Consider the following 288,358-nt stretch of genomic DNA (forward strand, 5'->3'; position numbering starts at 1 on the left):
CATTTTCTCCTTCGTCCTCCTAGTAATGCACCTAATTTAATTTTTCCAAACTCAGAGAGAAATAATTTAAATGAATTCTGCTTTCAATCAGTAGATGACCAAGACGTGTGGAATGCATTGCATAGCATAAAATCAAACGCTACTGGTGTGGACGGTATATCCCCTAAGTTTCTGCAGTGCATATATCCATTAACTTCAAGGCATTTAGTGCATATTTATAATTATATTTTAATGTCGAATTCATATCCTAATTTGTGGAAGGTTGCAAGGGTTGTTCCCATTCCCAAAAATCGTAGACCGATTAACTGTTCTGATTTCAGGCCAATAAGTATTTTGCCAGTATGTTCCAAAGTCCTCGAGATTTTAATGAATAAACAATTTATTGTTAGTGAGAATGTGTCTGAAAGAATTTCAAAATTTCAGTCGGGTTTCAGGAAACATTTCAATACTACAACTTTAATGACAAGTTTAACTGACGAAATAAGACGTAATACGGACAACAAAAAAGTTTCTATATTAATTACATTAGATCTGAGCAGAGCCTTTGAGTCGGTATGTCATGAACTATTATTAAACAAATTGTTTAACACCTTCCACTTTACGAAAATGTCATGTGCTTTATTAAAGAATTTCTTATTTGAGAGAAAGCAGTTTGTGAAGTTTCAAAATACAGTTTCATCATTGAAGATTGTGTAAACGGGAGTACCGCAGGGATCGGTTTTAGGGCCCTTGCTTTTTAGTTTATATATAAACGACATATTTGAAAGGCTCACAGATACGAGCAGCCACTTGTATGCAGATGATTTACAAATGCTTTTTTCCTCTAATATAGATAATGTAGGTGGTTTAATATATAATATTCAAATGTCTCTAAGTAGTGTTGAGGACTGGTGTACTGTAAATTTTATTTCTTTAAATATATCGAAATCTAAAGCTTTGGTATTTAACGCACGTTCATGTGACATACCTGATATCAACATAGGTGGCAATGTAATCGAGTATGTTGACCACATGAAAACTCTGGGAACTTATGTTGATCAAAGGTTAGATTTTAGTACTCATATAAATCACATTTTATCAAGAATTACCTTTGGTCTTCGCCGACTACACGGAATTCCCTGCTCCCTGTCTCTAAATATGCGAAAGCTTATGGCTCGATCCTTTTCAATGCCAATTATTTTATATGGGTTGGAGGTTTATTCCGGAACAACAATAACAGATGTAACATCCCTGAGACTATGCTTCAATAGAATAATTCGATATGTGTATGGACTACGCCCCAATGATCATGTGACGCAGTATGTTTTTGATTTCCTAGGTTGCTCATTTGATACCTTCATAAAAGTAAGATTACTGCTAATGTTTTATAGAGTGTTTAATAATGGATCTCCGCAATACCTAACGTCAATCTTTTCTTTTGGACCGTCACCACGATTGAGAACATTGGTTTGTCCAAGATTTAATTCTCTCGCAAAGCAATACTCTTTTGTAGTAAGGGTATGCAGGCTGTGGAATACATTTATACCTTATAATGAAAGACATTTTGCACATACTATATCGGCTTTTAAAAGTAAAATTATTAATTTTATACAATAAACCGGAATCTCACTGTTGATAATGGCATACGTCTTTATTTTAAGAGAATATGGAGATGCATCTATACCCATGATACATATATTTGTAGAGTTTAAGTTTTATATGTAAAATCTAATGCCATAAATAATTGAAATAACTTTGTAATTAAATTGGCACAAAGGCTTAATTATTACGAATAAATAAATGAATTGAATTGAATCCAAACCTTTTGTTGAAAGATACTTCATAAGATTACAAACCAAGATATATTTAATATACCGAGGTTATTCCACGGATATCGATTAAAATGAAGTTACAAAAAGCAATTTGAAATGTGCTATTGACATGAAACGGAGTGTATAAGGGTAGGAAATTAAGAGTAATATTGAAATTACAATCATTCACAAAATATGAAAATTAAAAAGTGTGTTATTCGCGAATTAGTTAAATTCGGTTGATGCGCATCCGATTTTGGATACAGCGAATCAATCCCTTTCAATATTTATGCATATTTCTATGTTTCACTCTGCGGCCAAAGTGTGCCGTCAGTTGCAACTAAAGTAGGTAAAAGTCGCGCAACAAGCATACGGTTCTAATGCGCATCCGGTTTCATTAGCGCCCATCAAAAAAACGGTAATATACACCTATTTCTAATAGATTCTTTACGAACCGCGGATGTGCCTCAACATTCTAGTTTGCGTATCTGTAACTTATAACACGCGTTTTCGTAAATACTATAATCGCGTATAAAGGATTCCATATATATATAAAATTTAAAAAAAAATTGCGGTTTAGTACGCGGATTTGTCAAAATATACTTTTGCTGATTTTCCTATTTTCAAGGTATCTATATCCGCGGTTTTAGTGGATGGATTCGACCGCGAAAAGGCTAATTATATCCGTCGCGTAAAAAAACTAAATTCACGCGGGGTTCAACGGAAATAGAATGACAGTTGTAAATTATACACGTAAAAAATAGGTTTTTAAAAGAAAATTCACGCATTCAATTTTGAGATATACTTTATACAATTGAGATATACTTTATACAACGTGAAATCACGAGTTCTATGATCCTATTGCTATTCAAAAAAAAAAAAAACCCCGAAATTCCGGTATAAAAACTGGTATTAGATCTGTCCATAGATGTAAGTTTCAATTCAAACAGGCTGAGGGTATACTCGTATCTCTGTCGGCAAAGCCGTCGGATACTTTTTTACTTGTTTGTATTAGAACAAAAACATATTGTTATAAGCGATTCCGACTATTTGAACTATTTGCTGATGCGGTTAAAGAATTGATGATTTATGCAATTTCTTTGTGTTTTAATTTTGTTTTAAATTTTAATATTTTTAACGTTCAAAAATTTATGCGTATGATTCATATTATAATTGTTCTATGTAATGTGAATCATACGCATGGATGTTCGAACGTTAAAAATACAAGATATACCCCCATAATTATAAATCTCGTTTTGTTATTGAATTGAATTTTCAAACAGATTTATAGCGTTCCGTTTGACTAAATGTTAAAAGTGATAATTAAATTTCAAGGAGGACCTTCTTAGCATTCACTTTTAATGTGAAAATAGTATCTTACCGCCCTGCAGTTGGGTTATTTTGTGATTTCAAATCCATCCAATAGTAAAAGAAAACATATAATAATGGCCCACAGCAAGTTATAGTTTAAATGGTTATATTCAACCCTTCTAAAGAAAAAAAGAGAAATCCGTTGTGGGAAAAAAAGTTTTACCCTTTATAGTTGAAGAAGAAATCCCATTCACCGTTACAAAATCACTTTATGAAGTGACCAAAAGAAACCGACAGTATTTTGGCCTCCCATGGACTCTTATTCTTCTTTATTTGCAAATTCGTTTTTCGAATTCAATTTAGATACATTCCAAACATATTTGTAATTTGTTTTCATAAATTATTTAGCAAATTTCTCTTTATCTGTATCTCTCGCCATGGAATCCATTCAATATCAGAACACCTGCATTGTTTTGGTGTAGCACAGTGTTATTATTATTCATAATTTAGCACAAACTATTTGCGTTGGAAGCACAAATAAAGTTAAGTTTTAAATGTTATGAAAATTATATGTTTCCTCTTGTTTTTTCTTCCTTTCGTTTGAAAACGTTCGCCTACCTAATCAAAAATCATCCTAGATTTTATTTATTCAATTTTATTTATAACTAGACAGGCATATAACTTAAAGTGCAAACTTCAATCTTCTCTCCAATAGGATTGACAGCAGCAACCTAATCATTTTATGAATGAAAACAATAATAATTTGATGAAATCTGAAAAATGAAAAATTAGCCCATTTAAAGAAGTTTTTATTTATTAAATAGGTAATAATGCAAATCAACATTAAAATTTTATTGGATTGGCGCAACCACTGCGAGTCCGTCTGTCTGGATGTCGCATGCTACCATTAACAAAAGAAACCGGGCTTTATTTTTTCAAGTAACGGATAATCACGTAGTAATGATCAAACATTATTCAACGGAAAGCTTGACAAAAATTCAAAAATTGTAATTCTTCGACATGTCAAACTAGTATCTACATGTCTTAGGTGTTTGAAGATTTTTGCTATGTAATTTCGCGCCTTTTGGAAAAGTCGGACCGTAGATTTTTTTTTTAATTTTCTAAATTCACAAATATATATTTATGTATGCCAGTACCATATAATAAATCCCCTATAACTAATACTGGCAATTAGAATAAAACATAATTTTGTTTAAATACTACTCAAAAGTTTTTGCAGCAGCTATAATGAACTTTCCACGAACTACAAGTTTACAGCTTCGAGTTTGTGACTGATGAGAATAAATAAACTGAAATGGTGGCGTTATCACGCACAGAACAAAGACACTTAAATGTGCTCTGCCATTACTACAAAATGTTATCAGCATAAATAACGACGATGAATGATGAGGACTATGCAACGCCCATTGCCCGCCCTCCCGCAACTAATTTGCTAAAAGTTTTATGGAGAGTAAAAGAAAACGGAAAGTAGTTCGTTTCCCGTACACTATTTAATGCGTTTGCAGGGAACGGGATGTACGCTTGAAGTATTGTCAGAAATTGAAATTGTTGAGAGAATTTATGATTTTGTCCTTTATTGAATGGAAATAATGGTGGGGTAAAATACAACTAATCGTGATACATTAAACTACATACATACATACTTGTACATACACACGCACATGTCAACAGTTGCCATATAATCATCCAATACCTGATGACGGTTAAGTACTTCTTCAACCAGATACGTGTCTTCTACAAACTAGCTCAACCTTCGGTGTTGGGACAATATTTAGTTACATGTTCCTGGAAACGAGGTCATGTTCTAACTTCTAAATACGAACGCCGAAATGCCTCAATGACAAACAACACTTTAATGTTTACCAAATTCTGCAAGCAAATCACGTAACTTTTTCACAACAAATTTTCAGTGGCATTATATAGTCTATCACCGCTGCACACATAGACTCGGTCTCACGGTACACGGCTATTACGAACAGTAGAATCACGGATACAGGATGTTGGGAGGAAAGATTTGTTCCATTTTATGTTTCTCTGCAAATCTATGAGAACAATGATAAGAGACGAAGAAGGTTCTTTACTGAAGGAAACTGTTTGTGTAAAGAGTGGGAGATGTTTTTAGCGGATGTTGGGAATGTTTCCTACTTCGTGTACTTTGGTAAATATTTACGCTTGCTAAGCACTGCCTATCACACAAATGGTGTTTTATTAAAAGTAAGGATGGAGAACCTAAACGTTTGAACAGATTCGTTCAAATGAATGTCTGTTAAACAAAATTTTCATTATCCATTTCTTTTACCTCAGAAATGATGTTTTCCACAGTATATTCATTGTAGCTTCATCATATTGAATTTGTAAAATATACCAGCCTAGATGTTTTAGGCAACTTCCCCATAGATATTGAAACAATTGATGGGGGTTTACATTATTATTTGTTGCTTTCTGTAATGCTTTGTTGTACACACTGTTGTAATCATAATTTAAACGAAAAGTTCGTCATTAGCTGGCAAATTGCGTTGTTGGTAAATAATTAATAAGTGAGGACATCCTATCCACTCGACCCCCCCTACATTTATAGCCCCTTATTGGTCTTCAATGAAAGGGCGAACTTTCGAAAAGAGAGTGTCTATGAAATAAATTTATGAGTTGTATATTTTAACAGCACTTTGGTTGATGGTGCGAACTCTTGTAGCATTTCGCCTCAATTTGTAATCATAATGGAATTGGAAATCTGTGCAAGTTGTATAAGGTCACCTCTAAAATATACATACACACGTATATACTTGTAGGTTAAAATATGAAATAAGGTAATTGAAAATTTCAAGGCCGTACTTTCAGAGTGCCAACGACATTTAATATTTATATTTTATTATTTTATGTGGGAAATACTGTCAATTCTATTATATATATTTATAGGAACGTTTGGGAAGGAAATTCTCAGACTAAACATACTTGAAATCCAATTTCATCAACGGGTTTTTGGTATATTGGTTATAGAAATATCCGCATATATATTTTTAACTAGCAAATGCCCGCTACTTCGTATGCGGAAAGGGAACAAAATATATATAAACAATATTTAATACGGGAATGGTGAATACTGTACTAAGACCTATTTTTATTACCAATATTTTTTCGATTCTAGTCATAGTTTATAAAAAAAATCTGAATTATCGCACCCCTCACAACTACCATATTTTTTATTTCGAATTTCCAAAACTACGTATCATATTGCACATTTCAGATTTGACTCCTGGTTTTAACCCTTCACTAACACAGCATTCCCTTCCAGTACGAATTTCCAAACACTAAACTTTATCTCACGCCTTCACAACAATAATCACGCACATTTACAATGCAAGGTACTAGCTTTATCGGTTTCGGCCAGAACCCGAATAGGTCCGTTAAATTTTCGGCATTCAATATGGCCATAAAAATCCAAAATGTCCATAAAAATCCACGTTTTCGTATATCCCCATATAACGGTACCTCTCGACTTAGTGTATTTTAAAAGATTACTTCCTTATTTCAACATATATCCTAACCCCAATTCACTTTTCCAGCTTTATCTGTTCTCCTGAAACCCATTATAGTACTATTTAGTACTTTTTGTATAAATAAGTACGCATTTTCAAAACCTCCTCCCTACCTCCACTCTAAACACCAATTGCTAATCTAGTACCGAATTTCAAAATTCTAGTTCTACCCTTTACAAAGTCACAAATTGTACAAAATTCTCTACCATATAGCAAACACCAAAAGGTACCAAATTTTGTACCATTTAGCACTTTTCGTACACGATTTTCCAAAATGTACTTTCATATCTCAGCTCTATCCGTTCACCTAACCCCAATTTATAGCCAATGTAGTTTCATTTAGCACGTTTCCATAAGTATGAATTTCCAAAACTACCTCACTCCAACAGTAATCTTTTCACGCAAATACAGCAAATTCCGTACCAGTAAGTACTGCTTCGTTCACATTAGTACCATTTTCCAAAGCTTCCTCCATATGTCACTTCTATATTCTAACAGTAACCTTAATTCCAAATTTCAGGATTCCAGCTCTTCAAATCCAATTAATACTAAACTCACTACCATTTAGGACTTTTCGACCTTTGGTACATCCTTCTTACTCTTAATCACTGACCCCCATTCCAAATTTCAGGATTCCGGCCCTATTCGTTAACCCATATATAAATTGTACTATATTTAGTACTATTTAGTACTTTTCGTATAAGTTTAGTTCGAATTCCAAAAACCTTTCATTTTTACTCTTCAACAGTGATTCTCATTCCAAATTTCATCCGTTCACCCAAATCCAAATTGTACTAAATTTAGTACCATTTAGAACTTTTCGTGCACTTATAGTTCGAATTTACAAGAACCTTTCTTTGTTACTCTCCATCAGTGACCCTCATTACAAATTTCAGGATTCCAGCTCTATCCGTTCACCCAAATCCGAATTGTACTAAATTTAGTACCATTTAGTACTTTTCGTATCCTTACAGTTCGAATTTCCAAAAACCTTTCATTGTTACTCTTCATCAGTGACCCTCATTCCAAATGTTTGTATTCCCGCTCTATCCGTTCACCCAAACCCAAATTGTACTAAATTTAGTACCATTTAGTACTTTTCGTGCACTTATAGTTCGAATTTCTAAAAACCTTTCTTTGTTACTCTTGACCCTCATTACAAATTTCAGGATTCCAGCTCTATCCGTTCACCCAAATCCAAATTGTACTAAATTTAGTACCATTTAGTACTTTTCGTATCCTTACATTTCGAATTTCCAAAAACCTTTCATTGTTACTCTTCATCAGTGACCCTCATTCCAAATGTTTGTATTCCCGCTCTATCCGTTCACCCAAACCCAAATTGTACTAAATTTAGTACCATTTAGTACTTTTCGTGCACTTATAGTTCGAATTTCTAAAAACCTTTCTTTGTTACTCTCCATCAGTGACCCTCATTACAAATTTCAGGATTCCAGCTCTATCCGTTTACCCAAATCCAAATTGTACTAAATTTAGTACCATTTATTACTTTTCGTACACTTATAGTTCTAATTCCAAAAACCTTTCATTTTTACTCTTCATTACTGATCCTCATTCCGAATTTCAGAATTCCAGCTCTATCCGTTCACCCAAATCCAAATTGTACTAAATTTAGTACCATTTAGTACTTTTACCCTTATAGTTCGAATTTACAAAAACCTTTCATTGCTACTCTTCATCGGTAACCCCCATTCCAAATGTCTGTATTCCAGCTCAATCCGTTCACCCAAATCAAAATTGTACTAAATTTAGTACCATTTATTACTTTTCGTACCCTTATAGTTGAAATTTCCAAAAACCTTTCATTGTTACTCTTTATCAGTGACCATCATTCCAAATGTCTGTATTCCAGCTCTATCCATTCACCCAAATCCAAATTGTACTAAATTTAGTACCATTTAGTACTATTCGTGCACTTATAGTTCGAATTTCCAAAAAGTTTTCTTCGTTACTCTCCACAATTGAACGTAATTTCAAATTTCAGGATTCCAGCTCCATCCGTTCATACAAATCCAAATTGTACTAAATTTAATACCATTTAGTAATTTTCGTACACATAAGTACGAATTTCCAAAATCACCCTCATGTCTCAATCAAACACTTCAACAGTAATCTTAATTCCAAATTTCAGGATTTTAGTTCTATCCGTTCACCCAAATATAATTTGTACTAAATTTAGTATCATTTAGTCCTTTTCGAACACATTAGTACGATTTTCCAAAAACATTTAATAACATCAACACAACTTCCCAACCTTGATTTCCATACCAAATTCCATGATTCTAGCTATATCCGTTCAAAATATACAATTGGTACTAAATTTTGTAAATTTTAGTACTTTTCGTACACTTAGAGGTCGATTTTCCAAAAACCCTTTGGTACATCTTTCTAGATCTCCATCAGTCACCCTCATTCCAAATTTCAGAATTCTAGCTCTTACCGTTTCCCTAATACAAAGGGTACCATATTTAGTACCTTTTAGTACTTTTCGTACACTTCTGGGTCGAATTTCCAAAAACCCTGCCTTATCTCACCCCTACACACCAACAGCAACCTACACCCAAAATTTCAACTTTCTAGCTTCAGCGGTTTCGTCTGGGCGGTGATGAATCAGTCAGTCAGTCAGTCAGTGAATACCTCACCTCGCTGCTCTTTTATATACAACTAGCAAAGTGCCCGCTACTTCGTATGTGGAAAGGATATAAAAAACAAATAAACAGTATAAAATATGAAAATGGCGAACACTGAAAATTTTATTGCACTAATACCAATTTTAATCAATATTTATTGTTATTTTAGTACTGTTCGAATCCTCTTTAGTTCGATTTGAAAAGATCAGCAGTATCTCACCCTTACATATTAACAGCGATACCAACTTTGCACACCAATACTCACCCTAAATCCAAAGAATACAGATTTCAGCACTGTCTCTACACCCAACAACAAATTGAGTGCCATTAAGTACTCTTCGTACCCATAAGTACGAATTTCCAAAACTACCTCAATCCTACTCTTCAACAATAATCTCAATTCCAAATTTCAGGATTCCAGATTCCAAATCCCAATTGTACGAAATGTAATACTTTTCGTTCTCATAAGTACGAATTTCCAAAACAACCACAATCCTACACTCCAACAAAAATCTCAATTCCACATTTTAGGATTCCAGTTTTATCCATTCACCCAAATCCCCATTGTACAAAATTTAGTACCATTTAGTACTTTTTGTACTCTAAGTACGAATTTCCAAAACTCCTTAGTTCTACACTGCAACAGTAATGTCAATTCCGAATTTGAGGATTCCAGCTCTATCCGTTCACCCAAATCCAATTTGTACTATATATAGTACCATTTAGCACTGTTCGTACACATAAGTAAAAATTTCCAAGAGTACCTCAATTCTATACTTCAACAATAATCTCAATTACGAATTCAGGATTCGTTCACTCAAATCACCATCGAACCAAATTTTGTACCATTTAGTACTTTGGTCACTTCATCAGCGACACTCAGTCTAAATTTGAGGAATCAAGCTCTATCCGTTCACCCAAATACAAATTGTACTAAATTTACTACCACTTAGTACTGTTCGTACACATAAGTACGAATTTCCAAAACTTCCTCAATCCTACACTCCACCAGTAGTCTCAACTTCAAATTTCGAGATTCCAACTCTATCTGTTCACCCAAATCGTAATTGTACCAAATTTGTACCACTTAGTACTTTTCGTACCCATAAGTACGAATTTTCAAAACTATTTCCATTCTATTCTCTAACATCAGCTTTAATTCAAATTTCAGGATTCCAGCTCTATCCGTTCGCCTAAATCGTAATTGTTCCAAATTTAGTATCATTTAGTACTTTTCGTACCCATAAGTACGAATATTCAAAACTACTTTCGTTTTACTCTCCAAGAATAGCCTTAGTTCAAAATTTCAGGATTCCAGCTCCATCCGTTCGCCCAAATCGTAATTGTACCAAATTTAGTACTTTTCGTACCCATAAGAACGAATTTTAAAAACTACTTCCATTCTACCCTCCAACTATATCTTTAATCAAAAATTTCAGGATTCCAGCACTATCCGTTCGCTTAAATCATAATTGTACTAAATTTAGTATCATTTAGTACATTGCGTACCCATAAGTACGAATTTTCAAAACTACTTCCATTCTACTCACCAACAGTAACCTTAGTTCAAAATTTCAGGATTCCAGCTCTATCCGTTCGCCCAAATCGTAATTGTACCAAATTTAGTACCATTTAGTACTTTTCATACCCATGAGTACGAATTTTCAAAACTACTTCAATTTAACCCTCCAACTGCAGCCTTAATTCAAAATTTCAGGATTCCAGCTCTATCCGCTCAGCCTAAATCCAAATTGTACAAAATTTAGTACCATTTAGTACTTGTTGTACACATAAGTACGAATTTTCAAAACTGCTTCCATTCTACTCTCTAACAGCAGCTTTAATTCAAATTTCAGGATTCCAACTATATCCGTTCAGCCTATATCCAAATTGTACCAAATTTTGTACCCTTTAGTACTTTTCGTACCCATATGTACGAATTTTCAAAACTACTTCCTTTCTACTCTCTAACATCAGGATTCCAACTCTATCCGTTCGCCTGAATCATAATTGCACCAATTTTAGTATCATTTATTACTTTTCGTACCCATAAGTACGAATTTTCAAAACTACTCCCATGCTACCCTCCAACTGTAGCTTTAATTCAAAAATTTTAGGATTCCAGCTGTATCCGTTCAACCTATATCCAAATTGTACCAAATTTAGTACCATTTAGTACTTTTTGTACCCATAGGTACGAATTTTCAAACTACTTCCATTTTACTCTCGAACAGTAGCCTTAGTTCAAAATTTCAGGATTCCAACTCTATCCGTTCGCCCAAATCATAAGTGTACCAAATTTAGTACCATTTAGTACTTTTCGTGCCCATATGTACGAATTTTCAAAACTACGTCCATTCTACCCTCTAACAGTAGCCTTAGTTCAAAATTTCAGGATTCCACCTCCATCCGTTCTCCCACGTCGTAATTGTACCAAATTTAGTACAATGTAGTACTTTTCGTACCCATAAGTACGAATTTTCAAAACTACTTCCATGCTACCCTCCAACTGTAGCCTTAATTCAAACATTTCAGGATTCCAGCTCTATCCGTTCAACCTTTATCCAAATTGTACCAAATTTAGTACCCTTTAGTACTTTTCGTACCCATAAGTACGAATGTTCAAAACTACTTCCATTTTACTCTGCAACAGTAACCTTAGTTCAAAATTTCAGGATTCCAACTCTATCCGTTCGCCCAAATCATAAGGGTACCAAATTTAGTACCATTTAGTACTTTTCGCACCCATAAGTACGAATTTTCAAAACTACGTCCATTCTACTCTCCAACAGTAGCCTTAATTCAAAATTTCAGGATTCCAGCTCTATCCGTTCAACCTTTATCCAAATTGTACCAAATTTAGTACCCTTTAGTACTTTTCGTACCCATAAGTACGAATGTTCAAAACTACTTCCATTTTACTCTGCAACAGTAACCTTAGTTCAAAATTTCAGGATTCCAACTCTATCCGTTCGCCCAAATCATAAGGGTACCAAATTTAGTACCATTTAGTACTTTTCGCACCCATAAGTACGAATTTTCAAAACTACGTCCATTCTACTCTCCAACAGTAGCCTTAATTCAAAATTTCAGGATTCCAGCTCTATCCGTTCGCACAAATCATAATTGTACCAAATTTAGTACCATTTAGTACTTTTCGTACACATGTGTACACTTTTCCTAAACCACCTCCTTATGTCAACCGTACCTTTTAACCTTGATTCTCACACCAAATTTCAACCTATAACCTTTATCCGTTCGCAAAGTACGAATTGGCACCAAATTTAGTACACTTTAGTACTTTTCGTACACTTATAGTTCGAATTTCTAAAAACCCTTTGGTACACCTTTCTAACTCTCCATCAGTGACCTTCATTCCAAATTTCAAAGTTCTAGCTTTACCGGTTCGCCAAATACAAACGGTACCATATTTAGTACCTTTTAGTACTTTTAGTACCCTTCCAGTTCGAATTTCCAAAAACCAAGCCTTATCTGTCACCTTCGGACCAAGACTGACCCTCACCCAAAATTTCATGATTCTAGCTTCAGCCGTTTCGTCTGGGCGTTGATGAATCAATCAGTCAATCAGTCAGTCAGTCAGTGAATCAGTCACTCTACTCTTTTATTAATATAGATATATAGATTTTAATGAGCATTCTTATGAGCTACTTCTAATCCTTTAACATTTTAAGAAAATGCATGAAATAATTTGTAAGTTTTTGCAATTACAAAGTAGAAACGGAGGTACCCATTATAAAAATAGAAGCAGTTATGTTCACATAATAATAAAATGTGCCTATTTCCCCATCGAAGTCATGCCAGAAGGTTATCACCCCCTCGGAATTGTCATTTTAAATATATTTTAATTTTTCAGTTTCAATTTTCCGAAATTGAGGAATCCGATGTGATTACACGATTTATATAGATAGACCGACGGTGGGTAACACTTAGCTAAGTCGACTCATATCCTCGAGACATGGTACAACAACAATTCGGTTAAAAGTTAAGTTGTTTAAGATCAGTGTTATCGGCGTCCATGCCTTCTTGGTGTGTGAGGGTATCTTCTTCTTTATTTGCAAATTCGGTATTCGAATATAAGCGACCATAGAATTGTAGCATATTTCATTGCAATTACATAGATTACAAATGTGATATTTTTTTCATGACATTTATAAATTATTGATAATTCTTTCAAAACTGCTTCTATTTCTTGATATACTGAGAAGATTAGCCGTGTTGTTGATATTTGTCCAGTCTTCTATGTTTTTATCCAAGTCATCTCTTTTCTGTCTCTGGTACGGCGTCCTTCAATGGTCATTTTAAGTATTGCCTGCAGGAGCTTATACTTTCCATGTCGCATGATGTGAGGGTATAACTCGTTTTAATAGTTATCGTTCCAATAGCCGTTTTCAGGACCCCGACTTTCAAAATTAATCAATTTTACACTTTTCTTACCTATATAATGGTTTTTCCCTAAGGTATCCCTTGAAAGAACATTCGTTCTAATATACAAAAATGTAATATGATGTAAAATTGTTTCTGCTGTATCTTACAGCGTCTGTAGTTTTATACCCTCAGCATATGTGTTAACGACGAAATCCGTTTCAGACAATTTGGAGTCGATTTGGCAATGTCCGTCTGTCTGTCTGGCTGGCTGGAGCGCACGATAACTCACGAACGGATTAACCGATTGGTCAAATTTTGGCTTTCGTAATATTTTATCCAAACTTAGTTCACGTTCGGAGATGGGTCATAATGTGGACCGAACTCCTTCGGGTATATTCCACACAAAATTTTTGACCGAATCGGCTGATCCGTTCGAGAGTAATACCCTAGATAGACGGCAGCGTTAATTTGCATTAACTGCCTTAATTCAAATTAATTCGTGCATTATACACATTCTTAATGCATAAAATCAAACTGAATTTAATATGGCAATATCGTAGAAGAGATCTCATATTCGAATGAGAGAGCATATTCATGCTCTGAGACACAAGGAAAACAATAACAACAATACAGCAATCAGCTGTTTCGTAAATGCAGAAACTGTCGTCTGTCAGGCTAAAATAAAATGCACATCTTAATGCAAATTAACGCTGCCGTCTGTCTAGGGTATTATCATGCGTCCAGCCACATGGTGCGATAGGGGTTTTTACAGCATCCGTTCTATTTTCTTTGGAAGTAAGGTCTTGCCTCTCAATACCCGACCCAATACAAGTCTTTACAACAAAGATCAAAGCGATTGAAAACAGGCCTTAAACTGATTTTTTTTTCGAAATTTTGTGTGGGATGTACCTGAAGGAGTTGACATACATGGTCCATATTCTAAACTGTAGTGCGATTCTCTAACTAATTTTTTGAGTTACCGACAAAAATCGGTAAAATTAAAACGCAAAATTATGGATGAAAATTACAAATAAAAGTTGACAACACTCTTGATATCGGTCGAACTTTGCGACTGCTTTCTATTCGTCGCTAACTTACTGAAAAATATCGGTAATTACCGAAATTATAAGCATTTTAATTTTACCGACAATTGTCGGTAACTCAAAAAATGAGTTAGGGAATCCCACTACTGATCTATGTCTCGTGGATATATTACGATATATTACAAAGTATGGACCAAATCGGTTATTGTCTTTGATAGTTATAGCGAGCAATATTTTTTGTGAAAAGTTTTGACCTTTTGTGGGGGAAATACTTAAAGGAATGGACCGATATGGCTCATATTCGGGCTTTAACTAAGTTCGGTCAAAAAAATACGATGGCCGAATTTCGGACGGAATCGGCAGCTCCGTTCGAGAGTTATTTGCGCCTTTTGGGCTATTTTCTCAGGAAGTATGGACTTGTCCCTGATACAATTTGTACCGCCGCACAGTGATTCAGGAATCGATTTTCCAGTAAAAAACCCCATATTTTGTTCTTACCGATTGTTAATATATGGGATTCGATAGTAAATATAGTGAAACTAGGGAAACCAAAAATTAGGTCAAAATATTGGAAGGTGAGGGCGTGGCGTGCTCCTAAAGTCGACAATTTATCCCCATTTCCGTACAAAGAAATAGCTATTTCTCGGAAACTATAATAAGAATTGTATTCATTGTTTTTTGTTTGTTAGGTAGTTAGGATTGTTGCCTTTAAGAATCATTTTAATAAATTACCGTAGCGTTTACACTAAGTGAGCTGTTTGATTTTCCTCGGGTTCCAAATTTTAGTGAAATTCCAAATTAAGTGGAATAGAACTTTTGGGGAACAGCATGGAACAGAGTTTCGTTTTCAAAGAATGATGCCTGAGAGTGTCCTCTTTCGGCCTATATATACCTTTGTAGGCGTCCCGTTCCGTCCGTTGAGCACTTATTTAAATTTATTGAAATTACATGGCTAAAAGTGTGTGGTTTTTCTCTCCGTTTTCCCATATGAATTATAGTTTCTTTGGACAATTATAGATTTTTTACATTAATGAATTATTGTATCAGTTATATGAGTTTAATGAAAACCCAAGGAGCATTTTTTTAATTTTCTAACAAATTTTAAATTTTTTAAAACAAAAATTTAATGTTTTTTTTTTTAATTTTTAAATATTTTTTTTTATTTTTTGTGTTTTATGGTTTGTTTATTGGTGTTTGTTTTACCGTTTTTAATAGATTGGAATATATGAATATATGTGTACAAAAATTAAAAATTTAATTTTGACCTTGAATTCTTCTGCAAAAGTAACAGAGTTACAGGAAAAAACGATTCCTAACCACTGTGCGTCATAATGAGGGCAGCGAATACAAGATGTTACAACAAAAATCAAAGCGATTCGAGAGCAGGTCCTAAACTGAACTTTTCCCAAATTTAGTGTGATAGGTACGAAAATAAGTGGACCGATGGAGTCCATTTTGGCCCATCTTTCTCTGGTAGAAATTTCGCGATTTGCAAAGTATGGACGAAATTTGGCACTCTTTAAGAGTCTCGAATATTTCGAACTTTTGTGGGGGAGATACCTGAAAGAGTGGACCGATAAGGCTCATCTTCGACTTAAATTTTTATAATTGATTGTAGTTTAATAAAGAAAAAATTCAAGAAAATCGAAGAGTACAACGTGCAAAATTTGTTCTACTTTTTATTTTAAAAGTGCAAAAAACAACAAACAAAATTTTTTCAACTTTGACCAATGTTAAGGAAACTATGGCAACAGAATTGACAGCATCAGGTGACTGTTGTCATCCGCAATGTGAAAATTGCAACTGGCAACGCCACTCGACGCTAGTCGCAATAGACCCATAAGTTTGGGCAAATTTAATACGAAGATAAAATTTTGGACCAAATTGGTTGATCCGTTTGAGAGTTATCGCGTGCTCCACCCATCCACACAAACGTATTTCGCCCAAAGATAAATACTTGCAGTCGTTATTTCGATGATGCATATTTTAATCGTTTCAAAGATAGCCCAATAGTTGGGTTTGTAGAAATCATAAAACCCTCTAATAATATATAGGAAAGAATTATCAGAAGATGCCTCTGACTTCTAAAACATAACGCCTGCAAGACTACATCGCCATGTAATGATGTTTTGCATAGAAAATTAAGGAAAAAACAAACATTTTAATATTGAAAAACTACATTTCGTTTCAATTTACATTTCGTTCGTATTGAAACTTTCACATGACTGCCAATGCACACCGCTTAGAAGAGCAGTCTGACCCAATTTTTGTATATTCGTGTGTATTAGGTTCTCCCAAAAACGAAATTTACACTTTTATTTCTTGACATTTATTAATTGGATTGCAACCCAATGCAAAGCAGTACAAATCGATACACATATTTGCATCCAATCATTTTTATTGTCTCATCTGATTTAGTTTGTTGCAGAAATGACCTTCTGCCTTCAATAATAATTTTTTTTTTATAAAAATGGTGATTTTAATAATTATGTATACATACCCAGTTGTTCGGGTAACTAGGGAATGACTAGCAATTTTGCTGGCTACTGGTAAACACCCCTAGTTACCACCCAATCTACTCGCAATGCTATAGACTGGTGAATTTAACATGGGGATGCCATAGGAAGTGGTCTATTGTCCCCTCACTGCATTACCAGTAACCACCCAATTCGATAGTCTTGGAAAGGCAATTGTCTCTTCATTGCATTACCAGTAACCAGCCACTTCGATAGTCTTGGAAAGGCAATTGTCTCGTTACTGCATTACTAGTAACCACCCAATTCGATAGTCTTGAAGAGGCAATTATCTCTTTACTGCATTACCAGTAACCAACCAATTCGATAGTCTTGGAAAGACAATTGTCCCCTCATTGTATTACCAGTAACCACCCAATTCGATAGTCAAAAATTATAGCCAAAATCACAAGTCAGTTAGTTAAATGGACAAATCCTGGTTTCGTGAAATATAAAAATTAATAAATTTTCCAGTAAAAATACATTTTCCATGTTTTATTAAAATAATGATAAGAAAGTTTAAATTATGTATGTAATAATTGAAGTTAAATAAAATAATATTTGAAGTTAAATAAAAACAAAATTTGAATTGAATTGAATAAGTTAGATTACGATGAACATAATTAGATTACGTATAACTATAAGTAAAAAAAGAAAATCTAGGAATCACATTCTTTATTGGGAACATCGGATTTTAAAACGCAGGCCTCTAAATAAATTTCTTTTTTATTAATCTCTTCTAATGCCTCTTGCTCATTTTTAACTTTTAAAACGAAAATAACAATTCGAATCCGTACTTCTTTCTTTAAAATTTGTATTTAATTTAACTCCGAAACCGCGCAAAAACGTATCCGTATCACTTCTTTTTCAATATTTATCTTTATTTTCACTTCGAAAACGAGAAAAGAAATTTATCCGACCGTATCAATATTAATTTTTAAATATTTTTTTATTTATTTTCGTAAAATGACAGTTAAAACTTTTGTAGACATAAAAGGCTTTCTATGTACAAAGGTATATTTTAGAAAAACTTCGATTATTTTGCTATCCCTCTAGGGGATTGGCTACACGTTGCATTACCTGTAACTAGTGAGGTGGCCCAACATATTTAGCAATTATTCTTAATTAGGAAACACATATATTGTCTATTTTACGTGCAAAGTGTGGGGGGTAAAGTATCTAGTGAGAACAGTAACTAGTTATGTAATTAAGAAAAAAGAGACAATTGACTTTTTTAGAACAACTGGGTATGTTTTATTTAAGATGAAATAAATGCTTTAAGTATAGCGATTTTACGAAAATTATGTATTAGACTTATAGCCTGATTATATTATAGATTTTTGCCGGGTTAACCTTCTTTATGAGGATTTATTTGACGTATACACAATGGAATTGACATTTGAAACCCAGTTTATTAATACCGGTTGTACGTAAAAGTGCTATTAAGTACAATGATCTGATATTGAAGATTATTTTCAATTCCAATAAAAAGTAGTTTATTTTAGAACAATCTTCTGTTGTAATGAATAAATTAAAGCAAATCAATGGAAACATGCATGAAATTTGCGCGAAAATTTTTGTGACGGTAGGAGAAAGTGACAACGTGTGGTGGTATTTGTAAGAGTTATCGAAAGATAATCCTGGCTAAATCGACAACAAATTGTCTGAATCGGGTTTGATCTTAACACAATTCCATTAATAATTCCATTATTTCTATGTGTACATTTATTTGTTCAAATCAATTAACATTCATAGAACATTTGCTGGGTCAGAAAAAAAATAGCAAAACACACAATGGTATGCTCTGCCAAAACATTTTTCTGATTTATACTGTGGTACACTCTAATGTATATGCATCCATACATACATACATATGCAACTGTGTATTATTTTATGCAAATTGGCAAGAGCGACAACAGCAACATCGATGCTAAAGTAACAGTATTTTTAAACCTCTGAGTCATTAAAAAAAGGAAGTATACCATGGATGTCGTCATGTCGTCCACACGCGGTTTCATGCTCGAAGCATTTGACAACATTTTGCGGTAAATAAATAAAAGGTAAACAAATTAGAAAATACTGGAATGAACTCCGAAGAGTACTTGCAGTAGAGGAAACATTTTCTTCTATTATGCAAATTATTATTTAGTTGGTCATTGGGAACGGGCATCTACCACACCTGACTAACATTTGCAGTTTTGCATTTTCAGAGATTTAAATGTTTAGTAAAAAAGGAAAAAAAAAAAGTAAAAACATCAAAAATTTGGAATATCTACGAGTATTTTAATTTATGTCGTAATTTCAGCACTGTGTAAGTTTTGACGTTTGTGGGCGAGTTCGGAGAACAAATAAACCGAAATAAAATAAAATAATGAATGAAACGAAAACCCCAAATCCCATTTTAGTCGGCGGCCTATGGAAAACTTTTGTAACGAATATACCAAAAGAAGTTGATCGATATAATGCATCTTTAGCAGAAACATAAGACGCTAAGAGTGGATCGAATTGGTTACTCCGTTCACGGACAACCCAACCAGAAATAAACTGACGAAATTATTTGACTGCAGATAGCCTGAAACGGATTAAAACAAAATCCGACATTTGAAAGCCAAAGTGTTTTTCACTCGTATCAATAAACTAAATTTATACAAATTGTTTACAGTTTCACTAAGACGATTCGAATACATATCCGTTCGAAATACTACCAAACTTTTGTTTTTGATTTACTTTTATTACTTGCTTTGCTTCCTATCTGTTAAAATATACTAACTCATTTTTAACACAGTTGAAGTTTCAGATTTGGATAACAATACATGAATATGAAACGAAAACCAATATGGGTCCATTTTTTCCTATAGCCTACATAAAAGAGTACTACATATTTTGAGGATTTTATTTTCATTCTTAGCCAAATTGGATGTAACTTGGCGTTTGAGTTTCAAAAACCAAAAATTGGGAACATAGATGTTTTATTTTAGAGATTCCATCTACATAGGTAGGTATTTTAGTTTTTAGCCATATTTTTAATAAGAATGACTGCTATTTGGCATTTTCTATAATTTTTTCGATAACAGAGAAAATGATTGTTATAATTTCCTCCGAAAAGTATACATACAACATGTGGATGGCAAACTGACATTTGAGTTTGTGCTTCTTCATTTTATGAACATCAGAGCAGAACTGTCTGTCCAGTCGTATTTAATGGAAACAATGAAGGACGCTTTTTACGAAATTTTTCATAAATGTCTATAAGGAGTCACTGGAGGAAGCTGCAGGATTAGCCACGTCCTCCGTTCAGAATTTCAGTTGTTCGCTTTCTTCATCGTTTCCTTTTACGTCGAAGTTATTGAGGCACCAGATTCATGCCTCCCACAGTCACATTTATCTTAAGAATGTACGAGCATTATAATAAGCTGCTGTTGTTTTAATTGGCATTAATCATTTAATGCCCTTTACATCATCTTTCACAAGTGATGTGATTGCTTGCCTGCCATTTGGAACGAACGCTTAAGCCGAGGAACGGCTTAATGAATGCTATCTCGTTGTGGGAATAATTGCAGATGTCTTAATTTTGTGGTAATTGAAATTTCAAAAATGAAAACTTTACAGCTTCTGGAACTTATTGCCAGATTTTGTGTTGAATTTTCTTCTCATTTCTCATTTTCCATTCTTGTGTGTTTGTCTTTGGCTTTTTCCCAGTGTTTTGCTAAAATTTAATTATAATGTAATTTTGTTGAAGTTTCTGCAAATAATCCTTTTGTTAATTCGAGTGGGCGGGGGTCGTACGGCAACCATTGCGAGTGCGGATACAGGCCTGAAAAAAGTCATATCAAATATTTACTGTAATGTCCGACAAAGTTCACAAAGTCAAATAGAAGTTTTTTTATGGTTCTTTATACTTTTTCCATCCGGTTTTGTTATTCTTCTATGTTTTGCTACGGTTTGGCTTCATTCTTGTTTAACATTTCGCAAACACATGTACATACAAACACACACACATTCTTTTCTTGATGTGGAACATCACACTCAATACAAGAGGGATTTCTATGAAGAATCTACTGTAGGGGGAGAGTTTTGAGGGTAGAATGTGATCTGGAAAAGGGTCAGTTGCTGATAAAAGACAAAAGTCCCTAGTGGTTAGATTTGGTTTATTTTTTTGGAAGTTTTGTTCAAAAACCAAAAACTGATTGGCAATTGTTTGTTGCTGACCCTAAGTGTGGGAGTGGGGAATGGGTTGCGAACAAATCTTACCGTAATGTTGGAAATTATTTTCCATTCAGAGTCAGGATACAAAAGTGTTTGCCAAAGAATGGCCTCAGGATTTAAAATACCATTTATTGCTACTTATGACTGGGTAAATATTTAATTAAACGCCATTTCTTGTTGCTAAATCTTTTACAGCTGTTTTGGATTTTCGGTCATGATGTTGTTATTGTAACAGCATAAGTATGTGTCAGTCTGTCGATAAAATGGTTCGAATTAAAGTCCCAAAACATACATACAGATTGATTGCCTAACTTTTTAAACAATCTCAGTCTAAATGAGTCCATAATCCTAGTAAAATAAACCTCAAAATCGAAACAAAATGTCAACGATTATGAAAACGAATAGCTGAAATTATTGGTATTATGTGGGAAATGATCTAGTTTTCTAAAACGTATTAATATTTGTTATTTTTAATGAAAATTTGCAAACGCATTAGAATTGTACTTTCACTATACATATTTTAAGTGCTCAAAGTTGTATGCCTTTGTAAAATTTTGAGAAAATGCATACACATTACACTGTGCAACATGTTTAAGGTAATCTTGTGCAAACAATTTGAACTGAGGATTCTTTGAAAGGATAAAAACCCCAGTTGGGTTTTGGTTTTAATGGCTCCATCTAAACATGGTTAAATATTGATATTTTAAAGTAATTCGGGGCTATACCTGTGAAACTAAAGCGAATATTCTTCTGACCTCTGCGGCAAATTTGTAGATAAGTGCAAGAATAAAATATTTGGACAAGTAATGAACTCGAAAAACTACATTTATAGCCTCAAATTTTATAATATGTATATCTTAAAATTTCATATGTTTTATACATTTAGCACCGTATATCCAAAACAGTTAAATTTTTCGTAATGTTATATTTGAGAAAAACATTTGCTGGAATGTAATACATAACTCTTCAAAACATTCCATTGTTGTAAAATGCCTATATCACGTTGTTCTTAATATATTTTTCAACGGCATTTTGATAAATACAACAACAATGCAGTTAAATCCCAAATGCGAGAATAGACTGCTCGTGTGAACAATGTTTGAAATACGTCTTGTAAAAGATATCATACAAAATACCGCTGAAACAACATTAGTTTCAGAATGTTCTGAAGAACTGCCGAGAACATTATTTGGAAGATTTTTGCAAACAGGTTATTTGGTTCAACTCCCAATAGCACTGTGACACAAAATGGAGGTACAAATCTGGGGCAGAGATAATTCCTTTTGGAGATGAAAGCCCTTGGTGAGTATATTAAGAATCCCGAAGGACAGATCCGCCGTGAGTTATGGCGTGATGAATTTTCTGCTGATTACCCTGTAAGGCATCTGAAATTAGCGTTATATCTTTGTTAACTGTTGTTATAGCTTATTTATGAGATGTCATGTCTTCAGTCAAATCGGATGAGGATTATTTCGTAGAGCTTGGAGGTTTCCTTTGTTTGACAAAAGTTCGAAAACGAGTATAATTTTCAAACATTTCGCAAATGCATGTTTCTTGCCACAAGAAAAAATGTTTTGAAAATCATCGAATGAGTATTATTTTCGTAGACCATTTCGACCTTCTTTAATGTCCTTTTCTTATTTTAAGAGCCGCTATAAAAGTACCACAAGATGACGTTTATCAACTTCGACTCTCATTGACATCTAATCGATTGTGTCGCGTTTTCATGGTCATTTTTGACATTTTCCCGGTTTTGGCTCAGAAAAAACTATGTTTTATGTTTTTTGTATATTCGAACGAATATTCGATTATAACGAATGTACAAAAAACAAAATATACAGACATGTCACAGAAACGAATTCCGATCGAAAGTGGAATTAATTCCGCATTTAGCTTCTTCAGAAAACGAAAAATGAAGAATTTTTCGGAATGAAACCACTTTTGATTTTGCAAAAGGAATTGTATTTGTATTTTTTTTTTCAATTTTCCACTTTAAAACACTCTAAAAACACTTAGAAACAATACAAATGTTGTTTTATTAAAAAAATTACATTTAATTTCATAATTAAACTAAATAATTATGTGTTCCGATTTCACAAAATCGATCGGAATCTGAAGAATCTAAAACAAAACCGATCGAAATGAAATTACGGAATTGAAACCATTTCGATCGGAATCTGTGACCTGCCTGATAGTCTTTTTCGGAACGGAAACCGGGTAAATACCAAAAGGACCATGAAAACGAAACAAAATCAATTAGTTTTCAATGAGAGCCGTACCTAAAATTTTCTGAGCGACATTTTTGCAGAACATTTCGAAGCTGAAAAACATCATCTTGTGGTATTTTATAGCGATTCTTAAAATAAGGAACAAAAATAAAATTGCATGAAGCGAGTTAGAAGGTCGAAATGATCTACGAAAATTATGCTCATTCGATGCTTTTCAAAACATTTTTCTCTTAAAATCGATATGTAAAAAATTTCAGTATAAGGGACTGTAAATTCAATAATTACATTATTGTTTTAAATTTAATTCAGTTTGATTGACATCCACTGTATTTTGAACAAATGTGTTGTGTGCATCTAAAACTGTTTTTAGATCCACAGTAATATCTTGCAACTTATTAATATGCATTCCTTTTATGTTGCTCAGGATTATAGTGCTAAATATACAATTGCTATACTAAATACATACAGATGTATATACATACATACATATATATTATATACTACACAACAGAATTCTTGCGAAAATAGTCTAAGAAAATATGTAATGGAAATTAATAGCAATATGAATGAAAGAACATGATGTCAAAGTAGAACAAAGGAGACTACTCAGTGGAGCCATGGAAGGAGTATACTCTAAATATTGGCAAATTATACCTTCAGGGAATATATTCCCATTTACTGATACAGATACACACAGACACATAATACGCTAGCATAAGCTGTTTTAGAGTTTGTCGGTGTTGTTATTAGCATAGTCATCATGACTTCATTCATTTGTCATCCTTTGTAATTTAGGAGCATAAACAACATTTCCACCATGTGTATTCACTCTACGTGGCAGATTAATTTTTCGTTTATACCAATAGGGAATACAGAAAACATCGTTCGGCAACCAATTCTGCCTTAGACTTTCTCATTAACTGTTCGATGTAAAAATATACTTTGTATCTGTTCGTTATTTATCTACAACATGAAATTGGTACAGCTAGATGTACATGAATAGAGATATTCTTTTGTGATACATTTTAAAATCAAATATATTTTCTCTACCTATGTGTATGTTTGTGAAACTATAAGATTAAAAAGCACTTTTATTGTGAAGTTATAACCATTCGAAAGGTCGATCAATCTGGTGGCATTTCAAGGATTTCGATATGAGAATAACATATTTTTTGTTGCAAATTAAATATTTCGCCTAGAAAACCATTTTTAACTTTGTTGGTACGAAAAAAAACTCTTTAGTAAGAAAAAGTGCACTTCTCACTAGCTTAAGATGTGTTTGCAGAACAGCCATTGCAGCATTCTTTATTCTATAATCGAATTCTAGTCCTTATTATATGGGACGTGAGACAAATCTAGATTTTTTGAAGCGAACCAAGTAGAAAAGTTAAATCTAATTAACTAGTTCGGTGCCATAGTTCCTTTGGTTATGAGTTATTTCGGGAAAACCAAGAGATAATATAAATCATTCGCAGTTCGTTCATACAAATGACAGGTGTCCACTGAACTATATAGTGAACTAGATTTTAACAACTCAAGTGTATAACTCACGGATCTTATCGGCCTGAAGACATTTTGTTGTTGTCGTCGAATTGTTTAAGTATTACAGATGTTAGTAAATGGTAGATAGTATTCAGAAGAGTATATTTAGGTCCACAAATAAATTCTACTACTAGTTAGTTATTTTAGTTTCCTATCTATCACTGCTTTATTATATGTTTATCCATAATTATGATAAGAATAGCTTCAGACTGTCAACTTTACTTCATTTAATAATATATTTGGTAAATTTCTATGTTTTTATATTTGGCATAGCTCCCATAAAACGGTACCTCACGATTTTCGGTATTTAGAAGAGCTCTGTCACATTACCCAACGGAAATGGCTAACATTTTATGTTAAGTATCCAGAGGGGCTACTTATACATTGTTTCCATATAGCCATTTCTGTAGCATAAAGCAGCTAGATCTCTGAAAAACTCAAAAATCGGTCGGTTCCGTTCTATGGGGGATTATCCAAAACGTGGACTAGTACTGACACATTTCGGGGAAAAGTTTTGTAGGTCCAAAGAAGCAAATAAATCATCTTTTAATTGTATACATATAGAATATTGGGTGCCACCGTTGTGCAATGGGATGTGTTTATCTGGAAAACAGTTTGGGCAAAATCCCAACAACAAAAATAGAGCGGCTACAGCGGAGCAAAATTGGAGACAACCAAAATGGAAAAAGGCACACAAAAAGAAAGAAAATAAAATCACTTTTTTCTGTTTCCGAACGATATCGGCTTTTAGTTCACAAAATGTTATTTTTAATTACTAAAATAAACACAAATTCAATTTGAATAATATTTGTTAAAATACTTAAAAAGCAAATTTAATTTATTTCCAACGAATACGACTGCGCGCACGTACAATAAACTCAATTCTTTAGTGTAGCAAAAAATACAGCAACAATGCCCAATTCGCACAAAATATGCCGGCAAGTGACATCTCATTTAGGGTTGCCATATTAAAACATAGACTTCATCACAAAGTTACCAGATCGGTTTCGCCGCCCCTTATACAGAATTAACGGCGTTTCACGAACGTGAACAGTATGCACACCCGTCTTGCACACATAAGGTCGTGGGTGCGATTCCCCGGCTAGGCAAATTTTCAACGGTGGTAAAATACCCCTCAGTAATGTTGGCGACATTTCCTGAGTATTTCAGCCATGTAAAACTTCTCTACAAGTGGTGTCTTAGGACACGCCGTTCGGACTCGGCGATAAACTATAGGTCACATATCATTGAGCTAATATGAATCGGAGTGCACTCATTGATATGAGAGAAGTCTCCCTTGTCCCGCCTGGGATGTCTGTGGAACAATTATTATATTATGTGTATGTATATATTTTTGGTTTTTTTTAGTAGCCATTAAGCTGAATGGAGGCTTTTGAAGTTAATTGGTGATGTGTCGGAAGTGCAAAGCGCCGAAGAAAATATTAAAAAGAAAATCGTGCGATTTTTACAAAACTACTTACTCATTTTAAGAAAATTAAAAATTGTTTGTAAATACATGCAAATACTTTCTGAAAAACCAAAAACGCCGCACCCAACTTTCAATCTTGACTTAAAAAAGAAGTCCATTTTACATTTTTTTTCATTTTTTATAATTTTAAACAATTTTGTATATTCTTATCAGAGTACATCATTCTATCATTTGAGATATTTTTAATTTACTTAGTTTTATTAAAAAGCTATATAGTTGCAATTTGACAATTTATAATTTGAGGGCTTGCATTTGCTTTATGTTGTTAGCGCCACAGTTTTGAATTAAACTTGTTAATATAATTTATTGGATATCCAAGACAAATATGAATAAAACTGTTATATATAATAAAACTTGCGGTAAACATAACAATAAATAAAGTATTTATGGAATGTTTGATTTGGAAAGATTAAATATTTGCCTAATAAATATAACAAAGCACACATGAGCCTACTAAACAATACATGCATATTTTTTAAGGTTTATAACAAACAAAGTCTATCCTATATACATACATAGTATGTATGTATATTGGAGGCACAATATATAAAATAAATATTTCAATGTGAGCAACCATTAAAAAAGACGGACGCATTCTTCGCACCCTTCGCCAATGTTTGATAATGCTGAACATAATATTGTTTAGTGCACATCTTTTATGTGTGACATCTAAGATAGCGAGGAAAAAAAAAAAACGTGGAGGTTGTTCTGCCATTGTACCCTAGACAGTGTTTGCACCACATGCATAAACCATTCAGGGCAAGCGCTTAAAGTTTGTTTATTTACACTACAGCTATTGTTGTGTGTCTATTTTAATATGTCCAGATGTGATTTCAGGGTGTGGAGGATGTGTCAGCACCACACAGTCTAAAGATGCTGAGCAATCTCTTTGAATAACAATAAATAAAAGAATTTGCAACAAACAAAAGATCTTGGCGATATGGATGTAAGGACCTTAGCAACGTGGAGAATACATACATATCTCTATGTTTTCTGTGTCAGCATCGACATGTGTGAATGTGTGATGCAGAACAGAAAGTAAGCACTTCTGGGGGTCATGTTCTGAAAATAATAGCACACATAGGGGCGAGAGCAACTCGTTTCCAAAGGAAATCGCATGCAGTAAATTGGTAACGGGTTTTAACAGGATTGTACGAGGCCTTTTTGCAACAGCAATTGCATGGTATTTTCACAAGCATTTATTCATTCATTAAATCAATATAAGCGAGCTTCAAACAATTTGAGAAACGTAACGCCAACTTCTCGGGGGAGGCTGTAATCCCTAGAGAACGCGTCGCAGGTGGCGGATAGCGAATGCTTCCCAGATATGGGTGGTAGGAGGGAAATGAAATACCTCCCGCGGACCAAACAGCCCGGAGAGTTTACTTCGAAAAAAAAACACAGCAAAGAAGCGTCTGTACTCCAGAGGAGCGGCTTGTAATATAGAAGGAAAACTTTAAACCCTTCAGAAGGCAACGGAAAACCACTGAAGTATATTTCCTTGAAAACCAAACAATTTATGGATTTAAGAAATAACACATGGCCCTCAATCTCCGGTAATACGAGGGTGCTAAGAATACCCGGAGGTAAAACAAATCAAAGCCTAAACATTGGCACATGGAATGTACGGAGTCTCTATGAATCTGGTAAACTCGCGAATACTATATCTGAAATGGAAAGGTTAAATATTGATATCCTCGGAATAAGTGAGACATGGTGGCCCAATAACGGAGAATTTTCTTCTAGAAACATGAAAATCTACCACTCAGGTAATAGTAATCAAAATCATAGGAATGGAGTGGGAATAATCGTAAAGAATACAGTGGCGCAATGTATAACAGGTTTCATCCCGAAATCTGACCGATCTTTGCTTATAAAACTAAAATGCAAGCCTATTAATATAAATATTATTCAAATATATGCACCCACTGCTGATAAAAGCAATGCCGAAATTGAATTTTTCTACGAAGAAGTAGAGGATCTTTTAAAAATGACAAAGCCACACGAAATAACTATAATTCAAGGCGATTTTAATGCTAAAGTAGGGAGGGAAAGAGTTCCTGGAATTACAGGATTATACGGACTAGGTGAAAGGAACGAAAGAGGCGATAGGCTAGTTCAGTTCTGTCAAGAACACAAAATGAACATAGCTAATACAATGTTCTGTCTCCCCCCAAGAAGGCTGTACACTTGGAAATCACCCCAAGATAGAAGAGATCACATTGTACGTAATCAAATAGATTTTATTTTAATCAACTCGAGGTATGGGTCATCTGTTTTAAAAACCTCGACCTACCCGGGAGCAGACGTTCCATCAGACCACAATCTTCTGATGATGAAGTTGCGAACAAAGATTGCTGTAACGAAGAAAAGAAAATCTCGACGAAAGCTCGACGTGGCAAAACTTAACGATATCTCTCTGAAAACAAGCCTAAAAGACCGGATAAACCAGGAATTAAATGCAATCAATAGCGAAACCATTGAAGACATATGGAACGATGTCAAAAATAAACTCAAGCTCATAGCAGAAGACGCTCTAGGATATTATAAACGATCCAAAAACAAGGAATGGATGACACAAGATATATTAAATTTGATGGATCAGAGACGAAAATATAAAAATAATAATTATGAACTATATTGGGAGCTGAATAGAGAGATTCAAACATCTATACGCGTTGCAAAAAATGAATATTTAAAAAGCCAATGTCTGGAGATTGAAAGATTACAAAAACTTCACGACGATTTCAACCTCCATCGAAAATTAAAAGAAACTGCCGGAGCATACCGAAAAACGCCAGCGAATGTAATATATAATAAAAACAATAATCCCGTATTCGATATCAATGAAAGAAAAATTCTATGGCGAGACTACATAAAAGATGTTTTTACCGACGACAACAGATCAATCTTTGAACAGCACAACCAACAACCACTAACAGGAACAGCAATAAATAGAAGAGAGGTGGAAGCAGCAATAAAGTCGCTAAAAGATAAGAAAGCGTGTGGCCCAGATGAGATTCCCTCTGAAATCTTGAAATTGATTAATAATGACAATATAGATCTCTTAACAGAATTATTTAACAAGATATATGATACAGGTCAATATCCACAGGAATGGCTAAAATCAACTTTTATTACCATCCCCAAAAAATCTCACGCCAAATATTGCCATGAATTCAGACTAATTAGTCTTATGAGCCACGCATTAAAAATATTCCTTAGAATTATTCATTCAAGAATATATCCAAATTGCGAAAATGTAATGGGAACGTCCCAGTTCGGCTTCAAAGAAGGTATGGGAACCAGAGAGGCTCTGTTCTCCATACAAACTTTGATACAGAAATGTAGAAACGTCCAAAAGGATGTATTTCTATGTTTCATAGATTACGAAAAGGCCTTCGACAATGTCCGACACGATAAACTGATAGATATTCTGAAAACTTTAAACATACAGCAGAAAGAAATTCAATGTATAAAGAGCCTTTACTGGCATCAGATTGCTCAAATCGAGGTGAACGGAGAAATGACAGAATGTGTACCTATATCCAAAGGAGTCAGACAGGGATGTATACTGTCTCCCTTGCTTTTCAATATTTACTCTGAACAAATATTTCAAGAATCGGTCAACAGACTTCGATATGGTATAAATATAAGCGGTTCGATTTTAAACAACATTAGATATGCTGATGATACAACCTTAATGGCACATAGCATATCGCAACTTCAGAAACTTGTGGCTACCCTCGCAACTTGTAGTGAAAAGTATGGCCTAAACATTAATATCCAGAAAACCAAGTTTATGGTTATAAGCAAAAAGCAAGGACATAATAACTCAGTATTAAAAATTCATAATTTAAACGTAGAGAGAGTTAAGAGTTTTAAATATCTCGGAGCCACAATTACCGAGCAATGGGACTCGTCGAAGGAAATAAGATGCCGAATAGAATTGGCGAGGGATGCATTTTTGAAGTACAAGAGAGTTTTTACCAGCCATGACGTTAATCTTGACACGAAAACTCGATTTATTAAAGCATATGTCTGGTCAGTCCTACTGTACGCAATGGAAGTATGGACCGTAAAATCTACTGACATTAAAAAGCTAGAAGCTTTTGAAATATGGATATATAGGCGGATACTTAAAATTCCTTGGACTGCCCATGTTTCAAATGCTGAAGTATTGAGGAAAATGCATTGCGAAAGAGAACTAATATCAAACATAAAAAGGAGAAAAACTGCGTATTTGGGTCATATCATGAGGAACCAAAAATATAAATTATTACAAAACATAACCCGCATAAAAATTGAAGGAAACCCGATTAGAGGAAGGAAGGAATTAACATGGCTTGATAACATCAAAGAATGGACTGGTATTCGAGATGAGACAAACTTATTCAGCATGGCGAGACACAGAGAAGGATTTGCGGATTTAATAAATAATTTATGAAATCAAATTATGTACAATTTTGAAATGTAACTAAATTGTATTGGTCGCTAATATTCGGAAAACGAATTTGCAAATAAAGAAGAAGAAGAACGCCAACTAGATCAAATAACAGCTATTACAAAATTTGTTTTCATATCTTTATATAATATATCTGCAGTGACGTGCGCCTTAAATTTCCAACACTTTATAAAGAAGACTCGGATGGTTTGTGTGCTTAAATCAGTGAGAGATAATGTGACCTAACTGAATATCACACATGTTGTTAATATACATTTTATTTGTATTAATTTGTAAATTACGTCGTATTTATGATATAACTTAAAGAAAATCTTACCAAAATATATGGAAGTATTGTCCAAAGATAGCAGTCGCTACTACTCATTCATTCCGAAAATAACCCATTACTTTGACATGGGAATGTAATATGAAGGAAGAACTTTCTTATACGTACATAATTAACTGTTTATGTAAGTACATCATACATAAAATGAACCATTAGTAACAACTTACGTGTAATATACTTGGAAGTATGCAATAAATAAATAACTATTTTTCAGCTTCTAAAAGATAAGATCACAATAAACGACCATGTATTTTGCTACGTAGCACTATAGGTAATTTGCCCTGTTTTTGAGACAAAAATTAATAACAGCGGAATTAAAGGATTTTTTAACTTTTTAAATTATTTATGTGTAAAAGTGAGATAAAAAAAAGATTTTTACAGATAAATTCGGATATAAGGAACAACGGTTATAAGCAACTACGTATATAACGAACAAAGCTATTTTTTCCAATGCCATTTTCATTTGTTTTCTTATACACAACAAAGTGTTGAAAACGATCACGGTAGTAAGTAACAAAAATTTCGTCCCCGCGAGTAGATTTTCCAACGGATTTTGTACTACAGTTTTGTATATTTTATTAATATACGTTAATAAAGCCGAGTTTAGTACTCCTTTAAACCGTATTAATGATTAATATGTAATAGAGATATAAAATAAAGATTACTACTGCCGCACCGTCTATAGAAAACCACGGATATACCGAACAATTTGTCGCCATTACTTATTTTACTTGCAATGAAATTGTAAACAACAATATTTTTTACATTTATTATTTACTTTCTCAAACCAAACTTCCACAATTTTAAGACTTTTTATGGAGAAGTAACCTAATAAAATCACATAAATATCAAAAAACGGGCAAAATCGGGTTTTGAAACATAGTAATACCAAAGCAGAAGACTTTCAGTAATGTGTTCTAGGTGGCAAAATCACGGCCAAACACGGCCAATTTAGTATAAGTCTATATAAAGTGAGTTTAAGAAAAATAAAATGTTTATTTCTGACTTTTTGTGTTTTTTGGTCGGTACCCAAAATGTTTAAGCTATATTATATATTAACTAAATTCCTCTCGCAATTGCCAATCTATTCCATTTTACATACATTTACACTTAATTTATTTTTCCGCGGTTTTAAATACATTGAAATATGCATTATAATATCTATTTTTTTAGTTTGTCTTCGAAATTCTCAATTTGACAGCAATTTAAACAGCGATAATGGCGCTATTTTGAAAAATATCATTCATATTAATAAATTTTGCAATGTTCTTTTTTCAATGCCAACTAAAAAATTATTATTATTAAAAGTTGCAAAATCGACTTTTTGCCTCAAAAACAGGGCAAATTACCTATAGTGCGTAGGTCATTATGAATAAGCTATCATGTGTGGGAAATGAGTTGTCTTTCTGTTTCATTTATACAAAACGATATGTGGCAACTTTTTTGTTAGTAAAAAAGAAAAAAATTATAATAATTAAAACAAATACAAGTTGGGAACATTTCTGCTGTAACTCACAAGATGAATTTTTAGTAATTAACTACACTTGGAGTCAATTCCGTAAACGGTACTAGTGGTGGTAAGAAAATATAAAAACCCCTTAAACAAATGAAAGATGCTGATTAAAACACATTCCGAAGGATGTCTTTAAATTCAGTCCAAAGCACTCTATCAAAATACATGTTTTAGATGCAAAATGGACTATCCAGTCCTATCCTAAAGGTTTGGTGAGAATGCAAAGAAAAATTCAGTGCCAAACGATTGCTGAAAATGAAATGCAATTTTTGGAGATCAGGCTATCTTAAAAAAAGTCATCACTTGTATATATGTATATATGATTTAACTTAATCTTTGGATGCAATAGCAAAGACACAAATCTCTTCCACCAACACAAAAGTGTTAATGTATCATTCAAAACAAACATGGACTTTTATTTTATGGACAATGAAATAAAAACTATATAATAGGCTGGGGGGATTTGAAAACCTTCATGAGTCCTTCGCGTTTCTGATTCCTGGGATTGAACTGAGCAAAAAAGTCCACTGGACCATATATCTACCGTGAAAATCGAGCCTCCCGATTTTGACATTAAGTTTTTTATTGACGTTTTTTGGATATTTTGGCATATAACAGCCAAACCACTGAGATTTTCAAACCACCACAAAGACAGAAAATTGTAAACAAGAAAATAATTAAAAACTCTCTAATACATCGCAAAAGCATTGGAACGCTCCTTCAGGCAGTTTTGGCCTTGAGAATGTGCAAACTTTTCGGAAAATGCCGATAAATGGCATTGTGCTACAAAACTTGACCACAAAATTATTCAAGCGTTCTGATGCAAAATTCTATCGTCTTGGGATCTATGGACAACCAAAATGCCCTTAGTTCGTTTAGGCCATTTCGTTTTATTTTTTTATAACGCTAAAAGTATTGAAAATCTGGGTTTCTTAAATTTTTAAATTTAAACGGACATATCTTCTTTTTCTCACAACAATTTTCTATTGATCCTTCTTACTTTTAAAGGGGCGAATAATATCTTTCAAACAAAATATTATTTTTTAAATCGGCTAACAAATGGCTAAATTATAGTGGTTTAAGTCTGAAAAACCCCACAAAAAACTTTTGCGATGTATTAGAGAGTTTTTATTTACTGTCTTGGCTACAATTTTTGTCTTTGCGGTGGATCGAAAATCTTAATGGTTTGGCTGTTATATGCCAAAATATCCAAAAAACGTCAATAAAAAACTTAAAGTCAAAATCGGGAGGCTCGATTTTCACGGTAGATATATGGTCCAGTGGACTTTTTTTGCTCAGTTCAATCCCAGGAATCAGAAACGCGAAGGGCCCATTAAGGTTTTTTTCGTTCCACACAAATCGCCCCACCCTACTATATAAATATCTAACAAACAAAACTTATAAATTTTAATTAATTTCTCGTTGGAGTTGAGCTTTATGATCGAAGATTTTTGCAAGTGAAAAAGAAAGCAGAAGATCAAAGTATGTGACCTGGTTTCGCTCTAGGCAGCTCATCAGACATATCTCCTGTGGAGTGGTTTCTCTGGCAATACTTCCAAACTCACACTTATACTAAAGTTATTTTAATACTGTAATTAAGAGACTAAGTTTTGCCATCGCTGATCCATTACAGAAGCTTTGCCATCGAGCTTTGATTTTTCAAATGCAATGTGTTGTTTGCAGAGATGAACATGTACTGAATCATTTTCTGAGTCGATTTATGCGTGTCCGTCCGTCTGTCTGTCATGTGTTTTCGGCATAAAATGGTGGAAAATATTTTTAGCTAGTGCTTTTGGTGAAAATAGGTTCAAATTTGGATATAGCTCATATATATATGTATGTTTTCGACTGATTTAGTATATTTGACGTACCAAACGTGCTGTATATGTCCAATTACGACAATCTTTTGTATGTTTTCAAGTTTAAATGGACTGTTTTATTATTATTCGATTGACTTTCTAGTCTACTTTCGGCGCAAAGTAATATTAACATATTCTGTCAAGAGACGTAGCCAGTTTGCCCGCCAAAGTTTAGTTAGAGCTGCGTTCGGTTACAGTGTGTTATTCGACACAAAAATAGAATAAACGAACTACGTTCACGGGCTCCGTCCAATTAACATACTAACAATTATTGTTTACGAAAAAAGGTAAAAGCATTAGAAGCAAACATTTCATAAATATTCCAAATACCAACACTAAAAACCCTTCCCAGTTGTTCGGGTAACTAAGGAATAAGTACCAATTTTGCTGTCTACTGGTAAACACCCCTAGTTACCACCCAATCTACTCGCAATGTTATAGACTGGTGAATTTAACATGGGCATGTCATAGGAACCAGTAACCACCCAATTCGATAGTCTTCGGAAAGCCACTTGTCCCTTCATTGCATTACCAGTCAATTCGGTAGTCAGAAATTATAGCCAAAATTACTAGTAAGTTGAAGTCAGATAAATGGGTAAATGCATATATGTACATATGCATTAGCCACACTTTATTTTATTGCTTGGTGTGCAAAAATTTTACAAATGACAATATAATCTTGTATACTTATGGATATGACAGGTCCATCTTGATCCTTGATACTGGAACTAGTTCGTTAGTACTTGATACAGCGACTTAAGTTTATTTGGTCCTTGTAATGTTTTTCTCGTGTGCCCTTCAGATCATTCAAAAGTTCCTGAAGCCGCAAATTTTCAACCTCAGAGTAGCACTTTACATAAGGGAGGTGGAACACAATTGATTAAAAATGGTTCTGTTAAAATGTGACAAAATGTGTTCCATGTGACACCAACAACCAAAAACACGAAAAAAGAACCCATGGAACAATTCAGCAACCTTTTGAAATTATAAAAATCGGCCATAACTTCTGGACTATCTGAGATATCTGACTAAAATAAACTACTGATATATTCTTTGAGTTTAGTTAAGTAGAACTGAGCTCTTTAAGTATTGTATTTTTGTACCACTTTTAATCCGTATGGACTCAAACATTAACTTGAGTTTTTTCTCGAATCAGGCAAATGGCGTATGGAACACTTAAGCATGACACAGACGATATGTCGTCTGCGTATTCGATGTCCTCTAGATGTTGTTGAAAATTCCAAGTTATTCATCTTTTAGTCTTGCTCAGAATTATCATGATCTCATCTAGTACCACGCCGACTATGGTGTAGAAAGGTTCGCTCGCCATCCCATTATGTCGGGCTTTTATTAATGGAACACCTTTCGCCAGAATTGCATCCCATATCGCTGTTCTTTTTATGGAATTTAAGGCTTTTTTACGTCAATAAAGACTAGGTATAGCGAGGATCTCCACTCTATCGATTGCTCAATGATTATCCGGATGGTGTTCGTCTGGTCCAGACAGCTCCTGTGGGGTCTAAATTCAGCTTGCTCATCTCTTAGTCCCATTTCCACTATCTTTAGCCTGTCGTTTACCATTGTTGCAAGTATTGTTTATATGGTGTTGAGGAAGTTTTATGATTGTTCCTTTCGTCCAAGTTTCAAGCAGACTCTCATCTATCCACGTTTGTTGAATGTATGCTAGCAATATTTCCGCAGCGGTTGCCGGGTTGATCTGAAGAAGCTCTGCGGGTATGCCGTCCTCTCCAGGGGACTTATTTCTCTTTAGTTACAGAATTGCAGTTTTCGTTTCCTCTGCGTCTGGATTGATGTGTTAAATCCTCAGTATCGTAACTTATGTTCTCGAAGTGTTGTTTCCATCTTTTAGTTTGCTCTTCGGTTGTGGTAAGAAGTTGACCATCATTGTCTTTGATTAAATGGTTGTGGGGTTTCCCTTGGTTTGATAATTGTTTGATGATTTGATGTAACCTTTTCATATTGTTGGCTCCTGCTGCTTCCTCTGCTTCGTTTGTTGGGTTGTCGAAATATGCTCTCTTGTCGTTTCGTGCTGATATTTTGACCTTATTTGAAACATTTTTATATTATTCTTTTATGACAGGTTTGTCTATTTGTTGTGGTTTGATCAGGTTTCTCTTCTCAATCAGATTCCATGTTTCGTTTGATATGCATGGTTTACGCTTGATTGTTTGGGTGTATCCTATGAAGTTTTCTCCCAGTTCAGGTTTCATCCTATGTTATATTGTTTAAGGATAATAATGTTTTTAATCTTTGTCCGCCCTCATTTTTTGTTTCTACATTTCGTAGCGCTGCTACCTCAAGTCATTTTTCGTCGCTTGCCTTCTTGTTTTTGTGGATATTTTCGAGTTTTAGTTTTATTGTAGCTACCACTACCTCATGGTCGCTGTCGATATCTGCTCCTTTTTTGAAACGCACGTCCTCTAAACTCTTTCTCCATTTTCCACTGATGCATATATAATCGATCTGGTTTCTTGTTATTCCATTAGGTGAGGTCTATGTATATTTATGGATGGTTTTGTGCGGGAAAATTGACCCGCCGATTACCAGGTTAAATGTTTGGCAGAGCTTAACAAACCGTTCACCGTTAGAATTTTTTGAGCCAATTGCGTGATTTCCTATAATTTGTGTTAGCCCGGCGTTATCGTTACCAATTTTGGCGTTCAGGTCGCCCGTCAGCAATGTTATGTCCCATTTTGGGATGGTGTGTAATGTTGCTTTAACCTGGTCGTAAAATTCATTTTTTATAGAGTCTTCAGATTCCTCTGTTGGAGCGTAGCATTGAGCAATGGTAATGCATTTTTTAAAATTTTGTGTGGAACCGAGCTGTTATTATGCGGTCGGAGATTGGATTCCAGTGATTTAGCATACTGCTTTGCTATTAGAAATTCCGCTACTAGACAATGTTTCCGTTCATTGTTGTGATCGGTCCGCTTTTTGGCTCATTTCACTCATCTCATTTCACTTATACCTAATATGGTTAGGTTATATTTAATTAGTTGCGACTCTAGCTGGGCGAGTCTAGATGTCTCTTTACGTGTCCTGTCGTTCCATTGTCCTATTCGTATTATTTTCCGTGAGCCAATAGTCGTCAACGAGTTGTGGATTTGTTCATTTTCATTATTTGTTGTAGAAGTTTCGTTAATAGTGTTTTGATTCGGACTAGTGGGTGATTGGCCTACTGAGTCCTAGGATGGTACTGGGGCTGGCAATTTGGAGGATCCATCCCATCCATCCTCTTGTTAAAACGTTTATAGAGCGAACCGCTTGCTCCAAGTCCGACGTCCGCATTTCGCTGTCCGTGTGCCGCTTACGCAGTTCTTGCCGCGCCTCCCGCTACCCAAAGACGACCATACCAGTCGACTCAACCTTTGCTCATCAGTGGTAATAAGGAACCAGCTGCCATCCCTTACTCTAGATTTTGGTCACCCCAGGTATTTTATTTCCCCGGTCCCCAATTCGCCAATGGGAGGGTCCCGATGGAGGATCTAGCAAACCCCACACGGGAACAAAACATTGCAAATGTTTTTTCTTGCCACAAGAAAAATTGTTTCGAATGTTTAAAAATATTTGTAATAACGATATAGGAATGTCTTCACCGCAACGCATCTCCGACGTGTTCTCATTTCTTAGGTTTAAGCCAAAATCGACATTTGACAATTGTTATAACTCATTATTTCAAATAAATTCCCACAATGCCTTGCGTTTCTAATTTTATAATTATGACTTTGTATGAAATTATTATACCCTCCACCATAGTATGGAGGGTATATTAAGTTTGTCATTCTGTTTGTAACACATCGAACTAATCATTTGCGACCCTATAAAGTATATATATTCTTCATCAGGATAAAATTCTAAGCCATGTCCGTCTGTCCGTCTGTCTGTCCGTCTGTTGTAATCACTCTAGCGTCCGCAATAATTGAGATAGAGTGCTGAAATTTTGCACCCGAGGGTCTTTTTTCCATAGGCAGGTCAAATTCGAAGATGGGCTATATCGGTCCACTTTTTGGTATAGCCCCCATATAACGGTACCTCCGGATTTGAGGTATTTTGACGTTCTTCGCCACATTTGCAGACCGAACTAGCTATAATTTGGCACTTAGGGTTCCTAGTGATCAACAAACTTATATCCCAAAGGATATGGGCATAGGTCCATGTTTTGGTATAGCTCCCATATAACGGTACCTCCCGATTTTCGGTATTTTGAGAATTTTAGCCACAATTTGCAACCGAAATATCTGCAATTTGACATTTGAGGTTCTCAGTGGTCATGAAACATCTCCACCAAACATCGTCAACATAGGTCCATGTTTTGGTATAGCCCCCATATAACGGTACCTCCCGATTTTCGGTATTTTGAGAATTTTAGCTAAAATTTTTAACAGAACTAGCTATAATTTGCCACTTGAGGTTCTCAGTGGTCATGAAATATCTCCACCAAGCATCGTCAACATAGGTCCATGTTTTGGTATAGCTCCCATATAACGGTACCTCCCGATTTTCGGTATTTTGAGAATTTTAGCCACAATTTGTAACCGAAATATCTGCAATTTGACATTTGAGGTTCTCAGTGGTCATGAAATATCTCCACCAAACATCGTCAACATAGGTCCATGTTTTGGTATAGCCCCCATATAACGGTAACTCCCGATTTTCGGTATTTTGAGAATTTTAGCTAAAATTTTTAACCGAACTAGCTGTAATTTGCCATTTGAGGTTCTCAGTAGTCATGAAATATCTCCACCAAGCATCGTCAACATAGGTCCATGTTTTGGTATAGCTCCCATATAACGGTTCCTCCCGATTTTCGGTATTTTGAGAATTTTAGCCACAATTTGTAACCGAAATATCTGAAATTTGACATTTGAGGTTCTCAGTGGTCATGAAACATCTCCACCAAACATCGTCAACATAGGTCCATGTTTTGGTATAGCCCCCATATAACGGTACCTCCCGATTTTCGGTATTTTGAGAATTTTAGCTAAAATTTTTAACAGAACTAGCTATAATTTGCCACTTGAGGTTCTCAGTGGTCATGAAATATCTCCACCAAGCATCGTCAACATAGGTCCATGTTTTGGTATAGCTCCCATATAACGGTACCTCCCGATTTTCGGTATTTTGAGAATTTTAGCCACAATTTGTAACCGAAATATCTGCAATTTGACATTTGAGGTTCTCAGTGGTCATGAAATATCTCCACCAAACATCGTCAACATAGGTCCATGTTGTGGTATAGCCCCCATATAACGGTACCTCCCGATTTTCGGTATTTTGAGAATTTTAGCTAAAATTTTTAACCGAACTAGCTGTAATTTGCCATTTGAGGTTCTCAGTAGTCATGAAATATCTCCACCAAGCATCGTCAACATAGGTCCATGTTTTGGTATAGCTCCCATATAACGGTACCTCCCGATTTTCGGTATTTTGAGAATTTTAGCCACAATTTGTAACCGAAATATCTGCAATTTGACATTTGAGGTTCTCAGTGGTCATGAAACATCTCCACCAAACATCGTCAACATAAGCCCATGTTTTGGTATAGCCCCCATATAACGGTATCTCCCGATTTTTGGTATTTTGAGAATTTTAGCTGCAATTTTTAACCGAACTAGCTGTAATGATCGGTATTTTGAGAATTTTAGCTACAATTTTGTCTATTCAAAAATAATCGTCAATATAGGTCCATGTTTTGGTATATCCCCCCATATAACTGTACCTCCCGTTTTTCGGGAATTTTCACTGGTCACGAAATTTCTTCACTAAAATTCGTCAACATGGGTCCATTTTTGAGGGTCTACATTGTTGAAACTACCCTCAATTTGACTCTTGATGTTCCCTGCAGCTATAAAACTTTTCCGTCAAAAAATTTAATGATAGGTTGACTCTTTGATATAGCCCCGTAGGTGGTACCTTTCACCTAGCTGAACACATTTTTTTAGATTAGATCAGATAACACTGTGCAACAAAATGGAGGTGAAAGCCTGGGGCACGGAAAATTCCTCTTGGGGAAGAAAGGCCTTGGTGAGTATATTATGAACCCCGAAGGACAGATCCGCCGTGAGTCGAACTTCCGCGTTATGGCGTGATGAAATTTTTGTTAGAGACCCTGTGGGCCATCAGGGATTAGCGTTATATCTTTGATTACTGTTGCTTAAGTGCTCTACAAAAACAACAAACAAAGATATAATGCTAATTCATGATAGCTTACAGGGTCTCTTGCAAAAACTTAATCACGCCATAACGCGGAAGTTCGAATCACGGCGCATCTGTCCTTCGGGGTTTTTAATATACACACACCAAGGGCTTTCATCTCCAAAAGGAATTATCTCTGTCCCAACATTTGTGTTCACAGTGTAATTTAAGCAATAGCGGGAGGCAGTAGAAGTCTAACCATTATCGAAAAGTTGTCCCACCTAAAATTGTAAAAGGACCCTAATTATTCCATTTTAATTGAGACTATTTTATGGTAGAGGGTATAAAAAGTTCGGCCCGGCCGAACTTAACGACTTTTTACTTGTTTTTTATATTAAAAGAACTCACCTATCATTAATATCAATCGTTTGATAGCAAATTTTCTGAAAGTCATCTCGAAGCGACTCGCTGACAAATTGCCATCTGTTACGTTTATTCTCTAAATAATCGTTTGAAATCAAACATTTTAACGAATATCAGTAATACGTCTAAAGTCATTTATGATCTCAACCACATAGATTGTATTAAGAAGACATTTAACTTACTTTATTTTGTTATTATAGAGAACCCACTAAGTTGTCATATGTATCATACTTCTGACCATGCAACCCACAACGACAAAAATGTTGAATCGGTTCTCCAGTTTCTATTATGTTTGTTCTCAAGAAATAAAAAATAATAATAATGGAATATGTATGTTAGTGCACACATACATGCATTCGTGTATTTTTACGATTTGTTATACATACCTACATACATATAGGACAAATGGCAGCATCACTGTTGTTGTGCTTTGGTTTGAAGGGGTCCTCGAAGTCATTGTTTTTATGAGCATGTTTTTGTTTTGAGGTAGCCACTTCAACCTTAAGATAATTATCAATTCAAGTAGAATTATATGACATTTTGCAAAGAAATAATTTCGATACCTAAATGAAAAGAATTGCAAGTCTTTATGAAAAAACTTTCAATTAAAATCGTAATTCCCAACGAAGCAACCAGCATATAAAGCTTCAAATGTCCATAGTAAAATAATTACTTTAGTTCCACCTTCCTTCTTGCCATACAGATGGGAGATGAATTGATGACAGCCCCCGACCAAGGGACACTGTAACGAGCTGGCGAAAAACAAAAGTCATCATTTGACAAATAAATCCACAAGATTGACATAAGATGATATTAAGCTTCCTTCGAACGCAAGCAATTACAGACGAATTTACCTGTCATGAGATTTCGAGTACCATCGCAACATCGCCCTTCGTTTAATGAAGGATAAGTTGTTCACTAGTTGTAGAATTTCGGGGGGTAAGAGGCAAATGTCGAATAAGTAGAAACCAATAAAAATAATTGCTTTTCGTCTCGGATAAGGTTTTAATTAAATTGATTGAATGAATGTAGATTTTATCGTGCAAGTGTTGGTGGCGTTTTACTATTCATTAGATGCTGTTAGAAAATATTTGTTTATAATAAATTGTTATTCAGAATGGAAATTTGATTTGTATTTAAAATTCGGTGGGTAACCCCCATTGGGAATTCATTAACCCAGCATTTATGCATTCAAGTAACTTACAATTGTAAATACTAGGATGTTAAGATTACTTGCATGACACTTGTATTGGTTAATGCCAAGAGGTCCATGAGAATAAGAATAGGCCTTCTACGAGCCCTAACCACTATTAATTCGTACATCAGGTATTTTTTCACTATTTAACATCAAACTTAATTAACATCAAATATATGTCTAAAGAGAATAGATTTTCATAATTTTTTGTAGGATTAATTTTTCAGCCACAATAATGATCTGGTAAACTTTTTTCCATCGATTGGAAAATAATTGTGGCCTGTAGAGCGATTTTCGGAAAATTCGTTTTTGGTCCCCATACAAAGTTCTATGAAAAATAAAGAGCGGCCAGAGAGCACGGGTTATCGTTAACCGATCATCATAAATTTTTGTAGAGATCATTTTTTAGCCACAATAATGAACTGCTAAAGTTTTTTCCATCGATTGGACCATAATTGCACCCTTTAGAGAATTTTTGTAAAAATGCACCTTTGACCCCATACAAATTACTATGGAAACAAAGATCGCTCGGTAGATACGGGTTAACGTTAACCAAATATGCTCTGTGTACGAATTAATAGTGGTTAGGGCTCGTAGTAAAATCCTCATTTCTATTCATGTAAACTTTTCCTTAACGAAGTAACGGGCCCTGGGTAGTTGCAAATAGAAGTTGAATTGATTAACACATTTATGGACATATTTGCTTGCTTCTTCTTGTATTGTTTAATTTGGAATCAAATTGGTTTTACGAGAACTTGTAGTAAAGAATCACGTAAATGATTAACCTTAGTTCGAGAGCTATGGGTTTCACTTCTGTATTTTCTATATATCAAATTTTGCACCAAATGCTACAGGTCAAGATTATCGTTTATTATTTTACGCTTTTTCAAAATCTTAATATTATGATTTTATAACGATTGATTTGTTCATTTACTAAATTTTTAAAACATTTAATACGGCTTTTCAAGCGAATCTCAGATGTCCTTGCTATTAAAGCCACTTGCATATGTTATTGGTTGTGGTCTTCTAGTGTTTACCGATTTCACTCCCTTCCCTACATCACCAAGAACACAAAGTGCTGTTCTCGAATTTGCGTTCATGGAAGGGAAAATCGCTGTTTCGTAACATTTGTTCGTTTGCAATATTCTCCATTATGGCTGAGAAACTTTTACCACTTCTAGTACTTTTAATGGCACGAGAGTTGGAATATTTGATGGCAGAACCCTACGTGGTATGTGTTATGCTGCTGTGCGAGTATGTATTTTCAATTCGCAAATATACTGTCGAGTGCATGTCGGCGGTTAAACTCAATGAAAACTTAAATTTACTTAACGAATACCCCAAAAATGGAATGGCCAGATGCTTATCGGTAATAGTTGTTTGCACTGAAGTTTACCATAATGCGAATGTAATTTGGTATCTGCTTCCCTGGCTGTGTCAACCTGGCCACCTCAATGTGAGGAAAGTTTCTTGCAGTAAAAGGAGAGTAACAACTTTTTCAAAAATTGAGTTCTTTGCCCCTCATATATATTTGTGGTAATATAACAAATGACGACAATTTCAAAAGATTGCGAGAGTGTGTTGAAAAGTGTAATTGGAAATTTGAGAATTAAATCGGAAACATCAATGTATGTATGTGAGCCGTTACATAATTTTAAAATTTATTATTTTGTGTCCAGTTATTCTTTAACATATGTACATACATATTAATTCCAAAAAGATTTTTTTTAAGTTTCCGCGCCTACCATGCACTTTGGATTTTTTAGATATTTTGGACCATGTCAGGAGTAATGGACTTGCCCACGAAAAACATTATATTGCTGTAAAAAGAACCACAAGAAATGCTTTCAGTAAACATTTACAAAGTAGAGTCGAACAGACCCCAAACTGCATCTAAGCAAAAATTATGAACTCTTATGAGGGAGGTTCCTACCCTGTGATATTTTCCTTCGTGCTCATCAATTATTTGAGTTGGTGCCGGCAGGGCTATTTAGAACTTTTGGGACATTATCTACGAAAAACATTTACTTGACATTATTTCGATGAGAAACATTTTCATCGTATCGAGGTATTCGTTATCATAAAGGATAAGGGTATAATGGGTATTTATTATGTTAAAGTCGGAGAAAGTATATCCTTCATTTACAGTTATTTTATAATATTGTAGAAATCAGACAATACAACTTGTTACATATTTATTTGTAGTAATTCGTGCAGCACATGCCAAACACATAGTTCTTATTATACCTACAATGTTTGACTCTACCCTCTAGATTATTGTACCATGACTAAAACCTACCAGGAGCAATAAAGGACACAACTATTCTATTGGCGTTAAGCATTCGTAATATGCCTTATTGCCGGACAAAAGGGACAAACACTTGTGCTTTGTCTGACGATTATTTTCGTGCACTTTTACAAGTCTTTGTGAATAGTGTTGAACATTGAAATAAATTGCATTTGATACAAAGACGTATAGCGGAAGTAGCCCGATGGTTGGCATATTCTTAAAAGCATTAGCGTTAATAGCCCGCCGACAGCAACACTTGTTCAAAAGCCTGCGTTTGGACACATTTCAGTCAGTAAACGGTAGACAACTTGTTGCAGCCAAGTAGTTAGGTGCAGTCACGTGCAATGCTTGTGTGAATTGAATGAACTCCATTTTGACACTTTGCGTCAATTTATTTCAATAACGAAGCGAGCTTTTTTGCATATTTCGAACAATGTTAAATATAATAGAATGAAATTAAATCTTAAGATTTTGTTGCTAGGAGATTTAAAAAAAAATTTCCATTAAAGATGCTTTTTATACCCTTTACCATAATATGGAGGGTATAATTAAATTTGTCATTTCGTTTGTAAGACTTCGAAATATTCGTTGGAGATCCTATAAAGTATATATATTCTTGATCAGGGTACAATTCTAAGTCGATATAACAATGTCTGTCTGTCTGTTGAAATCAAGATAAAGCTCATATTTTTTAAGATAGAGTTTTGTAAGTTTCTGTTACTCCTAGGATATTTTGTATCGCCCCCATAGAACGTTACCACCCGATTTTCGGTATTTTGAAGGTTTTAGCTTAATTAAATTAAATAAGTCTTCGTTGGGCTATAACATTTTCCCCCAGAATTTTGAACGGCACCTCTTGATTTTCAGTATTTTAAAGGTTGCGGCCACAATAATCCACAGAAATGGCTGCAATTTGGTATTTAGTCTTCATTTGGGGCATAAAACTTTCTACATGAAATTTGTCGGTATAGGTCCACGCCTTCATACAGGAGCGATTTTCGGTATTCTCAAAGTTGTGACCTCAATATTACTCCTAAATTTGTCGGTATAGGTCTACGCCTTCATAAAGCCCCATAGAACGGTACATCCCAATTATAGATATTTTAAAGGTTGTGGCCTTAATATTCCACCGAAATGGCTGAAATTTGGCATTTAGTCTTCCTTGGGGGTACAAAACTTTCCACCTGAAATTGTTAGGTATAGGTCAACGCCTTCATATTGCCCTTATACAACGGTTTGTGGTCATAACCTTCAAAATACCGAAGCCACCGAAACGGCTGAAATTTGGTATTTAGTCTACTTTGGAGGTAGAAACCTTTCCGACTGAAATTCATCAGTAAAGGTCCACGTTTCGATATAATTCTGAGGGTTGTGACATCAATATCCCACCGAAATGACTGAAATTTGTCATTTAGTCTTCCATGGGGTTATAAAATCTTTTAGAAGAGAATTATCAGTATAAGTCCACGTCGTCATATATACCCCAAAGAAGCGTACCTCTTGATTTTTTGAAGTTTTTAGCCACATTATCTTACCGAAATATCGGAAGTTTGTTATTTGGTCTTGTTTCATTCTAAAAACATTCCGCCAGAAAATAGTCGGTATAGATCGAAGTTTTGATATAGCCCCACAGAACGGTTCCTCCCGAATTTCAATATTATGATCGATATTATTCATAAACGAAAGGAAACTATTTGTTCTACTTTATCTCAATACAACTGGTGGTGGTGGAGGGTATAATTAGTTCAGTCGGTCGAACTTAACGCCGTTTTTATTTTTAATGTTCAAAATTAACTAATAATAAAATAATTATGAACTCTATATGGCGAAAACCAAAAATCCTTTGCAATTCCATTTGAAAAAATTAAAATTTTTTTTTGCGTGCACATCTACAATTTTTGGCATAGAGGTTTAGAAAAAATTCTGGTTTCAAATCTGTTCGCATTCACAAAATTGTACTATGCGCGCAAAAGTTATAGCGGTTTTTATTCTCATATAAAGAAAAAAATTTAAAAATATCTTATTTGTTGTTGACAGCATTCCATATCTATTCGTATATGTTTAAATAGTTATTAAATTTATTATTATTATTTTCGCGGAAAATCAACAAATAATAAAAAAATTGAATCCAAGTTATCCTGTACCAGAGTCCGTACAAACCCTCAAAATATAAATTAAAAAATATATGCGGAATCTAGACAATGCGTAGAAAAATATGATACCAAATTTATAGAGATTGGGTACATAAATTGCATATTATTGCAACAACCAAAGGGAAAAACTTATTGTTGGAAAATATTGTTGCAAATATATTTTTTGGTTTGATTCGAAAAATTAGAAAAAAAAATATTTGGGAGTTCTCCAACTATTTCGCTAAAATCCCATACAATAATTAATGTGTACTGCTAAAACTTCATCAGAAATATGGTTTACCATCATGAAAGATTATTTGCTTACTGCGATAACTTATAAGGATAGGAAAAATATTTTTTGCTGATTTTTCTATTTCCAAGGTATCTATATCCGCGGTTTTAGTTGATGGATTTGATCGCGGAGGGGCTCATCAGATCCGTCGCGTAAAAAAAAAACTAAATTCACGCGGGGTACAAAGGAAATTAAAAAAAATCACGCATCAAATATTGGCCTTTAGACTCCAATTGCTAGGATGCTGTAAGGAGCACACTCATGAGATATGCATTAAACGACGTAAAATCACGAGTTTTATAATCCCATTATGAGTTTTGAATATTATCTTGTTGCGCGACCGAATTATTAAAAAAATTCAAAAAACCTCGAAATTCCGGCTTCAAAATTTTAGCATCAATTTTAGGTGGATGCAGTGGATACATCAAAAAATTATACACTAGTATCATATTGCCCATGAAGTATTTTTTGAGTCTTTCTTTGGGCATATGTCTATAAAATGTAAGGTTAAGCCAGAAATCGGAAGGGAGCATAAAAAAACTTGTTGGCTTCAACCCATTTTTACCTATTTTTCTACAGTGATGCCAACACAGCTTCCACGTAAATTAATTTTAATGGTCGACCTTATATATGAGCCTATTCATTAACAAATAAAGTCCCAATTTACATTAGGCGAGTTTACTTGCGGCAATTGTCAGTTTGTGGGAGAGAGAGGGTGTTGAGAGGCAAAGGGTTACCATATACCTCACCTCTCTCTCCATCAAACTGACAATTGCCGCAAGTAAACTCGCCTAATGTAAATTGGGACAAAATGTTGCTTCAATAATTAATTGGAAAAATTGGAATAATAAGGTAACCAAACCATCGTATTTAAGGTTGCAAATTGGGTTATAAGATTCTTAATATCTACTGGACCACTCCTCCATGCAATTTTAAGTCATTTTTGAAACATCTTTACATGGCAAGATGCATACTTATGTACTTATGCATATATTTATTATGTCGGTATGCTGTAACTTCAATAATGCCTTTATGCTGTTGTTTGGAAGAGTGATATTGATGTCATGAAATTTCTCTTCCACAAAGAACAATGGATTAAAGACGATCTGTCTGGTTGGCGGTGTTTGACGACATAAGGAAGTATGTAAGCGTTTTTCGCAATAGTACAGCGGCAGGGGTTTTATGTGTGCATAGCATTCATGTCGCCAGCATTCTCTCAAATTGTTTGTTGTTGCCCTTTATTCTAAGCTGTCATTGTATGTTTCACTTGCCACTTTCATGTGTTGGAATGGGACCAAGTCTGTCACATACATACGTATCTACTTACATATATGTTTGTTATTGAGTAGTGCACACAGACCTATTTGGATACCTTACCTAATTTTGTTAGTACATCGAGTAGGACTAGCTGACACATATATTTTCTGTCAAAATGTATTGTTTTAATTTGAAGAATATCAGCAGTAATACACATATTTGCTTTATTCCAGAACATACAAGAATCTACTATTTTGACATTTTTTAAATGTTTTCCTTTATAAATTTGAAAATTTTAAAAATAGTACATTCTTGCACGTTCTGTAACAGACCAATTGTAAAAAAAGATAATTACAGAGGAGAGATACTGTGGGCGCCATCATATTCTGAGAGCAAAATAGTGTATTTTAAAAGTTTGAAAATATATATTGTTGTTTCAACCTTATATTTTGTGTGAGGAAACATAATGCCACAAAATATATTGTTGCACTAACAATATATATTTTCAGATTTTTAAAATACACTATTTTGTTCTTAGAATATGATTGCTCCTACAATATCTCTTCTCTGCGTGTAGTTACAAATATGATTACTATGATATGATTTTATTTCTCTATGATTTTACATTTTTATGTATTCAACTAGCAGACCCGGGTCCGCGTTGATGGCCCATCGCTTTGTTTTTAATGACAACTTTGTATGGGCTTTGTTCTTAACAATTCAAAAAATAGCAATATTCTTTCTCATTTTCGGATCCATTGTCAAACTGAGTTATTCATTGAGGATTTTATAATTATTAACACATTTTATCTATCTTTCTCTAACGGACTTTGTTGGATTTTCCCCCTAACGATGCTGTTTACAATTTATAATCATCCATAAGTTCATCCCAACGCGATCTCTTCAAAAAAATAAAGGCGTATACTTTTGCTTATTGAGGCCGTATAAGTTATTTAGTTTTTCGTTGCTAATATACATATAAATCTACGCTTTTTGTACCGTTGAATTTCACCATTTAATGTAGTTTCTAAATATATCGTATATAAGGGGATGTTCCGTGCAACCTTCGAAATTCATACCACTACGCCACATCTCAGCAAATTTCATAAAAATCGGTTCGTTACTTAAAAGTGGCTCGAACTAAGAACATTTGATACGTTCATGGGTTTTGCAACTATATCGACACCACAGCAAACTTCATAATTAGGTTCAGTAGGTTTGGAAGCATAATTATTGAAAAGTGGACGTGTTCATTACTTTTCAAAATATAACTTATTTGAAAATGTTTGGCGTGGTCTGCTTTTTTGCCCCAAATAAGTAACATTTGTCGGAAACACAACCCCAATTGTCTCCCAAAATTAATGCTCAATCTGGTATGGTCATAACTTTTACACATACATATAGCGTTTAAAAGAAGTAAATTGCCCCGGCTAAATCATGAGCATTTTCTGCAAATTTCATGTAATTCGTTCGAGCAGTTCGTGGGTCCTAATGAAGTAGTTGGAGTTTGAAATTGTTGCATTTTCCCAAATTACGTTTCCGATACGTCCATAATTTGTCTAAATATAGCGTTTCACCATAGGAAAATTTTCAACATTGTCTACAATTATCATAAAATCCAGTATTTTTGTATATACATACATACATATTGTAAAAAGTAGTTTGGTCTTTAGGTCCTTAAAGGAGTACGTAAGTAGTACACACAACCATCATTGTCCCGCAAATTAATTTTCACATCGATACACTCATATTCTTTGCAAATACTGCGTTTCGTATAAAATAGGGCTAGGAAAGGTACCACGCCCTCCGAAATTCAACAAAGTATGTAGCCTATTTTCCCACGGCCCGTCATTGTACATTCCCTGAAAATTTCAAGAAAATCGGTTTAACACACTTAAAAAAATGACGTGGTCGGGTCTTTGGGCTCCAAATACGCAGACCAATTAATGTTGAAACCAATACATTTGTAATTTTTGCAAATATTGCGTCTTTACAAAAATGGGGCATAGGGGAGGTACCCCGACCCCTCCGAAATTCAACAAAATACTAGCCTACTTTCACCGAGGTCCATCCTTGTACGTTCCCTGAAAATATCAGGAAGATCTGTTCAGTAGATTCGTAGATATCACATATTTTAAAAAGTGGGCGTAAAAGTGGGTTTGGTCAAATTTTCTTCGCATAAAAACCTAACTTGTATGGGGATTTCTGAGTGAAATCGGACACTTTTTCAAGATGAGGTTTTTGATTTCCTTTATATTTTGCTGTGGCGATGCTGCTGATTAACAAAACATTTTAGTATATTTTCAATTTTTTTTTTGACTAACGGTTCCAGAGATATCGCGCCTTGAAAAAGTCAAATTCTGTAAAAACTACATGCAAAGAAATACTCATAACTTCTTTAATCTTCTATCTTTTTTTTTGATTTGTTTGTTTTTTTTTTATCAGCTATCGAAAGAAATATTTAAAAGAAAAATGCACAGTGGGCTTCAATGCAATTTTCGGGATTTAATATTTAAAATCAATTTTTAAACATGGTTGCACACTTCGATTTTTTCAAAAAAATTTATGTTAAACTACAATCAATTACAAAAATTTTAAGCCCTATGTGGTAATGGGATTCGGACGAATACTATTTTTTCTGAATTTTTTAAAATTTGTCAATACAATTTTTCCTTTATACCTTTGTCCAAAATCTATTATTTTATTAAAAAATTAAAAATTTCATTTACAAATATTTGTTTTGATTTTATATTTATGAATTTATCTCAAACATCTTAAAAACTGCGTCATTTTTCGATTTTGAAAATGCATCAGCGAAAATTCCATTAAAGTCCACTGTAGATTTTTTTTCTATTTTTTATGATAAATATATAATATGTAATGATAAATATGTACTCTTAGCTTCAAAAATACAGGAAATACAAATTTTGGACACAGGTATTAAGGAAAATTTGTATTGACAAATTTTAAAAAATTCAGAAAAAATAGTAATTTTCCGAATCCCATTACCAAATAGGGCTTAAAATTTTTGTAATTGAACGTAGTTTAACATAATTTTTTTTTTGAAAAAATCGAAGGGTGTAATCATGTTTTTAAATTGATATTAAATATTAAAGCCCGAAAATTGCATTGAAGCCCATTGTGCACTTTTATTTTAAAGATTTCTTTCGATAGCTGATAAAAAAACAAACAAATCAAAAAAAGATGGTCCCATTTGGACCAATATTAAAGAAGTTATGAGTATTTATTTGAACATAGTTCTTTAAAAATTCGATCATTTCAATAGGCGATATCCCTGTACCGTTGGTCAAAAAATAATTTTAAAATATACTAAAATGTTCTGTTGGCTAGGAGCATAAATTGAAACAAAAACAATTGAAATCAAAAATTACTTTTCTCCGAACTGTCCGATTCCACTTGGAATTCCCCATATAAAGATTAATTTGCTCTGAATGTATTATTTTCCAGAAATGAAAGTTAATATTTACAATTTAATCACATCACTCTGTCTATACTTACTTAGGAAAAGACCCGATAGCTGTAAAAAACTCCTACTGCTTCCAAGTTGATCTACTCCTTTAGTTACTGCTCCCTCAAAAGTAAAAAATGTCGCCGCAGTGGAGTTAATTGTCGACATGATTTGAACTCATGCAAAAGAATCTGTGAAATCCTGATTTCCCATGGAAACACTTCCATTTAATTTTACTAGTGATGAGACGGATTTCTTTGTGATGTGACCACAAAGTGCAATTAAGGAAACTACGAAACAACATAAATGGAACGCCGAGTGAGATGTTCGACGTCTCTAAAGGAACTCACTTTAAACGTACTATCTAACATAAACAGTGTGCGGAAACAAACAGTACCTTGTCATAATATAATATTATCACTAAAATATTTATAAAGTTTAACATTAAAACATTAAAAATTCATTTTAGCGTTTATGAACGTGTACCCAGCGAGAATCGAAAAGTTCGTCAAACACACAAATATTTCAATAATAGGGACAAAAAATGTTTGTATATAAAATATTTCTGTTTAAAATTCTTTTCAGACAAGTCAAGAAAATAGAGGAATGTATAACCACATCCTCAACCTTCAAAATACCGAAAATCGGAAGGTATCGTTCTAATGGGAGCTATATGAAGGCCTGAACCTAAACCGACAAATTTTAGGTGGAAAGTTGTTTACCCCCACGGAAGACTTCACACCAAATTTCAGCCATTTTGGCGGGATATTGAGGCCACAACCTTCAAAATACCGGAAATCGGGAGGTACCGTTCTATATGGGCTATATGAAGACATGGACCTATACCGACAAATTTCAAGTGGAAAGTTTTATACCCCCCAAGTAAGACTTAATACCAAATTTCATCCATTGCGGAGGGATATTGAGACCACAACCTTCTAAATACCAGAAATCCGGAGGTACCGTTCTATGGAGGCTATATGAAGACATGGACCTATGCAGAAAAATTTCAGGTGGAAAGTGTTATACACCCAAGGAAGACTTAATACCCTATTTCAGCCATTTCGGAGCGATATTGAGGTCACAACCTTCAAAATACCAGAAATCCGGAGGTACCGTTTTATGGGGGCTATATGAAGACGTGGACCCATATCGAGAAATTTCAGGTGGAATGTTTTATACCCCCAAGGAAGACTTAATACCAAATTTCAGCCAACATAAAGATAAATTGAAGAACATTTAGTTATTCACGCTATCCCGCATTGATTATGTACACAACAAACATAATGCACTACGGGTGATACTTTACAGAACTTTACAGAACATTTGTTCCATAAGCTTTGGCCTTGCAGACGGGTTCATCGTCACTCATTCCTTTGACATGGCCTAGACATCGCAATCGTTGTATCTCGATTCGTTCAACTACATTGATGTCGTTGTATAGTTGATACAGCTCGTTGTTCATACGACGTCGATATTCGCCGTCAACGCAGATTGGCCCGAAGATTTTTCGAAGAATTTTTCTCCCGAACACACCAAGCACTACCTTATCTGCTTGCGCATAGCATAGGCAGTATCAGTGTTTTGTAAAGTGTTACTTTTGTTTGACGAGAAGTGGCTTTATTCTTAAACAGCGAAGAGGAAAAGAAAAAAAATGGTATTAATTATGTTGTACTTTTGTCTTCAGTTGTCTACATACAATCGTTGAGGACGATAAAGTGAGTGAATAAATCAGTGTTTTGTCATTTCCTCAAGAAATGGAGCTTTTTAGTAAATTAAATGTCCAAACATTTTACAATTGAATCAAAAAGGAGAATGGAAATATTTTATTGGACAAGGAAGAAATCGCATTTATTATTGGTAATTACATCAATACATTTTTACATACATACATACATATGTATATTTGAAATATGGATGTATCTATTTATTACATTATACAGTCTGTCGCAAAAATTAGTATACACCGTTGAAACCAAAATGTATTAGGGATAAATATCACTATAACTTATTGAAAACAACAAACAATTAGTTTTATTTGATAGACAGGAGGGTTGTCTTCCGTAATAACAATTAAAAGTGCGCAATATTTGCATACATTAGCAAAAGTACGGTTCGAATCCAAAAAAGACCAAAATTTATATCGCAAAAGTTAGTATACAACGGAGAATCCCCGTGGAACTGTTTAAAAAATTCTGGATATGTTTGAACAAAATGAAACTAAATCTGTACTTAAGATCATAAAGAGTATATTAATTGGTTTTAATGGCAGTTATAGTACTTATAGTGACAAGTCCAACGTACAGTGGATCTTAAAATCCACAAAAATTAGTCATCTACAAATACAACAACTGTAGCGACAAAATTCCGGGTGTTATGTCCTGTTTATGAATTTTAAAGTAATGGAATGCTCAAAAAAGCTCTAAAGTTTCAATATGGGGTGATCTTGATCGAGTTTCGACTTGTCCTGTTTGAAAAAAACGGGAATTTCTTGAAGGAAACCCATACTTTTGAGGCCATTGTCCTTTTGAAACATGTAATAATCCTTAATCCTTACACATAAGGACTTTCCTTTTGAGTTAATTTTCTCACAAATTGTGCCCCTATTCATATTCCCACCAAAAATAATTAGTATGAGAATCTCAAATTCCGGTGTAAGTCCAACAGTGATACTCCACCACCACAAAAGGATGTGATAGCTCTTTTAACATTTTAATACAAAGCTTTCTCTGCTGTTAAAACGCATCGATTGTGCAAAATCGTTCTGAAAAGCTGTGTTCGCTTCACTTAGGACCAAAATACAACTAAATGGATCAGTTAGAAGTAGTTCATTAGACATTAGTAGTACATTAGACAATAGGGACACGAGAAGCATGTCCGATACTGCTAAAAGGCCGGTAGGACAATATAACTGTAGGGCTTACAACGGACCTTGAGGTTCTCGCACTATTTATTTTTGGTGGGAATATGAAAAGGGGCACAATTTGTGAGAAAATTAACTTAAAAGGAATGTCCTTATGTGTAAGGCTTAAGGATTATTACATATTTCAAAAGAACAATGGCCTCAAATGCATGGGTTTTCTTCAAGAAATTCCCGTTTTTTCAAACAGGACAAGTCGAAATTCGATCAAGATCACCCCATATTGAAACTTTAGAGCTTTTCTGAGCATTTCATGGCTTTAGAATTCATAAACACGACATAACACCTGGAATTTTGTCTCTACAGCTGTTGTATTAGTAGATGACCAATTTTTGTGGATTTCACTATCCAGTGTACGTTGGACTTGTCACTATAAGTACCATAACTGCCATTAAAACCAATTAATATACTCTTTATGATCTTAAGTACAGATTTAGTTTCATTTCGTTCAAAAATATCAAGAATTTTTTACACAGTTCCACGAGGATTCTCCGTTGTATACTAACTTTTGCGAAATAAATTTTGGTCTTTTTGGGATTCGAACCGTATATTTGCTAATGTATGCAAATATTGCGCACTTTTAATTGTTAGTACGGAAGACAACCTTCTTGTTTATCAAATAAAACTAATTGTTTGTTGTTTTCAATAAGATATAGTGATATTTATCCCTAATACATTTTGGTTTCAACGGTGTATACTAATTTTTGCGACAGACTGTATAATCATTTTATTCCAGATGCCGATTTCCCGCTGATGATTTAAACTTTGAGGAAAATGTGTTTTGTTGAAATTTTGCCTGTTAGGGCGAAGATCATTTTTAATGATTTTTTATTAATTTTCTCGTTTAGAGTTAAGCTTGATGATCAGAAATTATTTGCAAGTGAAAAAGGAAAGCCAAGGACTCGAACCCACATAGTCACCAAATTACGTTACCTGGTTTCATTGGTGGTAAAGCAAATCTTCGGACGTATCGACTATGTAATGGCTTCTCTGTCCTAGCACTTATGCAAATGCAAACGTGTTTTATACATTTACGCGGATACTTGGCCACAGAAATGTATTTTCTTCACGACAAACGCTTTTTTTTGCGCTGCCTTTGAAGTTATGAGTTTTGGCTAGCATTCAAAGCCGTCAAAGCAAAATTTCAAAAAAAAAAAAAAAAAAAAATAAAAAATAAAAAAACGGGCTGAGCCCGGCTGGGATTTGAACCCACGTCCTTGAAAACATATCAAAAAATGTTGTCACGGCGTGTTAGCGCTCAAAGCCAAAACTCATAACTTCAAAGGCAGCGCAAAAAAATCGTTTGCCGTGAAGAAAATACATTTCTGTTATGTATTTCTTTGGAATTTTGTATGTACCTCCGTGTCTTTGTAGCTTTTGCTATTTTCTATGGCTTTCAATAAACCACCACCATTTATAAATGTGTGTATATGATAGAGATCGTCAGTGAGCGCTTACTGAGAGCAAGTGAGCATACATTTCAATGTGTTTCGCATTGACATTTACGCTCCCTTGTTCTCAGAAAGCGCCCACTCGTGCATTTGTTTTTTGTGGCTTTCGGGTTTGTATTTGTTTGCACCCAAACATATGTTATGTTTTTGACTGATTGCAAACAAATATATGTCTGCTACAAAATATGTTTGGGACATATGTTAGAGAGGCCTTTTTTCTATGTGTAGATGGAATACAAACATTAAATGTTTGGGTCCTGCAAACAAATATATGTTTGGGTGCAAACAAATTATATGTAATATACTCTTTCCATTGCTAAGCAATGGCATCTCAAAAATAAAGAGAGAATACGTGTGGTTTGTTTACACTTTTAAGTATGAGAGTGATCATTGCTGATATACACACATTTATATATGATGGTGTTTTATTGAAATGCATTATAAACCAGTAAGCAAAGGTTATAGTCGGACGGGGCCGACCATGTAATACCCTACACCACTGCCCCTGGGAATTAGCTTTCAGCAAATCAAAATTTCTTGCGACCTGCAGTTTATCGCCGAGTACGAACGGCGTGTCCTAAGATACCACTTTTAGAGAAGTTTTATACGACTGAAACACTCAGAAAATGTCGCCAACATTACTGAGGTGTATTTTGTTACCGTTGAAAGATTACGATTTGGCAAACATTACACCTCTGCCCACTTATACGATGAATCGAATAGCTAGTTTTATTTCTCGTTTAGCTATTTCCCCCAATCCTTTAATTGAAAATGTTCTAGCAAACCAATCTAATTTTGACTGGTCAAACACCTACTATCTTTCACCGTTAGGCTTTTGTGAGAGTGAGTTAGTTGCAAATTCCCTTTCTGGAATTCCAAATTTTTATACGAAAACCTTAAGCAGTTCTCATAGGGGTTGATTCCTATTTGAACTTTTTTTTTATTTTCATTTTATTTAGTTTTAGTTTCTAGTTTTATTTTTTAGTTTGTAAGTTCTAGTTATAAGCATATTTGTTGGAGTTTTCTCTCCCTGTCATGTCAACGCTATGAGCAAGCGTGGTATCTCTCATGTTAATCATTAAATATTATACACATTATTATTAAAAAACACGAGTTGAATAACTTTACTGTTATTAAAATAATACACTATAGTTTTAAGTATTTCCAATTTATGTTTGTAATCCCTTTAATGATTCTTTAAAAGTCTCAATAAATTTCAATTCAATTCAATTCAATTCAATTCAATTCAATACCGTTGAAAGTTTGATGTTACCTCGCCGGGTAATCGAACCCACGACATTCTGCGTACAAGCGGATGTGAAGTTGAAATATAGCTCCACTCTACGGAATAAAATTAGAAACGAAGATACGTAATGATTTTTTTGCTTTAAGCATATTAAATCTCTCCGAAGTCTATTTTTCAAAAACCAAAAAATGTAAAATTTCCATGTTTTGACATGTCTAATAGGGTGCCACCGTGGTGGAATGGTATGCACACCCGCCTTTCACGCTGAATATCCGGGTTCGGTTCCTAGACCAGGCCACATGGAATTTCAACGGTGGCAAAATACCCCTCAGTAATGATGAACAACTTCTCGGGGGGGTCGTCAACTTTAGAGGGATTTGTTTTTCTTTTCTTTCGTTTTTTTCATGGTAGGCTGCTTTTTTCTAGGGGTGGGTTACTAACCCGACGCCCAAACCCAAGTTTTTAACGTTCTTATGGGTGAACGCGCGGCACGTGTTAGCTCACTCCTTAACAGCTTATTTTAGTATTCTATACAAAAGTGTAAAGTGCTACCCTAACTAGTAACAAGGAGACAATGACCATGCCAGGGTTTACTATTGTATTTGGGTTTGAAAAATAGTAAGTATGGATGTGACAGAGGAAATGTTTACTTTAGTTCAACCATTTGTCAATTTATCAAAAGTGTCAGAAATGTCGAAATATTGTTCGTGTGTGCTTCGTGTGCACTCAACTGATGTTTATTGTATATCTTTTCTTTTATTTCAGGTCAGGGAATGTCACCAGTGATTTTCCTGTTCATATTGGAATTGCATTTTTTCATCAAATATTATTTATATTTGATTTCGAATAAACGACGAAACACTTTTACAATCACAAATACATATGTAATGTCAGGGCATTCTTGGGGTACTTGCTGTTAAGTGTCTAAGATGAAAATGTATATAGCATTTCCAGATTAAATGAAACCTTTTCCAAATTAAATGAAACCTTTTCCAAATTAAATGAAACCTTTTCCAAATTAAACGAAACCTTTTCCAAATTAAATGAAACCTTTTCCAACGGAAATGAAACCCTTTCCAATTGAAATGAAACCTTTTCCAATTGAAATGAAACCTTTTCCATTTGAAATGAAACTTTTTCCAAATTAAATGAAACCTTTATTTTTTATTATAATGAACAATAAACTGATATTGATTTTTATTTTTTTAAAATAAAATAATAACATCAATTGATGTTATTATAACAAATATAGTTATATAGGAATGAATTTGTGAATAAGCGTTACAAGCATCATTGTTTTTTATTTTTATTTTTTGTTTTTTTAGTTATTATTTCATAGTTTTTACTTCAGTCTTAACAATAAAAAACTATGTTTTCCAAACCTTAAAAATGAAATACCGAAATTGAAAATTATTTTAAAAACAGCCTCAGTCCAAATATATAGAAAGAGCCTAAAACGTCGGAGTTAAAAAAAACAGGCTCGGTATTTTCCAAAATGGATACTTCAACAAAGGGAACATTTAATATTTATAGAAGATAGTGGATTTAATCCTCAGATTGTGCTTCCTACTTTATAAGATCGATATGTAACTCTAATGGCAGTGAATAAAATCGGGGGTTTTGTGTACCGTAATATAATTTCAAGTTTAAGTGTGAATTTCAAACAATTCAAACAATTTAAAGAATGTATTTTGGGGAAGATTACAACAGACTTGGAATTAGAAAACTCGTTTCTGATAATTGACAATCAGTAAATTCGTAAGAGGAATAAGACAAGAACTTTATTAGAATTAAACAGATATCAACTTAAATTCCTGCAGCCATATTCCCAAAGTTCAACGGATTTAGAATGCATTTTCAAAAATAAAATGCTGCGCTACAACTGAACTTCGCGATCCTTCACTGAGACGATAGAGCGCAGCATTCAACAGAAAAATCAGGAAGATTGTTCGAACTGCCCATTGTATTGAAAGTTTCCCGAGCAGAAAACTGAAGGGACTGACTACGTAAGAAAATTATTATGTTAACATAGTCAATTGATATATTTCTCATTTCCAGATCGATTTTAACAAAACCATAAAGAATTTCAGTTTTTGTTTTTTGTTTATTGATAAAAATAAGGTTAAGATTATGAAATTAGAGCTCAAAAAGAGTCGAAAAAAAAACAATGATACCTGTAATGAGATTCTGTAACACATTGTTGTCCTTACCGACAAAAGTCGTTAAAATTAAAATGCCCATAATTTCGGTAATTAACGATTTTTTTCGGCAAGTTAACGATGAATAAAAAGTAGTCGCTAACCTTTACCGATAGCAACAGTGATGCCAACTTTTATTGAAAATTTTCTATAATAATTTTGCGATTTAATTTTACCGATTTTTGTCGGTAAAGGTAAAAATGAATTACAAAATCACACTACTGTAAGGTTTATTAACGAAAAACATACATATATAACTATATTTGTTTTAATTACATCAATTTATGTTAACATTTTAATTTAAAACAATAAAAATCAATATTAGTTTCAAGTTCTTATAATAAAAAATAAAGGTTTCATTTGATTTGGAACAAGTTTCATTTCAAATGGAAAAGGTTTCATTTCAATTGGAAAAGGTTTCATTTCATCTGGAAAAGGTTTCATTTCATCTGGAAAAGGTTTCATTTCATCTGGAAAAGGTTTCATTTAATTTGGAAAAGGTTTCATTTAATCTGGAAATGCTATATATGTACCTATATTAGACTATCACAAAATAGGATTTGTTAAAATTAAAAAAAAAATATTTGCTATTTGATCCAAAAACCCTAAATGTGAAATATTGTGGTGGTGATAGTGTATGTTTTTATTTTCATGAAGAATTTAAATAATCCGAATCCATATTTAACCCTCCCAGTCCATTTGTCGAATATATTTGACATTTAGCAATTTTTTTACATGGGCAACAATTATTTTTGACACTGAAAAGGTTAATGATATAGCAAGTTTGTACGCACCCATGTCAATCATTAAATTAAAATATCATTTACGATAATTCACACCTGATAATTATTTACAGCAAGTTTGGAGATGCCCTTCTTCAATTCAGCTTCCATCGAAAAGTAAATAATTTAACGCATAAGAATGTCTATACATGCACTGATTGTGAATAAGAACTGTGGTATCTGGTATTTTTCGTAAAATAATGAAAATATTTTTATGAGGCACATTAAGGAGTTTAAACAAGTTTCGCGCCGAGTTGCGTGCCGTTGAATCCACATTACGCAACATAAAAAGTAAATTCTTACACCACCCTCTTGTTTTCGGGGCGAACATTTATAAAAGCATTGCAATGTTTTGAATGACGATTACCAGTGTTTAATTTTATTGTGGCTCTAACCTTGCCGTTCTACATTCCATTCTACGTCCACAAACATAAATACACAGTGGGCGAAATACAAACTTCCACATGGTGTATTTAGAAAAAATGTGACAACTTTAAAAAGTGTGACAAGTTTACGATATAATTTTTAAAGATATTATAAAGATAAACAACAAATTCAAATAAAAATAAAAGCTAATTTCTGAAGCTAAAATCGGACTTCCCAAATAGTCAAATGATTGTACGTTTTTATTTAACCGTACAGTAACAAAGCAAATCAAAATTAAATATTGTACAAATTGATGTTTACCTACTGTACGAGTACATACATAAACATTTAGACCTAAAAGGACGAAAAAAAAGAATATTTTCAACAACGTAAAGCACATTTGAATGTCAAACAGAAGCAATTTACATTTTTTAGCAGCATTATTTGTGGAACTATTAGCACACCTTAAACAAGCGCCGAGCTGTTAATGTTAATGTTGTGGTCATGTCAGTGCCATTGTTCAGATACCATACGACCGTTGATGACACACAAAATTATTCTTTGCATACAGCAAAAGGAAGATTAAATGCTAATAAGTAGACCCCGCAAAATTACAACAGACATTTATTATTTCTTGCCTGGCTTTTGTAGGAAATTGCTTTTTCGTTCTTGGATTTGTAATGATGTTTACGAGTTAAACAAAGAATGTCCAAGCAACGTTTGCTGTGTTCTTCTTACATTTATATTACTGTTTTATTTTGTTTCCTCTTTGCTACGAATAAGGTTATTTGACTCAAATTGATCCTAAAATTTTATTAACGAAACATACATATTAAATTAATAAAAAAGTTGATGAGTTGATTCACCAAATCATATGCATCAATTTGTGCCTAGAATACAATAGAAGCTAATTAATATTTAATTTTAAATATTTCTATTTAATTCCTAAAAATTTTCGTAACCATTTTGAATGCTCCTCTTAATTAAAAATGTCCATTTCTTTCTATTACAACAATGTTGTTATTTTTAAATATTTAGTTGTTGTAATGTTTTATTTTTCAATTACGTTTTTTTTTCAATTGTGTCAATGTTTAATCCATTTCTGCCCTCATGTTCATTATTTTACATTAAGTTACTATTAGTGACAAATTCCAAACGGACAACATAACGGCAATTGCATAAATTTAGATATTGACTGCTTAAAATTGTCGTTTGTGAACGTCAGGTTTGGGGATAAGAATAAAAAAAACAATGAATCAGAATGATTAAATATTATCAATTGTTAAATATTGTAAAAATGCAATGGAACTTGAATAAAACTATAGCTTACCAAAATACGATACGATACGACGATACGGAAACAACCTCCTTATAGTGCAGCTTCTAAAATGAAAACAATGCGGAATTCTCAGAATTCAGGATAATGCATCTTATTTTAGGAATTTATGCATAATGGAGTACTTATGAAGACAGTGCTCCCAAACGACTACGCTAGTGAGAGGAGTGTTATGATAGGATTTTCAGCATTCAACCATTCCTTGGGAATACCAAATAAAATATGAATTTATCTATTCCGATGCACAGAGGGGAAACATAGGCCTAAAGTTGCTCAAATTTCCGAAAACTAAGAAATTAGGTGAACATTAAAATGACATTATTTTCGCGAAAATTTACATTTTTCAAGATTTATTGTTTTTGTACAGTCTCCGAACAAGATTAGCATTTAAAATTTTCAGATTGATTTTACATCTTTGTTCTTTAATAATGGTGATACATATCCTCTTTATGAAAATTTTTTATGATAATTTTTAAGATTACTACAATTTCAATAGTGATAAAGTCTATTTCCCCGTCGTTTCCCGACCATAGTTTCTTCTAATGTTTTATGCGCTTGATTCTCAAATATCAGATTCAATCATAAAAAATTGCGCATATTTGCGCCATTCCGAAAAAATCTAATTTTTCTTAACTAAAATAGGAAATATTTTTTTATGGAATTGCAAGGTTTACTCACACTCAATTTTGTTCCGCCTTATAACCGGGGCTCTTATTTATCTGACTAAACCAACACCTATCAAATATGTTTGCATTATTCAGAAACATTCGCGGCTTTTCTCATGTGAATTGAGAAAAATTTAATTTAAGTAAGTTTCAAAAAATTAAATTTGAATGAAATATATGTATATGGGACTATATATACATCTGTACCGATTTGTTTGAAAATTGGCTCAATGTTTTTTTAGGCTAGTTCAGGTTGCATGTGTCAAATTTCAGTGATTTTGGTGAATTTTTATCTCATATCAGATGCGAATATATATGGAAGCTGCATCCAAATCTGGACCGATATTCATTATTTTCTAGAGAATTAATCCTGGTGCAGAAGATATGCTTTGTGCAAAATTTTACATCAATCCGACTGTAAATGAGCTTTCTACGGCTTTTGATCAACTTTTAACACACATTTCCCCTCTGTGCGATGGTTTCTATACATTTTCAAAATACACATTTATTGTAGTATTCAGAATATTAAATTTTTTAATTAGTTCTATAATACATACATATGGTTAAAACCAAAAATGTTTTACAATCGATGAATCCTATTTTCACCCATTCATAATTCGCGAAATGTTAACATACGAGTATTCTATATAGTATGACTGAACTTCTTAAAAATGAAGTGTTTTCGCAGGGATCTCATAATGTTGGCCATTAAAAATATTTTACGTGGAAGCTGTGTTGGCATCAATGTAGAAAAATGGGTAAAAATGGTTTGAAGCCAACAAGATTTTTATGTTCCCTTCCGATTTCTGGCTTAACCTTACAATTTATAGACCTGTGTCCATAGAAAGAACCACAGAATACTCCATGGGCAACATGATACAAGCGTATGATTTTTCGACATAACCACTGTATCCAATTAAAATTGATGACAATTTTAAGCTTGAATTTCGGTTTTTTTTTTAATTTTTTTAATAATCGCAACAAGCTAATATTCCAAACTCATAATAGGATTGATTATAGAATTCGCGATTTTACGTCGTTTAATTTATATCTCATGGGTGTGCTCCTTACAGTTTTCTAGTAATTGTAGTCTAAAAGCCAAAATTTTATGCGTGAATTTTCTTTTTTTTTGCGTTTAAAATTGAATGGGTGATTTTTTTTACACGACGGATCTAATGAGACTTTTCGCTATTGAATCCATCCACTAAAAATAGGAAAATCAGCAAAAATACATTTTGAAAAGCCCGCGTACTAAACAGTGAGATGCAACTGAAGGCACACAATGGCCGCTGAGTGAAACCTCGAGATATACATAATTATAACCTCAGCATTTATGCTAACGAGGGTATATACACATTCATACGGGCAAAATGTGCCTCATCGAAATAATGATTTCAGACCCCAAGTATGTGTGGACGAAATGTGTTTCAGACAATTTGGAGTTGATTTAGCCATGTCCGTCCGACTGTCTGTCTGTCCGTCTGTCTGTCTGGCTGGTGTGCACGATAACTCTCGAACGGAGCAACCGATTCGGTTCAAAATTTGGCTTTCGTAATATTTTGCCCAAACTTAGTTTAAGTTCGAAGATGGGTTATATCGGTCCACTCCTTCCGGTACCTCCCCCACAAAAGTTCAAAAATGTTCGAAAAACTTGTGCGCACGATAACTCTTGAAGGGAGTGACTGTAATCCATACTCTGCACACCCTAATATATCTACCAGATATAGATCAGGTTCGAATATGGACTATATTTGTCCACTCCTTTGGGTACCTCCCACACAAAATTTCGGATAAGTTCACTTTAAGACTTGCTCTCGAATCACTTTGATTTTTGTGGAAGCTATTTGCATTCGCTACCCCCCTTACGACGGTAAAAGTTTTTTCAGGGGCAGGTCCATATTTCTTGCGAAAACATCCCGAAAGGTGTAAAAAGCCCTATGTCACCAAACTGTTCTACCGATTTGGTGCAACATTTGGCCTTCGTCATATTTTATCCAAACTTAGTTTCATGGGACAATACCGGTCCCCAACTTCCGATACTTTTCCCCAATATTTAAAAAATGTCACTAATATGTTAGGACGATATCACTTGAATGGTGCAACCAATTTGGTCCAAACTTTGGATCTCCTAATATTCTGTCAAAATTTAGTTTAACTTCTAAAATGGCCCATATCGGTCCTCCCTATGGGTACCTCCCCCACAAAAGTTCAACATTTGTGTTAATTCCTAACCCATATTTTTGTCGGCTAGTTCAAATGTTGGAAAAGGGCCACAAAATTCTAAAGAGACGCTAAATGCATTTTATCTGTCCGTAGATGAAAGTTTCAATTCACATTGGCTGAGGGTATACCTCTGTCGGAAAAGCCGACTGACACTTTTTTACTTGTTATTGAAAGGGATTGATTCACTGTATCCAAAAGCGGATGCGCGCCAACTGATTTTAACTAATTCGCGAATAACAGGCTTTTTAATTTTTATATTTTTTGAATGATTATAATTTCAATATTACTCTTAATTTCCTATCCTTATAAGCAGCTAAGCTCTCGCGATGTTAAACCATATTTCTTGATGAAATTTTAGCAGTACACATTAATTATTGTAAGGGATTTTAGCGAAATAGTTGGAGAAATCCCAAATATTTTTTTTCTAATTTCTCTAATCGAACCAAAAAGTATATTTGGAATAATATTTTAACAAAAAGTTTTTTCCTCCCTTGTTGTTCCTGTAATATGTATTTTATAAAGCCACCCAGTCATTATGTAACCCATTACAAAGTGATGAAAACAAAAATAACTACTTATATTACCTAACTATAACTATAACTACTTATATACTTATAACTACACCTCAATTATTCTAAAAATAGAAAAAAAAATTTTATTTTTCAACTTCCAGTGGCCATGGAATAACTAGTTTTTTTCCGCGTTGTCTAGATTCTGCCTGTATTTTTGATTTATTTTTTTATTTTTAATTTATTTATTTTTCGCACTCATTGAAGGTGCATTGAAGTTGATGATTTGCCATAATCTATTAACTATATATGAAAATCGGATGGTTACGCTTTGAGTTAAATTCGTTCTTGGTCAACGACAGATTCATCCCGCCATAACTCAAAAGTCTAGAATTGTATTTAGAACTGCATTTTTCTCGAAATCGGCCACAAAAATATATGACAATTGGTTTATTAGTTTTCGACCTAGAGTTGGCACCGCAAAATGCTTTAATTAATAAAGGGTTTCGTAGACGGCCTCAAAACTTCGTAATATTTTTCTCGTTCAGATAAAGAACAAAATCTGCCTCCTTTTAAGGCTAAGTACACTAACATGTTGGCTTAAATCCAGTTTGAAACTTGGGCATGAATTGCTTATAATTTTTATTGTATGTAGTCCTTATGATTTGCATTGCCCCCTCATTTTCACATATTTTGAAAGCTTAAAGATTTTCTCACGCGGAAGAATTCCGTCCAGAATATACTCGTGCAAAAAATAAGGAAAACCGAAAAACTTTCTAACTTTGCTATTTTTTAAATGTAAGATTCGGCAGAAACAATATTGATATTCCAATGTATTCGAACGAATGCCCTTTGTAATGAATATGTAAGGAAAAAACTAACATATTAGCCTACGTAGGCCAAAATATAGGAAAAAGTTAAAATGTTGTGCACATTTTATTAATTTTTAGTGGTATAGGAATTCGCTCTCGGAGTCGACGCGGAGTCGGAGTCGGAGCCGGAGTCGTGAAAAAAACTCGTCTGGAGTCGGAGTCGAGGTATTTTTGGCTCTGGTTCAAACTACCACAATAAAAATTATTTCAGGATAGCATAGATCTGATTGAAAGCTGTGGAAATTGGTATACATGGGTACGCTTGCTCAAAAACCCCCGGACTCCAGAATCCACGTACCTTGCAGATGCAGATCTTTCATAACATGTACAATGGCGGCCAGCTAATTAGGGACAATAATTTCAGTTTAATAGATTACTCGATTACATTTAAAAATGTGAAGATTTTGATGAAATAAATTTAGTATATAAGGTATTGGCATAGGTACTATCGAGTGATGTCAAAACGTACGGAGGTTCTCAGTATGTGGGGGAAGTACATACCATTTTTCTATAAATGGTCGATATTAGCCTGGCCAGCTAATTAGGGACATTATTAGCAAACTCAACTTTACGGTTAACTGATGCACATTTTTATACAAGAATAGCTGGAATTTGTAATATTTGTCCACTCCATCCGGTACCTTCCACGCAAAATTTCGGATAAGTTTACTTTAAGACCTGCTATCGAATCACTTTGATTTTTGTTGAAGCAACTTGCATTCGCTGCCTCAATTACGATGGTAAACGTTTTTTCAGGGGCAAGCCCATACTTCTTGAGCAAACATCCCGAAGGGTGTAAAAACTCCCTATGGCACCATATGTAGTGGCTGGAGATCCACTTCTATAATGGTCAATGTAGATCCATTCCCAGGGTTTAAAAGCCAGCATCTAAAAACATTAGCATTAGCTGTACACTTCAACTGCTACACAATATTCACACACACGGCTAAATAACCAACCGAACGCATATTTATTTTTGTAAATTTTTGCTTATTTCGTTTTTTACGCCTTATTTTTTTTCGTTAATCGACAACCACGCTACATATTTAGCAGTCGGCTGACCATTCGTCGCAGCGAATTAGCCAGAGGGGGTGTTTTTTGTCATTAGAGTTGCCAACGCAGTAATAAAAAAGATGTCATTTAACCCACTTAAAGCCACTGGTCGTTTAAACGCCAGCAAAAAATGTGCACAAAAATGCAGGTAAAAAACAGTTAGATACGTGTTTTATCGCGGGGTTTTTTGTATTTTCTAATTGTTTACTCATATGTCTGTCTTTCCCCGTTCATAAATTGACATTTGACCTGCGTTGTTTTTCGCGGTTCGGTCACAAAAATAACCCTTTTCGTGAAGTGATTTTTTGATTTTCTTACAATGGTAAAAAACACATAATTAGATAAGTTACACTTATACAACGCAGAGATTATTTAGAAAAGATGTGAAAGTATTATTCTAAAAACATAAATTGTGAATACAATGCAAGAATTCTTCTGTATTACACTGCAAAGTTAGCTGTCCGTTTAAACGGACAGTGGCAAAATCCACTATCGTAAATTTGTATGGGAAATTGATGTTTTTTACAATTACGAATAAAGTAAACATGCCGTTCTTTATGCCATGTTCAGACTAGCGGTAATTCGCTCTCTATTCGTTGTTCGACCCCAAATTACGATGCAATTACTTCATTTCCCATACAAAATTTTGAGAACGAACAACGATTTTTGTACATTGTTCAATTTAAATTACTCTCAGAACGACGATAAAATGTGTCCCATCTCTAACAAATGAGAGAATTTATCGAAATAAATTAATTATGACAGGAAAAATAAAAAATTAAAAAATGTATTAAAAATCCAAAACTTTTTAGAAAAACTGCAAAATATGAATGAAAAGTAAACAGTTTAACGACTAGTATACATTCAAATCATAGCAAATTTTGTCTTCTCTTCCATTGCAGTTGCATTTCTTGTCCATCGTTTCAAATTCGCGTACAAATTTAGAAACGAAAATCAAATGCCTGCCGGAATGTCTGTATACCAAAAAGATATGTTGGCAGGTCTCTCTCTCGTTAATTATTGAAATTGAAAAATTTTAAAATATACTGAAAACACCAAAATTGTGAGAAAAAATGGAAAACATGAATTAAAATAATAGAATTTAATATTAAATAGATATCTGAAAGAAGGATAAATATTTTTTATGTTCATATAAAATAATTTTACCCGTTTTTTGGTTGAAACTTTCTTTAAAATCAGAAAACAAAAACTATGAATATATGAATCATGTTGCTATGAATTGTGTACCATGTCGTATGAACGGGTTAATTCGTGTACGTAATTATGAGAACGAACGACGTGATTCAAATGCTGGTATGAACATGACATTAGGGCGTACGATGGAAAATATTTTATAAAATGAAGAAGATAGAGAATATCTTTAAAAATATAAAACAGTTGGCTTTGTGCGTACGACTAAAAATGAAGTTTACTTTATACATATTTGTAAAAAACACCAATTTCCCATACAAATTTACGGTAGTGGATTTTGCCACTGTCCGTTTTAACGGACACACGATTCCGGAAAAACTATAAGTTTTAACAAAAAAAGTTACTTTTTAAAAAATGCTTAAAAATAAAAATAAAACTGAATTCAATAAGAAAATTTAAAATTTTCCAAAAAAATTTTTTCTGGCGCTAAGTGGGTTAATGTCAAAATGCTCCCATCATATCATGGTAGAACAAGAAAATGTAGCAGCAATACCCAGCTGACTGAACTGGGTTGTAGTGTTAGTGTCAAATTCCATTCGACATTTTATGTATTTATTTCTATGTTCGATGTATATTAGGGATATATATTTTTGAGGAACAAATTTATTCATCAGAAAAAAAAACTATTTCCCATAAAGACGGCTTCATATCATTGACATGTAACCTCCTCCAGGTCCGAACGACATGCCGCACACTAAAACATCGCTTATAGAGGCGGTACAATATTTGTTAATATGTGTGGTATTTTGTTAAACTTGAAAAGAATAAAGCCCTTTTTTCAGCTTCTTTTTTTCTTGAATTTTTCAATGAATTACCAGCGACCCCAAACATGTTTGCAAGAATTCTGCTTTCTGCGAGAAATTATGCATTTAGTGGAATGATATGGAAACATTCAAATTGAAAATCTAACGAGTTTTCATTCATGTTTTCCAAAATATTCAATCAAATGTGAAAAAATATTAGTTTTTTAAATTCCAATAATTTATAGACATTTCCTTGTTTTGTTTACATTTACGTTGACACTAAGGTTTACAAACAAAAACAAATTCCTTTGTGGTTGTTGTTCGAGTTGTATTTGTTGTAGTATTAACTTTACCTTGTATTTGTTCTACCATGCCATCATATGGTAGAACCCATGGCACAATTACCCAGGTAGTGGCATCGTAAAATTTTGAATATGTTATGTCAAAACTTTCTTTATGTTGTTGGGGAAATTACAACAAAAATAATTTTTTTATAAAGGGATTTGACTTTTCATATTCGATCACCTGGTAGTTCTGTCATGGTAGAACCTAAAGAATACTAATTATTATTGTTTAAAAATAAAAAAATATATATTGAACAGCTTCACCAAAAATTCACATGTCCTTTGAACGAAAAAATCGAATTAATTATATCGTGATTTTTAATACATTACACTGGTAACCCTGATCTCAAAAACCATTGTTTGCTGAAAACATGGCTAAGCCGTTGAAACTTTGTTGCTTATTCTCTTTTCTGATATGTGTTGATCATGTGTGCTGCAAAATATGAGTATGGGTGTATGAAGCTTTTTTATTATAGCGACGAAATCAAATAGCATCAGCATCGCTAGCAATATTTTTGTGAAATTTGTTGCTACATGTTGCCGTTGTTCATTGTTGCTTAACATATTTCGAAGAAATTTTAGCAGGCAAAGCTGCAAATATTCGGTGCTTTTGCTAATATGGCGTTAGCATTTTAAACCCTGTCCATTCCTTTTAGTATCTCCTCCGAAAACTTTTGATCTCTAATCCTAATGATTATGCCCAACATTTTTAAAACCCCCTAAATACATACGTTTTTTGGGAATTTTTTTTTAATATGCACAGGCTGAGGGCATATCTCTGTCGGCAAAGCCTAAAACAAACTTGTTTTATTGTTTATTTAATAAAAAAATGAAAAGTGAACGCCGTCAAACTTGAGTTTAAATGTTTTTCTTGTCAATATTCCAATGAGTAACAGTTTTCGTTTAACAGAATGTTGTTATGATATCGTAACAACAGAGGTTAACTCCACCTACAGCTAATTTTTCACAATTGACTTTTCCTATCTTATAATATTTACATCTTTGAATGAAATTTGGTTTCTACCATATGCACTACACAGATATTTTACATATGTATATCCTGTATGTAGCAATGAACTACGATTTAGATTTATATGAGTGGTATTTATAAAATTTAAATAACCTATACCCAATTTTGAACTACGGCAAGGGTGAAAATCATTTCTATATTAATAAACTATAACATGATTGTATACAAACATTGAAGAACATGTGTATAATAGGGTTATGACTTTCTCATGAGCTTTGACCTAAGATTATTTATTTGAAATTTTTATTATAACAAAAAATTATATAAAAAAATTGCACTAGGTAAATTCTTAATGCTCAGGTGATTCGATGAAAAAATTGACCCGAAAGCTGTAGAAAATACCCACGGCCAACAGTGGCCGGTGCGCCCTAAACACTTCTTTGGTCCATTGCATATCATAACAATGATCTTAGCAATTATACAAATGTGTATCCATGGTCTTTGGTACCGATGATACTTGTTCGGAACCGACACGTTCCGGTGGAGCTGCGAAAAGAGTTGATTGCATTAAAGAGGGGTTTAATTAACCAGAGTTTAATCGATGAATTCGAAAGTCATAATCCTAGTATACAATGACATCCTAAGTGTTTGTCGAAGTGATTGAAGAAGATTCCATCATTTTTAAATATCAAACTGAGTATAGGAGGAGAATCATACCCAAAGTTCTTCAAGCGTGCCGAACCATGTTTTATGCATACACTAATAAACGTATCACTTTCCCCATGATATATGATTTGTTTACTAAACATAAGCATACCTTTACGAAAGTTATTTGTACAAGTGTTGGAATGCAAATGTATTGCTTGTAAAGAGTGTTATGTGTTAATATTCCATACGAACGCATAAAAAAGTTGGGTAAACACGGCATACCAATGCCATTGTAATCTGTATTCTCTCCTGCCGTTACAACAGTTCAGAACAACCATTACATTTGCGATTGATTTATGATCTTTGCCGTATCAATTTATGCACCTTGACAAACTCGTTCGTATCTTTTCGAATCCAAAGTGTGTTTATTTTCATTGAGATGGGAATGGAAAGAACTTACTTTTCGACAGCGTATGCATGCAAACAGCTTTTGAATTTGTTTTTATACATCGAATATTCACATTGTTAACTGAATAATAAACGCTGTACGTATGTATGTACATATACAGTTAGTCAACTATATTATTGCAAACGATGAATTTTTAAAAATTTAGATGTTTAATTAGGAATTACTACAAGAAATTCTTTCAGTAATGTTGGGTTTTTTTTGTAAATATCGGTTGATGTACCTGTTAATGACAACATCAAGCTAATAAATCCAGAAGTCGGTTGGAAATAACAAAAACAACGGGCAAAAAGGATAGGTGCCTGGTATTTGTGGTGTCAACTAAATAATTGCAAAATGAACTAATGTGCAATTAAATCCTGGAGTTTCCCCCGCGATTTTTTGCATTTAAGGATTTTTAAGACTTTTATGGTATGTGGACATGTAGATCCATATTTTTTGATCATAAATAAATTTTGGTGTATGTAACATAGACGGTATATTCAGAAAAAGAGAAAGTCAGGTAAACGGTTTCGGAAAATATGCTACATTTGGTCTATTCCAATTATAATAATGGTAAATCTGAAAGAGAAATCCCTAAAATCACCTCTCGTAAGCTAAGAAGTGTATAAAACATCATATACCGCACAGAGAAAGAAGCCAGGCTCAAACTGAGGGCGTTACATGGCAGGTCCAAAATAGTAACCACACGAATTGACTGTAGAATGATGAAAGAAATTAACGAAATAGCCCAAAGCAGCACCAAAATATGGCTTTTTCTAATTAAAAATGATTATGGAGTAAGTGTGTCACATGGAAAAGTCAGAAAAGTGCTACATAACAATAAGCACTCATCACAGTGACTAGGTAAAAACCATTGCCCTCCCATCGTAATATATAGAAACTATTCAGACTTCTTATAGACAACTTTTCACGTCATCTTTAGTATTGGGATGGCGTTATATTTTCTGATGAGACTTAAATTATGTTTTACTATCACAATGGAGCTCAAAAAGTATTGGGAAAACCCTTGAAAGCCATGGAAAATAAAAATTTAACACATACCGTAAAGTTCGGAAAACTGTCAGTTATGGTATGGGGTAGTATACCAAGCAGTGACGTTGGTAAAATCCTGATTTTGGAAGAAACAATGACATAGGAGGTTTATTTAGATGTTTTAAGAAAAGATTTAACCAAAAGCGTCAAGAAATTTAGGCCTGTTGGCCCTGAAAATTCAAACAAATTGCAATATAAGTATTATCAAGACAACGACCCTAAGCATGAATCTAATTTATGTAGGACTTGGATGTTATACAACTGTACCAAAGTCATTTACATCCCGTTCCAGTGTTAAGCTATTAACCCCATCGAAAATTCATAGGTACACCTGAAGGAAAAAGTCGGGAATAGGTCGCCCACTAACCTAGGGGACTAAATAAAATGCAATAGAGAAGAATGGCTAAAAAATACCATTGGAATATGACATTCCGAAACTTATTTATTAAATTCAGATACGTTTACAAGGTTTTTTTGATGCCAAATGTGGGCATACGAAATATTAGAACCAACTTTTCGAAAAATACCGTCAAAGACTGAAAAGTTGTGAATTTTGCAATTCTTTAGTTGACAGTGCAAATAATGAGTTGTACTCATTTTCGTTAATTTTAAGAAAATGTTTAGCGAAATTTTGCTACTTTTTATTTGATTATATTAATAAACATGTGTAAGAATTGTATAGTTAACAAAAATGTTAATAATGATACTTATTTATACCAACAAAATGATGTTTTATTTAAAATTTTGTAATAATTTTGGTTTTGCAATAACTAAGTTGACTAACTGTATTTCAATGTGATTAACGAAGAAATTCAATGAAGCGGTGAGAGTTGAGAATATGTGCAGATTTGTCTCATATCCTTTTATCAATTGAATTCCATTCAGTTTGATCCATTAAACTAAATATTACAGCGGTCGATCGTCGAGTCGACGTTTGGAAATTCTTAAGAAGAAAATGTAACCTTCGTCCTTCTGCACCTATATAAAACATTTATTTTTCTCTTTTTTCTGAATTTTTTGTGTTTTAAATAAATGTTTCAATTATTTAGGGATATCATAATCACCAATAAAATATTACAATCTATTGTGCATTCAATATCACACAAGAACAAGCTGACTTCCGACTGCTTCGACATTTACATCAAACGAGTTTTAAAGTCATCACAAGGAATACGCTTTAAGCGCCCGTTTAAAGGGTTGTTCTGTTATGGCAATGCCGCCAGCATCCACGTTTGCATATAAAGGAATAGTTTTAAATAAAACTAATTTGAACTACTAAAGTGGCTTCTAAATGCCCTATCACAAATATTGAAGGCAATTAAGTTGATGTTTAAATCTTTAAATAAATTACATCATTACAAATAATAAACACAGAATGGTGTTTTATTAGCTTGATACGTGCTTAGGGAAGTATACGTATTGTGTGTGTGTGTATTTGAGTATGCATGGGTGTTAAGCATTCCTTTTTCGTTCTCGAATTTCTAACATGAAAACTAAAATAAATGTCAATAGTACGTGCTGCTGGTAAGTGTTTGTATCCTTTTGAGTTTTAACAAATTGTTATTGGGTCATCGATGTGTTTCTATTTTGCTTATTCAACAATGGTACAAATCTGTTCAATTTCCCACACTTTCAATGTTGAAAGAACCTACAATTGTCATTAAAATATCGCATTATTCCTTGGTCAGTGGAAACATTGAACAACACACACACACATACTTAATACAAATAAAATCTTTAAACCATTTTGATGCTACGAAATCAAATCATATTGAAAAAGCAAATCTTATTACTGATCTGATATACGGGCAAATGTTGCACATGAAAAACACCCCAAACCTGTAGAACTCAAATTTTTCTTGCATACATATTGTTGCATCTTTCCAGTTATTTGAACATAGAACTGGGTCGGAACGGTCGCAATATATACATTTTAGGGATTGCTGTTAAATAAATGTTGTGATGTTTGCTCATTATGTAGGTTATTACTGACAAATGTTCGCATGGTACATATCATGGGGCAAGAAAGAAGGTGATACAATAATACCAACTGATGTCTTCATTTGCTGTCAAAACACATTTTTAATTCAAAATAAATAACAAATATTTCGCTTCTACAAAGAATATCTGTGTATAACATCTTTATTTATGCTTCGTAAAGAATATTTTACCGTTTTGTTCTACCTTTTGTGGATATTTCGGGCAAAAAATGTTGACATAAAATGAAAACTACGGCCTAAATTCGCCTTTTCGATTACCTTATTATATATAATGAAATTAATTTTAAGTCATTCGAATTGTGTGTAGGTTTCGGGCGACTTAAGGCATATTTGCCAAGCGAATAGGCTGTAAATTATAAACTGAGCATTTCTGGGGTTTACCCACATTTTGCAACCAAATTGAAGCGGGGTTGGTCGTAACAATGGAGCTGGGTTATGACCATTTGACAAACTTTCAGTAAATGAGCTGTAACTCGTTGAGTTGTAGAGATGTCAACATGCAAAATTAACACAAGACAAAGTAAAACTCGTCCCGTGGGGAATTGCTAGATCCCCTATCGGGACCCTCCCATTGGCGAATTGGGGACGTTCGACTCGTCAAATAAACGAGTCGGATACCAGGGAAATAAAATACCTGGGGGTGACCAAAAACTAGCCTCATGTTATACATTAAAAAATGCGAAATCACGAGTACTACAATCCAATAATAAGCTTTTAGGGAAATCCAGCTGCGCGACCCGATTAGAGCAAAAATTCAAAAAACCCCATTTTTCAGGTTTCAAAATGTCAGCATCCGTTTGAGGTAGATACAGTGGATATATTAAAAATCATACATTAGAAACTTCAACTCTGAAGTGTGTTCTTTAACTTCTCCTTTGAGCATTAAGCTCTACATTGTGTTGTGTAACCACTAATTGGAAAATAACATAATTAAACTCGTTTATTTCAACGAATTTTTCCGATTTTTATACCCTCCACCATAGGATGGGGGTATATTAAGTTTGTCACTACGTTTGTAACTACTCGAAATAATCATTGTAGACCCCACAAAGTATATACATATATTCTTGATCAGCGTGCAATTCTACATCGATATAGCCATGTCCGTCCGTCTGTCCGTCTGTGGAAATCACTCTAGCGTCCGAACGGATTAACGTAAGTTGATGAAACTTTGGGAAAATATATTATAATTATGTACGTAGGACTTTTGGTATTGAAAGCGGGCTATGTAAGTCCACGCTTTCGTATAGCCTCATACAAAATGACGCGTGACGCGTCGTCGTTTTAAGGAATTTTTAAGATATTTGGCCCATTTTACCACCGAATTGGTTGTAATTTGGTACTTTGTGTCTCCAGAAGCCAAAAAACATTCCTACCAAAGTTGGGTTATATAGGTCCACGTTTTGGTATAGCCCCCATATAAGGCCCCATATAAAGTACGCGTCATTTTAGTATATTTTGAATGTGTTTGACCCATTTGACCACAGAATCGGTTGTAACTTTGTGTTTTGTGTTTCCAGAGACTAAGAAACATTTCTACCAAAGTTGGGTTATATAGGTCCACGTTTTGGTATAGCCCCCTATAAGGCCCCATATAAAGTCCGCGTCATTTTAATATATTTTGAACGTATTAGACCCATTTGACCGCGGAATTGGTTGTAATTTGGTACTTTGTGTCTTCAGAGGCCAGAAAACATTCCTACCAAAGTTGGGTTATATAGGTCCACGTTTTGGTATAGCCCCCACATGGCTGAAATTAGGTATTTAGTCTTCTTTAGGCTTATAAAACTTTCCCCCAGAAATTTTTAGGTATAGGTCCACGCCATCATACAGCCCCCATAGGACGGTACCTTCCGGATTTCGGTTTTTTGAAGGTTGTGGTCACATTAATCCACCGAAATGGCTGAAATTTGTGGTGGAGGGTATAAAAAGTTCGCCCCGGCCGAACTTAACGCTTTTCTTACTTGTTTACATTAATACGACCACAGCTTCCGCTCAAATTATTATTTTAAGAAACCCCTCGGTGAATCGGGCTAAAACAGTATATTTTGCCGAAATGCGGTCAAAAGTTATGGTATAGTAAAACTGATCGCGAGTTACTATATCCCATACCTCAGTTTCAACATAAGTTAATTTTCTACAAAAAGCTTGATATGTCTGTACGATAACTCAAAAGTTTGTACAAATTTGTACAAACTTTTACAAGATGTTCGATAACAAACTTGTTCAATAAAAGAGAAATGAGAAGTAGTTGCAAGAACTTGGAAATACTTTTTACTTGCGAATGTATATGAAAAATGTATTAATGTAATTACCATAATTAAATGCAATTTCTTCCTTGTGCAATAAAATATTTCCATTCACCTTTTTGATTCAATTATAAAATGTATTGGCACTTAATTTACTAAAAAGGACAATTTCTTTAAGAAAAGGCAAAACACCGATTTGTTTACTCACTTCACCGTCGTTACTTAACGATTGTATTTAGACTACTGAAGAAAAAAGAACAACATAATTAATACAATTTTTTTCTTTTCCCCTTCACATGCTACGTTGGTTAACAACAACAAAGCACGAAACACACGTGTTTTACCGCATACACTCCACCAAAGCTTCTGCGTCTCCTATTACACCATACACACAACTGTTTATTATAAAACAGCATTCCGCAGCCGCGAGAGAGCCCTGTTGTTACTCTCTTTGACCAAAATCCTCTCTCCACCCATAACAAATATGTTCTAACATAAAAATATGTTGGTACCCAAACAAATAAAATTGAGATATGTTACAAAATGTTGCAAACATGTATTTGTTTGGACACAAACAAATTATGTTTGGATCCAAACATATATTTGTTTGCAATCAGTCCCAAACAAATATTTGTTTGGATAAACATATTTCTCCATATTAGCAGCGGCAACCCAGACTCGGGTGCGTCAGGGTAATCGCCTGACCATCTTGAAATACATAATTACATAAACCATAAGAAGATACAACAACAATCACAACCCACCCTCGATGACGACACTCGGAATGAAAACCAGGACACGATTTGAAACATGGAATATTCGCACAATGCTTGAACCCTCAAAACTTGCCCAGATAACAAGAGAATTCTGCAAATACAAACTAACCCTTTTTGGCCTATGCGAAACAAGACGGCCAGATAACGGAGAGTTTCCATCAATGGACAACGAAATTTTATTATTCTCCTATCCAAAAATGCTAAGGAAGCCCTTGTTGATTGGGAATCCCATACGGATCGCATAATATTAGCAAGATTCCGTACGCGTTATCCCGGACCGAGAACACTGAAGATTCCGATAAGAGTGCTTTTTATAGTCAGCCCACAAATGTTTTAGATGCAACTCACAGAGGAGATATAAAGATTATAATGGCCGATTTCAAAGCCCAGGTAGGATCTGACAAGGAAAACCTGGAACGTGTAATGGGCAAACATGGCTTAGGATCAATGAACGATAATGGCACTCTTTTTGCAGAAATATATGCCAGCAACGCTCTTGTGTGTAAATGAGAGATATGTCGAATCTAAAACCACTATTTGGAAGATGCACATTGGTAATCGTATTAAGGTGTAAGACTGAGGGTAAAAAATTTGCTATTTACGACACCCTAATGCAAATACAATATATCCAATTGTGTACATTGAGAATATTATTCAACGATTCATTCAATCTGTTGAAAATTTTCTTATATTTTTCTTATGACTTTGCACTTTGATGACATTTGATAAATCTTCGAATGTCACTGCTAATGAGATGTACGAATTTGTATGTGTACGGAAAACATACACACACACACACTTACATATGCGTAAATTATGCCCATTTCTTCACTTCATTAGTATATGCTATTCAGAATTGCATTGACTTGTTAGGTTTGCTGATGGGACGAATGTGAGCTGATAGTTTGATTGCATGAATTGCGGAAGCCCCCCTTCCATCACAGCTGAAAAATGTAGGCGAATAAAGTTTGATAAATGCTCTGCTAATGAATTGTGAAAACAAACTTTGGTCGGAAAACATTTTTCAATGAAGAAATTTATTTGAAAACTGAAACTTTTCTAAATGCTTTTGTTTTTCTTTTTTAACAGAATGTAATTTAAATAAAGTTCTTTCCATGCACTTTGGGAATGTTTTCGAACAAACGTAGCAGTGTTTTTTTGTGGGTAGGGCTTTTGGAAACATAATGTAGTTAACACAGGAAAGGGGTTTTAAAGAGTCACCATAAACATGGTCTTATTGAATCACAAATGGCGAATATAGGGCAGAAGTTTCTAAAACTCATATCGACTTCTGCACATTTTGGCTTTTGAATTGGTTTAGCATATCTTCATCGTGTCCAATATTTGATACCAAAGCCTTTTGCAGAAGAATGTTCCAGCTCGATAGGATGAAGTACACTTCAAGTGTGTTATTCACCGATTTCCCAATGTGAACTATTATAATATTGCATCAGCTGAAAATATGCAAAAAATCAGTCAGGACTTGTATTTAAAATATTTTAAAGGTTTGACTTTAAACTTAGTTTATAGCAAAACTGGGACACAAATAGTTCACTCAAATATATAACAGCCGCTAACAAGATATACATTTGAGAGATATCCCATAACGTACTAGGTATATATTGAGTATTTACCCATTTCCTATTTGTGGAGATTGATTATGAGATCTTTGAATTGAAGGGTTAACTTAATAAATGTGACTTCAAAATAAACATCTGCATCTGCCACAGATTTAAAACTTCATTTTTAAAACTCAGTTACCCTATATTTTGGAATAATGAAGCAGTAAATTGTAATAACTTATTCATGTGTGATGCGTGTTTATTCATACAAAAACACATACATTCATAGTCCTCCAAGAGATACAAAAACTATTACATACATACATATGCCCATGTATAACGTTAGTAAACAATTTTGCAAATACAAGTTCAAGTTTTCACAACTTTTCTTACAAATCATGCGTAGAATTAAATGTGTTTGCATTAATTTATGATGATAATTGTTGTTTCTATTTTATTATACAAAAAGACCTTGCTTTTATTACACTTTATAAAGGAAGGCATCAAATAAAAAGTTTGCAAAATGTATCAGGTTTAGATTTGACCTGACGAACCACTGATATTGTTCTGACATTGCAATAATTTTAAGAGAATTTAATTAAAACATTTTGAAAAATATTTCAAATACTCTGTACTACAGTAAATTTGGTGTGCAGCTAATAACGGAACATCGGAATGTCAAGTATTTTATTGCCTAGAAAACAACAAAGAGCCGAAATTGACTGTGATGTACTGATTCCAGTTTTTGATGTGAAATCAATGAATGAAAAACAAACTTTAGTTTTCTTCGGTGTTGGTTCGAAAATCTTTATTTATTTGGAAATCAGAAAGGGTTTTGATTGTCTTTCTTTTCGACATTGTAATATAGGCGTTATATTTTATGTGTTTCATTGTTTGATTAAACATACAAAAATACAATATCCTGAGATATCTACAGAGCCCCTGAACGGTTCGAAATGTCTGCATTCATATAAAAGTATGTAAATATGTTTATTTAATATTAGTCAGGGTTGCGTATCCGCATATTTATACATAAAACACATCGTTTTTTATAATCTAATAATGTACAATGTTATTATATTTGGGTCATTTAGTGTTTTATTTCCAGTTTTCCAGACATTTACAAATTCGAATTAACAACGCATCCTAGTTAACAAAATAGCAAACCTGAAAGAGGGTTATGCAAATAAATGTTGCTTTTGCAGTAATGCCAAAATGATTTCACGAGTAAATAGTACTGACCCCCTTTCAGGTTTATAAGATACCTACTTATGTGTGTGTATAGTGTGTGACTTTTCGATTTCTACTTAAGATTTCCCTATTAAAATTGTCATGAAAATTTAACGATATTTGCTTCCAATTCAAATCAACACTTGAACTTTATTCGAAAGTGGTTGGTAAAGGAATTATGTACATATATTAGGGTGGACCATTCGTCCTGATTAAAAAAGAGTGTAGTTGAAAAATGTTTTTCATGGAAAGGACGTAGTTCTAAAATTACACACAAAATTATTTTATATGTATTAGTATATGTGTACATTATTTTTTAAACCACTTTCAATTGATGTGATATATGGAATAGGATTATATATGATATTAATTGACATATATGTAATGATATGGCGATAAAATTGGCGAGAAACAAAAGCTTTTGTTATTTTGGTTATGTCTAGTGGCTATAAAGCTTGTTTTGAGTTATGTATGTGCTTAAAGTGACTCCAAAAAAAATCAAAAAAGCTCTATAAAATCTTTAAAATGTTTTTGCGTAACCTTTTTTATTGATTGAATTACCTTATAATTAAGATTTTATCTAATCATAGGCAAAAACTCATCAAAATATGATAGTGTATAGACAATACTTAATACTTTCAATACTCAGAGAAAACAGATTCATTTTTTTCATTTCATTTACACCTTTATTAATAATCAATAAGCCTTTAAAGGCCAACCAAGATTACAGAGATTTACATATGACACGATAATATATTCATATGAATTAAAAAAATCAACTTAAACTAACTAAAAATAAAATAATAGCATTAACCATCGCACAATCATCCCTACAATAACCTAGTCCTATTAAAAGTTAACAATTTTTACTTACAGTGAAGAAAATAGAAAACATTGTTTATATTGACAATATTTATGAGTATACCTTCAATTCCGGCAAGTTGTCATTATGTTTAGAGTCGGGAAACGGAAACTTGATTATCCCATATCCATAGTGCACGTTAACATTTGTTTCTGAGTTCTGATAGACTGAACTAACTATTTATCCAACTCACACGAGTCGTCTCAACCTAATGTATTTCATTATTTTCTTAACCATGGCGATGATATCCGATTGATATGAGCATTTAAACAAAACTGGGTTAATGGTTTTATTTATGTTTGCAAAATCACTTAAGCCATTTCTCTCCTACTTTGTTTTATAAACAGACGTTTGTGAGGGCTTCTTTACTTTAATGCCACCGACAAAGATAACATTAACAACATTGGGGAGACCAAACATGTGTATATACATACGTACATACATACTATATAAGCTGAACTCAAAAACAGCAGAGGAATTATTTACAAATCGTTTTCGGCTCATTAGGATATTCTGTTGGTGGTGGTTCCCAACCATTCGTCCGTGCGAATGTGTTGTGCACACGTAGTAGAACCTTACAAAAATAAACGATTACTGATAACATCCATATTAAATTTGCCGCTTAGTAAACACATTGGCTGAATGTGCTTACCCAGCCTAATACATATAGGGCTCACGTTCGACTCAAATATTATATTTGGAGTTACAGCTTGTCCTTGATGTCCTTGTGTAAGAGTTGGAAAAATGAACAGTTGGGATAATGTACTTATTATTGTGTTAGTGTTTACAAGGACATAAATAAAGGCGGATTAACTAAACAAATGCGCACAATGCGCCATCTAATTATTCCCCTATAAATTATTTGGCAAGATAGCTGCCCCAAAAGCTTCAGCTTGAATCCGAATTAGTCATGGTTGAGATGAGTATATAAACGTATGTATGTAATACTGTTCGAATCAATTACAAAGGACTATTCTTAAAAGAAATTCAATCCAAAATCCAATGCTCATACAAAAAAGGTAAATCAAGTAATCAAGAATGCATGAAGGATCGATAATTTGTGCTGTTTATACTTAACATGTTTATCATTATATTCGATAAATTGATGTATGTTGACAGTTTTTTCAAGGATTTCCTTTTATGCTGCAAGAAACCAAATTTTTTTTCACCTGATTCGCTTGGAAAATGCGTCTGAAACATCCCAAATATTTTGCTTCACTCGAGGATTGCTGTTTCAAGAGACTATACAAAACGTAAGCTTATACATCAAGTCGATTAGTATAACAGTAGACGGGGCTAGTTCCATAGGTTGGAGGTGTTTGGCACAAAACCTCAATATACTCTTCCCACATAGTGCTGTAGGGAATAATTTAGGAAGGCATATCCAAGACGCTTCCCTAAATTATCACCTATCTTTCCCGCAAATATCCTACTCGTCTGCGGTTTCAAGTAAGTTTTTGTTTGATTGCAATAGAATTTGCGCTCATTCTAAGATGCTAGCTTTCGTAGCGACAAGTCTATCTAGTATAGAGATATCAAATCAGAACTACAATTCGTTGCATTTGAAAGAAGAAAACGCGATGAGAGAGTAGCCACTCCTACAGTCGATATATCTGATGAGCTGCAAAACTAACAGAGAAACTAGTCACATAAATTGGTGGTTGTATGGGTTCGAATGGTCGGCTTTCCTTTTCCACTTGCAAAAATCATCTGCTCAACTCTAAACGATAAAATAAATAAACAATAAAATGACAAAAAAATTTCAAAAATATAATTTTAAAAATTAGAGCAAGTTCTACGAGTATAATAACTTTATAGTAGCAGTGTTCAATTGGGGTCCCACGTGCTGTCAATTTGCTCACTCACACAATTAGACAAGAGAACAGTTTCATTACAAAAGTATTTGTGTTTTCAAACAAACACAACCACAAAAAAAACATATGTGTTGGTGAGCACAGGCCTACTTTATAGCAAATCGAAAAATTCGTTGGAAATCCTATAAATTATATAACATTCTAAGTCGATATAACCATGCCGTTTGTCTATTGAAATGAAGATACAGCTCGCAATATTTGAGATAGAGCTTCATAATTTGCCATGGAAGTTAACATTTCTTCTAGAATGCTTGATATTGAAAATGGGATATATCGGTCCATGTTTACAGATAGTAGGTTTTCTGTATTTTAAAGGTTTTAGTCACATTGTTCAACAGAAATTTGGTACTTATTATGCGGCATAAAACTTTCCCCCAGAAATGTGTATTTTTTACATTGGATCATGAGTGGCGTATAATTTTTCATTTAAAATATCATACGCCTCATGGGTTCCAATGTTAAAAATAAAAAATATTAAATTTGTGCCTATCTAGTTCAATTGAACGCTCTAGTTCACTACGTACTTCCAATTTTCCAATCTTCAAAATATCATTCAGTAAAAATGACTTCCCATGAAAGACTTCTATTAGACCAATGATCCTCCAAGATCCCCCGACGATCCTCCAAGTCTGATCGTCGTACCGCACAGTACTAAGGAATTTTAGCAGTCGCTGAGGTGGGCTAACATTATAATACACTTTGCTCAAATTGGTGTTGTGTGCCGAAAAAATGTGCGATCATTCAACTCAACACCAACGAGAAAATTAATAAAAAAAATATTAGATTTCGGAATTCTTACCATTTTGTCATTTATAAACTGGAATTTACACACAGCCGTTTGTAAACGCCAGCTAAATTTTATAAACAGTAGAATATTGCAGGTTTTGGAACTGAATATCTGGGTGGTTGTGATAAAATTGTATTTGTTGTACTTTTAACTCTTTAACTCAGCCAAGCAAATAAAACGTTTCTTCATCGTTTTATCTGTGATTTCATACAAACGAACGTATGAAATCACTCATACGGAGTTTTTTTTTCAAACAAACTATGCGATCGATTGGAACTAAATAGTGAACTAGATCGTTCAATTGAACTAGATTGGAACAACTCTAGCTTTTATGTTTATATAAACGTTACGGTGTCGTATAATGCATATAAACATATAAAACGATTATTGTGTATACGTCTCTAAGCAGATCTAGGTGTTTAGCTTTAACGAATTATGTACATCTCACTTTGATTTGTACTAATTTAACAAACCATAACTTATTTTTTGGACGTCTCCTATCATCAATTGATTCTTATATTACGTAGTTGTAAATCTGAACTTAATGAACAAGTTTTGTAATATATTTCACATTAAAGAATATAAAAAAAAGAACTTAATTGAGGTGTCATACAAACCGCATTATTCAGGCACATTGTTGTTTGCATTACATTAAACTGTCAATTCAATAACACACATCTTACGTCTGTATCTGATCTACATGTAGTTACTTTTATTTCCATGTGGCCCACATCGATCAGAATGATTTTATAGTTGTGTTAGTGTGCTACCGGTAATTCCTCCCTGTCATTCAATGTCATGTTAATTTCCATTGTATCTCTTCCTTCCATCATTCTTGGGAAAATGAAAAGAAACGGAAAACTTTCCATCTCAAGAAAATCTACATAAAAACATACATATATTCAGAAAAAAGAAACAATTTTATTCTTCTACACTTTTGCCTCGACATCCTCTGGTAGACATCATTAAGCTGCACAAAGGCAACAATGACGACACCAAGGAAAGGAATTACGCTTCACTGGCTATTTTGTTAATAAATCATTTACACTTGACAATGCCGTAACAGAAAGTGGAGAGGCGACCTGAGGGTTGTTAGTGTGTGTGTGTGTACCCATGGTCGTATTCCATTGAGGTACCTTGCTACGTACCATCATTTTCACATGCCAAATATTCACCCAAACAGAACTCGGGAAATAAACAAAAAAATATATAAACGGGAACAGGAGGTTATGTAAATTTATGATAATCGTTAATAAAAAACACAATCCTGCAAATTGAACTCTAGGATTTGTGAAGATATGATTAATAACATTAATAATTAAAAGGTTCTCTCTTTAAATAATTTGACATCATTAGGTTTACTTTTAATTTGTTAAAGGTGTAAAATACGTTTTCTGTCACCTACAATGCCCCGCATCCCATTTATAATAATTTATTCGGTTTAACAAATGAACATCAACTATTTTCCCACCTTCGTTGGTGACGATTAACATGCCATGGTAATATTTGTCGACCATCACTCCATCACTTAGCACAAGCTGTTAGATTTCAATAAACCCGCTTCCCTTTGTCGTCCTAAGCAAATCTTATCTAAACTTAACCGACGGAAAAGAAAGAGGCAAAAAGGAATGCGGCGACTAATTAACATTTTTGGTCGGTAAAAATTCAAAATTTCCTCAAACATTCCATGCTTTGGCATTAAGCCAAGCAAATAAAACGTTTCTTCATCGTTTGGCAAGATTTGCAGGTAATCTAAAATAACACCGACCGACAAACCAAAACGATTGACAGTGGTTTCAAATGACAGAAATACATCAAGAATATTAGTAGAATTTGTTTCTTCATATTTCCATTTATGTTTTCATTTAACCAAACGTGCCTGAGCTTTACCTAACAATAACACTTTTGTAAATTTATTTATTTTTTTTTTTAAATTTGGACTTATTTTACAAACAAAACTGAAATTTTTTATACATAATATTTGAAATTAGTATATTATGTGTTTACCACCGTGCGTAACGTTTGTTTAGTTGTTTCAAAGTTATTTCCCGGTAACACGTAAGGGTTTTTACTTTATATTTTTACATGGGAAAATTTAAATGTTATGGCATTTTTGCGTAAGCCTTTTTTACACAAATTATTATTACGAAGTCGTTTTTAAGCGAAATAGATCTTGTGTAGTGATTTTGGTTGGGCGTGCTTACAATTGCACCACGGTAAGCAGTGAACATAGTTGTTTTGGTAACAAGGGCATTTTAGTGATTTCGGAATGCCAATAGCATTCTCAATGAGAAGATTTTCCTGCGAAAAAGGTAAACAAGTTTTTGTTGAAATTGCTGCCGTAAAATAATATCTGAGGAGCATATAAGCTACAAATCGGATCGAATTTTCAGTTTTACATTTTTTAGTAAAAAAACAAGTAAAAAATCGTTAAGCTCGGCCTGTCCACATCCACATCCTCAATACCGTTATATAGCGGCTATACAAAAACATAAGCCGATACAGTCCAAATTACATGTAAATGGCAAAAGACATAGCGTTCTAGCTCAGTTATTGTGGACGCTAGAGGGATATCAACCGACGGACATGGAATATAGAATGTATCTATTTTATAGGATCGCAAATGATTACTTCAAGATATGAAGATGATTTCAACCGTTGCACACAGGTCCTAACCTGCGACAAAAATCGAAAAATCGACGTCAGCAAATCTATGCGACAATTCAGCAAATTTTCTCTAAACATATTATATTTTAATATTCCAGCACTGTTTTTGTAATTTATAACGGTATTTAACAAAACAAGACAGAAGAAGTTGACATTTACGTATGATCTCTTAAAAACTTTAATAGCATCAGTAAGGTTGCGACTTTTTACAATGCAAGTAACTCAAAATTGAAAGGATAAAATTATTTTTTTTGAAATGGAAGTTTTAGTACAAGGGATTCTAATTACTTTTACATAAAAATGTGTACACATTATTCCCATAAAATGGGCTGGAAATCACATTTTTTATAATACTTTTTTGTGGATTTTTTCCCAAGTTCTAAAAATTGAAGTAGAGTTTTACTAACTTCGCCATCCTTCGCCACTTCCCATTTTTTTTGAAGAATGTTCGAAATAGTGTCAACATTAAAAAAATTGGGTTCCAGCTGCATATATTTGCATTTCCGTGTGTGACATTAAAAATACTGACGATGCCTCTGGTCGTTTCAGTGAATATGCCGTATTATTACACTCTCAGTTTCTTCTTTGTTTTGTGTTTTAATTGTTTGTTTTGGCTTTTTTCTTTAAAGATTTAGACATTTTTGTTTTGGGATCTACTTATGAGTGTATTTTTCTACATCTGCATGTTTTTGATATATGTATGATGCTACATATAATATGAAAAACAAGTAAAAATGTAAAGTTCGGTCGCACCGAATTTTATTATGAAATATTCTGACCTCAAATGGAATAATTTGTTTCCTTTCCCTTCCACGATACCAGTCGTAGACGTTTTTTGACCAGTAAGAACTCCAAATAGCAAATTACAACCAATTCGAACCGAAAATGTAGATAAAAACCTCAAAATAACTCAAATAGAAAGGTACCGTAATATAAGGGCTATACCGAAACCTGGACCTAAGACCACAATTTTTGGTGCAGAAGGTCTCTGACCATTGGGAACCCCAAATACCAAAGTACAGCCATTTAGGGCCGAAAATGTAGATAAAAGCTTCAAAATACCTGAAATCGGGTGATACCGTTACATGAGGGCTACAAGAAAAACTGACCCTATATTTTTTGGGTAAAGTATTTTTTACTTATTTTTAGCATATACTGAAAAAATCAGATTGATCCGACGATTATAAATATTTTTGTCGCACCTTCCCATACACGTGGGACCACTGTGTGTTGTCTCAAATACGAAGGTCGCTAAAAAGGCTGTTGTGTCACAGAACATTGATTCCGTGCGTGAACTGATAATGCAAGATCGCACAATTTGACAATCGCTAAAAAAAGCTCTTGTCGATTGGTGTAAAGAAATTTTGAAAAAAAAAATACGATTGAAGTTTTTCAGAAACGTTTATAAGACCGTCACAGGTGGACGAATCATTGATCTATGCGTATGAGCCAGAAACAAACCAGCAATTGACCGTATGGGTCTACGAAGACTAGCCAACTCCAACGATATTTGTTCGTGGAGGAAGCACTTCGAAGCAAATGAGCAACTGTTTCTTCGGCAAAACTGGTCATATTCTGAGTGGTACGCCACAATTTGTTTGCTAAAGTCATCGGAAATTCGAAAAAAACGAAGTCAAATCATTATCAAAAAATGTGAGCTCTCACACATCGGCTTAAAATAACGGTTTTCAACCGGCCAATTGACGGGTCATCCGCCGTACAGCCCTGTCTTGGCATCCATTAACTACTTTTTATTCCCGCACATAAAGTCGCCAAAAGATGCTATTACAGCGTTTAAAAACCCCTGTTTAGGAGGTGTCTCAATCAAAGTGGAGTGATACATTTTAGTCATAAGAATCTAGCCTCATCGCACACATTTACCCAAATAGTAAACCAAGCACAGAATGACAATATTTTATAGAAACACACACACACTATGACACAACTATTGGCACCGCGGTGTCTAGTAGTCTGGTAACTATAAAACTGAAACTTTTAATGGAAATTACACAACAATGAACTGTTGTCCAGAAGATATGAATGAAATCAAAAGCAATAAAACTGACATCGATATCACAGAGGAAAGACATAAAGGAGCCGATTACGTTGACGTAATAAAGCGAAGCATAAAGACAAGTCTATGCTCACGAGTAAAGAGGTCTTTCATCAAGCACAGGAAATAACGAGAAGTTTTAAGGAGCCGCTGCCAGTCACACAGCCACCCAAATGCCATTGGCAACAGAGAAAGGGCGATAACAATAACTGAAATGTTTGTAAACAACTTCATGTCATCAGCCCCACCTTCGCCTCCACCTCCTTCCCCTGTCCCTGCAAACCCCAGCATCCACCAACAATAAGCATAGAATTGCAAAACGTCATGAGCGTCATGAATGTGTATTCATTCATTCGCTACAAAACTTTCCATGGAAACCTGGTTGTGTACAACAACATTCGTAGCCTTCGCTTTCGCTGTATGTACCATAAGTTAAAATTTATTCAGTTGAATTGTAAGAAGTTTCCACCCTGCCGACGCCACTCAGATCCAATTTGGAAAACAACGAAGAAATGTAAAAAATAAGTTGAACGAATATGAATAGGGTTTATCTTAAACCGTTTCTATGGCTGCTATAAATGCCTTGTTGCTGTGCACGCTTTAAAGAGAATACACCCGTACTTACATATATACATACTCGTATGCAACTTGAATTGCTACATGGATGCGTCTTTGGGTAAAGTGTATTTTTTATTAAAATACTCGCAAAAGATGTTAAAATAAAAAAATTGAATTTAAGATTTTTTTAAAATAACACTGTGCAACATTTTTGAGATAATCGCGTGCAAACAACTTCTGTCCAGAATTTTATGAAAGTAGAGGACCAATAGGCAAAAACCATATTTGGGTTTTGTTTTCATAGATCGGGTTCTGTTTTTATGGCCTCATCTAAACATGGTTAAAAATCGAATTTTTAAAACAAATCGGGGCTGTATCTCTGAAACCAATACGAATCTTGTTTTGACATCTGCAGCAAACTTGTAGATAAGAGCAAGAAGAAAATATTGGGAGGAATAGTGAACTCGAAAAATTGCATTTATTGCCTCAAATTTTATAATATATGTAAAAATTCTATAATTTGTGTATATTTCGCAGCGTATCTCCCAAAAGGTTAAATTCTTTTTAATGTTACCTTTTGGGAAAATATTCTCTGGAATGTAATACACAACTCTTCAGAATATTATATTGTTGTAAAATGCCTCTATCGTCTTGTTTATAGCAAATTTTTCAACAACAATTTGTTAAATATTTCAATAATTCATTGAAATCCCCAACATGAGAATAAACAGCCTGTGTGAACATTGTTTGAAATAAGTTTTGTAAAAGTTATGTTATGAAATAACCCTTAAACAACGTGAAATAACCATTTTAGAGTTTCAGAATGTTCTGAAGAATTGATGGTCACATTATTTGGAAAATTTTTAGAATGGTTACTTGTTTCAACTCCCAACAGTTTAGTTGTTACTGACCAGTATTTCAGAAATTATGTAAACTTTTATATATTTTAACGAGTTTGATGCGCTAGATGCAGCTTTTACTAGTTCATCTGTTTGACACATAAGTTCTACTACTTTAGGGCTACAATATTGCTGAAGACTGCAAAACAAAATTCTTATTAGTTTCGGAGATAAAGGTCCCATCACTGGAAAAAAGTCTCATTTTAGGTCGGTTTAGATGAGGCCATAAAATCTAAACCCGATCTAAGAACACAAAACCCAATTAAGGTTTTTGTAGTCTCAATATATAATTTCAGAAAATGCCCATTAGAAGTTGTTTGCATTTTCAGTGTTGCACAGTGTAATTAAATGTGGCATTTAAGTTTCTTATAGCAAGCTTCGTCATAAATAGACTTTGACTCCAACTCTATTTTTTTTAAACTGCTTTGATATCGAATCCAAAATATTCGAAATCGTTAAAGAAAAAACTGCCTTGGCTTTAAATCACTAACATTAATACCGTAAATAATGGTAGCCCACGAAAATGTTATCAAAATCAGTCTTTGTCTTCTAGCCATTCACATTCAATATACCTGATTAGCTGAATTAAAGCTTCAGCGAAACGATCGTAGCTAGATTTCACTTTTTCAATGTAAAACTCCTTAGGTCATGTTAGCTCGATTAAAATTCAATTAATTAAAAACTTTCATAAATAATAATCTTCGTCCTAATAAGACAACTAGCAAATGCCCGCTACTTCGTATGCGGAAAGGAAACAAAATATATATAAACAATATTTAATACGGGAATGGTGAATACTGGAGATTCTGTTGTACTTATACCTATTTTTATTACCAATATTTTTTTCGATTGTAGTCAGAATTTACAAAAAAAAAAATCTGCCGTATCGCATCCCTACACAACTACCATATTTTTTATTTCAAATTTCCAAAACTACGTATCATATTGCAAATTTCAGATTTGACTCCTGTTTTTAACCCTTCACTAACACAGCATTCTCTTCCAGTACGAATTTCCAAACACTAAACTTTATCTCACCCTTTCGCCCAGAACCCGAATAGGTCCGTTAAATTTTCGGCATTCAAAATGGTCATAAAAATCCACGTTTTCGTATATCCCCGTATAACGGTACCTCTCGACTTACTGTATTTTAAAAGAAGAACAAATCTATATTGTCCAATTTTCTTTAAATTTGGACCTTGAATACTCAGAGGATATAAAAGTTTAATTTAAAAAATCTCCACTTCAATCCACGTTTATTAGAAGAGATATTTTGAAGATTTAGAGTATTTTGAAGATCTTTGCACATTTTCCAACCGAAATTCGGAATTTGTGGCATGAAAGGCTAGAAAACTTCTTTACAAAAAATGGTGGTTAATGTGCACGGGTAAGTCAACCGTATATAACGGAAAATTTTTTGGAGGCATTTCAATTTAGGATTTTTTAATATCAGGGGGTAAATACCTTCTAGTTAACAAAATTGTCGCATTGGACCACGTTTTCAAACTTACATACCAAAGCGGTCAGAACAAAAAACATTTTTTGAAAAGATACTTCACGTTTGACTACTTAATCTCAGTACATTATTTAGAATCTCCTTGGCGTTAACATCAAATCAATGGAACAATATTCAGTACAATTTTTCTAACTCAGAACTTTGGCTCAAATTTTAGATTGACCTTCATAACAAATATTTTTTGCATTTCGTATTTTTTGTACAAATAGCGTATTTCCAAATTATATAATCCCTGCTTTGTTCCTACACCCAACACCAAGTTTAGTACCTTAACTATTTAAAATGGTTTTGGTACCAACATGTTACCCAACTTTTCGTACACATAGGTAAACGTTTCAAAAATTACTTCCTTATATTCAACATATATCCTAACCCTAATTCACTTTTCCAGTCTTACCAGTTCCCCTGAAACCCATTTGAGGACTATTTAGTAGTTTTGTATAAATAAGTACGAATTTTCAAAACGTCCTTCCTACCTCTTCTCTAAACACCAATTGCTACCCTAATACCGAATTTCAAAATTCCAGTTCTACCCTTTACAAAATCACAAATTGTACAAAATTCTATACCATATAGCAACTACCAAATGTTGTACCATTTAGCACTTTTCGTACACGATTTTCAAAAATGTACTTTCATATCTCAGCTATATCCGTTCACCTAAACCCAAATTATAGCCAATGTAGTTCCATTAAGCACTTTTCCACAAGTACGAATTTCCAAAACTACGTCAATCCTACACTCCAACAATAATCTGTTCACGCAAATACAAATTATAGCGAATTTCGTACCATTTAGTACTACTTCGTGCACATTAGTACGATTTTCCAAAGCTACCTCTATATCTCAATTCTATATTCCAACAGTAATCTTAATTCCAAATTTCAGGATTCCAGCTCTTCAAATCCAAATCATACTAAACTCACTACCATTTACGACTTTTCGACCTTTGGCACATCTTTCTTACTCTTCATCAGTGACCCCCATTCCAAATTTCAGGATTCCAGCCCTATTCGTTAACCCATATCCAAATTGTACTATATTTAGTACCATTTAGTATTTTTCATATACTTTTAATTCGAATTTCCAAAAAACCTTCATTCCAAAGGTGATTTCAGGATTCCAGCTCTATTCGTTCACCCAAACCCACATTGTACTAAATTTAGAACCATTTAGTACTTTTCGTGCACTTATAGTTCAAATTTCTAAAAACCTTTCTTTGTTACTCTCCATCAGTGACCCTCATTACAAATTTCAGGATTCCAGCTCAATCTGTTCACCCAAATCCAAATTCTACTAAATTTAGTACCATTTAGAACTTTTCGTGCACTTATAGTTCGAATTTCTAAAAACCTTTCTTTGTTACTCTCCGTCAGTGACCTTCATTCCAAATTTCAGGATTCCAGCTCTGTTCGTTCACCCAAACCCAAATTGTACTAAATTTAGTACCATTTATTACTTTTCGTAACTTATAGTTCGAATTCCAAAAACCTTTTATTTTTACTCTTCATCAGTGATCCTCATTCCAAATTTCAGGATTCCAGCTCTATCCGTTCACCCAAATCCAAATTGTACTAAATTTAGTACCATTTAGTACTTTTCGTGCACTTATAGTTCGAATTTCTAAAAACCTTTCTTTGTAACTCTCCATCAGTGACCCTCATTACAAATTTCAGGATTCAAGCTCAATCCGTTCACCCAAATCAAAATTGTACTAAATTTAGTACCATTTAGAACCTTTCGTGCAGTTTTAGTTCGAAATTCCAAAAACCTTTCTTTGTTACTCTTCACCAGTGACCCTAATTTCAAATTTCAGGATTCCAGCTCTATCCGTTCACCCAAATCCAAATTGTACTAAATTTAGTACCATTTAGTACTGTTCGTACCCTTATAATTCGAATTTACAAAAACCTTTCATTGTTAGTCTTCATCAGTGATCCTCATTCCAAATGTCTGTATTCCAGCTCAATCCCACCAAAATCAAAATTTTACTAAATTTAGTACCATTTAGTACTTTTCGTACCCTTATAGTTCGAATTTCCATAAACCTTTCATTATTACTCTTCATCAGTGACCCTAATTCCAAATGTTTGTATTCCAGCTCTATCCGTTCATCCAAATCCAAATTGTACTGTATTTAGTACTAAATGGTAGTACTTATCGTATACTTTTAATTCGAATTTCCAAAAACCTTCCTTTTTTACTCTCCATCAGTGACCTTTATTCCAAATTTCAGGATTCCAGCTCTATTCGTTCACCAAAACCCAAATTGTACTAAATTTAGTACAATTTATTACTTTTCGTACACTTATAGTTCGAGTTCCAAAAACCTTTCATTTTTACTCTTCATCAGTGATCCGCATTCCAAATTTCAGGATTCCAGCCCTATCCGTTCACCCAAATCCAAATTGTACTAAATTTATTACCATTTAGTACTTTTCGTTCACTTATAGTTCGAATTTCTAAAAACCTTTCTTTGTTACTCTCCATCAGTGACCCTCATTACAAATTTCAGGATTCAAGCTCAATCCGTTCACCCAAATCAAAGTTGTACTAAATTTAGAACCATTTAGAACCTTTCGTGCAGTTTTATTCGAAATTCCAAAAACCTTTCTTTGTTACTCTTCACCAGTGACCCTAATTTCAAATTTCAGGATTCCAGCTCTATCCGTTCACCCAAATCCAAATTGTACTAAATTTAGTACCATTTAGTACTGTTCGTACCCTTATAATTCGAATTTACAAAAACCTTTCATTGTTAGTCTTCATCAGTGATCCTCATTCCAAATGTCTGTATTCCAGCTCAATCCCACCCAAATCAAAATTGTACTAAATTTAGTACCATTTAGTACTTTTCGTACCCTTATAGTTCGAATTTCCATAAACCTTTCATTGTTACTCTTCATCAGTGACCCTAATTCCAAATGTTTGTATTCCAGCTCTATCCGTTCATCCAAATCCAAATTGTACTGTATTTAGTACCATTTAGTACTTATCGTATACTTTTAATTCGAATTTCCAAAAACCTTCCTTTTTTACTCTCCATCAGTGACCTTAATTCCAAATTTCAGGATTCCAGCTCTATTCGTTCACCCAAACCTAAATTGTACTAAATTTAGTACCATTTATTACTTTTCGTACACTTATAGTTCGAGTTCCAAAAACCTTTCATTTTTACTCTTCATCAGTGATCCGCATTCCAAATTTCAGGATTCCAGCCCTATCCGTTCACCCAAATCCAAATTGTACTAAATTTAGTACCATTTAGTACTTTTCGTGCACTTTTAGTTCGAATTTCTAAAAACCTTTCTTTGTTACTCTCCATCAGTGACCCTCATTACAAATTTCAGGATTCAAGCTCAATCCGTTCACACAAATCAAAATTGTACTAAATTTAGTATCATTTAGAACCTTTCGTGCAGTTTTAGTTCGAAATTCCAAAAACCTTTCTTTGTTACTCTTCACCAGTGACCCTAATTTCAAATTTCAGGATTCCAGCTCTATCCGTTCACCCAAATCCAAATTGTACTAAATTTAGTACCATTTAGTACTGTTCGTACCCTTATAATTCGAATTTACAAAAACCTTTCATTGTTAGTCTTCATCAGTGATCCTCATTCCAAATGTCTGTATTCCACCTCAATCCCACCCAAATCAAAATTGTACTAAATTTCGTACCATTTAGTACTTTTCGTACCCTTATAGTTCGAATTTCCATAAACCTTTCATTGTTACTCTTCATCAGTGACCCTTATTCCAAATGTTTGTATTCCAGCTCTATCCGTTCATCCAAATCCAAATTGTACTGTATTTAGTACCATTTAGTACTTTTCGTATACTTTTAATTCGAATTTCCAAAAACCTTCCTTTTTTACTCTCCATCAGTGACCTTAATTCCAAATTTCAGGATTCCAGCTCTATTCGTTCACCCAAACCCAAATTGTACTAAATTTAGTACCATTTATTACTTTTCGTACACTTATAGTTCGAATTCCAAAAACCTTTAATTTTTACTCTTCATCAGTGATCCTCATTCCAAATTCCAGGATTCCAGCCCTATCTGTTCACCCAAATCCAAATTGTACTAAATTTAGTACCATTTAGTACTTTTCGTTCACTTATAGTTCGAACTTCTTAAAACCTTTCTTTTTTACTCTCCATCAGTGACCCTCATTCCAAATTTCAGGATTCCAGCCCTATCCGTTCACCCAAATCAAAATTGTACTAAATTTAGTACCATTTAGTGCTATTCGTGCACTTATAGTTCGAATTTACAAAAACCTTTTTTGTTACTCTTCATCAGTGACCCTAATTTCAAATTTCAGGATTCCAGCTCTATCCTTTCACACAAATCCAAATTGTACTAAAATTAGTACCATTTAGTACTTTTCGTACCCTTGTAGTTCGAATTTCCAAAAACCCTTTGGTACATCTTTCTAACTCTCCATCAGTGACCCTCATTCCAAATTCTAGCTCTTACCGTTTGCCTAATACAAAGGGTACCATATTTAGTACCTTTTAGTACTTTTCGTACACTTCTAGGTCGAATTTCCAAAAACCCAGCCTTATCTCACCCCTACACACCAACAGCAACCTACACCCAAAATTGCAACTTTCTAGCTTCAGCGGTTTCGTCTGGGCGTTGATGAATCAGTCAGTCAGTCAGTCAGTCACTCACCTCACTACTCTTTTATATATATAGACAATAAATAAAATGAATAAGGTTTTTTTTTTTAAATTCGTTATTGAGGATTATTTCGTGCTAGAATGTCCACTTGTGCATTAAAAAAATTCTTTATAGAGACATATTCGCTATGGAGAGGTTTAAAATAGGGGAGATGTGTGGGAAAAAGTTGTGTTTTAAATTTTTGTTTGTTATAGAGAAAAAATCGTTATAGGGAAGTTCGTTATAAAGAAGTTCTACTGTATATCCATCCAGGTACGACTGGTTGGCACCGCAATGAATCTTACCAAGTTCCATCGATTTTAGGCAATCAGGAACTTTGTACGTTTAATGGTATAATGTGGCCATGTAGGTTATCATATCTTGTCCCATCTGATCTCTGTTTCATATTTGAAGATACCCATTTAACTACTCCCATTGATGTTGCGTCTAACGTCTGTGGGAGTCGGTTAGAGGCAGATTCTGCTGTGATTAGTTCGTCTGTTTTTTCGTTACCAATAAATTTTTCGCTTATGGCCTGGGATCCAAGTAAGAACTACTCTGAATAGGCGCCCTAACCTAGCAAGTTTGTCTTTACATTCACTAGCTTTGATGCGACAGTGTTTGATTTTAATAACATAATACTTAAAGTTATTTTGCAAAAATAACTTTAATTCAAGCTTAGGGTTATAACTTTTTTGCAAAATCCATATGAAGAAATGTATTTTTAAAACATATCCATGTACCAACGCTACAAATCGATACACACCCTAACTCCAAAAATACAAATACCAGCTCTGTCCCTGCACCCAACAACAAATTGAGTATCACTTAGTAATTTTAGAATACTTATGGTACGTATTTCGACAACCAGGTATCTCAAGTCTACACTTATTAATACAAAATAATAAAAGTAATCTTAATTCCAAATCTCAGGATTCCAACTGTATCCGTTCGTCCAATGCCAAATGGTACCAAACTTAGTGCCATTTAGTACTCTTCGTACCCATAATTTCAAATTTTCCGTTCAACCAAATCCAAATTGTACGAAATTAATTAGTAATTTTCGTACGCATAAGTACGAATTTTCTAAACTTCCTCAATCCTACAGGCCAACAGTAATCATAATTTCAAACTTCAGGATTTCAGGATTCCAGCGCTATCCGATCACCCAAATCCGAATTGCACCAAATTTAGTACCATTTAGAACTTTTCGTACCATCCAACTGTAATATTAATTCCAAATTCAGGATTCCAGCACTATCCGTAACCATAACTAAGAATTTCCACAACAACCTTTGTCCTGCACTCCAACAGTAATCTAAATTCCTAATTTCAGGATTCCAGCTGTATCTGTTCACCTAAATCTAAATTGTACCATATTTAGTATCATTTAGTACCATTCGTACTCATAAGTACGAATTTCCAAGACTTCCTCTATCCTAAATTCCTACACTTAATTCCAATTTCAGGGTTCCAGCACTATCCGTTCTCGCAAATCCATATTGTACCAAATTTAGTATCATTTAGTACTTTTCGTACCCATAAGTATAAATTTCTAAAACTTCAAATCCATATTGTACCATATTGTACAAATTTCTAAAACTTCATCAATCCTTCACTCATAAATAATCTTAATTCCGAATTTCAGGTTTCCAGGTCTATCCGTTCACCCAAATGCAAATTGTACCAAATTTGGTACCATTTAGTTCTTCTCATACACATAAGTACGAATTTCCTAAACCATTTCCTTATATTAACACCCCTTCCCAACTTTGATTCCCATGCCAAATTTCAAAATTGCAGTTAAAATATACAATTCAAAATATACAATTGTTACCAAATTTTGTAACAAAAAGCCTTTGAAACATATTTCTTCAGAATTCTAGCTCTTCTCGTTTGCCTAGTACAAAGGGTACTATATTTAGTACCTTTTATTACTTTTCGTACCCTTCTAGTTCGAATTTCCAAAAAACCCAGCCTTAGCTCATGCCTACACACCAAGTGCAACCCACACTCAAAATTTAGCTTTAGCCGTTTCGTCTGGCGATGATCTGTCAGTCAGTCACTCACTTATCATTAAGCTCTTTTATATATTAACATAGACAAATAAAAGTAAAGACAACAATAGCTTTCATTTCCTGTTCTGTCATTTTCTGTCGCACAAAGTGATGTTGGGTCTAGTCATTTGACTCACATTTAACAGGGGCTAATGAAACACCTCGACTTCGAAAACAATTTATTGGTTTTTCTACAATTTGGCGGCTATTTTTGCATTTTTTTCGACTTCATCGTATATTCTACAAGTTAAATTAACCAAAACATCCTTTTCGGTGAATATTAACATCGTAAATGTTTATATTTTTTATAAAGTTTGAGCGAAGAGACTAGCTTTCACTCAACCCGAAAACAACTGTCTACGACATCTATTGCTTTAAAGTTCTTCGAAGATAAGAGCATTTGTATAAGAAACATTTGTATTCTATACATGCATTAGTCTATGATATTGAGATAATGCGTTGCACAGCTGAATGCTCAAAGAAAAACTAAAGAATACACTTCAGAGACTATGTTTATAACATATAATTGATTCGAATTTTCACAGCATCTGTTGAAACTTTCAAGCATAATTCGAATTTCTGCACTAATCGGATTTTATTTTAGAACCGCAGCAATATGTGCTCAAAATCGACATTTTTGTGCATAATTTTATTGAAATGTTTCGAAGAATTGTGTATTACATTCCAGCAAATAATTTTCCTAAAGAAAACACTACGAACAAATTAACAGTTTTGGGGATATGGTGCAAATTGTATACAAACTGTGGAATTTTCACATATTTTCTTTATGATCTTATCTTCAAGTGTGCTGCAGCGGTCGAAACAGCAATTGGTTTCAGAGCTATAGCCTCAAATTGTTGTAAAGAGTAAATTTTGAATCAATATGTTGAGATGGGGCCATAAAATACAAGCTGGATCTGACACAACAAAAACCAAATAGGGTTATTGTCATTTGGGTCTGTATTTTCAAAAAATCTTTAGTATATATTGTTTGCACAAGATTACCTTAAAATTGTTACATAGTGTTATTATTAGAAAATCAGGTTGATCGATTCTAGACTTATTGGACTTATTGAACGGACAGGGCTAAATCGACTCCAAATTGTCTAATACAGATTTTGTCCAAACACATTTTGGGGACCAAACATTTTATGTCAACGAAGCACATTTTACATGCTATCAAAGTGTAGCCTGAGGCTTGTATAGTCTACAAAAATAAAACAATATTTGTTACACTTTATTTTTTGTGGAATTATTTCTTTTATTACCATTTGTCTGTTCATGTCAATAATCGTCAATAATAATAATTATTATAATAATTTTAAATTACGGTAAACTTAATTATACAAATTTAAATAACAATCACTTTTATGTATGTCGCCATCATCCGACTATTGCATTACGCTGTGTTTGCATTCCGTTCCCTATTTCATGTGTTGTGCATACTTATTTTATTCCATTAGTCCTTTCACAGATCCAACATACATACATACATAAATTGTGCAGCAAATTTGTATAAAAATATCTAGAAAAACCTATACAAATCAATTACAATTAAATATCTATGCATCGTTACTTCTGCACCTATCGACTTTTGTTTCAAAATGTCTGTGACTGTAGGTATATGTGTGAGTGTGTGTGTGTGTCTTCGTCTTTCGTAGAGTCATTTTATTGTGGGTGTGGGGTATACTTTTGTAACATTTTCATCTTATACACCCACACCAGCTTGTTTTGTGTTTGGCTTTACTTTACTTTCGTAAACAATCAAGAAAAATCTTTGATTTGGGTGTGTCTGTTTATAGTATATGCAAGTATGAAGTTTGTATGAACGTATTTATTGTTATTCCATCTTTGTAATGTGTGTGTATATATATCATTATTACCTATATAAAAAGTTCGTTTGTATTACTTTTTCCAATTTTACGAATTATTAGGCTTTGTTCATTCGACACTAACATGTAATACAATTTTAAGTAAAACTTATTTTTTGTTTGTCGTTTTAATATTTCTGTCTTTTGCTTAGGGCAAATTTCGAATGAAAAGTAAAAAGTATAGATATGCCTTCCCATACAATTTATAGTCTATAGGTAAAATTGGTAAAATTTTATTCGGTATACTGTAGTTTTCTGTTCTTATTACTGCTTGAATGTGTCGTTTATCATATTTAAATATTTGGAATATTGTTAGGCAAGAAACACAAATAATCCTCGCACAACACTAAATGTTTATCTGTTATGCGAGCGATTCCTTGGCTTGGGGATTAAATCTGTTTTCGATTAATTACTATAGGCAAATAAATTGATGTCAAGATCTACTTAGGGTTTTCATTGAGTAGCATAGACTAGAGTTAAGAATGTATTGGGGATGGATGGGCTAAATAGGTTTATTGTACGGAAAGAGTGCACAGTGGATCCAAATAAAACATTTGGTGAAATTTATCGATGTTGTGTTGCTTCAAAAACTGTAGGTTCATACATATAAAGCAAAAGATATATATTTCATCAATTATGCAGTCCGATGTACATAATTTCCATTTGTCAATTAGTAATAAATTCGGTATACATGCGTACGTTCCCACAACAATATAGGGAACTAAGGAAGCTTTTTTACGACAATGGGTGCCCGCCGATTCATATTGGCTCAATGATATGGGATGTACTTTTTATCGCCGAGTTCGAATGGCATATCAACACTTGTAGTGGTGTCGTCACTTGTAGAGAAGTTTTTCATGTCTGAAATATTCAGGAAATGTAAGCCAACATAGCTCTGAATGGATTTGCCACCTTCGAAAATTTTGATGTTCTGGTCAGAGATTGAACCGCAGACCTTCTGAGTGCAGGATGAATGTGCCTACCACTGCATCACGGCATATATACAACGTAAATTTAGGGCAGTGTCATAGCCATACCTGATGAACACCGTGCAAAACATGTCCTGTAGTGGTGATGGGGATTCTTCTATTCTTCCATTCTATTTCATTTCCAAAAATCTCTTGATCATTCAACTCATCTCGAAAGAGAAAACAACTCAAAATATACATATTTAGTTAGCAATAAATCCATTTTGAACATTTTATATTTTTTGATCGAACACATACCGTACATACATATGTATATTCGATGCAACAACATCTCCATCAGGTAAAAAGTTTGTTTAATTTCCTAAATGTTTTACTTTTTTCTTTGGACCACTGTTAGATTGTGTGGATGTGGGGCGGACTGAGAGGGTTGGATTATTTATTGAGTTAATATTCAGCTAATTAGGCTTTTAAAACACTACACTGAAAAATATTCTATTCCATAGATTAGGAAGGTTAACAACAAATTGGATTGGATTGACTACTTTATTTAGTTAGAGTAATTTTGGGATTTAGCTAAATTTTAAAATGTAAACTACAAAAATAATTGGTTTTTGGCCTCACATGGGTCACATCTTTCGTCTTCGATTCGACATTGCAAAGGCAAGTTGGGGGGCACTTGCTTAGTCTGTACGCGTGTGTGTGTGGCGATAGTATGTGAGTGTATATTGTGTGGACATTTGTAGTATTGATGTGAGTGTGTATGTGTTTTTTGTTGAATTTGGCACACCTGCTTGTAGCAGTTGACATCTACAGAGAGTTTAGAGTTTACGGTAAAAACTTATGGCCTAGCTAGCTAGTTAGTATTTGCTTGCGATCAGTGTTTGGATGTGGCATGGTTTCGGTAATTGGGTTTCGTTGCTCTGCCGTGTCCGTCGCATGTCTACCTAAAAATGTTTCTTTTGATTTTTATATTATTTTGGGCATTTGGGTTAGGGTTTCTTTGAGAACAGATGTCGTCAGTCAGTTGTTGGGATGTGGTTTTAACCTGCAGCCAGCAGCATTAACTTCCATTCACATCGACTGCTATGGGAGGACAAAGTCCCGTGTGGAGACCGTTCGTGAAGTGTGGCGGTGGTGATGCCGGCGGCGTTAGTGGCGATGCATGCATATTCCCATTCATGGCTGGACTGGATGAGACGTGTAGTGTGGTTGGCGGTGGTGGCGGCAATGTTGCAAATATGTTGCCAGTTTCATCAGTTGGTTGAGGTTCTGGTACAGCATTTGTTAGCGGTGGTGGTAAATCCTTTAGTGAAAATATTTCGCCATTGATTTCATTTACTAAAGGTGGAGGCGGTGGTGGTAGAGAGTCCAACTGGAGTTCACTGAGATCACTGCACAGCATTTCATCTGTGCTCGGCGGTGGTTCTGGCAGACTTATAATACTGTCATATCCATTTTCAAATTCCGTTTGGTTGTTATGAATTCCGTTGAATTCGGTTCCATTTGTGTGGACTGGAACTAGATCGGGCAATATATCGGAACCATTGGGCAAGTGTAAAGTTCCATTGTTGGTGTTATTGCAATCAGCACCTTCAGAAATAGACTCCTGCATATGACCATTAGCTTTTATGATCGTACCGAGTTCATTTTTGGTCTGCGATATTATCTCAGGTTTCAAATCATTGCAAACTGACGTATCGCTTGATTCACCTTTAGTTGGAGAATTTACTATGTGGCCATTGAACATAATGACATCATGTGAGGGGCCATTGTCACATACATGGTTTCTTTCAATATTGACATTATTTTCGATATCATTATGTTTTTCATCATTGACTTCCTTCACGCCATTGGTGTTGTCATTGTCATCGACTGTTTTTAGTGATACTTTATCATGTTCTACGAGTCTATCCTGAAATTCATCACCATTATTTTTTTCAATTTCTGCACCAATAATTTCTTGGGATGTAGTATTTTCATAATTTCCATTAGCTTTTGGCAATTGCTCCACTTCCTCATCATGATCACTTTCATTGATACCATTTTGGGATATTTGTTCATTGTGTCCTAAATTTTCAGCTATATTTTCCTGAGATACTGGTTCTTCAGGGACTTTGTCTGTTTTGCAGTCATTATCTGGTTCAGTAACATTCGTAATTGATTTCATATCATCAACATCCTCCTTAGTCTTCTCTTCCATTATAGGATCTGATGTTACATTTTCTGCAATAGTTGTAGTTTCTAGAGTATCCGAATGAACCACTTCCTTATTGAGCACTGGTTGTTCAGGGACTTTGTCCATTTTGCAGTCATTATCTGGTTCAGTAACATTCGTAATTGATTTCATATCATCAACATTCTCCTTAGTCTTCTCTTCCATTATAGCATCTGATGTTACATTTTCTGCAATAGTTGTAGTTTCTGGAGTATCCGAATGAATCACTTCCTTATTGAGCACTGGAATTTCGCCATTTTCCATAGCTGTACAGTTATTTTGAATTAACGATCCACCATCATTTGGTCCATCATCACATTTCTCATCCTCCTGAATAGAAGTCGATGAATCAATGGGGACGTCATTCTCATTTATAGAAATATCATGGGTATGTTCCGCCTTCTTGTCATTTGTGATATCCTCAACCTTTTCTTCAGTTTCAACCACGCGATCTATACTTATTGGCTCTTTAGCTTCTTCAGCTGGTTTCGGTATCACTTCCGCATGGTTTATTTTTAATTCCCCCTCAGTTATGTCTACCTCTTGTTGATGGTCATTATCTTGACCAACATGATCATCATCAACTGATCCTATATTCTTCTCGTTATTGAGGTCATTCGTGGAATTTTTGTTCTCTTTTGACTCCTCCTTTCTTTCTGGAGTAGCTTCAATATTTTTTCCATTTTCTGGGTTACGATCGTCGTCTTTAATATCCTTGGAATCACATTTCAATGAAATATTCCCAGTTGGACTTGTTGTGGAATAACCTGATTGTTCCACAACATATAATTCTTGATTGCCATAACAGTAACCCTTGTTAGAGTCATTGGAAGAGGTTGAGCTGAGATCGGATTGTGATAAACCTACGTTAGATTTGAAGTTTTCTCCAATGATTCCATCTTCTCCGTTATTTTCCAAACGTGGTGAATGCACCGGTTCCTCGACTTCTTCAATTTGATGCAAACTACGTGGCCCCTCTTCAGACTTTTCTGGAGGTGGCGAATGAATTTGAACCTTCTCATTGTTATGTGTGATTTTCTCATTCGACACCTTGTAGCCCACGGTTCCATTGTGTTTTGGTTCGAACATGGATATTACCTTTTGTGATTCCTCGGCAATTGGACTGTCGGGTATTGTCTTGGAGTCCACTCCACGTGCAACTTCTACAACAAACACCCCATCCTTATTATAGTCCATTTTTGTTTCCCTCGCCACTCGAGACATATCCTTTTCATAGACGAAATTAAAATAAAATAGGAAGAGAAAAACAATTATAAATTGACTTATTTGTATGACAAAACAAAGAATAGGTGCAAAGTTTACAAACAAATGGAGATGAAAATTAACATCAAAAGCTATGAAATGAATTCTGGACGTGCAGCCTATACTATTTCCCGAGCCAACAGCCTGTCCACTTTCTATGAATGGGAAAGAAACCCAACCCAGAGACGGAGCCAATAGGTGTTGGACGAAAGGACACATTCACCTTACTGAAGATACCACAGTATTTACAATTTAAAAGTTCTACTACAATACGGCAATAACAATTAACAAAAACCAAATATAACACATTAACAGTTGTGAGCAAAAGATACGAGCACATTACGAAAATATAGTAAATACATACACACACGTACACATAAGAGAGTAAAATATAATTAAAGGTAACGGATATAGACATCGACATGGACATTTTGTTTGTTATTGATAGACTAAGTTTGGTCCGATATCAAACAGAAAATTGCGAAGAGAAATAGTAAAATAGAAAATGCAGGCAACCATCAATGGAGGTTCACGCACACAAACATACATACATTGGCACATACCGAAATATTTTGAAAAGAAAGTAACGACCCTTTAGGAAGCCTGGGGACAAGTGTGGATATGTCACCATGATTATTATGGTGACATTGTTAACATTTTGTCAACAATCTTTACTTTTAGTTTCTTTAATAAAATTTACAATTTAAATAAAAATGTAATCAGCGACCGAAATTGTGCGTTTACTGACCGCAAGTGAGCGTAAGTAATGCATTGTCATTTATGCTCACTTGCTCTCAGCAAGCGCACACTGCCGGTCGCTGGAGCAAATAGTTGCCTAACGTGACCTTACCTTAAGTTAATTATCTTATAGTATAACTGAATTTCTAAATTTATTATTATGCTTCTAGCTTTTAAATCTACCAAAAAATGCAAATATACCAAAAAACTAAAAGTGAAACTCTGGTACTAATGTCTGACTTACTACCTCCAATGTCAACACATGGTCCCTCATCGGCTATTGACATACTAATGATATGCTGGTTCCAATGTCGCTAGTGACTTTCGAATGATACGTTTATATGAAATGTTGTCTACAATTTTGACAATGTCAGTAGTACGTTAGCATAGATTCACTGTTGGCATTTCCTACAGGGGATGTTCCTGAAGCCACAACGAATTTATTATATTTGCCAGTTTTGCACAATTTTGCACACATACTCAAAAACTATCAAAGCTTGCAATTCTTTTGAAACAAATTGGAGCTCTCTTTATGAAAACGGTATACAAGACAAATTTCTTATGTTTAGGAAAAGTTTTCTCATATCAACGCCACCACTGGTAGAAACGTTCTATACGGATTGAAATACTCAAAGATCAAAATAAAGATTCTAACAATAATATAGTAATTGTCTTACACTCATTTCCAATCGCTGTAGAGATTAATAACAACGATTTCATATGAAGTAAATTGTATTTGTTCACATGTTCACATCGAATGTATGCAACTGAAACTATCTTCATATTTATATGGTGGTCAGCGAACGAAAAAAAATAAAAAATGTATTTTTTAAATTAAATAAAGAATTTCATTCGCTTTCAAAATTTTAAAAATTATTTTGTGCGTGATAGTTGAACAACGAATAGTGAAACACTACTAATATTCATTTCGATTTCGGGATATGCCAATCATTACTCACAACAGATACTCACATACACTGAGTCACGACTAGTTACAAAACAACATTCAAACAACAAAAAGAGACATAACGGACAACACCACTTACATTGCGCTCTTCAGTTTCTACAATGAGAAGATTATTTTCCAAAGTCATTTTCGTTATTGAACCGTTTGGACCTTGCAAGGTATCATCATCGTGGACGGAATGGATAATTTCACTGGACACTTCTAAAGCGAGCTTCAAATCTCTGGCTTTCGAAGCGCTTGAAAACCCTTTAGTTTGTGTTTCTAAGGAACTATCTAACGGAAGTGTGTGTTCAGTGGCGAATTTGACAACACCGTTCTCTGTGGACGCATTGGGAAACGATTCGGGACATTTTTGTATGTCCTCTTCCTTGTCGTTGCCAACATTAGGAGGAGAGGCTGATGCCTGTACAGCCTGTAATGGTAGAACAGAAAATTGAAGTGAAATCGGGGAACAGTGAATACATTTAATTCGCAAACCACCCCCTCCCACTTCCCCCAGAACTTGTTAATTAGCATAATTGATGGCGCCCGATAATGGATACGACGACAATGACAGTTGTTATTCGAAACGACAGTGGAGGCAAATGGACTCTTGAAATGTTGTACTTGAAATAAATGAAATAAAATTAAATTAGCCTATTTACCTCTCCCTTTTCAGCAGCATCTTCACTTGCATGGCCTTTGGTATCGGCCGCATCCACATTGCCATTATTGTCTGCCGAGCTCGAATGGTATTTCTTGTAGAGGTATCTGCATGGATGACAATGTAAACATAGTAGAAGAAGAATAGAAAATAAAATTTATTTCCAAGTTATTATTAACAATTTAATAAATCTCAGGCAAGTGATAGTGTTCGCATTCCCATCCCATCTAAACGCAACACAAAATTAGTTGTCAAATCCAACTTGGACGATGGAATGGGAATCAAATGTGCTGATGATCAATCTGTTTACTGAATTTAATGATTTACCTCAGCGCCCATAGCATACTGCACGTAACCACCACAGGAAGTATAACAATAAATAGTCCTATGGCCAAAGAAATCAAACTTATAATGTCCTCTGAAAATAATTACACAAACCAATGGAAGTTGTAAATGGGATATTTTGAGGCACACCATGCATAAAAGTGACAACAATGGAATTACCTGCATTTTTATCTTCCATTGAATCTTCCATTATTGAAAAGGCTGTCACATTAGTATTCCTCTCGGTCTCATTTACGCTCGATGAATGGTTAAATATCATTTTATTTAAGAACTCCTTAAATGTCGCATTTAATTGTTCATTTTGATCACCCGATTTATGGTCTAAAATTAATGCCACATCTCCCGAATCTTTAATGTCAGCCGTGAGTTCATCTTTGCGCATATTGTTCACCCCATAGTTTACGTACAGGTGTGCATAATCGGCCATATGATTTGGTTTTCGTTTTTCCAAGGTGGCTGGATTGCCAAAGGGATAGGAGCCTTCGACTCCATCAAAACCACCATCAGCACTTTCATCAATTAGGTCGCCTCCATACTGAACCGATGACTCGTCCAAATGGTTGTCCACATCGTTGCTATTGGCGCTAATGGGTTTGCGTTCATCGCTGCTCCCAAATGGGCGATGCATCTCGTTCGGCATATAATCGATCTCCTTCAGTTCGATTTGCGGTGGCAGTTCACCAATCACCGGAACTCCAATTGATATTTCGGGTAAAATAGCTGGTTGTATAATAACGTCGGGTTGGAGAGTGATGGGAGTGACTGCGTGATCGATAGGTGCATTGCTTGTTACACCAGAATCGGGAGATTGCTGTTCCACTTCGATGATGGACTCTCCCACATAGGTAACATCTAAAGGTGGTGAAGGTTCATTGTGGTTTCGGTATATTTTCAAAGCGTCTGCCTGATTACCGGAGTTCGATGAAACTATAATGTCTTCTTCGTACATGTTGTGATCGGAGGCAGCGGCATTGCCATCATTTTTATTGGCCGTATTTACATTTGGATGCGTGCTTGCCATATAGTTGACTGGAAAAAATTGATTCTCCAATTTCATTTTACGTTCATCAAAGTCCTTCTTTTCGGAGGGTAATGTCTCGCCCACCTTCACCTCGGTATTGGAAATGTAAAAAATAGTGTCGGAATCTCTGTCATAAGTTGTTTGAAAAGGAGGCGGTGGGGGAGGGGGTGGAGGTGTAACATACGTCTCCTTTACATCCGTTATAAACAATTCGTCAGAAGATCGAGTTTTCCCCCTTGACTCTGTGCTATTTTCAACATTATCGACGATTTCTACAACTAGCACTTCATCGCTTTTGTCTTTAGATGACAAATTTGTGGTAGGCGGGTCGGAAGCTATTTTCAATTTTATATCGTCGGAGGCTTTGACATCGTCATATGTAGCTTCATCGCCACGCCCATTGGTATTGTACTCCGATAATGGAAATGAGACATCGACGTCGTCGTTGTCACTGCCAAGTGACTCTGAAACGTTTATGTGAATCTCGATGGCTGCAGGTTCAGGTTTGCCCGATGCAACCTGTATTGTGCTAAAATTAATAGACTCTTGGGTGGACGTTTCAGTCCGATCGATTACATATTGTGTAAATCGTTCCTGTTGAGCAATTGGAAGTGGTGGTTTTGTGCTTTTACCGGTGGAAATATCGGCGTCTTTGAAATTCGTCGACGCCACGATAGAATCTATTGTTGAGTCATACACTTCGATTTGTATGTCGGATATTTTAGACTCCATTTTCCCGTTCAATTGGCTTTTTGAGTGTTCCTCATTATCAACGTCGGTAGATGTAAACATTGTATTGGCGGACTTTGAAGGAATTTTAGTTTCTAAACCATCGGCCGCCTGGAAAACAGTTGTAGACAAAACTGTTGATGGTGCAATTTCTTCTTCTGTTGTCTGCATTACAGTGTCTTCGAGAGTTGTTTCACCTTCATTGGGTGGAGGAAGCGGTTGAGCTGTTGTTACGAGGGTGACACCTTCGACATGATTGGCTTTAAGTTCTACTAAGTGGCCCTTGCGTATTTCCGTTTCAATCGACGTCAAGTGTTGGGGTTGATATTCACTTTCTTCGACATGAACTCTCTTTTCTTCCATTAATATTGGCCCCAGATAGCCGTGTTTAATTTCCATGTTTATTGTTTCGTCATTTTTTAGGCTCTCCACCTCTTTTGAGTGGCGTATTGAGTCCGTATAATGCTTATCTATCAATTGCTTCTTTTTGATGTTTTTGAGACCATCGTGGCCGTTATTGTGTGCTCTGGCATCCACCACTTCTGTATTATGCTGTTCCAAGTCGATTAATTTAAGAATCGGTTCAATTGAAGTGGTTGTAAATCCTTGTATTTGTTCGGAGTTGGCGAAAAATGTCGATGTCTCTGCCGTCGATGGCAGTATTGTTGTTGATGTAGACTCGGATTCTACAATATAGCCGGTAGTTAATGGTAAAGTGTACGACTCCTGCAATCTTTCCGTAGATGATGAGGTAAAATCTTCGTTTACTGACCAATTACTTTGAGGTGTAGTATTCGTTTCTCCCACAATTTCCGTTTGTGACGATCGTATGCTTTCATTCTCATCTTTTGGATTGGAGCTGGAAAAGAATGGGGCAGAAGTAGAAAATGACGTGTCCATATCATTGGTTGAGTTGTCAATAAAATCAATGCGAGCAGTTGACGTATGTAATGTTGCATTTAAAACTTCGGTGATTGTTGATGGTTCGTCCGACTCATAAATGCCCAATGTCACCAATGTTGTGTTGTCCATTAACAGTTCAGGTATATCATTGGAATTAAGTTTTACTTCCGTAGAAACATGCCTTGAACTTATTGACTCTGTTGGGTGTGTGATTAACTTGTTTTGTTTTCTGGTTGTCTGATCTAAAATATTCTGGTCAGTAACGCTTTCAGATAATGTCTGTTCCGTGGTTAGTACGGTGGTTGAATCCAGTGTTGAAGCTAAAATTGGTATTGCTGTAGTTTCTGCTGTGGATGGAGACACTTTAACATTGGACAGTGGCGTAGTCATTGCAGGCAGTTGGTTGTCATACGCAACTTCCTTGGTTTGATTCACCGTCGGCACATCTGTGATGGAGAGTGATGGTGTTGTCTTTAGCGCCACACTTTTGGAAAAATATATGGATTTATCTTTTTTATAGCTAACATTGGTTTTAGACTTCAATATTTTTAGTTTTTCAATAGGATGGAGGTCCTTTCGAGTTTTCATTGGCTTCTCACTTAAGTGTTTTGCTTTGTTTGCAGTTAGGCCTAGTTCAGCGGAAGTAACTTTTAAGGTTGGAGTATTTCCATCGACGCCTATTGTCAAATGGTGAGTCGGTGCCGAGTTAACCCCTGCATAGAGGGCAGCGAGCAGAATGCAGCTGCTCACAAACTGTTTGAAGAGCATGACGATTGGTGTTATTATTAAATCCCGGGAGAATTAGAACATTTTCACATTAACACAGTCAATCAATTCGAAGGCTTTTGTAATCACATTTCCGAGCAATACATATGCATGTTGAGTAGCATTTGTGTATAATAAAAATTCGTGTGGCTTTTATTTCAATGGAAATTCACAAACAAAATACTTTTGCCAGGTAATCCTTGGTCCTTAGCAAAAGTGCAAAAATATTCACTAAACTTGGGATATTTCAATCAGATTAATTTTTTTTAAATATTTTTTAAATTATTATTATTTTGATTTCAATATTTTTTCATAAATTTGGCATTTACTATCACTTTTGTATTTGGCACATACACTTTTAAGCATACTTGTGAGTGGAAATGGAGTTGTGGTTGCTCAAGTTTGCTCTTTGTACTTGCATGCGGTCAATTTTATGTTGTCCATGCTCAACCGAAAGCTCCAAGGACCAAACACGAACTGTGCAATATTATGCTAATCACAGGACTAAGAAGGATAAATTCGCTCCTGCATACGGTGTAGACTTCAAGCTGTGGAGACTGGATTGCCCTTAAAGCTTTTAGGCGGTAAACACAGAACTTTTTCACAATGTCTCTCTCAATTGTTTATAAGCTTTACAACACACACCTCCATACATATGAATGAACTATAATATCTGTCAAATTCATTTGTTTATGTTTTACTAGCGGCTTCCGACCAAAACATGTTGCTTTTGTGTTCTATGTCAACAACAACAATATTTGAATCAGTCAATTCTGTTTCCTATTACCATTAGCAATTACACTAAAAGGTTTGACATAAACATTGATGAAATTTAGTCTCCTTCATTGTCGTGTTTTCTAAAGCGTGACACAACTATACGTGTATTCGATAGTCCTGTCAGTACTATTTTAGTTTTTCTACTGAAATGCGGAATACCGTTTAAAATTCAGAAACTGTAATTGACGTTCTGAAATTATCCATATTTTTATTAGGCAATTTGCCTTGCAGCAATTTTCAATTTAAAGGAGAGAGAGGTGAGGCATATCTCTCATGTCTCTCAACACCCTCTCTTATCGACAAACTGACAATTGCCCCAATAATATTGCAATATTGTATAATGTCAATATGGACATTCCTAATTTTATATCTAACAAATCCTGGCATTGCACAGAGGGGAAATTTGTGTTAAAAGTTGATCAAAAGCCCTAGAAAGCTCATTTATAGTCGGATTGCTATAAAATTTTGCACAAAGCATATCTTCTGTGCAAGGATTAATCCTATAGAAAATAATGAAAATCGGTCCAGATTTGGATGCAGCTTCCATATATATTCGCATCTGATATGAGATAAAAATGCACCAAAATCACTGAAATTTGACACATGCAACCTGAACTAGCCTAAAAAAACATTGAGCCAATTTTCAAACAAATCGGTACAGATGTATATATAGTCCCATATACATATATTTCATTCCAAATTTTATTTTTTGAAACTTACTTAAATTAAATTTTTCTCATTTCACCTGAGAAAAGCCGTGAATGTTTCTGAATATTGCAAACATATTTGATAGGTGTTGGTTTAGTCTGATAAATAAGAGTCCCAGTTATAAGGCGGAACAAAATTTAGTGTGAGTAAACCTTGCAATTCCATATAAAAATATTTCATATTTTAGTTGAGAAAAATTGGATTTTTTCGGAATGGCGCAAATATGCGCAATTTTTTATGATTGAATCTGATATTTGAGACTCAAGCGCATAAAACATTAGAAGAAACTATGGTCGGGAAACGACGGGGAAATAGACTTTTTCACTATTGAACTTGTAGTAATCTTAAAAATTATCATAAAAAAATTCATAAAGAGGATATGTATCACCATTATTAAAGAGCAAAAATGTAAAATCAATCTGAAAATTTTAAATGTTAATCTTGTTCGGAGACTGTACAAAAACAATAAATCGTGAAAAATATAAATTTTCGCGAATATAATGTCATTTTAATGTTCACCTAATTTCTTAGTTTTCGAAAATTTACTTTTTGTGTTCAGTATGGCTGAGTTCAATCGACTGCTGCATTGGATTGGTTAATCTTATAAATTCGAGGATGGTTATAGCAAATGTAGAAAAGAGTCTGGTTGCCGTTTATCAACATTTTTTCATAAAAAAAACGATTTTATATTTTGAGTTTTGAGCAACTTTAGGCCTATGTTTCCCCTCTGTGCATTGCCTTAAAACGTATTTCAGAAGTTTTTATGATGGTATTTAAGTGAGATTAAACTGGAAGGAATAGAAGAAAACGAAATTAGGTGCATACAGAATCTATATTGGAACCAAACTGCAAAAATCGAAATAAATGGTGATCTGACTGACGACATTCCCATATCAAAAGGAGTCCGGCAAGGGTGCATACTATCACCGCTCCTCTTTAATATATATTCCCAAAAAATATTTCATGAGTCAATCGAAGGAGAACGAATTGGAATAAGATTTCAGGGTAAAATTATAAATAACATACGGTACGCTGATGATACCACAATTATTGCCGGCAGTATATCTGGGCTAAAACAATTTCTAGACAAGCTTACGTACGTAAGTGAAACATATGGCCTCAAAATAAATATAAAAAAAGACAAAATACATGATTGTTAGTTGGAAAGATGCAAGTTATGAATCGTCACTAAGTATTAACGATGAACTTGTCGAACGTGTAAAAACTTTTAAATACCTTGGCGTTTCAATTAACGACCAATGGAATATTTCAAACGAAATAAAGGAGATGGCCAGAAACGCCTTTTTTAAATACAAAAAACACTTACAAATCACGAATTAAGTCTCGCAACCAAGATAAGATTCGTCAAATGTTATATTTGGTCTATACTATTATATGCCGTAGAATCTTGGACCATCAAAAGTGCAGATCAAAAAAGAATTGAAGCATTTGAAATGTGGGTCTATAGAAGAATACTTAAGATACCCTATATATCGCACATTTCAAACCAAGAAGTTCTCAGACGAATGCATGTCGACAGACAACTCTTACACACGGTCAAATCGAGAAAATCGCATACCTTGGACACCTGATGAGAAATGACAAATACAGATTTATACAATGCATTATTAAATGTAACATAGAAGGACAACGACCAAGAGGCAGAAGAGAGATATACTGGCTAAGTAACATCCAAGAGTGGACAGGATACAGAGATGAAACAAATCTACTACATGCTGCTAAAAATCGAGAGCTGTCTATAATTTCATAAAATAAAATAACAGAACATGTACAGATGATATATATAAATGTAATGTATACTATTGTATGATCGCTATATATCCGAATAACGGATCCGCAAATAGAGAAGAAGAAACTGGAAGCAATTTTTAAGAGAGAGATGACAAAAATGGCTTTCTCTTCTACCACAGGCTACCAGACAAATTTCTTCGGGTAAAAAAGGGTAGAATGATTTTTCGACATTTGTTTGAAAAAATTTTTGGCAATTAGCGGTAACCAAACCAAGCTTTGGACTATGTTCACGATTTTCCAAATTTTTTGACGATTTCCGATCAAAAACTGTCGGCAATGCTGCTCGGCACCCAATGACTTCATTTGATTCCCGAAAGGGCGTGGTAATAAATGTACCAAAATAAATGGAAATTTGTTTAATAAAATTACGCAAAAAATCCAGGCCTTGATGAAATTGTTAAAATACACTTTTGGTTGAACTGAAATATTCTTTTATTATTTTGTTAAAACGAAATCAACTTTGACAGGAAGATATGATATCAGCTGGGCACAGTGGGTAACCTGGTAATGGCATTATGCTACCCACGTGTTGTTTTGTTAGTCTGTTAAAAATACAACCTTAATTCATACTCAGATCTTTGAATTGCGATTTATTGGAAATGAAATCGTTCTTCTCTCTTCATTTTTGTTTCGAAAATTCATTGAATACACACATCATGGCGAAATTAAAAATGTTTGCACAATTTTAATTTTATGTGTAAAAATGTGTGTATGTTTGTATGTTCCGTATAGACTCAAAAACGGCTGAACAGATTTGGTGAAAATAGGCTAGATATTTTTTTTTTGAATTTCAGACATGGCGGGGTACTTCCTCTATGCCCTACTGTCGTAAAAACTGTACTTTAGCACGTCCAATTTTTAATATGCTGTATATCCAAAACTACCGAACCTATTTTCCTGAAAATTTCAGAGAATGTGCAGGGAGTATTCGTGGTGAAAACATATTTGTTGAATTTCGGAGGGAACACCCGTGGTGAAAATGGTCTATATATTTGTTTGAACTTCGGAGTGGGCAGTGTACCTCCCACATGCCCTACTTTTTTAAAACCCCTATTTTATCCAAAACTACTGAACCGATTTTCCTGAAAATTTCAGAGAATGTACAGGGAGAACCGGTGGTGAAAATAGAATATATATTTTGTTGAATTTCGAAGGGGTGGGGTACCTCCGCTCTACCCGATTTTATTAAAAACGCTATTTTATTAAAAGTGAAACGACGAACTGTTCCGAACCACACTTCTCTGAACCACCCTGCTCCGAACTTCTACCCTCCGATTCACCCTGCTTCGAACTTACACTCTCCGAACCATCCTGCTCCGAACAATTAAAAAATTCAATTAATTAAAAACTTTCATAAATAATGGCCTTCGTCCTAAAAAGGCGACAATATATAAAAATGCACAGCAGAGCTCGCATGCCTCGGCTGAGGTTTGAACTTGGGTCATCTCCAACAAACAGACAATGTTGTCGAGGTCTTAGCGTTCTAAGCCACTGCCAATCTACTTCCGAAATGGAAGGCATTACAATTCATGAAGAAACCCCATCCTCGATTGTAAATGTGTATGTATTGAGAAAGGTTTCTGGACAAAGGCACTAATTGATGACTTATGAAAAGGTAACACAAAACAGTTTCAATGGCCAGCAACGCGGAGCGGGTCGGGTAGTTTATTTACGAGCCCTAACCACTATTAATTCGTACATCAGATATTTTTTCACTGTTTAACATGAAACTTAATAACCATCAAATATATGTCTAAAGAGAATAGATTTTCATAAATTTTTGTAGGATTCATTTTTCAGTCACAATAATGGACTGGAAAACTTTTTCCATCGATTGAAAAATAATTGTGGCCTGTAGAGCGATTTCGGAAAATTCGTTTTTGGTCCCAATACAAAGTTCTATGAAAAATAAAGAGCGGCCAGAGAGCACGGGTTATCGTTAACAGATCGTCATAAATTTTTGTAGAGATCATTTTTTAGCCACAATAATGAACTGCTAAAGTTTTTTCATCGATTAGACCATAATTACGGCCATTAGAGAATTTTCGTGAAAATGCACCTTTGACCCCATACAAATTACTATGGAAACAAAGTTCGCTCGGTAGATACGGGTTAACGTTAACCAATTCCCGTAACATTTCACATATAAGGTTTTTGGATCAAATCAAAACAAATTTAGGAGGTAGGAGCTCCAAAATAAAAATATTTTGTTTTTTATGGGTCGCCCTAATATACATACTTTAATAACACATTGTTGAAATATGCTCTGTGTACGAATTAATACTGGTTAGGGCTCGTACATATGACTAGCAAAGTGCCCACCACTTCGTTAGCGGAAGGGAAATAAAAAACAACAAGAAATACAATTTAATACGGAAATGGTGAACACTGAAAATGTTGTTCTACTACTAGCTACTTTGGTTTGTAATTTCATTTAAGTACTATTCGTAACACTTAGTTACATTTTCAAAAAAGTCGACCGTCAATGTATGACTTTCTGTCCTTAGGGTGTTAAACGTTTTTGAAAAAAAGGTTGTCGCATATCGATGTTTCACTTTCTCAACCTCGTATTTTAGAAATAGTCGGTTTTGACTTTTTCATATCATATAATTTTCGTATACTGCAACTACTTATGATCTCAATATGTCGTCACTATTCTGTAAAAAAATGAGTAAAAAGTATTCTCGTATCTCATTCACTCCTTTTCGTAAATACAACAAACTGGTATCTTAATTTCCAGGCGAAACGGCTGAAACTAGGATCCTGCACTTTTCAGTTTTTATCAGTTTTAGAGGCGACATGGCTGGATCTAGAATCATGAAATTTTGAGAGAGGGTTCCTATTAAGGGGTATATGGGTTGGAAGCAGGGACGTAGCCAGGATTTCATTTTGGGGGGGGGGGGGACACCTGACCAAAATTTTGAAAGTTTGTTTTAGCGAAAATGTCTTATTTAGCAAAGATGTAAACCTTATTTTAGACTTATTATACTGATGAAATCATTTCATTACTATTTTTAATTAAAATCGCGTAAGACTTCTTGGCCTATTTTGTCTTGTTTTTAGAACTTTTTTGACAATATGTCACAGTTAATATATGGTCAAAACAATGAATGTATGAATAATCCCATATATTTTTGGGCGTATCATTTATAAAATAATTCACAACTATAGTGAATGTTATGAAATTCAGTGATATCACTTCGGTAAGACCAAAAAATCGAATACAATCGGAAAACCTTAGAAATATCATAACATTTAATTTTCAAATCTCTTAACATTACAATTTTCAAATATATGCAAAAATCCGATGTCTACTTATCACAAAGAATTTCTGAAGGCCGAGAACTAATGCTGAGCAATAGTTAGTCTATCCATCAAGCACATAATCGCGGTTATGTAAATGTCGAATTCTGTTGCCAAAACATGCATCTGTCAATAGAATAATTTTGGCGTCCAATCGTAGGACTTCACTTATATAAATTCTGGTTTCCTATCCTGGATCTTCTCATAAATTTATCAGGAACATGGGAAACTCTGGAATCCAATCTTAAAATGAAATTATGTCGCCCAATCCAAGGTCTATACCTGTATACATTCTTTTAGCAAAAATCCATAAACACAATTTTTCCCAATCTACATTTTTTATACTCTCAGCCTTTAGCCAAAATGTTCTTCATCGAAATAATGGCTTTAGGGCCAAAGTATGTTTGGAAGAAATCTGTTTCAGAAAACTTGGAGTCGGCTTAGCTATGTCCGTTCGTCTGGGTAGCTCTCTGGAGAGCACGATAATTCTCAAACAGATCAACCGATTCTGTCCAAAATTTGGCCTTCGTGTATTTTGATCAACTTCGAAGATGGGCCATATCGATCTACTCTTTCGGCAAACTTCCGCAGAAAATTTCAGCGAAGTGCAGTATAAGACCTTCCTGGATAAGCTGTGTAAGCTTAAGACCTCAATGGTCAAGGCTGCACTTCCTTAATGCTTATAATTTAGTTATAAGTAAAAATATGAAATAAATAAAAAGAGCTCTCCAGAAACGCTTTGCTTTTTTGCAACAAGTGTTCTCGGGGCCACTATTACTACAGTACAAGTTTTTCAGAGGCAAGTCTACACTTCCAGAGAAAATGGCCGGAAAGCTGTAAAGAACCCCTAAAGGCCAAAGTATGTTTGGAAGAAATCTGTTTCAGAAAACTTGGAGTCGGCTTAGCTATGTCCGTTCGTCTGGGTAGCTCTCTGGAGAGCACGATAATTCTCAAACAGATCAACCGATTCTGTCCAAAATTTGGCCTTCGTGTATTTTGATCAACTTCGAAGATGGGCCATATCGATCTACTCTTTCGGCAAACTTCCGCAGAAAATTTCAGCGAAGTGCAGTATAAGACCTTCCTGGATAAGCTGTGTAAGCTTAAGACCTCAATGGTCAAGGCTGCACTTCCTTAATGCTTATAATTTAGTTATAAGTAAAAATATGAAATAAATAAAAAGAGCTCTCCAGAAACGCTTTGCTTTTTTGCAACAAGTGTTCTCGGGGCCACTATTACTACAGTACAAGTTTTTCAGAGGCAAGTCTACACTTCCAGAGAAAATGGCCGGAAAGCTGTAAAGAACCCCTAAAGGCCAAAGTATGTTTGGAAGAAATCTGTTTCAGAAAACTTGGAGTCGGCTTAGCTATGTCCGTTCGTCTGGGTAGCTCTCTGGAGAGCACGATAATTCTCAAACAGATCAACCGATTCTGTCCAAAATTTGGCCTTCGTGTATTTTGATCAACTTCGAAGATGGGCCATATCGATCTACTCTTTCGGCAAACTTCCGCAGAAAATTTCAGCGAAGTGCAGTATAAGACCTTCCTGGATAAGCTGTGTAAGCTTAAGACCTCAATGGTCAAGGCTGCACTTCCTTAATGCTTATAATTTAGTTATAAGTAAAAATATGAAATAAATAAAAAGAGCTCTCCAGAAACGCTTTGCTTTTTTGCAACAAGTGTTCTCGGGGCCACTATTACTACAGTACAAGTTTTTCAGAGGCAAGTCTACACTTCCAGAGAAAATGGCCGGAAAGCTGTAAAGAACCCCTAAGGCAATCATGTGTAGCGGCTAGTGCGCACGACAACTTTCGAACCGGACACTGCGTTGGTCCAAACTTTATTTATCGCAATCATTCAGCGAGCCTTATATGTATATACAAAATTCGAAGATGGTGCTTTTCGATCTACTTCTTCCGGTATTTCCCCCCCAAATTTCAAGAATTTTAGCTAAAGTGGTATGCGCAAGTTTTCTTAAACGGAGCAACAGATTTGGTCCAAACTTTGGAGTTAGTAATATTTTTTCCAAACTTAGTTTTTGCTCGAAAAGGGGCCATACTGGGGTACCTTCATCACAAACCTTCAAAATAGTTGTTTAAGTGCAGTTTAAGGTCTATTTGCGGATCTTTAGACATTTTTACTGAAGGTATTCCTTGTGTTTAGAGCGGTTTTATATTTTTCGTGGCAAGTCCATATTTCCCGACATAAGGGTCAATAGGTGAAAATTATACTGTGGTGAACTGAAATGACTGGTGGGCGCAATATCTTTTAAAAGGAATGACTCCCAAAATAAAATCTATTCAATTCACACATGCTCGGGGTATATTCTTGCCGCAAAGTCGAGTGGTGCTTGCTGAGATTTTGACGAAAAAGAGCCTGTTTCCGATCAGTTTTTAGATTTCGTTTGTCGTCAAAGTCCTTTACCGAAGGAGGAAAAATTAACATTTCTAGAAATGTGCATTCATTGAAAGTACTTCACAAAATACAATTGTTGCGGGTTTCTTTGACGTTTTCTTCTGGTTTTATTCAAAGTGTAATCGACAGAAAAATCCCTGAAGATGAAATTCATTGTAATTTTGAAATATTGGAAATAATATGTAATAAATGAATATATATAAAGTAGAAAAATGTTTGTACGTTTGTTTGTTTGAAGTCTATAGAATGGTAACAGATGTGTGCAGGAATTTGGTCTAGAAATAAATTTGCCAAATTATATTGAAATCGGTTCAGATTTGGATATAGCGCCCATATATATTTTCGTCCGATTTCATGTATTTGGTGCACCAAACACGCTTTATATACCCGATTTTAATGAAAGTTGGAATGAGTGACGAAAATTGGCCTACAAATAAATTTGTCAAAATATATTTTACCTTATTCGGGGTAGCGAAGCGCACCGGGTTCAGCTAGTAGATATAAACATTGACCTCAAGCTCAATAATCTTGATTTTATTAACATTCAAAAGTCGAACAAAACATAAAATATTGACAGAAAAATCCTTTTGTCCAATAGGTTGATATATAAAAATTGGTTGATATAGTTTTTTTATTGCAAATTTCAAACATAATAAAGAATTTGTAATTGTCATGAATTTCAAAATAGTACATTATAAAAACATGTTAGAGAAAATATACAAACACTTAAAAGCACAAAGATTAAGCAACGGTTTTATATTTTATTGTTGAATTGCTCTCATAAAAAATTTCAAAAACAAAATATCGCAAAAATGTTTTTTCTGGATGTTGTTTATAAGCCAAAGTCATGGACTTAATATGTTACAAACTTTCAATAAATACAAATAAACGTTTTCTTCTGAACTCAGTAACACATATATTCAGCCTAAAATTCTGATTAAACGCTTAAACAGCACCTTAAAACTTAACAAGAACTATGCATAAAATTGCTCAAAAAGCCTAACTTGTTCATTATTTTTATATTTTCAAATATTTTGGACAATAAGTATACCAATGTAGTTAAATAATTCTCTGTAATACTTCCAACTACTTTACATATTTCTTGAACAATTTAAAACAGTTTAAAATTTTACTCAAAAATTAAAAAATGTGTAACATAAGCTAATATCCTATGGCTACGTCGGTGGTTGGAAGATATGTTGCACGGTGTTATTAATATTATTGTTAATGCAGCAAACTCGTATCTCAATAAATGCGTTTCATGCTTAAACTAAAAGATGTTGGCATATTATTACTATTATTCTGCATAAATGTAATCGTTTCCCTAATAATTGCATTTAAACTTTTACCCAAACACTCAAAAGATAATTCGTTTTTTGTCTCTCCTGAAACTTGTATTTTTTAAGATACAAGGTTGAGAAAGTATGGCATCGATATGACTTCGTTTCCAAATGGACTTACTAAAGCGTCAGAATAAAAACACAAATTTGTTGAAAAATTAAAATAGTCTTCTCGTTTAATAAAACCAATGGTTCCTTATCTTTACAGTTATATCCTCACTTGTTCTCAATTATTCAGCAATGGTGATCTCTCTATTCCTCGCAGCGTTGATAAGGCTTCTTTCATTTGGTTGATTTGTCCACTCCAAAATGTTTTTTATCCAGGATATTTCCCTTCTTCCTCTTGGCCTTTTTCCCTCAATTTGACATTTAATTATGCTCTGGATGACAGAATACTTTTCGTTTCTCATTATGTGTCCCATATAGGATATCTTCCTACTTTTTATGATATCAAGAAGTTGTCGTTTAGTGTTCATTCTTCTCAGGACTTCTTCATTTGGAAGGAATTTTCAGTGTTCTGCGATAAATCCACATTTCAAATGCGTTCAATTTTTGTTCGTCTATTGACGTTATTGTCCATGTCTCGGCAGCATATAGTAGAGTGGACCATACATAACATTTTATGAAGCGCATTTTTGTTGTGATGTTGACGTCATGACTTGTTAATATTTTCCGATGGTTAAAAAAGGATTGCCTAGCTACTTCTATTTGGCATTTTATTTCTCTCGAGGCATCCCATTGGTCATTTATAAGGACCCCAAGATATTTAAAACTACTTACCCGTTCTATTTCGTCATTTTTTATTTTCAATGATGTGTTGTTTTGGTAAGTTTTTCTACTTATTACCATATATTTCGTTTTCTTAATGTTAATCTTAAGACCGTATAATTCGCTTTTTTGAGTAAGTGAGTTAACCAGTTTCTGTAGACCGTATAGGCTAGTGGCAATTAATATTGTGTCGTCGGCTTATCGTATATTGTTTATTAATTCAGAGTAATTGACCCTTACGCCAATTTGCTCGTTTTCAACTGCTTCTTGAAATATTTTGTTGGAGTATAAATTAAATAATAGAGGTGATAGGATACATCCTTGTCTAACGCCTTTGGATATTGGGATATTGTCAGTGAGTTCTCCATCAACTTGAATGTTTGCAGTTTGTTCCCAATGAAGGTTTTTTATGCATCGTATTTCCTTTTCTGTTATTCCGGTATCCATCAAGATATCCATCATTTTTTCATGTCTGACCGTATCGAAAGCCTTTTCGTAGTCTACGAAACATAAGAATATATATTTTGGAACATCTCTACATTTTTGAATATACATATATAAATGGTACCAAAGTTAGAACTTTTCGCACACCTGGGAATATACTTTTAAAATTTTCTCCTTATTTCTTCTCTTCGCACCCATAAGTACGAATTTCCAAAACGATATCAATCCAGCACTCCAACAGTAACTTCAAAATTCCGTTCACCAAAATCCAAATTGTACCAAATTTAGAACTTTTCGTATCCACAAGCACGAATTTGCAAAACTACCTCAATACTACACTCCGATAACAATCACAATTCCAAATTTTAGTATTCCAGTTCTGTTCGTTCACCCAAATCCAAACTTAGTACCCATACGCAGTGATGGCAGGTAAGTTTGGTCGAAAATCGGAAATTTTCGGGAGTCAAAATCGTCAAATCGGCAAAATAGTATTTTAAATCGTCAAAAAAATCGGCTAATACAATAACTTGTATTTCAGTTCAAATTATTACTATATAAGTTAAAAAATAAAATGTTAAGTAAAGAAAACAATTACCAATTCATAAAACAAAACAGTTTTGTGGCAAATGACCACCTACGAAACACTGTTTTTAAAAATAACGGTGTTCACTATAGGCCGAGAAGGACTGTACTGATCATCATATATTTTTGTGGGCTTATTGAGTACAACACCACCCCAACCCTCACTTGCCGCTGCTGGGACGTTTATGGAACAAATATACTATATTATTAAGTACATAAAAATCTATTACTTTCTTGCAAAAACACTACCGAATTTTTTTTAACACAATTTGAATTTTAAAAGTCCATTATTTAAAAAAAAAATTATATTTTTTAGTTTCCCTCGTCTAAAGACAAGATTATTAGGTGCTTAATAAGCCATTAGAAATATGTGACGATCCGTCCAATCGTTCTGGAGATAGAGCGGACACCGCAAGACGCTTTTTTAAAAACAGTGTCTCGTTGATTGCCATTTTCCACAAAACTAAGCAATATTTTTGACAAAAAAAATGCCGAATGTAGATCAAAACAAGTAAAAAGTGTCAGTCGGCTTTGCCGACAGATTATACCCTCAGCCAAAGTGAAGTGAAACTTTCACCTACGGGCAGATCGAATGTATTTAAGGTCTTTTCAGAATTTTGTGGGTCTGTTTGGACATTTGAACTTGCCGACAAAAATGTGGATTAGGAAATAACTGCACTAAGACACAAATGTTGAACTTTTGTAGAGCAGGTACCCTTAGGGAGGACCGATATGGACCATTTTAAAAGTTAAACTAAATATTAGATCATCCAAAGCTTGAACCAAATTGGTTGCCCCATTCAAGTGATATCGTCCTAGCATTTTAGTGACATTTCTTAAATATTGGGGAGAAGTATCGAAAGTTGTGGACCGGTATTGCCCATGAAACTAAGTTTGGATATAATATGACGAAGACCAAATGTTGGACCAAATCAGTTGAACATTTCGAGAGTTATCGTGCTCTCCGACCGCCACATATGGTGATATAGGGGTCTTTACACCTTTCGGGCTGTTTTCCCAAGAAATATGGACTTGCCCCTGAAAAAACTTTTACCGTCGTAATGGAGGTAGCGAATGCAAATCGCTTCAACAAAAATCAAAGTTTTATTTTTAAGTTTTTGCCTTTTTAGGGGCGAAGGCCATTATTTGTGAGATTTGATTAATTTATTTTAATTAATCGAGCTTTTTATGACCTTAGGAGATTACATTGAAAAATTGATATCTAGCGAAGTCCTACACACACACATCAACCACTATGCGACGATCGTTTCGTTAGCTGGTTAGGCTAACATCATCACGCATATTAGATGTTGTTGTTGCTGCTAGACAATTTTCGCCATTTGGAGCTCCTATTTATACATCCAAGATTGCAACTTTGCATTTGTGTGTAGGACTTCGCTAGATATCAATTTTTCAATGTAATCTCCTTAGGTCATAAAAAGCTCGATTAATTAAAATAAATCAAAGTGATTCGAGAGCAGGTCTTAAAGTGAACTTATCCGAAATTTTGTGTGAGAGGTACCAGAAGGAATAGACAAATATAGTCCATATTCGAACCTGATCTATATATGGTAGATATATTAGGATGTGCAAAGTATGGATTACATCGGTCACTCCCTTCAAGAGTTATCGTGCGCAAAAATTTTTCCGAACATTTTTGAAGTTTTGTTGGTTAGGTACCTGAAGGAGTGGACCGATATAGCCCATCTTCGAATTTAAACTATGTTTCAATAAAATATTACGAAGGCCAAATTTTGGACCCAATCGACAGATCCGTTCGAGAGTTATATTGCGGCCCAACCACTACACAAGGTGTCATATGGGCTTTTTGCACCTTTCCGCCCATTTTCTCAGGAAGTATGGACTTGCCCCTGATGGAAGTTGTACCGTTGTATGGGGGGCAGTGAATACAAGTTGCTGCAACAAAAATCAAAGCGATTCGAGAGCACGTCCTAAACTGAACTTATCCGAAATTTTGTGTGGGAGGTACCCGAAGGAGTTGGCCGATTGAGTCCATATTGGAACCTCATCTAATTCTGGTAGAAATTTCACGATGTGCAAAGTATGGACCAAATCGGTTACTCCGTTCAATGGTTATCGTGCCCACAAATTTTCCGAACATTTTGGAACTTTTGTGGGGGAGGTACCGGAAGGAGTGGACCGATATAGCTCATCTTCGAACTTTAACAAAGTTTGGACCAAATATTACGAAAGTTAAAATTTGAACCGAATCGGTTCATCCGTTCGAGAGTTATCGTGCGAGTAATGTTTTTGATGGTCAATCCAATAATAAAAATCCGTTTTATATTCGTTTTTAATATTTTATTGGAAATTAATGTTATTTCAAAATTCAAATTAAAATTATTTTATTGAACAACTTGTTCATTTGAAGGGAAATTCAAAAGTGACAAAATTTAAAATATGTTTATACAGGAAATGAAAATTATAAAGTAACAGTTATTTCAAATACATATCGTCTGCTCCGTCGGAAAAGGTCGTAAGTCCACTTTTTTTGGAAATCGCGTTTTTGTTACAAGGTGATAGTACAAGTCAAAACACGTCGTATGATACAAAGAAACTGGTAGTATGTCGCGTTTTTCTATATGTTTTGCCCTTGTCGGAAAAGGTTGTAAGTCCACAAAACGTACAAATTTGAGTACGAAAAGGTCGTAAGTCCACAGGAAAATTTATACTTTAAAAAAATACTACAGCTAATGTAGTTCATATATAATGTTTAACGTCATCCATGGTTGGGGTACAATGTAAAGAACTAGCCTACACTTTTGGATGATAATCGGATGATATTTGGCGGAGCCTGTGGACCAAACTTTTGAACAAAAATGTGATAATTTCTATATTGCAACGAAAATTTTCATTTGAAATCTATTTTCCCCTATAAGCGAACTGATTATGAAGGATGGACTTCTGGCCTTTTCATTGATACAAATTGGGATGCTGTATGTGTTCAAATACCTCATATATTAAAAAAATTGTAAAAAAAAATCAAAAATTTTACTGTTTTTACTGTCGTATATCTTACTTAACTTTATCAACTGGTCATTTGTGGTATCTCGAGGGACATTCATAGGACATAGGACATTCACATAACGAGATTAGTGTGTATTCTGAATTCAATAAAGTAATACCTTCTAACGGACGGGTAAGTGCAATGTTTATATTATTAAATGATTCTATAATAATAATTGATTGAAATGTTATTAAACTAAGAAGTCATCATGGTTTTTGCTAACAAAGAGCAGTATGAATTCGGAATGGAATTACACGATGGTGTCATGGGTCTAGTTCCCTATGGTTTTCACGGTGATTCTGAAAGCTCTGATGATGTCAATACCAAACATCCAAGAAGAAATAGAAACTCTTAATTTCAAAAGACGGACAGACGGTCATGTTTACACCGACTTAGAATTTTACTCTGGTCGGGTCTTATTGCTAAAATATGTACCCAGGATGGGAGAAACGGAATCGTTCGTAAGTTTTATATATATAGCGCATTTAAAAAATAGGGCACCGTTTTAACCCGCTCCTCCGAAATTCAACAAAAGATATAGCCTACTTCCACCAAGGGACATTCCTGTGCATAATCTGAAAATTACATGGAACTTAGGGTCGGAGATTCAGCAACCGTTGCCTCGCAAATTAATTTTCTGACCGATACTTTCATAACTTTTGCAAAAAATAGGGCCTGCCCCCGCCCCCTCCGAAATTCAAAAACTATAAAACCTATTTTCACCTCGGTTGTTCCTTGCAAATTCTCTGAAATTTTCAAAAAAAAAAACGGTTCAGCCGTTTTTGAGTCTATGCGGAACATACAAACATACACACATTGTCTTTTATATATAAGATTTCACACAAAAGTTTTGGTCCATTAAACCCGCTAATAATTATCTCATCGCCATGTTAAATTGCAAGCTTATTCTTCGTCTTAAACTGTAATCATTCTTAAAATTTCGCTCCGATCGGAATATTACTGCGATCTACAGGACAGCTACAAAGTCCGGTAAAAATTGTGGGTTTGGTCCATTTCACACCTTTCGATCATAACCAACATCTAATGGAGTCACTTCTGGTCGGAACCCGACCTCTCCACAAAATTTCGTGACGATCGGTCCAAATTTGAGGCCTGGAGCTTTATTACAATTGCTAATGGATAGACGGACACACATAGCTAGATCGCTTTATCTCATCAAGATATGAAAAAATGGCAAGGGGAGGGGGTCTACGACGAATACTTCGCGATGTTACACTAATATTGGACAAAACAAACTTATAATACCCTTTCCACATTGTTTTGTAAAGTATAAATATTTTATTTTAAAAACGTCCCTAAATTGTAGGAAAAGGTCGTAAGTCCCTACAAAAATACAAAACTGTACAAGGAAAAGGTCGTAAGTCCAAAGACTTCCAATTATCTCCCAAACGCGATGGAATTTTATCAAACAAAGTACAGATATTGAAACGGAATAAATAAACGAAAAATACTACCTTTACCACCATAATAAAATCTTTAATACAGAAAGCGCTGGAATGTTTTTTCTTCCTCCTGAAAAATTTATTGAGAGGGACTTACGACCTTTTCCGACGGAGCAGACGATATGTCGATAGGAGGATTGTACAAAGTATTAGTATAATAATAAGGGGAATGACAAAATCTATAAATGTATCTATTATAATAAAAGTATGTGTTCAGAAATTATAAATGGCTATTAGGAAAATGAAGTGATGTGGGAAGAAGGAATGACTTTTAGTTATTAAAATTTTTAATTAAATTATTAATTAAATAAATATTGTTATTATATTCGTAATGATAATACTATCATTACTTGCGAACCAGCCAACTCCAAATTTTCTGAAACACATTTCGTCCAAACTTACTTGGGGTCTAAAACCACATTTTGCCCGTATGAAAGTGTATATACCCTTTCTAGCCTAAAGGCTGAGGGTATAAAAAATGTATGAAAAAAATATCTGTTAAAAATATCCGGTACTTTTCTCGGAAAAATATGTTTTTTTTAGCTACACGACTAGGTGTGACATTTTAAAAGACTAATACAAATATAGTTTTAAGAAGTTAACCCTTTCGGGGATTCTATGCCATATGGCATAACCAGTTTTTGAAGCCCGTTTTATGGCAAAATACTTATGGGAACTCTTTTTTAATAATTTTGTATTTTTCCCTGAAGTGTTATCTAAAAATAATTCTACAAAAATTTTTGATTGGTGGACCTATACATTGTTATGTCTCAAAGAGCAAGCGCTCCTCGTTCGATTTAAAATTTGCATGAAAATACCATCTTATAATTTTATATATTTTATTAACAAAAATATTTTGTTTTTGTTAACTTTTTGTATTTAATTTAGTAGATAATCATTGCCTTAATAATTAAAACGAAAAAAGATCCGAAATATAGTTCAATGGAGCTTCCAGATTTTTTATATTTCATACTATGCCACATGGCATAGATTTTTCCAAACGGAAATGTTTCACTTTGTTTGACTCCCAGATCTTCTATTGTAAACCCCCTAGATCTTCTGTAAGAAGACCTTCAGATCTTGTATAAATAGACCTCCAGGTCTTCTATAAGAAGACTTCCAGATCTTGTATAAGAAGACCTCCAGGTCATCTATACGAAGACTTCCAGGTCTTCTATAAGGAAACCTCCAGATCCACCATAGGAAAACCTCTAGATGATGTATAACAATTCTTGCAGATTTTCTAAAATAACTCCTCCAAATATTATATAACATGGCCCCCACGTCTTCTACAAGCTGACCTCCAGCCCTTCTATAGGATGACATTCAGGTGTTCTATAAGAAGTCCTTCAGATCTGCTATATGAAGACATTCAGGTCTTCTATAAGAAGTCCTCCAGTTTTTCTATAAGAAGGCCTCAAATCTTCCATAAGAAGGCCCTAGGTTTTCTATAAGAAGACCCTAGGTCTTCTATAAGAGGCTTTAAATGTTCTAAAATAAGACCTCCAGATATTCTATAAGAAGACCTTCTATGTGAAGACCCCCAAATCTTCTAATGTAGACCTTCAGATATTCTATGGAAAACCTTCATGTCTTCTATAAGTAGACCTACTGGTCTTCAATGAGAAGATCTTATGCTTTTCTATAAGAAGGGCCCCTGCTCTTCTATGAGAAGACCATCTGGTTTTTTATAAGAAGGTCTCCTGCTCTTCTATGAGAAGACGTCCTGCTCTTCTATGAGCAGACCTCCTGCTCTTATATAAGAAGACCTCCTTCTCTTCTATAAGAATACCTCCTGCCCTTCTATATGCAAACGTCCTTCTCTTCTACGAGAAGACGTCCTGCTCTTCTATGAGCAGACCTCCTGCTCTTATATAAGAAGACCTCCTTCTCTTCTATAAGAATACCTCCCGCCTTCTATATGCAAACGTCCTGCTCTTCTATGAAAAGACGTCCTGCTCTTCTATGAGCAGACCTCCTGCTCTTATATAAGAAGACCTCCTTCTCTTCTATAAGAATACCTCCTGCCCTTCTATATGCAAACGTCCTTCTCTTCTACGAGAAGACGCTCTGCTCTTCTATGAGCAGACCTCCTGTTCTTGTATAAGAAGTCCTCCTTCTCTTCTATAAGACCTCTTGCCCTTCTATATGCAAACGTCCTGCTCTTCTATGTGAAAACATCCTGTCCTTCTATGAAACGACCTTTTGCTCTTCCAGGAGAAGACATCCTGCCCTTCTATGAGAGGGCCTTCTGCTCTTTTATGAGAAGACGTCCTGCTCTTCTATAAGAAGACCTCTTCCTCTTCAATAAGGCCTCCTGGTATTCTATTAAATGAAATCTAATTAAAAACTTGAATATTTTAGTTTTGTTTTTTTTCCTTTAAATACATTCTATGCCATATGGCATAGTGTCTAAAAACCACTTTTCCAAACAAAATGTTAAAAAATTAGTTTTGATTATTCATATAGTGTGCTTAAGTATATATAAATTAATTAACAGCCTGTTTATATTAAAGGGTTTTTTCGGGTTAACCTTCTTTATGAAGATTTATTTGACGTATACACAATGGAATTGACATTTAAATCCCAGTGGCTTTATGAAATTCGGTTATATATAAACGTACTATAATATGATGATAGATTTATGTATAGTTGTCTTTCAGAGATCAGTGCTAAATGTGCCACAACTAAAAATCGGCATTTTAGGTGAAAAATCGTCAAATCGTCATTTCTGCTTTTTTGGTCTAAAAATCGTCAAAATGGCGATAAATCACTGCCCATAAGTATGAATTTTCTATCCGTTCACCCAAATCCAAATTTAGAACCATTTAGTACATTTCGTATTACTCCATTCTACACTCCAGTAGTAACCTTAATTCCAAATTCCAGCTCTATCCGTTCGCCCAAATCCAAATTGTACCAAAGTTAGTACCATTTAGAAAATGTCCTACCCATAAGTACGAATTTTCAAAACTTCCTCAATCCTATACATCAAGAGAAATCTTAAATCCAAATTTCAGGATTCCAGCTCTATCCGTTCACCCATACCCAAATTGTACAAAATTACGTACCATTTAGTACTTTTCAGGCTTCCAGCTCTATCCGTTCACCCAAATCCAAATTATACCAAATTTAGTGCCATTTAGTACTTTTCCTACCCATAAGTACGAATTTCCAAAACTACTTAAATCTTACACTACAACAATAATCTTAATTCCAAATTTCGGGGTTCGAACTCTATTCGTTCACCCAAATCCAAATTATACCAAATTTAGTACCATTTAGTATTTTTCGTACACATTTGCACGAATTTCTCACACCAAATGATTCTCATTTCAAATTTTAGCCTTTGAGCTTTATCCGTTCACAAAATATGAATTGGTTCCAAATTTAGTACATTTTAGAATGTTTCGAACACATGTATTTCGAATATCCAAAAACCCTTTGGTACATCTATCCTACACTCCATCAGTGACCATTACTCCAATTTTCAGGATGGTACCATATTTGGTACTTTTCGTACCGTTCTAGTTGGAATTTCCAAAAACCCAGCCTTATCTGACACCTACGGAGCAAAGGTGACCCTCACCCAAAAGATTCTAGCTTTAGCCGTTTAGCCTGGGCGTTGATTACACCGTAGGTCAAACCTCTAAGTAATAGCGATATGAATTTTTTCTTGACGAATTTTACATGCATGACAAAAAAGAACCTAGCAAAATTTGATCACGCCATAACTCAGAGGTTTGACCTACGGCATAACAATAAATAACCAATGTCGAATTTACAGAAAAACCAAAAATAGTTTCTTTCTGAACCAAGACCGAGTAAACACCAAAAAGGACAATGAAAACGGGACAATATTGATTAGTAGCCAAAGAGAACCGTACATACAATTTTCTGAGCAACATTTTTTTAGAATATTTGGATGTTGAAAAAATCTCATCTTGTGGTGCTTCTACTACGGCTCAAGAAATAAAGGACGAAAAGTATATGAAAGGAATTGAGTTAGAATAATGAAATATTCTACAAAAAGATTCGCCAATTGTTTGACTGAAGACGAACCTCCAATAACGCCAAAAAAATCAGGACGCGATATCTCAGAAACTTGACCTGTGGCGAAAATTTCTGTTTTGGGTTCTTAATATACTCAACAAGGGCTTCCACCTCCAATTTTAGGTTAAGTTAGATAACACTGTGCAACATTTTTAAGGTGATCTTGTGCAAACAATTCGAACTGAGGATTTTTTGAAAGTACAGAACCAAACGACAAGAAACCCTAGTTGGGTTTTGTTGTGTCAGGTCCAGCTCGGATTTTATGGCCCCATCTAAACATGGTTAAATATTGAGTTTTTAAACCAATGCGAATCTTCTTCTGACCTCTGAAGCAAATTTGTAGATAAGGACAAAAATAAAATATTTGGAGAAAAAACGATCTCGAAAAACTACATTTATTGTCTCAAATTTCAAAATATATGCAAAAATTCCACAATTTTTATACATTTCGCACCGTATCTCCAAAACCGTTAATTTTTTCTGAATATTCTCTTTTTGAAAAATATTCCCTGGAATGTAATACATAACTCTTCAGAGCATGTCATTGTTGTAAAATGCCTCTATGCCGTTGTTTTCAGTACATTTTTCAACGACGATTTAATAAAAATGTCAATAATGTAGTGAAATCCGAAATGCGAGAATAAACTGTTGGTGTGAACTGTGTTTGAAATAGGAGTTGTAAAAGATATGATGCAAAATACCGCTGAAACAACATGAAGTAAGCATTTTAGAGTTTCAGAATGTTCCAAAGAATTGTTGGGAACTTTATTTGGAAGATTTTTGGAAAAGGTTACTTGGTTCAACTCCCAATAGTTTAGCCGATACTGACCAGAATTTCAGCAATTATGTACAATTTTCTATATTTTATAGATTTTGATGCCCTAGATAGAGTTTTTCTTATATGGTATTTTTTAAGAGACAAGTTCTACTAGTTACAATATTGCTAAAGACAGCAAGGTCAAATTCCTATTCGTTTCTGAGATAAATGCAAAAAAGTGTAGATTTAGCCCGGTTTAGATGAGGCTATAAAATCCGATCTGGATCTGACAGGACAAAACCCTACTAGGGTTTTTATACCCTACACCACTATGTGGGGAGGGTATTATAAGTTGGTTTTGCCCAAAAAGTTTGTAACGCATCGAAATAATGGTCGTAGACCCACACTTATATATACCAAAATGATTGTCTCGACGAGCTGAGTCGATTGGGCTATGTGTGTCCGTCCGTCCGTCCGTCCGTCTGTCCGTCTGTCCGTCTGTCCATCTAAACCTTGTAATCACGCTACAGGTCGCAATTTTGATCGGATCGTCACCAAATTTTGGGTGTTGATGAGGGTCCCGGAGGGGAAGAAGCCTATTGATTTTGGTGATGGTCGGATAATATTTAGGGGTCGGAATGGGCAAAAAACTTATTTGGAGAAAAAGTCAACGTTTTTTTCCAAAGCAAATATCTCAGCTTCTATAAGGGGTATATCAACAGCAAAACCTGCTAATGAAAGAAGAAAATATCGCCTTTGCAACGATGTAACGTAGGTTGTCGTAGGTGGTCAAACAACGAAGATATCGCAATAGCCCCTAATAGAACACAACTTTTCATTTTTCCGATTTAAGATATAATGACGAATATCACAGCATAGGTTGGCGACTTTCTAAAAGCAAAGTCTGACTATGAATGTAGAAAATCCCGCCTTTACAATGATGCAAAGTAGGCTGGCGTAGGTGGCCAAATAACGGAGATATCTTAATAGTCGGTAATACATCCCATTTTTCAATTTTTTTGTAATCACGCTACAGGTCGCAATTTTAGTCCGATCGTCACCAAATTTTGGGTGTTGATGAGGGTCCCGGAGGGGAAGAAGCCTATTGATTTTGGTGATAGTCGGATAATATTCAGGGGTCGGAATAGGCAAAAAACTTATTTGGAGCAAAAGTTAACATTTTATATCAAAGAGAATATCTCCGCTTTTGAACGGGATATATCAAAAGCAAAACCTGCTGATGAAAGTAGAAAATATCACCGTCACGTTTTTTGGGAGTTGATGCGGGCGCCTCAGAGGAAGAAGCCTATTAAGTTTGGTGGTAGTCGGATAATATTCAGGAGTCGGAATAAGCAAAAAGCTTATGTGGAGAAACGTCAACATTTTTTTCGTATGCGAATATCTCCGCTTCTGGTAAGAGTACATATTCCAAAAGGAAAGCCCGCCAATGAAAGAAGAAAAGATCTCCTTTATATTGATGCAAATTATGTTGGTGTAAGTGGGCAAACAACCTAGATATCGCAAAAGGCAGTAACATATCCAATCTTTCCATCTTTTGTACTCACGCTACATGTTGGAATTTCGATCGGATAGTCACGAAATTTTGGGGCTAGATGGGGCCCCACAGATGAAGAATCTTATTGCTTTTGGTGATAGTCAGATAATATTTAGGGGTCGGAATGGGGAAAAACTCTTGTGGAGACAAACTTAAATTCTTTGTGAATATATTGGCTTCTAGTAGGGGTATTCCAACGGCAAAGCCTGTCGATGGAAGAAGAAAATATTACCTTTACATTGGTGCAAAGTGAGCTGGTGAAGGTGGTCCAACAAGGGAGATACCACAGCAGTCAGTAATGCATCCAATTCTTCCTTTTTTTTTGCAATCACGTTACAGGTCGTAATTTTGATCGGATGGTCACGAAATTTTGGTTGCTTATTGGGGTCCCAGAGAGAAAGAGGCATTATATTCCCTAAAAGAAATGTTTACCAGTGAAAAGCTTATGCACAGGGGTAGTGGTGTAGGGTATCACATGGTCGGCCCCGTCCCGACTATAGCCTTTGCTCACTTGTTTTAGTCTAAATATGTACTTTCAACAAATGCATACTAGAAGTTGTTTGCATTTTCAGTGTTGCATAGTGTAATCATAAGTAGTTTGTAAATAGAACTTTATTCCAAAAATCAGTGTCACACGAGTGCTTACTAAGAATAGATGCACGCATTTTTTCAAAAATAGTATTATCCAGGGCTTTGGAGTCGGAGTCTAGAACATTTTACTGTAGTAGTGAGAAAAGCTCGACTCTTTTTTCTACATTTATAAAGCAAATTTTTATTTTATTTTTATATGATAGATAGATGAACTTTTATTACATTTTGGTCATCGTACATTCATTTTATTATTTCTTCTATGAGAAAACATGTAAACAAAGACTTTATTATAATTAGTTTTTGGTCCAACTGATCCGCTTAATTTTTGATGTATAAATTTTGATGTATATATTTGATAATTTTCTAACAAAGTACACGGGCAAAACGTTTCCGTGCATACCCTAAGGAAGAGATATTTGGAAAGGTGCTATGACCTGGTGGTACAAACAATTCGGTATTACATTAACGATCAACCGATTTGGATAGCAGTGGATGAAACCACAGAGAGACAAAAAGAAATGTGGCAGACTTCATTAAGGGGAAATTAGATGAACCTGAAAGTCATTCTAGTTGTCATGTAAACAGCTGGATAAAGTTAATTATGCAATACTGAATTGACTGAATTCTAATCTTTTGTTACTAACAGACGCAAGGTCCTTTCAAATGGATAGCTAAAATAAGTGGTGTTCCAGAACTTAAAAGTTTTTTACACATGTTAACCACTTTGCACATTTTTCCCAAAATGCGTTCTCGTACATCAAAAAAGTTGTAAAATGTTCACTTCTCTTTAGGCAAAAATTGCGCTGAATAGCTTTCTCTTTAGAAACTTTTTACACGGCAAAATTGGGCGAGCAGAAATGTGCGACTGTTTGCCGTCTTCTGACTGGCTGACACACCGACTTTGACATATGTTCCAGTGTTTTTGACATTTCTGCCATTTTTCTGTTCCAGTACATTTTGGAAAAATGTGTATGTGGAACTCATTTTCGACGGTTTGCTGTTTTGACACTTAATCGTTAAAAAGTACGGGAACGAAGCTATAATCATTGCTAAAGTCGTTTCCGAAAAGATTACTAATTACTAAGCTCTAACCATTGATGTGGAAATAAGTTTTTCAGCATTTTTTGCAGTATTTAGCAATATCGTAACCCTAAGGTAGTAGAACTTAAGTGTCCCAGAGATCGATAAAATATAGTGCTTTTATATAAAATACGTGTTTTTCTTTAGAATATTCTGAAACTCTAAAAAACTCATGTTGTTTTAGCGGTATTTTATATCATACCTTCTTCAAACACTGCTCATACGATCAGTTTATTCGTATGCCCGGTTTTTTCTATACACTGCTGCTATATTTATGAAATTCTCCCAGAAAATTGTTATATATACAACGTAATAGAAGCATTTTCTAACAGTGAAATGTTCTGAAGAGTTGTTTGTTGCATTTTAGCGATTTGTAACGTGTATGTGTGACATATACCTTCCACTTTAGGGCGACAATATTGCTAAAGACTGCATGTCAAAATGCTAACTTGTTTGAGAGATAAAGCCTCGCTCAATGCAAAAAACCGTAATTTTCGACCGGTTTAGATGAGGCCATAAAATCCAAATCTAAATCTAAAGATTGCATATTTGTATATTTTTGTATATCTTTACAAATAAAAATGTCGTTCGTAGGAATGACGTCAGATGAGAACGGCTGGACCGATTTGTAAAATTCTTTTTTTTTTTTTTGAAGTTTTCGCCACAACCCAACTTTTTATGCCAAAACCATCTTATAATATCTTCCCCACATAGTGGGGATCAAATTGTGTTCAAAGAAAACGCAAGATTTGGGAATGTTTTCATTTATTCATATAGAAGATGATACGACAATGTTGATATTTAGTACAGATTGTAACAAAATATTACGTCGGATATTCCATATAGCTTCGGAAAAAGAGATCAGCAATAAAATTTCAAATAGGAACAGCAAAAACAAATGGCCTGGTAAATTTGTCATACCATTAAAGAATAAAGTTAAAAAATGTGCGTTAAGTCTATGGATTTGGAGTGATGTACAGAAAGCAAAGGCTCTCGAAGATCACACTCGCCTTATCTGAGCAAATCATCTACCAAATAATGTTTTGTAACAGGCCGTTTGCGAAGGTTGTATGAGGACATACAATAAAACACCAAATGTTTAGGTTTTGAAAGAATACTTATTCACTCTCTATGTTGCGGTTGATGCTCTGCTATCAGTTTCAACTACTTAAGGAAGCACTGAGGTTGATGTACAGAGTTCGAGTTGCTCAAGAGGAATGAACGAATTTATTGAATTTTATTCTATTTAGCTTCACTTTTGAGAAGCTGCAAAGTCGTTTAGACATGTATGATAAAATTTAGTAGTACATAGTTGCTTAAAGTAGTAGTATTAAATATATTTACAGACGTGTATTTTTAGCAGTTAAATTTAAATTCAAGAGTGAGTTGTATTCTTAATCTAATAATGAATGAAGTTACTGGAAACGTAAACGTAAAGTAATAATAAAAGGAAATATGTACACATGAGAAATTCATTTATGATAAACAGAAGAAAACGTAAAATAAAATAATTCAAAATAATGTTGATCCGTTTCAGTTTTGGTTTTCGGTTTTGACAGTCTTGTAAACAATTTATAAAGCATTTTAAGAAAACATATTCACAATGTGAACTACAAACATGTCTAAAGAACTATTGTGTAACGCGATGGAGCTCACAAATAATAACTTTAAGATAAAAGATATTCTTCTGTATATGTATGGATCACATCGAGTTACCGATGTTAAATTATTAATTTATCAATAACACTGTGTTACACCAAAATTATACAAGTGTTCTTATGTACAAATTTTTGTTGGAGTCCGTGGAAGACGAAAATACCTTTAGTTGATTTGAATCACTTAATTTTTTTATTTTAGTGTAGAGAAAAACGAAGTTTACTAGATTTTCAACATTAAACGGGCATAAATTCTTTTTCTCACAACGGATTTCTATTTTTGTTTTAAGGGATGAATAATATCTTTCTAAAATTGATTTTTTGGTGTTTTAACTTTTTGATTTTTTAATACATATCGAACCTGTTAAATAAAAGGTTTGCAACTCAACAATTTTCTATTTTTCCGAAGAGACAAAAACTGTTGCTACGTTAGCAGTTACTTTGAAGACATGAAGAGCTATATAACGACATTTTTGACGAAAGAGTAATAAAATAATAGCAGATTTTTACAGTGGACGGAGTTGATAATTATGTATCTTTTTTTAGTAAACATTGACAATTTCAAAATTATGAGTTACTTCCCTTTTGTTTAACAGGTGCGATATGCATTTTTAACGTTCACGGGAGCGTATTATTCATATTATATATTTTTTGAGTAATATGAATAATACGCCCCCCTGTTCGAAGTTAACAAATACAATACATATATTACAAAACACAAACAAAGATTTAAAACACCACCATTCACCTATTTTGAATCGAATGCGTTTTTCGCATTTCAACTTCAACTTAACTTTGCCATTTGTTAACCGATTTTAATATGTTATTTGTCCCTTTAAAGAAAAAAGGAATAATAGAATACTAAGACCCCATTACCGGTTGCCAGTATTTTGAGGGTTTTAGTCAGGGCCTCGCAGTTGGAGTTGTCTGGTGTCGGTGCCGAAGCTCGAAAAAAGGTGGACTCCGACTCAGGGCAAAAAATTTACCTAAGTTTTTTTAATTTGCTTTTCCCTTTTGTTATAAAAATATTAAAGTTAAATTGTGTTGGCACATTGATTTATATTATACGAAAACTTAAAAACATATTAACAAAACCTGTATTATACTCTTTGAATCTGTTAACGGATTATAACCATTTTATTGTTTGGAATCATATCCCATATATTCTTGAAGAAAATATTCTAGACGATGACTCGTAATCTCATAGATGGCTCACTGTTCTGCTCATCTTTTCTTTTATATTATGACATTCTTGAGCTATTTTAAGAAAAATTATATTTTGATGTTCTCAGTAAGTAGTTGTCCTTAAAAGCAGTGATGTACATCTCCTATGTGTAAACCTTCGTGCTGAATTTCTACCATGATCTTCAATCGAAGCCAAGTTTTAAGAGCAGCAAAGTTGCAGCAAACTGCTAAAATATTGTTTTTCGTAAATTCCGAGTTAACAGAGAAACATAAAAATTGGTTGCACCGTTATATTTGAAGTAACGGTACTTATAACATAACCTTTTTCATTAAAAAAATACTCAAAAACGGCAAGGCAATTCGTCGATGTTGTGTGAACCATATTATCACGAGTCGATGTTGTGTGAACCGTATTATCACGATTTTGTGTGAACCATATTATCACGGAATTGTAAAATGGTCCTTTTTGCTATCCGATAGTAAGAAACCTGAACTATTAAAACGTGCTAAAAAGCAATTGTATTTGGGTTACTGTTCTGTAGAACAACCGGATTTGTTTTGGAACCGTTTTATGCCAATATTTTTAATTAGTTCTCTTTCAATGGAATATAACTAAAAAGTTTCACGGGGTTCCACTATTCTAATGATACAGAAATTAGAGGAGCTCTGGAACTATCAATTCCTCAATAGAATAACTACGACTAACTGGGACGCCGGGCAATATTGGGTCTATTAACCAGGGGTTCTAATAACGGTGCCGGCCGATTTTACGTACATATTTTCAAGATTTTACCTAGAATAATCAACCAATTTTTTCTACGAGTAAATTTTTTTCTTACAAAAATTGTCAATATATGTGCAGATCTTGACATAGCCCCTATATAACGATACCTCCCATTTAAAGGTTTTTAAGGTTTCTGGCCACATTTTTGAACCAAATTGGCTGAAAATGGACATTTTGGGATCTCTGTAAGGAGCATCCCTGGAAAAAAATATGTATATGAATTTTTTGTAACACTGCAAAATAAAAGATCTCCTTTCGATAAACATCTCCTCAAATTGTCATAGCTCTATCTTCATCCGTTTAGAAAATATAGATTTTTAAAAAAACCTTTTTGGGACACACTCTGCAGAGTATACAATACAGAGCATAGCGAATAGACCACAGACCTTGACCCCCAGGTTCTTATTCTTTGAAAATTTTAAATGAAAACATTTATAAAGGAAATAAATCACAAAAAACAATTTTAGAAAAAAACAAGTAAGAAAAGTCTATAGTCGGACGGAGCCGACCATGGGATACCCTATACCACTATCCCTGGACAATCGCCAATTTCACACAAAAGTTTCAGTCCATTTAACCCCATTTATAATGGACGGACACACACCGCTAAATCGCTTTATCTCGTCGAGATATGAATTTTGGCATACCAAAAAGGGGTCTAGGACGAATATTTCGTGATGTTACATAAACTATTGGAGAGACAATATGTAGCATGGGATAAAAATGTGGTTCTCTACACAGAACCCATTATATATTAGGCAGTAGGCCCGTTATCTAGCAAACACTTTATTGCAATTTACATCAAAGGAAAGGTCAGTAGTTTTTCCATATGTAGACTACCTTGCCAAATATATATGTCCTCAAGAAATTAAAATATCGACCAAAAATAAAATTTTTATATTTTTCATACAAAAGTAATGGTCCATTTCAACGGCTACAGAATATCAGATCATCATTCAAAATTGTAGGCATATTTTTCAACCTATACTCTTACCCGGTGCAAAATTTCGTGACTATTTATGTATAATTGCGACTTCTAGCGAGTTTATTATTACACTACAAACAAATAACGGAATACATTAGGCTGTAACTCTGTTATCTGATCATGCACACCAACATAATTGGCATCAATTGAAAGGTCAAGCGTTCCACTTTCAAGTATATCTCACTTGTCCGGAATGTCACTTCTAGGATTTAAGATATAAGCTGTTTATTAATTTTTTCACAATTTTCACACAAAAGTTTTGGTCCATTTAACCCTCTAAATATTATCCGATCGCCATCTCAAAATGCAAGCTTCTCCTTTGTGATACACTCTTACCTTATTTAAAATTACGCGTTGATCGGACTATTATTGAGACCTACAGAGCCGCTACAAAATTGGATAAATATTATGTTTTTGGTCCATTTCACCCGCTAAATATTTCACGATCATCACCAATAAGAATAGGGATCTATTCTGATCTGAACCCGACCTCCATACAAAATTTCGTGATGATCGGTCCATAATTGCGGCCTGGAGCGTGTTTACAATTTATAATGGACAGACGGACGGACGGACGGACTGACGGACGGACACACATCTCAAAATCGCTTTATCTCGTCGAGATATGAAAAATGGTATACCACATTGGGGGTCTCCGACGAATATTTCGCGGTGTTACATGAATTTTTACCAAAACAAACTTATAATACCCTTTTCCACATTGTGGTATAGGGTATAAATATTTTCCATTTAAAATTTTCATAGAACAACCCAGTGGAAAGAGCCATCAAGACAACATTGATGAATCGTGCACGACACGTCCAATTCGTTGAGCACTTTTTGCAGACAGCACTTGGGATCATTGACGACTTTTTCACACAAGTGTCCCAATATTCATGCACGACAACATGGACGACAAGGTAAGCGAAGCTGTCGTCGACGACGACTTCGAAGATAAAAAAATCCTACTTTTCGCTAACGACAGTGTCTGCTAGTTTGTCACCAATGATCCTCCTAAAGATAATTCAATTTACATACATACATATTTAAATTTTTTTATTTCATTAACATAGAAAGTGTACAATTTATGTACACATGAAAACTACATAATATAAAAGCTTTTCCGCGGCAGCGTTGTGAATAATCCAAATCGGCCCAAAACTCCCTTTAATAATAATTCCTAGGACGGCAAGATTTTTTATGCGAATACTGCAAAGAATAAAACATTTTGCACAATCTTGTGATGTATAAATGTCATGTATACGCTTCCCTTCAATTGTTTCCAGGATCGCGTTCCTATATAGACTCAAAATAAAAAAATCATTGTTTTGAACTTATATTTCACGCAAATAAATATCGCTTATAACGTCATGTCGGTTGTAATATAGACTAATGAATGACAAGACAGAGAGTAGGGTCGCCATTACACTCAATATGCTCTGTGCTCACTCAATTGCATTTTGTTTTGGGGTAAATTGCAAGATTTTGATGATTTTTTTATCTGAGGATGTAGATCCGGCCAATATTACCCACATATTGTCTTTTATCATCATAAATAGTTTAAAAATGCATAGTTATTGTCATTTTAAAAATTGAGTATCTTGTCAACTAACTCAATTCTCACTCAATGAGAGAATTTGACTGAGAGGATTTCTTTGTCTATACATTCGTTAGTCTATGGGTTGTAACGTCGGTTTTTCGTGAAATATTTGAATTCTTCTATCGGATATAACGTCGAACCATACGAAGAAGAAAAAAGTCTCTCTATATTTTGTTGTACGTATGTTTTTCCAAACTCAAACAACAACAAAATACCAATCATATGAGCAACATGTTCGAATATGGGTTGGACAACTGAATTACGACTCATATGGAGGCTCTCTCAAGCCAGTTAAGCTTGAATTATTGCCACCCAATGTCACATCTGTTTTACAACCTATGGACCAAGGTGTAATAAATTAATAAAAACACATTGCTGGAATCGGAAAATATCCACTATCCTGGCAAGAATAGAAAAGGATTAAATGATATATAATGACGACATAATATTGGAAGATGAAAGTAATTCTAACGAAGAAGCAGAATTTCAATGACCGTCAGTGTCAGAGGCATGTCTAGATGCAGAAACCGTTTAAAATGTATCTACACTGTGTTTTAAAGGCGATTTCAAAACTCAGATCTGAGTTATATTGAAAGCTTATGTTAGAATTCAAAAGCCCAAACTAAAATAATAGACTATTTTAAAGAGAACCATATCCTATATTTACGTACTATATCCGCTTGAGAAGGTATTTAATATCGTTATTTTTTTATTATTTTATCATAAATACGTGTGCATATAGATGAAAAAGTAAGAAAACAACATATTTATACCCAAAAAAAAAAAAAATAGAATAAAATAAAATAAAGACACTATACATAATATAATTTCACCTATTTTATAAGTATGTTTATAACGACTATCGCTTATAGCGTCCGATTTTGGTCGGTCCCTTGACCGACGTTATAAGCGATTTCGACTTATTTAGAACAGTTGAGGTGGAATTTGTTTTCAATTTCAACATACTTCATATTTTATTTAATTTTATTTTAATTCTCTTTCTGCTGGACTTGATCATGCGATTTGTTGCCGAACACACAACACACTCGGCCACTCGTAGGAACATTAAGGGTTATTTAAACGCTAACATGTTCACCACCATCTGTTCTTTATTTTGTCAACAAAAAGATCGCGTGTTCACGGTGAGATTTGTGGATTTGTAGTCGGACACACGCTCTGTGCCACCGTACTCATAACTTAGTAAGGAGTAATTTACATAAGTAGTTAGTTTTATTTAGTATTATGTATTTAGTTCCGAATTTTTGCTTGAAGTGCATTAAAAGTCACGGTGCTCTTGAAGCAACTTTAAATGGAAGGTGCTTACACCTGGGAAGTTTTTGCAGATTCTGAAACTACAATGTTCATAGATGAGAAAAATAAAAAAAAAATTGCCGGATGGCGACATTTTTAGGAGTTTTTTAGGTTTTCACGATTTTGCTTGGCAAGCCCTATCGAAATGGGACTAAAGAAAATGTTGTTGCTATTAAAATTCTCTACACGATTGACATTCATGATAATTTCGTAGATTTTACCGTTATTGAGATATAAAAGTTCAAATTAGGACAATGCAGTGACTGTATCCAACTTAAACTTATATATCTCGAAAATGGTACAACCTCGAAAATGGTACAACCTAGGAAAAAATTACGAAAGTCAATCTTGTAGAGAATTTTCACAGCTAAAAGATTCTCTCTAGTCCCATTTCGATAAGACTTACCGTTTTCAAATCGTGAAAACCTAATTTTCACAGCTACAACATTTTCTTGCTGTTTCCAAGCAAAATTTGCGGAAACCTAAAATAAACCTATAAAAGAGAATTTTGACCGCGATTTATTTAAAAATCCCTCCCTCGATTTTTTCTTGTTTTCGAATTTTTCTCACCTATAAACATTGCTGTTTCAAAATCCGCAAAAACTTTCCAGGTGTATGCGGTTTTTCACTTAAAATTAGTTAAGGCGCACCATGTATGACATTGTTTTATAAGGTAGCGATACCGTCAATGCATTGTCCCAATTCGCACTTCTATATTTCAATAACGGTAAAATCTACGAAATTATCATGAATGTCAATCGTGTAGAGAATTTTAATAGCTACAACAGTTTCTTTAGTCCCATTTCGATAGGACTTGCGGTTTCCAAGCAAAATCGCGAAAACCTAAAAAAACCCTAAAAATGTCAACTTGAATCGCGATTTATTTAAAAAGCGCTCCGGCGATTTTTTTTGTTTTTTGATTTTTCTCATCAATGAACATTGTAGTCTCAGAATCCGCAAAAACTTCCCAGGTGTAATCACCTTCCATTTAAAGAGGCTTCAAGAGCACCGTGACTAACTTAATACACTTCAAGCAAAAATTTGGAACTAAATAATACTAAATAAAACAAGTAAAAAATGTTCAGTCGGCTTTGCCGACAGAGATATACCCTCAGCCTGTGTGGATTGAAATTCTTTCTTTCCCAAAAAATAACTTATGTATTTAGGGTGGTTTTCAAAATTTTGGGCCTATGAACCGACAAAAGTATGGGAAGCAATTCGAGAGCAGGTCCTAAACTGAACTTTTCCGAAATTTTGTGTGGGATGTACCCGAAGTAGTGGACCGATTGAGACCTTATCTAAGTCTGGTAGAAATTTCAATATGTGCAAAGTTACTTTCTTCAAGATTTATCGTGTGCACAAATTTTCCGAACATTTCCGAACTTTTGTAGGGGAGGTACCGGATGGAGTGGACCGATGTAACACATCTTCGAACTTAAACTAAGTTTGGAAAAAATATTATGAAAGCCAACTTTTGGAACGAATTGGTTGATCCGTTCGAGAGTTATCGTGCGCACCAGCCAGCCAGCCAGACAGACAGACAGACAGATGGACGGACATGGCTAAATCAACCCCAAATTGTCTGAAACACATATCGTCCAAACATACTTAAGGTCTAAGACCATTATTTCGATAAGGCACATTTTGCCAGTATGAAAGTGTATATTCCCTCGTTAGCATAAATGCTAAGGGTATAATTAACTACTTATGTAAATTACTCCTTACTAAGTAATGAGTACAGTGGCACAGACTACAAATCCACAAATGACACCGTCAACAAGGGAGATTTTTGTTGACAAAATAAAGAACAGATGGTGGTGAACATGTTAGCGTTTAAACAACCCTTATTGTTCCTACGTGTGGCCGAGTGCGTTGTGTGTTCGGCAACAATTGAGTCAACTATTTATTCTGTAAAAGACAATATGTGAGTATTATTTGGCCGGATCTACATCTTCATATAAAACTATTCAACAAAATATTGCAATTTATCCCCAAAAATAGTGCGTAAATATGCAAGGATGACACCTAGAGAAAACAAGCACACTACAACTTCTCTGTCTATACATTTATTAGTCTATGGTCTATTTTATGCATTTGCGTCTGTGTCTTGACTTAAGATGTAATAAAATTGAAGTTTGTGTCTGGAATCATATGTTAGTATTGTAGCAAGGACAGAACCCTAAATATAGTCTAGATTCAAAGCAAAATATTGCCAACCGTGCTGTTGGACATTGAAGGAAAGTTGTTTAATTTATAATGATGTGACAATTACATATATATTTCAAAAATTTATTGAACACTACTACAGTATAACATAAAAATTAAAATAATAGCCAGTTTTGTAAAAAGATGCGAAACCAAATTAGTTTGATTTACTACCAAACTTCTTTTTTTTAATATTAGATTTTTTTAATTGAATTAATTGAGATATCATGACCTAAGTAGCTTGTATTGAAAAAGTGATATCTAGCGAAGTCCACACACTTCCAACCAATATGCTACGATCGTTTCGCTGGTGGTTTAATTCAGCTCATTAGGTATATCAGATGTGGTGCCAGAGTTTGAAAAAAACTAAACTTATTGCAAATTTGCAGTTGTGAAGTATTTTTTGAATAAAAAATAAAAATTCACAACAGAGACCGGCGGCCCCAGCTGAGGTTTGAAGGTTCCAACAAACGGACAATGTTGCCGACGTCTTAGCGTTCTAAGCCACTACAATCTACATATTAAACATTCGAACTGGAAGGCATTACAATTCCAGAATGAAAAACACCTTCGATTGTATGTGTGTGTATTTAAGAATGATTCTAGGAAGATCAGAGACACTTGATTAGTATTAAAGTTATAAAGTGGTGCGGAGGAGGTAATTGAATTTAGGGAGTCAAATCTTTTCGATTGATATGACCACTGGTCATTTCAGTGGGTCATCATATAAATGTTGGACCAGTATGGCAGGAAGCATGGACAAGAGTTATCGTGCGCACAATTTTTCCGAACATTTTTGAACTTAAACTAAGTTTAAACAAATTATTACGAAGGCCAAATTTTGGACCGAATGGACAAATCCGTTCGAGAGTTATCTTGCGTTCCAACACTACACACGGTGTCACAGGGGCTTTTTTCACCTTTCACGCTATTTTCTCAGGAAGTATGGACTTGCCCCCTGATGAAACGTGTACCATCGTGTAGAGGACTGTGAATGTAAGTTGCTACAGCAAAAATCAAAGCGATTCGAGAGCAGCTCCTAATCTGAACTTTCCGAAATTTTGTGTGGGAGGTACCTGAAGGAATGGACCGATTGAGCCCATACTGGAACTTAATTTAAGTCTGGTAGAAATTTCACGATGTGCAAACCGGTTACTCCCTTCAAGAGTTATCATGCGCACAAATTTTCCGAACATTTTCGAACTTTTGTGAGGGAGGTACCTGAAGGAGTGGACCGATATGGCCCATCTTCGAACTTAAACTAAGTTTGGACAAAATATTAGTAAAGCCAAATTTTGGACCAAATCCGCTCATCCGTTCTAGAGTTATCGTGCGCACCAGCCAGGCAGACAGACGGACGGACATTGTTAAATCGAGTCCAAATTGTCTGAAACGGATTTCCTCCAAACATACTTGCGACCTAAAACCTTTATTTCGATGAGGCACATTTTTGGTCGTATACCCTCGTTAGCATAAATACTAATAAAAATACTTCACATCTGCAAATTTGCAATAAATTTAGTATAAATTCAACTTTTCAAACTCAGCCTTTTTCTAGCACCACATCTGGTAAACGATCGTTGCATATTGGTTGGATGTGTGCGGACTTCGCTAAATATCAGTTTTTTAAAACAAACACCTCAGGTCATAATATCTCCTGTAAATAATAAAATAAAATAAATAAAACTTTCACAAATAAATGACCTTCGTCCTAATAAGACGACAAATTTGATTATTTTGTTTTCAATCTACAGCTGAAAACAGATACAACGTTTGATTAAAGTTTTGTGTCGTTTTGGCCGTTTTTACACTGTTGGGCATGAGCCGAAAAATTCAAATTCATTTGAAATATATGCCGACAAACAGATAAACGCTGGACTTTGGTATCGTCGTCGCCCTGTTGTTGTTGTTTTTTTCTCGACGCCCAACGCAAAACTTTAATCAAACGTTGTATCTGTTTCTAGCTTAACAGCCTAACAATTCGGTTTCGAATCGTCTTAGAGAAACAGAACATAATGTTGTCAACGAATTTGTAAGTTAGTTTTTTGTTGCAAACATAAAATGAAGAATTTCCCTTCATATTGAAAATGCAGTTTATTCAACACTTTCAGAAATTAAGCATACACTTTCTGGAATTTACAGACGAAAATGTTATCAACGATTCCATTATCTATACGGTGAATGTGTACGAAAAGTTTGAAGCAAAATCAAAGCTTTGGTGTGTATCATTCTCGCACATTTTCGTTTCGAAATGTATCTTTCGGCATCAACATCCAACCGTGTAACAACGCCCCCAAAGTTTATTCTGTTTTCGAAATGTAGTATTTGTCACATTGTCTTTGCTAATAATAAGAAATTAATAATATTGTGAATTAAGCTTTTCCCTGGTGATATTGTGAATGAAGCTTAAGAGATAGTAAAGGCAAACACCAGGCACGTCTAGATTTGAAGTGCTAGCATAGACATAGACAAATTAAGTAGAGACAACGAGCGCTCTCATTTTTCATTTCCTACCAGATGTCGCACGAAACGATTTGGGGCTAGTCATCTGACTCAAGCTGGCTGGTCAAATGACTCAACTTCGAAAACAATTTATTTCTTTTTCTACCAAATGTGCCACTCTTTTTGATAGGCATATAGGTCGTAAATGTTAATATTAGTTATGTTCAGGAACCTGGAAGTTAGTACTTCTTTTCCAAGATTGCGCTAAAAATGCGTTCCTGTACACCAAAATGTAGCAAAACGTGCAGTTCTCTTTGAACAAATATGGCGCTGAATTGTGCTCTCTTCTGTAATTTTCTGCTACACAAATTTGGCTGTGTAGAAACTTGCAAATGTAGCAAATGATAAATTTGACATTTAGTTGCCAGGTTTAACTAGCTAGGATAAAGATTCAATGATGAATACACACAAAAGAAAAAACAAAAAGAAGTCGGAAAAGAAATAAAAACAAAAACATGTCGGAAAGGAAATAATAAAAACATGTCGGAAAGAAAAAATAAAAAGTATTGAAAATTGTGATAAAAAACATGATAAATGGATATGGAAAAGCTGTTTTATCATTTATTGGAGGAATGTTTAATTTTTGTTGACGTCCTTTTTAGCTAGGTTGCTCTAGTCCGATTTTGGCACAAAGTGACGACATTTTTTATTTTGACATTTTTTCAAATTTGTACCACTTTTCCGTTCCCGTACATTTTATAAAAAGTTGCACATAATAGCAATTTTTTAGAGTTCTCTCTTTTGCAACTTTTACCACTAAAAAAGTACTGGAACGAAGCTATTTTAAGGTGTTTTCGTTTGAGTGAAACAAGTAGTAGCTTTCGCTCACACCAAAACATGCGTAAACGACATCTCTTGTTTAAAATTCGCCGCAGATAAATGGTGAGAGCCATTCTTTGTCTCTACATTAATTTGTCTATGGTACTAGCATAGACCGCCCAGCAAAATGTTTGTAGCCAAAGAAGTAGTTAAATCATGAGTGCAAGTGATTTCGGACTACATCTTTTTACGTGAATGAAGGGCATGGTGCAGTGAGGATACTTTCTAATTTACTTCTTAAGCACACATTTTGCATTAGTTCTTTGTAGTGAATAAATCACAACAACATATGATTCAACTACTTCTTTGGTTACAAACAAAGATGTAGTTCGAAATCACTTTTATTATTTTTTGTATACAAATTACTTTTTATGGATGCAAACATATTGCTGTTATTATAATTAACAAGAAACAAATTATGTTCTTTGTCTTTTTAATTTTTTTTTTTTGCAAAATTTTGAAATTTCTAAAATGTGAAAAATTTATGAAATGGATTCAAATCGGACATTGTCAAAATGTGAAGAACGGACTGCATTTTTCATGACTCTGCGTGGACTGCTTCAAAAAAAGCTATTCAATCACTACTTCACAAGGAACAACTTCAAATAAATTTTGCTGGGCGTGTTTAGACATTCAAACTGGAAAGAAATTTTTTCATCTCAATTTCTTTTAAAATGTCCTTGTTGTTTAGACACGGAAATCATGATTGTGTTAATTTTATAATTTTCTTTATTCTTCTTCACACTCATTTTCTCATTGCGCCTTTCAAAAACAAAGCCAAGGCAACATTGTAATGAAAAGTAAAAATGGACGTGAGTGATAAACAATTAATTATTAAAGAAACCCTTGAATTGCATTTTAATTTTGATATTTCCACTTATTTCGAATTGCTTTTGCTTAAAAAAATAGTTTTTCCTCCAAAAGGTTTTTTTTCAGTTGTCTTCGCTGCTGTTTGTTTCTCGACAGAGAAAATAAAATGAAAGAAAATGCAAAAACAAATATGCAGCCAACTTCAGGTTGTATACGAAGAAAAACGAAACAAAACAGAATTTGCCAGTACAGAGGTGTGTGTACCCCCTCTTATTCCTCTCTACTCCCTCGCCCATAAACTCAATTTTCTTTCCCATCAACTTTCCCTGTATAAACACGGACATAGATTAATAAAAGTATAGACAGAGAAATTGTAGTGTGCTTCTTTTTTCTAGGTGTCGCCCTTACGGAAACTGCGCAGCGTTGTCACTCAATTGCACAATGTTTTGGGGTAAATTGCAATATTTTGTACGAGGATGTAGATCCGGCCAAATAATACCCATATATTGTCTTTTACCAGAATAAATAGTTTAAAAATGTATAATTATTGTCATTTTAAAAATTGAGTGGATATGCACTGATATGGCACTGACTCAATTCACACTCAGTTAGAGAAATTAGGTGAGAGGATTTCTCCGTCTATACGTTTATTTGTCTATGGTTCTAGCATAGACTTATCAAATATAGACATCGGAAGATGTTGTTTTTTCACCAGGCGAAAATTGGCTGAAAAAATCGGTGTTTTAAATTTTTCTTCGTTATAGAGAAGTTCGACTGTAGACAAAAATTGTATGCACTTTGCGCAAACTAGCGTTGTTTTATAAGTTTTTGAATACTAAGATGCGGTCGATGCTACATCTTAGTATCCAAATGAAATTTTGTGAAATATATACAAATTTAAAGGTATAGTTTTGTTGCACATGAAAATCACATGCGGACAAAGTGATTATGATAATAACGCGATTTACACATATTTTAAAAATGCATATAAATTAAAATGGTATATTTTCGTTTAAGAAGCCTAATGATTTATCTCAGCAACCCGATAATTTTCCTCAATGTAGATAAAGCAAAATCCGCCCATTTTCTTGAGAGCTTCAAGAAAAATAAAAGAAGTAGTCCTATAGATTTATTTTTGTTAGCAAATATTTTCAAACCAAAATTTATTTTTTTCTACCGAAATATGTATATGCTTATTTTGACTGTAACATTCAAGCGATTGTCCCGATCATTATAAATTTGGTATCAGTTGATGTCCCGTGAAGTTTGGATTTAAATCTATTTTTTGTAGTTTTTGACGGGTAAATTGACCTAAATTTTGAAACAAAAAGTAGGATTACATTTAAAATTTTGTCAATCCGCATTTTACAAATATATACAAATACAATCTACTCACTGACGTCCATTCTTGATAACTTGTTAGTGACAATGGTGCTCATTAAAATCATTAGCCTTTTTATAATATTTTTTTCTTAAAACAAAAAAAAAAAAAATAAATTTTAAGAAACAATGTATAGAAATATTACCCTTAACGGAAACAATGCAGGTTGCAGGTAATTTAAAATCTATGGCTATGGGAAGGGCTGAGGAAGTCTATAACCCTACACCACTACCCCTGAGCATAAGCTTTTCACGGGTAAACATTTCTTTACTAAAGTAACTGAAATCGAAATAAAGGTATTCCCATAACTTCACATCGTTGTACAATAGTATGCACAACCGCCTTGCACGCTGAGCGTCCGGGTTCGATCCCCAGGTCAGGTATTCTCGATTAGCACATATGTTTAATACACCAAATATAATCAGAGATATTTGTTATTAAAATAAAAGTTTCAAAATATTAAAATTGAGACAGTTTACCGACTCAGATAACTCAGATATTTGACCATCATCACCTACACACTTGCTATTATCAGTTACTCCCCAACAGAAGCGAAGATATCCGCGTAAATTCGATTTCTTTTAATCGATTACTCGTTTATTAGTCGTAAAAGGTCTAAAAGTCGTAGTTGAATATTGTATTAGGATATCGATACACCAATAAAAATTGCATTGAAGAAAATATGTACATCACGGGTCGCACTAATGAAAATCGAGTTAAACATTTTAGACAAAAACTGAATAATTGGTGCATGTCCCCACAAAAGATGAAAATGATGTAACAAATTGACAACATCCTCATTCAATACAGGTAGGTGCAGACATCCTCAATGTTTGAAAAGGTCAGAAGGCTGAGCAATTTTGGTTCTAGGCATAGATGATTTTTTTTTTGAGAACATGCATAAACATATACTGGTCCGTTCTAATAGAGTTGATATCAACCAAGTTTTACATAATTTTTGGAGCAGAGAAGGTAAATCGGATGATCTGTAAAGAATAACAGAACCTACCGCCTTTTGCTCTGAAATCTTGAAAGTAATTTTTTCTACCAATTTTTAGTGTTTCTTACTTTTGTTGGTAGTTTAGCCAATTCCATTCACAAGATCCAGATTAAAAATATAAACGTGCTATAAGCATGTGTAACACATAATTCCAATGATTAGATGTCATTTTATCATGTTTTGTTTACCCTAAAACACCTACACCTGATGACACATCACGCAAAGATTTCTGTCGCTGAGCTGATGCCGTCATTCATGATAAAAGTGCGTATGCAAATGCAAAATTACAAATTTACTGGTAGACGATAAGTACATAATAGGGTACACAAACCGAAATCATCTCATGACATATTCATGGATTTTTTGTTTACTACTCGCTCGGGCAGGGATACACCAAGGCAAGATATTTGAAAGGACAATAAAAATCTAAGACCTAAGCATCAGCTGTTACCTTGACAGCCTGAATGTGGAAGTGTTACTATTGAATCAATGAGCGATAGAGTGAATGAGAGCCAATTGCCTGTATGTAGATTCGGCTTATCTTTGGTATGCAGCTCTTGGCGGAGAAACACAAAAAATGCCACGTACATTGCTGGGAAACGCGAATTTTTATTTTTATAGATTTTTTCACGCACGCATATCGATATGAGCACATTAAAATTTAACAACATTTCCCCGTCCTAAGAGGATAGCAAATGCCAGTAGCACATCTATGCGAATACTACCACTACCCATTCGTGTGTACCTCACTGGGGGCTCGTATTATTCTAAACACCAAAATAAAAAGTTATGTCGCTCTAAACAACACATGAGACCATCATCAATGTGAGCTAGGGATGGAAAGGTATGTATGCTGGTGCTCAAATACTGCTACAGAACGACATTTGAATGCTGGTGTTGGTGGCGTGTGTTGCGAGTCGTGAAATAGTTCAACCCCAGCAAACGAAAGCCAGAAAGGGGGAGGGAGAAGAATTGATGAAATCATTATACACTCGATTTCGATTTGTGTGTAGTTATAAGCCATGTTTACGCAATTTCATTTATGCCGAAACGACATTTTAATGCTTCTTGTAGTCCTCGGATGTCGTTAAGGGCTTTAGTGGAGCAAATTTTATTTCAAGTTTTTACAATTCTTTTTAATACATCTCGAGTGCTTACCTACAAACGGCATCATTTGCTGTGTGCGAATGTGAATGCCACGCACACACACATACGTACGCACACGGAATCTCACATATTGTGGGTTATGCGGCAACAAATGTCGTATTTCCAATCCATCCAATGGCCATACAACAATATTCAATGGTGTATCGTAAAGAATAACGATTTTGGTTTATTAGTTTTAATAGGTTTTACGAGCGAATGTAAGACCAATTCTTATATCCGATGTAAGCAAACCTAAACGTCACGTAGATAGATGCATACATCCATATGTGTGTACGTACAGCCAGTCGACCCTTATATGTATGTGTGAATGTAATAGTCACCGTTATTTACATGCATATTTGTAAGATTTATATCCCTTTAACGCAGTATCGATGCAAGTTAGATTTCACCCTAATATGACAGCTTAGAAATATATTCAGACAAGTCTGTTTTACACGAACGAACATCCTTTCACTTTTCTATGTTGTTATTGGCTCTGCTATGAATGCACCATCCAGCGCACCGAGATGCTCACATACATCGCACGCTTTTTCACTTTCAAATGTCTGTAAGTTGTAAGCAAACCTGCAGACAGAATGCACCCCATTTCAGTGAATACAGTTGTCGTCGCACTATCCAGAAAATTCATTTGTGACTCGTTCGGCTTCCACCCAGACAGGTCTACTGAATTGTAAACCATGCTATGTGTGGAGTGCATCTTAAGAAAAGCACAGACAAATGCTGTGGGGTACAATACAAAAGTCGTGCCAATGTGGGGAGATGACATTCTACATCTTTGCACAGAACAAAAAACATCTTGAAGTGGCCTTTGTTGAAGGTTTCAGTAATGTTGTATGTATGCCCCATTCCACAGATATTCTGGTACTTAACCGACAACTCTTTTTTCTAAACTTTATTTTACCCTGTCTGACAAGTTATCGGGGCATAGCGAACCCCCCATCTTGGAATACCATCCACAAGATTGCCTGAACAGATGTAAGCTCTGTGGAAACGTGGGCCTTAAAATGTCCTCTAGTCTGTCGTTCACCACCATAGAACTGCAATCACAGTGCCCAATATACGACATTGGTTAGCATTTCCCCCCGACTATTTCTGACAAACAAAACGAAACATTTGACATTTATTCTTTGTGTACGAGAATGCATTAGGACACACATACAAATAAATACACTCTTCATGGAACTTTAGAAGGTGGCTGTTTACATCTTTTCACTTTCAATGCCTGCAGTTCTTGGACTAGGATCCCATACCAAACACCTTATTTGTAAGTATATACATAGGCATATACTTGCAGTTGTACGTAGTGAATGTAAAATAAACTTCTAAAAAGAGAATGTCCTTTCTGTGTAATTACACTCACACACAGTTACATCAACGTCCCAGTGCATCATTTCACACATTGTGTCTAAGCATGCATAGACTGCATGCCACAATGGGTGAGGTTACATCCCATTGGAACATGTGCGTTTAGGTGAGTTGTGTCCCATAAGCAGGTGAGTTCGCTTGTATGTTTGTGTGCGTGCAGATCAAATGCTCCACAGCTATTGAATAAACTCAAGTGCATGTCGCCGCCGTGTTAAGTGTTTTGTGGGGATGTTTTCAGATGTGAAATGCCTAACTGAACTTGACACAGGATATTCTATGCCGTTGCAGTAAGGGTAATTCCCTTTCAGGACATTGTCGAAGGGATGCTGTGTACTTTTTTTCCATTTAGATTCCCTCTATTTGTTTTAACAACTCAAGACATTTACGTTATGATTTAGTATGGTGTGGTAGTTATAAATGAATTGTTGAGATTTTTGTATGTATCTCGTATGTGTACTTCGACTTAGTTTGAATAGCCAGCTTTTTTAAACCGATAATTTGAAGACTAATCTGTAATGTCCTTAAACAATATCAGGTCATTGCGGCTGATGCCAGTTCTTTTTTACGATGTATATAAACTAGGGCTCAGGAGTACACTTTGAAGCCTACGATAAATAGAATGATATGGTACTGATATACACTGACACTCACTTAAGTAGTTCCCCATATTACTAATTCCGACATGGTAACATGGTAACACTACATGTTTATACGTTCCACCATAACATGCCATTTCGTTTGTAACACATCGAATTTTATTCTTAACAAATTATAACTCGATACGAGGACAACTGTTTATATCCTTGATCATTCGAGTGACATACCGTGAGATAGAGGCATCCTTCATCATTTCTTTCACAAGCACAAAGTCGATACACATAATCACCTGACCGCCGGATACCGTGTCGATTGGTGCAAAAAATTAAAAAAAAAATACGATCGTGGTGCTACAAAAGATCGTCACAGGTGATGAATCATTGATTTATGCCTATGAGTCAGAAACAAAATGGCAATAGTCAGACGATACTGTTGAAGCGTACTCAATGGAGTTGAGCTGAATAATCGAAGATTTTTGCATATGAAAAAGGAAAACCGAAAATATTCCCACACAACCAACAACTTATGCTACCGGTTTCGCTGTTAGTTACGCAGCTTATCAGGCACATCGGTTGATGTATCCAACAAAAATTTGGGTCCGTTAAAACTACTTACTTAGTAATTAGTACGGTGGCACAGATCGTGTGTGTCCGACTCCAAACCTAGGGTTGTGTGCTCAATGCTCGGCGTCGGCACTCGAGTTTTTTGTTACAAATATTGTTACGAAAGTAACTGGTAGATTTGAGTTAATTTAGACGAATTTCTGTTAATTTAAGTTGTAACGTAAATTTTCATTAAGCATTTATTCTCTCTCTCTTTTCATTGGTTTTGAGCATTCAGTTGTATTTTACATTGTGAAGACATTCATTGTAACCTCTGTTCCTCTCCCTTTTTTAGTACCCATTAGTTGTTTACATTAATTCGTTTGTTTGTATACGAGTACGTGCGTATGTGTATTTCCACTAGCATTTCGCGTGATCACTGTGGAACACTCTTTGTTAAAGAGACTAGAACAGTTTATGTATCAGCGGTCACGTATAAATATAGGAAAGGAGCGACTTAATATCGTCAGTGTAATCTAAACCATTGGTGTTCAAAATATGTTGTGCATTAGTCTCTCTGAGCGAGCCATTCCTTTGCTAAAACGCGGCAGATGAGAAAAAATGAGAACATATGTTGTTGTTGTTGTTGTAGTCACGTTAACGTATATGGGTGATCTTGTCTGATCTAAAGAGTAAAGAAGTGACCTGAATAGAGTAAAGCTGTGTGCTTACTCCTTACTAGAATTAGATGTGTGCTAGCAGAGAACACAATCTTGCGTAAATAAGTGAATAACGTCAATAAAGAATTGTAGAATCGTAATCCGAAACGAACCCGTTTGGTGCAAATCGTATCGGGGAATAAAACAACGTCTATACAGTATTAAGTTAAACCCTAATTCCGTAAAAACAAAAAAAAAAAAAAACAATTGGTGGCGGACATTTAAGCGTTATCGGAAGTTCGCATGATGAAATCCAACAGAGAGCAAAATAAAAGTATGAAGTGTGTTGCAATTGAAAACATATTCCACATCAACTGTTCTAACAGAACATATGTTTTTAGCATATTTTTTCAACTTTTATTGGCCATAGAATAACAACACCATTTTCAATAGTAATTCAGAAAATAGATTTGAAATTCAAATTACATTTGAAATTCAATTATTTTGTAATTCAGATATGCTATTTGTAATTCAGATATTCCATTTAAAATTTAGATATTTTATTTGTAATTCAGATATTCCATTTGAAGTTCAGAAATTCCATTTGAAATTCATATAATTCATTTAAATTTCAGAAAATTTCAATTGAAATTCCGAAATTCCATTTGAAATTCAGAATTTCCATTTGAAATTCCATTTGAAATTCAGATATTCAATTTGAAATTGAAATATCGCTAGCATGTCTCGTTGTTTATGTAAATAAGCCTCATCATACTTAAAATATTTCTCATAAATTGTTATTTTCGAAATTGTAATTGAAAGGTTCTGAATTTCAAATGAAACATTCTGAATATCAAATGGGAAGTCTGAAATTTAAATGATATTTTCTGAATTTTAAATGGAATATCTGAATTTCAAATGGAATTTCTGAATTTCAAATTAAAATTCTGAATTTCCAATTGAATATCGGAATTTCAATTGACATTTTCTGGAATTAAAATTATCTGAATCTGAATCTCAAATGGAATTTCTGAATTAAAAATGGCCCAGATAATCAGTGCGACATTCTCTTTTTAAATTGATACGATAGTAGGGGGTTTTGTAGACTACCAAGTACTCTTAAGACCCATTATTTGATTGTTTGTTGGCTAGGTAATGGCTTCTCTTGGCAATGCTTCGCGTCTTATACTTATGTCGAAGGTATTGCAATATTGCAACTACGAATAATTAATTAAAATTATCTGCTAGTAGGGGGTTTTGTAAGTAGTTGCCACTACCAAGTACTCTTTAGACCCATTATTTAATTTTTTGCTGGGTAGGTAGTGGTTTCTCTTGGCAATGTTTCGCATCTTATACTTATGTCGAAGGTATTGCAATATTGCAATTGCGAATATTGTAATTAAGAGACTAATAGCTGGTTTATACTTATACTCCGAAGTCCACTGGATTTCACGAAATCCTAAAATACACCCCGTTGTTTACACTTATTTTTTGTCGATTTAAAACATATCCAATAATCAAGGTAGATGCATATGTGTAACTTATTGAACATGAATTTTCAAAACAAGTTTTTGCAAATGTAATTTGCCGTTAAAAATAACAATTTTTTTGTTTATGATCTTATTATTATATATTCAATACAAGTGGTTTTCACTGGGCTGATTAGGTCAATTGTTCGATGGAATAAATAAAACTAATTTATTTCATGATCAACTCAACGTTTTGTTGGCCTTTTTCCAACTTCATCAGGAGTTTTTATTTGACAAGAATACATCGTTTTTATTGTACAAAAATTCCAAAATTGTACAATAAAAATTGATGTATTCTTGTCGTAGGATTTTCAAATAAAAACTCGTGATGAAGTTGGAAAAAGGCCAACGAAACGTTGAGTTGATCATGAAATAAATTAGTTTTATTTATTCCATCGAACAATTGACCTAATCAGCCCAGTGGAAACCACTATTATTGAATACAAATTTTTTTCATCGTTGAAGCATCATAATTAGAAATTTTAATTGATAAACTTGCAAAATAGTACAACTTGCGCAATTTTTTCCTGTTTTGTGAAATGCGTTCCTGTACTAAACTCGCGCTTCTCTTAAGTAAAAATGGAGCAGAATAACATTTCTGCTATACCAATTTGGCCGAGAAGAAACTAGGAGCTTGTTTGATTGTATCTGATTGCCAGATACGTTGATTTTACATTTCTGTATGTACATATGTATTTTGACATTTCGCTTTTTCGCTAATTTTGCGACGAAAAAAAGGACGGGAACACAATGAAATATTAATATTGTAACAAACTAATTCAATTTGTTCACCCTGTTTACAACATTTTGATATAAAAATTTTTTGTTGCCGCAATTCGCGCATCTACCTTATTTATGGTGATACGTGAAAAGTGTTTCAAACTTCAGACACTTTTTTAGGCAAAAACAGGGTTGTATATCATGGGTACTGTGATTTCGATGTTGATTTCGCTGAAATCACGAAATGAGATGATTTCGTTTTTGTATGCGAAATCATGACAAATTTTGCTTGATTTCGAACGAAGTCACGAAACGATGCCGAATGTAAACCAAACATAAGCTTGCCACCGAACTTTGATTTTTCAATTGCAATACGTTTTTTGTGGTGATATGCTTTTTCCCATTCCACATGCATGGCTTCCACGGCAAACGATTTTTAAGCGCAGTCTTTGGAAGGTATGACTTTGGCTTTGAACGCTAACACGTCGTGATAACATTTTTCATATGTTTTCGAGGACGTGGGTTCAATTCCAGCCCGGCTTAAACTGGTCTATTTATTTGTAATTTTGCCTGTCACGCTGCAGAACACTCTATAAAGCGATAAAACTAAATTGATGATAAATAATCGCCTTTTCATTATTAAGCCAGAAGCAAGTCAACAAATTCTGAATAAAGTCTCCCTCTAACATATAGCATGTTTTCAGAAATAACCAGACGAATAAACGCCAAACCATTTTAACTAAGTTTGAGCAAAAATGTTTAAATAAAATTCAATGTGATTATGCTTTGCATTAACTGTACGTCTTCAAAATTAGTCTATAAGATATTATAATGGCGAGATTCCTGAATAGGAACGACATCTTTTGTTTCAAATGCCAACAATAAAGTCTCAGATAATTTATAAAGCACTTGTGCATGTGTCTCTTCACTATGTTCATATGAATGTACGTCTATTATGGCAAGTGTCGCAGAACAGTTCTAAACACAGGATAGGGTTGTACCATAGGGATGCTTTCGAACAAGAGTCTACACCACCTCTTCAGCTTTCAATTCAAAAGAAAGTCAATGCCAAACTGCAATACTTAACAGGCAAGGAATCCGACATACATACATACATACATACATACATACATATCGGTACTAACCAAACATAATATTTCCTGCAACCCTTAAATAATTCAAATGCACACACACATACTTATGCAAATAAACCTTTTTTTAGAAAAAAAAAATACAATCTCTAAAAAGGGATCCAATTTTTTGTACTTCAAAATTCTTGTTGTTTTCATTTTCTGTTTTTTTTTTTAACAAAAGTAAAACCAGAAAAATAATTGCAATCATTTTTACTTACGTACATATGTATGTACTTAGACTTTCTATTCCCTTACAACACACTTATTTGATATCAAATAATTAATTTAAACTTATTTTTTCAGACACGACATATTTCCAATCTGTACTGAAATTTATATGGTGGAAGGCTATAATTTAGAGAAGAATTTCATTAATACAAAATTACATTTCAAATGTTAAAAAATATTAGAAGTAGAATATATAAAACTATCTTGTGTGGTGGTAAGCACGTTCGCCTTGCACTCAGAAGGTATTTGCTTCAATCCCTTACCAGAACATCAGAGTAATCAAAGTAATGTTGGCTTGCATTTCTTGAATATTTCAGGTATGAAAAACTTCTCAGTAAATTGCAAAGATTGGCACTTTCAGATTCAAGATCTTCTGTGAAAATAACTTTATTCACATATCATACAGAATATAATTGATCAACAATGTGATTTCGTATTTGTGCGAACAATTTTACTGCCACATTGTATTTTTAGGTATTTTATGTACAGTACGTCCAATTTTTAAAACAGTATTCTGTCATACATACACACACTATGATCTAATCAATACAACATCCCAAGACCATTTCCATCAGCTAAAAAGTTTTAATATGTTGTTACCCGTATCCCCAGCACTCCGACTCCCCCACTCCACTCTGATGAGAAATTAAATATTTCCTTTCCGAGGCAAACGGCCGGACGGGCAGTCAAACAAACCACCAGATATTAATGAAGGTCTTTTAGACAAAAACTTCATGTACAGAAAGTGGCAGTAGCCCTTTTTGGCGTTGCAACCACTAGCCCCAGTCCCTTTCCTCTGTTCCCCAACAATGAAAACGCGTACTTCATAATCCTCATTGTGTAGTTGTCCCTGCTTTGCATATGAAAAAAACAACACGTTCGCGTCCCTTTTTGGACAGTTCAAGGCAAATAAACACAATTAGTTTGTGAGTTTGTATGGGCCTTGTGATTATATGTGTGTATGCGAGTTTGTATCAGTATCTCTATCTAAGCAATGTGTGTGTACGTGTAATTAGAAAGTTGCCCGTCATTTCATATCCGGCGTTACCAAAGAGTTAATGTGTGGTCAAATGTCCGCGTTCACATGTGTGTGTTGGCGGACAAGGTCCATGAATTAGAAAGCATCCATTGAAACAAGCTTTTGGGGATTTGAAAACAACCCAAATTCATCTCCGGCTCACAATCACGTAAACATGTAACGCAACTCATTTTTCAATGTCGCTAAGCAAAATTTTGTTTCAAAAGTAAAAAAACAACAAAAAACACTCATTACCATGTGTACGTACTCGCATTTATCGACCCAAAAATTGCGTGTGCTTAGATGGTCATCGCGGTCCTTTTTCAATGTAAAAATTCTGATAATTTGTATTCAGCGGGTATGAGAAGGGGGAAGCACATGTTTGGAATAGAAGTTTACCTATTCGCATATACTTATGTGTCTGTATGTCTATACTGATTGTGTAGCAATGATGGTTGTTGGCAAATGTTTGGTGTGATGGAATGGGCTGGTGTGTTATTTTTCTTGCCACACATGGATCCATTAAAAAAAACAATAATGAGTGTTGTGTTTTTGTGAAATATTTTATATCCTTTTTTAAATTTTTGGGGATATAATATTTACAAAACTGCTCCTTGCTAGGTTTCATAATTTTTGTCTACGTTGAGAGCTTTAAAGGAATGATTTTTGATTTTAAAATATATTTCAAATATTTTACCAAACGCACTATTGAAAGGGATAAGTAAATTAGCGAAGGAAAAATATTTTTCAAAATTTGATTCATTGTATGAATTGACACAAAAGACGCGATAACGGCCAATTTCATTTATTAGATATATAGCTTCAATAAAAAATACATAATATTATAGATGTTTTGCATATCCGATAGAAAAGTCATTCGCGGGTGTTGTCAAAAATAAATGGGTTACATTAATCCAAATGCCATTCAATGTGAGCGCTCCATAATTGCTAAATACGACCTAATAAATACTTTAAACATATCCAAATAACCTCGTAAAGTGATGTCGAGAGCAATAAGATCTTGGGTAATAGTTCCAAGATGCATCATACTGATAGATGCTTTCTTGCTGTTCCAGTATACTAAATTGTTGTTTGTTCTGTTGTTTTCATTTGTTATTGCTTTATCCATCACCCTGCCATTACTCGCCACAAGGAATGGAATACAATTTCAGTGACATTCTAAAAGCTGAAGATGACAAACTCTAAAAAGTCTGTTAAGAACTGATATAAAAAGACAGACCCTTTGAGGTTGTCAGCTGCAACTGCAGCAATGCGAACAATCTGCACTTCACATGACGCTACAAAGCGTTCTAACATGATTTTAATTACAAAAAAAAGTGAAACAAGTGTTTACCAAAATGAAGCCTGATTCTCGTACAAAAGACAAAATAACGCATCACACCATGCTATTTGTGTTCTTACTTACATAAATACAGTTGGCGTTGGAAAAAAGTATAAGCACATTTTGGAGAAACATTCATTTATGCGTATTTATGTATATAAAGGACAATTATGTTACTTATGCGTTACTTTTCGAGTTACCGACAAATATCGGTAAAATTAATATGCTTAGAATTTCGGTAATTAACGAAAATTTTCGGTAAGTTAACAACCAAAATTCTACCATTAACAACAGTGCAGTCAACTTTTATTGATACTTTTCATTCATAATTTTGCGTTTTAATGTTACCGAAAAATGAGTTACAGAAATACACTACTGAGCCAGGGGAAAACGTTAAAAATAATATTTTTTTTTTTTGTGAATTTCAGTTTAAAGAAACGTTTCTAAAATCTTCAAGTATTCTAGAAAGTTGTTTTTTTTTAATCTTAGGGACATTTTTGTAGTTGACTGTATCCTTAATTTTTGAGCGGTTCGGCATTTGTGGACCAGAATCGAAGAAAAAAGTATAAAAATCTAATATTTTCAAAAGTTTTTAAGAACCGTTCATATACATTTCGTACGTTCCAGAAATTTGTTGCTGATATACTTTTGCTACATTATTGTGGTTGATTGTTTACTTGAATTTTGGAAGGTTTAGTATATATTGAGCGGAAATAAAGGAAAGAGGATAAAAATCGCATTTGTTTTGTTATTTTGACCATTAAGAACCGTTTCTATAGAGTTCGTACGTTCCAGAAAGTTGTTTATTGACATCTAGGTACATTTTTCTACGCCATTTTCAACTGTAATTCAGAAAATATCAGTTGTAATTCAGAAATTTCATTTAAAATTCAGATATTTTATTTTTAATTCAGAAATTTCATTTGTAATTCAGAAATTATATTTGATATTAAGATATTTTATTTGTAATTCAGATATTTTATTTGAAATTCAGAAATTCCATTTAAAATTCAGATATTCCGTTTCAAATCCAGAATATATAATTTGAATTTCATAACGCTAGAATGTCTCTCTGTTGATGTAAGTAAACCATATTATATTTAAATTATATTTTATAAATTGATTATTTTCTGAAAAAATAATTGAAGGGTTCTGAATTTCAAATGAAATATTCTGAATTTCAAATGAAATATACGAGTAAATATCAAATTAAAGTTCTGAATATCAAATGGAATATCTGAATTACAAGTAAAATATCTGAATATCAAATGGTATATCAGAATTACAAATAAAATATCTGAATTTGAAATGGAATTTCCGAATTACAACCTCTATTTTCTGAATTATAGTTGAACATGGTGTACTTGTTTGTTTGCTTCAATGTGGATCAGTTTGATATATCGCTCATTTACTCAAAGAGTGGCATAACTCAAAAAACGCGTTTTCTGAATTAGCAATTTCTGTTTTTTCTACGACTTCTACTTTATCTTGTGTTAAATTTTCATGCTGATATCTCTAAAACTCAACGAGTTACAGCTCATTTACTACGTGTTTCGCATAATTCAACACAAAGCTTTTTGGAATTTATGAAGCACAAAAACACTTCAAATTGTGCTTGATCTTGCACAGAAATTTAGCACTGATATCTGGCTAGCTGTTTGCAAAAATATGGTCCAAATTGTTAGAAGTCAATTGTTGAGAAGTCAAATTTCAATCGCCAACTTAAAACGCGTTTTTCTCGAAACTCGATTTTTTGAGATGTGTCACTCTTTGAGTAAATGAGCGATATGTAGACTAAAATCGGAGAAAAAAATATAAGAGAAATTTAACCTTGACGATTTTGACCTTGAAAATGAAGATGAATGGATATTATGTGTTTAAAATTATTATTCGTTAATACGAGAGCTACATCAAAATCTATTTCTTCATCGATCGATTTTATTTTAATTTTTTTGCCAGTTTTATGGCCACAAAAAGTCAGTTTTAAGCCAAAAATAGAGTTGTTGAGTTTTTTGGTGCACAATTTCAGTAAAATCTATCATTTTTAAAAAGTCAAATGAAGGAATACAGTCGAAATCGCTTATAACGTCGTCGTTTATAACGTCATACCGCTTATAGCGACGAAACCTAAAAGGCCAGAATTTCTGCCCTATATATTCCACACAAAAAAATATCGCTTATAACGTTATCGCTTGTAACGTCGCTTTTTTTTGTGTGAAATATTTGAATTTTACTATCGGTTAAAAAGTCGAACCATACGAAGAAGAAAAATTTCTCTCAATAATTTTTTGTGTGTATATTTTTTTCAAACTCAAACAACAATAAAATACCATACATATGCACAACATGTTCGAAGACGGGGACATCTGAATTATGACTTACACGAAGGTGGTTACAAACAAAAATGTGTTTTGGAAACCCTTTCAAAACACAGATCTGAGTTAAATTTAAAGCTTGTGTAGGAATTCAAAAACCAAACTAAAATGACATACTATTAGAAATAGAACCATATCCTATATTAATGTAATATATCGTTATTTTTTATTATTTTGTTTTAATTAATTTATACTTATGTATATAGAAAGAAAAAGTAAAAAATTAATTGAATTTATTTATTTACTAAATAAAACAACGTATTTATAATAATATAAGTTCACCCTTATTAAAAATATCGTTTATAACGACTATCGCCTATAGCGTCCGATTTTGGTCGGCCGACGTTTTTAAGCGATTTCGACTGTATATGTCGATCGGTTAATTAGTTTTGGAGCTAAAGTTGGCACGACAAAACTGATTTACAAAAAAGGTTTCGTGGACGGTCATTTGCCACAAAACCAATATTAAAAAAAATAAAAAAATTCAGACTTTAGATTAAGTTGTGCTCTTTCAGATGAAAAACATATACCAAAACAAGTTTGGTAGTTTTCTTTAAAAAAAACTCATGAAAAATTGTCTTTTTTAGGCTTTACAAGATGGGTTCACCCCTTCCAGAACTTTAAAAGTAATTTACAGCATTATCTTAATACATGTATGTAGGTTGAAATCATGGAGAATTCGGAAAATACCATCGGGTTTAAAATATGCGTGGTTATTGTACAACATTCGTTCATAATGTTTTCTTTTTACAGGATCCATAAATAAAGGAGATCGAGGGGCGATTGGTTGGGATGAGAAAATAAGGCGTGGATAAATTTGAAAATGTGACTCGGAGACTATTCAGGAACTAACTAATTATAATTAGTTTTATAATATAATTAAAACAAAAATTTAAACACGACTACAAAAATAAAATTGTCTTTAGTAAGGTCGTCACTGACAAATAGCAAACCAGTGCCTGTAAAATAGCAGTGCTCACTCACACAATTAGAAAAGAGAACATCCCAGCCAGCATTTTTTGAAATTTTTGATTCAATAGAAGTCTTTTTCGATTAATTTTCTCGTTTAGAGTTAAGCTTGATGATCGGAAATTATTTGCAAGTGAAAAAGGAAAGGCAAGGACTCGAACTCACATAGTTACCAAACGTTACCTGGTTTCACTGGTGGTAAAGCAGATCTTCGAACGTATTGACTATGTAGTGGCTTCTCTGTCCTAGAACTTTTCGTTTTTCAAATGCAAATGTGTTTTTATACATTTACGCGTATATTTAGCCGCTGAAATGTATTTTCTTCACGACAAACGCTTTTTTGTGCTGCCTTTGAAGTTATGAGTTTTGGCTTTGAACGCTAACACGCCGTGACAACATTTTTTGATATGTTTTCAAGGACGTGGGTTCAAATCCCAGCCGGGCTCAGCCTGTTTTTTATTTTTTGAAATTTTGCCTTTTAGGGCGAAGATCATTTTTTAATGATTTTTTTTATTAATTTTCTTATTAATTAATTGTCGTATTGGTGATTTGTTGATTAATTTGCGACTCTTTTTCGAGTCTTTTTTGATTCATGTTTATAATCCTTTTATCAGACGAAAAAATATCAAGGAAATATTAAAGGAATTTTCTTTTTTATTGTTCTTTTTGTTTTTTGTTTCTTTTATTTGGTTTGTTTTCTTTTCTGCTTTCTTATGATTTTTAATTATCCCTTTATGGTGCAGAGTTTAGTATACTGTTTCTTCATTTCACTTGGCAAAACCTGGACATATGTGTTGTGTTTGTCAGTACTCTTAATATTATACGTGCCATTTATATCAACGTTTTGTAGAAAGTGTATATGAGAATTATATACATCCAAACAAAACAATCAATGTTTAATCACCTATCTGTGCAAAATCTGATTAGAAGATACATATTTCTAATCACTTTTCAAACACCTGCATGATCCCCTTTTTAATTAAGCATATTTCAATATTCAGATTTCAAAATGTGACAATAAGTAACGAAAAACACAGTCACATTTTACACGCCTCAATGATCTATTTTTGATTGCTATACATTTTGTTATAGACATATTTTAAATTGATCACTTTTGAATCATTACCCAGCCAGCATTTTTTGAAAATTCTAATCAAATTCGAGTCTTTTTTGATCCGACTGCACGATTAAAAAGCTGGAATATGAGCTCATTTTCTGATCATAAATGACTCCTTTGTCGGGAGGAAAACGTAACCTCAGGCGACTCTTCTAAACAAATCACAAATAAGTCTTCCTCTGCATTAGTTTCGAGTCATTTTTGCCCATTTTCTGATGGTATATAAAGTCTTTTTCGAGTCGTATTTTAATCATTTATTGGTGATTTGTTGATTAATTTGGGACTCTTTTTCGAGTCTTTTTTTAAGTCATGTTTATTATTGTTTATGAGTCTTTAGGGAGTCATTTATGAGTCTTTTTATTAGACGAAAACATTAAAAGAATTTTCTCTTTATTCTTCTTTTTTTTGTTCTTTCCTTTGTTGTGTTGTCTTTTCTGCTTTACTATGACTTTTAATTATCCCCTTATTATTTTCAACAAAACAAAAATAAAACAAAACAATCAGTGTTTAATCACCTATCTGTTCAAAATATGATCAAAAGATACATTATTACAATCACTTTTCAAACACCTGGATGACCATTTTTGGATTAAGCATTTTCCAATCTTCTGATGATCAAAATGTGACAATAAATAACGAAGAAATAGTCACATTTTAAACGCCTAAATGATTTATTTGTGATTACTACACATTTGTTGTTGTATTTTAATTTGAACTCTTTTCAATCGTTACAGGGAGTCCCATTCGAGTCCCCTTCTGATCATACAAGCGACTTAATCAGTTTTCGATCACCAAAAGGACTCTAAAAAGACTCCGCAATCTGATTTTTGAAAAAAAAAAACAATCATCCAAAATTTAGCTGGGTTTGCTTTTGTTTTGAAAAATGTCATGTTGGGAAGATACAAAAGTGTGCAAACACAACCCCAAAAAATTTATGTATTGGTGTGCAAAGACCTACTGTAAAACATTCATCAACGAAATAAGGGGATTTTAGTCGTCAAAATCGTCGTCGACGACAACATCTTGTTTACCATGTCGCCCAAGTTATCGGGCATGAATACTGGTACACTTGTGTGAAAATGTCGTCAACGATCCCAAAGGACTGTCCTCAACGAATTGAGTGTCGGGCACCACTCATCAATGTTGTCTTAAATACAATGTCTATTGGGATTTTTTTTTTTTTTTTTTTGGATTTGTTGCCAATACACAATGCAGGCAAGATATGATCATGAAACTTGTCGTAAATGACAATTTCGTCAACGTGTCGTCGACGAAAATGTCATCGACGATTCTATTTTCTATTAGGAAATTATAATGAATGTGTGTGTTTCCGTACCCATAAACTTGTGAAAGCCTAACAAACTTTTCACGATAGTTGATTATTCAATGTTCTGTAAGAGATCAACAATGTTGTAGAATATTTTTATGAGCAACAAAATGATATACGTATAATACCTTCATGGAAATGTTGAATAATATTTTCCTTGGAAATGTTGAATAATATTTTCTAATGTTCTTTTGTAACCAAAAAATATGCACCCGAATATCCAATCAATGACACCTACTGTGTAAATAGATGTAAAGGACATCCGAACAAACATAAATCATGCATTTGTGCGCAAAATGAACACTCACACACTTTTAGGCGATTAAAAGTATGCACTTTACAAAGACTTTTTAGAAGATATACCCTCAAACATTCAGATATAGTCCTACAATAAAAATGCGCCACTACACACTACCCACAATTCTAGACGTTACGACAGTCAGACAGACATTTGCAATTGCAAAATAAAACAAAATATGAAAAAAATCAACAAAAATACGACAAAATACACAGAAAGCAAATGCATTTTAAGTTAGCTGCAAGCATTTGATGCCTTCCAGCGATTGACTAAAAGAGGAAGAACAATTTGTTTCAAGTTGTCATACGACGAGAACAGCATGAAGCTGGGAGGGAGGTGACTACAGTTGTTTGGTTTTGTGGACTCCTTTAAATATTTTATTGTGGTGTACTAAGCGGTGTATGCGAGTGTTTTGTACACAAGTCCCCTAAGAATGCGACAAAACCTAGTTGAACAATAGGGCAAATGTCCTTCCCAGCACGGGCTATGAGCTGAGTAGAACCTATCCTGGTGATATAGAGAAATAAAAATTAAAACAAATGCCCGACAATCATGCAGATTCTTAACTAAGCATATACACAGAGGTATCTATCCCACCCCTTCCACATGATGTGTGAATGTGTGAGTTTTTCCATCCGTATATAGGATGGTGACCAGGTAGACAGACCTCAAGTAAAATAAATAATTTCCCTAAAAAGGCATTTTGGTTAGGTCAAAGCAGCAATAACAACGGTAATGCCAGTAACACAAATGGAAACAAGTGGAAACTCCTACGCCACGAAATTTGAGATAACCGGCCGACAAGCGCCTGACCAAATATACCCCCACCTCGCCAAACAAACCACCAACAGCATAAAATTTTTATTTTATTTAAATGTAATTATCTGCTTGACTACAACAAAAAATGTTGATAGCTTAAGCATCCACACACACATGCACATATACATGTACACAATGTTTCCAAAAATAAAAAAATACGCATAAAAAGAATAAAAATGACCAAAAAATAGAAAACAAAACAGCAGCAAAAGAACATTGACATACAGGCGTGGCTTTTTTTACTCATTGCACTGCAAGCAACGCACTTTTTGGTTACTCCGCCGAAAGTGCATGCAACGGCGTTGCAGTTGAATTGCATTTGGCTGCAGACAGAGACGATGCAGTTCTAGTGCTCTGTCATGTTCTGCTGCTAACGCCAATGCATTTTGGGATTTTTTGGTTTCTTTTTTGACATTTTAATCCTTTTTGTGTGCGTTCCTTCCGTTTTGTTGCCAAAAAAACGATGCGAACTCGGTTTGCTTTTATTGGTGTCTCATTGAAATACAAAAAAGAGCCTTCAACATCGGACAATATCCTTTTTTGTGAAAAACTCCACCTTTAACGATAAGCACCAACACACAAGTGCGTTAGTTGCACAACATCTATAACTAAGTGCATTCACATAAAAGTAGCCCGCGGGGACGGACATTTCCATATAATAAGTTGTGTGAGTGAGTAGGTACATACCTACTATGGATTTAATGTGGTCTGTATACTGCATACATACTAAATTTAGACCTAGTATCGTTATATGAGTTGAGGAGTAAGCAGCGATCCGTCCATTCATGTAAAAGTACACGATACTTCCATTTTTATAAAAGTAAGGAAATTCATTTTAAATATGAAAATTTGTGACTGGAAATCATAAAAATATCCCAAAAATTATCCAACTCTTTTTTAACAGATGCAGTCATCAACCTCAAGCTTTTGCCGCGGCAGAAAAAAAGGAGCAGCACATGATCGCCAACCTGAAACTTGATTCATTCTAATCCCAAAATTGAAAAGGAAAATATCTGTGGCCCACAGTGAAAAATCGGGAAATGAAACGAGCCTATTATTAAATTTTCGATTTCAAAAACAACTACCAGAACCAGAATCAGACATATCGATATACATATTAACGCAACCGATTGAACGTGGCGAACTAATACAAAATTGAAGATGGATATCCCTACTGTTGTATGAACTTACTTTCCTCGCCAAAGTTTTGTCTAGTACATCTTCATACCTCCTGCAAAACACCCTTTCGCCAGGAAAATGAGAGAGATACATACACAGAATGAAGAAGGCACATCTTCAAAAAGCATGTTTGGCTCTAAATATGGAATTACAAAGGTTACCAACCTAGCTCTATACCCGATTTTCGAAACCTGAATTTTTATGTCATGTTTATTTCCATTACAATGGCATAAGCCTCCTCCCCAACAAATATAAAGTAGTATTGAGCGTATTTTATGAGTGATATATCATATTCTTGAGAAGACTGAATAGAAACAGAAACAGATCGACAATGAAGCTGCTTTCGGCACTTATATATTAAGTTTCAAATAAGGAGACAGGCTATCTTGATATCTTTTCAACATCTAGCAGAGAAAAAGTGCTTAGAAGTGAGACACAAAAGAGCACATGTTTCCAAATCTGCACAAAATTTGGTAAATTTTAGTTTTCAACCAAACAAAAATGTTCTACAATAACAGCAGTTTGGTAGTAATTCGAACGAATTTGGATTCTAATCGTCTTAGAGAAAAGGCCATACATTTCTTTTGTGGACTTCAATATCTACTTCAGAAAATTCAAATTTATACATTTATTGGAGTAACCGCTCAATCTGTCACATAAAAATTTCAGTTTTCATGAATCAGTGTAGTTCATCACATATCTAAACTTAATATGCATTAGTCATATATTTTATTAGTTTCCATCTTTAAGATGTCTGATTTGTACATTTAAATATACGCAGTAGTCCAGGATGCAATTGAATTGTTTAAATTGTATAAAATAATAAATACGTAGCTTTGCAGTAGTTAAGTATAACGGCGTTATGAACACAATTGACGTTTTGGAAGTCAGCCAATAATGAAAATCGGGAGGTACCTTTTTATGGGGTCTATATCAAAATATGGACCTGTGTTGACAAATTTCAGGGGAAAGTTTTGTAAGAAAAACCATGACTAAATATCAAATTTGAGCCACTTCTGTGTGATAATAAGGCTAAACCGTCAAAACCCCAAAATTGGGACGTTGCGTGAACCGATATATCCCATTTTCAATAATGTAATCTTCTCTACAGACATATATATGTGGTCAATTATAGGTAATTTCCCAGCAAAAATTTGGATCCGGTAGCCATTACATAACCCTTTACAAAGTAATGTAAACAAGCTTCTTTTCGCATTACATGTAATCTGAAAAGTAATGGGTTATTTCTTAAAAAAATTACAAGGTAAACCTACTTACTCTACTTCTCACTAAGTAATGACGACGGTGGCACAGTTAGTGTGTGCCCGACTATAAATCCTAGGGTTGTGTGTTCAACCCTCACCGTCGGCATGCGAGTTTTTTTTATTAAAAAATAACAGTTTGTGGTGCACATGTGCACTGCACATTTAAGTTCTTAAGCAACCCTTAATATTCGAGTGCGTGGCTTAGTGTGTAGTGTCTTTGGCTAGAAATCAGAGGGTTCGTGGGTTCAATTCGGGCAGACAGCGAAATAAAATAAAGTAAAATAAAGGTAAGATGTGTGATGAAAAACAAATTCCTCTACATCAACTGTCTAAAAATAGAATTTTTTCACCTTACTTTTCAACTTCTAGTGGCCACAGAATAACTAGTTATTCTAGTGGTCATAAAATAACTACAAACTGAGTGCGACATGCCCTTGTAAAAACAATGGGGAAGAAAGGGGGTTTGAGAGTTGTTGTTGTTGTTGTAGCAGCATATAATGCTGGGTTGGCAGCCGCTGGCCCAAACACTTTTGGTTTCGGGTCAATCCGGTACGTAAGAACCCGCTGCCGTGGGGTTTGAGAGTAGTTACGGCTGCCAAAAATCCCTTACGAAACCCATGATTTTGGGAGGACTTGTTTTGCTGGGTTAGGCCCTATAATATAGCTTATATCCAAATGTGGCCCGATTGTCATAGATTTTTGTACGATTTTATTACGGCCCAGTAGTGAAAAACAAGGGTTTGGCTGCTGAGTAAAACATCGAAATGTGCATAGATATTGAAAGAGATGGATACTATATATCCAAAATCGGCAGCGCATCAACTGATTCGCGAATAGCTAATTTTAATTTTTTTTGAATGATTACAATTTTAATAAGCAGCTATGCTTTGGTGATGATTTTAGTAAAATACATTTATTATTTCATGGGCTATGTTTGGACAAAATTCGTTTCAGACCATTTGGAGCCGATTTAGCCACGTCCGTTCGTTTGTCTGGCTGGCTGGTGCGCACGATAACTCTCGAACGGAATTACCGATTCGAACCAAAATTTGCATTTCGTAATATTTTACCCACCCCCCAAAAGTTCAGAATTTTTCTGTAAAATCGTGTGAACAAAATTTCGGAAAGGTGGAATCTCTTTGATTTGGAATCTCTTTGATTTTTGTTTTAAAAATTTGTATTACAACGGTACAATTTTTTTTCAGGTAAAATTTTTTCCATTCTTCCTGATTCTTGTCAATTCGGTCTAAAGTAGGCTCTTGACTGTCTGGTCGCATTTCGATGTGTCCCTAGGTTAAAGTTTCAACTCACATAGGCTGAGATATATCTGTCTTAGGTATATCAGGAACATGATTAGGGTGTCCAAAACCGAAACCGGTTAACCGGTTACCCGGTTTTGAGTTACAAAACCGAAACCGGTTTTCGCCAAAAACGTCATTTTCGGTTAACCGAAAAAACCGTTTAATTGTGTCGGTTAACCGGTTTCAAAAAAATAGTAATATTTTTAATATTAAATTGAAAGTAATCTAAACATAACTAACACAAGGTACGGGCAAAGTTGTAAATATCAGATACCTTTAAATTTGAAAAATATTTTGTGTAAAATGTATAGTTGTGCCAATCTAGTTCAATTGAACGATCTATGAAAAACTGCGTATACGTAATATCACAAGGTATTTTGAATAACGTTACTCATACGTTTTTAATCGAATTTAAGGTTGTAAAGGGTAACGATAACAAAATACATGTTTGATTCCGGCACGATAATTTGAGGTTCTCAACACATGAGGGAGAATCAAGATTTAATAAAATGCAAACTTAATTCTTTTGGTACACAATTTTATATATGTAAGGGTTTTTACAATTTTTAGAGCACAACTTCAGTCTTAATTTTACTGTCCCCACTTCGAGGTTGAATGTCAAATAACAGGGATATTATGAGATAATTATATAATGACGAAGTCGTTTTACTTAATTTACCTCTTTTCGCACATTTTTAATGAAATATTTATCAATTATGAGCAATTTTGTACATATTTTACAAACCCGGTTTAAACCGGTTAACCGGGTTTGAAAAATTTTGAAAACCGAAAACCGGTTTTAGAAAAAATTGAAAATTTCGGTTAACCGAAAACCGTTTTGTGTGGAAAAACCGGTTTTTTGGACACCCTAAACATGATACAATGAATAGGTAGCAGCAACTGCCGTTTTTGGTAACATAAGATGTCAAAATTTGACATAAATTCAATGCAATTGACACATTATGTTACCATCAGCTGGGCTTCAGCTGGGCTGATAATGCTACCTATTCATTGTATCATGATCAGGAAAAATGTCTAGAACCGTCTTTTCCGTTTCAAAAAAAAAAAAAATAATAATAATAAAATAAAAAAATGTTGATACTACATCAATGATTTTTGGTACATAGATGAAGAAAAAAATCGTCTTTCCAAATCTGTTTTCGTTACCAACTTTGTTTCAATTATGATCGCGGCTTAATGTAGTAAGCTATTATGTCATATTATCGTTAACTAAATTCGTACCTTTTGCGATGATCCAAATATTTTTGGAACAATAGCGCTTATGCTTGCAAAAAATATGTATAAAAAAATTATAACAGCATCCACACATTGTGAGGAATAAAATGAAACCTAAATCGTGAAAGTTGGAGATATAGTATTCATGTTATTTACAAAAATACGAAGAAAATATGACGAAAAAAATAAAAATCATATTATTCTAATATCATTTGTTATGGTTTTATAGGAAAAGTTGAAGAAGAAATGTTTGAGTTTTTCGTCATTTTCGTAAATTTCACGCAATAATGAAGATATTCCTTTGCAACAAATTTTTCGCTAATAGATGTCCTATTGGCGAATATTTTTAGAACATTATATTAAATAACAAGGAATTTCAATTGTGGCATAACATTAAAATAATGTTATATTGAATATTACAACATTTGAAACGCATATAAACCGCGTAATAGTTAAAATGATGCGCATCCGATTTTACAACACAGCGAATCGATCCCTTTTATTTGATGTACAGTTTGTGAAATTCTATTTGGCGGCCACGAAGTAGCATCAGTTGCATATTAGAGCGCAACATACAGTAAAATTACCATAATTTCCACGAAGTTCGTTTCTATTTTATGCGCATCCGATTTCGATGATCTTTAAAAAATACATCATTTGATGTCGTTTCATTGCGATCCATCAAGAACCGTGGATGTAGCATAGCACATAATTTTTAGAAAAAATCAAATGTATCTCCGGATTCCTTATATTTTTTAATATCTGTTTTCGCACATTTTAACCAGGTAATTTCTACTCAACTAAATAGAGCGTTACTCCTGGTTAAAATGTGCGAAAACAGATATTAAATCGCTTATAAATATGCAATATTTTCAAAAACATTTATTGCAGATTTTCGAAATTTGAGGGGTAACATATCCGCCGATATAGTGAATGGATTTAGGCGGCTTATTAGATTCATGGAAATCGAGTGACGTTTGTAAATTTTAAACCAAAAAATAGGTTATTTAAAAAAAATTACGCACAAAAATTTCGGGTTTGGGCGCAGAAGGTTACACGCTCATGTTATACATTAATAAATGCGAAATTGCGAGTACTATAAGCAAACAATTCGAACGCGATTTTCTTAAGAATAGCTCCAAAAGTCGGAACATTTGACTAATATTTTGTTGTTGTGAGTACAACCTATATTTTAATACTTATTGCAAAATATTATAGTGGATTTTGAAGGAGGAGGTAATAGCTTAATTTTCTTAAAAAATAGTGTTTTAGCGTGTTGTGGAATTGCAGTTAGCTGAATATTTTCTAAGTGTATTGTGTAATGTCAACTCGATCATATACTTAAATTTGACCTAAGGTTTTAGTCATGATGCCCACCAGTGCCCACCTCGGATATAATTTTCCAAAGTAGGTCATGGGTTTAAGATTATTCAGTATTAAAATCAGCTGCCATGTAGTGCCATACTATAAATGGTGGGTTGATGACTAAAGCTGCCCTAGAATATGGTTTCTATGGATTTATTAGCGTACAACTCTGTTATCTGACCACGTACATTAACATAATTGGCATCAGTGGCAAGATGAAGAAATCTTCTTTAAAAACTGTATTACGTGGGTGGTACGTACCTTTTCAAACAAAAATATTGATTTTTTTTAATCCCCCAAATTGTTTGCATTTATGGTGTTTTGGAGATTGTTTTGTTTCCAGCAGCAGCAGCACAAAGCTGTAACCGGAAATATTTACACTGGAAATATTTTTGGCCACTTTGTCCACACAAGTGGATCCACAGTACATTGGTGACATGATCCTCATTAGTACGATTCTACTTTTACGTTGACAGGAAAATCGTGAAATGTGGGGTTTAGTAACAAATAAAAAGAAAACATAAAAAACAGGTTTGCTTCAATCCATTTTTACCAATTTTCTTGTACAAATAGAGCCACAGTTTCCAAGCAAATTAACTTTTTGTGCCAATATTTAATGGCACGTCCAAAAACATTTCATATCATTTTATCAAAAAGTATTTAATTTCTGTATATACTATCACAATTCGCGTGTTAAAAAGTCTTGGCTTCAGCTATGTTAAATTTTTAAAAATATTTCCCAAAAGGCGAAAATTTTTTATAATACAGTTTTCCAATTGAAAAAAAAAATCCAAAAAAATGTTTGATGCTATATCAATGACTTTTGGTAGATAGATTCAAAAAATCGTCATTCCAAATCTGTTTTTGTGCGAAAAGTCATATTTTTCTCATATTTTAAAACTGATGGCCATGCAGGCTTGGGAGTAATAATTCTTCAAACTTGATTTGGATAATTCTTCGTTAATTTGCATATACACACTATACTATAATTGTTTGCAGGTATGAAAAATAGCATAACCTTCGCGGATGCTAACGATCGTTTAATCGTTTAATTTTAAGGAACAATTTGTATGCCCACAAATGTTGATTGAAGGAAGACAAGTAAACATTGTTTCCCCAGTGGCACGTGTTAACATATTCCGATTGGACTCAAACTTTGGCAATCTTAAAATCTGCCGCATAAAAATTCGACATCGAATTTTTCCTTTTGAATTAAAAGCAGTGGGTCGCATTTTGAAAATACATTGGACTGCCGGGGTCACAAATCAAGAAGTCTTAAGAAAAATGAATTTGGATCAACAATTGTTGCAATCTGTCAAAAGCCTTAAAATTGCATACCTAGGACATCTTATGAGAAACGACAAGATAAGGCAGAAAAGAGTTATCTTGGATGAAAAACATTCAGGATTGGACTGGATACAGTAATGAAAGAAATCTAATACACACTGCAAGAAATAGAGAGCTAACAGCACTAACATAACATTATTTAATGTATTGTATGATCGTTTTATATCCGAATATCCGATGTGCAAATAAAGAAGAAGAGAATGGCCCAAAAGCTGCTGGCACCAATTAAACTGGGTTGTAGGCAAGATAACTCTCGAAGGGAGAAAAAAGTTTCGTCCGTCTATATGGCTGGTTAGAGCGAACGATAACTGATTTGGTACAACATTTGTTTCTCATAATATTTTGTCCAATTTTCGAAGGGAGGTTTTCATAGAATTTGTTCTGATCTCTTCATTGAAGTGCAGTATTCTTCATAGAAGAGGACTTTTGTAGAAAACATGTTGGTCTTCATGTTGATGATCAGCAGGATTTCTCATAGAAGATCACAATGTCTTTCATGACAATCCAATAGCAGCAGGACTTCTATAAAAAACAGGTGATTAAAAACAAGTGAGAACAATAGTAGGAAGGATCGGGAATGTGATCGACCCCACTACTCCTGGACAATAGCTTTCCACGAAATGTTTTGAATTTAAATTATATTAAAACGTATATTTTAAATGCATTATATTTCTAAGTTAGATCGGTAAGGACTACAATTTGATACCAATATTTTGCCCTCTAAATGTCATTCTGATATAGGAAGATATGTAACGACACGCAGTCAAAATGAATCACTTTAATAATACCTCAAATTTGGTACTATTAGTCATTAGACAGGAATACTGTTGGTTAGAAAGTTTGGGTATTATTCATTTGACATCGATTCCAAGAAATCTGTTGCATATTAGAGGCGACTGCATGTCCGTATTGAAAGAAAAATATAGCATGGGCTTAATTTTTGGAACTTCAGTAAGGTGCCTCAAAACTTTACATAATATTTTATATTATTCTAAGTTTTGTCCATCTTTTCCTCCAAACGCATCCTTAGACCACACATAATAAATTAAATACATATTATGGCAATGACTGGATCGTCCCAACTTCAGTAAAGATCCAAAAACTAAGTCGATAGTGTTTTCTTCTTCGAAGTGTAGTCCTTACCGATTAAACTTAGAAATATATTTTTTTTAAAATATCTTCTTTAACATAAGTACATATTTTAAGTGCAAAACATTTGTGGTAATGAAGGTAGTTCAGTTTCACTGTAAGTTACTGTATGTGTTTGTATTCTTATCGGAATCCCACCTCCATACAAAATTTCGTGACAATAGATCTTTAATATTGCCGGGAGTTTGATTAAAATAATAATGGACGGCCTGGCACACATAGCTTGATCGTTCCATTTTGTCGATATATGAAGATTGGTATAACAAAAGGGGGTCTAGTGTATGGTGTAAATAAGTGTGAACCAGTGTTCTAAAGTGTAAATAAGTTTGTATGATGGTATGTTAAGAAATCGATTCAGTCTGAACACTCACGCAAAAGGTTATTATATTGTCATGCAGGGAAGTACGCCGTAGGCCTGGGGGATAGGAAAAAAATTTAAAATAAATAAAATAAAAATTATTTTGATAAAAGTAGAATAAAAGAATTTTGTCCAGCAAAATTTGCTAGACCCCAACTTCGAAACCATGTTTACGACAGTATAATTTTATCGGGGATAAGTCCATACCGACTGAGATAATCACCCTAAAGCTGTAAAAACCCTACGGCACCAACTATAGTTTTTAGATATTCCCGGTTTGAGGAATATCAGGGGGCCCGAGCCCCACCCGAAATGGTTTGGTCCAATAACATTTTTTGAGGTACTTTAACAAATTATTACTTTTTTCTCCAAAATGTTTTTTATTTTTGGAAATTTCAAATGACAACTTTTATTGTTCTGAAGTTTCTGTACTGAAACCCTATTTTATTAACATGCTGTCTAAAAAAAATGTTAATTATACCCTACACCACTATGTGGGGAGGGTATTATAAGTTGGTTTTGGCCAAAAAGTTTGTAACGCATCGAAATAATGGTCGTAGACCCATACTTATATATATCAAAATGAATGTCTCGACGAGCTGAGTCGATCTGGCTATGTGTGGCCGTCCGTCAGTCCGTCCGTCTGTCCGTCTGTCCATCTAAACCTAGTAATCATGCTACAGGTCGCAATTTTGATCGGATCGTCACGAAATTTTGGGTGTTGATGGGGGTTTTTGGTGATGCTCGGATAATATTTAGGGGTCGGAATGGGCAAAAAACTTATGTGGATAAAAAGACAACGTTTCTTTCCAAAGCGAATATCTTAGCTTCTATATGGGGTATACCAAAAGCAAAACCTGACAATGAAAGTAGAAAATATCACCTTTCTAATGATGTAAAGTAGGTTCTTGTAGGTGATCAAATAACGAAGATATCACAATAGTCGCAAATAAACCCCAAATGTTCATGCTTGCGATTTTAGTTATAATGACGAATATTACAGCTTTGGCTGGGGACTTTCCAAAAGTAAAGCCTGACTATGAAAGTAGAAGATTCCACTTTTACAATGATGCAAACTAGGTCGGCGTAGGTGACCAAATAACGGAGATATAGCAATATTCGATAATACATCCCATTTTTCCATTTTTTTGGAAATCACGCTACAGGCCGCAATTTTGATCGGATCGTCACGAAATTTTGAGAGTTAATGGGGATCTCAAAGAGGAAGAAACCTATTGATTTTGGTGAGGGTCGAATAATATTTAGGGGTCGGAATGGGCAAAAAACTTATTTGGATAAAAAGACAACGTTTTTTTCCAAAGCGAATATCTCAGCTTCTATAAGGGGTACACAAAACGCAAGACCTGACAATGAAAGAAGAAAATATCACCTTTCTAAAGATGTAAAGTAGGTTCTCGTGGGTATTCAAACAACGAAGATATCACAATAGTCGCAAATTAAACCCAAATTTTCATTTTTTCGATTTTAGTTATAATGACGAATGTCACAGCTTTGGTTGGATACTTTCCAAAAGCAAAGCCTTACTATGAAAGTAGAAGATCCCAACTTTACAATGACGCAAAATAGGTCGGCGTAGGTGACCAAATAACGGAGATATCGCAATATTCGATAATACATCCCATTTTTCCATTTTTTTGGAAATCACGCTACTGGACGCAATTTTGATCGGATCGTCACAAAATTTCGTGGGTTAATGATGGTCGGATAATATTTAGGGGTCGGAATGAGCAAAAACTTTATTTGGAGAAAAAGTCAACATTTTATACCAAAGCAAATATCTCAGCGTCTATAAGGGGTCTACAAAAAGCAAAACCTGGCTATGAAAGTAGAAAATATCACCTTTACAACGATGTAACGTAGGTTGTTATAGGTGGTCAAAAAACGAAGATATCGCAATAGTCGCTAATTAAACCCAACTTCTCATTTTTGCGATTTTAATAGTAATGACGGATATCACACCTTTGGTTGGGGACCTTCTAAAAGCAAAGCCTGACTAAGAAAGTAGAAAATCCCATATTTGAAATTATGCAAAGTAGGTTGGCGTAGGTAGTCAAATAATAGAGATATTGCAATAGTCGTTAATGCATCCCTTTTTCCACTTTTTCTGCAATCACACTACAAGTCGGAATTTTGATCGGATCATCACGAAATTTTCTCACAGAGATAGAAGCCTATTGATGTTGGTGATGTCGACAGTAGTCAAATATAAAAATAAATATTAATTATTTTGGTTCAGTTCGCCTTAAGTCATTTGGTATAAAAACACACAAGTTTTTTGAAATAGTTCGGGAACGGAAAAATGGAAAATACGTCAATAAAAACTGGAACAAATGTCAAAGTCGGCGTATCAGCCAATCAGACGCCGGCAACCATGTTTTTTTTTTACACGCTCAAATTTGTCGAGTAAAACGTTTTTAAAGAGAGCGTCATTCAGCGTAATTTTTGTTTAAAGGGAATGAACATTTTACAACTTTTGTGTGTACGGGAACGCTTTTTCGAGTAAAATGTGTAAAAGTGGTAAAAATTGTAAAAACTTTTTAGTTCTGGAACAAAACTTTTATGTATGCATCTACCTTAATTGACAGTAAAGAAATTCGCCACAAACACATTCCGTCGCTGCGAAAACCAATTTTTCGCCTTTGTTTATGAATTTTGACATTTCAAATCTGTGTTTTTGTTTGGACCTATATTCGAAATTCTCTGCTGGAATTAGAACCCAAAATGCCAAATATGCGCTAATATGGTTAACAGTTCTGAGATGCACCAAAACGTAATCCTATATGGGTAATATTCATTTGCGTCAATTCTGAGAAGTTGGTTAAAAACTTGAAAATACCGGGCGAAACTTTTGTATGGTGACTATACCGAACGTGGACTATACCAAGAACTAATATTTTATACTCTGTTCTAAATTTCAATCTTGTATCTAAATATTGTGGGCCCTCTCTACTGAATTTATATACTTGTGTCAATATTGCATATAAAATCATCTAAAACCCCTTTAAAATAGCGTTAAGTAACGCTAGAGAACACCACCTTGACCAAAAATCATGAAATTTTAAAATGTAGGGTAGCGTTACGTAAAGCTATTTTGAAGTTTGTTAGTTAATTTTTAAATTAATTATTGACAACATTGGCAAAATATATAAAATCAATAGAGAGAGGTAGAGTTCACATTATTTAAGATACAATTTTGAAATTTGATATATGTTATATTTGAATTGAAAATGAATCATATCAGACCACGTTCGGCATGATTATCGGGTTTTTTAAGATATTAATCACATTTGCTAAAGTTTTGGTATATCCCAGAATTTTCCACATTCGCTCTTAATTGGCATTTTGGACTGTGCCAAAACATGGCCGAATAAATATTTCGGAAACAATATCAGAAACAAATCGTCAAACTTGTAGTCCTGACAAAATACTATAAGTCGAAAAAACTTTAAGATTTTTGTTCCGACTGTATTCTCTTCATCGTTGAAATATTGTTACAGAAGTTTTTGAACTCGATGACATTAAAAATTTTCTGGATATCGTTTTTTCTATTTATTGGAACTAGAGTTTAAATATTCTGTGAAAAATAAGCAAATATCTCTAATCAATAAGTCATAACTCAATAAGTCATAAGTTGTAAACGGTCGGAAGTAAACTCATGAAAACTCGTCACTTTTAATTTGGAAAATAAGTAAAAACGTAACAGATTGAGACTTTTATCTATCGACAGATCGAAAATCGGCTCCCCCGAAATGGTTTGGTCGAACAAAATTTGTTAAGATGCTGTAACTAGTTACTATATTTTTTTCTCATAAAAATGTTTGTATGTTTGCAGATTTCAAATTAAAGCTTATATTTTCTTAAGTTTCTGAACAGTAAATGTACATCATTAACAAGTTTTGTAAGAAAATATTTTAAAAATTGTTGTTAGTATGCTGTTGTTGAGAGAAACTTCCAATAAAATCTGAATTACTTCTTCATGTCATATCATTCCACTATCAAATGCGAATCCTTAATGAATGTACTCCAAGTTTATGTCATATTCGAACTATACAGAGCTCTCGAGGCTTAAAACTCATCCTCTAACAACAAAAATAACGAGTTCAGTATTGTGGGAATGAAAGTATATGAAGAAATGTCTATTGGATACAATGAATGAAGGGTCGGTCCTTCGTGGACTACATCTTGAAAACCAATTAGAAATTTGTTTTACTGCCATCGCCAAAATTTTGTTATTCTATTTTAGACAAATTTGCTGCTAAACCGTATGAGAAAAAAATGAAGACAAATGCATTTTTGTGCGTTACTTGATTTTTTCCTTATCATCACCGAAGTATAATTGTAGCCTCAGACTTTAAGGTTACGAGATTATATACACTAGGATACTATACAAATATGTAGGTCTCATCAAAATAATGATTTTAGACTCCACATAAATATGTTTGGACAAAATCCTTTTCAGACATGATGGATGTACTTACCACCGTCCATCCGTCTGTATCTCTGTTTGTCTGGCAGGTTGGAACTCATGATAACTCTCGAACGGATCAACCGATTTGGTCCAAGTTATGGATATCGTAATGTTTTGTCCAAATTAAATTTAAGTCATATCGGTACCTCCGCCATAAAAGTTCACAATTTTCACTAAAATGGTCGAAGGGACTAACCGATTCGGTCCAAAATCGAACCTAATATGGACTATCTTGGTCCACTCGCAAAATTACTTCCAAAAGTACATCAAGTTCCAAGAGAATATGTTTGGACAACATCTTCAGGTCACTCATACAAGTCTAACGTAACCGCAGTTTAAAGACTATTTGAGGATCCTTTGGACATTTTGTAGTCTTGTTTACAGCGATATCCTATTTTTCGTTGACAAGTTTATGCTTCATGACAAAGCTCTAAATGCTACGGTAACCAACTAAAATAGCTTATGGGCCCGGTAACTATCGAGAGGAGCGTCTTCAAAATAAGATCCATTTCTAAAATTATTTAGCTTATTATAACCGAATAATTAAGTGGGGTTCAATAAGTATCGATTGTTATTTGTCAAAACTATATAGAACTAAGTCCATCAAAGTGTTTGTCCAAAGTCCATTAAAGTGTTTGTCAAAGTGTCGAGTCCAATTAAAAAAAATATAATGCTTCTTCTTTAACATTATAATAAAAGTAAAAAATAATCCTGAATCAGAATCTATCTCTTCCGGTAAATAACACTGTGCAGCATTTTTAAGGTATTCTTGTGCAAAAAATTTGAAGTGAGGATTTTTGAAAGTACAGATCCAATGTACAAAAGCCCTAGTTGCGTTTTGTTGAGTCAGATCCACACGGTGTGCCTTAACCAATTTTAAATGGAAGGTGCTTACACCTGGGAAGTTTTTGCAGATTCTGAAACTAGAATGCCCATAGATGAGAAATCTCAAGAAACAAAAAAAATCGCCGATTTTCAAATAAATCGCGATTTATGTTCACATTTTTAGGGGCTTTTTAGGTTTTCACTATTTTGCTTGGAAACCGCGAGTTCTATGTTAATGGGTTTTCATCAAAAGTTAGTTAAGGCACACTGAGCATGATATTGTTTCATAAAGAGGGGATACAGTCAGTGCATTGTCTCAATTTGAACTTCTATATCTCAAAAGCGGTAAAACCTACGAAAATATTATAAAGGCCAATCTTGCGGAGAATTTTCACAGCTACAAAATGTTTTTTAGGCTAATTTACATAGGACTCGCGGTTTCCATGCAAAATCGTGAAAACCTAAAGAACCCCTAAAAATGTGAACTTAAATCGCGATTTATTTGAAAATCCCTCCGGCGATTTTTTTTTGTTTCTTGATATGTCTCATCAATGAACATTCTAGTTTCAGAATCTGCAAAAACTTCACAGGTGTAAGCACCTTCCATTTAAATTTAGTTAAGGCACACCGCACAGTGCAAAATATGAGCACTTTAGCGGAACTTTACTAATAACTTTTAAAGGAAAGGGTGTAGATTCCTAAAATTTTTCACAAATGTTTCTTTTATTAGTGGACAGTGTGGGGCTCAAATTGGGCCACATAGACCCGCGGTTTCCTGTAGCGCTCATGTAACGGTGGCTGCCGTTTTTACGTTTTACATTCATTTTTCAATCGATTTTTATGCAAATTGGTATATTGAGTTTTCAGCGGATAGAAAACTTATGTACAAAATATTTTCAATATAGGTTCGCGTTTTGGAATAGCCCCCACATGCCGGGTTCCCTCATATTGGGTATTTTAAAGGTTAAAGACAAAAATTGCTGCCGATTTTGATACAAATATAAATTTTAAGATGTTAGCGAATAAAAAACCTCCTCACACAAAAGCTGTCAACATAGGTCCACTTCTGGGTGAAGCCCCACAACCCTACACATCTATTAAGGAGTAAAATGTCAATATTTTTTGTTTTCATTTTTATCTATAATGTTTATTTGGTCCATTCAGCAGGTCTGTACTATTAATTGTGTTAATAATGTCTTTCAGATCAAGTTCAGGTCTGCATTGCATTACAATTTTTAACGTATTTTGGTATTTGCACCGCAGCATCTAAAAATGTTGCACTATATGTAAATCACCAACATTTAGAGGTCAAAACTATGAAAAATTGCGAGAGGTTTCTTAATTATACAGAAATTATCATTGTTAGAATTAGTGAGTCCATTTCTTCAAAACTCAGTCAACAATGGCGTTCATTGTCGCGTTTACCTTCCACTATTAGAAAATGCAACTGAATGAAATTCCCGAAGTCTTTTTAGAAAATCTTGAATATCTCCAAAGACCGCACGATACCGCACCAGTTTTATAGCTTTGCGAACAGAGGAGAATCCAATCTTTCAGATTATATATATCTTAACACGTGAATGTACGGAACTCACTTTTGAAATGTCCACGGAAAATAAAAAATTATAATTTTGAAAACTTCAAAAAATCACTTCTTTCCGACTAAAATTGCACGAAAACAATAAGGGTTTTTGCATTGTTTTAAAGTGTAAAATATCATAATTGTTTTGTAAAATATTGAGAAAAATAAATCATGGCATACTGACTTACCATTTGTCCGCGCCCCTCCATTTTTTTAATGAATCAAAAATACATTTCTTACAAAAAAAAAAAAAAAAAAATTTAACAAAAGTGCAACTTTAAGTGCATTTTTTAGTTGTTTCGTGGAGTAAATCGCCAAACTGAGTATGGACCATTTGCAGTGGAGTACTTAGCTAACGAATTCAATAAAAGTTTAATTAATTTCATGTACTTTGAAAATCCCTTAAAGTTCCACTAAACTTCCCAAATTTCGCACTGTGCACCGTGTCCAGCTTGGATTTTATGTTCCCCTCAAAACATTGCTAATTATCGACTTTTTACAGCAACTCGGGGCTATATCTCTGAAACCAATGCAAATCTTCTTCTGACCTCTTAAGCAAATTTGTAGATAAGGGTCAGAATAAAATATTTGGACAAATATTGAACTGGAAAAACTACATTTATTACCTCAAATTTTATAATACACTCCACGTCAGTAGAATAGAACACCTACATTTCTTTTAATGTTAGCTTATTTATCCCGAAGCGAATGAATTTACGTTTTTAATCTTGTAGGGATTTAAAGTCTATGATGTTCCGTATCAAACACAGGCAAAATTGTGTTTCTAGCCCTTCGCGAAATGTTTTTATGATAAATTTTCTGAGAGTACTATGAAAAATAGGCATTTATTTTTGGTCATCAGGATAGAACAGTCATTTTATTTTCGCGAATTTTTGAGATATTAATGCCGAATTTTCTTTCAGTCCATAAAGCAAGGATTTCTGATTATTTTTCACCAAAGAAAACCAAAAATTATTCCGCGGACACTGAAATAAGAGAGTAAAAGAGTATAAATTGACAGATAATTGAAACATCTCGGAATATCTATATGAGTCGCGAAGCTATGTCATATTTCTTCACAATAAGATAGAATATCACATAGACAACCTCGACGGATACAATCGAGTGCTTCGGATGCTGATAACATAGAACATTTTCAAAATAATTATGAAAAACGTCAAAATTTTTTAGAAAACCTAGATGTTTTGTTCAACAAAATGATTTTTCCGCGAACAAGTCTGCAGTTTAAAGGTTTAGAAATACGCTGCACATTTAGAGGAAGATGATCTGATATGAAAACAACCACTATTTTAATACACTGAGGGAAATTTTAGTACGTTTTAAAAGCAACATACGTAACCTAAAACCTCAATTTCTATGACTGTGTTTTCCCGCGACAACGGGGCTTTTACATATGCGAGTTCAGTTAAAAGAGTACTAAATCGTAAAATCCGGTATGGAGAGCATAACCTGGTCGATTTATATTGGAACATAACACTGTTGAGAACAGTCGCGAACACCGAAATAAGAAAGCATATAAAACTAAAAGTCCGAAGGGCGTGTTCAATATAAAAAAATTGCTAAAATTTCCCTCAGTGTATTAAATAGCGTATGTTTTCCAATCAGATTATCTTCCTCTAAATGTGGAGCCTATTTCCAAACCTTTAAACGTCCGACTTGTTCGCGGAAAATTATTTTGTTGAACAAAACATCTAGGTTTTCTAAAAAATTTTGACGTTTTTCATAATTATTTTGAAAATGTTCTATGTTATCAGCATCCGAAGCACTCGATTGTATCCGTCGAGTTTGTCTATGTGATATTCTATCTTATTGGGAAGAAATATGACATAGCTTCGCGACTCATATTGATATTCCGAGATGTTTCAATTATCTGTCAATTTATACTCTTTTACTCTCTTATTTCAGTGTCCGCGGAATAATCTTTGGTGAAAAATAATCAGAAAGCCTTGCTTTATCGACTGAAAGAAAATTCGGCATTAATATCTCAAAAATTCGCGAAAATAAAATGACTGTTCTATCCTGATGACCAAAAATAAGTGCCTATTTTTCATAGTACTCTCAGAAAATTTATCATAAAAACATTTCGCGAAGGGCTAGAAACATAATTTTTCCTGTGTTTGATACGGAACATCATAGACTTTAAATCCCTACAAGACTAAAAACGTAGATTCATTCGTTTTGGGATAAATAAGCTATCATTAACAAAAAAGTAGGTGTTCTATTCTACTGACGTGGAGTGTATATCTAAAAATTCCATAATTTGTATAGATTTCGCACCATATCTCCAAAACTGTTAAATTTTTCTTTATGTTTTCATTTGGAAACATATCAACGACAACGGCAGCCGATATTCGTAAAAATTAGGCTAAGATCATCGAAATAGTAAAAATCTTGGTTGTAAAATTGAATTTAACTGTTCAAAATTTTTAAAATTTGAATTCCGTTTCTATAATGGAAGAGATTATTAGGTTCGTAATGATCCCACAAAAATATATGCTGATCGGTTTATTCTTTTTTAAACAACAGTGTAGTAAAACAGTGCTTTATAGTCGGGCATTTGTCAGAAAGATTATTCAAAAGAAAAAAATAGATTTCTTATAAAAAATGCGTGAAAATGGCTTTTCTGATACTTATAAGTGACCATAACCCCTTAAAATAGCTTTACGTAACGCTACCCAACATTTGAATTATTCATGATTTTTGGTCAAGTTGGGCCCCCCCAAAATGAAATCCTGCGTACGTCCCTGCTCCAAAATTTGTATTATGTTTTCAGAATTTTTACGGCCTTTTTTGGACATAAACTTACCGACAAAAATATCGAAACTTTTGGGTACTTATCTTAACGATTGTGGACGTTCTGAACAAATGCGTGCATAATAAATTTGATTTTGGTTAAAGCATGAAAGGTTTTAACTTTTGCGAAGAATGTTTCTGAAGGAATGTACCGACTTAGTTCATTAAGCAAGTGGATCTTATTCGATTCCATTCCTTTCGTAGCTGTGAAAATTCTCTAGAGGATTGACCGTTATGATTTGTTTTTGAGTTATAGAAGTTCGCGTCACATTTTTATTTTTTTTTTGGTTTTCGCGATTTGGTTTTCGCGACATTATAAGGAGACGATACAGTCATATACTTATATACTTCTATATCTCAAAAATGGTAGAACCTTCGAAAATATCATAAAGGGCAATCTTGTAAAGAATTTTCACTGCTACAGTTCACTGCTTTGGCTTCATTTTGATAGGGTTTGCCGTTTCCCAGCAAAATCGTGAAAACCTAAAAATTTGAACTTTGACTGCGATTTATTTAAAAAGCGATCCGTCGATTTTTTCCCATCTATGAACATTGTAGTTTCAGAATCCGCAAAAACGTACCAGGAGTAGGCTCCTTTCATTGAAAAAAAAAAAAATATTGAAATAAACTGAAAACGTTTTTATATTAGGAAGCAGCGAGTTCCACATCTAGCAATTCGGGTATAAAAGGATTTATAGAAAATGTGTGTAGTAAAGAGATTTATTTGTATCTGAGAGTTTCTAGAAATCGGTAAAAACTCTAAATAAGGCAGCTGTTTTAAAGGTTGTCCACGTTTAATCAAATTAAAAAAGGAACAGATGCATAGGATTTCAAGAAAGCTATCAAATGAACAGCCTAAAAACCGAAGGGAAAGCTGTGAATAATTATTTCTGCAACGTCTACCATACACAAATTCAGGACATAAGTTTGTTGATATTATTCCCAGTGGTATCCAGTATTACCTTAATACCATAAAGAATGTGAACAACAAATTTGTCGAAATAAATTTCTAATTGGTTTTCGAGATATAGTCCAAGAAAAACCCTTGATATATGTCACATTTTGTAGATAGTTCATTTCATAAACTTATATTCCCACAATATTGAAGCCGTGATATTTGATATACCATAAAACTCGAAAATGACATACCCACGGACTATATTCATTACGGAACTCCCTTCATGTGTGCGTTGCATTGTTATCCCTACACTTATGATTTTAACTATGGCTTCTAGGGCTTTGGAGTATTTCTATGCCGCTGAAGTGCTTCTTTTTATTTAAAACCAAAAAAACTCTATATGTATTATATTTTATTTATATATATTTTTTTTTTTGTTGGTTTCCAACGTTAAACCCCTCAAACCATTTAATTCAACTTTGACAAAGAAATTAAAACCACAAATGTTGCCCACATAATGAAAAATTAGTAGAACTGCCAGCGCTGCCACCACAACCACCGCTACCACTAACATCCTCGACAGTGCTCGTATCTTCAAAAGGAATACAGACAGACATACGCATATGCGAATAAGGATTCCATACGCAGCAACGCATAACATAGCATCATACATCAAATCTCTTGGAAACAAAAAGAATTTTTAAAGAACTTTTTCCTTCATCTCCAGCCATCTCCATCTACACATACTCAAACACAAAGTCGCATAATGAAAATCGTCCTTGTATGTGTTTTTCCAACATTCACGCAGTGTTCACCCGAACACCCACCAACACGCACAAAGACAATTTACTTATAACCCTGGCTTGAGTATGTGGCGTTTCTGTGAAACTTTGTTTTCGTCTTGAAGAAGTGAAAGTTGTGTGAACGCCGAGGCAAACCCAAAGGCTCACCTCCATATGCAGTGTGTTTAGTTGTAGTACATCCCTGGATGCGTAGCTCTAAAAAGTACACATGCAGTACATACATACTTACATTGTACATGTAACATGTACATAGTAAGATAAGTTCGGGGACACTGTATAAAGACGAATATGCTTAACTTGAGAAATTAACCACGACATCCAACCACAGTACTAATAAGAATATGAAGAATGCCATAAGACGAGGAGTACGAAGAATGCTGTAAGAAATGAAAAGACAAAGATGCTAATTTAGCAGCCATTCAAAGAGCATATGTATTGTTGCAAACATACACACACCCATACACAACAAACACATGTATGTATGTGTATAGATTTGGTTAAAAGTATATAAAGTGTGTGTACATATGTATGTATATAATTCTATTCATTCAAATAGAGGCGAAAGGGGTAAAAATGTTTCGCTACTAATGAATTATAATTATGATGGAAAGCAGCAACAGCAACAACAAATCAATTAAATTCAAGAAAATTCAGAACTTGTAAAATAGCGTTCTGCAGTTGGATGCCAATGTGATGGTAAACTCCCTCACATCGATTGAAGGGTTGCCACATTTTAATTATAATACTATTTTTTTAGAAATGACTACCTCTGCACACTTCATTGGAATTTCGACTAACAGTGACTGCTTGCCACTTTCTCCGATCAATCTTTTAATGAATATTGTATAGCCATGTAAATTAGTTTGGTGATATATTTACTACGCAGTATTCGGCAAATTTTTGGGAAAATAGAAATAGCTTGAAATTGAAATCAAATAAAAATACGAGCGATTCACATTTTTTTATTTTCATCATACATACAGCAATGGACGCATAAATGGCACGTTATAAAATTCAAAAAAAAAAACATTTAATTATTTTCGAACTGAAATCTAATAAAATTGAATGTTTAATCATTTTTAGTTATTGCTGCCAGGGTACTAGTTCCAATCCCATTCAAAAGTTTCGTTATATTTCGCTTATTATTTACCGTTATAATATTTTGTAAAAGCAGTGCTGATTTTAAATGGACACATAAATGGCACACTTTATTTAAATACCAAAAATCCGTGTTAATTTCTTTCAATTCACCTGTAATATTTATAGAAAGTTGGACAAATGGGGTCAATAGAAGAAAATTAAGTAAATTATATAAGGCTTACATGTCTTACCGGGGGAGGAAAGGCCTGCAATATGGGAAGATAATGGAAATGTGTAATTGTGGAAAACATTTCTTAACTATAGACATTTGCTTGACAAAAGCTTTTAGGATTCGATTACATTTTCTATAGAGAATCCCGTTATATTGATTTATGGAAGAATTCGGAGATTTTTGTGCCGAAAAACAGATGAAATCATAAACAACCCCATAGCCAGAATGGTGGATACTGATCTGATGAAGCGGATAACTTCAGATATTTGTGAATTTAAGGACTTGGAAACATCTAGTAGGCTTTACTAAAGAGTGTTAAAGAAGAAAAATGAGTGTGTTTGCGATTCTGGAAAGATGTTTAGTCTTCATTGTGGGTGTAACACTTTCCCGCATATAATATTCTGTGAAAGTTTTTATGTAGCCTCCATTGAACGATACTATCCGATTTTCGGTATTTTCAAGGTTTTAGCGACATCATTCAACAGAAATGGCTACATTTGGGATTTAGTCTCTCTCTTGGGGGAACCAAATATTTTAGCAGAGAATTGTCGGTATAAATCCACGTTTTCATATAGCCCCCATAAAACGATACCTACCGATTTTTTGAGGATTTTGAATCTTTTAGCCACATAATTCAAACGAATTGACTGAAATCTGATTTCAATATAATTTATGGTGGTGGGTATAAAAGTTCGGGCCGGTCGAACTTAACGTCATTTTTTCTTCTTGTTAACAAAGTGCTCTTTCATTGAACACGTTATTATTTTATACTCCTAAACATGAAAACATCAATGATTCATACAAATTTATATATCTACACTTTGATGTATTAAAAAACATGGTCCTGATCGAGTTATTCCAAGCATTGAAGTCAATGTTCATGACGTGTTTTCTGCCCCACTTACTAAATCACTTACTAATCAGTAAGAATAAAGTTTTCAAAAATTGGACGCAATCGCGATATTATGCTTCCAAAACACCCATTAATGACAGAGACAACAATATGTATAAATATTTGGGTTTTATCATTCTTCTTCTTTATTTGCCTATTCGATTTTCGAATTTTGGCGATCAATGCAATTATATACATACATATTACATCTGTTACATTATAAATTTCATTTTGGTGTTTATAAATGTCTTATTATCTCAGCAAATGGCTCTCTGTTTCGGCTTTCGCTGAGAAGATTCCCAACATCTTGGATACCAGTCCACTCCTGTATGTTATTATTTTATCATTAAGAACCTAATAACCTTGGACTTAAGCGAAGCGGAATTGAAAAATATCAAATTCCAAATTCAAAATTTCGATTTTAACTGAAAAAATTTATAGTGTTTTCGCAATAAATCCGTCAACAATTTTTGTTTTTAAAAAAATGTCTCTCGCTTAAGTACAAGCTTTTTATATTTAAAACCATATGATGATCGGATCATTCGTTTTAGAGCTACAGTGGGCACCGCATTCCAAAATGCCATTTGGAAAAAACCGCGTTTCAAACTTCGATGTTACAAACAAATCACAATGAATTTTCTCTTTCTAACGCGCATATCTCAGCTAATTTTTGTCCGATCGACTCGAAACTACTATTTTACCTCTACTTTAAAATGAGTCAATAAAAAATTTTCCATTTCGTAAAGTTTGTAAGTGGTCATAACCCCTTAGGCAAACAAAAGGAAAACTGGAAACTCTCCCGTATTACACAATTTGTTTATTGGCCAAAGTTGATTGCGGTGAATCCGATGTTGGTGATATTGTGTATCCTTCTAAAATTTGGTAAATTACCTTAACAAATATAATAAAAATCGCAGATTTTATTATTATTGTACAATACTATGCCACTTTTACTTAAAAATGTCTTCGAACACTACATAAATACATTGCCTCCATTATCCGAGAAAATCGATTATCGCAATGCTTCTGTCCATCCATCACGAATAATCGAAGTCCGACGTTATTCCAATTAGAATTCTCAGCTTACAAATGAATTAATTCAAAATCAATTGGAGTTCTGAAATTACAAGTGAAATGTTTCGAACAACTTTCATTTGTAAAAGTATTCAGTCATTAAGCTCAACTCCAACAGGAAAATTAATAAAAATGAACATTAAAATGATATTTGCCCTAACAGTCAAAATTTTAAATCCAAAAAATTTAACTAAAATTATTGGAATCATATGTGAGAATGGTGTAGACTCTATAAGCCCAATAACAAATATCTGGATCGATTTGTTGGGGGGTTTAGGAAGAAGAGTGATTTAAATACAAAGTTAGTGAAAAGCTTCTGAATGTGCTCAATACGAGAATCGTGAGAAATATGACACGGATCCCAGATGATGGAAGCAATTTTGATCTAACAAAACGTGTATATAAGAACTGAATAGTGCTAGGGCCTTGCATGTATGCGTCCCTGTACTTTAGGGTTACAATATATTTGAAGGCAAAAGGCAAATCTAGAGTTTTTGCGAATTCTGAAACTACGATGATCATAGATGAAAAAATTCAAAGTACAAAAAATCGCCGGAGCGTTTTTTAATAAATCGAGGTGAAAGTTAGTTCCAGAACTTGAAAGAATCCAAACATTTTGCCATTTTTACCCTTATTTAAAAGAAAAGTTGTACACGGTAATAGACAAGATAGGTTTGAACGAATAACCCTAGTTTAGTAGGTATATAACTGTTGTTCTATATATCTTAAATTCTCAGTCTTAATTAACCTGACCAACACAGATAAATGCGATTTTTTCTTGACAGTGTTTTAAGCCACTTCGAGCCAACACTTCGAGTGTTCAAGAAGGCCAGCCTTACTATTACACAGCAACATTAGACGTATTTATTACATGTGCATATTATGTCCATTTTGTTGGTTAATTGATATAGCTAATTGTTATTGTATATCAATGAAAAAAACAGGATGTTCAACACTTCGAATGCTACGAACAAATATTCTTTTCAGTTAGTTTAGACAGTCATAGACAAATACAAGTGTTGTACAGAAAATATTACAACACTCTGATTGGTCAGTTGTAGCTATGTCATATTGCCATCTAAAGCAAGTGAATGTGTATGCGACTAGACTAAAAGCCAATCAAACTATCGCATAGCATTTAAACAAATCTAGGACAGCCACCCCTTGCATGCAGCCCGCACACTAAGAGCCCCACAAGCGAACACAACAAATGCCAACAAACCCCCTAAAATGAAATATCAAAGCTTTTAGCAAAAAGGCGTTCACCAACTAAACCTCCCGAGCCGAGCACCGACTACAACCGACCTCCACTTACTATTTGTGAACACGATACACACGAAGCACACACCCATGGAACATGAGAAAGGATACTAAATTCCGTCGGCAAAGAAACGACATTCGTGTTTGGCAACAACTACACACACATGTATCTCGAATAGTGAACAAGCGAAGTGACGAGAGAATAGCCGAAGCTAGAATTCTGTTACACCACTACAACTACAACTAATGACGATTAGATATGTGTAGAAAGGACGGGGTTATTTGTGACTAGTGCGGACTGGCCGTATGTCGTATGTACTGCACATCACATAAAACACAAACACACGCAACGAAAAGAAGAAACCACAAACATGAGTAGGTGTATGAGACGTTGGTTGGAGCGCATTGATGGAAATGTGCAAGTTGGAGTTTCTAAGCATGTCATTGGTAGCGTCGAATGTTTCCAATGAATAGTTATGCCTGTCAGGGTTACCAAGCAAGCAATCAGAATAGGGCTGCAATATTGTGCACAGCTGAAATATATGCATGTATTTACATTTATTTAGGTTTGCCCGTATGTCCGATGAAAATGTAATTGTGTTTTCTTAGTGTACTTATTTCAAAAAGCATGAAAATATATAGAGAGACTAAGAAAATGGCATTATGTCGCGTTTTTATATATTTTTGCCCTTGCCAGATTATGGTCCATTATAAAGAAGGACCATACACCTCTAGATAATAATCGGATCCTATTTGGAGGACCCAATCGATCAAAAGCCATAACATTTCTATTTTGAGACGATCCTTTACAACGAAAACCCGACGAAAACCCTACCTTCCGTTTGCTGACATTGTATAGTAATTTCTAACGATGACTCTCCTAAAGATGAGTTCATTGTTATAAATGCCTTTTTCAATTCGTATTCCTGTATCATAGCGTGATGAGTTTCTACACAAAATTACACAAAATCTTAATTATTACATAAATTATTAATTAAGGTGATTCGGTGAAAAAACCTTACACACAAAATGATTTTAAAATTCGAATTTATCAGAATTATGGGCATTTTTTGAGTTGTTTAAAGTCAAAGTAAAGTAAAGTTCTGAGAATCATAAGAATGTCGTAAACGCTTTCTTCAAAGATATAAATTTGTATAAAAAAAAATAATAATAAAATTTTTACAAGTTGATCTGTGAACGTGCTTTTTCAATACTTGAATGGAATAAAATAACATTTATTCATTATAATTAGTACGCTTAAGTTTATTCAATCGTGCAACAGAAAATAATTTTTGAGAAAAAACATTTTTCCCGTACTGATTGCTTGAGTTGGAGTGTCCGATTTTCCGAAAAACCTGGCCAAAACTCTAAATGAATGGATTTTGACCTAACCTTCGGTTCTTATGTTTTTCGGGCCGCTGATTACATTTTTGATATTATTTAACCCTCAGGCGGTCATATAAGGGGTCTTTTTGGTTCCTCCTCCTATAAAATGTGATCTTATCGGATAATGTCTTTGGAAACTTTACTGACAAGAATGCGAGGAATATTAACCCTCGTGCGAGTCATAAAAGGGGTATTTTTGGTAAGTTTTTCTAAAAATCCTTAAAATCTCCTATAAAATATGATGGAATCAGATCAAAATTTTCTAGAAATTTGTTCGCCATAAAATTTTACTATAGGTCAAAACTCTAAATTATATCCAAATTATATCAAAACTCTAAATTATATCCAAACTCCAGAAAGTGACCCTATACTATATTCTGACATTCTGAATCAAAGAAAATCTGTACATATCTGCAAGACAAAATAACACATAAAAACGAAAAGTGCAAATATGTGCAGGATGTTTCGATGGAAATTGGTAAAAACCCCTTCCTTTTTTATGAAGTGATAAATTACACGGCCCAACTCGATCTTACTCACAACTATTTTCATAATTTATTGTGAAAATTGATTTTGAAAAAAATTTACAAGTACGGACATCAATTATTAAAGAATGCACAATTCATTGGCGACTCTGAACATCTTAAATACGTTTCACATACCTTTCATTACAATTACAAAAAGAAATGTGTAATGTTTTTTTTCAAAACGAACTGGCAGTGTTGCAAAATTTTACTGATCGCTACCAATATCATGGTTTCATCCCGGCGAAGGGAATTATCAATTGGCTTCTCAGTTTTTGAAATGATGCCTTTTTAGCGAAAAACCGAACTCTTTAAGTGTCTAGTATGAATGAGAATCACACTCACTTTTCGGCTTTTCCAAAGAAACACCAAAATCAAAATATTCTGCAACATGTCAGCACGTATCAACTAAGAATCCATCGAATTCTGTGAGTTGAAAGGAACATCACCACAGTTACCTGTGAGGTTGTTGTTGGAATTTTGTTTTAAACAAAGCTCCCTTGCGCGTGCGTCCGCTGTGTTTTGTTTGTTTTGTTGAAGTTGAGCCAATGGCGGAATACTCCAACTCAAGCAATCAAATGAGATTGAATCTTCAACAATAAACAAAACAAACGTTTTTCCCGTACATTAAAAAAAATATTTTTTATAAATCAATTTGCGCGTGAACATTTTTAGTGATTAATAGGCAAGAGTTCTTTTATCCGTGCTACAGGAAATAATTTTTGAAAACAAATGTCGAAATGTCATAACCCTAGTATATATATATATATATGTAAAATAAATAAGCAAAGATCTGCTACAACAACATTTTCTAAGAGCAAAACTTCTCCAAATAAAACACTTTTATTTTGTTATGTGTTTTTCGTTGAGAATCGACGAACGCATAGCAGTGGGAAAGATTTGGTTTTGTTTGCAAGTGAAGTTGCTAGAGTTTAGGTAGTGCCAAAGGAATTTTCGATCAGAGTGTTTCTTTGCGCACGTATCTATTTGAGCGAGCAATTGAAATTGGGTATAAAAAGTTTCTTGTTGAAAAACAAGAAACAAGGGAACTGATGAAGATCTGTGGCGAGATCTGAAACTATAGTCTTCCCAGCTTTACCCCTTGGTAAACATCGCCAATTTTTTCCCACTAATAAATTAAAGTTGTTTTAATAAAATATTTAAACAACGACTATGGGATTAAGCCTGACTATTTTGAAAAACAAAATAGAAGTCGTCATCCCAAATAAAAAACGCCAACCGTCCTAAAACACTTTTATTTTTTTACGATTTAAAATTAGTCATGTCGTTTTAGCGAATATTTACAATATATTACTCATAAATACATACATATACTTTTCATTTCAATTATTTCCAGCATCGCGTGCAACCTAATCGGTCCAATTTTGCAAATTTTTCACCATGGTTTCAACATATATTAAAAAACCAAAAAACGTTCTTTTAATTGTAATCCACCATTTACAAAATATCGCGAATATATTTCTTAATTTCAGTTAGTAATTTTTAGAACATTCCTATATGTATTATTATCAGCGTACGTAAGAATACTTCATGAAACATTTCCAATGGTTTCGTTTCGTATTTTCCATAGGAACTATACAAAACGAAACATAACCAACGTTGACCGCTATTTAGTTTCGTTTTGTTTACATTCGTGATTGCGAACAAAACGAATAGCGAAAAGTTCTCAATTCTACAACAGATAGAAAACGAAAAACTTCAGCCAGCGTTACTTTGTGTGTGTATCTAACAACTAACAAACCAGAAGGGTTGGCTTCGTTTAGTTGGTTGTCGAAAAACATAGAGATTCTTATAAAAATTCGCACATAGAATTTTTAAATATTTCAAATATAAATGCAACATATAATAACGCTCTGCTACACAATACTCTGCTAAAAAAACAAAACGCAGTTTTCCGCTACATTTACTGTTATAACATCAAAAAACGAAGTGACCCAAAGAAACCAAACGTATTTTCGTCTTCCACGGACTCCCACAGAACCGAATTTATGCAACAAAACCCCTGCAAAATGTTTTGTGAACGTTTGTATCACAGTGCAATTGAAGCTAGTGCTTATAGACTCAACATATACGTACACAAATTTTACATTGTTCTACTGTAGCAACAAAACGATAACAACAATGAAAATCATAAGAAACATTTGAAATTACAATCTTCCAATAAAAAGCATAACAAAAACAATTGGTCAAATGAAAAAAGCGTCGCTAGAGAAATTTTTTCTGCGAAATCGAAGAAAAAATTTCCCTTCTGAATTTCCCAAGAATTTTCTTCGAATTTCGTTCCAAAATTATGTCAACTATTTCATACAACTTTCATTGATATATCGTTACGATTTAGGATCCGACATCGGGCATATCGTCCGAATTTCGTACCGATGTCGGTATGATTGCTTTGGTGGGTGATAAAATATCCACCGTAGTATGTTCTGATGATGTTAGCTTATAGGATTTTTAAGCAATCTAATGTGTGTGTATGTGTCTGAGTGTGTCATTGACCATTTCGCACAACAAATGTTTGCCAACAATTATTTTTGTTTAGTTCAGAATGAAACAACTCGGCACAGCATGGCCGAAGTACATTTCAGCAATCGTACGGTTTTCGTCTTTTTGCATTGAACATTTTGTGGTTTTGTTTTGAGAACGAAACGATTCCGAGAAAAAGTCTGTGACTGTGTGATTGGTACGGGAATCGTTTTGTTTGTTTGCGTTTATTGAGTATCATGGACCAGTCGTTTAAGTTTTCAAAAAAAAAGGAGGGACGTATCTGTAAGCTGTACTGATGGAGATGTATCCTCAGCCTCTGAACAAAAAAAGAAGCCAACACAATAGTTATGCCGTATTCAAAGTATAATGGTTTTGTATCGCAAGTTTGCTTCAAAATACGTGGAATCTGTAGGTACCGTAATGTGCAATACCAAACATTTTTAGTAAGAAAAGTTTTGGTTCATAGAGAACTCGAAATATTATATTACGTTAAACTAAGTTTTCGAAAAATGTTTGTAAAAGTTTGAGAGTTATCTTGCATACTAGCCATGTTAGTATGCACCGGTAGGGTTTCTTTGAAGATTTTGTGCCATTATCTTACTCCGGAAAAAATGTTTACAAGTTATCTTAGAAAAGGGATCGTGAAAAATTCTGCAAATAATTTTGAAATAGGTTCGAGACGAGTCCTCAAACTGCACTTTCCCAAATGTTGTGTATGAAAAAATTCAATTTTCAAAGTTTTGACGAATCAGAAACTCTCTGTAAGTGTTATCTTCCGGATTATAGCTGGTGCCATTAGGGTTTCTTGGAGTTGTTTAGTAATTACCTCAGAAAGGAGGAGGAGCTCTTTTCCGAATTTTGTGGGGTAGGTACCCAACGGAGTAGACCAATATGGTTCATCATCGAAGGAATAATACGATGTGAGTGCAAGATTTTGTTCGAAACGGTTGATTATCGGGCCCATCAGTCAAACGGACGTACATGATTAAATCGACTCAAAATTATCTGTCGAATTTCATCGAATCATATTTTATATATTCCCTCGTTAGCCTAAAGGCTGAGGGTATAGACAACACCCACCACCATGAACAACATAACCTTTAAAATACAATTTACATTAGAGCCTGTTTGTCTGCAATAAGTTACTGAAACCTTTAACAATTTTCATAAAATAAGGAAATGACAAATATTGGTTTATTACACGTTGAAAGTCGTATTCAAGATAACTGATAACTTTCTTGCAAAATAAACAAATAGTTTGAAATGAATTGTTTTAGTTCATTTCACTAAGTCGAATCGAATATAAATTCGTTCGAACAACAACCAAACTTCTGTTGTTTGAATAATATTTTATCAGTTTTTGTTTTCAATTAAATAAAAATGTTCTACAGCAAAAGGAGTTTGGTAGTAATTCGAACGAATTAGAATTCGAATCGTCTTAGAGAAACAGGCTATTAGAAAATGTGGCTTAAACTTTCTTATACTTAAAATTGGGGTTTTAGTAAATAGTGAACTTATACCAACATACATATTTGCAGATTTCTAGGCAAAGGGAACCAGTATTGCACAATTGAATACGGTTTTGAGATATGTTTGATACATTAAAAATCACTAAATTCGGCGGGTACTGCAACAATGTCAAAAAGCTTGTTTTATGCATTTTTGAAAGTTTTACCGAAATTTTACAATTTAGCATTCTTAGGCATATTAAATCACATTACGAAAACTTTCCCTTGTTTCGGTATAGCCCCCATACATAGTCGGCATAGAACCATGCCTGATAGGTTCATTAACGGAAAATGTCGCCAAACTAAACAAATCTTAAACTCGGGACAGTCATTTGGGAAATAAACTAAAACGAGGACATTTTTGCAGGTACTTTAAAAAATGAGGTTTATTCTTGCTAGAAAGTACGAAATATCAAAATTACAGACAATTATTGAAATTTAAAGAACTGATTACTTAAAAATACAACCTGGCTATCATTTCAATAAGACGTTAACAGCGGGTCACCAAGTCATTTAGGTTGGTCATCGCATAATTTTATAGATATTTTGAACCATTACTTTTAAGCATGAACTTACCCTCTAAATAATTTCCAAACGATACGTTGTCCTTAAATTGCGCACTTGAGAAAAATTTTAAATTTGATCCCGAAGGAACCTAAAACAGTGGACTAATATAGTTCTTATTCAAACCTGATCTTTCCACATAAAAAAACATTTTCTACTATTCTGTTCCCAGAAATCACACAAAGAAATTTGACCAGATGTGGGATGCAAACCAAAATTCTTAGGAACATGTTATTACTTTTATTACATTTTTAACATTCCTTTCAAATAGCCAAAAAGAATCGATTTTAATTTGATTTTATCAAAGTATCCATGTGTATGATTTAAAATCCATCACAATTAGGTTCGTCATACCATTGTCGTCGTATTAGCGTTGATGTGTGCGACTTACATTTTCCAGTAAAACACAATAAGCCATATATGTAGCTCAAGTAACTAAATTAATAAAAACAATTCACAAATAATGATCTCTGCCCTTATAATGTAAAAAATAAATATTACATATTTCTACATTTAATGCATGCACTTATTAGTGACAAGGAAAAATCAAAGGGGGGAATACACGCATGTTGCAATTTACCTGTATGTGGGTATTTAAAATTAGTCTTCCCTTCACGTCAAAAGTTTTTGTATTACTAAAATTCAAATTAAAAAAAATTATCTGAACTTAAATATTTTTCATTATTTTTTAAAACAAAAATTTATTTTGACAGCAAGATAATCAGCTTGGCTTACAGGGTCACCTTGTTATTGCATCATCATTTCACCGACTGTTTATTTTGATAAAATGAATCCTTAAGTCCTCCTTTTTAATTTGACTTAAAACCGACCCTCTGTTATAGCTAACTTTAGCAAAAATAAAAGAACATTTTTTCATTCACATATCTTAATATCGATACATACCGAACTTTTTTTATCCCAATGCATAGATCGTAAAAATGAAACAACCGATAAATTCAATAATAAAATTAACTTAATGTTGCAAAATGTATTTGCGATAATGCAATGAAGAATTACCAAATGTTATGATATATTTTACTCGACATTGCTCCTTGTGTCATAAAAACAAGAAGGGCAACAGCTTTTCCATTTTTATTCAACAGCAAAAGTCACACTCACTCGAAGGGGGTTATAAGAAGTCGGCTGTATTGATTGGCAAAAGAAATATGTTCATGCCCTAAATTCACTCCCACTCTGCCATACAGAGAAGAACATTCCATTAACATTTTTATTGCAAATTTATAATTTACAATTTGCATTTTTGTGGGTGTGTGTGTTTTGTTTTTACTGCCGTTATTTCATAAAAAAGACTGGCGATAGAACGTAATTTTGAAATCATAAAAATCCAACATTTCACCGATGACAATGTCGATAATAATAATAACAAAACATAAAGGAGAACGACCACGGCGTTCTCCGTGAAGATGTGTCACCAGAAATGAGGACATCAAAAGTAATGTAATGTAATTCCTTTCTAATACATTCACAATGTACACCGCCGACTGCATGTGTGGTAAAAGAACGGTCATATATTGTACATTATGATGGTTGAGTGATGTGTGATCCGATGTTGTGATGTCAGGAAAGTGGTTCAACTGAAGCAACATCCAGTAACATTCGTGATTGAAACCGAAACCCATTCATATATTCTAAAATGTAATGACACTGTGCAGTTGTCAACTTCGAACCACCGGACCGGCTGAATAAAACGGATGTTATTTATTCAGCAGTGGGCCACAAGACAATTTTTAATAACACTCCATAAACATATCTTTGTTCCTTTGGTCGCCGTTGAAGCACTCACAAAAACATTGATGCAAACACACAAACCCACATTCTCATATAGACGTGCCTATAAAAATATCATTATTTTCTCGTTGGCATCCGCCAGTCCGTAACAAAAGGAATACTCACTCCTTTTATTTGGATTTTTTATGACAAAGGTCTAACACAATATGCCATACATAGACGCTCATACGGTTGGTGCCTGTGGCAGTGAGTAGCTCCGGACATATAACTATAATGGTTTTTATTTTAATACAAATAATTTGATGTTAGGCTATCGCTTTAGCATCAGGAAAATGTAATAATTTTCGTTTTGTCCCCGGAGATGTCCCGCAAATACATAAGAGGAAAAAAAAACGGCTGTTATTATGCTTTGATTTTTATCCAAGAAGTCTACAGCACATGATGCTCTTTTGTTCAAAAGAGTTTATCTACATTTTCGAATCATGTCCACCATAAGAATACTCAAAGTACTGAAGATGTGTCTTTGATAAAAATTATTAAAAATATGTATACGCTATGGGTTATTCGACGACAAAAGAAGACGAATGTATTTCCAAAGCGTTCGAATGAGCTACGTTGTACTAAATATCTTTGATATAATAAGCAAGTAGACTAGCACATTTGACATAGGGAAACCTTTTGGACAAATTTTATTTCGAAATAATGCTGTATATTTGTTTCAGGGTCCATGGATATTTGGTCTCTGTCGAGGTTTGGAGTCTATTTGACATCACTGCCGATAACTGTCAACCTCGACAATTTGTATTTATCGCCGCCACAAAAGATTTAAAACAGATTAAATAAAACGAATATTTCAGAACGCCAGCGTCTATAAATTCAGCAGAGAGATCTATTCCAGTTGCATTTAGATCGCGACTAAAAAAATATTTTCAGTTAAATGGGAAAAAATAGATCTTAGTATCTACAAAAAGTTGTTAGAGTATTTTATTTTTTATTGTGAATTTTTTCGGATGAAAACAATGTTCAAATCCATCAAAACATATTCCAAAAATTTTTATTTGGTTCACAAGTTGTGATTTATCTAGTTTGCTTTAAGATTTTTTATACTTTCGTGGTGTTCAATAACACTCAACATCAGAAAAGGTATTGATATACGAATCCCATAAAACTTTTTTCAGAAACCCAATTTGTATTTTTTTCCGAATTGTCGATTCAATATCACAATTTGAGTAGACGACAGTTACTTACTTAGCTGGCCCATTACAGAACATTTGTTCCATAGACCGAACTAAGAAAAGATCTCCAATTCTCTCTGTTTCGTGCTTCGCTTTTTGGAATACCGCGCCTTGTCACCTCTTCATCCATTCGTTTGCGCCATCTACTCTTTGGCCTACCAATTCTGCGTACACCGCCATGTGGCTCGAATTTATACGCCTTTTTAGCGGGTTCATAATCGCTCATTCTTATTATATGGCCTAGCCAACGCAATCACTGCATCTCGATACGTTTATCTGAACTGATGTCGTTGTATAGCAGATACAGCTCGTGGTTCGTACGAAGTCGATATCCACCATCAACGCAGATCGGTCCGTAGATCTTTCGAAGAATTTTTCTCTCTGCTTGCGCAAGTACCCAGGCTTCGGAACCTTACATCAGCACGGGTAGTATCAGTGTTTTGTAAAGCGTTATTTTTGTTTGACGAGTTGTGGCTTTGATTTTAAAGTGCTTACTTAAGCCAAAGTAGCATCTGTTGGCCAATACAATTCTTCTTTTTATTTCACAACTAATGTCGTTTGTTGTGTTTACGAAGTCTTTACGAAGGTATACGAAGTCTTTTACTACCTCAAAATTATAGGAACCAACTTCAACAGTTGGTCCGATCTCAATGGACGCATTGCTCGTCGACACCATCAGCTTGGTCTTCTCGCCGTTTACCGCTAGACCCACTTTAGCAGATTCTCCTTCGACCTTCATAAAGGTATCGGTTGCTTCTTTTACTGATCGTCCCATGATGTCTATATTATCAGCATAACGTCACCTGAAATGCCGAAAGACATACGTTGAGGGTTGCGTCTTTGGGCATTTCAAGTGACGATAAGCAAGTAACATGTGGCTATTGGTGTAGATTGTGCCACATCTTTTGACGTTTGCCTCTCGTATAACCTTTTCTAGCAGGATGTTGAAAAGATTACACGAAAGGCTGTCTCCTTGCCTGAAACCTCTTTTGGTATAAAACTCTTCGGAGAGGTTCCTTCCTATTTTAACTGAAGATCTTGTGTCAGTTAGAGTCATTTTACAAAGCCGAATGAGCTTTGCCGGCATACCAAATGCAGACATTGCTTGGAATACCTTTGAATGTAGCGGGCTGTCGAAGGCTGCTTTATAACACTACGCAACACTGAAAATGCAAACAACTTCTAGTATGCATTTTTCGAAAGTACATATTTAGACTACAAAAACCCTAAACCGGGCTACATCTACTCTTTTTTGCAATTATCAGGCTTTTATCTCAGAAATAGGAATTTGGCCTTGCTGTTTTTAGCAATATTGTAGCCCTAAACTAGTAGAACTTATCTTTTGAAAAAAAAAAAACACTTAAGAAAGACTCCATCTAAGGCATCAAAATCTATAAAATATAGAAAATTTTACATAATGGCTAAAATTCTGGTCAGTATCGGCTAAACTATTGGGAGTTGAACCAAGTAACCTTTTGCAAAAATCATCCAAATAAAGTTCTCAACAATTCTTTAGAACATTCTGAAACTCTAAAATGTATACTTCATGTTGTTTCAACGGTTCACACCACAGTTTATTCTCGCATTTCGGATTTCACTACATTATTGACATTTTTATTAAATCGTCGTTGAAAAATGTACTGAAAACAATGGCATAGAGACATTTTACAACCATAATATGTTCTGTAGAGTTGTGTATTACATCCTAGGGAATATTTTTATAAAGGAAAATATTCAGGAAAAATTAACGGTTTTGGAGATACGGTGCAAAATGTATAAAGATTGCGGAACTTCTACATATATTTTGAAATTTGAGGCAATAAAAGTAGTTTTTCGAGTTCATTATTTCTCCAAATATTTTATTCTTGTCCTTATCTACAAATTTGCTTCAGAGGTCAGAAGAAGATTCGCATTGGTTTTAGAGATATAGCCCCGAATTTCTTTAAAAACTCAATATTTAACCATGTATAGATGGGACCATAAAATCCGAGCTGGATCTGACACAACAAAACCCAACTATGGTTTCTTGTCGTTTGGGTCTGTACTTTCAAAAAATCCCCAGTTCGAATTGTTTGCACAAGATCGCCTTAAAAATGTTGCACAGTGTAATCGACAAAAAGGTGGTATGTGTCAATCTGCATCTCTTGGGTCTTCTCCAGGATTTGCCGCAGGGTAAATATCTGGTCAATGGTAGATTTGCCAGGTCTAAAGCCGCATTGACATGGTCCAATTATTTCGTTGACCATGGGCTTTAGTCGTCCGCACAATATCCCTTAGCACACTATCTGTATAAGTTACCAGATTACCTTGCTGGTCTCTACAGGAGGATGTGCCAGTTCCAAAGCCATCAGTTTGATGTTTCACTCTTTGGTACAATTTTCGCACTTCATTCTGTCTCCTGTACATCTCGATTTGTTCACACTTCCGCTTTTCCATCTCTCTCTTTTTACTGCGGAAAAGACGTTTCTCCTCTCTCCTTTTCTCCCGATACCTCTCTCGCGCGCTACGCGTTGCTACTGATTGTAAAGTAGCCCTATATGCCGCATTTTTCTCTTCGGTAGCAGCACCCTCCCTCCTGGGTCATACCATGGATTCCTTGGTGAAGTTCTCTGGTATCCAAGTACTGATTTTGCGGCTGTTTGTATGGAGTGGGCAATGTTTTGCCATTGGCCTGATAAGTTATTGGACGAGGAGTGCTTTGATTAAGCAGTTGGGCCAGTTGAGTGGAATTTGCTGTGGCTATCTGTTGTGATTGCAGCTTACCGATGTCAAACTTCCGTGTTGTGTCTGTTCGCACTTTGTTTGCTACGTTTAATCTGGTACGTACCTTTTTACTGTAACAAGGTAGTGGTCCGAGTCTATGTTTGCACCTCGGAACGATCGTACATCCAACACGCTTGATGCATGTCTTCCATCTATCACAACGTGATCGATTTGATTTCTTGTTCTTTGATCTGGCGCAAGCCAGGTGCCCTTGTCAATATGGAGATGCTTAAATCTGGTACTGCTAAATACCATGTTTCTTGCAGCTGTAAAGTCTATCAGCCTCATACCATTGTCAGATGTTTCACTGTGGAGACTGAATTTCCCGACTGTTGGGCCAAAGATAATCTCCTTGCCAATTTTGACATTAAAATCCCCTAGTATAATTTTAATGTCATGGGCAGGGCAACGGTCATAAGTTTCTTCTAAGCGCTCGTAAAATATATCTTTGGTCTGTTCGTCCTTGTCTTGAGTGGGAGTATGCGCGCAAATAAAGCTGATATTGAAGAATTTTGCTTTTAATCGAATTGCAGCGAGTCTTTCATTCACTGGGGTGAAGCTGGAGATCAGATGTTTTAACCTCCGACCTACTATAATACAGTGCGTCACCTTTAGGTGTTGGTGTGACGCCTTTCCCGTTCCATCGTATTTCCTGTATAGCAGTAATGTCGGCCTTGTACTTTTCAAGTACATCTGCCAATGCGTAAACTGCACCTTCTCTATAAAGAGTGCGAACATTCCAGGTGTGGGGGTCGTCAACTTTTGAGGGATTTGTTTTTCCTCAGGTAACACCACGGGGAGGTCAGTTTCCACTTGAGATGAAAGAGGGACCAAGATAAATCCTGGGCTTTGCGATGTTAAAGCCGGTCAGGACCGTTCCTTGGTATCTTCTATCCCCTACGTCAGTTACAAAGATTTAAACTGTTTTTTTTTTCGAATAGCAAGCGAAAATACACTGCCTAGTGCCTTTGAGATACATGCCATAAACTTATACAACAAAACAGAGTCTTAAATTGATAAAGATTTATATCAAATTTCAGTTCAGTTATTTTGTGGACAGTCATTTTGCAAAAAGCAAACTATAAACTCTATAAACTATAAGTTTAAAATTTACAAATCTGATCGTAAATATCCAAAGTTGAGATTTCCACCCTGTATCGTAGTATCACATATTACTTGTTTTGTTTGTACTTTGAATTTATTGAAAACAGCGATTTTGTCGTATTGAAATTATGTCGTTGTAAACGTTGTCAAATATTTTATTTTACGCCAATAAATGTACGTATAGTTTCATTCCTTCTAGTTTCAGAAACCTTCGCATATATAACATATTACTGTATTGAATAAAGAATTGGTTTTCGTAACTCATTCGCGTTTTCAATTCGCTTTAATGACCTTTTGTAAGTGGCGCTCACAAAGATTAATATCCCGCTACACCCCTGTTTTACGACGAACGAACAAAAATTAGTTAAATAAACTGTAGCTTAATGTTATATCACATGTATTCCAAATACGCAACGCAAGACATTTAGACTCCCCTCTAATAAATACCAGTGCACAGTGGCCAATTTTACGAAAAACCTGGCCAAAACTCTAAAAACGATTGGATTTAGACCTAACCTTGGGTTCCTATGTTTTTCGGGTCGCTGATTTAATTTTTCATTTTTTAACCATCAGACGTCATTAAAGGGTTCTTTTTTAGGTAAAAATATGCTACAAATGTGTTCCCCATTAATTTTTACTATAGGTCCGAGAATACAACAAAACTCTATATCTTACATAAACTCCAGAAATATGCAAAATTAAAAACACATTTTAGGGTTAAGGTCGTACTTCATGTGAGTTTTGGCAAAATTGTCATACAAACCAACATTTTAGAAGAATGGCGTCAAAGACAAAAATATTCTCCGCTATATTCGCAATCGCAATCCTCGCACCCTCGTCTATTATGGTGTCTTTGACAACTTTACTGACAAGATTGCGATGAATTTTTCTTAAAACAAAATTAACCTTAAACCTTAAAATTAAAAAATGACATATCCTTCATTACAATTACAAAAAAAAAAAAAAAAAAAATAAAAACCGTTGTTTATTTTGGACATTATAATATTTTAATAAACATCTTTGAACTGCTTTTATATCGACACAACAATGAACTGGTAAAATGTTTTCGTCGATTGGAAAGTAATTGTGGCTTCAGTGAAAAGTTTTTCTTTGGCAACCCTACACGACCCCGACGAAAGTGTTTCCAAAACAAACCAATCCTTCTCCAGTGTTATATGTTGTTGAATTACAACGAAGGCAACATAACAAAATGTTGTTGGTAGCTTATTACGGCCATAACCAACTATACAAGTCATGCCAGTGTTTCTCAAATAGAGCATTTGGGACGTTTTTTAAAATAATTAATGAAATAAAATTAGTGAAATTAGAAGAGAAAAAATTATGGAAATCCGTTGCGAAAAAAGAAATTATGTCTTTATATATTTAAATTTGAAAATCTAACAAATCACGCTCTAAAACCATAAAATGAAGTAACCCAAGGAAACTAAATGTATGTTCGGCTTCCTAGAACTCAACACAACCAAACTGAAACATCAGAACCACTATATAAATTTAGTGTAGCACAGTGTTATTGATGGTTGCCCAAAAATATTTTTTATTTATTTATTGCTAAATGGAAATGAAAAAGCGGTGGTGAATCCCCTCCGTGTAATGCTGATATACTTTTACACTACACTCTAAAAATTTAAAAAGCCTAATTATTTAACATATTGTCAGTCAGTGCCACGTGGATAACTTTGCCTGGTAATAAAAACACATTGGTGAAAAAAGTTCCCGCACCAAGAGCGATTTCTAAAACTCTTTGATATTTTATTCTTTATAGAAATGTTGATTTTTGTTATTTGAACAAACAAATATGTACGATATTGAATACTGTTTTCAATTCCAATAAATAATATTTAATATAAGAAAAATTTTCTGTTGTAATGAAAAATAAAAGAAATAACTGAAATGTTCCCTATTGGCAATGCATTTCTTAATATTTTTCATGCTCTACCAGGTAGTGGTATTTTTGATACCTGCATAAAAGGCAAAAACTTCCTAACCCTAATGTATATGTAATTTTCGCGAAGTGTTGAGACATTATGATATCCATCGTCAATCGATTACATGCCACATTCCATTTGTGAATATTCTGTTTTAAAATCCTTATAAACCACATTCAACACAAAAATATTACCACATTTAACAAATTTATAATGAGGGACTTCCTGGAGTAAACCGAACATGTTATAATGAAAGAAATAAGAGGAATGAGCGAAAAGGAGGTTTTACCTGTGGCATATGTATCTAAATCCGGGTTCATATAGCACTATACTTTGTACCAATATTTCTTAAATGAATTAACAACAACCTTTAAAATAGTTTTACAACTTTTGGTCAAAGTAGACCCCGAACGTGGTATCCACATTTTGATTACTTGATATGTAAATAACAATATTATTGTGCTGAAAACTTTACGCCAACATGCCTTTCTTTATAGATGTCTATTTTAAGCTATCGTATTCATATAAGGTGAAGAAATTCCGAAGTGCTTCATAATTAGAAATTCTTGCCAAATCATAATAACTATGCAGAAGATCTAGAAGTTGCTCTTGCTTTCGAAGAATGCGAGAAATAATTGTATTCATCAGGAAAATCCTATTCATCCAATTAAATAACTCGGCACTACTGTATTGTCCAAGTAATTTTGCAACTGCAAAGACATTCAAGGCAAAGTTTAGAGGTAATTTATGGGTTCAATGTAGATGTTAAAACATGTAAATTAAACAAATAGACCATATCTACGGGCTTTGTGTACATACAATTGCATTTGCTCCAGTGTTTTACTTAATTCTGTCTGTTAATTTGAGGTATAAGTGTTTGAGGCAGGACTGAATAATTATCTAATTTACACCAAATAGCGCACCAATTGTTCGACTTATTGGTATTGTACTACCCGATAGCAAGATGGACTAGTAACTAGTTAACAGTAACTAGTTCCACTTAAGACACCTCCCAGTGCAATCAAGTGTAAACTTTTACAAGGGGATATCCGCGAAAGTAACCAATTGACTCTCTATGCAGATGGTCCTGTACTAGTTCCAAGTTTACAGTAATATATCAGTATGTTTACCATTCTTATCTTTCGTTGTTGTTTAAAAAGTGGTAGCTTTTATTTAAGAAAAAATCGCCTCGTCGTTTACTTAAAAAAATGTGTCAATTGTTTCCCTTTGCTTTACCTCAATTCGTTCCCTTTGCAATATTTTTATTTTGTACTAGTATCGTTTAGAACTATTTCTTCACAAATTAAATTGCGACAATTGGAATTTTCATCGGTAGCGGGCGTTTTTACATTATATATCAGTTTTTTTTTTAAATTCCAAAAATTCTCGGCTACTTCTGTTTTTCCAACAAACGTTGGGTGATAATGAAGGCTCTTACAATTTAATATATCAGTTCTGTGCCATAATAATACTTGCTCCCATTATTGTAACAACAACTACTGTGTCTAAATGTTAACTGCGTCGTTTCCGTTTTATGGTTATTATATTTTCTTATATGTATGTATGTGGTTAATGTTGTGTAATAACTTGCTTTTTTATTTTCTATATCAGCACAACTTTGTTTTTTTTCTCCACCTTTGGTAACAGAGTACGAGTTTGTGTTTTCGTGTGTTTAGATCGCAATGCAAAGGAGTTGGAGTTAAATTTAAATTATACTAAACGCATGCAGCACGACTTTCATATTCGACTTAAAAAAGAGCCTCTCTTAGGGTCTTACCAATCTTCATTTCCGATGAATCTGAAGAGAAAGGTGTTTCCAATTACTAAAGCCAGAGAATGGTGTGACATACATTTAAGAGATTACTTTGTGTGCGACAAAGCCTCCTGGGAAACGTATGTAATTGCAAACAATTTACATGAAAGAAGTTTTTGGCATTAGTTTGATGCGTTCGCCCATTTACGACCACTGGTTGTTAGTTTGTGTGCCTTTTGAACATTTGCAATTTACATTCTTTTGCCCCGCTCCCATCGTTCTCTCATTCCACAAAACCTCTTTGCATTGTCATAATATTTAATATTATTTTCATTTTATTTTATGATTCTAAAAGACATTATAAAGCAAAAGTTACATATTTTTTTGTGGTGGTGAATATGTTCTCGGGCCTACATAATCGTCGTGGCACTTATACACAGTAGCTTTGTCAATGCCTTTATCATGCCAGCGCTGGCCCATAGAGGTACAGCTTCTTGTTTTGGGTGGCTTGTGTGTTTGACTGTTTTCACATCTAAGTTTAAAATAAAATAAAAAAGCACAAACAACAACAAGGCCAAGCACAAAACATGTCCCGAGCAATAAAATTGCTATATACGCTCATAAAAATTGTATGCATATTAAAAATTGTGTTTGTTTAAGAAATAAAAGAAATAAAAAATCAAAATGTATATCTAAGTAAGTACGTAGGCAAGCAGGCGCTGGTGTGTGCGTGAGTGTTTATACACATGTACGTGCATACATACATTTTGGCGAAAGGATCTCATAAGCGAATCGACTTGATATTCATTGGTTATATTCTTCCGAGAGTAGAATTGCACAAACAACACATGTTAGTTCTTTCTAAGCTCGTTCCGTGTATTGTTCAGCCGGTGAAAATTACATCATGTAGAGAGGGATGGCATTTTTTATAACAAAATAACATCATTGTCAAGCGAGCATTGGCAAATGTAAAACCTATTACGTTTTATGCTCAATAGTAAAAATGAAAATATTGTAATAAAATTTATAATCTAAAACGCATAAAATAAAGTAAAACACGAAATTAACAGTTGCAAAGGAGCAAGAGGAGGAGCTGGGCGACCGACGTGGATAACGCCATATGGAGTAAAGCCAAGCCAAATCTCAATAATCTGTTAGTTATGTATAGAACAATTTTTCATTTAGCCAATAAAATAAATAGAATTAGATTAAAATACATGGAATAAAAAAATCATAAAGAAGATTTTCTCCTTTAAATGCAGATGAGTGTGGCTTTGAAAGATTGTCATTTTCACTTTTCTTTGCAATCATCGTATCCTTATTATCCCTGATGCACAACAGAAAACTGATTTTTAATATTATTGGCTTGTATTGTCTCATGGGAATATTTATATCTGGAATGAAGAATAACATTATGGCTGTCATTATGTCGTTCCAGTGTAAATTATAATTGTAGTAAATTGACAAAATTGTGGTGGAATAAGGGATAGAAATTCGCGTTGACAAAAAAAGAGGTGAGGCAAAAAATTCATTACACTACAACTAAAGAGCTCAACTGGCAGGGTATCTGTCCTTCGGTGGTTCTAATATATTCGTCAAGGGAACTTTCCACCTCCTGACTTTAAGCTCGATTTAAATTAATTTTGAAATAGTCATTTTTCACCTATATTCATTGGCTTCACCTATATTATTTTTTTTTTTACTTTTACTCATATGTATAAATACTAGAGTGGTTTTGAAAAATCGATATCGGGGTTTTCTGTGCGGCAACCCCCTAAAGTGTTTACGGCATAGTGGCATAGTGGAAACAATAAACCTAAGCGTATTTACCAACAATCAATGCTCTATCACAATTATTATTCACCTCGTGTTACCAGTTTTCCCTCACCGATGTCGATCACCAGCCTACAAAGTACGAAAAGACGTGTGGCTCGTCCGCAGTCTAGTTAGCCCCGAGTCGATCCTGCGTCCAGCGCGCTCCCAGCTCTTAACAAGCTCAACAAGCTCGAGCCGACAACAACAATACGGTTGTTATAGAACCGACAGCAACCAGCTGTCATCGTGACCATTATATCAATCTGACATCAACAATCGGATTACCATCGACCCGATTACAACTGCCCAATTGCCATCGATCCATTGCACACTAAACTTTTCCTGTTGAAATTCACAATGATAATAAATAATAGGCAACAAGGTGCGACACAATAATGCGTAATTTTCAACTGCTTTGTTGTTGTAAGATTTTACGCATAATGTGTTTAAAACTTTACACATTTTTGTTGCGATTTTAGACACAATTTATTGTAATTTTAAGCACGTTTTTGTGTAAATTCCAGAAAGTGTATGCTTAATTTCAGAATGTGTTTAATAAAACTGCATTTTCAATATGAAAGGAAATTCATTTTATTTTGCAACAAAAACTTATTTCATTTATAAACTAAAATACTTATAAAAATAAATAAAAATTGAATAGGACTTGTACATAAACCAACATATAGATTACGGTCACAATGCGATTTATAAGAATTAAAGTTGTTGTACCCTATTTGCATTTTGCGAACAAACACCGAAATACACAATTTCTTGTGTTTTTATGGGAATATACTTAGATGCACATAATATTTATAAATTTTTTCAAGCACTTTTTATACAAAACTTAACTTAAATTCTATTATATATTAAACAAAAAAAAAAAAAAAAAACAATATTACTCAACTACCACGTCTGCTCAAAACAAAGAACAGTTGCTAGCCCTGTTTTAGTGTTTTGTTCTTATTTCTTTGGAGTTATACAAACTTTTTGTTGTGATTTTACTACAGTTTGTGTATAATTTTAGGCATATTCTGTTGCAATACACACGGTGCGCCGTAACTAATTTCAAATGGGAAGTTTTTGCAGATTCTGAAACTAGAATGCTCATAGATGAGAAATATCAAGAAACGAAAAAAATCGCCGGAGGGATTTTCAAATAAATCGCGATTTAAGTTCACATTTTTAGGGGTTCTTTAAGTTTTTACGATTTTGCTTGGAAACCGCGAGTCCTATGTAAATGGGCCTAAAGAAAATTTTGTAGCTGTTAAAATTGTCCACAAGATTGACCATTATGATATTTTCGTAGGTTTTACCGTTTTTGAGATATCGAAGTTCAAATTGAGACAATGCACTGACTGTATCGTCTCCTGTTTAAGTTTCAACCCGATCAACCCTTGATGTCAATGTCGTCGGCATAAGCAAGTAACATATGGTTGTTTTTATACCCTCAGCATACGGGCAAAATGTACCTCATCAAAATAATGGTTTTAGACCCCAAGTATGTTTGGACGAAATGTGTTTCAGACAATTTGGAGTCGATTTAGCAATGTCCGTCCGTCTGTCTGTCTGGCTGGCTGGTGCGCACGATAACTCTCGAACGGATGAAGCGATTTGGTCCAAAATTTGGCTCTCGCAATATTTTGTCTAAACTTAGTTTATGTTCGAAGATGGGTTAAGTTCGAAAATGCTCGGAAAATTTGTGCGCACGATAACTCTTGAAGAGAGTAACCGATTTGGTTCATACTTTGCACATCGTGAAATTTCTACCAAACTTAGATGAGGTTCTAACATGGACTCCATCGGTCCACGCCTTCGGGTACCTCCCACACAAAATTTCGGAAAAGTTCATTTTAGGACCTGCTCTCGAATCGTGTTGATTTTTGTTGTAGCAACTTGTATTCACGGCCCCCCATATGGCGGTACAAGTTTCATCAGGGGCAAAACCATATTTCCTGAGAAAATAACTTGAAAGGTTTAAAAAAAAACCTATAACACCGTATGTAGTGGTTGGAACGCAAGATAACCCTCGAACGGATCTGCCGATTCGATCCAAACATATTTTGTCCAAACTTAGTTTAAGTTCGAAGATAAGCCATATCGGTTCACTCCTTCAGGTACCTCCCCCACAAAAGTTCAAAAATTTTCGGACAAATTGTGCGCACGATAACTCCGACCGGACCGATTTGGTCCATACTTTACGCATCCTAATATATCTTCCAGATATAGATCAGGTTTGAATATGGACAATATTTGTCCATTCCTTCGGGTGCCTCCCACACAAAATTTCGGATAAGTCCACTTTAAGACCTGCTCTTGACTAACTTTGATTTCTGTTGAAGCAACTTGCAATCGCTGTCTCAATTACGACGGTAAGAGTTTTTTCAGTGGCAAGTCCATACTTCTTGGAAAAACAGTCCGAAAGTTGTAAAAAAACCCCTATGGCACCATATGTAGTAGCTGAAGAGCACAATAACTCTCGAAGTGAGAAACCGATTTAGTCCAACATTTGGCCTTCGTCATATTTTGTCCAAACTTGGTTTAGCTTCTAAAATGGTCCATATCGGTCCTCTACTTAGGATACCTGCCCACAAAAGTTCAACATTTGTGTCCAAGCGCAGTTTAGGGTCTGTTCGGAGATCCTTTGTTTTCTGGCATACTGGTCCAAAAGGTGTACGATAACCCACTGAAATGACTAGTGGGCGCGATATCTATCGAAAAGATATGACTCTCAAAATAAGATCCACTTCCGTAATGCACTATTTCGGTCCATTCCCTCCTCCGCAAAACTTTTCAAATTTAATCGTAATCCACATTTTTGTCGGCAAGTTCAAATGTCCAAAAAGTGCCACAAAATTCTGAAAAGACCCTAAATACATTCGATCTGTCTGTAGATGAAAGTTCAATTCACATAGGCTAAGGATATACCTCTGCCGACTAAAGCTGACTGATATTTTTTACTTGTTGCATATTGTTCCACTTCTTTTAACCTTTGCGTCTCGTATGACCTTTTCCAGGATGTTGAAGAGATCACATGATCTCTCTTCGTAGAGATTCTTTCCTATTTTAACTGAGGACCGAGTATCAGCTAATGTCATTTTACAAATCCGAATGAGCTTTGTAGGAATACCAAAATCAGACATGGTTTGGAACATCTTTGAACTTATAGGGCTGTCAAAGGCTGCTTCATAATCGACAAAAAATACGGAAGGTGTTGATCTGCATTTCTTGGGTCTTTTCCAGGATTTGTCTCAAGGTAAATATCTGGTCAATGGTGGATTTGCCCGGTCTAAAGCCGCACTGATATGGTTCAATAATTGCATTTGCCATCTTCTTCTCTCTACCCGCTACCAATGAAAATTCCCATTGTCACAATTAAATTAGTCCAGAAATAACTCTGGGTCGAACTAGTACCAAATCGTCACAAAGTAATGCGAAGGGAACCAATTGACATCTCCAAGTAAACGACTAGGTGTCAGTTGCGACTATTTACTTTATTTTAATCCACCATTTTTTAAACAACAACAGAAGAGAGGAATGATAAACATGCTGGTATATTACTGTAAAGTTGGAACTAGTACAATAATATCTACAGGTAATGCATAAAAAGTCAATTGGTTACCTCCTATGACATGCCCATGTTAAAGTTTACTGTTGATTGCACTGTGAGGGGTCTAAAGTGGAACTAGTTACTGTAACCCTAAGAATCGACGAGTTTCCGATGTCGAACTAGTTCATCTTGCAAGCGGGACGTTTCTCCTCTCTCTTTTCTCCCGATACCTCTCTCGTGCGCTACGCGTTGCTACTGATTGTAGAATAGGCCTATATGCCGCATTTTTTCTCTACGGTAGCAGCACGACACTCCTGGTCATACAATGGATTTAGCCGATAACTTTTATTGCTAGTGTTTTTGTAATTTTTCTTTATTATAACTTACCATGGATTCCTTGGTGGAGGTCTCTAGTATCTAAATGTGGATCTCGCGGCTGTTTGCATGGAGTGGACGTGTTATCGGGACGAGGATGAATTGGGCTAGTTGAATGGAATATGATGTGTTTGCAGCTACCGATGCACAGTGGATGCGCCCAACGACAAATATCAAAAAATTTATGTCATCGTTTTAAAAATGTAAAGATGCAAATCGCTTCAAAACATTCCAAATTTTTCGAAACTCAACTCATTTTTTCCATTTCCCGCGGTTCTTAAGAAGAACATGACTAATTAAAATATGTAATATAAATGTATGGATTTCCTTAAAGTTTTAGTTAGTTTCCACAAATTCGCACAAATGGCCACTAGTACCAAATTATAGCCTAGTGCCTGTAGATTTCAAAACTGTATAGACATTTTGCGGAAATTTGCGGTTTTGTCAGTTATGACCAAAAGTTTAACTCCCTTTTTTAGTTGCTGAATTTATATTTTTTGCATTTTTTGAATTATTTTTATCATCCTTTCTTATATTTATATTGAATATAATGTTTCTGTACTATTAGAGATTTCTATTGTCAATATTACTTAGAGCCGCATTGAAAACTCGTGAAAGAAAAAGCCAAAGTTTTGGGCGTGTTCGCTTCAACAAATAATTTTTCTTTTTTGGGGCACCCTAATGTTGGGCCACGCCAAAACGTGGAGATTTTCCCTGCACTGAGGACTAAAAATACATTATTACAAGTAATTCTGCAGAAAAAGGTGATTAAAGCTTATAAAGTACCAAAAAAGTATGGCAAACCTATATGGAGGCTGTAGTCAAAAGGAGACCGATATAAAATGCCTTTATAAGGTGGTGTTCTGAACTCTGAAAACCTATTCAGTTAGAATATTTGGTTGACATATGCCCAAATAAATCGATAAACTAAATCATGGACCAATACTGACAATTTTTCGTGGGGATCCTTACTATGCAATAACAACTACTGGTACCGGATTACAACAAATTTGGTTGAACAATGTTTTGGTAACAGTAAAATACTTAAATTCAAGATGATTCGTTACATGGGGACCACGCGAAATCTTGGACGTAGGACTGCAATATTTATGTTAGAGTGTTTTTTGGCCACGAGGGCCCATTGATAAAAATTTCAGTTCGATATGTTATCTAGAAGCATTTTTGCGATGTCCAACATCCGTGTTGTATCGTGCTTTATTTGCAACGTTTAGACGGGTACGTACCTTCGCTGCATCAAGGTAGTGGTCCGAGTCTATATTTGCTCCTCGGAACGATCGGACATCCAACACGCTCAATGAATGTCATCCTTCTATCACAACACGATCAATTTTATTACTTGTTCTTTGATCTGGAGACAGCCAGGTGCCCTTATGAATATCGATATGCTTAAATCTGGTACTGCTAACTACCATGTTTTTGCAGCTGCAAAGTCTATCAGCCTCATACCATAGTCAGATGTTTCACAGTGAAGACTGAATTTCCCGACTGTATTGCAAAAGATATTCTCCTTTCCAATTTTAGCATTAAAATCGCCTAGAATAATTTTAATGTCATGGGCAGAGCAACGGTTATAAGTTTCTTCTAAGCGCTCGTAAAAATATCTTTGGTCTGTTCGCCCTTGTTTTTAGCGGGAGCATGAGCGCAGATAAAGCTGATGTTGAAGCATTTTGCTTTTAATCGAATTGCAGCGAGTCTTTCATTCACTGGGGTGAAGCTGGAGACCAGATGTTTTAACCTCCGACCAACTACAAACCCGCAACCAAAGTCATGCTTTGTGTCATTGCAGCTATAATACAGTGCATCCCTTTAGGTGTTATTGTGACACCTTTCCCATCGTATTTCCTGTATGGCAGTATTGTCGCCTTTGTACTTCTCAAGTACATCTGCCAATGCGTAAACTGCACTTTCTCTATAAAGAGTGCGAACATTCCAGGTGCAGATTCGCGGATCATGGTCCTTAAAACGTTTGCGGGTTCTTCAACTTTAGCAGGATTTGTTTTTCTTTTCTTTCGTTTTTTCATAGTAGGCTGCTAGGGGAGGGTTACTAACCCGACGCACAAACCCAATTTTTTAACGTTATTATGGGTGAACGCACGGCACTTGTTAGCTCACTACCTTCAATGGAAGTTAAAGGCAGCTCCCCCGGTGACACCACGGGGAGGTCAGTGTCCACTTGAGATGAAAGTGGGGCCAAGATAAATCCTGGGCTTTGCCATGTATCTTAGTATCTTCCATCCCCTACGTCACCCCAGGGTTTGCTAGTTAGCAAAATCAACAATTAGAGTTTCAAAAAATAAAGGCTCATATTACAAATTATGGTTTGAAAAAGGTAATGAAAAAAATGAATCAATTATTCAAAATTTGAGACATTTTAGAAACCATTTCTGATATCTTCAATTTTTTACATTAGAGAGAGAACCTTGAGGGATAAGAACGAGAGAACGTGTGTCTGATATACATATGTATATGTTACCACCGAATTGTATATACCTTCTTCAAAAGACGATTTCTAGATTTTATACAGGTGATTAACCTCTTACACTTGAATCTTATATGATTTACTTCACAAAATCCTCCAGATACTGATGTACACACTCACTTGTTTGTTAACCAATATCAATCCATTGACAACCAAAAATCAAACAAAAAACCATGTGGTTAATTATTGTAGACTGCCACTTTAAGCATCACCCTCAGATAAACATTATCATAGGCCTCATCAAAAGTAGCAAAGCAACTTCTGTCCACTCAAATGTACTGAACGCTGCAATTAATAAAAACTGTTTTGGATTCACTTTTCGTTAAATCTCGAAATCTGAGGTCCATTGCAAAAACGAAGTAAAAGGACACTTGAGTTTGTTTTTGGTTTACGGAATATAATGAGGATGGTTTTTTGCAAAAAGTCCTCTCCTTTTGGTCCCATCAACCCAAACCGGTTATTATGCAGACTGTGGGCCATGTCATTCCATCCATTCCTTCATGTGCCTGTCGATCGATAATTTAAGTGACGAGAGTGTGGTGTCTGCTGCCAAAAAATAAAAACGAAGCCTAGAACAACACCGAATATTGTTAAACTGTTAAACTGGCGCTAAATAACAAACGACCCACTTAAATACAAAAACTGCAACCGGCCAAAACCATACATACAGCTGGCCATCGGGGGGTTTGAGGTTGAGTACAAACCTTTAGTCGTTGCAATAAAAGTATTAAAGTAGGAGTAGGCCTATGCACATTTAATTTTTTTCTTTTGTAGATTTTAAGGGAGGTGGGGTACGCCATAATGCACTGCAAAAAGAAACAGCCGAAATAAAAATAAAAAACCATAGACAAACAGCAAAATTATAATAATACACAACAACACTTGCAACTACGCTGACAATAAAATATGGCGTCTGTGTACACATTGCATAAACATTCTCTCAAGCCCCCCCAAAAAATTAAAAAAAAACATAATAAAATAAAAACGACCAAAAAAACGACAACCCATCCAAAAAATACACAAATATAAAAAATAAAGACTCACCCCACATTGCTGCACAAACCCGAAATGAGAAACGGTTCCATCTGTGGGTACAAAAAACAGCGACATAACAACGACATCAATGACCAGACCACATATCAACATAATGCATCAAAAAGTAAACATACATCCAAGCTACAACAACAACAACGAACATATGAAACGCTAACAGCCGCAACAACAACAACAAATACGTACGCATCCTATAAAAACAAAACTGCAAAAAAGTGAATTACAAACAACTAACGGTACTGACAAAAAGATTAAAATAAAAAAAATGACTACCAGCAGTGCAGTCCAAAAAGCGACCATCCAAAACGCCAAAAACAACATACCCAAAATAAAACTAAAAAACATCATCACAACTAAGAATATTTTTATTTTCAATCAGCCAATAAAAATTCAGCCGTTATTGAGAGCCGTTCGTTTTGTTTTAATTTCGAAAGAAAAAAAATTGGCGTTAGTAAAGCCTGGGTGCCAGCAGCACTCCAAAACTACACAGTCGAAAAGCCTACGCATGCATACGCAACATACACATGAACATTTATACCCAAGCATGTGTGTGTAAATACGTTTGCAACGAAATTCACCAACTCACCATTCACTCAAATGCAGCATAGAATGCACTTTGCGCTCGCTACTGTGCAGCTAACTGTTGTTTCTGCTGCTACCGACGATGCACGCGAATGCAACTACGGCTTGCATCCATTGCAGTTTTGTATTTCTGTTGTCGTTTTATTTCCTCACCATGGCCACAAAAAACAACAATGTGGATTTCGCCAAAAATAAAAGCAAAATAAAACAAAATCGCTTGGAAAAAATGTTCAAAAATAAAACTAAAACAAACTCTGACTCGGCCAGACAAAGTGGAGCGAGTGAAATGACATCACAGTCATACCGAAATGGAAAAAAGAGGATATGCGATACGATGCAATGTGATGCGATGCGATGTTTTACGCACAAAAATGAACCACAACATCACCAGGCTATGGCCAGTAAAAAACAAAGCACGACCGACCACCCTTTCGTCCCCGATATTTGTTCGTGTTGCAAGCGCACACACACACAAACACCAACTCACTCTCATCCACACACCGTGGTGTCCTGCATTTACATAAATGGACAAGCGATAGTGGGAGTCGTTGTTTGTGCGTGCGAATGTTTGTTTTGTTAAAAAATAAAATTGGACCAAAAAGTAAAATATTCGCCGCACAAACGCACACACACACACGCAAATATTCATATCCTAAGCTCCAAATGCGGTGATATAACATACACACATATATATACATACATATATGTATGCACTAATGTAACACTGTTGTTTACATGAGCATACATCTGCACAATGCATACGCATACATAGACATATACATATTTATGTAGTTTGGAAATTATATTTGACTTTATTGTTATCGTATTGAAAATGGGCTTAATCAAATTGGCCAGTGGCGTATAGCGGAGCGTATGATGGCCAGAAGAAGTGTAGAAATAATACGCCTCTATATCGAGGGATAATATAAGACACCTTGGACAATTTAGTATATTATGCAAGATGAGATAAAAATCGTCACACAGTGTGGTCCAAATCGCTTTTTCGTGACAGAAATCTACATATACAGTTTGTCAAGCAATTGTTTTCACTCTACGAAAACGAATGCTTTTCAGGTATCAATAAGTAAAAAAATGGCAAAATGTTGTGATAGAATTGTCGGGTTTTTTGAAAAAACAAATAGTTGATCGACTTGTTTAAGTCAAGATTGAATGTATAAATAACAAATTTACCGAAGTTCCACTGGCATCCTTCCCAGTGAGGAAATCTTTAAGCTGTCAAAATTGTCAGCTTGAATGGGTATAAAAACGTTTATCCACATAAGAAACAATATGTGAAATTAAAACAATTCGGTTTGACAAGAATTCTGTGATGAATTTTGAAATATATAACTTAAAAATCTGTACTGAATTCGACAGACGTACTGACTTGGCAAAATAGACATAGATATTGATTATGATGAAACTCATAATACATATAGTTTTTTGCCTGCATGTTTTCATTCTTACAATATGAATAAACGGGCCAACGAAATTATCTGTTAGCATATTTTTCATACAAGAAACATGCTAACTTCGATTCCAGTAAAATTGCTCGACTTCAACTCGTAGACTCCGACTCTGAAACCCTGGTTAGAACATGTTTTTTATGGGTTGAAAAAGAGGATTTTTGTCAAAGAGTGTAACAACAGGGTTCTCCCTTATTTTATAATAAAGTGTTGTGTGTATGGTACAATAGAAGACGCAGAAGCGACGACGGAAGGGTCAAAAGTTCGTTTTTGCTTTGGTGGTGTGTATGCGGCCAAACGTTTGTGTTTCGTTCTTTGCTCTTCCAAAGGCAGGCATTTTTTCTGTAATTCACTGTTAACCTACCTATCAAGCGAAGAGGAAAAGAACGAAATGGTTTACCTTTTTTTGTTCTAATTGGAAATTGTATAATTGAATCAAATAGGTGAATGGAAGTATTTTATTGCGCAATGAAGAAATCGCATTTAATATTGGTAATAACATGAATACATTTTTCATATATTTGGAATATGGATGTACCTATTTATTGAATTATATAATCATTTCATTCCAGATACTGATTTCCCGTTGACGATTTCAGTTTTGAGGAGAATGTGTTTTATCTTTTATTTGGAATTTTCTATGTACCTATGCGTCTGCTGCTTTTGTGTTTGGTATTTCTATGCATTACAATAATATTTGTTTGTATTTATATGTCATCCAAACAAATGCTGTACACAAACAAATATTTGTTTGCACCCAAACATACATTTATTGCACCAAACTTATATTTGTTTGCACCCAAACATATATTATGTTATGGAGTGTTGCTGCAAAATATGTTTCGGGCATATGTAAGAGAAACCTTTTTTCCTCCGCGTGTACTTAACATAATTTAAAACAAAACATTGTCCCACCAAAGACATCCACGTACAGAAATAATCAACGTGGCAACAGGTGATAATTTTTATATTTAATCTGCGAAAGATGAACAATTTCCATCATTCATTTTATATTTGAGCAGTAAATGATTGAAAACCATACTTTATGCGTGTCTATTTGATGTCAACCTCTTGTGGTAAAATTTCAAGATTCAATATTGTATTGTTCACATAATTATTTGAAACATTACCTAATTTTCAGATTACTGTCGTTGTAGATTGTGTAGGGAAACTTCTTACCTCACTCATCTTTCGACAAAAACCTTACCATTTGTAAAAACTAAAATCTAAATCAATAAATGTAACGCTCTTACTTTGTTAAGTCAATATAAATAACACCATACTAATGTCAGTGGACTTTCGGAGTTCAAATGATTGATTTTGGCGATGATAAAATGTTATGAAAATATTGCTCCGTAGAAAAAGAAATGTGGAAGAAATGTCGGAGGCTATTTGCAGTATGAAAAGTATGAAAAAAAGAGTCAAAAGTGAGAAGTATTTCCAGAGATTTAGAGTGAAGATTTTAGTGTGATAATGTCACAATCATACAGCTCGAATCGTCAATGCAGGGATTGGATGAAAAAGTGTTGAGATTTTGATATTGGATTCTACAAAAGTACCTAGTTCCGAATACAGAATAAAAATCATCGATATTTAATGCAATTTACATGATTGAATTTCAGTGTTTTACTATATTTTGCTTGTGTGTAAGAATTATATTTGTACATATGTATATCAATTATTTTTGATTATAAACTCACTTCAATACATCCTTAAGAAAAAAGTGTAGGAGTGTACCACTGATAAAATCAGGTCGAAAGGGTGTTAGAAATCAGTGAATAAGACAAAAATATACGTTAGCCGACGTTAGGCTAACTAAACTAAGCCATTAAAATCAGCTTATTTAAATATTAGGAAGAAACCAACTCCTTAGAAACGGTACGATACAAGAACTCAACCAAATTAGGGCAAGTAAGTTCAATAACTTGAGAGATTTTGTCAATGGCACAGAGTTTCTAAACTGATGAAAATTTCAGAATTCCGTTATTAGAGTGCACAAAATGCCTACACTGGCTTAAATGTATGTATGTACGTACGGACATGTGGCGATAATTTTATCGCCCCTCTTTTCAACCTAACCTAACCTAAATATATGGAAAATATTTAAACCTGCAAGGAAATATATTTATTAAGAGTTAAGAAATAAGCCAATAATCTCGGACTTTGATATTGTAACTTTACTTTTGACTTTGGTCCACATCGATTCGGTTTTTATTATGGCTCTCGTAGGATGTTTGTCCATTTAACCATAAATTATTTTCCCATAAATACATTTTCCACAAGGGATTATTAAGAATTATTAAGTCTAGTGTGATATAGTTACAAATACAAGATATACATACATATATTGTTGAATCTGTGGGCTATTTTAAAATACAGAATTTGACATGAAGTGTTTAATTGGAATAATTATTACTAAAATTGAATTTTAATTACATTATATTACTACATTTTAATTACATTAATTACTTAATTGTATTATACATACAATTGCAATATGCCGTATACTCAAGCTATCGGAACTAGATTTGCCTTTCAAAAATACACTTTAAGAAGAATAACACTGCTCAACAAAATTGAAAAAGTTGAATGTTTCAACCGAACTATTTTTTATTTATTATTGTCTTTTAGGACGAAGGTCATTATTTATGAACGGTTTTTAATTAATTAATTGAATTTTAATCGAGCTTTCACGGCCTAAGGAGTTTGTATTGAAAAATTAATTCTAACGAAGTACCACACACCCAACAAATGTGCTACGATCGTTTCGCTGGTGGTTTAAGTCAGCTCATCAGGCATATTTGAATGTGATGGCTAGAGGACAAAGGCTGACTTTGATAACTTCTATTTATACAACCATTTTTACAAATTTGTAGATATGAAGTATTTTTAAGTCTTTTTCTTTATCAAGTCACCCTAGTGTCTTGTATAGGAATCATTTTCACAATACATACACATACACAATCGAAGGGGGTTTCCTTCATCCAATTAATTAACTAAAAACTTTCATAAATAATGGCCTTCCTCCTAAAAACACAATAATAAATAAATAATTCACAGCAGAGCCCGGATGCCCCGGCGAAATCCAAAAGTCCCGAATATCTGCCCTTTATATTCCACACAAATAAATATCGCTTATAACGTCATCGCTTAAGCTGAAAACACATCCAACGTTTGAGTAAAGTTTTGTGTCATATCTGGTAGAAGAATAAAGAAAAATTTAAACTTGGCAGCACTTTGTCTTTTATTCATCTACCAGAAATGACACAAAACTTTACACAAACGTTGAATGTGTTAAGGGCATTATAGCGTCATATCGGTTGTAACGTCGGATTTTTGTGAAATATTTGAATTTAGCTATCGGTTATAACGTCAAACCATACGAGGCAGACAAATTTTTCTCAATATTTTGTTGTATGTATTTCTTAACTCAAACAACAACAAACCACCAAACTATGCACAACATGTTCGAAGATGGGGTCCCCCAAGATATTCCCATCAATGTTTTAGTATGTGTGTATGTATGGATAAAGAAAATAACAACCACATGATGTTTATCGTTTGTTTTCATTCACGTACACTGTAAGTGAGAGAAGCAAATGCAAAAACAACTCAGTAGGCGCCCTCACTATACTGTCTTTGCACAGAAGCTCTTCTAAGAAATGAACAAAAGTCGTGTTGAGCCGTGTAATTGGATTACATGCTTAACCTTTACTTAGCAGTAATAATAAGGGGGTAAGGGAAATTTGGAAGTCTACAATATAATAGAACATTAATTTACAAAATTTTATTCTAAATTAAAATAAATTTCTAAAATTAAAATTGAAACGTTTCTCATTATACTCTAAACGCATTGCATAACATTAAATCCAAGTTCTTCGATATTCATTCCCTACGCTCGTTTTTAAGATAGACAATACAAATAACAACATTTATGCGAACTGCTGGAACCCGGCTATAACAAAAAACTCTCTCCTACTAGCATTTCAAACGCTGTTTTCCACTTTTAGGTTTTATTGCAAAACAAGTGTATGCATATATACCAAATTATAAAAACTCATTTAGATTTTTTACTTTTTTTCACGATTGCACACGCGATATGGGCAGAATAATGGCCAGCCGACTAAAAACCACTTCAACATTTAACTATTTCGGGGCAGAGATGTTTATGGAGCCGGGTGAATGCTGCAATTCACATGTGAACACCTTTTCTCCTTTCATCATCTGCAAAGTAGGAGGAATGGTAGGATGTTCATATTTTTTTCCTCTTAAAAAATAAAACAAAAATTCGACAGCACATAAAAAACGAAAAAAAAATAAAACAAAACACAACTCGTTATTTTATTTTGTCTACATGTGTGTGTGTGTCTGGCTTTTTGTTTTTCATAGCAGTGCAGTAAATAGTGGCCGGTTAAGCGGGAACAGGAAGTGTGCAGATAATGCATGAAATGGGTGCGTGAATTTGTGTGCGTAGAGCTGGACTTTATATAAAATAAAACTGGCAAAACTCCGCCCTCTGCTTTTTTAGCCACTAGTTACACACACAAACATACAGCCCACCACCCAAATTCAAGCTGATAAATGCAGTGGTATGGTGCAACGAAAATTCACCAAAAAAGCTAATAAAACTAAAACGTACTGTCCGTCAAGGCAGAGCAACGATGCATACCTGCCAACCGACAGATGTATGTATGTGTGCTAATTTAAAATGCGCCAACTGCTACGCACACAAACGCATTTCTATTCACGATATACACATATTGCACATTGTCACTCTAACATTGAATTCTGACCATTTAAGGTAATATTGCCAAAAACGAACAGAAAACCCGGATTGAGCCACAGAAGAAAGCATCAGACACCGAATCCAATATTTCTTTATATTGGATATATATTTTTTATATTTAACACATTCCTGATCGGCAATAATGTGTCGGTCCATCCATAGATGTATACTTTTTCTACTAATACACAAACGATCACCTAACTATGTCAGTGACAAATTATGACTTGAATTATTGTACGCGTTGTTATGATTTATGGGAGTCGTCAGATACAAACGTAAGTTCATTTTGCGACCAAAGACGTATTGCGAATGTACCGATTGCTCGAAATGCATTGTCAAGTGAACGAGTGAATGCTTGCAAGTTCTTTCTCGTCTATAAATAACCACTCAGCCACTTGTCAAATCAATGGAGCGTCATCTTGCGAATGATCATTGTCGCTATGTGGCAATCTAGAAGAACGGAAAACACCATCATCATGTTCGTCATTATCATAATTATTGGTATTATTGTCATCTCTTCTTTGTCATGATCACGTATAAAGTCCATCCAACCGCAAGTTCATCTATGTATGGTAATGCCACAATTACCTCAAAATGCACTAGGTAATTGAATTAGCACCGCCATTCATCCTTCACGGAAGCTAAGCAAATTAAGATGGATCGCAGACATTTGATCGTTTATTCCATCTCTCAAAAAAAAAAAAAAAAAAAAAAATAGATTAATAAAATGAGTTAAAATATCGACACATCATTATACACAACATATCGAACTTCTGATCATAATTGGAATTACTTCAATTAATGAAAGCAATAAAATAATAATTTAATATTTTTTACAACCAAATGTAATTTCTAGGATAAAAACACAAGTCAATTAAAAGCAATCGTGATTGACATAAGTTAACAAAATATCTGAAACACATGAAAAATATGCGAAATGAAGAAGTCGATTGTAAAGCGAGCATGCTTACCATTACTCCATCGATATTATCGTTTTAATAACTTTCTGAAGTGTCCAATTAGACACTCAAAAAAGTATCTAATGAGTGGAACAGTTCTTCCCGAGAGCATGATCTTTTTGGATAAGAATGAGACTATCGCATTCGTTTGAGCAATCTTATTTAAGTGACTCATTGGGCAAGAAACAGATAGCAAATGTTGGCAGGGATCTTTCATCAACGACTTGATGCTGTTAAGCATCTGTATATAAATGCCTCTTTCGTTTGTCTGTTAATCTGTGGTATGGGTGCGCTCTATCAACATATTTATTATCGCACTGTGTAGCATATCAAATGCTGTAATATCTTCCGAAATTCCTTAGGTTTATTTTTGTGATCGTCTCGAATGTGCGAGGAAATATTATGAATGCTCTTTTGCTAGCTGTATCTACCCTCTGTGTATGTCTGTCCGTCTGTCGGTCCCTTCATTTCTTCATTTAAATTATATCGACTATAATGTCTGTAAATACATGCTGTACATGTACAATGCACTATTAATGTTTTTCATTAAATAAAAAATTTAAATTATGCCAACTGAGAAAATTCTGAATATCCACTCACGCTGCAGAAAAGCTAAATTCGAATCACATTTAATGAAAGCCTTTTAAATAACATTAGAAAACTTGACAAACGGAAAATATACTATGTAATCCGTAGGGAACTAATTCGACGCATCAGAAGATTCGATGTGAATTGTTTTGAAATATAATTAACGTATGTATGTTCGATAATATAATAACAAGTACTAAATTACGTCTCATTTGTATCAATAGATTGCGGTCAGTTCTAGGAGTTTTTAATTGTTGAGATGCTAAGCTTTTTTTCCCAACAAACTGAATTATATTGAAAACCTTTTTACCCAATCCCTGCGGTGCACAGTGCGAAATATGATCACTTTAGTGGAACTTGACTGATAAATTTTAATGTAAAAGACGTAGGATACCAACATTTTGCAAAAACGTTTATTATATAAGTGGGTAGCATGGTGCTAAATTTGGGCCAGATAGACCCACGGTATCGGTTGCACTCATGTAACAGAGGCGACCGTTTTTACATATTCGGTCCATTGTTCAACCAATTTTCCTGCAAATTGGTATACTGTGGTTTCAGTGAATGGAGAACATATGTACTAAATATTGTAACCATTTATCGGTACCGGCAGAGATGACATATTTTAAAGGTTCCAATCACATTTATAAACCTATTTTATTGTATTTTGGCATTTTTTGTTCTTTCCAGGTAGAAAACCGCTTTACGAAATATTAGCAAAAATAAATTAGCAAGAATAGCCTTTAAACTTGGTTTACCCAGAGACAACTATCCTACCACTCAGAAAATGTGCGAATTATTCTGCAACTCACCACAACACATTGAAAAACGTCCAAAACTTATAAAAAATAATTTAGTAGACTTTTAAAAAAGCACATATTTGGGGAACGAATAGCAACCAAACTAAATTAGATATTACAACTCTATAAACGCCAAATAATTAAAAAATTGATAAGAATTATAACACCTACAAAAATATAGTCAATTGACTTACCAGTTCTTTGTTATTTGTTGTTGTTTTTTGTATTACTAGAAGCAATTTTTAAGGAAAATAAATATTGTAAACACAAGTGCAACTCTTAGGTGCATTTCTAGTTGTATCGAGGGGTAAATCATAAAACTGAATATGAGGCATTTTTCGTGGGATTCTTAGCAATGGATCCCAACAAGAATACAGGTAGTTCTATGTACTTTAATTTTTTACCAATGTTCCACTAAAGTTCCCATATTTCGCACTGTGCGGTGGTACCATAAAGCTAGTACTCTATAGAATAACAAATCCACAAATTAAACATATTCATGTTAATATTAGTATTTTTCTAACTCTTAAGGAATCCCGCTGTCTATTTGTCCTCATGTTTCCTTGATTCGAGTGCCACTTGATGCCATAAAAACTCGATAAAGTGAAAATTCAAAATTTTTTCAAAAATCTTCCGCAGGGATTTTTTGTTATCAAGTTTAATGTATTGTTTTTAACATGGCTGAAACACTCAGGAAATATCGCCAGCATTGCTGAGGGGAATCGAACCGCAGATCTTCTGAGTGTAAGGCGAATTTTCATTCCACTGCTCCACGGTGGCACCCATTTCATTGTTTTTAGGTAGGGGAAGGATAATTTATGAAGTTATCAACCAATGCACAGTGGTATTTTTACTACTTTTCGCGGTTCTCAAGGAGAAAAATGCTTACAAAAATGACTAAAACAAATGTATTTAAAAATGAGAAAAATGGCTATAATCTAAGCGAGTTTCTGAAACAAAGGATTATTATTCACGCTTTAACTTAAGTTATACGATTTAGTAAATTTCCTAAGCTTCGTTTTCCTTCTCATAACAATTCTTTTAAATTGCAACTGTTTCCAAACATTTTGGTTATAATATTAGACAAAATGAAAATATTCAATATAGATGTATGGATTTCCTTAAAGTTTTAGTTACTTTCCAAGCATAGGCAAGAATCGCCACTAGTACCAAATTGAAGCCAAGGGTCTGTAGATTTCAAAACTGTTTAGACTTTTTGCGGACATTTGCAATTTGGACAGTTATGACAAAAGTTTAATTCTGTTTTTAGGTGCTTAAAAAATTTTATTATTCTTTCTAATATATATGTTCAATATTTTTTTGTGATTATCGATTTTTATTATAATAGTAACTAGGAGCCGCACTGAATACTCGTGAAAAAAAGAAAAAGTTTTGGGGGTATTCACTTTAATAAAACATTTTTCTTTTTTTGTGCAACCTAATGTTGGACTACGCCACCACTGAGATTCAAAAATACATATTAAATTCTGCATACATATTTAATAAATCTTCTAAAGTATCGGGAAATGGATGGTAACCCTATATGGAAGCTGTGGTCAAAAGTAGGCCGATAACACATTTCTTTATAAGGTGATGTTCAGACCTCTGAGTTCATTATCAAAACCTATTCGTTTTGAATATTTGGTTAACATCTGCCGATATAAATCGAGATATATTTCACAGAAGGAGTATCATGGAGCCGCAAATTGTTTTGCCGGATTGGAGCAAATTCGGTTGAGCAATAAGCTGGTAACCGTAAAATACCTCAACTCAGGATGATTCGTTACATAGGAACCACGCGAAAACGTGAACATAAGTCTGCAATTTTTGTTAGAGTGTTTTTAGGTCACTAGGATCCATTGATAAAAATGTCAGTCCCATATATTGTCTAGAAGTATTTTAGTCACACCTTCCCATTTAAGTGGCACCACTGTGCAATGGTTTGATTTATAGAATTTTTACACAAATTCATTTGTGTTCATGTTTATTTTTTATATATGAGTTTTTATGAGTTATCCACACATGAAAAACCAAGCAGTTTGACTGTTTTTAGCCTAAACGTACTCAGTAGACCGATTCTCAAACACATTTTTTGTGTTACCGACAAAAATTGATAAAATTAAAACGCAAAATTATGAACGAAAAGTTCAAAAAAATCGGTAGAACTTTACGGCTGCTTTTTATTCGTCGCTAACTTACCGAAAATATCGATAATTACCGGATATGCATTTTACCGACAATTCGAAAAACGAACAAGAAAAAAGTCATTGTGCACAACGATAATGTCAACTCTCACACATCGATTCGAACCAGCGCCTTTCACTTGATTCCCGCAGATCATAAAGAAATAATGGTATGTACAGTTTAATACGATAAAAAAATGGCTTAGCGAAATAATGATTTTGAACACTTTCAGACAATTTTGAGATGATTTAGCCATGTCTATATCTGTCTGGCTTTTACGCACGATATCTCTCGAACAGATCAAACGATTTTGTCCAAACCTTGCACCTCAAAATATTTTATTCTAACTTAGATGTAATTTTTGCAAAGTGTGCAGTCTAGAGACATGTCTCAAATCGTTTTGTTAAACTATATAATGTTTTTCGTGGCAATGCTCCTTTAAGAGCCCTAACAAATTTTACGGCGACTTGATGGCACAATAACTATCGAAAAAATGACCTCTATATCTTCAGTTACCTCCTCAACAAAAGTTAGAAACATTTATGCTTTTATCCAGTTTGTTAGAGAACCCAATGTTTCCAGAGAAATTAGCTTCGAAATGTCCCATTATTTAGGGTCATTCCTTAATATATCTTTAGCGCTCTGTTACTTGTAAATTTTATTATTACAGCCATTGGCTGTCGCAAAGCTAACTGATTAATTTTTACTTTTTATTATCAGGGGATTCTTTTGGAATACGTCCAATAAAAGTAAATATACATATATTCCCTTTTAAATGCAATGTATGTCCGGTTAGCTCTTAAACTTTCTTCCAGTTATCGATAACTGTTGTTGTTGTAGCAGCTTCTAAAAATACATGTAAATCTTTATTTTATTGATTCGGCTCTGCCTACAGCTCCAAGCTCACAAAGGACACCACCTGAAGTGGATTAGTCCAAAGAGAGAGAGGAGTTAAGTCAGTCGGGTTGGCTGGGCAGTTAAACAGGTGCTGCGTAGTATGCGGACCGGTGCCACATGCTGACCCAGTAAGAATTAAGGCGGCTGCACCAACCAGATCTAAGTTGCGCCAACACGACTCTCGTTTGTCTTGGCAGCTGTTGTTCTTCCGCTGCCACATCGATAACTGTCGGTAATTCTGTCGTTAACTAGTTACAGAATCCCACTACAGATGGTACCAGATTATTAACAATAGGTTCTTACCTATAGTTCCTATAGGTTCTTACCTATGTTTACAAATTTTCTACAAATGCATCAAACGTTTAAAAATACAATGACAAATATGCCTACAAAAAATATTTCTGCAATAAATGTTTGACATATACTAGTACATACATAGAGTCATCATAAACACCAAAAGTCGTATCTCCAAAAAAATTAAAAAAAAATCGTTTTTTTATTTGAATCTGATACATAAGACTAAAATACATGTTATTGCGTTAAAAAATTACGATCCTATGCAAGAAGCAGAATTTCGGAAAATGGGATAACATTGCAGATTTTGTTGCAATGACGGATCTCAAAACCCAGCGTTTCCGCGGTTTTGGTTTCATTACTTACTCCCATTCTTATATGATTGACAATATCCCATATACTCGTCTTCATATGATTAATATTCCATAAAACAGTTTTTCATTTTATAACGTTTTTTGATTCTCCTGTTATTGCTACTTACGACTTTTGGTATTTATGATGACAATATTACAATAGTATATTTCAATCAGTTTAGAAAATAATGCTTGTTGTCAGCTAAATTACATAATTCATGGATATATTGTATTACTAGTCTAATAATCACTAAACATTATCCTTCAACATGGAGCCAACATGACCATGTCGTCCGTTGTCCCTCATTCAAACATAACCAAATTTGTATGTCAGATTTGTTTTCAAATGTAGACATATTACAAGGAACACCTAATTAGGTTGGCGAACGATCATACACATTATGATGAGTACAAATGGGCAGATAGACAATAGACAGACAGAATGATGTAGACGAGTCGGGCCAAACCATCTTTGGTAATTCACATTGCATTGGGCACGGTAGTGCAGTGTGGTGGTGGTGGTGGTAGTGCAATGCAGAGGAGAACAAAAGACTCTTTGGGCATTATTATAATTTTAGCACAATACATATTCGACATTTGTCCTGCGCTTGTAGTACCTCATGAAACCCTGGCCGCCCACCTCGTCTTCATCGCTCACTGTCCATTGGCCCATTACTTTTCTATGTTTTTGTCATCTCCGAATGATGAAAACGTCTCTCGAATTTGTTGACTTGTTGTTGTAGTTGGACGAATTTAGTTGTTATTAAATGTTATTTTGGTAGATTTTGAGTGATTTGTTTCGGAAACATAGGTTGTGAGTGAGTAGGTGAGCATGCCGGAATGTGTATTTGTATGTGCTTTCTGAACTGTATGCATGTGTGAGTGAGCGAACGAGTATTAGTGAGTGCAAATGGCACTTGAAGGGATTTTTTGTAAAAAGTTTAAAAGAGGTTGATCTAGAGAATCTTGAATCACTCTGGTCTCTGCCACGTTCGCATTAACATACCATCCGGTTGTCCGTTGTTCTTTCTTTTGTGTTTCAGTCTGTAAGTGTTTAACGTTAAAGGATAACAGATCGGTTTAGTCGTTATCCTGGTCAACTGATTTATTCCCTTTTGTGTTTTTTGGATTGCAGAACTAAAAACAACTGCCAAAATGTGTGACGATGAACCCTCTGCCCTCGTCGTAGACAATGGATCTGGCATGTGCAAGGCTGGTTTCGCTGGTGATGACGCCCCCCGTGCTGTCTTCCCATCCATTGTTGGCCGTCCTCGCCATCAAGGTGTAATGGTGGGTATGGGTCAAAAGGATTGCTATGTTGGTGATGAGGCCCAGAGCAAACGTGGTATTCTCACTCTGAAATACCCCATCGAACATGGCATCATCACAAACTGGGACGACATGGAAAAGGTATGGCATCATACCTTCTACAATGAATTGCGTGTAGCTCCTGAGGAACACCCAGTGTTGTTGACCGAGGCTCCTTTGAATCCAAAGGCCAATCGTGAGAAGATGACTCAAATCATGTTCGAAACCTTCAACTCACCTGCCATGTATGTTGCCATCCAAGCCGTTTTGTCCCTGTATGCCTCCGGTCGTACCACCGGCATTGTATTGGACTCTGGTGATGGTGTTTCGCACACTGTTCCCATTTATGAAGGTTATGCTTTGCCTCATGCCATCCTCCGTTTGGACTTGGCTGGCCGTGACTTGACTGATTACTTGATGAAGATCTTGACCGAAAGAGGTTACTCCTTCACCACCACAGCTGAGCGTGAAATTGTCAGAGACATCAAAGAGAAATTGTGCTACGTTGCCCTCGACTTCGAACAAGAAATGGCCACTGCTGCTGCCTCCACTTCATTGGAGAAGTCATACGAATTGCCTGATGGTCAAGTAATTACCATTGGCAATGAACGTTTCCGTTCCCCTGAAGCCCTCTTCCAACCATCCTTCTTGGGTATGGAATCTTGCGGTATCCACGAAACCGTCTATCAATCCATCATGAAGTGCGATGTTGATATTCGTAAGGATTTGTATGCCAACAATGTATTGTCCGGTGGCACCACCATGTACCCTGGTAAGGTCTTACTCATCACATACATATGTACATATTCAAAGCTATTGCTAATTGCACACCATTCACTGTCTTTCAGGTATTGCTGATCGTATGCAAAAGGAAATCACTGCCTTGGCTCCATCCACCATTAAGATCAAAATCATTGCTCCTCCAGAAAGAAAGTACTCCGTTTGGATCGGTGGTTCCATCTTGGCCTCATTGTCCACCTTCCAGCAAATGTGGATTTCCAAACAGGAATACGACGAATCTGGTCCCGGAATTGTCCACCGCAAATGCTTCTAAGCATTCTAAGAACGAATCATCTAAGCGTAAAAGACATGATTTCTCAACAACATCGTTATCACCCACGACGCAAGTTTCGATCGACATCTACAGAGAGCGTTGTGAACAACGTCACCGACTCAAAGTCACATTTGATTTTAGAAATGTCCGTTTTTTGTATATTTTTTGTTCATTTTTGTTTTGTAAGTAAATAATAAAAATAATACGTAATAAAAATACCACGTAAATGGTTTTATGATTAGTTCCGATTTAAATTAGGCGATTTTTCTTGCGGCAATTTTTCTCGTTCTTTTTTAAACTTGCCTCTACGTTTACACAAAACATTAAAAATAATGTCAATTACGAATATTATAAAAAGAATTGCCCGAGAATTGCCAGTACGAGCAATTTTTCCCATTTCCATTCCATTTACGTGTCTTTCCTACAAACAGAGACTTGCCGCAAGTAAACTTGCCTAGTTCTCATCAAAGTATGCATGTCCACATTTATAAAAAGCAAGTTTCCTTATGGAAATTGACAGTTTGTACTTGACAGAGGTTGGAGACAAAAAAGGGTTCCCATATGCCTCCCCTCTCTCTCTCCATTAAACTGGCAATTGCAGCAAGGAAAATTACCTATTGTAAATTTGGATGTTTAATCTTTATGTCTAAGCCAATTTTCAATTTTCTGGGTTTTTCGGTTATAAAGATGGTTTCGAAGAGTAGTATACCACCTTCCTCTCCTACAAACAGAGAACTGCCGCATGTAAAATTGTCAAATGTAAATGAGAACTAGTTTTTTTATCTTTTAAAAATATTGTTGCACAAATACATATGTACATGTATTAGCCAAAACATATAATTTGTATATTTAGAATGATGCAACCCTTGATGTCAAATGTACCATTCAAAGCTCTCCCAGGCAACATCTTATTACTCATATTTAAGTGATCGCTGTTATGTTGCATTATTTGTTGCACAGATGCACTACATTCAATTCCTAGTATAGCATTTCAATAAATAAGAAATATGAGCATATTTATACCCTCAGCCTTTAGGCTAAAGAGGGTATTTACACTTTGATACGGCCAAAAATGTGCCTCATCAGAATAATGGTTTTAGACCCCAAGTATGTTTGTACGATATCCGTTTTAGACAATTTTGAGTCGATCTAGCAATGTCCGTCCGTCTGTGTGTCTGTCTGGTGCGCACGATAACTCTCGAACGGATCAATCGATTCGGTTCAAATTTTGGGTATCGAAATATTTTGTCCAGATTTGATTTAAGTTCGAAGATGGGCCATATCGGTCTACTCCTTCAGGTACCTCCCCCACAAAAGTTCAAAAATGTTCGGAAAAATTGTCCGCACGATAACTCTTGAAGGGATTAACCGAATTAGTCCATACTTTGCACATCGTGACATTTCTACCAGACATAGATGAGGTTCCAATATGGACCATATTGGTTCACTCTTTCGGGTACCTCCCACACAAAATTTTGCTTAAGTGCGGTTTAAGGCCTGCTCTCGAATCGCTTTGATTTTTGTTGCAGCCACTTGTATTCACTACCCATTACGACGATATAATTTTTTTCAAGAGCAAGTCCATATATCCTCAAATATCAGCACGAAAACTGCAAACAACCCATATAATACCATGTGTCGTAGTTGGAGTGCACGATAACTCTCGAACGGATCAACATATTTGGTTAAAATGTTGGGTCTTTCAATATTTTGTCCAAACTTAGTTTAAATTCGAAGATAGACCATATCGGGCCACTCCATCTGGTACCTCCCCCACAAAGGTTCAAAATTTTTCGCCAAGATTGTGGGCATGATAACTCTAGGAGGGAATAACCGAATTGAGCCAAACTTTGCTATTGGTAATATTACTTTCAGGCCAGGCATAGATCGAGTTCTAATATGGACTATATATCGGTCCACTCATTTGAGTACCTCCCACACAAAATTTGGAAAAGTATAGTTTAACAACTCCTCTCTGATCTTATTAAATTGTGACGCAGCAGGTTGCACTTGCGGCCCCTGTTACGACGTTGTAATTTTTTTCGTGGGAAAGTCCACACTTCCTGAGATAATGACCCAAAAAGGTCCAGAAAATCCTACCGGCACCACCTAAACTGGCTAATGTGTAAAATAACCCTTTAAGATAAATCGATTTAGCTCAAACTTTGTAAATTGAAAAGTAAAATTGTAATATATTTAAATTCAGAAAATTAAGTACAACATATTTAATTATATAGTCTGTAAGGAAAATATCCATAGACTAATAAAGAAAAAAAATATTTCCTACAGATTTGTATTAGGTCCGAATATGTACTACATCGGATCACTCCTATGGGTACACCCTACTCAAAGTTTGGAAAAAATGCACTCGTCTTGGATCATTCTGAATTTTGTTGCAACATGTAGTTTTTTGCGGCCCTTTCCATCCTGGAAAATTTTCCGAACAGCTAAAAAACCTACAGAAGTATTGTGTTAACTTTTTTTCCTCGGGTACGTGGCTGAGGGTATATCTCTGTCGGCTCAGCTGACTGATACTTTCATCGAACTTTTTATACCCTCAGCCTTTAGGCTAAAGAGTGTATATATACACTTTGATACGACCAAAAATGTGCCTCATCGAAATAATGGTTTTAGACCCCAAGAATGTTCGTACGATATCCGTTTCAGACAATTTTGAGTCGATCTAGCAATGTCCGTCCGTCTGTCTGGGTGGCTGGTGCGCACGGTAACTCTCGAACGGATCAATCGATTCGGTTCAAATTTTGGGTATCGAAATATTTTGTCCAGATTTGATTTAAGTTCGAAGATGGACCATATCGGTCCACTCCTTCAGGTACCTCCCCCACACAAGTTCAAAAATGTTCGGAAAAATTGTCCGCACGATAACTCTTGAAGGGAGTAACTGAATTAGTCCATACTTTGCACATCGTGACATTTCTACCAGACATAGATGAGGGTTCAATATGGTCCCTATTGGTCCACTCTTTCGGGTACCTCTCACACAAAATTTTGCTTAAGTGCAGTTTAAGGCCTGCTCTCGAATCGCTTTGATTTTTGTTGCAGCCACTTGTATTCACTACCCCCATTACGACGATATAATTTTTTTCAGGAGCAAGTCCATACTTCCTCAGAAATCAGCACGAAAATTACAAACGACCCATATAATACCATGTGTCGTAGTTGGAGCGCACGATAACTCTCGAACGGATCAACATATTTGGTTCAAATTTTGGGTCTTTCAATATTTTGTCCAAACTTAGTTAAAGTTCGAAGATAGACCATATCGGTCCACTCCTTCCGGTACCTCCCCTACAAAGGTTCAAAATTTTTCGCCAAAATTGTGGGCATCATAACTCTAGGAGGGAGTAACCGAATTGAGCCAAACTTTGTTATTGGTAGTATTACTTTCAGGCATAGATCGGGTTCTAATATGAACTATATCGGTCCACTCATTTAGGTACCTCCCACACAAAATTTGGAAAAAGTATAGTTTAACAACTCCTCTCTGATCTTATTAATTTGTGATGCAGCAGGTTGCACTTGTGGCCCCTGTTACGACGTTGTAATTTTTTTTTTTCGTGGGCAAGTCCATACTTCCTGAGATAATGACCCAAAAAGGTCCAGAAAATCCTACCGGCACCTAAACTGGCTAATGTGTAAAATAACCCTTTAAGAGAGGAATCGATTTAGCTCAAACTTTGTAAATCGTATTATTTCCTACAGATTTGTATTAGGTCCGAATATGTTCTACATCGGATCACTCCTACGGGTACACCCTAGCCAAAGTTTGGAAAAAATGCAATTTAAGGACTCGTCTTGGATCATTCTGAATTTTGTTGCAACATGTAGTTTTTTGAGGCCCTTTCCATCGTGGAAATTTTTTTTTTCTTCGGATACTGGGCTGAGGGTATATCTTTGCCGGCTCAGCTGACTGATACTTTCTTACTTGTTCATTTCTGAAATGAATGTTTGTTTTCTACAGCGATGAGCTTTTTCTCATTGAACCTGTATGACTTCCATGACAAACAGCCGATATGTCGGATGAGCTGCTATCAACAGCGAAATGAGGTCACATGATTGTGATTGTGTGGGTTCAAATCTCGGTTATAGAGAAGTTTGACTGTATTTCCTTTCCATAAATATCCTCTCAAGACCGGAATTAAAAATAAATCAAAAATCGCATAAAAAAACTGCATCAAAAATGCATCTGAATTGAAATGTATCATTCGGAATGTGTTTAAATCAGTTACACCAATACCTCGCTTTGAGTCATTTCGCTTTGCGTTGTTTTCGAAAATACATCGTTGCTTAGTTAAAACCACTCTTTGCTATGCGTTATTTGATATTAGATGTTATGTTGTTTTACTTCTTAAAATAATGAGGGGGTTTGTAATGGGTATTTTGCTGGGAGTAATGTTTCCACCTAACAATATGGTAATAAGAAAAAATAGTTTTTTATACCCTGGAACTAACTAGTAATCGATTCCTCGATTTTTTCATTTGAAGAATCTAAAAAACGAAGTCGACTTTTGACTTCATTGAAAATCAAAAGATCTATTTTCTAGTATGATTCTTAGATTTTTGTAGTGGGAATCGAAAGATCAATTCTGTTTTGACTTTTTGATGTACTACGAAAATGAAATATACAGATTACATTGGTAAGAGCAAGACAACAATATTATCAAGAAAAATTTAAGATTGCTTTGGATGTAATAAACATAGATTTAATTTTGTTTGGGAGTAAATAGTGATCATATGGTGTTCACAGCAACCTATTAGGACTATAACCAAAAAAATACCACTTCAGTACCATGTGCGGAATATTGTCCTGATAACGGAAACGCGTGTTTTAGTCCGAATCTGTAAAAAAAGTTTCCGCACCGACCGGGATTACTAAAGCCCTTTTGATATTTTTTATATTTAAACATTTTAATTTGCTGTTTGTTTTGTTTTTTGTGAAGTTCAATCTCATTTTCGATTGTTTGAGTGGAGTATTCCCCCATTGGCTCAACTTCATTTATTACCCTCTATTACATAGAGTAATGTTTTTCAAAACGAACTGACAAGTGTTGCAAAATTTTACTGATCGCTACCAATATCATGATTTCATCCCGGCGAAGGGAATTATCAATTGTCCGATAGGTACAATAAATATAAACAAAAAATTCGCGAGTTTATACAAAAATGCAATATTGCCAATGGTGATTAAATGCTCTGAAATGTCGCGATGTGATAACAAATTATCTGAACCAATTTTTTATCACATCGCGACATTTCAGAGCATTTAATCACCATTTGATATTGATTTTAAATTAGTTTAAAACTATTAATAAGTTATTACGAGAAGCGTATATGTCATTATAACAAATAAAATTAAATAATACATTACTGAACTTCAATGCATTTGGTGCGGAAACTTTTTTCGCGATAGAGAAAAAATGACACCGCATTCTATAATAGTTTTCCATGCTCTACGCGGCTATGCGGTGGTATTTTTGATATTTGAAAAACTTGCAAAAAAGTTATAACCCTACTACCCATGTCTGTGGTACATAGCAAATCGATTTTGTGAACCAAATTTTAAAATTAGTGGAGTGGGAAAAATTTGTATAAAAGTGTATATCGATATTATTTGCTGTTTGAGTTGTGAAAAGTGAGTACTTCAAACGTATAAAGGTTCCAGCTGCAGAGGTTTGCAGACGAACATGTTATTTCTCTTTTTCAGCGACCACCTCACACAGGGGTTACCTCCTTTTTTAACAAAGTGTTTTGCGGTGTTGGCTATAGCGCGAAAACGAATGAACCGATCATCATATATTTTTGTGGGCTTATTGCTTTAACACGAGAGACTATTAAAAATATCAATTTAAAAAATGTTGAACAGCGATAGTCAAAATTCGATTTTTTACAAAGAATGGACCGTTTTTGACCATTAATCGGTCAAAAAATGTTTTTAAAGGAAATTTCTTATATATAAAGACTAAAGTTTGATGTATCGAATAAGCTCACAAAAATATAAAGACTAAACACCAAATTTCTGTAATTTCGGGTGGATATTGAGGCCACAACATTCAAAATACCGAAAATGAGGGGACACGGCTAAAACCTCCATAATATCGAAAATCGGGTGGTACCGTCCCATGGGGGCTATATGAAGGGGTGGACCTATGCAGACAAATTTCAAGGTCAAAGTAGTATACCCCCAACGAAAACTAAACAGCAAATTTCAGCAAATTCGGTGTAATAATGAGGCTAAAATCTTCAAAACTCGGGAGGTACCGTTCTATGGGGGCTATATCAAAACGTGGACCTACACCCACAACTCTCTGTTGGAATGTGTTATACCTCTGCCGAAGGCTATGCACCAAATTTGAGTAATTTCGGTTGGTCATTGTGCCTAAAACTTTCAAAATACCGAAAATCGGGAGCTACGGTTTTATGAGGGTTATATCAAAACGTGGACCGACCATCCCAATTTTTGACCTGTAGATTGTAAGTCAATAATGGGTACGTGTACCAAAATTGATGCACCTACGCTAACTCCCTCTATTTTTGGCCACAGTTAATATGAACTCGCGACATAGTGCGACGCAATGCGAGGTCTGGGTGTATATAATTCTTTTTTATACCCTCAGCCTTTAGGCTAAGAAGTAGAGCTGGCAAACCATCGGTATTCCCAACATTAGATATTTTCGATATAATAGTTTAAAATATCGATTATATATATATATATTAGGGTGTCCAAAAAACCGGGTTTTCCAAACAAAACGGTTTTCGGTTAACCGAAATTTTCAGTTTTTTCAAAAACCGGTTTTCGGTTTTCAAAAATTTTCAAAACCGGTTAACCGGTTTAAACCGGTTTTGTAAAATAGGTACAAAATTGCTCATAATTGATAAATATTTGATTAAAAATGTGCGGCAAGGGGTAAATTAAGTACAACTAATTCGTTATTATATAATTATCTGATATATAATTAATTATTATCTGATTATATAATTATTATACCCTCCACCATAGTATGGAGGGTATATTAAGTTTGTTTTTCCGTTTGTAACGCATTGAAATACTCATTTGCGACCCTATAAAGTATATATATTCTTGATCAGGGTAAAATTCTGAGTCCATCTGTGCACGTCGTTCCGTCCGTCCGTCTGTGGTAATCACTCTAGCATCCACAAAAATGGAGATAGGACGCTGAAATTTTGGGAAAATGCGTCTTTTGCAAACAGGCAGGTAAAGTTCGATGATGGGCTATATCGGTCCACGTTTTGGACCCATATAACGGTACCCCCCGATTTACGGTATTTTAATGTTTTTGGCTACATTTGCAAACCGATTTAGCTAAAGTTTGACATTTGGGGTTCTTAAGTGTCAATAAACTTATATAACAAAACTTGTGGACATAGGTAAACGTTTTGGTATAGGCCCCATATAACGGTACCCCCCGATTTACGGCATTTTGACGTTTTTAGCTACATTTTCAGACCGATGTACCTATAATTTGACATTTAGGGTTCTTAAGTGTCAATAAACTTATATAAGAAAAATTATGAACATAGGTCCATGTTTTGGTATAGCCCCATATAACGGTACCTCCCGATTTTCGGTATTTTGAGGATTCTAGCTGCAATTTTAACCGAATTAGGAGTTATTTGACATTAAAGGCTACCATCAAAAACTGTCAACATAGGTCCATGTTTTACTATAACCCCTATATAACGGTACCTCCCATTTTCTAGCCCACCAAAAATTGTCAACATACATAGTTAAATATAGACACCATAAAAAAGGGCCTCCCGAATGAAGCATTTTATGTACATTATCTGACATTTTAACGTACCCACTTAAAGTTGGGGACAGGAATGAAAACTAATTATTCCATTTTAGTTCAGAATATTTTATGGTGGAGGGTATGAAAAGTTCGGCCCGGCCGAACTTAAAGCTTTTTTACTTGTCTTATAATATTCTTGTTATTTAACATTCATCCTTAAAGTGGAGACAGCAACATACATAAGTCAGAAATTGTGCTCTAAGAATATTAAAAGCAAGGCACATTTATAGGTAGGAAGATAGAAGTGACAATCAGCTGTATTTATACTTTTTTTGTAAATTTGGTTTTCAAAATGTAATAGGGTCTGCTCATGAAATTTGAAACTTCGAAATTTGCTACCAAAAATACTTCTTTTCATCATAAACGTGTAATAAAAATTACCTAATGCGTTCTTAATGCGCTAAATTTACATTTTGATTCAAATTTGTTCTATTTTAGATGATTTTCAAAACGTATTTATGTTTTTCCTGAAAACATTTTTGGAACGACCCTATTACTCGATATTTATCTTTGACAATTAATTTTCAATAACAACAATGTTGTTTTTGTAAATGTTTTAGTTGTTGTAATTCATGCATATACCTTCTATAAATTTGCCTTGAGTAAAAGCTCTTACAAATATAAGATTGTGTACAAACAACCGTGTGATATTACGTATACGCAGTTTTTTCATAGATCGTTCAATTGATCTATATTGGAGTTGTGCCAATCTACACAAAATATTTTGCAAGTTTAAAGGTATCCGACATCTATAATTTTGCCGTACCTTTTGTTAGTTAAGTTTAGTTTACCTTCAAGAATACAATTGTAATGATATTCTAAAAATATTGCTACTTTGTTAAAACCGGTTAACCGACACAAATAACCGGTTTTTTCGGTTAACCGAAAATGACGATTTTGGCGAAAACCGGTTTCGGTTTTTTAACTCAAAACCGGTTAACCGGTTAACCGGTTTCGGTTTTGGACACCCTAATATATATAATTGTTCCACAAACATCCCAGATGGGACAAGGGAGACTTCTCTCATATCAATGAGTGCACGCCGATTCATATTAGCTCAATGATATGGGACCTACTTTTTATTGCCGAGTCCGAACGGCGTGTCTTACGACACCACTTGTAGAGAAGTTTTTCAAGGCTTAAATACTCAGGAAATGTCGCCAGCATTACTGAGGGGGAGTTTTGCCACCGTTGAAAATTTGATGTTGCTTGGCCTGGGATTCGAACCGCAAACCTTCTGAGTGCAAGGCGGACGTGCTAACCATTGCACCACGGCAAACCATCGATATTCCCAACATTAGATATTTTCGATATAATAGTTTAAAATATCGATTACTATCGATATTATCGGAAAGCTGTCAACACCATTAATTTGGAGATGAAAATGGCGGAAATGTCAATGCTTTTCTTGACATTTTGCACAAGTAGTTCACAGAAATGCAAAGAAGAATAATAAATTGCTTTTATCTTATAAAACAAGTAAAAAAAGTATCAGTCGGCTTGGCCGACAGAGATATACCCTCAGCCTGTGTATATTGAAACAATTTTTCCCATAAAACGTAGGTATTTAGAGGGTTTTAAAAATTTTGAACGCATGAACCGATAAATATGTTGATTAGATTAAAGAGCAGAAGTTTTGCGGGGGAATTACTTAAAAGAATGGATCGACATTGACCATTATGGAAGTCGATCTCCAGCCACTTCATACGTTGCCATAGGGTTGTTTTACTCCCTTTAGGCTGTCTGCTTAAGAAGTGTGGTTTTGCCCCTGAAAAAACTTTTACCATCATAATTGAGGCAGCGAATACAAGTTGCTTCAACAAAAATAAAAGTGATTCGATAGCAGGTCTTAAAGTGAACTTATCCGAAATTTTGTTTGGGAGGTACTGGATGAAGTGGACAAATATAGTCCATATTTGGACCTGATCTATATCTCGTAAATATATTAAGATGTGTTAAGTATGGACCAATTCGGCCACTCCCTTCAAAAGTTACGGCACGAATAATTTTTCCGAACATTTTTGAAATTTTGTGGGGGAGGTACCTGAAGGAGTAGACCGATATGGCTTATCTTCGAACTTAAACTATGTTTGGACAAAATATTACTAAGGCCAAAATTTGGACCCAATCAGCAGATCCGTTGCAGAGTTATCTTGCGCTCCAACCACCCCACATGGTGTCATAGGGGTTTTGTGAAACTTTCAAGCTATTTTCTCAGGAAGTTTGGACTTGCCCCTGCTGAAACTTGTACCGTCGTATGAGGGGCAGTGAATACAAGTTGCTAAAACAAAAACCAAAGCGATTCGAGAGCAGGTCTTAAACTGAACTTATCCGAAATTTTGTGTGGGAGGTACCCGAAGGAGTAGACCTATTGAGTCCATATTGGAACCTAATCTAAGTCTGGTACATATTTGACGATGGTCAAAGTATGAACCAAATCGGTTACCCCCTTAAAGAGTTATCGTGCGCACAAATTTTAAGAACTTTTTCGAACTTTTGTGGGGGAGGTACCGGAAGGAGTGGACCGATATAGCCCATCTTCGAACTTAAACTAAGTTTGGGCAAAATATTACAAAAGCCAAAATGTGAACCGAATCGGTTCATCGGTTCGAGAGTTATCGTGCGCTCCAGCCAGCAGGACAGACAGACAGACAGACAGACGGACATGGCTAGATCGACTCCAAATTGTCTGAAACACATTTCGTCCAAACATACTTGGGGTCTAAAATCATTATTTCGATGAGGCACATTTTCATCGTATCAAAGTGTATATACCCTCCTTAGCCTAAAGGCTGAGGGTATAAATATTAAAAAATACATTTTACCTTTCCGAAGAATATGTACATATGTACGTGTGACTACGGGCTTATTTTCTCACACACACAAAACCGAAAAGCAGCGAAATTTCTATTTATTTCAATGAATTTTAGGTTGCGGATTTTTGTTTCGATAATATCTATAGGCAAAACTATCTATCGATATTTAATTTTTAAAAAATAATCGATTTTATCGATAGTGCCATCGATTTTTCGCCAGCTCTACTAAGGAGGGTATATACACTTTGATACGATGAAAATGTGCCTCATCGAAATAATGGTTTTAGACCCCAAGTATGTTTGGACGAAATGTGTTTCAGACAATTTGGAGTCGATCTAGCCATGTCCGTCCGTCTGTCTGTCTGTCTGTCTGTCCTGCTGGCTGGAGCGCACGATAACTCTCGAACGGATGAACAGATTCGGTTCAAATTTTGGCTTTCGTAATATTTTGCCCAAACTTAGTTTAAGTTCGAAGATGAGCTACATCGGTCCACTTCTTCCGGTACCTCCCCCATAAAAGTTCGAAAATGTTCGGAAAGTTTGTGCGCACGATAACTCTTGAAGGGAGTGACCGATTTGGTCTATACTTTGTACAGCGTAAACTTTCCCCCAGAGTAATATAAGGTTCCAATATGGTCTCAATAGGTCCACTCCTTCGGGTACCTCCCACACAAAATTTCGGAAAAGTTCAGTTTAGGGCCACCTCTCGAATCGCTTTGATTTTTGTTTAAGCAACCTGTATTCACTGCCCTCCATACGACGGTACAAGTTTCATCAGGGGCAAGTCCATACTTCCTGAGAAAATAGCATGAAAGTTGCAAAAAGCTCCTGTGACACCGTGTGAGGTGGTTGGAGCGCAAGATAACTCTCGAAAGGATCTGCCGATTCGGTCCAAAAATGTGGCCTTAGTAATATTTTGTCCAAGCATAGTTTAAATTTGAAGATAAGCCATATCGGTCCACTCCTTCAGGTACCTCCCCCACAAAAGTTCAAAAATGTTCGGAAAAATTTTTCGTACGGAAACTCTTGAAGGAAGTGGCCGAATTGGTCTATACTTTACACATCCTAATATATCTTCCAGATATAGATCAGGTTCAAATATGGACAATATTTGTCCACTCCATCTGGTAACTCCCACACAAAATTTCGGATAAGTTCACTTTGTTGAAGCAACTTGCATTCGCTGCCTCAATTACGATGGTAAAAGTTTTTTTCAGGGGCAAGTCCATACTTCTTGAGCAAACAGCGCGAAGAGTGTAAAAACCCCCTATGGCACCATATTTTGTGGCTGGAGATCCACTTCCATAACGGTCAATCTCGATCCATTCCTTTTAGTATCTCCTCCAAAAAAACTTTTGATCTTTAATCCTAATCAACATTTTTGTCGGTTCAAACGCCCAACATTTTTAAAACCCCCTATATATACGTATTTTGGGAAAAAAATTGTTTCAATATACACAGGCTGAGGGTATATCTCTGTCGGCAAAGCCGACTGATACTTTTTTACTTGTTATAACAACACTTGGGATATTTCTGTATTTGCACCTTTTACTTGAATTTTTGTTTGTGTCATACCTAGAGGTGACAGTGAGTAAATACTCAAAAAATTAATATGTAAATGACGATTTGTAAAAAATGCAGGGCAATCATGAATATTTCCCTAGGAATTTTTCAGAACCAAAGATAATTTAAAATGGTGAAATTTTTTAAAAAATCATTATTTTAAAACGTTGAAAACTATTAGAACCGCCTAATTTTGGAATATTCTCGGGTAATCGACAAAAATATTTCCTTTTTGGACATAAATACGGAAATAACAAATTGGGGAAAGTAAACAAATTCCGAACGGAATTTTCATGAATGATTGTCCTGATGGTTAAAAAATGTTCTAATATTCTTAGCTGACTTTGATTCTTAGACAATAACACTGTGTGTAATTTTTTGCCTACATTTTGACGCCGCAGCGAGATTCAAATTTCCCGAACCATTATTTCGATGAGGCACATTTTGCATGTATGAAAGTGTATATACCCTCATTAGCATAAATGCTGAGGGTATAAAAATCGCATTTGCTTTGTTATTTCCACATTTAGAACCCGTTTATATTTATTGAGATCTAAATTAAATTTTTTATTGTCTGTTTGCTTCAAATTTGATCGGTTTAATACCTGTGGACCAAAACCCGAGAAAAATTGTTAAAAGAAATTTCACCTTGACGAGTTTGATCTTGAAGATGAAATTTGACGGATTTTATGTGTTCACAATTTTTGTTCTTTTTGAGAAGGGCTACAACTTTGCCGCTGAGATTAAATCAAATTTCTTAACGGTTTAGAATATGTAATCCTCTCAAAATGATCGCTTTTGGTATTAGAGCCTCAAACATTTGAAGGCCTATAACCGTAAAAGTTGATGAGATAAGCAAAAAGAGCGAGACACGTATCTTCTCTTTTTTGGACTTCTATCCTGCTGCGGTGTCAGAATACGGTTAATAATGTTCGTGTCGCATATTGTAATCAAATATATTTTTGTGTATATGCACAGGAGTTTTAAACACAATGAAAACTGAATTTAAGTGAAAAAATTTGGGTCGGTAATGTAGAGTAAAAGAGTAAAAATACCAGAAAAAATAACTTTAAAATACCTAAAATCCGTTGAACTCGTTATATTCGGAGGGCGTAATACCTTAAAAATTCCTAAGATCGTCAAGGCCCATTTTCAATACCAAAAGTTATACGGATCTACAATAGATATACAAATTGTGTCCACTTACTTCAATCCGTTCGGACGCTAGAGTGTTTGGATCCAAACAGATATGTTTTTGGGACGCTTTTTAAAGCTCGTTCAAGAATCTTCAAGTTTTACCACTTTTTACTCGAAAAGCGTTCCTTTACTTCAGACACCATACAATTCATATGGGAGAAGTTTACAACTTTTGTAGCTTTTGCCGGTTTTACCATTTTCAGAAGTAAAGGAACAGACCATAAATAAATTGCGGTCAAAGTTCACATTTTTAGATTTTCACGTTTTTTGCTTGGAAACCGCAAGTCATATCGAAATGGGATTAGAAAAAATGTTGTATTTGTGAAAATTCTCTACAAGATTGACCCTTGTGATATTTTCGTAGTTATTACCATTTTTGAGATATAGAAATTCAAATTGGGATTTATAAAATAATTCGATTCATTAAAAAAAAAAAATAGTTTTTTTTTGATTTTTCTCATTTATGAACATTGTAGTTTTAGAATCCGCAAAACCTTCCCAGGTGTAAGCACCTTCAATTTAAAGTTGGTTCAGGTGCACCGTGTTATTCTATTCCGTTTTTCTGTCATTAAAGCATGTTATGCGTTTCTTGTATTTGGAATTTTGTATGTACCTATACGTATATTGTTGCTTTTATGTTTGGTATTTCTATGCATTTTAATAAAAGAAGCAATCTCCACCAGAGTGTTTGTCTGTGTGTTTTTGTGGATTTTGTGTTTATATTTATATTTCATCCAAACAAATATTTGTTTGCAGGATCCAAACATATGTAATGTTAGGGACAGTTGCAAACAAATATTTGTTTGAGACATATGGGAGAGAGGCCTTTTTTCCTCCGTATATACATTGTGGGAATTACAAACTTAGAAAAGTTTAAAATAGAATTCTTCACAGCATCATTAATTCTGCTCATACACGTAGAAAAATTTATGTTAGAAATATGTTTGGATCCAAACAAATTTATGTTTGGGACCGGTTGCAAACAAATATATGTTTGCAACATTTTGTAACATATCTCAATTTGATATGTTTAGGTAAAACATATTTTTTATGTTAGAACATTTTTTTCATGGGTGGAGAGAGGATGTTTGTCAACGAGAGTAATAACAGTGCTCTCGCGGCAGCGGAATGCTCTTTTATAATAAAGAGTTCTTTGTATTGTATAATAGAAGACGTAGAAGCGAAGAAGGGGGCTTTGGTGCTTTGATGGCGTGTATGCGTCAAACTTGTGTTTTTCTTGTTTTGTTGTTAACCAAAGTAGCAGGCGAAGAGGATAGGAAGAAATGGTATGAATTATTTTGTTTTTTCTTTCTTCAGTGTTTTAGTTGCCAGCGTAGCGTCAAGACGGTAAAGTGAGTGAATAAATCAGTGTTTTGTGTTTTTATAAAGAAAATGTGTGTTTAGTAAATTAAATGCCCAATACATTTTTTAATTGAATCGAAAAGTTGAATGGAATTATTTTATTGGACAAGGAAGAAATCGCATTTAATATTGGTAATTACATACATATGTATATTTGAAATATGGTATACCCATATTTATTTATTACATAATCATTTGATTCCAGATGCCGATTCCCCACTGTTGATGTCAACTTTGAGTAAAATTTGTTTTATTTCACAACTAAAGAGAAGCGTTCAACTACGTTTCTATATATTTTTCTTTTTAAAAGTGTGACTATTTACAAATTACTTCAATCAGTTTTTCTTTTATTAAAGTGTGTTATGTATTTCTTTTTAATTTTGTATGTACCTATGTGTCTGTTGTTGTTGTGCCTTTCAATAAACAAAAACACCCCCATTATATATTATAGAGATATCAAGTGAGCTCTTACTGAGAGCAAGAGAGCATACATTTCAAAGTGTTTTACATTGAAATTTACGCTCCCTTGCTCTCAGTAATTTGAACCCAAACATTTAAATTGTTTGCACCCAAACATAAATTTGTTTGCACCCAAACATATAATTTGTTTACAGGACCCAAACATATGTTATGATTGGGACTGTTGCAAACATATATTTGTTTGCTGCAAAATATGTTTGGGACATATGTTAGAGAGGCCGTAGTTTTTCTGCGTGTACTAAAATTCCTATTTTTGTACATTTTTGGTATGACTTTTAATTTTAGATTATCAGGCCAAAATTGGTACCAAATTACGGGTATAACCATTTTAATTCTAATCAGTTCTTTATTTCTAACCACACTTACGTACGTGAGACATATTTTTCATATTTTTTACAGGTACAAACGTTACATATTCGACGATTTCGTCATAGTTAATTGTCGTTTCTTAACAAACAATGTTTATAAAAGTTTATCATTTCAAGTTTCATCTTTTTCTTGAGACGTCATTGGTCATAAACTCTTTTGGCCCATTATAAAAAAACATAGATGAGAAACGAGCTGGGCGGGGAATACTGTACAAGAGGAGGTTGCGAACAAAACAACTAAATCCTCAAACAGCTTTTTCACGCTAATTGTTTTCCACAATTTAATGCAAACTTGGTACATTCTTGTTCATGTTCGGACTCGGCTAGTAATATGTACTTGCTTATTTTGTCCATTTTATTGAGCCATTAAAACGCATTTTAACAACGCTGACCAACACTACACAAAGGAGCAGATGGTCACTGAGACGTGAGACGACTTATTTAGGTGCTGTGAACACAACAATTTGAGAGCATCTTAGACCCAAAGAGGATAAAGGATAAAACAAAAATATTTCCTAGATACATCCCTCTCAGTGTTGCACCCGGGCCAAGACCGATTGGGATGAAGAGTGAAAAAATGCTGCACAACAAAGTTGTAAAATTGTTTCTTCGAGCAACTATTTACGACATGAACCTCGAGCATAGCTCGCGTAAAGATGAGTCGATGAAATTTCGCTAGAAGCCATAAAGAAGAAACAAGAACAACAGCGCCAACATGCTAAAATTTGTAACCAACAAGCAATGGAGCTGTTGTCGAATATTGAGTTATGTGCGTTATTTTGCGTTTGGTAGAGCAATATAAAGGTAATAACAAGCAATGTTATTACAAGCGACATCACCATCCCAATGCGGGAGAAAGGGGGGGATGTTAGCCACTAAAACCCATACATCCAAGCAACCACCCTCGACGAAAGCAAAACTGCACATAGTTTATGATTTTTAGGTTATTGCTTGAGTGCTAAAGGTTGCCGTTTGGGCCATGAATTTGCCGTTTTACAATCTCGAACACTCATTGCTCCTACACAAGGTTTATTTGTTGCGGGCTTCCGAGGGCAATTTTTTTCGGTGAACATCATCCGTGGCGCATAATTTTTAACCAAGAAATAATAACGCTTAAACTTTTTAGTGTTGTCATTAAAAGTGAGATGATGGGGACTCTGCGGCAGGTTGTGCAACGCGTGGCGGTTGAGCTGTTCCAAGGGGCTGAGCTACTCGTATGTGTATCGTCAGTGTTGTTGTTGCTATTTCTCAATACTTGTGGCATCCTTAAGCCATCTAAAATGTTGGAAAAGTGTTCTGTGTTTGTTTTATTTAGTGATGGCTTCCGATTCGCTGATGCTGCTGCCGCCTAACGTTGTTGATGTTTATGTTGTTCAACAGTTTAATGTATGTCGGTCTTACTATGTAACTGCATGCAGTTGCCACGCCAGAGAACAATGTCTATAAATTTCGATATTCTTTTATTTTTAAGACTTCTTTAAGTTGAAATTACGGAAATTAAAAATGTAACGCGTTTAACAACTTTTTTAGCCGAATACAAAATACACAGGCTAGAAGTTATCCGCTCATGCCAGAGATGTGGTAAAAAATTTTTCGAACTAGGATATACAAGAGGAAACATACAGTGAAAAATTATTAACATTTTGGGAAAAAAAATAATAAAAAGAAATTTACTTTGAACCAAGCAACAGTCTTTTAAAGTAAAATTGTTAGAGCAACATTAAGCGAATCGCTTAGAAATTTAGTAAATAATGCTCACACTGTCATTCCAAGAATAGCCGAATTGGTTAAACTGGGAAATTGATGAAAATGTCATTCAAAAGAATTGTTGAATGTGTGTGTAGAAGACATTCCAAATCACTCACATCGATCATTGCCCTCACTCTGACCATTGACATAAACATTATTAAACTTTATTTGTATTTTTATTTGATATATTAACAAAAGTGGACCAAAGTTGGGTTGAAATTTTAGTATTTCTTAAGTCTGGAGTATTCCCCCACTCTTGTATGGAGAAACTGGCCAAAAATATTTCCAGTGTAAATATCGAACCAATGCGCCGGTTACAGCTTTGTGCTGATGCGAAGATAGTTTTAAGAAACCACGAGCTTAACATTCTTTCCCCTTTCCTCTCTGGAGCGGGCACACGGTAAGAATTGTTTTATGCTGTTGATACAAAATGACATGAACAACGGTCCCGATTATCTTATGATGCAAAAATATGCTTGGGGAAACAAAACAATCTCCAAATCAACAATCTTTTTTAGCGGATTAAAAAAATCAACATTTTTGTCCGAAAATTGGTAAAATTTGTAATATAGATCTTATAGCGTTCTTCCTAGAAGGCACGTACCGCCCAGGAAGAAAATTTCTTCATCTTGCCACTCATGCTAATTATGTTAATGTACGTGGTCAAATAACAGAGTTATATGCCAATATATCCATAGAAACTATATTTTAGGGCAGCTTTAGTCAGCGACCCACCATTTACAGTCTGGCACTAGATGGCAGCTGATTTGAATAACTGAATAATTTTAAACCCATGACCTACGTTGGAAAATTATTCCAGATGTGGGCACTGGTGGACATCATGACTAAAACCTAAGGTCAAATTTAAGTATATGATCAAATTGGCACTATGAAATTATGCAGGTAACTGGAATTCCACAACATAAAAGAAAAAGCCACACACACACACATTTGGTAAACATGGCAAAAAATTAAATGTAATTGGTATATATCGAAATCTATTTTATCTGAATTTCGAAATCTATATTTCCCTCTGTATTCAATATTAGAGATCACATGCCACCTCCCTGACATACCAACTCGACGCCACTGCCTACGCTATCTTTCATACAACTCAATACTGTGATCAGAGTCGGCAGGCAGTGAATGTTTCCCAGCTTGGTTATGGCAGTTTTTCCTGACTGCACCATAAAAGCTGAGTTATAGCGTGAACTTATTGCGGTACTGAGCATTTTTTAATATCATGGGCGTTTTAACTTCTTCTTGCATCCCCTTTACCCTGTTTTCGCATGAAATCGTAAAGTTTAGAAACTTTGTAATGGCAGCCGTTACTCGTATCTGAATTCCACAAAACAAGTCTTCCTCTTCCCCATCCCGCAGCATAGAGTCATAACTAGAGCAGGCTTTATAATACTGCCATGTAACATTCATCTGCAATGGTCATAATCAGCACTTTTTAATGGCGCTTACATGAGCCACAGCCAAACGAAGGTGGATGAGAGCGGCGTAAATATTTCAACTTTTCCTAAAGCCATTACTTTGTGTATTTTCTTATTCTTATTGCTCTCCATAATGTTTATTTTATATTTGAACATATTTTTTATTTGTTTATTTTTTCATGACTGCCATCAACCAACAACAGTGGCATTGGCAAATTGAAACCAAAACTGCATTGTTCATTTCTCTGGCCTCAAAATGTTAACGAAATAGTACAGCATGAATGTTCCGGTGGATGATTGGATAATCTCAAGGCTCATAAACTCAAAAAAGAAGGAAAAACAATAATAATAAAAACGTTTTGCTTTCTACGCAAAATATTTCCAAATTCGATTAATAGGAAAATTTCCAAAAAATTAATGGCTAATCAAGTTCGTCATCATTGCCAGAGCATCTACCGCTATTCACACAAACACACACATACACCAGCTTCTGGAGTATAGGCTTAAAATGGAAGACAGCCATTCATCATGACCCATGTAAAAACATCAATAAATAATTTCTTATGGCGTCCTTTACGTACAGAATATGCATAAATACACTGTTGGTAAATAGTATTGGTACAATTGGAATCTAAAATGGTATTTTGTGGCGTCAATGTACATGTATGTATATTTAAATGACTTTTCAGACGCCAAAAATTTATATTTATAAATTAGAGGGGAATTTAACTGTAAGTGTTAACTAGAAATAATTGAAATGCATATTTTTTAAAAAGAATTTTTGAGTCATTTTTCAAAAAAAAAAAAAAATATCGCAGGAAGAAGCATTTGATAAAAACGAGTTTCACTAAAGAAAATTCTCTAAAAATCAATAGGCCAATATTTACGTTGTTAACCCGTTTGCCTGAAAAGGCATATTCGTGGTTTATTTGAATATAATTGTTATACCCTCTACCATAATACGGAGGGTATAATTAAATGTGTCATTCCGTTTGTAACACATCAAAATATTAATCGGAGACCCTATAACCCTATTCTTGATTAGGGTAAAATTCTAAGTCGATATGACCATGTCCGTCTGTTGAAATCATCATCATACGGCTCGCAATTTTTAAGATTGAAGGTTGTGGTCTCAATATTTCACCGAAATGGCAGAAATTTGGTATTTAGTCTTCGTTGGGGGTATTCAACTTTCCCCATTAAATATGTCGGTATAGATCCACGCCTTCATATAGCCCCCATAGAACGGCACATCCCAGTTTTCAGTATTTGTGGCCTCAATATTCCACCGAAATGGCTGAAATTATTATTTAATCTTCCTTGGGGTGCAAAGTTTTCCACCTGAATTTTTTGGGTGTAGGTTTATGCCTTCATATTGTACGTGCCGACTTTCGGTATTTTAAAGGGTGTTGCTTCAATATTTCACCGAAATGGCTGTAATTTGGTATTTAGTCTTCGTTGGTGGTATAAAACTTCCATTCGAAATTTATACGTGCAGGTCCACGCCTTCATATACCGCCCATAGAACGGTACCTTCCGAATTTCGGTATTTTGAAAGTTAGCCACAGTGCTTTACCGGAATTGCTGGAATTTGGTATTTAGTCTTCTTCATAAACGAAAGCAAACTAATTGTTCAGTTTAGCTTCAATATAATTCGTGGTGGATGTTATAACAAGTCCAGCCGGGTCGAACTTAACGTCGTAAAAAATTAACTTTGACCTCGAATGGGATTGATGGTAAGTTTTAGGTCATTCTATACCAAATTCAAATCTGTATAGAAACCTGCATTCCGTAACATCCCCCTACTGTATAGTTTTACATTATACAAATGTGATTCATATTTTTTAAAAATATAAATCATAATATACATACCTATGTATATAACGTAAAATGTCATAAATTACATATACACGTAGCATCGAATTTGTTTTTTGATGTTAAGGACAGATCGTCCCTAAATAAACAACCACTAGTATTTACCACCATAGTTGGAAAGTTGTAATATGAAATTGCCACTCTTTGTATTTCCCTGACGTCCGAGAAAATTCTAATCCCCGCATGCTATGAAAACAGAAACATAACAACAAAATTTATTGTTGCAGTTTTTAAGTATTTTGATTCCATTTTTACACCACGACATAAACTGTTTAGATGAGTTTTCGTTTCGTTTTGTATTGTTCACATTCACATTTATTATGTACGAGCGTTTCTTATTTTTATTTTTAATCGTCAATTTTACTTGGGATGTTTTAGGTAAGCAGTAAAAACTTTTTACTACACAATTTACTACGGCTTCGAAGGCTGTATAACTTCTTCTTCGTCTTGCAGTAAATTGGAAGTGCGTTCGAATAAAAAATATGTATCGCCATCACATCACAAACACGCAGTGGTAGAAGTTGGGGTTGCAAATCCAAATCTACTCCCCGACCAAAATTGGACCAAACTAAACTTGTTTCTCCTTTACTTTTGTCATACGATATCTTGTAGTTTGAATAGCAATTACATTTTGATATAACTATGTTATTTAGAGTTAATTGGACCAAGGTCTTCGAGGATATGCCATTTTCCTATAATATATATTAGATACCATGAGTTCTGTAATATTTAATTCTTCAAGGAATTTTAATCTAAACGATGAATGTTTTTGTTGTCCGAACACATATTTATTGACTGAATCTTTCACTAGATTTCGTTCTTTTGAATTCTAGCATATGCTGAGTTTATACCCTCATCATATGCTAATGGTTCGCAAGTCAGAGAATTTTAGTATGCGTTCTTAATTTCCTTACCAGAATTTCTATGAAAAATCTACTATTATAATGAAAATCGACTCAAACACATAAAAATGTAAGGATTAGACAAACTGCATTTTAAAAAATTTAAAAATAGAAAAATAAATATATATATACAAATACCACTACCCCTGTGCATAAGCTTCTCACTGGTAAACATGTTTAGAGAGCTTTTATACCAAAAGACTTAGGGCTAACTGAAATAATAATTTTATATTTGACTACTGTCGACAATCTACTTAGTACTGATCGAAAGCTTTGCAGAAGAGAAGCAGAAGTATTTGTCATTAACAAAAATACTTCAAAATATTAAAATTAAAATATTTTGCAATGAGATATCAGCATTGGAAGTTAAATTCCACAAAATTTGCATTTTTGTAAAGGTAAACTTTTCTTCTTCCATTGACAGGCTTTGCTTTTGTAATACCTTTACTAGAAACGGCGATTTTTGCCTTGAACAAACGTTGAAATTGTGGCGTAGGAATGGAAAAGTGAGATGTACATCAACCTATATTGCATTATTATAAAGTTGATATTTTCTTCTTCCATTAACAGGCTTTCCTTTTGAAATACATCTATCAGCAGCGGAGATATTCGCATAAGAAATTTCGTGACGATCCGATCAAAATTGCGATCTGGAAAAATGGGATGCATTAACGACTATCTATTTCTTTCTCATCATCTTCCATCGACGGACTTTACTTTTGAAAGTTTTTGCCCATTCCGACCCATGAATTATATCCGACCACCACCAAAATCAATACTTTACTTCCCATCCGGGACCCCCATCAACCCGCAAACTTTCGTGACGATCCGATGAAAATTGTGACCTGATTGAAAATGGGATGTATTACCGACTATTGCGATATATACGTCGTTTGACCACCTACGTCTACCTACTTTGCATCATTATAAATTGAGATTTTCTACTTTTATAGGCATGCTTTGCTTTTGGAATGCCACCAGCCATAGGTGTGATACTCGACATTACAATTGAAATTCCAAATGAAATCTTTGGTTGGATTAGCGATATTTGCGATAATAGAAGCCGAGATATTCGCATTATAATAAAACCTTGTAATTTCTCTCCAAATAAGTTTTTTGCCCATTTCGACCCCTGATTATTATCCGATCATCACCAAAATCAATAGGCTTCTTCCCCTACAGGACCCCCATCAACCCCCAAACAAACATATTCAGTAAAAGATAAATGAGAAAATCTTGCAAGTAGTTGCAAGACCTTGCAAGTAGTTGCAAGACCTTGCAAGTAGTTGCAAGACCTTGCAAGTACCTTTTACTTGCAAAGTTAATGGCCTATTCGTTAACTTTATCTATGTTTCCCGCGCGACTAAAACCGCTGATGGTTGTGATATCATGACAAAGAGATCCACTCCATCAATTGCAAGTCGTCGCATCTTTATACATTTATGTCATTGAATTTAAATTGATTTGTATCGTTATCTAATAAGAAAATGTATTTCACAACATGTTAGCTTTAATACGTAAAATAAATAAGAAAGGAATATAGTCGAACAGAGCCAGCCTTTGCTTTGCACCACTAAATTTGCGTTCCTTAAGGTGTAAAGAAAGCCACACTATCAAAACCAAGAAATATTATTATGATATGGACATTTATGAATTTTATGAGTAACTCTTCCTAACCCTCAATAATGTTCGATATTTATGTAAAACCAAGACATATTGAGTAGGTAGTGGTGTCACACCAGAGATTCGAATATGAAGTGCAAAACCCCTTTGTAACAAAAGTATTGTTGTTGTAATTTCCCCAACAACATAAAGAAAATTTCAACATAACATATTCAAAATTTGTCGATAACACTACCTGTTCAATTTGCCTTGTGTAGAACCATTATTTATGATATTAAATAAAATTATGCGCGTTTCCGCGGTATAGATAGATCAGTGGCATGTAACCTCCTTTTATCACCGAGTCCGAAATAAGTGTCCACTTGTTTAAAATGTTTTACATGGCTGATGATATCGTTGGAATTTGTTGATGTTAATCGAACCAAAAAACATTCATCGTGGAAGCGGGCTTCACGTTAGCACTGCTTAAGTCAGCAAGATAAATATACTTTACTTTGGCCCAATTAAAATCCTGTCGTTTTTCTCTTACGAAATAACACACACAATTCCCTATGTCATATCAACAAAATGTTGATTACGGGAAGAATATACATACATATACATGTATGCACATATGTACATACAAATATTTTTAAATAAATATAAACGTTCACATAGAATGCATCTTTACTAATCATGGTGATGCTGATTAATGATATTGAAACTATAATGATGGTGGATAAAAAATAATGAAAATGGGGTGTTAGTGGATCGCCAGCAAAATCATGGTACATGGCCAGATCAACAACCAAAAAAGACATTGGTAAATTACAACTGTGACAAATTGCACCAACTACCAAATATCCTTTTTAGTCCAAACTAATTAAGAGCTGCACGAGCACTTCGACCAAACAAATATTTAAATGTGCAACGTAACTTTATGCATTTTTAAAATCAATTAAATTATTCTGACGTTTCCCCCTCCGACCACCATATATCTCCTCGTACCCCCATCCATTACTGACGAAGTGAAAACAAACTCCATATGGATACACAAAAAGCATTAAATTAATTTTAAATATTAACATTAACAGAAAATGTTAATAGCAAAACAAAAATAAAGCAACTACACACACGCTCGTACAAACACAAAGATGCATGATGCAAACCAAAGGAAGGAACCGAGCAAACCAAAACATGCAAAGCGAACAAATAGTCAGAGGCCACACAACGATTTGGCCACTGTAACCAACCCATAAGGAAACACAAAAGGAATGCATTTAAATGGAACTCACTGGTCTGCAGTTAAAACACACACACACTTTGAAATTTTGTTACAACTCATGCACGGTTCAGGAATACTTTTCTATGTCCAGTTAGGCAGAAAGTTAAGAGGGCACTTGCTTTTGTGTGCCTTGCTAGTGATGTGCGCTGTTCCGTGGTGCCGACTTGAGTTGTGGTTTTTTGAATGCAGTCGGTCGCCAGGCTGGTCGACCAACCAACCGTACCTACAGCAAATTGAAATCAAACGTATTATTTGCCATTTTCCAGAGAGTTTAACTAAATCCTCCAAAACACTTGGCTCAGCACCGTAACACTATATGACCCTTGGCACTACTATTCAAACACACACGCACACACACACAAACACACACATCACATCTAAAGCGGTGTTTTGTTAGTAAAAGTGGCAACAAAATCTGATGAAATGTTCAAAATACCGGCACTAATTCAATTTGCAAGCTAGAATGAATGCAGGCAAAACAATTGCAATCACTCGAATGCACAACAAATGACCAGCAATTCCCTCCCCCCCCGCCATCTTTAAGCATAGTCCCCCCCGACCCAGCACAATAGAAACAAAACCAAAGCAAAACCACATACAAAGCATAACAATCAACTAGATCCTGTCGAAGCCACAAAAAACGCCAAAGACACACATCTAACTGTCAATTTGATTTTGATAACTCTCGTTATCGCGATGATGGCTCATTCGCTGAAGTGCATCATCACACATTCAAACTCTTGGGGCCAGATGGCCAAATTCGAAATGTTTACAAAATTCGTGTCAAAAGTGCTCTCAACTTGTCTAACTGACAATGGAAGAAAACAAACGAAAACATCAAGAGCAATGCTCCGACAACCGCATGGTATTCAAGCCAAATCGTTTTCTTCCAAAAAGAATAACCTAACCAAGCTGCACGTCAGCACCACACACACAGACACATCCAGACCAATCTGTAGCAAAAGCCAAAAAGACAACGCCAACAAACACCACATACTTGCATATTGGCAACAAGAACGAAATCGCAACCCACACCAGGACCAAGGCATCGCAGTGAACAATAAAAACTTCCTGTAGTCAAATGTTCTGATGTTGATTTTTTTATAATTCGTCCATATATACATGTACTGACACATATGTATGTGTGCAGACAATTCAGATGCACACAAAAACGTGCAAATACCTACGCGGACAGTGCACTCTTCTGGGTGCCTAATACATATTTCCGTGTAATGTTTACTTGTTTTTGTTGTCCCCAGATGACTGCATGACCAACATGCTGTGCCCGCACACCACACACACACACACCCACTCAAATGCGCACATGGAACGAAACAGTGCTGACAGACCCACATTCACATTTCATTTGTCGTCCCCAAGTCCATAACAAGAACAACTCGACAGAGTCGAGGAAAAAGAATGAACCAGTCTGGATTGGCTTTCTTTCCTTTTTTAGAATACAACGACATTCGGCCATGGCCAAAAAGAAACTGCAACAAAGCAAGGACGAATTTTTTGCCAAAAATATTTTTTCCGGTAAAGTATTCGTGCTTGGTCCTTTATTTTGTACAACGTGTTCTGGCAGCGCAGTTGCTGCCGCAATGTTCCATGAACATCAACAAAGAGGTGTAAAGAACTCGTATTGCGATAAGTGTTTGCAACGTTTTCTTTTTGTGTCGACAGTTTTTGCTGCATACTGTGGATATTTTCTGTCTGATTCCATACCCATGCTCCCGCACTCATATGACACGCTGTTGTTGTTCTATACAAACGCCATGACATTGATCCTGAAAACCTTATGGTGGCACTTTGCCACATCATAACCACACCAGGTGTTTGCTTAATGCCACGGAGTGAGTTCGGTTGTCTTCAACGAAAGCCTGAGTCTTATTATGTGTTTAGAAAAGTGCATGGTGTGCATGGTACAAAAAAAAATTGGAACTCCCCTGGACAACAGGTTGTTGGCAAAGAAGAGACTTTTGAATTTGCATACATAATGGCAAAAGAAGAATAGATCATAACACTGTCGTTATGGATAAATTTACACACTAAACTAACTAGTGGTCCTTGACCAGTTGGTGTGAACTCATAGACCATAACTTGAAAATGTTCACTATTTATACGAATTGAGTAGTGGTTTGCCTAAACTATAGACAACATACATTTATGAAAATAGTTATCGCTTCTTATGTGATTGTTGGATACAGTTTTTTGACATTTTTCACGTTTAAAATGTAAACAAAGTATTGGTACGCAAATCTGCTTTGAGCTATTAAGACGATATTATATAATCACGGTGATGAATATTCCCTTTCATCGAAAAAATGTGGTATTTTATTATATTTAAATGTATTTTATATAGCAAATTACAATAAATAACACCGTGCAACATTTCTAATATAATCGTGTGCAAACAGTCTCTACTGAGAATTTTTCGAAAGTACAGACCCAAGTGACAAAAAACCTAGTTGAGTTTTTTTGGTTATCAGATCGAGCTTGGATTTTATGGCCTCATCTAATGATCGCTAAATACTGACATTTTAGAGCAATTTGGACCTATGTACATATACATATGGCTGAAACCAATACGAATCTGGTTTTAACCACTGGCATTTTCTTGGCGACTCCCCCCTAGTTTTGTTAGATTTTAAGATTGCCAAAGTTTGAGCACAATTGGCATATGTTAACACGTGCAACTGAAGCCTCGAAGTTCTCAGTTTTACTTACTTACTCACTTAAAGTAGGTTCTTTGTTTTGTTCTGAACATGGCACAGTTACCAACAAGGTAGTTGTGTCACACCAGCTGTTCGAATATGAAGTGTAAAGGAATTTCTGTTGTAATTTCCCCAACAACATTAAGACAATTTTGAAATAACATATTACAAATACGTCGGTGCCATTACCTGATCTGTGTGCCTTGGTTCTGAACTAGGTTTCAAGAGAATGCTGACATTTTGAAACGGAAAATCTAGGGTTTTTGGAATTTTTGTACGTGGCAAAAACGTTTTTAAAAATATCGCGTTTTCGATTTGTCATTTCCACTTACATAAATAGAGTGATATGCCTGTTTAAAATGTGCGAAAACAAGTATTAAAATACAATCGCGAACTCGGATATATTATTTTTTTTCTAAAAATTGAGTGTGATGCTACTTCCGCGGTTTTTGAGGGATTGCACTAATTTATTTTTTAATGGTGATCATTGAACACGGATGCTCATAACATGTATATGGCGAAAACCAAAAATGTTTTACAACCGATGAATCCGAGTTTCGCCCATTCAGAATTCGCGAACTGTTAACATATTCTATATAGTATGATATACATTCTTTAAAATGAAGCGTTTTAGGAGGAATCCCATGATATCGACCATAAAAATTAATTTACGTGGAAGCTGTATTGGCATCAATGTAGAAAAATAGGTAAAAATGGGTTGAAGCCAACAAGTTTTTTTATGCTCCCTTCCGATTTCTGGCTTAACCTTACATTTTATAGACATATGCCCAAAGAAAGACTCAAAGAATACTTCATGGGCAATATGATACTAGTGTATAATTTTTCGATATATCCACTGCATCCACCTAAAACTGATGCTGACATTTTGAAGCCGGAATTTCGGGGTTTTTTTAAATTTTTTAATAATTCGGACGCGCAACAAGGTAATATACAAAACTCATAATAGGATTATAAAACTCGTTATTTTACGTCGTTTAATGCATATCTCATGAATGTGCTCCTTACAGCATCCTAGTAATTGGAGTCTAAAGGCCAATATTTGATGCGTGAATTTTTTAAAAAACCCATTTTTTGAGTTTAAAATTTACAAGTGCATTCAATTTCTTTTGTATCCCGCGTGAATTTAGTTTCTTTACGCGACGGATCTAATGAGATCTTCCGCGATCGAATCCATTCACTAAAACCACGGATATAGATACCTTGGAAATATGAAAATCGTCAAAAATGTATTTTGACAAATCGGCGTATTAAACCGCGATTTTCTTTAAAATTTTTTACATAAATGGAATCCTTTATACGCGATTATAACATGTGCGGAAACGCGTGTCATAAATTACAGAGATTCGCGAGTAATATGGGTTCTTTACCAAAAATAGAATGGGGAGGCACATCCACGGTTCTTGAAGAATCTATTTGAAATATGTGTATATAGACGTATTTCTGATGGGTGCTACCGAAACCGGATGCGCATCAAAATCGTATGCAAACTGCGCGATTTTTACCCACTTTAAGATTTTTTTTGCATTGTGTGATGCAACTGGCGGCACACTTTGACCGCAGAGTGAAACATCGAAATATGCATAAATATTGAAAGAGATTGATTCGCGGATGCGCATCAACTGATTTTAACTAATTCGCGAATAATAGGCTTTTTAATTTCCACATTTTTTGAATGATTGTAATTTCAATATTACTCTTAATTTCCTCTCCTTATAAGCAAATAAGCTTTCACGATGGTAAACCATATTTCTTGATGAAGTTTTAGCAGTACACATTAATTATTGTATGGGATTTTAGCGAAATAGTTGGAGAACTCCCAAATATTTTTTCCAACTTTTCGAATCAAACCACAAATATATTTGCAACAATATTTTCCAACAATAAGTTTTTCTCTTTTGTTGTTGCTATAATATGCAATTTATGTACCCAATCTCTATAAATTTGGTATTATATTTTTCTACGCATTGTCCAGATTCCGCATATATTTTTTAATTTATTTTTTGAGAGTTTGTACGGATTTTTGGACAGGATAATTTGGATCTACTTCAACTTTTTTTATTATTTGTTGATTTTCCGCGAAAATACTAATAAATTTAATAACTATTTAAACATTTACGAATAGATATGGAATGCTGTTAACGATTTATGCATACATTTTCTCATAACAAAAATAAGATATTTTTAAATATTGTTTCTTTATATGATAATAAAAACCTATAACTTTTGCGCGCATCGTCCAATTTTGTGAATGCGAACAGATTTGAAACCAGAATTTTTTTCTTAACCTCTATATCAGATGTGCTCGCAAAAAATTTTTTTAATTTTTTTCAAATGGAATTGCAAAGTATTTTTGGTTTTTGCCATATGCACTTCGTGGAAATTGTTGCCGTCTTACAGTTTTCCACCCTGATATGTCAAATAGAATTTCACAAAGTGTATATCAAATAAAAGGGATAGATTCGCTTTGTTGGAAAATCGGATGCGCATCATGTCTTATCCACAAATACGTGATTTTCACGTGTTTCAATAATTGAAAGTCAATGCAAAATTTGGTTGGATGAAATTTTGATGAAAAAGAGGAAGAACTCTACGAAGTCTTCTTCAACATTTCCTTTAAAACCATATAATAACAACGTCGCGGTGTGCCTTAACTAAATTAAATTTGCTTACGAAATTTTTGCGGATTCTTAAACTACAATGTTCATAGATGAGAAAAATCAAAAAACCAAAAAAACAATCGCCGTCAAAGTTCACATTTTTAGGTTTTTACCATTTTGTTTGGAAACCGCAAGTCCTATCTTAATGTGATTAGAGAAAATGTTGTAGCAGTGAAAATTCTCTACAATATTGACCTTAATGGTATTTTCGTAGGTTTTACAAATTTTGAAATACTCCCCATATTTATTAACATTTCTCATTGGTGTTGAGTCTGGCTAGTTCGTCTTCTCACCGTACAAGGATATCTCCGACTGCGATTTTTTGAAAGTTGTTCCATATTTTTATACCCTACACCACTATGTGGGGAGGGTATTATAAATTTTTTTTGGCCAAAAAGTTTGTAACGCATCGAAATAATGGCCGTAGACCCATACTTATATATACCAAAATGAATGTCTTGACGAGCTGAGTCCATCTGGCTATGTGTGCCCGTCCGTCCGTCTGTCAGTCTGTCCATCTAAACCTTGCAATCGCACTACAGGTCGCAAGTTTGATCGGATCGTCACCAAATTCAGGGCGTTGATGAGGGTCCCGGAGAGGAAAACGCCTATTGATGTTGGTGATGGTCGGATAATGTTCAGTGGTCGGAATGGGCAAAAAACTTATTTGGAGAAAAAGTCAATGTTTTCTTTCAAAGCTAATATCTTCGCACCTATAAGTGGTATATCAAAAGCAAAACATGCTAATGAAAGTAGAAAATATCACCATTACAACGATATATAGTAAATTGTCGTAGGTGGTCAAACAACGAAGATATCGCAATAGTCGCTAATAAAACCCAAATTTTTATTTTGTCGATTTTAATTATAATGACGAATATCACAGGGTGCCACCGTGGTGCAATGGTATGCACACCCGCCTTGCACATTGGAGGTCGTAGGTTCGATTCCACGGCCAGGCAACATCAAAAAAAAAAAATTTCAGCGGAGGAAAAATTCCTCTCAGTAATGTTGGCGACATTTCCTGAGTATTCCAGAGGGGAGGATGCCTATTGATTTTCGTGATGGTCGGATAATATTCAGGGGTCGGAATGGGCAAAAACTTATTGGAGAAAAGTTCAACGTTTTATTTCAAAGCCAATATCTCTGTTTCTTTAGGAGGTATATCAAAAACCTGGCAAGGAAAGAATGACGAATATCACAGCTATGGTTGGGGAAGCTCCCCAAAAGCAAAGCCTGAATATGAAAGTAGAATATCCCACCTTTACAATGACCCAAAGTAGGTTGTCGTTGGTGGTCAAACAACATAGATATCGCAATAGTCGGTAATGCATCCCATTTTCCGATTTTTTGTAATCACGCTACAGGTCGCAATTTTGTATTGGATCATCACGAATTTTTGGGAGTTGATGCGTGTCTCACAGAGGAAGAAGCCTATTAAGTTTAGTGATGGTCGGACAGTATTCAGTAGTCGGAATAAGCGAATATCTCCTCTTCTGGTAGGAGTAGGAAAGTCCGTTAATGGAAGTAGAAAAGATCTACTTTATATTGATGCAACGTACATATGTTAGCGTAAGTGGGCAAACAACCGAGATATCGCAAAAGTCAGTAATATATCCAATTTTTCCATTTTTTTTGTAATCACGCTACAGGTTGGAATTTTGATCGGATAGTCACGAAATTTTGGGGGTTGATGGGGGCCCCACAGAGGAAGAAGCCTATTGATTTTGGTGATAGTCAGATAATATTTAGGGGTCGGAATGGGGAAAAACTCATGTGGAGAAAAATTCAAAGTTTTATTCTTTATGAATATATCGGTTTATAGTAGGGGTATTCCAACGGCAAGTCCTGTCAATGGAAGAAGAAAATATTACCTTTACATTTGTGTAAAGTAGGTTGGCGAAGATGGTCAAACAAGGGAGATACCACAATAGTCGGTAATGCATACAATTCTTCCATTTTTTGCATCATGCTACAGGTCGCAATTTTGAACGGATGGTCACGAAATTTTGCTTGCTTATGGGGGTCCCAAAGAGAAAGAGCCATATTATATTTGGTGGTAGTCGGATTATATTCCCTAAAAGAAATGTTTACCAGCGAAATGCTTATGCACAGGGGTAGTGGTGTAGGGTATCACATGGTCGGCACCGTCCCGACTATAGCCTTTGCTCACTTGTTTCATTATGAATTTTAGAATTTTGAATTATTTGTGAATAAAATTCTTTTTCGAACAAATTACACTGTGACACAAATTACAACTCAAAGTCTTGGGGGTGGAAAATTCCTTTTAGAGATGAAAGTCCTTGGTGAGTATATGAAAAACCCAAAAGAAAATTTTCGCCGAAGGTCAAGTTTCTGAGATATCGTGTGATGAATTTTTTGATAATTTTCCTATAATACTTGGGAAAATAGATTTTTATCTCTGTTCGGCGTTATTGTAGCTTCGTTTTAAGATGACAAGTCAAATCCAATAACGAATATTTTTGTAGAACATTTTATCCCTCTAACTCAATTCCTTTCATGTCATTTTCGTCCTTTCTTTCTTTAACCGTAGTAAAAGTACCGAAAGGTGAGATTTTACAACATCCAAATGTTCCACAAAAATGTTGCTCAGCAGATTTTAGGTACGTCTCTCATTGACAACTAATCGATATTGTCGCGTTTTCATAGTCCTTTTCAGCATTTACCCTGTTTTTGTACAGAAAAAAACTATGTTTTGCTTTTTAATTAACAAAACAAAACATAGTTTTTTCTGAACAAAAACAGGGTAAATGCCAAAAAAGGCTATGAAAAAGCGACAATATCGATTAGTTTTCAATGAGAGCCGTACCTAAAGTCTGCTGAGCAACATTTTTGTAGAACATTTGGATTTTGTAAAATTTCACCTTGCGGTACTTTTACTACGTTTAAAGAAAGTAAGGACGAAAAGGACATGGAAGGAATTGAGTCAGAGGGATAAAATGTTATACAAAAAGATTCGTCATTGGATTTGACTGAAGACATGTCACCTCAAAACGAAGCTACAATAACGCCGAACAGAGATATAAATCTATTTTCCTAAGTATTATAGGGAAAACATCAAAAAATTCATCACACGATATCAACTTGACATCAACTTGACCTACGACGAAAATTTCCTTTTGGGTTCTTCAAATACTCACCAAGGGCTTTCATCTCCAAAAGGAATTTTCGACCCCCCTAAAATGATGTTTTTCTCAAAAATATAGGAGGTAGGAGTTCAAAAAAATGTTGTTGGTCGCTCTAATGTACGTAGCATTTGTAGCATGTTCGCAACAAGTTTCGAAGACGATATCATTTTCATTCATTCATTCATATCATTTTTTCACAAGAAAAATACAAGGCAACAATGTTTATCAACAGTTACATATCGAATCGCAAGGATAACAAAGAAATGAGGACCAAAAAGGCACATAACAGAAACATCAAGAAACTCCCCAACAATGTTTTTCGCCACTATCGTAAAAACCATCGTCAATTCATTCATTAATAATATCATTACAGATATTCGAAATCGAAGGTTTTCCTGCCACAAACTGAGCAAGAAACGAACAAATGGGCGACCAACAAAAAAAAATTTGAACTCCTAATCCCATTATTTTTTCTATTTGATCCAAAATCCTTATACCTATCTGCAATTTTATGCCGATCGGTTAACGTTACCATTAGAAAAGTTAGTGATTCTTCATCTAATGCATGTTCCAATTCAATGGAAACTAAAACTTCGTTGATATTTTGTCCATCCTATGAGGATAAAAACTCGAACAAACGCAAACAAAATCTTTTATTTTTTGTTAACGCAAATTGAAACAACGCAGATCAAGGTATTAGTCTACAAATCTGCACAAATTTGGGTCGATTGGACATATTTTTGTTTAATCTGAGAACTTTTTTAGTCTAAAAAAATCAAAATATTTTTATTCAGTTATCGAAAGGCTTCGGTTTCTGGCGGCATTTAAAAAGGTTCGTTCCTCTTGCAGACCCGTCCATTCTTCGATTTTAATTATCCATGTTTTAAAGTATGTTTGGACGAAATCCGTTTCAGACAATTTGAAGTTTATTTAGCACTGTCCGTCCGTCTGACTGTCTGGCTGGAGCGCACGATAACTCTCGAACGGATCAACCGATTCCGTTCAAAATTTGGCTTTCGTAATATTATGTCCAAACTTAGTTTAAGTTCCGGTAACTCCCCACAAAAGTTCGAAAATGTTCGGAAAAGGTTCGAACAAATTTGTGTGCATGATAACCCTTGAAGGCAGTAACCGATTTGGCCCATACTCTGCCCATCGTGAAATGTGTACCAGGCTGAGATAAAGTTTCAATATGGACTCAATCGGTCCACTTTTTCGGGTACCTCCCACACAAAAGTTCGGAAAAGTTCAATTTATGACCAGCTTTCGAATCGCTTTAATTTTTGCTGTAAAAACTCGTATTCACCGCCCGGAAAAATTGTGCGCACGATAACTATAGAAGGAAGGGACCGATTTGTTCCATACTTTACACATCCTAATACATTTGCTTATGTACATATATCAGATTTGAATATGGACTATAGTTGTCCACTCATTCCGGTACACACAAAATTTTGGATAAATTCACTTTAAGGCCTGTTCTCGAATCGCTTTGATTTCTGTTGAAGCAACATGTATTCACTGCCTCAATTACAAACAAATTTATACAACCGTTGGATCTCCTAATATTTTGTCCAAATTTAGTGTATCTTCTAAAATGGCCGATATCTTCCTCTGGGTCTTTTACCTTCGATATTTGTTTGGATGAGCTTACTCGTATAGCTTTCATTTCTCATGATAAAACAAGTTTGATAGTACGTAATATTTGTAGATCGGCATTCATACGTCTATGTACTTCTTAGTTTGAGACGCGTTAACGTGGACGATAGATCCACATTTCGAACGAATTTAGTATTTTTTAATCTGTTACTTTTAACGTCCGCTGAGTATAATAGTACTGCCCATATGTAACATTTGACAAAGCGCATTTTCGTTGGGAGGCTTTTGTTGTGACTAGTAAGCATCATTTTGTATTTAAAAAATAAATTTCGTGCTATTTCAATTCTACATTTTATTTCTTTCGATACATCCCACGTTAATCTGTTATTTTCATTTCCATTTTCATGGAACTCGCAACAGATTAAATAGGAAAAAGTATCCAATATAACGCTGTTTAAAGCAAATACTGAGTCAATAGCGCCCTATTTTATCAATTGCACCTTAAAATCTGCCGATACTAGTATTCAAGAAATATATAAAAACTATCTGTACTTGATGCACTAAGTAATACCTGGAAATATAAACATTTTCAATTCTTCTAGTACTCTGCTGGGAGAGATTTTACCGCAGTAGTTTCAATTATTCATTACCAATTATAATTCTGTATTGTTTTGTTCTTAAAATATCTAATATTACTTATCCATTAATGGACACTCATAGCCTCAATTGCATGCAACGTTTCTAGTTCAGGGATTTGCTCAATGTACTGGTACACTGTGTATGGATGGTATTAGTCCCCAAATGACTTTCATCGTTATTCGTTTTATTTGTTCGACATGTAATAACTATGGTATAGACATTTCTGTATATTCACAAATACACATGGTTAAGTACATGCTTATGTTTTTTTTTTCAGGGAATACATTTTCATTTTCAATCAGCATATGTGCGTCTTATGGTGATGGCCAATGTGCGGCCATATCAAATCCATTTAGAATTATTTATGAATGCGAAATTCCCCTATTTGCCATTGAACGTGTACGTTTGTAATTTCGCACAACACTGTTGCATAGCACAGAAATCTGCGAGACACTTCTTTCCACATGTCAATCCCACAAATGTATTCTATTATCTAAACATATCCTTGCAAATCCTTTTTATGGGCCCTAACAAACTTACATTGCCATACCGGTTGGATGTATGACTACGATTAAGGTGTGTGTGGGTGTGTGAGGGCGCCGCACAACTACAATATTACGCTACAGTTTTTACACCCCCCTCCATCCTTGGTCTAAACGCGTTCAATTACCTGTTACAGGCGTTAGATGAATTTCTATGGCCGGAACATGAGCCGCCAACAACATTTACTATCTGCGATATTATGCCCCGGGATTTTGATGGCATCGAACAGATAAAACAAGTGTTGAATAGGGTCTTCATTTCTTCATTCATCTGAATATTATCACACATTCGTTTGTACGTATGTATGTACATATATGCATGTGTGTCTTTTTTCGTATCTGATGTGTTCAAGTATAGAGTAGAGTTAATAAATGTAGAGCATACAAAAATACTCACTCCCGCTACTCCCCTGTACCAATAACCATCACACCATCTCAAAGATATTCACTTTTCCATTAAGAAACCTTTAGTATGGTAGTGTTCTCGACGAGTAGTTCATAACGGTGGGAGTATTTCCTGCAATAGAGAGGTGGGGCAAGCCATTTAGCTGAATGTTCGTTTGTACTCGATTTTCGTGAATATTTTAGAAGATTTGTACCGCGATGTTGTTGGATATCTAAAATGGAAATGGGCTATGTTTGATGTACGTATATATGTTTGTGTGCATGTATGTTTGTAACGGTAAAGGGAAATGATTGCGTTGGCACGCATTTGTTATAAACATAAATGAGCTTAGAAATGGAGCCCCGCAGGACGTAATACTTGCTTATTCGTATATTCGTTGCCTCTGCAACACTTTCAATTTAACTATTCTTCTTTGTACCTTCATAAGGATATATGGGGGGACGCTGGAATAGCTGTTACATTTTGAGCCAGTGTTATGTTTAATGCATATGGGCAATTTATACATTCAGCCAGCCACCCACCCACACACACAAACACACATGTGCTCCTTCGTAGTAGCATTGTGCGCGGCATACGCAGTAGCAGTATATCGAGAACATTATACAAATGATATGACATTAGTTAGATAAGCATAAGTGCAAATTGGCTTACAAATCGGGATTTGTGTTGTTATTTTCATTTCATGAATAAAGAGGCACGCATTTGTAGAAATGTGTATGTGCACGTAAACATGTACATATGTATGAATGTGTAGCTAACGTATAGACTTGTAACAAACAAATATACTGCATAGTTCTGATGAGTATTTGATGTTTGGCATGGTTTTTGATAACGACAACGATTTCTTGTTTTATTTCTCAGTTATAGCCGATTTCGTGTGGCCTCTTTGCTTTGTCGTGTGACACAGGGACTAAGTATTAGAACAGTATGGTGAATAAACAAATTACATTAAGCCTAAAAGTATGCTAGGGAAAGTGTTGTGTTATTAAGATCTCAATAACGAATAGAAAGCAAAGAAAGTATAGCAATAATAGGTCAATACCTTCGCCACAAACCTTTCATTCTTTTGAAAGCTTGTACGAAAAGCTCATACTGATACGATCTTTTAACCCTTAGACCCCTTGTCGGATACACTTGTTATTTTCTGACTCTTTTGCTAGTGGTATTATCTTGTTATTACTTGTAACGCTGGCTTAAATGGATAACGATAGACTGTGTCTGTTGAATATTAAAAACAACTGTAGATAAGGCTTTCCAGCACAAATTGTGATATCTGTTGGGACGATGTATGTACAATGAACACAACTTTTCTATGGAAAAAACATTTAAGTATTTTCATTAGACAAGTTGTATTCATTCATTCATTGTATAGTGTTACAAATTTAATACGCAAACATAAAATAATTCTTAGAATTCATAAGATAGTTCAAAATGGTAAAAACATACATATCGTGGACCCATTTCAGTGTAGAGGTTTTTGCAATCACTTCTCCAATTGGATGGTTATTTGGCTGTTGTGGGCTCTAACTAACGCTTAGGTGTTATTTTTCTTCTATTTTGTCTCGCTTGTTCTTTGTCCAATAAATCGGCATAGATACTTCAATGATACGATAATTATAAATTAGTGACAAGCAGCCATCAACGCTTATTGGTGAGAAGATATGCTTACCTGCAAATAAAGTTTCGGACGATATACTGAGATCGTCTTCCCAAGCAGACTCATGCTATCAACGGTATCAAAACTCCAGCAGCACCTTAATTTTTTAAGGACAATTTTCCAAGAATTGCTATATGTAATATTCCACATTCGAAATACCATCCAACCCATTAAAAATTTCTTGACGGTCCAAATCGATAAGGTCATATGTGTTTCATATTTTTTTGGGTTTTAGTCTATAGATACCAAAGTGATCAAAACTCAATGAAACAACAAACTAAAACGTGAAACTAAAACATCAATAGGTAACACCTTCATGACAAGAGCTATATAATTGCCTCAGAGAGCAAATCAAAATTCTTAACGGTTTGGATCATATCTTCTAAACCGTTAAGAATTTTGATTTGCTCTCTGAGGCAATTATATAGCTCTTGTCATGACAAAATTACCCCTTTTGACTTTTGCTTTTTTAGTATTCTATGACGTCAGAATAGGGTAGAATGATATAACTGCAATTCTAAAATTTAAGAGTGCGAAGGATGTGTTTTTGGAATTGTACTTATGTGTAGAGTTAAAGGACTGAATATTGTATTCAGGTCACTGTAAGTGCGTTGAGTTCAGCCAGCAGGTGGTTTGTGGCCAGGAAATCTGAAATTTAGTATCAAGGGCACTATTGGCATTCAGATAAGAAGGTGATTCTGGAAATTCCTACTTACAGTGGCGAGCAAAAATGTGTACATGTTCACTAAAATGGAAGTATTTTGTAAATAATAATACGATGCAACACGAACAATTTCACCATAAAATTGTTCCCCTTTGAAATGAACGTAAAAATTGGTGCAATGTCAAACATTTTTATATTAATTGTCCTGATCTAGAACCTAGAACCTGCATATTTTTTTTGCGATATCATGAAGGAGAAGTTGTTGTCGTTGTATAAATGTGTAAACTCTTGCAGGTTCTGGAACAATAATCATCATTTTATTACGACATAACAAGACGAATTAGAACTGAAAGAATTGAATGGATCATACATTTTATAAAATTTTAATTTTCTAAATTGCCCATCACAAAGAGTGTAATGTAGGTATGTACGTCATATATGTACATACCTAAAAAATTAAAATTAAAATTAGTTGTTAAAAACAGTAAAATTATAACACTCGCCATATTTAATTGAAAATAAAACATGGGTTACAAAAAGAAAGGGATTGCCATCGTAGATCTTTCTAATGTCATTACCTTCTGTTATTCTACCATGGCAGGACACTCGTATCTAAAAAAATGCGTTTAATGCTTACATTAACAATGTATATAATAACTACTAATATACATATGGTAAAAACCAAAAATATTTGCAATCGATGAATTCAAGTTTCACCCTTTCAGAATTCGCGAAATGCTAACATATTCTATATAGTATGACATACATTCATTAAAATTAAGTGTTTTAGGAGGGATCCCATAATGTCGACCATTAAAATTAATTTACGTGAAAGCTGTGTTGGCATCAATGTAGAAAAATGGGTAAAAATGTGTTGAAGCCAACAAGTTTTTTATGTTCCCTTCCGATTTCTGGCTTAACCTTATATTTTATAGACCTTTGCCCAAAGAAAGAATCACAGAATACTCCACGGGAAACATAATACTACTGTATGATTTTTTCGATATAACCACTGCATCCACCTAAAATTGATGCTGACATTTTGAAGCCGGAATTTCGGTTTTTTTTTAATTTTTGTTTAATAATTTGGACGCACAGCAAGATAATATTCAAAACTGATAATAGAATTATAGAACTCGTGATTTTACATCGTTTAATGTATATCTCATGAGTGTGCTTCTTAGAGCATCTTATTTTTTGCGTGTAAAATTTATAAGTGTCATTCAATCGCCTTTGAACCCCAAATAGGAAAATCAGCAAAAATATATTTTGACAAATCAGCGTACTAAACCGCGACTTTCTTTAAAAATTTTTTCATAAATGGAATCCTTAATACGCGATTTTAATATTTGCGAAAACGCGTGTCATAAATTACAGAGATACGTTAGTAATATTGGTTCTTGAAGAATCTATTTGAAATATGTGTATATAGACGTATTTTTGATGGGTGCTACCGAAACCGGATGCGCATCAAAATCGTATGCAAACTGCGCGATTTTTACCCACTTTAAGGTTTTTTGCATTGTGTGATGCAACTGGCGGCACACTTTGACCGCTGAGTGAAACATCGAAATATGCATAAATATTGAAAGTGATTGATTCGCTGTATCCAAAAACAAATGCGCATCAACAATAATAGGCTTTTTAATTTCCACATTTTTTGAAATTCAATATTACTGTTAATTTCCTATCCTTATAAGTTATCACAGTAAGCAAATAAGCTTTCACGATGGTAAACCATATTTCTTGATGAAGTTTTAGCAGTACACATTAATTATTGTATGGGATTTTAGCGAAATAGTTGGAGAACTTCCAAAATTTTTTTGTAATTTTTCGAATCAAACCAAAAAATATATTTGCAACAATATTTTCCAACAATAAGTTTTTCTCTTTTGTTGTTGCTATAATATGCAATTTATGTACCCAATCTCTATAAATTTGGTATTATATTTTTCTATGCATTGTCCAGATTCCGCATATATTTATAATTTATTTGTTGAGGGATTGTACGGACTCTGGGACAGGATAATTTGTATTTACTTCAAGATTTTTTTGTTATTTATTGATTTTCCGCAAAATAATAATAAATTTAGTAAATATTAATAATAATAACATTATATTAACGATTTATGCATACTTTTTCATATAACAACAAATAACAAATTTTTAAATATTTTTTCTTTATATGAGAATAAAACCCGCTATAACTGCGCGCATCGTCCAATTTTGTGAACGCGAACAGATTTGAAATACGAATTTTTTCCTTAACCTCTGTACAAAAAATTGTAGATGTGCTCGCAAAAAAAATGTTTAAAGTTTTTTTTTTCAAATGGAATTGCAAAGGAAATTTGGTTTTTACCATATACATATGTACTCAATTTTGTAACTCTTCTGAAGAGTTGTATTTATAAGATAAGATATTGAGAAATTAATTGCCCATTTATCACCTACAGATAATTTTTATTCTTCGATACCCTCCTGGTTTGTCTCAATAGTAACAACAATTATAATTGACTGTATAATCTTCGTGGGCAAGCCTACCAACTACCTCCAGCATCCGCGCAATATTTGTTAATTTGTATATGTCGATGACCATACATGGGAGCATGAGTCATTGTTTAACTTTTTATTTGCCAATAGACTTAAACAAGTCTTTTTTGGACCTGTATTTTCCGGTAACACATATTTTTCCGAAAAAGCTTTTTTGCACTTTCTGCTGGTCCTTTTTGTCTTTCTTTAATATAAGAGAACAAAAAACGTGGTTCGAAAGAGTCACACAAAAAAACTGAACGATTCAAGTGTTAGCAGAAAATAAGGAAAAAACAAGAACGTATGAGCATTTTTGCAGACTCATACGACCCACTCGACAGTGCGAAAACCAAAAGGAAAACTCAGGAAAAAACGAACACTCACACAATCGACAGCACGCGACAGCAATAAATAAAAAATAAGAGAACCGATTCTGTCACAAACAAATACATAAAAACATTAATACACTCACACACACATGCACGAGAACTGGCACATTTATTCGAATAGAGTGCGGACAATTCGTATGCAAAAAACAAGCAACAAGACAAAGAATATTTCGCCGTTTCCAGTTTCTTTTTTATTCTTTCTTTCTTTTGCTAAGAAAAACGACGAAGAAATTATTGGGCAAAAAGAAGAGAACCATTATAAGCCAATGAATGGGCCAACCAAAGAGTCGGTCGTCCAACAAACATGTGTAACGCGGGGGATTACCATGTTCCTTTATTGTTTATTTTACAACAACAATAGGAGGTGGTACATTGGGAGCGGGTGTGAATGCTACTACTGATATTCCACTTTCATTTTCAGTGGTGTACGCAGAGGTAGATCCTCCAGACCTTGCTGAAAGAACGAAAACAAGCAAGAAAATGTTGCAGACATTTCAAATAAAGACGAAGAAAAAAATACTTGAAGAAAACAAGCAGCACAAGTTGGAGGACTCGAAGCAACAAAAAATACATATAAGGAGCTCCAAAAAAGGACCTGAAAGAAAGGAAAAACTCCGTTTTCCCAGAACGACCTTGAGCCTTTGGATACAATACATGGTCTGTGTGTGAGTGCGAGACGTAAAAAAGAAACAACAATTCTGGCAATAAAAAGGAAAACAAAAGCAAGATAACAGCAAACCTGAGAGAAAATAAGAAAACAAACAGACAGAAATACTAAGGACGACAATCCTGTTGATTGTTGATGCTCACACATGCAAGCACACATACGCACAAAGATTATCATTTGGCTATATTTTGATTCAGACACACACTCGCTCATATTCACATAGATACCGAACAGCTGGCACTTGGAATAGAAAATTTGAATAGATTCGGCTTGCGGTTAAATAGCTTGGTCAGCAACAGGCAGTCAGTGCCGACTTCACATGTTTCGACAACCACCTGTGAGACATCTGTACTTCTATGTACACACACATCTATCGGGGAGAACAGGGGAAAGCGTGCAGGGGTCAAGGATATCTTGGTCAAGAATGAAGAAAACTTATTAACACCCTCACATGTGGAAAGTCCCGCATATACATACATATGTGTTTGTATATATGTACATTGGCTAGACAAAGGAGAATGATAATACACACAATCATTCACATACATTGTTTGTATGTAGAAAGTCATGAAGCAGTCAATGAATGTTTTTATACCCTATACCACAATGTGGAAAAGGGTATAATAAGTTTGTTTTCCCAAAAATTCATGTAACGCCGCGAAATATTCGTCGTAGACCCCTCATGTGGTATACCAAACTTCATATCTCGACGAGATAAAGCGATTTAGCGATGTGTGTCCGTCCGTCCGTCCGTCTGTCCGTCCATTAAAAATTGTAATCAAGCTAGAGGCCGCAATTATGGACCGATTGTCGCGAAATTTAGTATGGAGGTCGGGTTTGGACCAGAATAGAACTGATTAGTTTTTGGCGATGATCGTGAAATGTTAAAGGGATGAAATGGACCAAAAACAAAATTTTTGCTCGATTTTGTAGCCGCTCTGTAGGTCGCAATAATAGTCCGATCGGCGCGAAATTTTAAACGTAGTTTTGGTTTGAGATGAAGAAGTAGCGTGCAAGTCAACGGTATGATCGGATAATATTTAGCGGGTTAAATTGATCAAAACTTTTGTGTGAAAATTGGTAAAATTTCTAATGCACATCTTATAACAGCTAGCCCGGAAAGCTAGTGCACAGGGATAGTGGTATAGGGTATCACATGGTCGGCCCCGTCCGACTATAGTCTGTTCTTACTTGTTTTAGGCTAAAATAGTTTATTCCAAGGGTTCGAACATGTGGAACAAAATTCCTTGAAAATAATGCATACATACATATACACATACATATATTTCCACTTTTACACCCACGAACCTTCCTGTTTGCATAGACGTCTCAACAGGTTAAAGGACATACGACAGCGTTAATCTCATTTTACGATGAGGCAAGAACAATCATGAATAAACCTACTCTTCATACTTGAATGCATGTCGGATGTCGGATTTTCAATTTTTTTGGATATTTGTTGATATCTTTGTTGACCTCTACCGCCAGCACCACCCCGTGATTAGACAATGTGTAGCGTATATATGTTTCTAAAGACTTCATAACGCACTTTGTTTTGTTGCCATTTACCCTGAGCTTTGACTTGTGTGTTTCTTATTATTCTACGGCAGAGATTTCGATTTCTCAGTAAGGTTTTCCTACGGGTTACTTCTTGACCTACCACCAGTGGAAATTTGTTTCACCAGAACGTGTCTGTCTAACTTAAACATTCTCTTTCCGTACTAACTGAAGGGAAAATACAGCAAATGATGAAGAGCGTCCCTTTACTTTAAGAGGAATATATTTGGCGCACATTACATGGTACGTAGCTTAAATATATGTACAATGTACATACATATGCATATGAGAAATTGAATTTAATCAATATTGTCCACCTATGGTAAAAGAAAAAAGTAAAACATGTTGTTTGATTTTTTCAAGACATTTAAGTCCTGTAATTAGGACCAACATTACCCAGCAAAATGTTTGTAGCCAAAGAAGTAGTTGAATCATGAGTGCAAGTGATTTCGGGTTACATCTTTTTACGTGAAAAAGTCATGATTTTTACAAGGACATGGTGCAGTGAGGATGCTGTCCAATTTGCTTCTTAAGCACACATTTTGCATTAGTTCTTTGTAGTGAATAAATATACATTCCATGGAATGTATTTTGAACTAATTTTTCGATTCATTTAAAAATTGATTCACAAGCAAACATTTTGAGGATATGGGAGAAGTTAACATATATTAAGCTAGGATTTTTCACTGATTAGAGACCTCTGTGCCATTTGGAAAAATTATTATAAAGAGTTGTGGTAAAATTTAATTAATATAATAATAAAATTAGTTCAAATTACTACCAAACTCATACTTTGTCGAATTTGTTTTTTTTTTAAACATTAGTTTAATAGTTGTTCGATCGTCTTAATGAAATTGAAATATTATGAATATAAAAGAATGGAATATCTCAAATAAATCATTATAAAAAGCAACTGAGTGCAAATAAAAATCAAATACTTTTATTGTAGAAAGTTTACTTTTATTACACAAAAGTACCCAAAAACAACTTAAAATGCTTCTTGCATAGAGTCATACAAAAGAGGAAATAAACATCTAAAATTGACTACATCCTTGCTGCACCATTCTCATGTAAAAATCATGACTTCTTTCACGTAAAAAGACAGAGTCACTTGCACTCATGATTCAACTACTTTTTTGGCTACCATCAAAGATGCAGTCTGACATTTCTTGCACCCATGCTTACCATAAAACAAATTGTTTCTTGTGTTCTTAAGAATTTTATTTGCAAAAAGTTATTATAAATGTAAACATTGCTAAAATGTGAAAATTTTATGAAATGGATTCAAATCGTACATTGTCAAAATGTGAAGAACGGCATGCATTTTAATGACTCTGCGTGGACTGCTTCTAAAAAAACTATTCAATCACTATTCACATACAACAACTTCAAATAAAATTTGCTGGGTAACATACAAATACGGCTTTGGTAGTTCTTCTTTTTCATTTCGACATAGAGAAAAAAATGCGGAAAGAGTTACACTCATACCTCTTTATGCGGCATAGATACGTTCACAAAATATGGGCCGTAAAGCGAAACACCGTAAAGCGAGGCAATACATTTCATACAAATCCATATTAACAGTAAGAGATCGGTTCCGATTTATTGTAATAATAAGGTTTGAATTCACAGTAGAAGTAAAAATATGGCTTTTACATCGTGGTTTTAATAAAAATCAATATGTAAAGCAATAAAAACAAGTAAAGCATGAAAATTAAGTAGGTAGATAAAACCAAAACAATTCATATAGTGTGTATGAAAATATCTTAAATATCGTCACCATAAATGCCTAAAGACGTAACCCACAAAACCAAAATTTTACAGGAGAAGCAAAAAACGTTATAAAATGAAAAACTGTTTTACAGAATATCAATCTTATGAGGGCGAGTATTTGGAGTATTATCAATCATGTATGAAAGGGGGCAAATAATGAAACTAAAACCGCGAAAATGCTTGGTTTTGGGATCCGTCATCACAGCAATATCTGCAATTTTATCCCATTTTCCGAAATGCCATTTCTTGAATAGGGTTGTTATTTTTGAACGTAGAAGCTTTAAATTTTTCCAGAGCATGTATTTTAGCTTTATGTGTCAGATTCAATCGAAAAATTTAGATTTTCATGTGGGTTAAGTCTTCGGGCATTTATGGTGACGATATGTAATTAGTTTAATTTAAATCAAGTTTTTCATGGAACAGCTTTACAAAATTTGTCCAGTGTCTGTTGTTTAACATTTCTCTGATGTTCTTCTTGCAATTGAGTGTAATACAAAATTGTTTTTTCTATGTTTCGTGTAACTTCAGCACTTCGTTGTTCGTCGGGATCAAATTGAAGAAGAATTCGTGTCCCCTGTTCGAAATAATTAAGCGCTTCAGTCAACCGTTTGGATGTTAACTCCTTTGGTGTAGGAGTCACCCTTTCCGTGTCCTCAATATTATGACCTGATTCCAATTGCAATAGTTCTTCGTCTGTAAGCGGTTCACTCTCTGAATTCAGCAAATTGACAATATCACTTTCATTCAAATTTTCAAATCCGTCATTCACCTAATATGTTCTGGTAAATTTCAGAGACGGAAGCAACATCGATTTCAGATGTTACAACACATTCAGACCAGACTGATTTCCCAGCCCTGTTTAGTGTTGTTGATTGTACCTCGTTCCAAGGCTCACTAATATTTTTAATGGCATCCTTGATTGTATAATTTGTCCACACTTCTTTCATTGAAGATTTGTCATCACTTTTGTTTATAACTTGCTGTAAAGTTCTTCGTAAGTTATATGCTTCAAAATTTGCAATGACTCCTTCATCCATAGGTTGAATAAGAGATGTAGTATTTTGTCGGAAGATACTCAACTAGTACGTGCTCGCATATTTCGGATAAGTTAGCAGGATGTCCTGGAGGATTATCCATTAGAACTTAAATTTTTTCTGCAAATAGGCTTTCACTTCTGGACAAAAATAAGATATTTAGTCATCCAAGCCAAATTAACGATTTCTACTGACCGTATAACGAGGCACAAATCGCCGTAAAACGAAGGTGTTCCATAATTTAAACAGGCCGTTATAGAGAAATTAGGTAAAAAGAGGGGTCGTATAAAGAGTGTATATGTTTTATTGTCAAGTGGCAAATTATTATTTTGACTAATTAAATAATTACTATATTTTCGTTATTAATGGTGTGGAAAATCATAAACTGATGTGTTCGGGAAGGAAAATTTATCTATATTTATTATATAGTACAGAAATTTGCTCCTTTTGGGGTAAATGTACGTTTCTGCAAATATTTTTAAGGGGCGAATTTACTACAGTGCTCCTGGTATAATTTGGTTTGATTTGGTCGGTTAATTTTAACCCGTGCCAACCGAGCAATCTTTGTTTCCATAGTAATTTGTATGTGGCCAAAGGTCAATTTTTACGAAAATTGTCTAAAGACCGCGATAGATAATCTTATAATCAACGATATTAATGGTGTGAAAAATCATAAACTGATGTGTTCGGGAAGGAAAATTTATCTATATTTATTATATAGTACAGAAATTTGCTCCTTTTGGGGTAAATGTACGTTTCTGCAAATATTTTTAAGGGGCGAATTTACTACAGTGCTCCTGGTATAATTTGGTTTGATTTGGTCGGTTAATTTTAACCCGTGCCAACCGAGCAATCTTTGTTTCCATAGTAATTTGTATGTGGCCAAAGGTCAATTTTTACGAAAATTGTCTAAAGACCGCGATAGATAATCTTATAATCAACGATATTTGAGGAGATAACTGCTTCATAACTTACAAATCCCTTATATTTATTGTGTATATTGTACCAACAAAGTTTTAATCTCATCTTGATACAAATCTAATCTTTCAATGATAATCAAAATATTGTATACAGAATGCCTCAATCAAACATTCAATGAAGTGAATACCGTCAAATTTATCGTCCAAAGTAGCCCACAAGCAGCTTTTAAAGTTTAAAAAATACAATTAATGATTGGAACAAATATGAAAAATTTCCCACAGGCAATCAAGAGGTCCTTAACGTCCAACATTTTTGGGACTTATGTCCGACGATAAGAAAAGGACATAACTTTCATTTGATTTTACGTCCTTTTTCTATATTTTAATAATGTGTTTTTGTAATGTACAACAAAAACAGAATATCAAGAATATAATACTTAATGTTTGAAAATGTTATAAACATCAACCTCAGACATTAGGTCTGAGTTTAGACCGTCAACTATATGAAAATCCGGTTGACTTATAAATTCTTAAGGTTTTGAAAGACGTGCGACCTTTCACCCATTAAAACCCAAGACAATTTAAAATAAGAAATTTAGGAATTCATTTATTTATTTGTACTTAAGTATCACTGTGCGGCTTAAACAAATTTAAATGGAAGAAGCTTACACCTGGGAAATGTTAGCGGATTCTGAAACTGCAATGTTCATAGATGAGAAAAATCAAAAAACTAAAAAAATCGCCGGAGGGGTTTTTAAATAAATCGCGGTCAAAGTACACAATTTTAGGGGTCTTTTAGGGTTTCACAATTTTGCTTGAAAACCACCAATCCTATGGGAATGGGACTAAAGAAAATGTTGTAGCAGTGAAAATTCTCTTCAAGATTGACCTTCGTGACCTATTTTCGTAGGTTTTACCGTTTTAGATACATAGAAGTTCAAATTGGGACAATGCACCGACTCAATCGTCTCCTTATAACAATATCATGCACGTGCGCCTTAACTAACTTTAAATGAAAACCACTTATAACTAGGGATTTTTTGCGGATTCTGAAACAGCTATTTTTGCAGATGACAAAAATCCAAAAAAAAGAAAAAATCGCTGGAGGGATTTTTTAAAAAAATCGCGGTCAAAGTTCACATTTTTAGGATTTTTTTAGGTTTTCACGATTTTGATTTAAAACGGTAAGTCCCATCGAAATGTGGCTAAAGAAATATTGTAGCTGTAAAAATTCTTTAGAGGATTGATTGAGGATTGAGATTTGTTCGTATGTTTTACCATTTCTGAGATATAGTATAAGTTTAGGTCACATTTTTAGGTTTTTTTGTTAGGTTTTGACGATTTTGCTTGGGAACGACAAGTCTTATCGAAATGGGACTAGAGAAAATCATATAGCTGCCGAAATTCTCTACAAGATTGACTTTTGTAATTTTTTCCTAGGTTGTACCATTTTTGAGATATATAAGTTTAAGTTGGTAAATTGTAGTCATGGCATTGTTTTATAAGGAGGCGATACAGCCAGTGCAGTTTCCCAATTTGAGCTTCTATATCTCAAAAACGGTAAAATCTACGAAAATATCATGAAGGTCAAATCTTGTACAGAATTTTCACTGCTACAACAGTTTCTTTAGTCCATTTTCCATAGCACTAGTGGTTTTCAAGCAATATCGTAAAAACTTAAAAACCCCCTAAAAGTGTGAAAATTGTGAAAGCAGGAATCGGATATAAGAGTATGTGTTTATTGTTCTAAATTTACCCTTCTGGTCCCATAATAGGTGGCGAATTTGGAGGAAATTCGCTAAATCGAAATTATTGTGAGCTACACTTTCCACAAAACTAAAAACACTGTTCAAGTTTGTAAAGGTTTCCATTTTAGTTGAAGGAAATTCTAAAAAAATGTATGCATACACTGTGCAACACTTTTAAGGTGATCTTGTGCAAACAATTCGAACTGAGGATTTTTGAAAGTACAGACCCAAGAAACCCTAGTTGGGTTTAGTTGTGTTAGATCCAGCTCGGACTTTATGACCCCATCTAAACATGGTTAAATATTGAGTTTTTAAAGAAATTCGGGGCTATATCTCTGAAACCAATGCGAATTTTCTTCTGACCTATGAAGCAAATTTGTAGATAAGGACAAGAATAAAATATTTGGAGAAATAATGAACTCGAAAAACTACATTTATTACCTCAAATTTCAAAATATATGCAAAAATGCCACAATTTTTATACATTTCGCTCCGTATCTCCAAAACCGTTATTTTTTTCTGAATATTCTCTTTTTGAAAAATATTCCCTGGAATGTAATACACAACTCTTCAGAACATGTCATTGTTGTAAAATGTCTCTATGCCTTTTTTTACATTTTTCAACGACGATTTAATAAAAATGTCAATAACGTAGTGAAATCCGAAATGCGAGAATAAACTGTTGGTGTGAACTATGTTTGAAATACGTGTTGTAAAAGATATGATGCAAAATACCGCTGAAACAACATGAAGTAGGCATTTAGAGTTTCAGAATGTTCTACAGAATTGTTGAGAACTTTTTTTGGACGATTTTTGCGAAGGGTTACTTGGTTCAATTCCCAATAGTTTAGCCGATACTGACCAGAATTTCAGCAATTATGTAAAATTTTCCATATTTTATAGATTTTGATGCCCTAGATGGAGTTTTTCTTATATGGTTTTTTCAAGAGATAAGTTCTACTAGTTTAGGGCTACAATATTGCTAAAGACAGCAAGGCCAAATTCCTATTCGTTTCTGAGATAAAGGCCTGTTAAATGCAAAAATGTGTAGATTTAGCCCAGTTTAGATGAGGCCATAAAATCCGAACTGAATCTGACAGGACAAAACCCTACTAGGGTTTTTGTAGTCTAAATATGTACTTTTAAAAAAATGCATACTAGAAGTTGTTTGCATTTTCAGTGTTGCACAGTGATATCATACTATTGTACTCGGTTGGGTACAGCGATGATGCTACTTATACAACGTTCCTCCACAAAAACAAAAATTTAAGTAACTTTCTGTAAGATAAAAAAAATAAACGCTGTTCTTCACAAAGGTATTAAAAACATTTGTTTCAGCAAATCAGTCTTTTCTCTACGCAACGCAATTACTACTGACCTGTCAAAATTTTAAAAAAATGACAAAGTGTTCTAAAAACAAAACAAATTGTTTGTCTATTAAACGTATTCTGTGAAATGCAAAGATAAACACAACATTGCCTAATTTCTTTTGCTAAAAAAATTGTACATGGTCAAATGTTCCGTTTTTATCTGTACTCAAGCGAGTATAATGGGTGGTAATGGGTTAAGCGGGAGTTTTGGCACGACTCCGACTCCAACCAGTTTTTTCACGACTCCGGATCCGACTCCGGATCCGACTCCGAGAGTGAATTCCTGTAACACTAAAATTAATAAAATGTGCACAAATTTTTAACTTTTTACTATATTTTTGCCTTTTACTATATTTTAGGCTAATCTGTTGGGTTTTCCTTACATATTCTTTAGAAAGGGCATTCGTTTGAATATAATACTCAACTACAGAACATAAATATGAAGTAAAATTTATATCTATATATAAAAAAGTAAGAAAGTTTTTTACAGGTTTCATTTAAGCCAATGTGTCTAACCTTAAAAGGAGACCCACAGTTGTAAAGCCCAATAAAGGCCATTTTCCATGCGGTGTTAAACCTAGCTCGAAAAATCATAAACCGATTGGCATACATTTTTCTGGCCGATTTCTAAACGTCATTTCGAGAAAAACAAGCTAATATCTTGGCAATATTGTTCCAATCGACTATAAATTTTGACCACATATTCTATGATATTTAGGGGAGCACACATTTTAAACTTTGGCGTGCTTTATTACTTTTACCCGATCCTACCTAAAATTTTCGGTGAACATTTTTGTAAAGAAGGACAAAATATTAGACTATTTAACTGAAAACATGTCATCTCAAAATGATGAGACAAACATAGATACATATCAAGCTATTTTGTCAATCATTGTTGGGGGTCAATCAAAAATGCATTACGACATAACTCAGAAATTTCAGCTATGTAATCATTTGGGGTTCTTAATATCCTCAATAGGGGGCTTTCATTCCTAAAGGGAATTTTCCTCCCCAGACCTTCCTTGACTTCCATTTTGTGACACAGGCTATTCAGTAGGATTTCCCATAGAGACCACAATGTCTTTAATAAAATACAAGGATGACTTTTCATACAAACAATATCAGAAGACCAGTGGACCTTTATGAGAATACCAGTAAGTCTTCTCGCAAAAGAGGTTAAAGGTATAATCTTAACTCTGTGACAACCGAGTTAAGACTTTACTTTTGTTTGTAAAAACTTAAAGTGTCAATCGCACCAAAAAAATAGGGATGAATATAGTACACTTCAGGTAAGACTAACCCTTGCACAAATATTAAATATGGTGGATGATCCCAGTGGATGGACGGGCATAATAGGTCCACAAAAAAGGAGATAACACTTTCTGCTGAAATAACGGAGGCATATGACTCCTCCCTGTCTCCTGGAAAATCGCATTCAAATAATGAAATAATTGAACCATATCGGAAAATTCAGAAGAAGACCCAAGGGGATTGATCCATTGGGTCCTGTACGCCGAAATCCAAACTACGAAATAAGTAGCAAACACCTTTAAAAAAAGCCAAAAAGAAATAGCTTAAGTGAGTCTGGCGTTTAAGAGTATTGAGGCGTTAGCTAGGTACCGCCATATATGAAACAAAATCAGTTTCCAAATAAAGACAAATAATATTAACCAACAGATACTACTTTCGACTAAGTGAGCAGCAGGAGAGGTG

General features: G+C 34.5%; 2 protein-coding genes and 1 long non-coding RNA gene across 5 annotated transcripts; 2 read left to right on the top strand and 1 right to left on the bottom strand.

The window, feature by feature from the left end:
• Window positions 1-100,123: 100,123 nt before the first annotated feature.
• On the bottom strand, window positions 100,124-228,030 carry LOC141399511 (uncharacterized). Of its 3 annotated transcripts, XM_073978449.1 has the most exons (6): window positions 227,979-228,030; window positions 108,018-111,512; window positions 107,841-107,931; window positions 107,515-107,620; window positions 106,950-107,282; window positions 100,124-105,129 (listed from the first exon to the last, which is right to left on the bottom strand). In XM_073978449.1, exons 2-6 carry the CDS (start codon window positions 111,277-111,279, stop codon window positions 102,748-102,750), a joined length of 6,174 nt encoding a protein of 2,057 aa, XP_073834550.1. In that variant the 5' UTR covers window positions 111,280-111,512; window positions 227,979-228,030; the 3' UTR covers window positions 100,124-102,747. The 3 variants fall into 3 exon arrangements, with proteins under 3 accessions (XP_073834550.1, XP_073834552.1, XP_073834551.1); XM_073978451.1 differs by lacking the exon at window positions 106,950-107,282; XM_073978450.1 differs by lacking the exons at window positions 106,950-107,282; window positions 227,979-228,030 and having other exon boundaries at window positions 108,018-111,757.
• Window positions 228,031-229,269: 1,239 nt separating this feature from the next.
• LOC141397451 (uncharacterized) lies at window positions 229,270-230,176 on the top strand. Its single transcript, XR_012411406.1, has 3 exons — window positions 229,270-229,415; window positions 229,475-229,881; window positions 229,941-230,176. It is a non-coding gene; the product is annotated as an uncharacterized lncRNA (long non-coding RNA).
• Window positions 230,177-234,210: 4,034 nt separating this feature from the next.
• Window positions 234,211-236,356, top strand: LOC141399512 (actin-5, muscle-specific). Its single transcript, XM_073978452.1, has 3 exons — window positions 234,211-234,824; window positions 234,914-235,858; window positions 235,935-236,356. The coding sequence occupies exons 2-3, from the start codon at window positions 234,934-234,936 to the stop codon at window positions 236,138-236,140; spliced, it is 1,131 nt and encodes a 376-aa protein (XP_073834553.1). The 5' UTR covers window positions 234,211-234,824; window positions 234,914-234,933; the 3' UTR covers window positions 236,141-236,356.
• The last annotated feature ends 52,002 nt before the right edge of the window (window positions 236,357-288,358 follow it).

This window comes from Musca autumnalis, unplaced genomic scaffold (genome assembly GCF_047663935.1).
Source record: "Musca autumnalis isolate F117 unplaced genomic scaffold, ASM4766393v1 scaffold_3, whole genome shotgun sequence".
In the NCBI taxonomy this organism is placed as follows: domain Eukaryota; kingdom Metazoa; phylum Arthropoda; class Insecta; order Diptera; family Muscidae; genus Musca; species Musca autumnalis.

What these genes read in the sequence shown, in the direction of transcription:
- LOC141399512 (XM_073978452.1), top strand. Translation starts at nt 234,934, where the DNA reads ATGTGTGACGATGAACCCTCTGCCCTCGTCGTAGACAATGGATCTGGC. An exon ending in TGGCACCACCATGTACCCTG is followed by an intron (nt 235,859 to 235,934) that starts GTAAGGTCTTAC and finishes ACTGTCTTTCAG; the next exon opens with GTATTGCTGATCGTATGCAA.
- LOC141399511 (XM_073978449.1), bottom strand. Translation starts at nt 111,279, where the DNA reads ATGCTCTTCAAACAGTTTGTGAGCAGCTGCATTCTGCTCGCTGCCCTC. An exon ending in AATGGAAGATAAAAATGCAG is followed by an intron (nt 107,932 to 108,017) that starts GTAATTCCATTG and finishes AATTATTTTCAG; the next exon opens with AGGACATTATAAGTTTGATT. An exon ending in AGTATGCTATGGGCGCTGAG is followed by an intron (nt 107,621 to 107,840) that starts GTAAATCATTAA and finishes TCATCCATGCAG; the next exon opens with ATACCTCTACAAGAAATACC.